Source organism: Microchirus variegatus, assembly GCF_963457635.1.
Source record: "Microchirus variegatus genome assembly, chromosome: 13".
NCBI classification, from domain to species: Eukaryota; Metazoa; Chordata; class Actinopteri; order Pleuronectiformes; family Soleidae; genus Microchirus; species Microchirus variegatus.
This window is the reverse complement of record NC_139814.1, coordinates 4410590-4668242: the sequence shown is the minus strand read 5'-3', so window position 1 is coordinate 4668242 and position 257653 is coordinate 4410590. Positions and strand designations below refer to the sequence as shown.

Here is a 257653-nt window from a genome sequence, read left to right as displayed (position 1 = left end):
TACAATACAAAGAAATAGAGTGAGGCTATAAGAAAATATAGGTATGGATGGGTATGCTGGCAATCTGTCTATTATGTATATTAATCAAGGCCAATTATGAAATGATTCACGAGGAAAGTATGACTCTGCCCAGCACTTGTGTGTATTGCTTGCAAAAGCATTTATATGAAAACTGAAACTGACTGACTCAGGTCTGGGATAAAGGTCATAGGCCGCAAGGTGAACCTCGAAAAGTGCTTTAGAAAAGGAATCCCGCTCCACAGGCGTGGAACTACATAAGCTTAAGTCCATAAAAAAGAAAGAGTCCTGCTTATCAACCAAGACAAAGTTCAAATTTGCTCAATTTCCAGAAGATTCTTCTAGCGACGTTGTTTTTTACTGAACTAGTCCCTTCATGGCGTAATAAGATCTTGGGCAAAAGTAGTGCCACGGCTCGTCACGTGATCGTTCTACACCAATTGGGTGGCTGCATTTTGTCAACAGAACTGAAACATGGCGGCCACCGTGGCAAATGAATTGTGTGAAACAGTGCTGTTTGTTTGTTTTATGTCATGTTTGTCATAAGTATTTAATACCTCACTACGTCTGATGTATTTGTGTTATATAGGCAGTGTTTGTGAGAGGTTTTACTATCTGTGGCTGGCGTAAAGTCAGTGTTAACAAGCACTATCCCGTTGTCAGTTAGCTGATGCTAGTGCTATTCCACATTTAACTTGAGCGTCTCTCATTATGCCATCGAGATGAATTCATCTTAAACCACCTTCCTGAGGCCTGAGCAGACGTGAGGGACACTGAACGGAGAAGCACCTGAGATGTGAAACATCTGTTGCTGCCCCGTCAGATATCCACCGGGCTGCCGTTAGCTGCCGTTAGCTGCCATGCTAACTCCCTTCACAGAGAGTACAGAGTTGACCATCAACATTGACCAGCAGAGTTTATCAGCGACGACAACATTATGGACTACTATGTTCACATTGCTAGGTTTATTGACTGAGCTTGTGGATTATTCAATTAGACTGAGGTCTTTTTGTCTGTCTATCTGTTGTTGTTATTGTTCATTGGGTTGTACCATGTACACGTTAAATGCACTCTGAAAATAAACATGACTTGATTGCATACGTCGCTGCGTCCAAGAAGATTAATTTATGTAAAGTAATTTAGATCAATAAAAGGCATTCATTTTACATACAATGACCATTGATTCATTTAATATTGATATTTACTCATTCATCCGTCCACAAATGAAACAACAGTGATGAACCATAGAAACGACATTTATTACAAGGATGACAGAAAACTGTACAAAACATGGAATAATCCACGAACTCAGCCAATAAACCTAGCAATGCAAACATAGTGGTCCAGAATGTTGTTGTCACTGATAAACTCTGCTGGTCAATGTTGATGGTCAACTCTGTACTCTCTGTGAAGGGAGTTAGAGGCTTTGGAGCATGATTCACTGCTTAAGACCATTGATGTCTGCTTTAAGGCATTTTTCATCTTCAACATTGAATATCCAAAGCAGTGTAAGCATGTGTGGGAATTCCTACAGAGCGCAGTCTATAAAATGCCAGGAGAGGAGTCCAAACAGGTGAAGTTCCTTCAGACAAGAGTACTTATGCGCAAGTAGAGCTAACTACCTTTTCTAATTTAAAAGCTGTTCTTGAGGCCAACAGGTGTTGATTGTTGACTTATTTTATTGTTTGTGTTCCAGTGACCTGAAAGATGCTGAATTTGATTTTATATTGTTGATAATTTTCAATAATAAATGTTTTCCAAGGTTCCAGTATTGTTCCAGTAAGTGTTTATTGCATAATATATGCTTTGCGTGACCAAACTCTGACCAGCTTAACCAGCTAAAGTGTACTGCAAATGCACTGCAAACCCCAAAACACCAGCAAATAAGAAAACGCCGGCAAGGTTTGCAGGTGTTTTCTTATTTGCAGGTGTTTTCTTATTTGCTGGTGTTTTCTTACTTGTCGGTGTTTTCTTACTTGTCGGTGTTTTCTTACTTGTCGGTGTTTTCTTATTTACTCGTGTTTTGGGGTTTGCAGTGCATTTGCCCCTGTCAGCCACCGTACTAAAGGGTGTTTGTTAGGAAGACCAAATGCCTCTTTACTTTTTCAACAGTCCTTATTTATTGCTACACATCCTCATCCCTTCATTGAGGTATGGGGTGGTTCTGAAATGGAAAAAAATATATAATATAGATAAAACATATGGTGTATACAAGTCTAAAAGGTTGCAAAAATACCAGATGAAATGAACATCATTCAATAGATCTGTATCAATAACCTGTAAAACTATAGGCATATGAGCAAACCAGGCAAACAGTGAAATACTCACAAACTGCCACCTACTGGTAGAGAGAGTAAACATCACTGATCTTCTCTATCCATCCATCATGCCGTGTCTTGAATGTGGGTGATGGGGACCTCTGCTGGTGCTCTTTATTAAGGCAGGGTAAACGTTTTCATGAATATGCATTCACACACTCGGTTAAAAATAATTATAAATCTCATTTTCCCAGACAACCAGCTGTTATAGCTTCACTTAGCAACACATAAATGTTCTCCATACCGGTGTATAAAGACAACGGTATAATATGTATGAAAATAAGTTGGCATGCTTTTATTTTGAAGTTTTTATACGTCACGTCCGTTTCCGGTACGACCGTCGTGATATATACATCCATGAGTGATATTGATAATTTAGAAACAAAAAACGAAAAAAGGAATTTGAAAAAAAAACAAAATCGGACCAGAAACGAGAAAACGGCGAGAAAAACATGGTTTTTCGTTTTTGGTTTTAAACGAAAAAACGAGAAAACCAAATTCAAATAAATGGCCCGATTTTGGTTTTTGCAAATTCCTTTTTTTGTTTTTCGTTTCTTAATTATCAATATCACGGCGGTGATGCCGGAAGCGGAAGTGAGGCGTAAAAACTTCAAAATAAAAGCGCACTAACTTATTTTCATATTTTATTTTTTTTACCGTTGTCGTTATACACCGGTATGTAGTAAGTTTATTTGTGGTAAGTGAAGCTATAACAGCTGGTTGTTTGGAAGAAGGAGAAGTAGACTATAATTATTTTAACTAATGTGAATGTCTTGAAAGGCGCCTTAAATATAATGCATTATTATTATTATTATTATTATTATCTGTTGAAAACGTTTACCCTGCCTTAATAAAGAGCACCAGCAGGGGTCCCCATCACACACAGTCAAGACTGACACGGCTTAAGAGACAGATAGATAGATAGATAGATAGATAGATAGATAGATAGATAGATAGATAGATAGATAGATAGATAGATAGACAGACAGACAGACAGACAGACAGACAGACAGACAGACAGACAGACAGACAGATTTATTAGTGATGTTTACCCTCTCTACCAGTAGGTGGCAGTTTGAGAGTATTTAACTGTGTGCCTGGTTTGCTCATAGTCAGGTTATTGATACAGATTTATTGAATGATGTTCATTTCATCTGGTATTGGATGGTTTATTTGCAATCTTTTATGTCTGTTTACACCATGTGTTTTATCTGTATGTTTTTATCATTTCAGAACCACCAACACCTCCATGAAGGGAAGAGGATGTGTTGATGTGTAGCAATAAAGAGTCATGTGGTGTCTTCTTAACAAACACCTTTCAGTAGCTCTGGCTTCACTTACCACACAGTCACCACCAGTGCTCGTTTTTGAACTTCATCACTGTATCATATCATCATCATCATCATCATCATCGTCGTCATCATCATCATTCAACCTCAGCGCAGACTTAAACCTGCATGTTCTTCTGGTCTAACTCTGCTGTCATCTTCTAAGTGTCTTTGACAGCTCAGATATATGTTTATCTAATGTAACATCAGCTATTTAGTCAAACAATTCACACTGTGCTATAAACTCAACACTGTTTTAGGAGTGAACTGTATGACATTTAGAGAGCACAGCTACTCACAAGATATTTCTCCATCTTCTCCCTTTACACTCCAGTGTATTATAAGACCAAACAAAGCATGATGTGTGCGTGTGTGTGCGTGTGTCTGTTAAAAAGGAATACACCAGCAAATAGCGCTGGAACACTCTGAACAAAATTGTAGTGCGCCTTACTTTATCCTAATATTGTCACAAATTCTACATTTGTAGGCACGGAGGCAAGTTAAACTAAGCATTTATTATCATTAAGACAAAAACAATGTGTTTCGTGAATATTTTAGTGTCGTTATTCAGTGAAAAAAAAAAGACACTAAAAACGACTTACATAGAAGAAAATATTTTCAAGTGGCGCCTTTATTTCATTCTTTACGACCCCGAGTGGTGTGAGACCACCTCTCGCGAGAGTTACAGCATGTGAGATCTTAGGAGCAGAGCAGGCGCCTTGTTATGTCAACAACATACTTGTCACCACACAGGTAACATTACACACTGTTTAACACGTTACTGGTTAATAACGAACACTTCATGTCGTGTTAGAGTCCGTGTGGTGTCGCCTTCAATCGAGGACAACGCGAGGAAACGAGCCGAGAGGCAGCTGAAGGTGTCGCTGTTGACAGTGTTCACTTTAGCTTTGGTCACAGCGCTATCTGCACTTCTTCTACGAAGGCTGTTACTCGGCTAATGTCGTTACTAGGGCTGCAACAACCAATCGATAAAAATCGATTACTAAAAGCGTTGGCAACGAATTTAATTATCGATTCGTTGAGTCGCGCGATTAATACGTCGCTCCTAAGCGCGGAACTGTTTACAGATGCCGACTGTTTCATGCCGGTTGATGCACAGCGAGCCTTGTGTGCGCGTGAATAGTCGAGCGATTAAGCGGTGAGGGAAAGTTTTAGAGTGAGAGACAACTTATATTTTAGACTTGAAACATGGCGGAGGAAATCTTCTAAAATGTGGGAACACTTAACCATTCATGAACCTAAAAAGTGTGTTAGCTGCAATCTTTGCAAATGGTGTGGCACGGGAGAACCACGGTGATTAACAAGCACCTATAATCCAGCTTTACAAACATGAACAGTTTATTAAACTAACCAAAGCTGGTTAAAGTGTGTGTGTGTGTGTGTGTGTGTACACGCGCGCATGTCTTTTTTCTTCCATTTTTAAAGCACTTACAGCTGTAAGTTATTAAAAACGAGTTTACATACTAACTATGATGTAATAATGTAATGAGTAAGTTTCAAGTGTACATTTTCTGTAGTAAGCAGGTGAGATTCAAGTGAGGTAGAACATTATGTCGAAATCAACATATTAAATATACTTAAATTAGTGTAAAAATACATGTGTACTTTAACCTGTGTGAGTATAAATTAATTAATATTATAAAACATGTGTCTCTTCTGTAAATGTATGTATATCATACATTGTATGTTTTTTTGTGTTATTCCAGTAAGTTTTGATTTTTTTTTTATCATATAATATTACTTTTGATAGCTCAGAGACGTTGGAGCAATAACCAGTTGTTTTTACACTTTAGTCTGCACTGTGAATTTGAAATGTTCCGTTTTTGAATAAAGATATGGGAATTACAAATGTTTCTTTTTTTTATCCGATTCTTCGATTAATCGAAAAAATAATCGACCGATTAATCGATTATTAAAATAATCGTTAGTTGCAGCCCTAGTCGTTACAGTGTGGTATTGAGCTAACAAACTTGTGCCAATGGAATGACACGTCATAGTGTTGAATAAACATCGTCAAACAACTTAAAGACAGGCTAAGTTATCAGTTATAACTTATAGTTATAGCAATATCATTAGTGACAGCTGTGCATTTCCTCTGTGTTACATAAAGGTTTTGTAGCTGGTGTTAAGCCAGTATACTATTACAGTTATGTGATTATCATTTTAGTATAAATTGTTTTGAGTAAATATAATAATTATTGTAATAACGATAATACATTGTCAATTGTTCAGATAATTGACTACATTGTTAAGGAAAATGCCAAATATTTCAATATTTATTTCCTCACCAGTCCTGAGAAGATTTAAGCCTCATTTGAAAACATTACTTTTAGCCGCTAGCAAATCAGTTCAGTTACTCTTTTCTGACAATCACACATCAATCAACAAGATCCCAAAGAGAGCACAGAGCGACACCAAGGCTTGTTCTGTCACCGGTGTTTACTCTTAGATCCACTGGATTCAGAAGACTTTCTAGATCTTTATAGAACTTTACCTGCTTATCGCTATTACTATATTACATAAACATGACAAAATACATTTTGTCCATTATAAGAAAGGATTTCTTAAAAATGTGATTTTGTTGTGACATCACCAGTGGGTAGATTCTGATTCTTACCTAACATTTAATGGGAACGTACTTGTTGGTGAACATCTACCCATGATAAAGGATTCAGATGATGAAATGTCAAGAACTGAAGACAGGAAGTTGTTAACAGAAGAACAAACTTACAGATAAATCCATGCTGATGAAAATATGACCTAAGGTAACAATAGGCAGAATAATTGATCATGTATACAAGAGAAAGCACTCAGTCTACTGCACTGTCAGTCTGGGCAGCAACTAATGATGATTTTCATCATCCATTAATCTGTCCATTATTTTCTCTATTAATAATTAAGTTGTCAGAAACTACTGATCGGTGTTTACCAAACCTGGAAATTATACATTTCCAAGATGTCTTGTTTTGTCCACAAATCTAAATTATTCACATTTAAGAAGCTGAAAATTAGAAAGTTGTTTTAATTATTGACAATATATTCAAAATAGTTGACAATTCATTCATGAATCTATTAATAATTGTTTAATGGAATAATCATTGCAGCCCTAGTGTTCTACACTCTGTGATCTTGCAAGATTAACTTCTACTGTCTACACAATCTGGTTCAATGTCTGGACCACTGTCAAAATCTAATAGTTTTTGCCTTGGGACATAAATTTAATCCACAGAAAATGTTGTTTACATCCATGGTTATAGAGTTATGCTGCTCACAGACAGATCAAGGCTGAAAACATACCCACCTGGGTGGAGGTAATAATTGTCAGTTCTAGTGCTGCACTTTTTCTTATTTACTATCAGCTGTCAACTTGTCTTTCTCCTCATCTTATTTTTTAAACTTCATCAAGGTGTATAAGGGTGTACTGGTGTGGAATGGCCTGACGGGGAAACTGCACCTGGACCTTGACCTTCTCGTCCGTCCCAGTCATCCAGTGTCTCTATGACAACCCCACCACTAGTGTCCCCCTTTGGTGGGCAGCCACCACTGCAGCAGCAGCAAGGCCAGGTAGCTCGTGATGTCAACACGGCCTCACTGTGCCGCATCGGCCAGGAGACTGTCCAAGACATTGTCGTCAGGACATTGGAGATCTTCCAACTCCTCAGGAACATGCAGGTCATCCTTGCTATGTCTCTCTACCTGTATCTCCTTTAACTGTGGTTAAATTCTCCTGTCACTTTACAGTTTTCCTCTCCTCCTTTCTCCTTTTATGTATTGTTTTTTAACAAATGTTTTTATTGATGCTTCAAGCTTTACATATCTGAACATATTTACAGATTTTTTTTATTAAAAGCTTTCAAATCTTTTGTTTCATAAGTAAAAATAAAAGACAGATAGCATGAACAGAGAACCCATGAGCAAGGTGAATCCATCTTTGTATGACAATGTCAGAGAGTGCAAATAAATAATTAATTAAATATTAATAAAATTAATAATTATGTCTAAACACGATTGAGTAGAATTACGTCAGTGTTATGAAGTGAAAACAGTAGATAACAAAAACAAAAACACACCCTATACTTTGAAGGGTCCATACAGATGCCTATGAAACTGAGTCACCTAAGAACCCTATATTTTTAATCTGAAGTAATTAATTTCTGGGTTCCATCTCTTCTTGAATAAGAACACGTCAAGGTTTTGCTTTGCCGTTATTTTTTCCATTGTGTAAACCCTGATAAGTTGCTCTTTCCATTGGTTCACTGTCGGGGGCAGTGATTTACACCAGAATAAGGTTATCATCTTTTTTGCCACCATTATAAGGATTTTGAGTAAGTACATTTTTTCTTTACATAAAAAGTCATAGGGAAGCACTTCAAGAACAAAGATCAGCAGATCATTATTTATGTTAACTTGTAAAAGGTTCCGAAGTTCCGCCCAGATCCCCTCCCACTACATCAATTCAGAAATTTGTTTTTGTCTTGTCAAATTTGGAGATAAATGGAGTTTTGAAAAAGCGAAGATTCACTTTCCATATGAATTCTTTCCATGAGGGACGACTGGTCAATTTATGCCCATTTTGTTCCCAGACTTGATCCTCTATCACAACATTCAGAAGAGGTCCCCATTACAGTTGTCTGTAGTCATTTATGTAAAAGTGATATGATTTTTTTATCAACCCCTTTCTTCATGATCTTAATAAAAAAAGTTCAAAATCAGAAGGCTGTAAAGTAAGAGATTGCCATTCTTTGTGTGAAGTCAGATACATTCTCAGCTTCTTGTAACTGAGTAAATTATTTCAGGGTTTGACCATCAAATAAATCCTCAACAAAAACAAGGCCATTATGTCCCCATACCTTGAATCTTGCATCAAAGTGTCTGGGTTTAAAATCCATCAACTGATTTTCATTGCCCTAGATATAGACAGAGTTTAGAACCTTGAGTGTGCATTTCATCCAGACATTTGAAATGTTGTTCTTTGTCCAAAACTCATTTGAGCAGAACGTTAGTGCTTGTGGTGAGACTCCAGGACATGAATTCTCCTCCAAAGATAGTCATGTTGTTTCTTCTGTTTTAATTCCATTCCACTGCCCCATGTAATTGTGCTGCCCAATAATATCATTTCAAATTTGGAACATTTAGACCACCGTGTGCTTTAATGCTGGTCAAGTGTGTCAATTTGATTCTGGGTTTCTTCTCATGCCAGATAAAAGAAGAAATCATTTTTTGTAACTTTTTAAATTTAGTTGCTGCAATCCAAATAGGAAGAGACATAAACATATAACAATCTGGGCAGAATATTTGATCTGACTGTCTCTATCCTACCAAAGAAGTATAATGGCAATATTTTCCATCTTTCCAGGTCCTTGTATACTATTAATTTCCCATAATTCAAATAATACAGTTGGTAAGCATCTGAGGAAATACATATTCCCAAGTATCGAAACCCCTGCGGTGACCAATTAAATTTAACCTGATCAGATAGTTCTGGTGGTCAGCATCTGTTCAACATCATGGCTTCAGATTACGATTCGTTGACTTTATAGCCTGAGGCCCCACCAAAGTCTTTCAAAGGTTTCAGAAGTGCAGGTATGGAAGTGCTGGGATTCTTAATGTACAAAATGATATCATCTGCATATAATGATCATTTGTGCTCTTTTGTCCTGTCTGATATACCACTAATCCATTGGTTACTTATAATTGGTTCAGCTAAGGGTTCTATACTTATAGCAAACAAAATTGGAGACAACCCTGACGTGTTCCTTTAATGAAAAACTGTCCCAGATATCACCGTTAACATGAACTCTGGAGGTGGGTTTTTATATAAGACTTTGAACCACACCATAAATGCTTCATCAAATCCCATTTTATCTAAAACAAGCTCTTCAGGATGAGATGCCAAATTACTTGAGTTTGGACAAATAACTTTTTATATTGTTCGGTTTGCTTGTGCTTTTCTTAATTGGAAAGTGAGTCGTCTGCTTGCTTTATTCACTTGTTCGTAATACTTTTGATTAGTGAATCGTAAGGCCCCCTCTGCTTTGTACGTCAGTAGATCATTTAATTGCTCTCTACAGTTACTTAGCGCTATAAAAATAGTGTTACTATTTGTTATTTTGTGTTCTGCCTCTAATTTCTTCATTTGTTCTTCTAACAATCTTTGTTTTTTTTCACGTTCCTTCGAAAAATGAGTGTAGTCTCTATAGTTTTGTTTTTTTTACACGCCAAATCCGAGCTCATCTATCATATTGCACAATGCTTTCGATTTGGACAATTGGTATTTCTGATCAAATGGGAATTTATTTTTAATTTAAGTATTTGTTCATCACACAATTAAAATAGCCCTAATATTATTAATCCTTTTGAGTTCCCTGCCAAGAGTTGAGCCACCTCCTTAAAGAACCCCGAGTCATCCTCATTGGGTGCATAGATATTCATAATTGTTATTACAACTTCTCCAATAGAGCCCATGACCATGATCCAGCAATGAACACATGAAATGATGTAATAAACAAAAAAGTGTGAAATCACTCAAAATTTGTTCCATATTTTTGATTCCTCAAAGTCGCCACCCTTTTCTTTGATTACTACTTTGCACACTCTTGGCATTCTCTCGATGAGCTACAGTATATGAGATAGTCACCTGAAAGGTTTTCCAACAGTCTTGAAGGAGTTCCCAGAGATGCTGAGCACTTGTTGGCCATTTTGCCTTCACTCTACGGTGTGTCCAAACCTTTGACTGGTCTGGTAGTGTATAGAGAATAATATAAAATAGTGAATACAGTAATTGTCTGGATAGAGATAAGAGCCAAATATAGACATCATTTTTTTGCTTTAATCCCTGTAACGTTAATTTAACCACATCTGTATTTACCACTACAACCCTGTATAAGTGAGTGAAACATTGATGAATGAGTGAAAATTGACTTAATTTTTGTATTGTTTGCTCCAACCTTTTCCAGCCAACCCAATGAAACTGATGTAGTGGAGAAGAAGCGTTACTAAGTTAGTGTACATATTGAGGTATAGCCTAATAAGAATAGGTACAGGTAAGGTAGAAGCCTAATAATACAATGATGTGTGCTGCAGGGTTGCAGTGGATGGACCATCACCAGACATGCTTGACTGGAAGGATCAAGTCAAAAAACTGCTGAGAGTGTCATGCAAGGATAAACATTGTACAATCTGTTCCTAGGTTGATTTCCTGGATCCAAAAAAAATAATATTATAACTTTTTTTTTCTATTTTTGATCCATCTTGGTGTCAAATTTAAAAGATTTTCATTGGTCAAATCATGATTTTTCACTTACATACACACTAAATGTGGGCTCACACACTTTGCACGCTGCCCACGTCACCCAGGTTCTCCAGCCTTTGCCACCTAAGTCTAAAAAAAAAGAAAAGGAAAACCCTGACCAACCAATGAAGATGCTTCATTGTGAGAGTGAGAGTAGTAGTTAACCTTTTTTTGTATGATCACAGACATGCTTAACACATTCATTTTCTTCTTTATGTTCAGCCAATAGCAATAACTTTTTATTATCAGATTGAATTAAAGTATATAGTGTACATTATCTAGATATTGTCTAGTGGATTATTACCAGTTAGGGAACAGACACTCTGTATTGGTTTTGTTAGCGTGGATCGATGATTGTTTCTTTTTATTAGCACTAACAAACTTGTCTTGTACTTTGCTTAACCCAATATTTCCTCTGTTCTGCTTTGCAGCTTCCTAATGGAGTCACTTACCACCCTAATACGCAGCAGGACCGGCTGGGAAAACTCCAGGAGCATCTACGCATGCTCTCTGTGCTTTTCCGCAAGCTTCGCTTAGTCTATGACAAGTGCAAGGAAAACTGTGCTGGACTGGACCCCATACCCCCAGAGGTGAGACAACTCCATTGCAACAGGATTTGTATGCTGTGTCCTTCATCTGAAAATAGGCATTGTCAAGCAATACTATCAGACTGAGGAAGCATTTGTGTATACAACAGCAGAACAGGGGTGGGTGGAGACAAAAACTATTCATCCTGTCTGGGGCTGTAACGATAAATAGATTATGAATTTGCTACTAAATTAATCATCACTACATTTTTGGTTTGATTGTTTTTTGTAATTAAACAAGTTTTCAGATTTTTCCAGTTTCTTAAAAGTGAATATTTTCTGCGTTCTTTGCGCCGTACAACAAAAAAATCCTTAAAATAGAATAGTTTTGGTTCGTGGAAAAACATCATCATTTTGAGGTTTGAAAAACACTGGTCAACATAATCAATGTGGACCATTGATTATCAAATCAATGGTCCACATTGATTTGATAATCATATGTGAATGAGTTCAGCTCTTCTGCGGTTCAATGTACGCAACCGGATGTGCCCGGACTAGTGCCCGGAGCAGGAGGATCTGCTTTACAGCAGAACCGGTGTTTACGTAACCGGACCAGGTTTTTTCAGAGATCTCACTGAGCCTGAGATTATAATAAAACACAGTGTTCTCAGCAGTGGCTGAACTGTTTGTTTAGAACCTTCAGAGCTTCATAAACAAGGTAATGACACAGATACACACTAAACAACAGCGTTAATTGGAACTTCTGGTCTAGGTCTGCTTTAATAAAGAACTGGTTGGATTTTTGGTGATCACTATTAAAGGTCAAGGACACTGTTACCTCACACCATTTTTGTTACTGGGATTTGAACCAGTGATCTTCATGCTGTGAGGCAACAATGCAAACCACTGCCTACCGTGTGGACCCTATTATGTTTTCAATATTATGTTCCTTCATTTTTTTTATAAATATAAAAGGCTCATTCTGGTGTCATGAAAAATAACAATTCATATAATCAGGTGATTGTCCACTTAATTATTAGAATTATTTTCTCTTCAATTTCTGCCAAATGAAAAATGCTGTAAAAGTTCTATTCATCCTAGCTTTTAACAAATTTGACTCCTCACATGCACAAGCACATACATTTACCTTATCTCAGCCACTCCCTGAAGGTTTGTCTTCTCTCTACTTGCAGTAGATTGATCGGCCACCTACAGTAGCTTCAGAAACAATAGCAGCTCAGCTCATCTGTGCTCTGTCCCAGTGTGCCTGCTCAGAAGCCTGACCCTAACCCTAACCCCATGACACTGGAGAACGTATCACAAAGACACTTTCCTCAACACAAACATGCTCTTATGCAGGGAGAAAAATGAACACTCAGTGGCCATAAACTGTTCCATACAGGTCTATAGCTAAGCCACTTTTTGATTGGATTAATGATTATCGCTTACCATTTCTTACCATAGCTCGCAGTTAATCTTTCTCACCAGATTCTAAATGAGCATAAAGGAGGACGTGGGAGGAAACTAGGCTCATATTGGAGCAAATATTTGACGACTGCCATCTTGCACATTTCTGCATTGAATGATGCAATTTTCTGTTCCACCTGTGAATCAAAGTCATGTGTTCACTTTGCCTTTCTCCTTTAATATAGTGTGAAATTGTAAATCATCACTTCATTATGCCATTTAGACATTTTTCAGATGTAAACCAGTGCATGTATGTATCTAGTAATGTTTATTTGTTGATTCAGTTGCAAATCTTCACAGTTTAGTGTTAAGTATTAAAATTATGACAACTTTATTTGTCCCAAAGGGCAATTAAATGACAACAGTACCCCAAACCATACATATAGAGTCAGGTCCATAAATATTGGGACATCGACACAATTCTCTTCTTATTGGCTCTACACACCACTATAATGGATTTGAAATGAAATTAACAAGTGTGTGTGCTTTACATTACATTACTACACATTTTCAGCTTTAAATTGAGGGTATTTAAATCCAAATCAGGTGAATGGTGTAGGAATTACAATACTTTCTACATGTGCCTCCCACTTTTTAGGGGACCAAAAGTAATGGGACAATTGACTGAAAAGCTATTTCATGGACAGGTGTGGCCTATTCCCTCATGATATCATCTTCAATTAAACAGGTAAAAGTTCTGGAGTTGATTCCAGGAGTGACATTTGGCTGCTAATGGAACTGGTTCCCTTGTGTTTATTGATGATGTAACTGCTGACAAAAGCAGCAGGATGAATTCTGTGTTGGAGTGTTTGGAGCAATATTATCTGCTCATATTCAGCCAAATGCTTCAGAACTCATTGGACGGAGCTTCACAGTGCAAATGGACAATGACCCAAAGCAAACTGCAAAAGCAACCAAAGAGTTTTTAAGGCAAATATGGAATGTTATCAGTCAATCACCTGACCTGAATCTGATTGAGCATGCATTTCACTTGTTGAAGACCAAACTGAAGGGAAAATGCCCCAAGAACAAGCAGGAACTGAAGAGCGTGTCAGTAGAGGCCTGACAGTGTCTGAGAGTGTCTGGTGATGTCTATGCCTTCAGACTTCAGGCTGGAATTGACTGCAAAGGATTTGTAACCAAGTATTAAACAATGAAAGTTTGATCTATGATTGTTTAGTTTGTCCCATTACTTTTGGTCCCCTAAAAAGTTGGAGGTGTAGAAAGTGATTCCTACACCGTTCACTTGATTTGGATATAAATACCCTCAAATTAAAGCTGAAAGTGTGCAGTTAAAGCACAAAATATTGTTAGTTTCATTTCAAATCCATTGTAGTGTACACCGTTCTTAACAGGTATAGAGCAGTTAAGCCCCAGTCTAGGGGAACAGGGGCACAACATTAACGAGACAGAGAATGACGTTTTGCAGTATAAAATTATAATATTTATTGTTCACAGTGCCGAGTGCAATGTATCAGATAGGCACAGGCACAGTCACAACCAAATAAAACAGAAAAATAAGTGAAGCATCTCTTCGGGGTGAACCAAGGCCAAAATAATAAACAAAAGAAACTACCTTCTCAAACAAAACTAACTTGCCCTGGGGGAGAAAATAATGAAGAAAAACAATTACAGAAACTAAACCTAACTTCCTGAACTAACAGAAACAGGAGAAAAAAAGGGGAATCAAAACAAATGGCAGTTACACCCTTACTGCTTCCTAACAAAAATAAATATCACAAAACAACAGTGTTATCCCAATTAATTATTTCTAGTGAATAGTACTAAGCAGGCTAATAGAGACAGTACGATTTCTAAGTTGGTTAAGACAGAGTTCACTCAATACACAGATCAAACATTTCGACCGAGCGAGGAGGAACATCACACTGCACAGTGACAGCCCTCACACTGTTGTCTGAAGAGTACAACTTTTAAAAACTGGAGCTCCTTGACAGCTCATCAGGCTCATCAGCTGCAGCTGCAGAGGACCAATGGCAGGCGGCGGGAGGCGGGTATCTGTGAAATACGCAAAGATGGTGCAGTGGCAAACAGGAGCACTCACTCGGGTCTAAAACTCAAAAACGAACGGCTGGTGGCCGTAACAAGAGCCAATAAGAAGAGAATTGTGTTGATGTCTATTTATGGACCTGACTGTACATGTTGCAAATAAATAGACAAACAGACAGGACAGTGCAGGAGTTATCCATTAATGTGTTTCCATCATGGTTGGTACAGTACAGTATGGTTTGGAATGATAAAGCCCTGGGTCAGGCTTGAGTCCATCACAGGGCCACATAGAGACAAACATCCATTCACTCTCACTCTCACACCTATGGTCAATTTAGAGTGTGAGTAGAAAACACCCACACAAACATGCAAACTCAATGCAGATATACAATATTTTAATACAAACAACAAACTATAAAACGATTACAAGACGTGTGGAGGGGGTTGTAATGGAGCTTCAGTGGGATGGTGTCTGTAAATCATGCTTCAAAATTCTTGCACTCTGGGCAGCAGCAGAAAGTGTGTGTGTGTGTGTGTGTGTGTGTGTGTGTGTGTGTGTGTGTGTGTGTGTGTGTGTGTGTGTGTGTGTGTGTGTGTGTGTGTGTGAAGCCTACTCTGGTCGCAGAAAGAACATGATGCATTTTTTCCCCTTCATTCTCATAATTTAAAATGAAAAAAGAGTTGAATATACAGTGTCTGAATATACAAATCTAGATGTATGAATCTAAATATAGTGACAAAATCACTGTTGAATCACTGAAATTTTATTTTCAGAACAAAAGCCCCCGTTTGGTATTAATTGATTTGTTTCGATTATTTTGTTTTTGTAATGGCTTGAGTCCGTTATTGCAATTGAAATACAAGTTACGATTTATTGCACAGCCTGAGTTGGGGCTTTTTATTTTGGTACTATTTTTTTTTTTATCATTTTATTTTATTTTGAATGAAAAAAGATCTTATTTCAAGGAGAAATAAGATGGTCAAACACCAGCTACTGCATTCAAAGTTTCCATTGGCTATTTTAGCCTTCAGATGTCATCACTAGACCAATAACAATAACAAGAATCAATTAAACAATTTATTGTCTCTTATCACTCTCTCATCACTATAGACCACTGCTCCTCACTCTCCCTCACTCAGCTCTCAACCACTTCTAGGCATTTTTCTAAATCGGCCGAGTTAGCGTCAGGAGAGGGGGTTCAGTTACACTTTAATGATGTTTTCAGTTATGCCGAGCACTTTTAAATCTTAATTCATTCTCCTTTGCGGCTCAGATTCAGCACATTGTTGACCAGTCAGTTGCTCTGCTCTTCATGAGGCTGAGGGTTGTTGTTTCTGGCCAAGTGCTCATGCCATTTATCATTCCATAGAATTCAGGTGGCACGCCTGACAGCCGCCCACTATTGGCTGCCTGAAACAGGAAGTGGAATCAATGACTTGGGCAGCATGACCTCATCACCAACCTAATTAGCAACAGAGCCATGAAATGAACAGCTGGAGCAAATCATCTGTATAACTGCAGCTTTTTCCTCTCTTTGTCTTCATTTTATTTTCTTCCCATCTCCCTTATTTCCCCAAATCTATTTCCCTCTTTGTAGCTTTATAACAGCTCTCTGTTACTTTTCTAGTCACTCTGTTTTCACACTTCATTTCCTCCTCCCTTGTCCTGCCATTTCATTTTGCCCTCTCTTTACATGATCACTCCACTATTTTCTTATTATTTTGTCATCTTTTCAATTTTTTTCTACCTCTTTTTTTCTTCCGTGTCAGTGAGGAAAGCTGGATATCTTCATTTAGCCCATTCTTCTCTGTAGGTTGAGAAACCACATCCATCTTTCTATGGAAGAGGCAGGTGTTATGAGGGTCTGTCTCATGCTGCATGGCCACATGTGCACTCTCCATATATCTGTCCCATCCTTCTCAGCTATCCACAAGTTGCCAATACCAGCCCACATAACATAATTATTGATTATTATTATTTTTTTAACTGTCCTCGTCTCCTATTAAGTTAAGTTAAGTTAAATTATCTGTAGCCAGAGACAAGCTCATAGTTGGTCTGATATAACATGCTGCCCATGTTCTTGCCTTCTTTGCTTCCTCCAAAATCAGAGTTTACACTTTGGCATGGAAACTGAAAGCAGCACTGAGAGTTTTCCAGATTTTTTTTCTTCCATTTTTTTCCCCTTTTGTTTGTTTCTTTATTTGTTTTGTTTCCCAACCTTGGATTGTGTATATTTTTGCTCCCCCACCCACTTGTATCCTACGATGCAGTCATTGCTTCCAGATGAAACAGTTCTCCTGAATCACCATCTCATGCCCACAGGGCGTATTTTCCCATTGTTTGGCAGTTTTTGTTTTTTGGCTTCTGTTTGAGTCTCCTGCTGTGTTTTTGCGATGTTGTCAGATATGATATTTTGTTTTGAAAAGGAAACTTGGAGATGGTTGTTTTTTCTCGCAGAAACTTGCTTTCATTATAACAAACTGTGTCCTCGCTGCTTAAAAGATTTTGAGTTTGAAACGCCCCAAAAATACTTATTGTCAACCTGATATTCTATATTTTTGGGAAAATCTGCAGAGACATTTGGCTACATTTGAGACTCTGTGTGCCCTAAAGTTTAGTGTTTTAACAAAATCCAAGTCAGTGTTGTTAGACTATGCCGGTTATAAAGAATAACACCAATCACTTTTTCTGTCCTTTATGCCCTGACGTTGCAACTGCAGTAACAGTGTGTTCTCTAAGGAGGACAGATGTCACTTGATATGTGGTTGCACCAAGTCTCTCCTCCTCTATGTGGTGACCTACAGGGGGCGGTGTGTTGCAGAACAGTAAGCGGAGGACCTGTCAGTTCTCAGGCATGCAGCCTCACCTGAAAGCTCATGCACATCAACTGTAGTGTCAAGCAGACCAGGTCAAGCACACAGCGTTTAAAAATGAATTAATCTCACACTTGCTTGCTCTCTGTCTCTCTCTTCATGTCCTGTGTCTCCCAGCATTGAAGAGAGAGACGAGTGAAAGAGTGAGTCTGTGTTGGAGAGCTTTACACAGGAGATCTGCAGTGCAGCTCAGTTCCCTTAGGTCAGGATTGCCAATTTGCACACTATTCTGACCTATAACTGTACCCAGCAGACGTAACGGTCTCCCACTGACAAATGTGAATATGCAACACTGTGCTTTCAGTGTCTTCAGACCATGCAATGAATAAAAGGAGAAAAGCTTTTGTCATTTCATCCTAGAATGAGACCTTTTTAAAAATAGCTCAAGTGTAATAACAATAATAAATATTTGACGAAACACGGTTAATTACGCTAGAAATCCACAACTGTGGAGTAGCAGCTATTACTGTTGACTTACAACAAAAAGCCCATGATAAGGTACTGTATCTATAATGGCTTCCTGGTTGTGAGGCTGTTTCATTCATAATCCCAAATATGTGACGTAAATTTAGCATAGAATTTTTTAACTGATCACAAATAAACAAAATTTGTCGATTAACATAAAAAACGATTTATGTGTCAGTCCACTAGATGGTGCCAAGTGCTCACTTGTGTGTGTGTGTGTTGTGTGAGTATGTCACAATAATATATATATACAAATACTACAAGTAATATTGCAATATTGTGACAACATCATGAGTCAAGTTCAGAGAAATAACCTGTGTGCAGCTTTATATATATAGTAATATAAAAATATATTCAGAGATTATTTTTAAGTCGTAGTGTGGAGTTTGCCTGTTCTCCACATGTGTACGTGTGTTTTCTCCCACAGCCCAAAAGCATGGAGAGGTTAAATAGACATTGTGAATGGACTGTAGAGTGAATGAATGGTCTGTATGTCCCTGTGATGGAATGGTGACCTGTCCATTCACACTGTGTCCACTGTGATTGGTGGCCCCCCCCACAACCCTCACTTATAAGATAAAGCGTTGGACAATGAAAGAATGAAGGAATTATTCCACAGCTGCATTTTTTGTCTCCTGTCCTTTGCAGCAACTTATACCCTTCTTGAAGGATGAGAGCTCCAAACACAAGGACTGCACAGCCGGCCAGAGCCGCTCCACCACCGAGGAGAGAAGAGAAATCATTGAGGTCAACAAGGTATTGTGTCCTCTTTATCTCTACAACACTGGACTAGTTACACTCTTGATTCCCAGACAGCTTTAATGAAATGACAAAGGTGAGACTGTTATTTTGAAGTATTTATCGTAGAGCAGGACACACACGGTAGTTGTCTGAGATGATGACGTGACGCTAGGACCGCGCTATATTGTTATGGGCGAGTTTTCATATACGTATATGTCCTGAGGGCTGTCGTCTCCTCCTTCGGCCATGATTCCAGCTTCGATAAAGCTTGAACATCAGGTTGTAGGCTACAGAGTGCGCCTGCGCGGCAACTTCAGCAGACGGAGACGCTGGAAAGGCTCACGGTGCCTACACCACGGGCGCGGTTATTCACCGAGGTAATATTTTTTTTTGAAATGAAGACGGTAATTATTTTCGTCAAAATTTTTATCGCAGTTTACCGTTACACCGTTAACCGTGACATCCCTATACACCTGCGTAAAGTGCTCTACATCGGTTACGGATAGCCTGTTGGAGAGCCCCTCCGTCGTCTCCGGCTGCATGGAATATTATGTTATTAATTTTATATTATAATATTATATTATTATTAACACTTGAAATAAATACGTGTATGTCACTCCATCCAGGGACAACGGAGAAGGCAAGGGCTGTGATTGATCAGCCTCAGTCTCTGGGCGGCATCAATGGGCAGGTGGTGGGTGCCCTGATGATTAATATGAGGTAGCACACGGCATAGAAGTTCATAAAATTTGCCAACTGACATTGGGAAGTACCTAAAGTGGGTTTCTTCATGTAACTCATCGGTCCAATAAGACTGCTAATGGAGAACTATGAGGGCTCGAGGGATCTCCGTGGTTATGCAGTTGGATAACGCATTACGCAGTCGAAGAAGTATAATGTGGGCTTTACTTTAAAACACTTGAGGAGAAATTGCATTAAACACAAAAACCAAACCAATAAACAAACACAAAACCCCTCACAGTTAAGAAACACTGGTACGCCACTTTTGCCTTTTTTTATTTAATTTTTTATTTTTGAATTACTCAAGTTATTTGAGGAATTGTTTCAGTTCATTGTTGCTACACTATTTGTTTGAACAATATACTATGTAGAGGTTGTTATCGACTGGTGTTGCTAACAATGGTTAGCCCGGGATACGTTTGCGTACATGTTATTATTTCCGACCTCTCTCTGGAACGCGGTAAACTCAGAGTTCCAAATGTGATTTTGTCATACGCACTGATGCGTGCTCGCACGATATGTAACATACATGTGGACAATGCTATGCAAACAAGAGTGATAGAGAAGCTTGCACAAGGAGAGATGGGCAAAATTCAAATTCCTGAAAAGTATTTTTGTTGTCGTTGTGTATTATTTTCATTCAAGTGAATATTTTAAAGAGGATTCACTTGAAACCCACCAACGGAGGAGTCTGGTGTATTTAGCGACAGCAAGCTGAATCACAACCCGTTCAGCCATATTTCAGTTCAGTGACTGTGTCAGATGGAATCTGTACTCCAGTCATACAGGAACACATCTTTTTAATCGACTGATTCTAATGATTCAGTTACACCCTAAACAACTGCTTTGCAAGTCACTAGTTTGTGTGTTTGTGTGGCATAGAAAACCACTGAAAAAATGGAAAACAACGTGACTGATATCAAACCGAGTAGAGTTGAGTTGGGCTTTGAGCTGAGTTGAGCTTGAACTGTATAATGGAAAAGTGCCATAAGATGCAAGGTAAGGCACGGTTGGGATGGATTGGTCACATGCAGAGGAGGTACAGTGATGAAACTGGACAAAGGATGATGAAGATGGAGCTGCCAGATGAAAAGAGGAAGACCGCAAAGAAGGTTCATCGATATTGTGATGGTGGACATGAAAACAGTTGGTGTAACAGAAGAGGACACAAGGGAGAAGATGGAGGCAGATGATGGGCTGATGCAGATGGAGAAACGCAAGCCTGAACCAGGGCTTTACTATTCCTTACCATACTAGACAAACCAAACTGAAACATAGCATATGTATAAGTGCTGTCTGTACATACTCTTCCTGTTTTTTTTTCATCTATGTTTAGTGCTGGGCCGGTACAGGTTGTTTATGCCAGGCCATTTCAGTGTGCTATAATGTTAATGGTCCAAAGTCAGGAGTGTCAGTGGCAAAGATGATGATTGTGTCAGGATTAACTTAGGAGATGGACCCGGAAGCAGACGGAGACAGTAAGTATATTTCAAAACAAAAGTAATATTTATTTACAAAAAGGAATAACACAAAGCGACTTCCAAAACTAGTGGAAGTGAGTGAGTTAGCGATAGACAGACAGAAGTGAGAGTGCAGCTGCTACGGGATCGGCTCGGCAGAATGGCAGCGTTCCAGCACGGAACAAACTCACTGGCTTGGAGTTAACTGAGGAGATTCCCAGGAGGGCAGGGAAACAGGAAACGACCTGTGGCTTCACGGAGGTGCAGGAGACGTGGCGACCTGGAGCGAGGAGAGTGAGTATCCACAGCAGGTAAGTTTAAGCGAAAGAAGAACAGCATATCTTTACCAACTGAGGTTGAAAAACGATCTGACGCCAGTGAAGAGGAACAGCTCCGCTTATAAGTCCTCCTGATTGCTGATCAGGAGCAGGTGAGGCGGAGCCGCGCAGGTGTAGACAATCACCGGCATCTGAGGGAATGTAGGTCAGCCACGCCCCCTGCTGAGTGAGAAGGAAGGAAGGAGCAGCAGCAGCAGTACACAAACACAAATAATAATAAAATATGAGGAAGGTGCAGGTGGGATCGTGACAGATTGGTTATTTTTAAAAGGAACCCTGGCTATGAAGACTTGTAGTTCTTAAAAGATAAATGTTAGTATCATTTAAAGGTACAATATGTAGTATTTATGGGTTTATATAACCCAAAATCCACTTTTTTATACATATTATGTGCTCCTGCATTGTCTAGTCGCTGTATAATAGTTTTTGTTTCATTTTCGTAGTGTTTCAAAAAGTCATGTTAAATAACATGGTCGCGGGCCGTGGTTGCATAGTCACTGTTAGCAGAGAGACGCCATGTTTCTACAGGAGCCTGTAAGGACAAACGCGAGAGAACAAAACAATCTTCTCTTTACTTGTAGCTGAAGTCCCGCCTCCTCTCTCTCCGCTTCGTCTGCTACGGCCGTGGTAGCTCGCCCTCTCCCTCACCTCATGAATCTCATCTGCTGACACGGAGAAACACGACAAGGACGACATTTGACCTGCTGAGGATACCGTAGCACTCAGGGAAGGGAGGGGATGAGCAGAGGAGCAGTTCTTTGTTGTAAATTTCAGCCTCTCCTCTAGATGGCACTATAAACTACTTACTTCCCCTTTAAATAAAGTGATATAAAAAACCTTCTTGATGTCTTCGTTTCTTATAAAATTTGTAAAAAAAAGTTATGTCGCCATTGTTGGAAATGCATGACTTTTGGAAGTTATGATGCACAGGATAGGATTTTTGTACCTGTAACAACGATTTGTGAACCCGTAGCCCCTATTTTGTGTTAGCAAGTGATAAAAAAAATATTAACAACTTCAAATTTACGGTTACACATTTGTGACTTTAGTGTGCGCATGCAAAATCTGCAGTTAAATGTGCTTGTGACTTTTGCACCAAATATACCTTCATACCGAGAAAACACATGGCTACTTAACCTCTTCTTCACGGCTGCTCCCCGGTACGTCTCACACAGTGACAAAACCATCATAAAACCATATCTAACTTTAACAAACACAGACATGCTGCATACCCACAGAAAGGTCAGAAACTCAGCTAAAAGCTCATATAAACCTTTCTTATGTTCACGAAACACAGTTAAAACACCGATGGATCAAACAGCAGGAGCGAAAAAAACGTTACAGCGAACACATTGAAAAGCGGCACCGGTGCGTCAGCGTGATTATGTAAACAAAAAAAAGACATGTCGGCTGGACAACGGAGAATCTACAGATTCCAACGGTACCATTTTTATCGATCAAGATTCATGGATCCAGCCCCAAAATAAGAGCAAAACAACAACTGACTTTCAAGAAATACAAGCAGAAATGTTGTCTTACCTTTGCTGTTTATCAAAACAAGTTATTTCCACTGGAACAAAACTGCTTCTAATGAAGAACTACACTTTCCAGCATGATTGATATATGATTGAGGTCTGCTTGATCATTACAGAGCGACATTAGATCGTTCTGATTAGAGAAGGGCGAATTTGCATTTATGTCCTTTTGACTCGCTAATGAAGTGATTCACACGCATTTGGAGACCGGGGTCTGATTCTACCGGTTCAGCGAGCTGTCAATCACCTACATTGACCAAGGTCGGCCAGAGCTATGGCGCTGAGTAACTGAAGACGCTGCAGAGTCACAGACTTGTTAGAACGCACCGCACAGGGGGCATCGATTTACAGCGAGTTTTCTTACTTTTTAGATGAATTGTGACATGTAAATAAAATGAAATGGGTTTTAATAATTTGGCACCTAAGAAATCTCAAATGGCACAGATGGTGCCAAACTGTGCCAAACGAGAGAACGCCAAGACATCTCTCTACTAAAACGTCTGTCATTTTACTTCGCTTCACTTCAGCAGCATCAGACTTGTCCACATGTTGTTACATGATCTCCATTAAAATGCAATATTTTTTAGGCAAGAGAAGAAAAAAAATCCTTAATTTATGCTGTGTTTCATGTGCATTTACTCTGACACACTGGCATCTACAGTGAACCTTACACCTCTAGTGGAATCTCACAAATGTTATCTTTATTTTCATACCAATTAGGGCTGTCAAAATTAACGCGTTAATGCAGGATGATTAATTTGTGGAATTAACGCGTTTATGAACAGGCAAGACAGGCAACTGCTTGGGGCCACGAGCTGATGGGGGGGCTCCCGACACTCAGAGCCTAAATGCATCAGTGAGCAGCCGCATCCCCCGTCCCCCCTAAACAACAATGACATCTCAGTAGGAAACCTCCCTAAAGGGCCCCACTTCACCCCATGTTCAGTTTTATACACATCAGTTAGAGTTAAAAAATAAAACAACAAAAAAAATGTTAGGTTACTCACATAACTCTGGTTCTCTGATAACTGAGTGAGGTGTCTCACTATAGGTGTGTCCCATTTGGTCGGCCGTGGCCCAGGAAGGGTGGATTTTTCGACCGGATGTCGTCAAATTGCGTCACAGCGCTGCGCCGTAGGCTGTCCAGAATGAATCCGTCCACCTCGACTGCTCCGTATGCGGCCGAGATATGAGACCGACATTAGCTTGTTTTTGAAGGATAGGTCTGGGGTATCCTTCGCAGCCTGCGCGCCAGCAGCAAAACCTTTCCAATCCAACATGGCGGACGTTTTGCAGCTGGGAGAAGCAAGTTCGTTTTCATACGTAAGTACAAATCAGAATGAAACAAAACAAATTAAACGTTTCTGCTGTTTTAAAGTCATACCGCTATGTATGTAATTAATAAGCACAAGTCACAAGACTGACCACCGCATTTGCTGTCTGCTGTCTGTAATCACCATGAAACGGTAGTTTCAATCATTCAAACTTTTGTTGTAAGTTAAACTTTAATTAACATATATGTGGTGGGTTTGTATAATACTTATTTCACCACGTACACTGATTGTAATTGGTGGCATGAAAGAAACATAAGTTAATCATTTAATCATTGAGAATCCTTTTATAAGAAAATAAAATGATTCTCGATTCTCCTCAGAGATGAGCTCACCTATTCAAAGACATAAATATTGCTTTTGTCATTCCTAAAAGATAAGCGTAAAGTTATTATGCCTATAATGATAATTTTAACTGTAAAAAGGGGCAGCAACATGTCATTTAAACCCCCGTGATAAAACTACATCTCCCCTTGTTGTCTCTTTGAATAGTACTATTTTGCAAAGAATGGACCTGCAGGAAATGTAACTCCCTTGCAGGCCAAAAAAAACAACTTAAAAAGACAACTTAAAAAATAAATATTAAGTAAGGATACGTTATGTAGTATTTATATATTAGTTTGATGTCTGTTCAGTGTTTTACATTATATTTGGTTTATCATGGGCATTAATAATATACTTAAAATGTTATTTCATTGTTGTTTTTGTTGACTTGATGAATCCCCTGTTTCAGGATTGCAAGTGTCAGAATGGGGAAGAACCACTGCTGCAACTTTGCCTGCGATGTCCTCAGGGATGGAGTGCTTCCCTCGGGAGGTGTTCCTGCGAGAGGGAGGTCTGGGTGTCCCTTCTCAGACTGCTGCCCCCGTGACCCGGCCCCGGATAAGCGGTAGAAGATGGATGGATGGATGGAATCATTGGTTGTTTGGATAAGACATTTCATTTAAATAAATCATATAGGAGACAAACACAGTGATATTTGAGAAGTGAAATAAAGTTTATATGCTTTACAGAAAGTCTGCAATATCAGCAGTTTCTGGAGGACAATGTCCAGGAATCAGTGACATAGTTGAAGTTGTGCCGGGGCAAACCATCAAGCCTGACTGAACTGGAGATGTTTTGTGAAGAAGAATGGTCCAAAATACCTTCCTCCAGAATCCAGAATCTAATTGGAAAATATAGGAAGCGTTTAGAGGCTGTTATATATTTATTTTGTGGTGCCTAAACTTATGAACATGCCCACTTGCACACTTTCTGTGTCTATGGTGAAGGTTCTTCATATGTAATATTAATATTATTATAATAATAATAATCTAAAGCTCTAAAGGCTCCGTCCAAACTAAACTCAATTAAAAGGAATACTAAACGTACCTAAAACAGACTAAAAACTATAGTACTACTACAACTAACTTACAACTAAATAAAAATTATTTTGAAATAAGGAGTCTTTCTTTAAGATAGTTAGCAGCAGATTAAGTAGACTATTTACGAACACTATTACTAATAAAGTAGAGCTTCGGGAATTGGGAAGAATTGGTGACAGCTTGCCGGTTAGTGTGCCGTAAAGAAGAAGTAGAAGAAGAAGAGGCTAGACCGTCCCATTTCGCAGCGTTTGACTTCCGGGTCCCCCGGTGGCTGCGGTCCACGTCCGTTGCTGTCCACATTGGCTGCAGCCTTGCTTATGGGACACGCCTTATGGGAATCATGGAAGCTCCAATGACACCACTTCTGTCACATGACAGACCAATCATCTCGAGATGCACGGGCCAGATAGCTCCCCTTCTAAGCGCCCTGTGTGCTGTACCCGCCATTCTCAAGCATATTTTTTCCACCCACCAAAGCAAGAAAGGCAGTGTTGTGAGATACCTCACTCATTTATCAGAGAACCGGGGTTACGTGAGTAACCTAAGGTTCCTCCCTCAGTATGTCACTATGGGAGATGAAACAGTTTTTAAGACAGAGTTTATTTCGAGACCCAAATACACAATATTCTGAGTGGGAGACACTCTTTGCGTGGTTTATACTGAAGCCTAAGCTGTGCAGCCTGACTGTCAGTCTCTGCGTATCTCTCTTCGCACAAAGGAGAAAATCGTCCAGATATGCAAACACTCTGAGGCCCGGCGCTCACATCGGGTTCAGGGCTGCTTCCACACATTTGCTGGAGACTTTCGGGGCTAATGACAGCCCGAAAGGCAGGGTCTGATACTCGTAGGCTGCTCCTTTGAAAGCTATTTCCTGTGTGCTGGATATATGCTTATATGAAAATAAGCGTCCTGCAGATCCACAGAAGTGAACCAGTCACCTGGTTGGATGGATCGGAACAGAACATTGTGTGTGAGCATTTTAAATTTGTATTTTCGGAGGTGTAAATTGAGTAAACGCAGATCTAGGATCGGACGTAAAGAACCTCCTTTCTTTGGGATGAAGTACAATGTGAACCTCCCCTGAACCGGCTTAATAGAGAAGATAATTCGCTCTCTAAAGCCTCCACGGCTTTTCCCGTAGCTTCTATCGTGAGCGCCCCGTTGAAGCGAGGCGGCTTCATTGCAAATTGCAGCCTGTAACCCCTGAAAATGGTTGTAAACACCCAGGGGTTGACTGCGCCTGTGTGCCATACTTCTGCTTTGACAGCGAGAGGACCAGGGTCTGGCCCGTGCATTTCGAGATGATTGGTCTGTCATATGACAGACATGGTGTCATTGGAGCTTCCATGATCGATTTAACAGAGGGAGTTTCCCAGAGGTTTGAAAGGGAGGTTTGAGAGAGAACATTAATTTCGAAGAGAGGTAAATATTAAAGAAATTTGTATCTGTCTTACCTGATTTCATCTGCTGTATCTCAGTGGGACAGCAAATACAGGCCTGTAGTCACATGCATCTTGGCCAATAATCTGCTGTACTCAATCATTTTTATGTATAAAGCTAATTGAGAGGTGTTGAACCCCCCATAACACACCCTTTGGTTCCGGCTCTGTATTTAAAAGTCCACATTTCTTTGACGGGCAAGGTAACTCGATGTGTGGTACTAATAAGTGTGTCAGTAGACCCACTGTGCCAATTCTGTGAAAATGTGTGTGTGTGAGTGAGTGAGTGAGTGAGTGAGTGGGGAAGATGAGGTGTAAAACAGATGGACATCACATTTCTATACTAACGCTGATTTCAAAGGAAAATCTAATCATTCATGAACTATATTCATGTTCTTTTTTGAGTACTCCTATTGATGTGTAACAGATCTCCACTGTGATTATTTAGCTCTTCTGTGGCTATTCCATGAGTAATTTAATTTCATGAAAAAGTATCCATTGCTTTCCCTTATATACAGTCAGGTCCATAAATATTGGGACATCGACACAATTGTCTTCTTTTTAGCTCTGTACACCACTACAAAGTATTTGAGATGTGCTTTAACTGCACACTTTCAGCTTTAATTTGAGGGTATTTACATCCAAATCAGGTGAACGGTGTAGGAATTACAACACTTTGTGCCTCCCACTTTTTAGGGGACCAAAAGTAATGGGACAATTGACTGAAAAGCTATTTCATGGACAGGTGTGGGCTATTCCCTCATTATGTCATCTTCAATTAAGCAGGTAAAACTTCTGGAGTTGATTCCAGGAGTGACATTTGCATTTGGAATCTGCTAACTCTCAATATGACATACAAGACTTCACCAGAGTGAATACAGAGGGTTCACCACAAGATGTAAACCATTGGTGAGACTCAAAAACAGGAAGACAAGATTAGAATTTGCCAAACACCTAAAAAAGCTGTTACAGTTCTGGAAGAACATCCTCTGGACAGATGAGACCAAGATCAACTTGTACCACAGTGATGGGAAGAGAAGAGTGTGGAGAAGGAAAGGAACTGCTCATGATCCACAACATACCACCTCATGCATTGAGCTGAATGAGAAATGTCATCGCTTCTGCAAGATCTGCAGTGTTGATCTCAGAGTTCACTAACTAAAAACGTGATGCTGCTGCCACCTTGTGATATAAATAGACCACGCATTAGGTAGTCATTTGAGTAGAAAGATTTGTTTACATAAATGCTGATCGATAAAACATTTGTTTTCTATCTTTTTCATATTTCGAATAGTGACAGTAAGCCATTGACTTTTTGTAATCAAGCATGTAATCAAATACTCATGCCCACCAATTACAAACATTCTTAAATACTATGATAGCAACCTTCAGAATGTGGATGAAGATTTGAATAGTGCAGTTAAAAAGTCATCATCTGTATTTTACTCCTCTTGTGAGGTTTATCTTTTTTATCATTTTAATGAGTGATAAATGTTCCCCGATGCTGTTTTTGCAGGGAGTATTTTTTTCCCACAATATCAGAATGACGGTGCAGTCAGGACAGTGCTGTAGATTTAGATCTGAATGTTTGAGAACAGAAAGATAGTGACCCTCACAGTAGCTTTCACTTCAGTCCAGCTTCACCACATTCACCATATCTCCAGGCTCATAACCTACATCCTTGTACATGAAGCCTGGAGCCAACCTTCCGAAGCAGGCAATGTTGGAACAGGTAGTAGAGAAAAAGGATCAGAGTTGAGTCGAGTGGTAGTGGAAGGGGATGGCTAGAGGAGAGGCAGATAAATGACTCCTGTATGGTAATGTCTGGCTGCTTTATGGGGCATCCTGGCTGTGAGTGATAGCCCTGCTCTTGTTATCTGTCGATTGGGGTAATTGCTGTTTGTGGGAGTCTGGCTGACGAATGGTGATGCAATCTGCCCATGCATTGGAGGGGTAAGAGTGGGGAGGCATTACTCTCATTTCTCTCCACAAGTGTCATTACTATAGGAAGCATGCTGTGTGTGACAATATATATTTACATTTTAACTGTGTTTGAATGTGCCCATTAGTTACAGTTAGTTACATTTTAAGTTTCCTGGCTGAGAGAAAGCTTTGGTCACCCAGGATTTCATGGTACAAGGCCCCGTCCATCTTTCCCTTGATGTGGTGAAGTTGACCAACCCTCTTAGCAGAGAGACGGCCCCAAAGCTTAATGCTTCCACCTCCATGACAGGGGGGATGGTGTTCCTGGGATCATAGTCTGAATTCCTCTTCCTCCAAACACGGCAAGTTGAATTGATTCCAAAGAGCTCGTTTTTGGTTTCATCTGACCACATCACCTTCTCCCAATCATTAAGGTGTTCAAAGGCAAACTTCAAACGGGCCTGTACATGTGCCTTCTTGAGCAGGGGGACCTTACATGCGCTGTAATCCATTACGGCGTAGTGTTACTGTGCAAACTTCCCTGCTCTGCTGTGTTCGGGACGTCAGTCACGTCACCGAAGAGTAGTCCCGAGTGACGCCAAAACCAGCGAGAGTTACCTGTTGAGTGCGGTGCACGGTTTCTTCAGCTGTGACTGTATAGAACAGAGTCAAATCTGTAGCTTTCCACACCGTCGCATTTTGTTTGTTGTGCGTGAATGCAAAGTAAGTGTTATGATTAGCTCAGGAGGTGGACCCAAAAGCAGACTGAGACGGTAGGTATATGTAAAAACAATTATATTTATTTACAAAAACGAATAAACAAAAAGCGACTTCCAAAAACAAGCGGAAGTGAATGATTGAATGAGAGAAGAGAGAGAAGTGAGAGTGCAGCAGCAAATGGTTGGCTCGGCGATCTGGCAACGTTCCAGCACGGAACAAACTCACTGGGTGAAGAAGTTTCCCAGGAGAATAGGGAAAGCAGACAACGACCAGTAGTTTCGGAGGTGCAGGAGACGTGGCGACCTGGAGCGAGGAGAGACGGGTGAGTATCCAGTTGACGGTAAGTTTAAAGCGACAGAAAAACAGCATGACTTTACCGACTGAACATGAACAACGATCTGACGCCGGTGACGGGGAACGGCTCCGCTTTTAAGTCTTCCTGATTGCTGAACAGAAGCAGGTGAGGCGGAGCCGCGCAGGTGTAGTCAATCACCGGCGTCTTGAGGGAAAGTAGGTCAACCACGCCCCTGCATAGAGAGAAGGAGGAAGAGCACGCAACAGCAACACACACAAATAATAATAATAATAATAATAATAATAAATAATAATGTGAGGGAGGTGCAGGTGAGATCGTGACAGTAAGTGTATACTCACTGATAATTAGTCTGCTATACGTGGCGTGAACCGGGACCGGCCGCCATGTTATGATTATTACTCTCGTGCGCGACATTGTAATGTGAGATATATTAACATAGGCTGGTTAATATGTTCCAATTATGTTATATATGTGTCCTAGACATATAACACTGTTTTGATTGTGTGTTTTATACCGCGGATGGGCTCTAAATCAGACAATATTTATATCTTGCTTGTGATACATTGTCATGATGCGGTCTGAGGCGCCCCCGTGTGGCCAATAGAGAATATTATTTCTATTTATCTTTCTCACTGCATTTCATGTGTAGTACCATTTGTGCGCTTAGTTCACAGTTCACTATTACCTATAATGTACTAATACATTATTGTTCCTTTATTTATATACTTCAGGAAACCACATAACAACACATCCTGTACACTCTTCCTATTTGTGGGCAATAAAGAAGATTAAAAGAAACCTCTGGAGTAGCTGCAGTTTTTCTGACAGAAGACTAAGGTCAGACTGTGTACGCCAGCATCCAAACAATAATAAATGACAGTAACCAATGGTTTTCTTTGTGACTGTAGTCCCAGTTGCCTTGAGATCATCAAGAAGCTCCTCCTGTGTAGTTCTGGGCTGATTCCTCACCTTTTTCATGATCATTGATGACCCACAAGGTGAAATATTGCGTGGAGACCCAGACCGACAGAGATTGACAGTCATTTTATGTTTCTTCCATATACATTAATATAGCAACAACAGTTGTGTCCTTCTCACCCAGCTTCTTGCCAATCACCTTGCAGGTCTGAAATCTTGTCCCTGATGTCCTTAGAAAGTCATTTGGTCTTGCCCATGATGGAGAGATTTGCAAAGAGGAGTGGTCAAAAATTCCTCCTGAGATGTGTGCAAACCTTGTGATGAACTACAAGAAACGTCTGCCAACTTGGCAACAAGAGTTTCTACACCAAGTATTAAGTAATGTTTTGATAGGGGGTCAAATACTTATTCACTCAATGAATTGCAAAATAATTTAAATCTTTTGTTTTATGTGATTTTCTGGATTTTCTTTTTGATATTCTGTCTTTCCCTGTTAAAATAAACCTACCATTAAAATTATAGACCGTTAATTTCTTTGTTAGTGGATGATCTTACAAAATCAGTGAGGGATCAAATACTTATTTCCTCCACTGTACGTTAGGTGTATGTGCTATATTTATTTTATGATATTGTATGTCTCTTTGGTGTAGCATAACATGTCAACGGGTGGTGATGTAAATTGTAAAGAAAGATTTTCAGCCCACCCCTCATCCAAAAAACAAACAAAATCAAGATCCCCACAGATAGAGAGATCGTGTACAGTAGGTGAATCACTGCTATGAAACATGTTCATAGTGAGCAGAAGAAGATGGAGGGATGGGAACACACACAAGCAACAGATTTTGTGATTAACTCTTGGAAAATCCTGACCTCATGTCGTTCACTGGTGTCAGCAGAACTGTAAGAGATTAAAATCAGTTAGTTATGTGCTACATGTAGATTTATGTGCTACATCTCATGGGGGGACATCAGGTAAGTGGTGAGGGATGAGAAATCGAGGACGGGGTAGAGAAAGTGTGGCTCGTGCAAAGTCTGTGTGCTCATTCTAAGTGCATGATGGGAAATTCCCCCAGCAGTCTAAGCCTATGGCAGCATAAGATAGACTATTCTAATCAGGACATACCTGATCTAGCTTCGACTATAGGCTATGTTAAAAAGGTAGGTTTTCAGTCTCACATTAAAGGCAGAGACCGAGTCAGACTGTCTGACTGAAAGTGAGAGTTGGTTCCACAGGAGAGGAGCCTGGTAGATAAATGTTCTACCACTGATTCTACTTCTATTTATTTACACAGGCTCTCATTTTACAGTTTTTACAGGCTTTAGCAAGTGACACCTTAGACCCTCACATCGATTGAGGAAAAACTCCACAAAAAACCTTGTACTGGGGAAAAATAGGAGAAACCACAGGAAGAGCCACAGAAGAGGGATCCCTCGACGGACAGACTGGCAGTAGGTGTCACATGTACAGAAGCAAGTTCAACAGATAACAGACAAAACATGATACTAAAACAGAGGAAAGAGAAGAAAATGAACATTCACAAATCAATAACATTAATCAAAATTATCATCATATCTTCATCACATCCAGAATGTCACTCCTAGTGCACTAACGCCATCTGGGAGTGATTGCAGCTCCTCATGTGACTGCCTGGATGACGGATGGATGAGGACAATCGGAACATTACCAGTAATAAGTAGCTATATGACATATGGTTATAATTGTATCAGGGATACCTTTGAAATAAGAGAACAATGCACATAGCAATGTAATAGAACCATGTAGTGAGTGTGTAAACGGCCTTTCTTCCCGTCATTGACTTTCAAAATAAGAAAGTCAAGCTTGATTTTGATTTATTTATTTTATAAAGCACATCTTAAAATTGATTTAGTTAATTTAAATCTGCGTCACAACCTGTGAATTTGTATACTTTTTTCACCCATTTCACAGCGGGCACAGTTCAAGCATGACTCAGCTCAGCACAGTTCGACTCCACACGGTTTGGTCTCATTACTCCTTATCTCCTCAATGTGAGCGGGGTCGTCATAGCACGTCTGCACAAAACCGCTGTGATGTTCTTTAATATGTGACACACACAAACTAGTGACTTGTAAAGCAGTTGCTTTCGGTGTAACTGAATCATTCGAATCAGTTAATGAAAGATTTGTTCACAGAATCGTTCAGTTCACTTCAGTTCAGTTCACTTCCTGCATAACTGGAGCACAGACTCTGTCTGACAGTCACTGAACAGGTTGTGATTGAGCTCACGATCACTGGCTTTCAGCAGTACTGTCTCTATAATACACCAGACTCCTCTGTTCAATAGTGAGATATTAGGCATTTCCTTGCTAAATGGAGATTAACAAGTTTTCAGGATTTTTAAGTATTTTTGACTGATACAGTTCGGCGTTGTTCGCTTTGTCGGACGTCACGTTCATGACTGTGCCAACGTGATGGTTCATAGAAACCGAGTCACTTGACATCTGGATTTCTTTTAGTTGGTCAGGAGAGTGTGTATTTTGGAGCATGTTTGAAAAAGTCAACAGTGTTTGCATAAATATTTAAGAGAGCAATAGTCATAATTCATTATCACCTAATGGGTTGAAATTGCTCACTCTCCATGTCGCAGACCTCCAGTGCCATGGGAATGTGATTGTGCAAATCAATTCAGTTCCCTCTCATCCACACTGTGTCTGCCTCCACAAAAAGTCACAGTTTTTCACCCAAGTGACCACAAATTACAGCCCGAATTAATTTTCCACATTTTTGGTCACACGCCAATAAATGAAAGGAAACTGAAACGGGTTTAGTATGGATCCAAATGCAGCACAATACAATGCAGGACAGATGGTAACAGTCTTTTAGACTATTATTAGAAGCACAGCAGAGGAAATGGCAAACAGCAGGCAGGTTGAAGAGAGTTGAACCAAACTGGAATCTCACCAGACAGTACAGGGAACAGAGAGACAGAAGGCTGAGGTGACATCCAGGGTTCAAGGAAAGGCATGGTTGACAATCGAAGGTCAACCAGGTGCATTTTGCATAATGGAGGACGGATGATTAGCAGTAACTATTTGACAGATTGTCTTGGCACATCACTCATCATCCTTTGTCCTCATGCTGCACATCCCTGTGCCTGCTCCATCACTCCATCCCTCGAACTGTCTGAAATTCCTGGATATGACCCCCTTCACCCCTAGAGGTGGTTTGTACAGCCAGACCTGTGTGACTTGGCAGACCCTCAGCATTGTCTCTGCTGCACTGTCACCCCCTCCCTACACTCTCCTGCTGCAGCCTGCCAGTCGCTCGCATTTGATTTAATACCAGCCTAAGTGTGAATAAATTCCTGTCACAGTCCATTAAGGAGGCCTTGGAGAGATCTGGCCTGTTATTAATTCTCCACAGCTCCCCTCTCTCGCCTCCTCATACTTACTATCACTCCCTTTCTGCTGCTGTTACTTCTCTCTCCCTTTCACCTGCTCCTCTTTCCACCTCTCGACACGTTGCCTTGGTTTTTTTTATTTTAAATTTTTATATCCAGTTAATTACCACGTCCGTCCTCTTTATTCAAATGAGAAAAGGGAGAAATTAAAAGTAAGATTGGTGTTTGTAATTTCACATAGAAAAGCCATCCACTGTCTGGTGTAGCTCTCCTCTCCAGACCTAAGCGAGCTTGCTGCAGGCTGTGTGTGTATGTGTGTGTATGTAATGAATTCCAGTCGTGGCACTGATAGTTAGTTTTATCTGTAGAGCAGGTGGGAAGTCTGCACAAGCCTGATGATAAACAAAAGCAACCTCCTAACTGTAATAAGACTGGGATAGAGGGATCTCTCTCTCTTTTTCCATTTCTTTGCATGTTTCTTCCCTTCCACTCCCACAGATGTCCGTCGCTGCAGGCTGTGTGTGTATGTGTGCTCTATTCCCTCTCTTAGGCCTGAGAGATGATATTATTAGAATGTCCATCCATCCATCCATCCATCTTCTACCGCTTATCCGGGGCCGGGTCGCGGGGGCAGCAGTTAGAGAAGGGATGCCCAGACCTTCCTCTTGCAGGACACTTCCTCCAGCTCTTCCGGGGGGACCCCAAGGCATTCCCAGGCCAGCCGGGCGACGTAGTCACTCCAGCGTGTCCTGGGTCTTCCTCTGGGTCTCCTCCCGGTGGGACATGCTTGATAGCGAGTAAAAAAAAAAAAAACTGGATCTTGCCCCCAACCAGCCGAGTGGCTGATAAAGTTTGGTCAGTCACTACAGCTGGCTTGGGAGTGTGTATGGAGTGCTGTGAAGCAATTCATGTTTCTTGTGAGGCCTTTTGATTCTGAGGACTCAGGGTCCACTAAGAGACAGTTGAGGCAGCAATCTCCTCACAACAAGACACTTCACCATCACAATGACTCTGAAGCTGATAAATTAAGGTAAAAATCCTGCATAGGTGTTAATTAATTTATACAGTTATTACCTGTCATTTCAGATAATCTGATTTATTTCTTTGGCTTTTTTAATGTTTAATGAAGGATATTTACTATAAATATGGTCAAATGTTGGCTTCTTGTTAAATGTGAGCCAAAATCATCACAATTAAAAAAACAACTTAAACTACTTCAGTATGTGTGTATTGAATGTATATAATACACAAGTTTCACTATTTCAGTTGCATTACTGAAATAAATGAACTTTTCCAGGATATTCAAATTTATTGCGATGCACCTGTGTGTGTATGTATGTATACTATGTATTATTTAATTAATATTTAATAATATGAAATATTAATTTAAAAGTAATAATATTATAATATATATTATAATATTATTAGGAGATAAAGGCGACACTGACCCGTTTTGTAGAGCGAGTCAGTGTTGTCAGTCCAGTCCAGTTTGTCGTTTAGGTGAACACCCAGGTACTTGTATGTCGTCACCCTCTCCATGTCCAGTCCCTGGATGTTCATCGGTGCAGTGTTTGTTGTTATTTTGCTGAAGGTTTCCACCATTTCCCTCGTCTTGCTGGCATTGACAAGAAGGTGATTCTTCTCACACCAGCTGACAAAGTCCATGATAGTACTCCTGTATTCCTGGTTGCCACCTCCTGACACACACCCCACGATGGCAGTGTCATCAGAGAACTTTTGGAGGTGGCAGTCCGATGTGTATAGTGTGAAAAGGAAGGGTGAGAGCACAGTGCTTTGAGGGGCTCCCATATGACAGACCACCATATCAGACACACAGTCCTGCAGCCTCACAAACTGGGGTCTGTCTCATTATGACAGCCGTGTGAACAGGTCTAACTCTAACCGTACCACAATTCAAATCTTAGCTCTAAACTTAACCAGTTCCTCAGAAATTAGGTTCCGCCTTATTGGGACCAGGGTGTGGTGCTACTTTTGGACTACTGGTCCTGACAAGGTCAGTGTTTATGCCAGGAAAGGCCCTAAAGAGATAACAAGTATATGTATGTATACACACACGCGGTACATCTCCATTTGTATCAGTCTCCATTTCCACTCTGAGTCTCAGGTCACTGTACTCTTATTAACTCTCCTCCACAAGTGCTCTGACATCTGCCAGCAGATTTACGATGATAATCAACGTAATTTTGTCCATGTCAATATATCCGATAATTTAAAAAAAATAAATGAAAGTCGTTTTTGCCTCTGTGTGTATGTAGGCAGGCTACCAGTATGTTCATGTCCCTTTAAGACACTTGGCTGTGTACAGTGTGTGTAGTCACGTGACTCCACGCCCTCTGTAACAAGTGAAAGAGACGGTGAGGAAAGACGAAGCGGCTACCGCGGCGGGTGCTGTATCAGTTTTGCTAACTTGCCGACTTTGTCGCTAAATCTGGTGACTTTCCGACTCCTCCTAGCGTCTTTTTTTGTCAAAAGCGACTTGTGACAAATCTCCCGACTATTGGTGTTACTGGAGACTTTTGTGGTGTTTGGAAACTCTCACGTGAAAGCATGTATCCCTCTCAACAAGCAGCAGGTGCTGCCCGAACTCGATTTAAACCTGACAATTTTTTAATACGTGAGCCGTAAATGTACACGTACGTCCACCCACAGCGGGAGCTTGTTGTACCTGCTGCCACAGTCTAATTTACAACAATAACAGAGCCGCTGAGATTCGCACATGTTGCTAATGACGATACGCTTCCTGGTTTTTAAATGATGCGTTCACGGCCGCAGGTTTTTACACCTTCACACAATAGGACGTGCTATAACATACCACACGAACACAAATGCTTGATCAAGGGCTCAGGCAGTGAGTCAGAGTGGTGTCAATGTTTCTTTTACTCAGTCTCACACAAAATAAATCACTGCATTTGATATCAGACATAAAACACATACACATGGTCAATTATGCAAATTAGGCAATTACGTCACATAGCGTCTTCGAACTTATCGTTCATTTATGGTTATCGAGGTGCGCTGCTCAATATATCGTGATATTGATTTGAGGCCATATTGCCCAGCCCTAGTATAGAAACATCTGAATTTACACAAAAGCAACACTGATGAATGATCCTTTCCCTGAAGTCAACCCTTCTCTAAACATCCTATTATTGTGTGAAGGATTACAGTTACACTGCCTATGAGGTAATGAGAGCATTTCTATCCCCTACTAGGTTGCACCATCACTTCTGTAATAAAAGTTCTTATTCATATATCAAAATATGCCAGCAAGCTTTTTGTATTGAACTGTGTAGCTTTGTTCTGCTGAAAAACAGAATTTCATGTTTACCTTTCAAAGCAGGCTTAGATGAGATTATTTTTTAATGGAAGAAGTATGATTCAGAAACAACACATTTTGAGTTTGAAGCCAAATCTCCCCAATTATAATCACAAACCGAGATGAAAAATAAAGACTTCTTTTGTGTAATTGAAAAGAAAAAGGCAGACTTTGGTCTCTTTTTAATGTGTTGTGTGTTGTAGTGTTGAGTGAAATTACAAAGGCTTTAAGTATATCATTAATATGGAGCAAATAATGAGTTATTTCAGGACTTTAATTGCCAGGGTAATGAGGCATATCACATGTAGTGAAAGTCATAAAAGACACTGTAAGAGAATATAGAAAAGAGTGATCGAGCTTCAGAAGCAGTGCAAGTGTGCCACAGAGAGAGAGAGAAAGAAGGAGAGAGTGGAAGGCCAGTGTTCCACTCAGCAATATCTTCAAGGACAATCAGCTAAACATTTGATATTAAGAGAGCTGTGTGAAATCGATTGCTCAAGGTGTTATCTGTGCCGCAAAAATGTCTGGTAATTAGTCATGGCTAAAGGAGTGTTACTGAGACAGTGAGATGGATTTAATCTTAATAGATTTCACTGCACTGCAGATACAGTAGCTCATCTCTCTCTCTCTCGCTCACTCTCTCTCACTTTCAAAGAGAAGCTGTGATGTACTTGTGTTTGCTAAATTTGCCCAAACCTTTAAATAGACCTCCGGATGTTATGGTTGGTGGCGTGGACCCGAAAGCAGACGATGACGACAGGTTATTTCAAACAATAATTTTATTATAATGAGGGGGGTAACACAAAACGACTTCCCAAACGGGGAAGTGATAGTGGATAGTGCGAAGAGTGGAAAAGATTAAAGTCTTTGCAGCGGCTGCGAGGGGAGCTGACTCAGGACGCAGGGAGAGTCCAGCTTGAGGAAGTCTTTAACTCACAACGTGGCTTGGAGATTCCAGGGGAGAAGGAAACCAGAGAAGCCAGGAGAAGACGACCAGCAGGAGACGTGACGACCTGGAGCGGAGACGGAGTGGTGAGTATCTTTTCAAGGTAAGTATAGCGAGCGAGCAATGGCATGACTTTACCCATGAAAGTACGAGAACGATCTGACACCGGTGAGGAGGAATGACTCCGCCTTTAAGCTCCGCTGATTGCTCATCCAGAGCAGGTGAGGCGGAGCCGCGCAGGTGTAGACGATCACCGGTGTCTGGCAGTAATCAGTCACGCCTCCTGCAGAGTCGGAGTGGGAAGGAGAGCAGCAGCCACAACAATACAACAATAATAATAAAATTGAGAGGAAGGTGCAGGTGAGATCGTGACAGTACCTCCCCCTCAAAGAGCGCCTCCGGGCGCTAAACCAGGCTTGTCCGGATGGGCCCGGTGGAAGTCCCTCAACAGGTCCTTGTCGAGGATGAAGTGGCGTGGAACCCAAGACCTCTCTTCCGGACCGTACCCCTCCCAGTCGACGAGGTACTGGTGGCCACGACCCCTGCGTCGGCTGTCCAGGATGCGCCTGGCGTTGTAGGCCTCTCCTCCGTCGATGAACCTGGGTGGAGGAGGAGGGTTGGAGGGCGGGACCAGGTTCGATTCCTCCACCGGTTTCAGGAGGGAGACGTGGAAGGTCGGGTGGATCTTTAAGGACCTGGGGAGTCTCAGGCGGGCGGCGGAGGCGTTGACCATCCTCTCCACGACAAATGGACCAATGAACCGGGGCGCCAACTTCCGGGACTCGACCTGTAAGGGGAGGTCTTTTGATGAAAGCCATACCTTCTGGCCGGGTCTGTAGTCGGGAGCCGGGGCGCGGTGGCGATTGTCTCTGGCTTCGGTTGGAAGATCGTTGGAGAGAAGACCGGACCTGTCTCCAAACAGCGTGGCACCGTGGGAGGTTAGTCTGGACGGACGGGACGGCCACCTCTTCTTCCTGGAAGTCGAAGAGCGGCGGTTGATAGCCCAGAGCAGCCATGAAGGGGGAGACGCCCGTGGAAGCAGAGACCAGGGAGTTATGGGCGTATTCCACCCACGGCAGCATGGAGCTCCAGGAGGCGGGGTGACGGGCAGCGACACAGCGAAGGGCACTTTCCGTGCTTTGGTTAGCACGTTCAGTTTGGCCGTTGGACTGTGGATGGTACCCTGAAGTGAGGCTGGAGGATGCTCCGATCGCCGAGCAGAATGCCTTCCAGACCTGGGAGGTGAATTGGGGACCCCTGTCGGAAACGATGTCCAGTGGGAACCCGTGGAGCCGGAAGACGTGTTCGACCAAGAGTTCCCCCGTCTCGATGGCCGTAGGAAGCTTGGGAAGTGGCACATAGTGTACAGACTTCGAAAACCGGTCCACCACCGTCAGGACCGTGGTGTTGAGGCGAGACGGCGGTAGACCGGTCACGAAGTCCACTGCTATGTGGGACCAGGGGCGACGAGGAATGGAGAGTGGCTGGAGAAGACCTGCAGGAGGATGGTTTGAGGTCTTACCCCGGGCGCAGACGGGACAGGCACGGATGAACTCGGTCGTGTCCTGGATCATGGAGGGCCACCAAAACCGCTGACGGAGGAATTGGAGGGTGCGGTTGTTGCCGGGGTGACAGGTGAGCTTGGAGTTGTGTGCCCACTGTAGGACCTCCGAGCGAGCCGCACCAGGCACGAAGAGTCGATTGGCCGGACCGTTCCCGGTTCCTCCCGTTGGGCCCGCCGAACCCTCTCCTCCACTGGCCAGGAAGCAGCCCCCACGATACAGGAAGGAGACATAATGGGCTCAGGGGATAGAGAAGGTGGATCAGGTGAGAATATTCTAGACAGTGCATCAGGTTTAACGTTCCGGGACCCAGGTCGAAAAGTAAGGGTAAACGAGAATCGCCCCAGAAACAGGGCCCAACGTGCCTGCCTAGAATTTAGGCGTTTAGCGTCTCTTAGGTAGGCTAAATTCTTATGATCGGTCCAGATTATGAAAGGAAGGGACGCACCTTCGAGCCAGTGTCTCCACTCTTGTAGGGCCAGAATGACCGCCAATAGCTCCCTGTTGCCCACGTCATAGTTGGCTTCAGCAGGGGATAGGCGACGACTGAAGAAGGCGCATGGGTGAAGCTTCTGGTCGGTAGTGGAGCGTTGTGAGAGGACAGCTCCAACTCCAGTGTCGGAGGCGTCGACCTCGACGACGCACTGTAGAGAGGGGTTAGGGTGTGAAAGGATAGGTGCGGAAGTAAATCGTACCTCGAGTTCTTGGAAAGCTGCGTCAGCTTGGCAGGACCAGAGGAAGGGTTGCCGGGGGGAGGTGAGTTGGGTGAGAGGGTTAGCCACCTTGCTATAGTCTCTCACGAAACGACGGTAGAAGTTGGCGAACCCCAGGAATCGTTGTAACTGTTTGCGGTTGGAAGGTGTGGGCCAGTCCCTCACCGCGCTGATCTTGGCTGGGTCCGGTGATAATTTTCCTCGGTCGACTATGAACCCCAGGAAGGGCACAGAGGAAGCGTGGAAGGTGCATTTTTCCGCTTTGGCATAGAGTTTGTTCTCCAGCAGTCTTTGCAGCACCATGCGGACATGCTGGACGTGTTCCTCCTCGGATTCGGAAAATATGAGAATATCGTCCAAATACACGAAGAGGAATTTGTCCAGCATGTCACGCAGAACGTCATTAACTAGGTGCTGAAAGACTGCTGGAGCATTAGTTAGACCAAAGGGCATGACCATATACTCAAAATGTCCGACAGGGGTGTTGAAGGCCGTCTTCCATTCGTCCCCCTCCTTTATACGAACCAAGTGATATGCGTTGCGTAGGTCGAGTTTGGTGAAGATTCTAGCCTTACAAAGCGGGCTGAATGCGGCGTCCATGAGTGGTAGGGCAAACTTGTTATGTACGGTGATCTCGTTGAGACCCCGGTAGTCAATGCAAGGCCGCAGGGAGCCGTCCTTCTTCTCAACGAAGAAAAACCCTGCGCCGACAGGGGATGAAGAGGGGCGGATGAGACCAGCGGCCAGAGACTGGTTAATGTACTCCTCCATGCAGGTACGTTCGGTCTGGGAAAGATTGTAGAGGCGTCGAGATGGTAGTGTAGCCCCCGGAAGGAGGTCGATGCCACAATCATAGGGACGAAGAGGAGGAAGGGAGAGAGCCAAGTCTTTAGAGAAGACCTCTCCGAGGTCGTGGTAGGTGGCAGGAACTGAGGAGAGATCCGGCGGCTGGGGACTCGGGACAGGAACCATCGACGGAGCCGGCAGGGCGGAACGGAGACAGCGAGAATGGCAAGGGACGCTCCAACTGGATAGCTGCCCAGACGACCAGTCGAACCGCGGGTTGTGGAGCGACAACCAAGGCAGGCCCAGCACGACCGGAGACGATGAAGACGGGATCAGGAAGAGTTGGATCAGTTCGTGGTGATTCCCAGATAACACCAAGGCGATGGGTTGGGTTCGGTGGGTAACTGTGGCCAGGATTCTGCCGTCGAGGTCGTGGACCTCCTTGGGTGTCTCGAGTGGTGTCGTCGGTATCCCGGCCTGTAGTGCAGTCTCTTGGTCGATGAAGGAGTCGTCGGCGCCGGAGTCCACCAGGCAGGAAAGTGGAAGGGACTGCTGGTATCACCGGAGTTGCCCAGGGAGGATCACACGCTTCTGTGAGGCACAGGAAACGGCACCGCCCGCCAACACTCCGGCGTGCGTTGGCGGGCTTAGTCTTTTGGGCGAACTGGGCAGGTGGCACGGAGGTGGCCCAGTTCGCCGCAGTAGAGACAGGCTCCGCTCCGAACTCTCACCGTCCGTTCTGCGGAGGTGAGTCGAGTGCGCCCCAGCTGCATAGGTTCAGGTGAACCAGGAGAAGTAGGAAGAGAAGGGTGAAGAGAAGGAACCGGATTAGCGGGGCGTGAGTGGTTAGTGGGGCGACGGACATGAGCTGCTCTTTCGCGGTCTCGTTCCTGAATGCGGTTATCCAAGAGAATAAAAAGCTCAATCAGGGAATCGAGATCGTAGGCGTTATTTCGTGTCGCTAACTCATCCCGTATCTCCCTCCTTAGATTGCGTGTGAACATCGCACGTAACGACGAATCATTCCAGGTACTTTGTGCCGCGTGAATACGAAATTGAATGGAGAAGTCAGCCACCGATGAACGGCCCTGTTCGGTGTTAATTAGTTTAGTGGAGATATCTGATTCTTGGGGCGAATGGTCGAAGACCTTACATAAATCATTGTTGAAGGATGAGTAGCTAACGGAGCCGGGTGCCGCATTGGCGAGAGACGCTGTGGCCCACAGAGCGGCTCGTCCAGACAACAGATTCACTACGAAGGCGATTTTAGCGTGATCATCCGGGTACGTGCGTGGTTGTAAGTTGAATACTAGAGAGCATTGGAAAAGGAAGCTCGAACACCGCCCTATTTCACCCGAGAAACGCTTGGGAATCGGGACGAACGGCTCCCGTGTCATGCTAGGGGGGAGCTAACTGGCTACGGTTAGCAGTAGTAGCCTGTTCGGGAATAGCGGAAGCGGAAGCAGAAGCGGAAGCGGAAGCAGCTACCGGGGAATTAGCCGACCTAGCGGCGTTAGCAGTTAGCTCTCGGAGGGATTGAGTGATCTCCGAGAGGACCTGACTATGGCGCCCGATTAAAGCGCCTTGAGCGGAAATGGCCTGTTTTAAGGTGTCAAAGTCCGCCGGGTCCATTTTGGTCAGATCGTTATGTTAGGGTTGGTGGCGTGGACCCGAAAGCAGACGATGACGACAGGTTATTTCAAACAATAATTTTATTATAATAAGGGGGGTAACACAAAACGACTTCCCAAACGGGGAAGTGATAGTGGATAGTGCAAAGAGTGGAAAAGATTAAAGTATTTGCAGCGGCTGCGAGGGGAGCTGACTCAGGACGCAGGGAGAGTCCAGCTTGAGGAAGTCTTTAACTCACAACGTGGCTTCGAGATTCCAGGGGAGAAGGAAACCAGAGAAGCCAGGAGAAGACGACCGGCAGGAGACGTGACGACCTGGAGCGGAGACGGAGTGGTGAGTATCTTTTCAAGGTAAGTATAGCGAGCGAGCAATGGCATGACTTTACCCATGAAAGTACAAGAACGATCTGACACCGGTGAGGAGGAATGACTCCGCCTTTAAGCTCCGCTGATTGCTCATCCGGAGCAGGTGAGGCGGAGCCGCGCAGGTGTAGACGATCACCGGTGTCTGGCAGTAATCAGTCACGCCTCCTGCAGAGTCAGAGTGGGAAGGAGAGCAGCAGCCACAACAATACAACAATAATAATAAAATTGAGAGGAAGGTGCAGGTGAGCTCGTGACACCGGACGTCTCATGACGCAGTACCTCACAGTGCCATGTTGGCTGACAGCTACTGAAAAATTAAAAATGTACCAGTGCCATTATCAAGCTTTAAAGGTGAAGTAAGTAGTTTATAGTGCCATCTAGAGGAGAGGCTGAAACTTACAACAAAGAACTGCTCCTCTGCTCACCCCCTCCCTTCCCTGAGCGCTACGGTATCCTCAGAGGGTCAAATGTCGTCCTCGTCGTCTTTCTCCGTGTTAGCAGATGAGGTTCGTGAGGTGAGGGAGAGGGCGAGCTACCACGGCCTTAGCAGACGAAGCGGAGAGAGAGGAGGCGGGACTTCAGCTACAAGTAAAGAGACGCTTGATTTGTTCTCTCACGTTTGTCCTTACAGGCTCCGGTAGAAACATGGCGTCGTTGCAATGCAGTAGCGGCCCGCGACCATGTTATTTTACATGACTTTTTGAAACACGACGAAACTTAAACAAAAACTATTATACAGCGACTATAATGCAGGAGCACATAATATGTATAAAAAAGTGGATTTTGGGTTATATAAACCCATAAATACTACACAGTGTCCCTTTAAAAGTTCACTATGCACTTTAAAACTGCATAGATATAGCCACAATATAATGCAAAACCTGACATAATAAACAAGATATTTAAAGAGATATTTCACCGTTGAGAAGATGGATATCTATTAAAACTAGGTCATCTATGTTGTAGAAATGTGAAATAATATTTGAAGCAAGTGCCTTCTTGGCTGAGAAAGGCAGAAAAATGTGTTTATCATTCATGTACACGAATGACAACAACTCCCAGAATGCACAGCGCTCGCTTCCTGCGAGAGTTCACACTCCGCCATTGTCGCTCTGAGAGAAACAGACGCGTCCATGAGCAGACAGCGTGAGTTGTCTGAGGACACAAATCCCCGAGGGGGAAAAGCCTTAGTTGGCGGATACATAACGGACCTGTAAGTTACACAGGGTTGTTTTCTATGGTGCTATTTCTATGGTTCTATTATTTATATAGGTGTCTTGAACAAACATGAATAACAATAAAACATTTGAATAACACTGACATTATTCTCCAGCGAAAGCAAGGTGGCTTTACTTTGCTAACAGTTTACGTGTATATAACGTGTGTGTAATTGTCTATCAAACGTTACTTATAAACGTAAGTTGTCGATTCACTGCCGACAACTATATCACATCGATTATGAGCAGAAATACAGTGGAGTATTATCGTCAGTCTTACCTCTCAGTTACGTCTTCCTGCTGGAAATGGAGATCGTAAATCCTCTGAGTTCACAGGTTTGCCTTCGGTGAAGAAGCTTAGCATAGCTTAGCATAGCCGACTTGAAGCTTTCACCACTCTGAATCTCTGACCGGAAAATAATGGGAACTTACTGCCTGTCCTTTTGTTGTTTTTACTGCACGTCCCGGTACAATTTAGCACAATAGAGCAAACAAAACTGTAATTTGCAGATCCGTAATGTATTCGCCAACTAATTCATCAAGGCGTGAACTGTATAAACTTTACACAACTCACTCGCCGCGTCACTGTGGTAAAGGAAGAGAGTCAGCGCTGCTGCGAGAGTTGGAGCCAGAAGTGAGCGGAGCATTCTGGGAGTTGTTGTCGTTTGTGTACATGAGCGATGAATACATTTTTCTGAATTTCACTTTCTTCAAATATTATTTCACATTTCTACTCCATAGATGACCCTTTTTTAATAGACATTCAACTTCCCAGCGGTGAAATATCTCTTTAAAGTCAAGACATTGCAATTATAGTATATTATCTTATAGAGTGTGCCCCTCATCTGCTGCACACGGCCCCTGCGCTGTTTGTGAATTTGGACAGTTTCTAAGAGGAAATAGACAGGCATGTGCTACCTACAATTTTTGCATGCATCATCACAACATCGTTTTGGTGGTTTTGTTTTGGTGATAAAATCTTTTGGCCGCTGAATTTTCGGCGCATTCCTAAATATAACATGTTTATTGGCAAGATCAATATCACTGTAATAATGACGTATTTGATAGTGCAACTTGGCATTCAATCAGCACCTGGCTCGCAGGGCATCCCTGCTGGCTAAAAGTCTGTTCTGTACAGAGCTGGCACAGAGAGACGGAAACATGAGCTGTCTGTCAGTATTGAATAGCCTACTCTGATTGACCCTGTTTGAAGATCAATTTAATTCTAAGGGTTTATGTACCATCAGTTAAGTTGCATCCATCCTTATCAAGGGGTGGGGGGGTGGGGTCCTTGTCCCCACCGGACATAAAATTCATTTAGCAGGAATAGGAAAACCAGAGGGGGGGAAATCCCAGTAGAACGTTGATTGTTCGTGCACATTGAAGCATAGGGAGAGGAGAAGAGCAATCTGACTCATGAAATGAAGATGGTGTTGAAACCAAATTGTCGCAGGAAAAATAAACGATAAGCCCACTCCACCCTGTCGAATGCATTCTTAGAATTGAGAGACATTGTGACCTCTGGGACATCAGAGTGGGATGGAGAGAGGATGACATTGAGAAGCCTTCTTTTGTTGTTATATGAGTGTCTTCCTCTTACAAATCCTTACTGGTCACCTGAGATGATCAGGGACATGACAGTTTCCAATTGTTGGGCTAAGATTTTTGTATAAAAGTATTTTAACATCAACTGGGAGGAGTGGTATTTGATGGTAAGGTGCGCAATTCAGTGGGTCTTTACCTTTTTACCTTGCATAAGTGTGGGTGGCATGTGTTACACTAGCCATGGTCCAGCATTCAGCAGTAAGATTGTCAGGTCAGTCTCAAGGAGCAAGCAGTGACCACAACCTTCTGTCCCATTCATCAAAACTAAACCCAACTGTTCACACTTCCCTTTTTTGCTTCATCTTTCCTCTTCTTCTCTACTTGTCCCAGCTTTGCAACTAATATAAATAATATATATTGATAATATAATAACATATATATATATATATATATATATATAGGTATGAAAGTGGTTTTGGATATCAAAGGTGATTCAAGAGCAACAAAGAAGTGGAAAATAAAGTGGAAATAGAAATGAAATACAGGGATCTAGGCACTTAAACATTAAGTGAATCATAGAAATATAGAAATAGTCACTACTTCACTAGATACTTGGCAACTACACAGCACCAGTTTCTGAACTTGTATGAGCTTGTCCACTGCTTCAAGCTGCACAGAACAACACTTAAAGAGTTCTACAGTGTCCAACAAGTCCCTTTAAATGAACAGCGAAGCAAAAGATATTGTCCTTGTAAGAATGACAGGTGGTGGCTTCCTCGGGGGGTGAAAATCCCTGATCTGGTAGCGATGGAGGTGGAATATTACCACCTAGTTGCCTGGTTGTGGTTTAGTTGTGAGCGTCCTATGGGTCCAACTCAGGGGGAGACTGGAGAATCTGGTCTCAGAATACCTCGGCCAGGAGTTTGGTGAAGAAACTTGTGGGTCTGGATGCCTTGATTGATTCAGGGAGACCGATTATCCTGATGTTTAGCTTGGTTTAGCAAGCTTAGCTTGGTGTTGCTAGCCGCTAGTACTACACACCTCTCCTCCAGGGTCTGAATTTGTTGGTCTTGCAGCTCGACATGGGATTCCAAAGAGTCCATCTTTGACCATGTTCTGTTATCGTTGACTGCATTTTTGCGAGTCTCAATTCCACAGCAGTGAATGATGTTTTAAAGTCGGCCGCAATAATAGCTTGTGACACTAGCTATGCTAGTTAGCGCTGTGCTGCTATCTGTCACGGAGGCTATCGGTCACGCAGTCTTTTTTGACACTTTTGTCGCCTTTGACATTTTACCAAGGTTGCCAAGGTTCTAAAAGTAGTTATTCCACTCTCAATCAATTGGGGTTTTGAGGAAAAAGTAAGAGTTGCGGGATACTGAGACAGCGCTGTTATCACATGCTCACCCAAACTGAAAGTCCTCCTCATCTATACTTTAAAAAGAAGAGTAAATATCTATGCCACAAATCTTTTTGTTTGGCAAAAACACTCCACAGTTGATAAAACAAGGTAACAACAGGAGATTGTTAAAGTATATTTTAAAATGATTTGTAGTGAGTGATACAGTAGGTATGTATTATGTGTAGTTATTATACTAGCATGACATAATAGTTATACCAATTGCAAAAACATTAATTGCAGCAGTTTGTAATTTGTATTTTCCTCTGTAAATGTAATTGATTGGCTTATATATTTGATTTTGTGCATTTGCGCATGTTATGTTGCAGAAGCTGAAGCAGAAGAATCAGCAGTTGAAGCAGATCATGGACCAACTCCGGAACCTCATTTGGGAGATCAACTCCATGCTGGCTGTCAGAAGCTGAGCACACGCACACCCACGCGTGCGCACACACACACAAACATACACACACATGCATACACACACACACACACACACACACACACACAATTAATGGACAGAAAGACACTGTTGTTAACTGGATGTGTAACAGGGTAGAACAGACTGGCTGAGGCTGCACTTTACAGAAGAAATCAGTCTGTTTTCTGAAGTAAAAACATATAAAACTATAAAACCATTCTTGACAAAGAGAAGATAAGTTAATAGAGAAGGACACTGAACATTTGACAGTGTCAGTGTGGGCAAAGGCAGAAAATCTGTCCTTGAAATCCTTGAAACATTACATCAGCATTAAAACTCTGAATTAATCCTGTTTTCTATAAAAACAGCTTGTAGGTACTATCTCACGTATTGATATCTTATTTAATCCGTGTTTTCTGTACATGTGTAACATTTCATAGTATTAGAAATATCTAAAATTCTACTTTTAAAAAGTTTTCCTCAAAGTGGCAAAAATCATGAGTTGTATTCTTGCTATATTGATCAATGTTTTTATTGATGATTAATGTAGCTCACATTTTGGTTTGGACGTGTCATTATAAAGCCTTTTTGAGGAATCTGTTGAACTATAAAGTATGCTGTGATGGTCTTTTTCAAATTCAAACATTGTTTGGTGCTTTCTTTTTCATCTAGTGTTGCATCTCTCGAGTGTCTGGATTGTTGTGTTCTTCACTTTCAGGAATGTGAAGGATAAGTGTGTGAGATTTAGTGGAATCTACGAGTGTTGAGCTCCTTTGTTTTTTGTAACTCACCTTGTATGAAGGCTCTTTTCTTCAGATTTAGATGATGTTTGAGTTCCTTACTGACCCACAGTTTATTATTTGGATATATTTTAATTTCTTTATTTCCAATTACTGAATCCACTGAAGCGCACTGAAAAGGAGACAGACCAGAAGCAGAGGTTGGCAAGGAATTGTGTGCATACTCCACCCAGATCAAGTGCTTGCTCCAGGTCCTAGGGTTCTGTGACACCAGGCACCCTAGTGTGGTCTCAAAGTCCTGATTCATCCTCTATGTCTGCCTGTTGGACTGGGGATGGTAGCCTGACTGTGGCCCCCAGCAGGTCGCAGAACTCCCTCCAGAACTTGGAAGTAAATTGAGGCACCCGATCAGAAACCACATCCCGTGGAATCCCATGCAGCCGGACAACGTGCTCCAGCACCAGCCTAGCTGTCTCCTTGGCAGACGGCAGACCCACCAAGGGAACGAAGTGGACCATCTTCGAGAATCAATCAAGCATGAGAACCTAGGTGTTGCCACTGGAGGAAGGCAGACCGGTGACGAAGTCCAGCGATATGTCACTTCACTCCTTCACCGTCAGCAACGCTTTGTCTCCCACATCATAGTTGCGATCAGCCGGGGTTAGCTTTCTGGACATGAAAGCACATGGATAAAGTCTGTTGTCTTGGGCTGAGCGCTGTGAGAGAATACCCCCATTGGAGGCATCCACCTCCACCACAAACTGTTTCTGCGGGTCAGGAATGGTGAGGATGGGAGCAGAGGAAAAGGCGCTCTTCAGACGGTGAAATGCCACCTCCGCCTGTGGAGACCAGCTGAATAAGGAGGAGGACAAGTCGTGGAGAGGAGCTGCGACGGTGCTAAAGTTTCGGATAAACTTCCTGTTAAAGTTTGCGAAACCGAGGAACTGTTGCACCCGTTTTCGGGTTGTGGGAGTAGGCCAGGCTCTTAACACTTGAACCATAGCCGGATCTATCTCAATTTTTCCCGGCAAAACCATGAAGCCCAGGAAGGTTACAGAGGGTGAGTGGAATTCGCGCTTCTCTGCCTTGACGTACAGCTGATGACTTAGGAGGCGGCGAAGAACTAAACATACTTGTGTATGTGTTTGAAGCGAGAATTGACGTCAGACGAAAAAATCAGGATATCGTCCAAATCGACAAAAACAAATATGTTCAGGAACTCACGTAATACGTCATTCACCATGTGTTAGAAAATGGCGGGGCTGAAAAGGCTCGACCGAATGGCATTACGAGGTACTCGTAATGGCCGGTGGGGGTGTTGAAGCCTGTTTTCCATTTGTCTCCTTCCCCTATTCTCACCAGATGGTAAGCATTCCTTAGATCTAACTTGGTGAAAATTCTCGCCTCTTGTAACTGTTCGAAAGTATCTTAGACACTTTAACACAGCAAATATGTTACTATAAGTCTGTGGGTTCACATACTGTGTGACTGAGGTTTACAATGCCCTACAATTAAGTTTTACGACAGATGTCTGTAGATTTTGTCTGAGCAGGCACGGCTCAGATGGATCATCGGTTGACCATAAAGTGGAGGTGTAGGTTAGGCATTGGTCCTGGCATTTGTCCTTTGATGTGCTCCCTAGAGGAGACTGGAGGTCAAATGGCTAACCAAGGGCATAGGAAGATGTAGGAGGAGCAGGTAACCTTTATTAAGTGTGGTTTTGCTCAGGGGAAGTTAGAGCTTTTTAGGAACCTGGCCGATCCTCTCCCAGGTGATCTGCAGAGCCTGGAATTGACACTTGACTAGTTCCAGAATAAAGATCTTTTTGTTTGGTAAAAAGTCTTGTGTCACGGAGTCTCATTCTACATCATCATCTCATCACCTTGTGTTCTGATCAAGAAGGAAGCCTGACTAAACGACAACTGTGATTGCGTTAAGCGAAGACCTAAAACAACAGTGTGAGATGGTGAGTGATGAACATGAAATATTATGAGTTTGTGGTGCCCCTCTATATCCATGGCTATTGGCTCTGTCCTGTGAGTGATCTGGAACAACTCGCTTCCGTCTAGCGCCTTCACAGTTACAGGGGAAGGTAGGGGGAAAGTATGAATGTTCATGGCCTGGGTGAGTGCTGAGTCAGATTTTCATCGACACCAGAGTCGATAAGAGCTCCTAAACTATGGAATTTATTTTTTCTTGACAGACTTATCTGTGTGAGTGTGTGTGGGGAAGTGTTTGACAGTTAATGGCAGCTTAACAGAAAGTCTGGAGTGTGTGTGAGTCGAGGTGTGTGTACCGGACATGAAGCTGTTTGCAATTTTGAGGTCATTAAGTGACAGTTCTTCTGTCATTCTCCTCGCTTTGAGAGGAGTGGTGCCCCGTTTGACCTTTTAAAGAAAATTAATAACATAATTAATTAATAACATTAATTAATCATTTATATCTACATTTTCTCACCAATTAATACATTAAATCACAACATTACCCTTCAGCAACCACGCGTAGATGTCCAGTACAAATACACAGTAGGTTAAAGTGCATGTTGGATGCACAAATACAGAGCCATCGACTCTGTAACAGTATTTGACAAAGAACGTATGTGGTATCTTAACCTTTAGTACCAAAATGAGTACTGGCTCTGATCGGTATCATCATGTTTACGTACTGTAGGTTGTAGCTTGTAACCATGCACCAAAATACAAGCTGTAAGCAGACAACAAAAGCTGCAGGCTAACCTGTTTCATGGTTTCATACCCAAAGTCAAGTGAAAGTAATTGTTATTAAAAAAAAAAAATAACTTTGTACAAATGCTGATAAATATTTATTTAGAAAGAATGTGTTTTTAAAATCTTTGTGACTTGTGACTGAATTCATTTGTGACTGAATATTTGTTTGATTGTTTATTGTTTTGTAATATTTTATATGACTACTGTACATGGCTGATCTGTTGAGGTGGTGTTTGAGTTCATGAAGGAACCATACGCTTTTGCTGAAGAGTTACAGAACAGATCCATCCCAGAGAGTCATCAGAGGAAGAAGTGGTCGCCTGCCGTGTCCTGCTTCAGGATCAGGAAACTCATGGCGTATCTGGAAAACTAGGGATGGGAATTTCATGAAATTTTGAGAGTCGACTCTCGAGGTCCACGTGTCAATTTTTGTCTATTTTTTTTTTTTTTTATAGCAGCAGCAACAGCAGCAGCAATATGGGGGTGGAAAATATTCTACAGTGTGCTACTTCGTTTTAGGCTCAAAAACATGGCTGAAATATCCAATGTTGTCCATCAAAGCAGCGATAATAAAAATGAGTGGCAAAAAAAGAAAAACTTTTTTTATCGAGGTGCGCACGTGACGATTGTCGTTCGTTTTGACGACAAAAATCCCCATCCCTGCGGAAAACAACATAGGACATGATGGTGACTTGTACACTTCTAACCAAATACTCCCAGCAGCAGCAGACAAAGCTGTGATAACACCTGAGAAGAGAATCAGACAATAACAGTTAAATGTTGTCTTTTTTGTAAATATTTTGTGGAAAAATTTGTTTTTGTCTTTCATTCATTCTTTGGTCCATATGGTATGATTTTAATAGCCCCTAATTTTTACATTATACTGTTCTTCATTAGATCGCATTACAAATTTACTTGATGGGAAAATCATTTCTGGTTGAGGAGGCTGTTGTTGCACTGGAACTGGCGGGAAAGGGCATCCGGTTTGACGTTCTTAGAACCTGGGGGGCTGCCTTAACTTTAGCTGGATCCATACTAATACTGTTCACAGATATAATGTAGCCTAGGAAAGCGACCTCTGTGGACTGGAACTCTGATTTCTCTGCCTTAACAAACAATTGATTCTACAGCAGCCGCTGGAGGACGCTGCAGGCACAAGCTTGGTAAATATGGAAGCCCCTTGTAATAAGTCGAAAGCCGAGGAAATTAGTGGGAGGGGGTACCTGTTTTTAACGGTGACGTCATTCAGTCCGCAGTAGTCGACACATGGCCGGAGGATTTCATCCTTTTTATCCACTAGGAAAAACCCCTGCTCCAGCAGGAGACGAGGATGGGTGTATGATACCAGCTGCCAGGGAATTGTTGACGTACTCGTCCATGACCTTCGTTTCTGGTGCTGATAATGAGAACAGTCTTCCCCTAGGTGGTGTTGTGCCAGGAAGAAGATCAATAGCACAGTGGTACGGACGATGTGGGGGAAGAAAGGTGGCTGGGAACTGATCAGTTCGCTCCATTGCAGAATAGAGCCAGTTATCCAGTCTATGTGTGGGTTGTGTCTCTTTAACCATGGGAATCCTAGTACGATCGGCTGTTGCGGAGCATCTATCAGGTGGAAAGTTATGAGTTCAGTGTGGTTACCTGCTATGCCCAGATGAAGAGGAGCAGTGGGGTGATTAACCATGCAGAGGAGTCGTCCGTCCAGAGCAGTAGCCTTGATGGGGTCAACCAAAGGTTCCCGGTGAACCCCAAGGAACACTCTATGGGAGCTTTAAAAATCATCTGCTGGTGCAGTTTTGGCCCACAGGGCAGCAGTTGCTGACCAGTGTGTTATGGATGCTTTGCACCTGTCGTTTAAACATGTTGCAGACCAGTTCAGTATGATTTTCAGAGTAAAGAGTGAATAGACAGATAGAGAAAAAAAGAGTACACAAAGAGATGCATGTATCATCAAACATGAGTTTATTTTTTTATAAATCATTCTTACAAAAATTGGCATTTATCTATTTCATTTGGGCCCTCTATAAAATTACAAGGTAGCAGAAGGCATCAGGACAGTCCGGACAGATCGACTCATATCACTGACGATTGGGTAACATGATACAGCCGATCACTGATATCTGAGATTATTCCCAGATGGGGAGTGGTCATGCATGGTTTCGCAAATGTGTCCGAACACAGGGGTGAAAACTGGACATTTGTGTGTGTGTTTATGACAAAAAGAAAAGGGAAGTTGTGTTTCATCCAGTGTTTGAAGGCAGGACATGGTTACAAGAAAGAGTCTGCAACTGACCATAAACTCAAAAAGCACAAATCAAGAACAGACTAGGTAGATTCCAGAGTCGTCACAATGAACACTTACTGTGTGCAACATTTTTGGGGGTAAACCTTCCATCAGTGTTGAAACACAAAATGGTGACTTTTGCATAATTTTCCTCCTGATCCAGTGTAAAGCTGTGTTTCCACCATGTGGAACGGTTCGGTTTGGTACAGTATTTTTTTTTGCATTTCCATTAGAAATAGTACCAAAAAAAAGCCTGACGTCGACCTTCTTTAGCGCCCTTCGATTGGGGGACCAGAGTAAAATGGTACAGTACGTCAGGGTGGAGCTTGACCAGCTCTAATGTATAAGTACAACATCACACTACGAGGTCAAACCAAACCCAGAAGGGCTTTACCATTCCAAACCACTGGACCACTGTACCAAACCGAACCATTCCATGATGGAAACACAGGTCTAAACTCTATTGACTCAATGATAAACTGAATGGCACAGCAGAGGAAAGAAGCTGTGAAAGAGGGCATTTAAATACAACTGAGCACTAAAGCCATTATAACTAGAATGCATTTCCAGGGGAACTGCAGAGTGTGCTTGCTCAGGTGCATTTCACTAATGTCAGCAGCTTGTAACAGCTGTTTCTCGATTTATAGACACATAGAACACATGTGTATACCATAATATCTACAGTAATTGTAATGATTTAACCGTATTTAGATTTGAAATGTAACACAAGAGTGCCACCTAGTGTATAAATGCATTAACATTAAAAGTGTGAGATGAACCTCTTTTTTCGCTACTGACAGGTTCAACATGTAATCTCAAATATTGGCCAACAGGAAAGGATGTCTACGGATATATAAATATGCCTGTTTTACCCAGTGGATGCAAAGCAACTTGTTTTGTACGGGTAATAGTAAGGTACAGCTTTGGTGAAATGGCCACTGCCTACCCAGAATGCATTGCTATTCTTTAAACACTGCAAAGCAACACAATAATACATAATCTTCTGTAAATGTATAAATTTGTATGCTTTTATGGATGTAAACAATAGAATATTACTCTCCTATCAACTTTTGTACTATCATCACAATGAAACAAGTTCGATTTGAACACCATGACTGTGAAATGTATTGAATTTGCTGGGTATATAAAACACATGCTTCACTGTTATCTTTAAGCCCATACAACCCCATGGCATGTGCCCAATGATGCGTGGTAAGGCAGAGCTGCACTTGTGTCAGTAAACAGTTAGATAGTGTAGGTGCAGTGACGAAGGTGTACAGTTACCTTGATGTGGTCATTTAAATAAGTCTGTGAAATATCCCAAAAATGTTAATGTTTTTTTTTTCAGATCTTGTGCTTCCTCATATTGGAGTCCCGAGTTCATGTAAGAAGTTTGGTTTCGATGCGTGAAAATCAAAAATCCTTCTGGTAACTTTTGTGAGGCTTGGTCTATCATGTGCGTCACGTTTCGTGAAGATCGGACAAAATGTGTGACCTGTGAAAGTTTAGTTTAGCTTTTTATTCAATCCAATTTGGTGGAAGAAGGACAAGGCTCAGTAACACTATCTTCAATTTCCACACTACACCGGTTCCGGCCGGACATTCCAGAGTTGGACCGGTGGAGATATCTCAAAATGTCTAGGAGCAGGAGCTGACCAAAAATATGGCTGACAGGAATAAGAAAACCTAAGAAGGACAATAGTGTGCTGCCTTTCAGCAAGCACACTAATTATGTGGGGGAGGAGATGTTAGAGCACACATGTAATAATACTTCCATCTTGTAACTGGGCTCAGCTGCTTATTAATTCCCATGTTTCAGTTGGCGTAGTCTTTATTGGGACGTTGCCGTTCGACTCCCTCAGGGAGCCGAGATGATGCAGCCTAATCCAATTAAGTAAGACAACTCTGGAAATGTTTGCAAAAGCCAGCGTGATAGATGCTGGACATAGTGATTCAGATTCAAACAATATGGTTGTCTGAAGGTGAAATGGGGACCAGATGCAGAGAAGTGAGGGCTATGTTTGCATTTCCCAGAATCACATATTATAGATTATTAAATACTTTTTTTGTTGTGACTTCACATGAAACAGATGATAAGTCTCTCCTGGCAAAGTAAAGTCAAATTCCACAGAGTAAATTAAAAACATTTGTTAAAAAAACAAACAAAAAAAAACTGTAGTGAAGGAAAACATCCTGTTGAATATCCTGTTGGATCTGACATGGTATTGTGAAAATTTGCTGAGGCTGCATTTTATCATTTGCTGTTGCCTTTCTTAACACTGTCAAGGCGTTATTATACATTTACTCTTTGTAAAACAATAGGACAAACAAATGAAAAATTCTGAAAGTGAAGCAGCTGTTGAATCAAGTGACTGATATAGATGTCGATGACTGCTCCACACACTGAACAGTTTTGGCTGAGATGTCTCACTGAATATACACATTGCTTTTATTTAAGTCTGCAAACCCACTGTGTATGTGTGTGTGTGTGTGAGAGAGAGAGAGAGAGAGAGAGAGAGAGAGAGAGAGAGAGAGAGAGAGAGAGAGAGAGAGAGAGAGAGAGAGAGAGAGAACTGTGCTCCCTCTCAGTCTGTACAGATGTAATGCCACTTTCTCAAAGCCTCAGAAATGTTGTTGTGAAGGTTTTTATTTTAGGTTGTTTGTTTTGGGTGTCTGATACCTGTGAGGCCATTTAAGTTGAAACATTTTAGTCAGTGATGCAACTTTAAGGCTGGTGCCACACTGGATGTGTAAGAAGAGCATGCTCTTATCGGCACCATATCGGTATTGGCTGATATTGGCTTTAAAATGTATTATAGGATGTTGGCAAACAAGCAAGATCCCCCCATTATGACAAATGACTATAGCAGCTGAATAGGCTGCTATCTGCTTCTGCCCTCACCAACTATTCGTTTATTTATTTTTTTAATCTTCAATGAGAAGATGCAAGGTGCAAAATATTATGTTAATTTCACTAGGAAAGCGACTAAATGACCTCTGCAGTTGGGCACCTATATCTGTACAGTGGTATGCAAACGTTTGGGCACCCCTGTACAGTTTCATGATTTTCCTTTATAAATCATTGGTTGTTTGGATAAGAAAGTTCAGTTAAATATATCATATAGGAGACAAATACGGCAATATTTGCAAAGTGAAATAAAGTTTATATGATTTACAGAAAGTGTGCAAGAATTATTTAAACAAAATTAGGCATGTGCATAAGTTTAGGCACCACAAAAGTAACATTTTGTGCATCCTCCTTTTGCAGAAATAACAACAAGGTATTTTGGACCATTCTTCTTTACAAAACATCTCTAGTTCAGTCAGGTTTGATGGTTTCCGAGCATGGACAGTCTGCTTTAAATCTCAACTCAATGTTCAATAATATTCAGGTGTGGGGACTGAGATGGTCATTCCAGAATGTTGTATTTGTTCTTCTGCATGAATGACTTAGTAGATTTTGAGCAGTGTTTAGGGTCGTTGTCTTGTTGAAAGATTCAGCCCTGACACAACTTCAACTTTGTCACTGATTCCTGGACATTGTTCTCCAGAATCTGCTGATATTGAGTGGAATCCATGTGACCTTCAACTTTAACAAGATTCCCAGTCCCTGCACTGACCTCACAGCCCCACAGCATGATGGAACCACCACCAAATTTTACTGTAGGTAGCAAGTGTTTTTCTTGGAATGCTGTGTTCTTTTTCTATCATGCACAACGCCCCTTGTTTTGCCCAAATAACTCTATTTTAGCTTCATCAGTCCACAGCACCTTATTTCAAAATGAAGCTGGCTTGTCCAACTGTGCTTTAGCATACCTCAACTGACTGTGTTTGTGCACATAAAAGGCTTTTTCTGCATTACTCTTCCATACAGCATCTCCTTGTGTAAAGTGCCCTGAATAGTTGAACGATGCACAGTGACACCATCTTCAGTAAGATGATGTTGTAGGTCTTTGGAGTTGGTCTGTGGGTTGACTGTGACTGTTCTCACCATCCTTCACCTCTGCTTATCTGAGATTTTTCTTGGTCTGCCACTTCAGGCCTTAACTAGAACTGTGCCTGTGGTCTTCACATTCCTCACAATGTTCCTCACAGTTGAAACTAAGAGCTTAAATCTCTGAGAAAGTTTTCTGTATCCTTCCCCTAAACCATGATGTTGAACAATCATTGTTTTCAGGTCATTTGAGAGTTGTTTTGAGGCTCCCATGTTGACACTCTTCAGAGAAGATGCAAAGAGGAGAAACACTTACAATTGGCCTCCTTAAATACTCTTTCTCATGATTGGATTCACCTGTGTATGGAGGTCAAGGGTCACTGAGGTTACCAAACCAATTTTGAGTTCCAGTAATTAGTGCTAAAGGTATTGAAATCAATAAAAATATAAGGGTGCCTAAATTTATGCACATGCCTAATTTTGTTTAAATAATTATTGCACACTTTCTGTAAATCATATACACTTTATTTCACTTCTCAAATATAACTGTTTGTCTTCTATATGATATATTTAACTTAAATTTCTCTTTCAAACAATTATTTATAAAGGAAAATCATGAGAATTTACAGAGGTGCACTGTTTCTGTAGTGGTTATCAGCATAAGCAACCTTTATGTATTGATATATTGGAAATCAACAAAAAGTCAATCACACGCATCACCACTTTTCGTTTATGCACAAATGTGATTAGAGCAGCCACACTGTCAGCACGAGTCGGTGGGTTGCTCTTTTCGGTTATAGACTCAATTAAGTCAAAATGTCTGTATCTGTCACATTTTTAGTCACAAATGAAGGACACAAGCTAATTAACCTCTGAGCAGACAATCACAACACCAAAGCATCTGAAAAGTGATGTGTGGAAGTATTACAGGTTATACGTAGTCGTTGGGAAAGTGATGTACAAATTAATGTGCGAACCCAGCTGTTATTACAGCTCATGTGATTAATAGTAAGAATAATAATGAATAATGTCACTGTTGTACACATAGTAGTGTTTACATTTAGACTAATTGTAGTTGCTACACTGTTTCTGATACCATTATGGTGATGACAGGAGAAGCCACATCAGACTAATGACTACAATATTTCAACGTGATATGCAATAAACAATTTTAAAGGCAGACCCTGATGTCAGAACACTCAACGTTAAAAATCTCTCTCTCTCTCTCTCTACACGCACAATCCTGTGAAATGATGGCTCGTCACCAAAGAGCTGCTGAGGTCAGAAATGTTTTCCCTGTGATGATGGAGACAGGAAAAAAATAATTTGTGTTCAAATGTGCTCACTCTGCTCCATTTCATCCAGAAATGTTCATTTCTCGCATTCCATCTAAAATGAAAATTTACTCTGCTTCAGCTTATGGTTGGATGAGCCAACTTTTTAAGGCTCTGTACACACGCACACACACACACACACAGTAAATGAGAGAGTTTGTAGGGGAAATAAAAAGATTGTTAATGGAGAAAAAAAATCTGAAAAGTAAAACAGACATGGGTATAAGAGAAAAATGGGACATGACACAATGTTTTTTTCAGACTTATTTTAACGATAGCAGAGAAGCCGATAGACCGTTATAAACACTGTGTATCACTACATCAAGGAATGAGCCAACGATGAGGCTGACCACGTTTTTAGAATCCAGGATGTGTGAGTGTGTGTATGAAATTTCTGAACCTTTGAGGACCTTGTAATGACTGGACACTGGATGTAAATGTTTGAAAACATATTCAAAAGTGAAAACTCATCTGGGAGTTGATTTGTACGATAGAATTAAATCAGAAGAACAGTGTTTCCCACACTGAAAAGCAGGGGTTTGGAAGTGAGTCCATGCTTATGTCCCAATGCAAACTTTGGTGCGACCAGTAGGATTAGTGGTGTGCGGGGTGGGGATTGTGGTCATGAACACCTTCCCTCTTCTACCATCCTGTACATGTGCCGAAAGAGCAGGAAAGTCAATTTTGCCCTTGTTCGTGTTGTAGAAAAAATATTCTATTCAAGAGTTTTCATCGCCGTCAGTAGTGCGCACTGTGTGTTTGTGAAACACACAGAACTGTTAGGCTTGTCTTTGTGTTCTCTATCTGTCAGTGTTTTTTTTGTCAGAGGGTTTCAAATCCAAACACCATCTGCGTTTGTCCTCATTCGTCCCTTTCCATGGCCAGTCCAGGCAGCACCAGGACTCCTGCTTTCCACTGAGTCAGTCTTTCTTGGCTCCCCCTGCATGGGGTATCCACCCTGAATGGGGTCTCCGCCCCCCAGGGGGTGCCGGTCCTGTTAGAGCCTCTCAATGTCCCTGTATTTCTTGCGAAGGATGGAGACCTGGTCCTTGAACAGGACGGGGTCCAGCCTCATCTGGGAGTGGACCAGAGGCATGGCGCCAAACCAGCTGGCGAACTTGTTCATGCAAGTCTGTCTCTGGGCGAAGTGGTCAGGATCGGCCCAGCGTGTGGCCCTTGAAGACTGAGGCAGGACAGACACCAGAGACACAGTCATTACAATAGAATAGAATAGAATATGTATATAGTCAGTTGAGTAAAGCTTTTTTCTCATCAATGCAATCATTCAAAAAAAATTACAAATAAAAGTGTATATGTCTGTAGATCATATATGTAAAACTGAAATGACAAAAATCTTTAGGAAAAAAACATGTTTTCCATTTAATAGACCCCCTCAAATTTTGCTTTTGAAGCTTTCAGGGGGGTCAATCCCCTGTTTTTCACACATCCCCCCCCTGCAGGCTAAGTGTTGCTTGTTTTTTATTATTGCGATTCTAAAAATATGTGTCCAGCCATGGCAAAACTGGTCACAAGTCTACCGAGGGACACTTTAAAATATTTACAGATTCTGAAAGTGTGATTTCTAAGCTTTCCAACAATTTCCAACACATGCAAATCTGATCATTTTTGAAGAAGATGTGGCCATTTGAATGTAGTCACTCCTCAAACTGCTTTAGGGAGAATTTTAGCCTCAAAGATTTACACCTTCTGAGAGCAAAGAGACAGAATCATCACATTTACATAGAACAACCCCCCTAATTTTGAAAAAAACAAAAACTTTTTCCTGTTTTGTCTCGTTTTGCACTCGGCCAACTTGTTCCCGCTTGGTCCGTGGCAGGTCACATATGATATATTTAACTGAAATGTCTTGACAACCAATGATTTATAAAGGAAAATCATGAAAATTTACAGGGGTGCCCAAACTTACATTGGTCACAAACTTACTTACACTGTATGAGTACACGAGTGTAAGGACAAGAAATGATAACAGAATAAACCAACCCCCACCCCCTATTTTTTTAAGTTATTTCATTTCAAATCTTAAGAGGATATTATGTCCAGTTTTTTCATGTATTGTATATATATTGTTCTGTGTAGCAGTGTAGCTCACAACAATAGTATCTGTGCTCATACAGAGCAGGGTGTGGTTTCACTGACAGCTTAGACCAGGAGGGGGTTGTGCTATGTAAATGTGATGATTCTGTCTCTTTGCTCTCAGAAGGTGTAAATCTTTGAGGCTAAAATTCTCCCTAAAGCAGTTTGAGGAGTGCCTACATTCAAATGGATATATCTTCTTAAAAATATATCAGATGTACATGTGTTGGAAATTGTTGGAAAGCTTAGAAATCACACTTTCTGAATCTGTAAATAACTCCAAATGTCCCAAAGTGGACTTGTGAACGCTTTTGCCATGGCTGGACACATATAGGAGACAAACAGGAATATTTGAGAAATTAAATAAAGTTTATATGATTTACAAAAAGTGTGCAAGAATTATTTAAAGCTCACATAGAGTGGTCCTGGTGCTGGCGTCACGTCATCATCTCAGACAACTACTGTGTCTGTCCTGCTCTCTTTCAGCCGCTGAATAATCATCTGTTTGTTGTTTTTGTGACGATGAAGTCTGCTAACACGTTAGCATGAAGATTGCTAGCTTAAAATGCTAACAAGTCCACTCACCGAGCAGAAGTGAGATGTGTGTCTGTCTCTGTCTTTGTTAAGAAGTACAGCCTAAGTTTAGTTATTGTCCTGTTCTCCTTGCCTTCCTTTAGTAAAGAAAGCTTTGATGACGACTGCTTTGATGACAATCACGCTTTAATTTCGCACTGAATTACAGCGCTGACGCGTCTTTACACAAAGATTGAGACCACGTAGTGATAACAATGAAAAGTGCGTCTTAAGTCTTAAGAGTCTGTCACCACATTTTACTAAGATCTACTCAGATCCCCTGCAATTCATCACGACTGTACTCAATCTTCGTCATAAAGATCATTATTTTGATGTGGGGATAAAACATAGAGAGCATAGAGAAATTATCCAGTCTGCTTTGGATACTAAGAGCCCGCTTGGAGATGGAGAAGCGTGCGGTGCAGGAGCAGGAGAACAGTGCAGGGGCGGTGCGCAGAAAAAAGGGGCCCTCTTTCTGCACCAGATGAGGCAGATGAGGGGGCACTACTTTTATATTTATGTTGATTTATTTTACTTTTAAATGTGACCAGCATTGCATGGCTTGTTTTAAGATTCACTGGCCAATAACTTAGGATTTAACTTAAGTGTTACAAACAATTGATATTATTCATTTTAATTTCAAGAGTGTGTCTTTTTGTAAGACTCTATAGTTGGTGTTTAAGTATTGTTAATAAATGTCTTACAACAACACATGATGGTGATAATTTAACATTTTCTGTCAACTTTTAACATTTTTTACAAAAACACAGTGGGCCGCTGGTGGGCTGCCCTAGAGGCCCTAGCATCGTGCTTAGCAGGTTTTCTGGGGGAAACCTTACCAGTCAGTAATACATTCATATCAAGAGACTTGTTTCCCTCACCTGTCCCATCATTGTCTCCTTGTACTGTTTCTTCTGTGTGACCTTGATGGGCGGCAGCTTAGTGACAGCAGAGACCAGGAAGTTCATCAGAATGTCCTCACAGTTGGCCAGCTGGTCCACCATGTTCTTCAGACTGCTGGGCAGGTAGCTGGTGTAGAGATAATGGTAATACCTGCAGGATGACATGCACGCACACACACACACACACACACACACACACACACACACACACACACACACACACACACACACACACACACACACACACACACACACACACACACACACACACAGCAAAGAGTCAGAGGAGTAAGAGGAAACACAGCAGCATGTGACTGTGAGACCTGTCATTGTATTATTTTATCCATCTTCCACTGCTTTATCCTCTGCATGAGGGTTACGGGGGTACTGGTGCCAATCCCAGCTGACATGGGGCATGAGGCAAGGTAGACCCTGGACAGATCGCCAGTCCATCACAGGGACACAAAGAGACAAACAACCTTCCACTCTCCACTTGTGGACTGTGGGAGGAAAGCAGAGAACCTGGAGAAAACCCATCACACATGGGGAGGACATGCAAACTCCATACATGAAGGCCCTTGTTTCGGCCGGTACTCGAACCCGGGTCTTCTTGCTGCAAAGGAGTGCTAACCACTAAGGATCATGAAACAATGTTTTTGTCACTGCTACGTCGCTGTTATTGTTTGTTTCATTGCTGTTTTATATTACAGTTATTGCAGCCATTATTGGATTATATTTTTTAATAATGTTCTTTGTCTTACATATTTAATGATATGTAATTAATTATCATAATTATCTGCATTGTTCATTTATTTACTGTATTATTTCATCTTCTGAGTCTGTTGCTTGAGTGGACTTTCATATATAATTCCATATTTACTTGTTATACTTACAGTATGATGATATAATGATATATTCACACATTTTACTGTGTTACTTTTGATACTTGTGTAGTTACTTGTGTATGTTACTTTTATTCAACTTGTGAGTGGCCATATAATGGATGAAACAATTAACTAATTAATAAATAAATAAAAACAATCAATGAGATAATAGTAAACATATACACAATAAAAAAGGAATAATCTTCCATTTCAGGGATATTTAAATGACTATTTAATTAAAGCAATGTGTTTTTAATGCATCACAAATATTTGACACTATCACATTTAGAGTTGAAACCACTGTGTTAAACACAATTCAGCAATTGACTAGTTCCTCAAGTCGCTGATGGATTGAGCGCTGGACTAATTTGAAGCAATTAAGCGCCGGGCCGCTGTGATTGGCTGACAGCAGATTAATGGACACTGCATGAAAAGTGGGATTTGCGGCAGTTATCGTCCCTGAGAATTGCTGGTGTTTCAGTCAGTGATTGACTCAGCCAATAACTGCCAGGAATTTCTGTAAACTTGCAGTCTAAGGTGAGAAAGTCACCCCCCAGATCCTAGGAGTGGGTGAGGTTTTGACATGTAAATGACCATGTTGTGATCTGTTCAAATGCAAATCAGGAGTGTGTCTCCATGGAAAAGGTAGACAAGTCTCAGGAGACATTGAGTTTTGCTCAATAGATGTAAGTTTTGTTCTTAGTTTGTTTCCCTGTAGAAGGAATTTCAGTTTACATTTTTACCAATGAGTGAGGGATTTGCTGTCCAATCACAGGGGATTTTACTTTTGAACTGTCTGTGGTTTCATCCAATGGTTTGTTTGTGTCAGTCAGCGCAGGTCAGACAATCGCGACATTGAAATGCTAATTAGAGCCAATCGCACCTAGCGGGGTTCGCGAGTTGGCGGCCCCCACCCGTGCGCCTGACCCCGCCCTCTCCCCCCCCCCCTTTCGTTTTCGACAATTATCGGGCCCCGGCAGACTTCGGGGTGAGCGGCTGATAATTGCCGAGAATGGACATTCGCGGCAATTATCAGGCGTTCACGGCGCGGATAATCTGAGTTTTTCATGCAGTGGGAGCACCGGCATCACCGCTGAGTGAAGCTACATTAAAGCTGACAGGGCCTTAGTTTAAATAAATGCAGGAACGAGGCTGAGCAGACAAACTGACATTTTGGATAAAAAAGTACCCGGCTGTTTCCTGAGGCTGTGCTACAACCAACACCACACGCACTGTCATGACCTACACATCATCAAAGTGTGCTATGAAATGAAAGACGAGAGAACAGTGTTGAGGAAAGCTGTGATCTCTCTGCACAAAAAGACAATTAGAGGTGTTCATAGTTTCATACTTGTGGTAGATAGCAGCTCCAGTCAGCACCATTGAATAGTCGTTGGTCCATTTGGACGTGTAGCCCCATCGCTCCTTGTTGCTGTCCCAGAAGTGACTGCGGGCCGGATAACCAACGAGACGCTCGGGAAAACTCTGCCACACAGTGAAGGCGAAGTCCACCTGAGCAGAGGAAGATAACAAACACAATATTTAGAATATTTATAAAATGCATTTTACAACTATTTGTAGAATAAGTTGATTCATTGTTTATTTATGCCTAATAACACCTTAATTCTTGCTTTAAATATTAGTTACAGGACACTGATTATAAAAGGTGTGTCTCATGTTTCCCAATCTTTCTAACCACTACACCAACCGTGTGGCCCTTACACATAAATCATAATCTTAAAATACACTAGCTTATCTAAGTATTGAACTGCAACTTTTAATCTCCACTGTGTATTAATTAGTGACATATAATGGTGAGACTGCAGAATTCAACAAACAAAGGACATTTCTCATTAGTGTAGTAATTCAGGCTGCTGTTAAATGTAGCAATGCAAGATGGAGACCTCCTCAAAGCACTTGCCCTATAAGTCCATATAAATTCAAAAGTTTTACTTTTCTTGCAAAAATACACCAATACAACCTCACTGTATATTCATTTCACAATTTCTGCCAATAAACCCACTTATATTACACACTGGACCTTAAATCATAGTATCTTAACATACATTATGTTTTAAATGTGTCACCAACAACTCGAGTGAAAACCAGCTTTCATTAAAGTAAATCATATAAATAAACTGTCCATAAATGCCATATTAGACACTTGCTCTTCATAATAAAAGAACACTGTTTGTATAAGGAAGTAAACAAGCTGTAACTGGCCGTAAACTGTGTTTTTAAATGGTATATATTATGTATAAAGAAATGGAGTGATTACAGAGAGAAGCAACAAAGGAACTGCACACTGCAAAAACCTCATCAAACACAAAGCAGTCATTCCTCAGCAGCAGCAACAGCTGTAGCTGTACTCCTGTGTCTGGGATCAAAGTGTTCAGTCAAAAGGATGAAAACATGTAAAGGCCTCAGTGTGTCTGCATTACACCACATTACAAAACTGCACTACACTGAGAGGCTTTTTATGCCAATGACTTAACTCTAAATCCACCATTAAACACAACAAACATCCATTTTATTTGTACAGAATTACATGTGCAGACAAATGCAAACAGGAAGAGAAGGAAAGATCTGACTGAGATCTGAGTGAAAGTGATCATAATTAAAGTCAAAGTCGAAGTCAGCTTTATTGTCAATTCTTCACATGTACCAGACATACAAGGAATCGAGAAGACGTTTCTCATTCGCCTGCGGTGAAACAGTTAAAGTGCACAGGCACACAGATGGACAGACATTCCTAATACTGAACTAAAAAACCTAAATTTAACATATGAAATATAAAATATACAACAAATAAGAATAGAAATAAAAAATAAAAGTAAAAATACAAAAGTGCAAAAAAAGAAAAAGCCGATGTAATGGTAGTGGCAGTTCGAAAGATTTTTGAGGTATGTTATGTGCTGTAGATGTAAAATTGTAACTAGCAGTCAGAAGAAAAATATAACAGTATAAACAGTGTGATATACAGTATGTAAATAAATAAGAATAACAGCCAGAAAAGTATAAACATTATAAACAGTGTGGTAAAAAAGAAAAATAACAACCAGTATAAACAGTGTAACAGTAAAGTGTGTGTGTGTGTGTGTGTGTTTGTGTGTGTGTGTGTGTGTGTGTGTGTGTGTGTGTGTGTGTGTGTGTGTGTGTGTGTGTGTGTGTGTGTCTCTGTGTGTCTGTGTGTGTGTGTGTCTCTGTGTGTCTGTGTGTGTGTGTGCGCGGGGGGTGTTCAGCTTCCTGACAGCCTGAGGGATGTGGCTGGGGGGAGGAAGGGGAGAGAATTTAGCTTGCTGACAGCTTGGTGGATGAAGGTTTTTGTGAGTCTGGTGGAGCGAGCACGGAGGCTCCTGTACCTTCTTCCAGACGGCAGGAGGTTGAACAGACTGTGAGCAGGGTAACCGGCATCGCTCACAATCGAGATGGCCTTACGGGTGAAGCGGGTGGAGTATATGTCTTGTAGGGAGGGGAGTAGGGCACCAATGATTTTTCCAGCTGTATTCACTATGCGTTGTAGTGATCTCCTACTGTACTCAGTACAGCTCCCGCCCCACACAGTGATGCAGCTGGACAGGATGCTTTCGGTGGTGCCCCAGTAGAATGAGCACATGATGGTAGGGGGAGCTTTCGCTCGCTTGAGTTTGCGCAGGAAGTAGAGGCGCCTCTGGGCTTTCTTCGCCAGTGATGCAGTGTTGGTGGTCCTGGAGAGGTCCTCGCTGATGTACACCCCCAGGAATTTGGTGCTTGTCACTCTCTCCACATGAGTGCCATAGATGGACAGTGGTGGGTGCACAGTGTGGCCTCTCCGGAAGACAACAACAATCTCCTTAGTTTTACTGACATTCAGCAGGAGGTTGTTGTCTCTGCACCACGTGGTCAGATGGTCGACCTCCTTCCTGTACTGGGTCTCGTCGTTCCTGGTGATGAGACCCACCAGAGTGGTGTCGTCAGCAAACTTCACCATGTGGTTTGAGCTGTGGGTTGGTGTGCAGTCGTGAGTCAGCAGGGTGAAGAGCAGGGGACTGAGCACACAGCCTTGGGGGGGGGGGCCTGTGCTGAGTGTGATGCTGTTCGAGGTGTTGTTGCCTACACGTACTGCTTGTGGCCTCTGACTGAGGAAGTCCAGCAGCCAGTTGCAGAGGGAGGTGTTGAGTCTCAGCTGGTCCAGTTTACAGATGAGCTGTTGTGGGATTATGGTATTGAATGCTGAACTGGTCTATAAACAGCATTGACTCAGAGAAGTGTTAAAGATCTCTGTGAAGACTTCCTTAAGCTCCTCTCTGCAGTCCTTCAGCACACGTCCTGGGATGTTGTCTGGGCCTGTTGCTTTGCGGGGGTTGATGTTGGAGAGTGACCTCTTCACACTGGCAGCAGACAGGCACAGAGCCCGGTCGTGGGGGTAAGGGTGATGTTTTCTGTGGGCTTGTATTGTTTGTAGCTTCAAACCGTGCGAAGTAGCTGTTGAGATTGTTGAGCAGAGAGATGTAGTCGCAGACTTGTAGTCCGTGATGGTCTGAATGCCCTGCCACAGGCTCCGTGTGTCCCTGCTGTCTTTGAAGTGACAGGTTATCTTTTTTGTATAATCCTGTTCCGCTTTCCTGATGCCACGGGACAGGTTGGCTCTCGCTATTCTTAGGCCATTTTCATCCTTTCAGGCTTTGTCTCTGGCCCTGAGCAGCTGGTGGACTGCTCCTGTCTGCCATGGCTTCTAGTTAGCCCGAGTGATGATTTTTGTGTGGGTCACATCATCAATGTACTTCTGGATGTAGGAAGTAACAGTGTCTGCGTACTCAATGTCTGTGTTGTTGTTGTATGTGGCTGCTTGCTTGAACATATCCCAGTCTGTTGTTGGGAAGCAGTCCTGAAGAGCAGACATGGCGTCCTCTGGCCACACTCGTACCTCCTTGCGAACCGGTTTCGCAACTTTCACTCTGGGCCTGTATGCTGGCATTAGCATGACAGTGATGTGATCAGAGAGTCCGATGTGGGGGAGGGGGAGGCCTTGTATGCTCCTTTGTGGGAAGTGTAAAACAAATCCAATGTGTTTTCCCCTCTTGTTGGGAAGTTGACATGTTGGTAGAGTTTTGGGAGGACAGTCTTAAGGTCAGCATGATTAAAATCTCCAGCGAGGATAAATGCATCTGGGTGTGCTGTCTGTTGTTCACTGATGGCCTGGTACAGTTCACAAAGTGACGCATTTCTGTCACTGATGTTGGAGGTTGGAGGGATGTTTACTGCGACTAGCAAAACCGCAGTGAACTCCCTCGGCAGGTAGAAAGGACGGCACTTTATAATCATAAACTCCGCCTGTGGTGAACAGTGTTTACAAACTACGTCAGCGTCCCGGCACCACGCATTCCGGATGTAAACACACACTCCGCCGCCACGTTGTTTACCTCCGTTAACGAGGACTCTGTCTGCTCGGTAGCATGTTAGCTGTTCCAGTTGTACAGCAGAGTCGGGGATGTTGTCGTTTAACCATGTCTCGGTGAAAACAAGCACACAGCAGTTACTCACTGTTCGATTCGCTGACCTCAGCAGTCGTAATTGATCCATTTTGTTGTCCAAGGATCGTACATTCGCCGGGATGATAGATGGTATGGATGGGCGAGATGGGCTAGCCGCTAGCCGAGCCCGGATACCTCCGCGTTTGCCCCTCTTCTGCTTCCTTGCACACTGCTTCCGACGTTTCCGTTCCAGGGGAGGAGTGGCAGTCGAGTCCGGTGTTGTCGCAGGCCGGCAAAGTAATCCGAGCTTCAATAGTGTGTCTATGTCAATGTCCAAAGCTTTGTGAGTATTACTATTGCAGATGTCTAGCAGAGCCTGTCGACTGTACTGATATTCCGGGATATACAGACTAGACGAACACGACAAACTTTCTGACAAACACATACTTAAAAACAAACATCTGCATAAGGAGGTACCTCTGTGGTGGACAACACCGTGTCTTCATCCAGGCTGAGGACAGCGTCGGTCACTATGGTCTCATAGGGCAGGAAGCGGCTGCTCATCACCTACAGGGGGAGACACAGAGCACAGCAGTGGTTATGACGATGAAAATAATGTTTTGCTTTTGTTTTACAGATATTCTATCTTTAATCCTTGATTTTTTGGGGGGAAAAAGGTCTGAGAATTCTGATTTTCTTTCTCTCAGAATTCTGACTTCAATTCCAGAATTCTAAGGGAAGGAAAAAAAGTGAATTTTGACTTTAGCCTAGGAAATCTGACCTTAATAAACAATACCTAAACAAATATTATAAAACTATCACATTTTAGACACATTTCACCAGATTCCTTCCCCATTAAAGCGACACACAAGCCACTCATATTGAAATTGAACCCCTCCAACAAAGCATTAAAGTTGGATTAATTAAAAAACCTCCGAAACAGCACCTGTTTCAGTAATGAGATTAATGACTTAATTATATAATAATAATTAAGAAGTAGTGATTCATTCATGGTTATTTGTTTGGATGAATCACGTTAAAAATTATGGAGAAAGTAAATTAATTTGTCATCTCTTTTTTCACAAACAAAGGCATTTAATCACAAAGATTGCAGCTTCCATTGTAGCTGATTTACTGAAGAGGACAAAACGGGTCGCGGACCGGTAACAATCCGTGGGTCGTTTGGTACCGGGCTGGACAGAAAGAATACATAACTTACATTATTTCCGTTTTATTTATTATCGGGGTCTGAACAATGTTTTATTTTGAAAAATGACCAGATTCCCTCTGTTACATCTGTCCATGACTCACTCTTGACGCATCCTGAGGGAGATCGCTGGTCAGAGTGTTTGAATTACGAGAGCCGCTGCAGTGATTACTCACAGAAAATAAGTCATCGCTGGCAGAACATTTTGGTGACAAGGAGTGAGTCGCAAAACTCGCTTACTTGTGCAACGTATTCAGCCTACACACCTACACAAAAATAAGTAAATGAACTAATGGCCAAAACCAGAACGGACAAATGCTGAGTGCTGATCAATAGTTTTGTGCAAGCAATGTAAGATCCCGACTCTTGTTCCAAATATGACAGGCTTCACTCAGCGATTGAAACAAATATATCAACATTAATGAAACATTTACAGCTGTTTTGTGTATCTTATTTTGAAGGAAAGTTTAAGCGTTACCATAGCAACCAGAGCGCGTTAGAGGCCGGTCCGTGAAAATATTGCCTGACATTAAACCGGTCTGTGGAGCAAAAAAGGTCGGGGACCGCTGAGATAGAGTATGCCTAAGCAAGGCATAGGGTAAACCATGCTTTCATTGAACCATTGTAATCTTTGTAACTACCTTTAATGTAATAAACCTAAGGAATGTATCAATCCGAGAGACGAAGAAGACCTTCGCGTGTTTTTTTCTTACACTGGCGAGCTAACCAACGTGTGAATTTCTGACAAAAAGAAGAGGGGATATGGTCAAGTATGCTAACCAATATTTTTGTTTCAGAATTGTCACACGCTAAAACAACCTATAGGGGAAGGAATTGCCAATTGTTAGCCTTGCTCAAGTCTGACAATTTTGTTTGAAGATTCTAGAAGTTATTGAATCACTAACCCAAAGTAATGTGGTGGCAAAGTTGTGTCCAAAAGGTGTGTTCCTAAAGGAATTGGAACTAGAAGAGCAGTGTTATTGAAGTCTATTTAAGGTAACAGCTGGTCCTGCTGGATCTCAGTGCAGCATTTGATACTATAGATCATGAGATCCTGCTACATAGACTAGAACAAGATGTTGGGATTAAAGGATCGGCACTTGTCTGGTTCAAGTCCTATTTATCGGACAGATTTCAGTTTGTTAGTGTAAACGAGGAATCCTCCCATCAATTAAACTCCAGGATTGTCTCATAGACATACAGACGTGGATGACTCAGAACTTTCTGATGCTTAACACAGAAAAAACTGAGGTCATGGTCCTCGGGCCAAAAGATATAAGAGCAGCACTTTTAAGTGGAGCTCAAAACCTAGGCAGTAACACTTCAGTCCCTTGCACTACAGTAAGGAACCTAGGAGTCCTGTTTGACCAGGATTTATCACTGGATGAACACATTAAGCAAATGTGTAGAACAGCCTTCTACCACCTTCGCAACATCAAGACAATTAGAAATATTATATTGCGACAAGACTCTGAGAAACTAATCCACGCCTTTATAACATCTAGGCTGGATTACTGTAACTCCTTACTGTCTGGATGTCCTAGTAAGTCCCTGAGAAGCCTTCAACTTGTCATCCCAGAAGAAAGAGGCTTGTGATTGGCCAGTACTATTCAGCACATCCGCTCTCAGAAGCGCAGCTCCCCCCTCTGGAACGGTGGATGCACTGCTCCTCATTATCAAAACATTGTTTTAACAGTGTTTAAAAATAGCTTCGTCACGACTCCCCGCCTCAGTCCCTTTGACGACCTTTGACCCAGAGTCAGACCCAGAGTCAGAAGACACTGTCGCTCGTGAAACACCTCCACAACGGACGTTATTCTTCTTCTGCGGTTCAATGTACGCAACCGGATGTGCCCGGACTAGTGCCCGGAGCAGGAGGATCTGCTGTTCAGGAGAACCGCTGTTTATGTAACTATTATGGGATTTTCAGAGATCTCGTTGAGCCCCGAGATTACAATAAACACAGCGTTCTCAGCAGTGACTGAATTGTTTGTTTAGAACCTTCAGGGCTTCATAAACAAGGTAATGACGCAGATACACACCAAAAAAACAGTGTTAATAGGAACTTCCGGTCGAGTTCCGCTTAAATCACTTTATATCAACCGAATAGACCGATGCGCTCCCTGAACTCGGGTCTATTGAACTATTTGGCTGAAAACATAAGGTCTAGTAAGATGGAAGACATAATTGTCAAATACATTGTGAAACATGGTTACATTGGACTGTTTGATGGAATAGAGAATGTTAAGGATAATCCATTTGAATGGGCACAAACACAGTTTTTGAAGTCTGAATATAATACTTGGGTACAAGAAAGGAATGTTTGCCAATGCTATGCAAGGACTTTTAGCTGCAAACAAAGTGACAAAGAAGCAGTTAGATGATCTAAAAACACAGACAAAGAAGCAGTTAGATGAACTGCAAACACAGAGAGAGATGATCAGTCGATCAACTGCAAACACAGGTTGATACATTTAATGAATTGAAAACACAAAGAGAGGAGATGTTGGTGGAGAGGTGTTCATTGTAAAATCTTTATCACTACAGTTGCAGGAAGCAAGAATATGTCTTGAGAAAAAGATGCTGATTCTGGATGTGTTAGTGATGGAGGCAGTAGGCCTATGTGTTTACATCATGAGCAGAGCTCACAAGCTACAGCTAAATTTCCCATGGCACCGATTCATTCGACTACAGTACATACGACAGAACAGAGCATCTCAATTCGAAGTTTTACCAATCTGAATGCCATAGTGGCTAAGGTTGGTGAATTTCTACCAAATAAGCATGATCCTTTAGAGTTTCTCTATGAGATGGAAATTTGGGTAAGCAATCTCAGACTGACTGATTTTGAAGCCTGTCTTCTACTTAAAGAACGTCTACCAGAACCTGGCAAGGGCATTTTCTTCCAAAGTAAGGGACAGAATTGCAAATGTTCAGGAACGTAAAATGGAATTGTTAGATGTTTTGGGAGTACCTCCTTTCAACTTCGACAGACTTGTGGAGGTGAAAATGAAGGAAGAAGAACATCCTGTTTCCTATGGGTTTCTGAAGATGTTAACTACAAATCCATGTTGATCAATAAATGTGATCCCCAGATGCACACAGCCATAAACATGCATGTAACACACCTCTCAGACTATGATGAAATTATTGATAAATTACCAGATTTTACAATAATTGTGCCCAAGATAAGAATTCTTACTCAGTGGCATCTATTGGAAAACCTTGCAGAGGAGAACGGGAGAGGGCATTTTCTGCTATGGGTCTGGCAAAGTTGGCCACTTAGCTAGAGATTGCCAAGACTAAAGACCCAAATTACAGGATTTTGCCTGCTATAAGTGTGGCATAGTTGGCCACCTGGCGAGAAATTGCCAACACAAGAGACTAAACCGACAAGACTTTCTGCTTTGCATGTCATTAACCAGGACACTTGGTGAGAAATTGTAAGAACACAATGAACAGACGACATATTGTTTGTTTTTCATGTGGAGGAAGGGGGCACAAAACCAAATGGTGCTTCTCATCACAAACAAGAAGAAAAATGTATTTAGCACAGGTTCAAGACGGAAGGCCTGAAAATGAATTCATTCACACCGGACCAGATGGGACGGCAATTCAAGAAAACTTTCAGATACATCCAAATTCCAATGTTCTTGATAGATGCACAAAGTGACAGAGGACATATGTGCACTATCAAAAACAGGGGAAGGAGGACATTTGGATAAAATGTTTTAATGTGAATTGGTCACTCTAAATGAGTCGGTGTGAGAGTGTGAGTGAATTTGTTTTTTTTATCCCTATGTGTAGCAGGCAGAGGCTCACGTAGGGATCCCAGCCAGGGGCCCCCAAGAAACAGGACAGGAGGATCCCGGATCTGCCCCGGGCAAGCGCCCCCGCACAAGCATGGGTCAGAGGCCGAAAGATCCGTCGGGGCGGACATGCACATGTGGGTGGGCATACTCATTGACTGTTTGTATACAAGTATGTAAGGCTATGTTGAGGGAGAAGAATTTCACTGTGAGGAAGTAGTGCACTCAGACAAGACTGAAGAGACAACACCAGATAGAGTATGCCTAAGCAAGGCATAGGGTGAACCATGCTTTCATTGAACCGTTGTAACCGTGGTAACTACCTTTATTGTAATAAACCTAAGGAATGTATCAATCCGAGAGACGAAGAAGACCATCCCGTGTTTTTTTTCTTACAACAGGCATCAAATCCCACCTTCTGTGTTGATACAACTAACTTATTAACGCGTGTTAACATCAATATTCATTTGCAGTCGTACTTTTTGTCCAATATTCACTCTCCATTAAACACTGTTTTCCCCCGTCTCCATTTACAAGCTTTTAATTGCCTTTTTCCAATGAGCTTTTTAGCTGTTAAATGTTCCGCTATATTCACATGCTAGTTACAGAGTTCTACCGTGGACTGGTGTTCCGCTGACTGCGATTTCCTGAAAACAGCTGCCTAATCTGTCTAAAAATTATGCTGTGAGAGCGAGAGTAAAACTGAGTCCAGAAAACAAAGACAGAGCAGCAGCAAACGATTCTTTTATGAACGATATCCAAACATCTGTGCGATTCAAAGAGTCACAACACCTGGTCCTCGTAAATGTTCTAGTAATAATATTAACATATTAGATACAAGCTACAGGCTTTGTGTGAGACTTGTGGGGCTACACTTCTGAAACTGACATTAACTGCAACACAAACAATTAACAATCTTGCACCATGAGCATGAGCATGAATTCACTGAAAATATATGGAGAAAACTTAAATGACACAAAAACATGTCATATTCATAAGATTAGGTTGAACTGGACTGTCCACAATGTGGACAAATAAAAACAACATTAATGACAAATACAAATAACAATTTAACACAAGACACTGACAACAGAGTTCAAGTTACAGGCAAATTCAGTTTAAACTTCTCATACGTTTACTATTCAATTTATTAGCACTTGGTATAAAGGATTATTTGCAGATATGTTTGTGTGAGTGGTGGAGTCTAAAAACACCTTCCTGAAAGAAACTATTAAAACTGCATATGCAGTCCTGCTGAGAAAAATACAGTATGCTTCAAATGTCTAAAATACACTGAAATGACTTAACCTTAACTTTTACCATATAAGACTTCCTGCATCACAGATAATATACATATTTATTTATTTTATATTTTATATATATATATATATATATATATATATATAATTTTTTATATATATATATGTATTTTTTTTTTCTGGTGAATATTTTCAGTTGAAAAATAAAAATAAAATGTGATAAATCGAGAACGCTGGAAAGTAGAGATTGACCAATTGTATTTGTTGAAAGTCGGATATAATAAAGAAATTTAGCGGTATTTAAAAGCATTGGCCGATGCGATAGCTCCATACATACATCTATAACCTCCCAAATATTAGGCCACAGACAACATTATTAAATAAATAAAAGATTAAAGGCTGTAATAAGAATGTTAGTCTGTATAAAGGGTTGATTAATTAAGTAAATGTTTATATTACAAATACCAGTTCTCTAAAGATGGGATGTCCTAGTGGTTTAAGAAACCATATTTTTTTAATTTGATATGTTAAAAATTCATGTCAAATTAAAGATAGCGTTTCTCCCAAATCTAGAAACTAGTTTACAGAGTGCATTTCAATGGTATGTTGCATATACTATGTGGAGAAGCCACAACATCAACAAAACAGCTGAACACAGAGAAGGAGAGACAAGTCTCTCCTGTGTGCAGCTCCCTATTGTTTCCTACTAATGCAACATACACACCAAGAAAAAAGACATTCAATAATACACGGCTTCACTGTGTTAACTATTACAGCATTTATGTGAAAGGCAATTAAGTATATTTTATCGAACCATATGTGATCGTATCTTGTTTTCATATCGTAACGTATCATATCGCATGCTATCGTTTTGCAATGTATAGTAATGTAGTCATACCGATCATATCTTATCGTATTGTATCGTATCATATCATATGTTGTTGAATCGAATCATATGTTATCTTATGTCATGCTATCATATGTTTTTTCAGCCAATCAGCTGCTCCAGAACACATGGCTGTGTGTATGTGATTGTGTGTGTGTTCACCGTTGAATGAAGATGGACAAGGAAAAACCACAGAAGATCTAAACTGTGGGTGTACTTCTTAACAAAGACAGAGACAGACACAGATCTCACTTCTGCTATGTGAGTGAACTCATTAGCATTTTAAGCTAGCGATATTTATGCTAACACGTCTGTGACACCGCGGCTATTGCGCATCCTCAAGTGTCTGTATAATGGCTGTACCAAAGATGCCGTATTATAAAAACAATGGATTTGCGTTCACAATGTTAACATTTGTGTCCAGCCATGGCAAAAGTGTTCACAAGTCTACTTTGGGACATTTGGAGTTATTTACAGATTCCGAAAGTGTGATTTCTAAGCTTTCCAACAATGTTCAACACATGTAAATCTAATATTTTTTGAAGAAGATATGGCAATTTGAATGTAGGCACTCCTCAAACTGCTACATTTACATAGAACAACCCCCTCCTGGGCTAAGCTGTCAGTGAAACCACACCCTGCTCTGTATGAGCACAGATACTATTGTTGTGAGCTACACTGCTACACAGAACAATATATATAAAATATAATAAAAACTGGACATCATATCCTCTTAAGATTTGAAATGAAATAACAAAAAAAATATGGGGGGGGGGGGGGGGGGGTGGCTTATTCTGTTATCATTTGTGTAGTGTTCATGATTTTCCTTTATAAATCATTGGTTGTTTGAAAAAGACATTTCAGTAAAATATATCATATAGGAGACAAACACAGTGATAATTGAGATGTGAAATAAAGTTTATATGATTTACAGAAAGTGTGTAAGAATTATTTAAACAAAATGTATGATTTATAAATGAAAATCATGAACATTTACAGGTGTGACACTACCATACCACACATACAACTGTATTTCCATCATCTGTTTTTGTTGTTACATGAAAACAAAATATACTATATATACTTAAGAGAGAAGGATCAAAGACAGACACATATTTCTAATATCAAATCAGACACTAATGAAATACATTGAAGTGTCTCTGTGGTGTAGTGTGGTCTGTTACTGAATGAGCTGATAATGTCCTAACTCACAACTCAAATCATTAGCATCACAGTCAATACTTCACACACAAAGCTGTGTCATTCACACATGATTCAAGCACTTCAGCACATGTTTGTGCTGGAGCAAGTGAAACAATAACAAGAAAAACGTCTCTGTATGTGACTGAACACTAACGTTACGTAGATGAAAACTCACCCATAAGAATATAGAGCGGTGCTGGCGTCATGTCATCATCTCAGACAACTACTGTGTGTGTCCTGCTCTCTTTCAGCCGCTGAATAATCATCTGTTTGTTGTTTTTGTGACGATGAAGTCTGCTAACACATTAGCATAAAGATCGCTAGCTTAAAATGCTAACAGTCCACACACCAGCAGTCTCTGTGCTTTCTCTGTCCTTGTGAAGACGTTCAGCCACAGTTCAGATATTGTCCTGTTCTCCTTGCCTTCCTGTGTTCAACAAAGCTTTGATGATGACTGCTTTGATGATAATCACGCTTTAATTTCGCACTGCACACACACACACACACACACCCCCACACACACACTCACACACTCACACACACACTGCACACATACGTGCAGCCCAGGCACTATCTCTCCCCTCCCCCCTCTCTCTCTGAGTGAGAGCTGCATATTAATTATCCATGTGTATTCTCCGTGATCATCAGCTGATTGGCTGAAAATGCAACTAAAGCTCTGGAATGTGAGATCACCACACCCAAACTAGGAGTAACACAGCGATAAAACAACCGTAATTCAAACTCAAAGTTTATGGTTTTAAGACCCACAATACTGTGATTTGAAGCATGTAGTGGCTTCTTCAAAACTTCAACTTGTGTAATTTTGAAAAAAACGGCAATCCCTAATTTTGAAAAAAAAACAAACTTGTTCCCGCTTGGTCCGTGGCGGGTCACATTTATTGTTATTGACTGTGTTAGGCATTAGGTTTAGTTTGGGCATGGTTAACCGATTGTTGCAAACTACTTCTTAACAGTAACATTACCAGACTTCATCGTCACAAAAACAACAAACAGATGGATTGTTCAGCGGCCGAAAGAGAGCAGGACGTACACAGTAGTTGTCTGAGATTATGATGTGACGCCAGTACCCCTCTATCTTCTTATGGGGTGAGTTTTCATTAACATCGTTAATCTACATAATGTTAGTGTTCAGTCACATACAGGGTTTAAAACATATTTGTTTTCTAATAATCCACTGTGCGTGTCAGAACGTTATGTGGCTGCGTTGTTATTCACTAGCTTCAGGGCCGGCACAAACGTGCTGATGTGCTTGAATCATGTGTGAATGACACATTGTGTCATGGTTCCTTAGTCTTCATAACATTTTTTACACATTATTTATTTTCACTAACTCTGCTGTCATTTCAGACCCTGTCACTCACTCCTGCCACTCCCAGTCACCTGACCTGCCCCACCCCTGTCACATGCCTGTTCCTCATCTGCTAATCACTCTGCTCCCATATATACCGGCCACTTCCCCTGGCTCTCTGCCAGATTGTCTAGCGTCAAACCTAGTTATCCAACGTTTTCTCTTTGATCCTTACTTTGCCTGAACCTGTTTCTGACCTGTGGACCTTCCCGTTTTGCCTGCCCCTTATTGGATTTGTTTGCCTCGTGGACTGATCTCCTGGTTTTTTGATCCCTGCCTGTCTTCTCCTCGTCGGATTTGTTTGCCACACGGACTGACTTCCTGGTACTGAACTCTGCCTTTGAATAAACCACTGCCTGTTACACCTCAGCTACTCTGTCTCGTGTGTCGTGCTTTTGGGTCCTTGCCTGCCATTTTGTGTGTGCCTGACAGAACAATCTGGGCACCAATGGACCCAGCCGACACAGAGAAGTTGCAGAGGGAGGTTGCAGCGCAGGCGGCCGCCATTCAACACCAGGAGCGGCAACTCGTCGCCGTGGCTGCATCGCTCCAGCACTCTTCAGATCGCCAGAACCAGCAGCTGGAGATTATGAGCGGTCAGCTTCAGCAGCTCGTCCAGACTCAGCCGACACCAGTGGTTTCCCAAAACCCCGAACCGCCTGTTTCCCCCGGTGTGGGTTTCGAACCACTGTTGAGCGCTCCGGAACGATTCTCCGGAACTCCAGGTACCTGCCGCTCGTTTTTTGACATTACGCTCACTGACTTTTGAATTTCAACCTCGCACGTATCCCACTGAGAGGTCCAGAGTGGCGTTCATGATTATTCAGCTCACGGGTCGAGCTCGCAATTGGGGCACAGCTGAGCGGGAGAAGCAGTCGGCGCTATGTGTTTCTGTGGCTGCTTTCTTCACGGGGCTGAGGAAGGTGTTCGACCACACTACTCCAGGTCGAGAGGCTGCTCACAGACTGTTCAGTCTGGACCAGGGGAAGTGGAGCGTCATGGACTCGAAAATCGAGTTTCAGAAATTAGGGGCAGAGCGATTGGAACGAATCCTCTCTGACCGACGCCTTTTACCATGGACTCTCTGACAAAATTAAAGACGAGTTGGCACCTCGGGATCCTCCGGCAGGGTAAGACGCTCTCATTGCCACTGCTATTCGCATTGACAGGCGTCTACAGGAGAGGAGACGGGAGAGAGCGACGTCGGGTACTCCTCAGGGGTTTTCAGGTCCTCCTCGGGGGTTTCCAGGTCCTCCGGCGTCCCCACCACGTCTCACGGTTCCGGCGACGCGGCAGAACCCATGCAGCTGGGGAGAACCAGGCTGTCGGTGGCAGAACGACAGAGGCGCATTCGCGAAAACTGTACTGCAGAGAAGGGGGTCATTACCTTTCGGCCTGTCCGTTAAAAAGACAGGGCTCACCAGGGATCCAGAGGGCGCTGGTGAGCTGCTCGTCCACTCGTTCAGGCTGAGCTCACTTGTAACGGCCAATTTCATACAGTGGCTGTTCTCATTGACTCTGGCGCTGACTCCAATCTCCTGGATCGAGGCCTCGCCAGGCAGCTGAGAGTTCATCAGGAGCCATTGGTCGACCCCATCAAGGCTACTGCTCTGGACGGACATCTTCTCTGCATGGTTACACATCGCACGGCTCCTCTTCATCTGAGCATATCAGGTAACCACACCAAACTCGTTACATTTCACCTGATAGACACACCACAACAGCCGATCGTTTTAGGCTTCCCATGGTTACAGAGACACAACCCACAAATAGACTGGATGACTGGTTCAATTCTCCAATGGAGCGAACATTGTCACGCCGTGTGTCCGAAATCTGCCTTGCTACCAACCTGTAACATTTCTGACTCTGATCAGTCCCCAGACTTGTCCAGCGTTCCACCGGATTCCATAGCTCACCGGCCGTATGACTGTGCTATTGACCTGTTTCCTGGTTCATCACCGCCTAGAGGGAGACTTTTCTCACAATGCACCTGAAACTAAAGTCATGGACGAGTATATCAGCAATTCCCTGGCAGCTGGTATCATCCGCCCATCCTCGTCTCCTGCTGGGGCTGGTTTTTTCTTTGTGGACAAGAGAAATAAAACCCTACGGCCATGCATTGACTACCGCGGATTAAACGACGTCACCATTAAAAACAGGTACCCCCTCCCATCATTTCCGCTGCTTTTGAACTGTTACAAGGTGCTTCTATATTTACTAAGCTTGACCTGAGAAAAGCCTGTCACCTTGTTAGCATCCGGGAGGGGGATGAATGGAAGACGGTGTTTAACACTCCTAGGGGCCATGATGAGTATTTGGTCATGCCGTTTGGCCTTACCAATGCCCCCGCTGAAATCGGGAGAAATCACTGGCTGGAGGGAGTGAAACAGTCGTTCATAGTTTGGACGGACCACAAGAACCTGGAGTACATCAAAACCGCAAAACGACTAAACTCCAGACAAGCCAGGTGGGCTTTATTTTTTAGTCGTTTTGAATTCACCCTGTCTTAAGGAGTTCGTCGCTGCCTGCCCTGTCTGCTCTCAACACAAAACTTCTCATCACACCCTGTCTGGTCTTCTGCAACCTTTACCTATCCCTCATCGCCCATGGTCTCATTTCTCTCTGGACTTCGTCACCGGGTTACCCCCTCTGAAGGTAACACGACCATCCTCACTATTGTGGACAGATTCTCAAAAACCGCCCACTTCGTTCCTCTACCCAAATAGTTGGTTCATGTTGTTCGTCTGCAGGGCCTCCCCTGTTACATCGTCTCAGACAGGGGGCCCCAATTCACCTCTCTTTTCTGGACAGAGTTTTGTCAGCTGTTGGGGGCCACCGTCAGTTTATCTTCGGGCTATCATCCACAATCTAATGGACAGACAGGGAGAATGAACCAGGAGATGGAGACCACGCTACGCTGTATCGCATCCCAGAATCCATCTACCTGGTCCAAACAACTTATATGGGTGGAATACGCCCACAACACCCTCCTAAGCTCCGCTACGGGACTCTCACCTTTTCAATGCTTTCGAGGGTTACAACCTCCTCTGTTTCCTGAGCAAGAGAAGGAAGCTAGTGTTCCCTCTGTCCAGGCGTTTATCGGTCGTCGCACCTGGCTACGGGCTCGTTCTGCTCTCCTGCGTTCATCCAACCGCTACCAAAAAAGTGCAAACCAACACCGGATTCCCGCACCCAACTACATGCCTGGACAGAAGGTTTGGCTCTCCACCCGTGACCTTCCTCTCCAGGTGGAATCCAGAAAGATGTTGGAAATATGACTACACAAGTGTAAGGACAAGAAATGATAACAGAATAAGCCACCCCCCCCCCCCCCCCTCCTATATATTTTTTTAAGTTATTTCATTTCAAATCTTAAGAGATTATCATATCCAGTTTTTTTATCTATTGCTCTGTGTAGCAGTGTAGCTACAGTAGTATCTGTGCTCATACAGAGTGATGTGCTTTCATTGACATCTTAGACCAGGAGGGGGTTGTTCTACACTACACACACTTTCAGAATCTGTCAATAACTCAAAATGTCCCTCGCAGAGTTGTTTCCCGTTTTGCCATGGCTGGCCAAATATTGTATCATATATGTATCATATTGTAATTGTATGGCATCATATGTTACCATATTCTATTGTATGGTAATCTATTGTATTATGTTATTCTATGGTATGTTGTATGTTATTGCATCGCATCATATGCTATATCGTATCATATCCTAAATGATGGTATTGAATTTGTAAGGTATCAATTGTTATTGTATAGTATAATTTCATATCGGATGTTATCACATGTTATTGTATCATATCGAATTGTATCATGTTATCATCGTGTTGTTGCATCATGTTATCGTATTTAATCAAATGTCATCCTATTGTATCACGTTATCATATTGTATCATATGTTATTGTATAACATCATGTTATCGCATTGTATCATATGTATTGTATGCAATTGTATTGTAATTATTGGAATGTTTTCATACTGTATAATAGTATTTTCAAACTTTTTTAAACTTCCTTATTTGAAGTATTATAGCATTAAGTATTATATTACTATATTATATTATTACCCTTCCATGTAATAAATGAGCATCAGATGATAAAGTAATGACCTGTAGATGAGAATAAAGAAAGGAAATCAAAGCCTCTATGTTGAAGTCATGGCAAGCTAGGCTGTCAAGGCTGGAATCTTTAAAGATATTTTCATATTGTGGTAGATGAGTCCGAGGCTCAAGGTGGTAGAAGAAGAAAAGTCAGGCTGCTCACTCTCTTTAAATTAGAGGCTGTCATGATTCATTGTGAATATATTCACATATGTATCAGTGTTGAGCTGTTTGACTGGATAAAAGCTCATTATAGTCGAAATAAACTTTACACCTGATGCTGGTTGAAAATCTTCAATCAGGACTGAACATACGATTATCATGGATTAATCTGTTTATTGAAAGGTAATCAGATTAATACATTTTTGCATTTCCAAAATAAAATTGAACTTAATCAGGTATGTTAAATTTTTTCAGAAACTTGATCAACTCTGCACTAACCTGCACTGAAACATTTTTATTCAAAAGTTTATTTGACAAAAACATAAGATTTGTTGTTTTAGCAATGCTATAACGACAATAGATGATACTAATGTATATGTCCCTTTACTGGAAGACATCCAGAACATATGTATGCTGTTTTTTGTTGTTTAAAAAAAAAAAATAAATATATATATATATATATATATTTACCCTTACACTTACAATAACACAGCTCTGTTAATACTGGAGTGGAATCTTAATTAATGTTTCTGGTAAATCCTGGTGTTTGTCCTACGATTTAATTTAATGAAATACCTGCTATAAAACAACGTCTATTACGCTAGGTTTATTCAAGACATGCTTGAGCATTACATTCACATGTTGCATGAGTTAAACTCATTGACAGCTTGCTAATATAAGCCCAGCTTTATGTCCCATCACTTCATTTAAAATTCCAATGATCACAGAATTTGACAGACAGAAAAAACAACAAAGCTGGTGGTGCCGGAAACTTTTGCACAGTACTTATATATATATATATATAAGTACTGTGCAAAAGCCGGAAACTTTTGCACTAGTAATTTGTGGAATTAACGCGTTCATTTTTTTTAACGCATTAAAGCACTTTCTCACTTTCATCGCGCTACGGGTAGACGTGCAGTTTATGAACAGGCAAGACAGCGGGCAACTGCTTGGGGCCCCGAGCCGATAGGGGGGCCCCCGACACTCGGAGCCTGAATGCATCAGTGAGCAGCTGCATCCCCGTCCCCCTTAAACAACAATGGTAGATTTGCAATGACATCTCACGTTAACCTGTGTGAAGTTATCGTTCTGCAAGTTGTAAATGAAGCTGAAGGAAAAAGAGTTATCAATCAGGAAGTTAGAAGAGGAAGAAAAAAGAAAGAAAGACACACAGTTGTAAGTGGAGCTACTGGCGCAGATAATGATATAATCTTAACATTAACAGTTATTGTCTAACTAACGGGGACACAGACAGCAGCTAAAGTTAGCGTCAGAATGCTAGCTGAGGCTAACGCTAACTAGTAGAAGCAGTGCTTCAAAGGTTCTGATGAGGAATTTATATATATTATGATATAATTTTGTTTATAATGTGAGTTATTTACAGTGAGATGTATAATTTTTTTACATTTTTTTTTTAAATAGTTATTTACAGTATTTAACTTTTCTATTTATTTATATTGTCTTATAATGTGGGTTCTTTACAATGTAATGTTTATTTTTTACTAAGTTTGTATAGGTTTTTTTTAAAGTTATTTACAGTATTGTATTGTTCTTTACATTTATATTTTCACATACTTTATTTATCTCTCCGTTCCTACAACAATATAAAGAGAAAATTAGAATTTTTTTGGCATATTTACGAATAGTAATTAATCGTGATTAATCCACAGCTACCCTGTGATTAATCTGATTAAAATGTTTAATCTTTTGACAGCCCTTATATAATAATAATAATAATAATGAATTATATTTAAGGCGCCTTTCAAGACACTCAAGGTCACCGTACAATAACAAAGTAAAAAAAATAAAAATAACAAAAGGTAAGAGCAACGGGTAGAGAGTTAGAGAGTTAGAGAGAGTAGACCTGTTTAAAAAGGTGGGTTTTCAGATGGGATTTGAAGATGGGGAATGAAACAATGTTCCTGATGCCGGGGGGGAGGGAGTTCCAGGGGCGGGGGGCAGATTGGCTCAAGGCTCTGGCCCCCATGGTGGTCAGACGGGCAGGAGGCGCAATGAGGCTGATAGATGAGCCAGATCAGTTTGACAGACAGGATCTTCCAGGTCCTCCTCTTCCGGTGAGACGGGGCTGACTGGAGTAAACAAACCCAGGTGGTGTAGCTTCATTGAGCTGAGAGAAATCATTAAGTTGTTGCCACGTCTCAGTTAGATATAAAAAGTCATACTTGCGGTCGAGGAGCAGGTCATGGAGCAGACGTCCTTTGCTTGTGAGAGAACAGATGTTAATTAAACCTACTTTAATGTTGCAACGGTCGTTGGATAAGCTAACGTTAGCCGCCGCTCTGGGAATGCGGGCTAACACACTGTGGTCCACTTTGCGGGCAGAGATTCACGGTCGACGGCGGTTCGTGGACCAAATGGAGTTTATGGCAGTGGAGTCATCAATGTGGAAGCTTCGTCGGGAACCACGGTGAATGTATTTCCAAATATGGCAGGCGAGCGATGTCCGGATAGAAGCGCAGCATCGGCAGTTGGATGAAACCGAAGCTGGAGGAGCTCAGCAACTGTGTACTGGAGTAGAGCTGATGATGGATTTAATAAGATAGACATAATAGTCCAGAGGAGAACAAGCCTCACAGGCAGGTAAATCCGCATGATGAGCGAGTGAGAGGCACCAGGAGATAACGGTCGGGAGGAGTAAGAGCGCCACCAACAGGTAAAAGACGTCCATAATGATAAACACACACGGTGCTAACAGCCAGATCGTTTGCAGAGTCAGGACGAAAAAAGTCTGAAAAACAGTCCAGACGCATGTGAGTGATATTTGTGTTTATAGGAGAGAGAAAAAAGGAGAATAAAATGTCCTGCGGGTATAAATAGAGAAAACAGTCCCGTCTCTGCTTTTCCACAAGTTTACAACCACAACATGTAAGAGAGGGAAGAAGAGGAGAGTAGAGGAGAGTAGAGGAGAGCAGAGGAGAGTAGAGGAGAGTAGAGGAGAGTAGAGGAGAGTAGAGGAGAGTAGAGGAGAGGCAGGTGGGGTGAAAGTGACAGCAGGACAAACCACGGAAAAATGGGGAACAGAGACAGAGACACTGGTGTTTTAAACCCCCAGATGGTTTGTAATGTTATGAGTGTGACATATTAGCCTGAGGCTTTCTGGCTGCTGCTCTCCAGGAATCTGAGCTGCAGGAATCTGCCTCCAGCACTTCACTTCTCTTCTGAAGGATGTCAGCAGAGGTGACATGAGGAGGAAAGGACAGGATGGAGACCACCATATTTAAGCAGTTTAAAAAGAACTAAATCATTTATTCACTCAGCCTTGCTCTGTATTTTCTGGTAAAGTGGATATAAATTACAGTTAATAGTGTATTTTTTGTTGTATGTTAATGCATATTTAGAGGCAGAACCACGTGTGTTTTTAATTGTGTTATAGGGTTAATTGTTACCTCAGTGTTCCCATGTTCATTGTAACAATGTGACCCAGTGTAAGTTTTTTTTACATTTTACATTGACCTGGGTAGAACAACAATAAACCTATCCTAAGGTTTTTTTTATTTCAACATTAAGATGATTGGATTAAATTAGTGAAGGTTTTTTAAGGTCATTTAAAAAATATATATTTTTTCTTTTAAATATTTTTTGTTGTTGGCAAAACAGTTAACCTTAATATAGAATTGAGAGAGGAAGAGAGTCTTTGTTTCCGGACACCTTTGTAGAAGGTATATCTTTATCTACCACAGAGACGCTCTGATTAATTGACTGTTTACCTGGCAGCAGCGGTCACGACGTAATGTTGATGTGAAGTTGTGACAGGTGATATTACCTGCGTATTGTGTTTTATTTTGAAAGGGGTGCGGAAATGTTTTACTTTGATTCTGTGTCGCTTTTCCTGTCTGGTGCGATCTGCTTCGTTGAAATTTACGAGGTTCAGCAGCGGCAACGAAAAAAATAGAACTGATTCCTATCGATAGCGCTGCGGCGCGGCGAGCCGCTTCTGAGACGCTCCGCAGTGCGGCCGGTGGGAATGCTCTCATTGATTAGAATGGAAGCGATTTGCAACGGCGACCGCGCCGCGGCCGTTCCGCGTCCAGTGGAAATCCAGGGTAAGGGTGCAACAATTATTCAATTATTAATCGATTACTAAACTAATCCTCAACTATTTTGATAATGGTGGGTGGTCTGATGGCGTCGTAGGGTGTATTATATTGTAAAAGTAGTCTGTTAGTCGGGTTTATGTTTATGTTGTTTATGTTTTTGTTAACACGATTATGTTTGTATCTTGCAACCATAGAGGAGGATGCACTTGAGGTGTACAACACCCTCAACATTGAAACAGACGGTGATGATGAACCCACGCTTGACGAGATTATGGATGCATTCAGGTCGTACTTCACACCTAAGAAATATATTGTCTAACTGTGAGTTTGGTGTGGGTGAAAAATATATGATAAGAGACAAACTTGTGTTTACTGTGCCAGATGCTCGCATGAAAGAGAGACTATTAAGAGAAACAGGTTTGACTCTAGATACAGCTGTTGATATTTGGAGAGCTGCAGAAGCTGCTATGTCTCAAATGTGTGTCATGGGAACAACGCAAACAGAAGCATTAGTGCAGGCACTAAGCAAGGTGGCAGCTGGCTCAGAGAAATATAAATAAGCAAAAAGAAAGAACAATACCACCAGATAGAGCACAAACATTTAATGCAAATGCAGGTAGAAAATCTGGTGGGACACACAAATCACAACAGTGTCCATATGCCTCAAATGCAGCAAGCGAAATCACTTTGCCAAAGTGTGCACTTCATCACAAGACCGGCTTGAATCTGTGAAAAGTGTCAATCAAATGGAAAAAGAAGTCGAGTCTCTTTTCATAGGCACATAGATATTGCTTTTAGGTTTAAACTGGACACTGGTGTGGATGCAAATGTACTGCCTATGAACATTTCCCAAAAGATCCCAGGCTGATCCCCCAATCGGCTGAAGCCCACCTGAGTAGTTCTCGTTATATATGGAGGAGCACGCCAGGCTCAGTGAGTTTTACATGTGAAACCACCAAGACAAAGCCAGGTCTGCAGTTCTTAGTTACAGCACTCCTCCACTCCAAGAGAAGTGTGTGAGAAACTACAGCTGGTAAAAAGAATGGACATGCTCAGAGTGAAGGCACCAGCCACGAAAGACGAGATGGTGGAAGCCTATCCATTGTCTTCAGTGGCCTGGGACAGTTTCCAGGGATACATCACATTCACATTGACCTTAATGTGACCCCGGTGGTACACGGCTGCTGGAAAATTCCCATCGCTGTCATAGACAGATTGAAAACTACACTGCATGAGCTTGTTGACAAAGAAGTCATAGAACCTGTGACTGACGATGGAGTGGGTTAATAGCCTTGTCAACACAGAAAAAAGAACGAGTCTGTGAGTGTTTGTTTGGACCCTCGTGATCTAAACAAAGCAATTAAGAGGCAGCACTACTCCATACCCACCCCAGAAGAGGTCCTGTGCAGGTTGTCCAGAAAGTCCATCTTCACAATTTTAGATGAGAAGGACGGCTACTGGCAAGTAAGGCTTGACAAATCCTCATCTATGTTGTGCACATTTAGCAAACCCTGGGGCAGGTTTCACTTTAAGAGGCTTCCTTTTGGTGTGAAATCTGCCAGTGAAGTTTTTCAGTAAAAGAATTGTGAGTCTTTGAAAACAGTGATGGCGTGCACATAGTTGCAGACAATATGATCATCGTTTTATAAGGAGAAGATTCAATACAAAGTGGACACAGTCAGGTACATGGGGAATGTTGTCACGTCCAAATGAGTGAAGCCTGATGAATCCAGTGTGCTGGCCATCAAGAACATGCCAGAGCCTGAGGACAGGAAAGGGCTGCAAAGGCTGCTGGGAATGACAACATTCCCAGTACATTCCAAATGAAGCCACAATAACTGCTCCACTCCGACAGTTGCTGACAAAGGAAGCTGCTTAGCACTGGAGTCATGAACACAGTGCTGCACTGAACAAGCTAAAATCCACCCTGACACAAGTCACTGTGCTCAAGTTTTATGATCAAGTCCAATCTTCTCACCATACAATGTGATGTATCAAAAGATGGACTGGGTGCTTGTCTTCTTCAAGAGGGTAGTCCACTTTTATGCTTCACGTGCACTTACCGAATCTGAAAAAAATATGCTCAGATTGAGAAGGAGCTGTTTGCAATAGCTTTTGCAACAAAACTCTTTCAACAATATGTTTACGGCAACACAGTGACAGTCCAATCAGATCACAAACCTCTAGAAATCATTTTCAGGAAACATCTGTGCAAAGCACCAGCACGCCTACAGCCCATGTTATTGCAGCTCCAACACTGATCTGAATATAGTATACACCACTGGCAAGGACATGCATGTCGCAGATACCCTGTCTCATGCGTTTCTTGAGGGCTACAGTGATGAGATAATGGAGGATCTGTTTGAAGAGAGAGTAGTTCACTCAATGGAGGCCACAGCTGCAATGTATGCTGACACTCTCAAGACACTGGAGCATGCCACAGCCATGGATAACGTGTTGCAGCAGGTAGTGGCCATGCACCACATTCGATGGCCCAATAGGTGAAGCATCATCACCACTAACCTCTACAATAGAGGTATAACAAGTATAACAGAGGATGAACGCACAGGCCAGGAAGGTGATGTACTGGCCAGGAATGACAAATGACATTGGGCACATGGTGGAAAGCTGCGCTCCATGTCAACAGCTTCAGCCACAAAATGAAAAAGAGCCTCTTATCCCACATGAGGTCCCTGAGCTGTTGTGGCTGAAGATTGGGGCAGACATTTTCGAGCTCCATGGACAGTCATACCTTATAACAAACAGGTACAGATCCACACTTAGCTCTCCTGTCACTCAGAAACACACCAGTGACTGGTACAGAGTTCTCCCCAGCATAAGTACTGATGGGAAGAGTGTTGCGAAGTATCTTAGCAATCGCAACGGTGGTGCTACAACCCTCCATTCCAGAAGGATTTCATTCAAAGCTTAAACATTTGCAAGCCAGACAGGAACACTATAATAACTCCAAATCGAAACCTCTGCCTGAGTTCACTCCTGGTACCACAGTTCATATGACAACACAACGTGGATGGGAACCAGCAACAGTCTTAAGCAAAAGAGGGGAGCCGTGGACATATGATGTGCAAATCCCCAGTGGTGTCACTTTCAGGAGTAACGGGCGGAAAATCCACACAAGTCTTCAGAGAGATGGTTAGTCTGTGCTATTTGAACAGCCAGAAGACTTACCAACGGAGGACTCAGCCCACAGCAAGGCAAGAGTACACCTGCCTGTGAAGACAGCACAGGTTCTCCATCTACTCCTATCCGAAGCACCAGAAATGGGAGACAGATCAAACCTCCTTCAAAGTACAATGACTTTGAGATGAGCTAATGCTGAGGATTGTACCCTACTGATGGGTTAATTTTAAGTTAATGTTAGTTGACCAAATAATATTAGTTAAAACAGATATGAGTTTTATGCAAAACAGTTTGTGTTTAACAGGTCATATTGTATGCATAAAAGTGTGGTTGTGACCAATGTTTTTGCTGTGTTTGCTGAAATTGTTTTGAGGTCCAGTTTTTTTCAGTCAAAGGGGACTATCATACTTGGAAAGGGGGGATGTAGTATATTGTAGAAGTAGTCTATTCGTCAGGGATTTTGTTTGTACCTGGCAACCATATGAGTGATGTGTGATCGCAAGATCTGTGTCTGTGTGGCACGGTCATTAAACCTTACATGCAAGGTGTTCAACACAATCAGCCTACGAGTACTTTTATTTCTGAACAAAAAAGTACAACATAGGGCAGGGGTCGGCAACCTTTACCACTCAAATAGCCATTTGGACCCGTTTCACACAGTAAAGAAAACACTGGGAGCCACAAAACCCTTTAGAAATTTAAAATGAAATAACACTGCATATAATGTTTTTTTTTTTGCCTTTGTGCGATGTATAAACAAACTATAATGTGTTACATTTATGAAATCAATGACCGACTGTAGAGAAAATGAAATAACATTTCTGCATGCAACAAAACATTTTTAACTCCGAAAAAAGACGTTGCGTTGAAGAACCATGTCCAGAACCAGAGCCAGAGTGGGAGGAGGTGCTTCTTTCAAAATGAGATTAGGAAGAATGTTACATCATTTTTTCTTCGAGATGATGTTAGTCACATGACGACTGGCCGCAAACGAACAGTCACACGGCTGAAGAAAAAATGCAAAAGAGGTTGCTTACTGATACAATGAAGAACTTGCATAGGAGGTTTCTCTCTGAGCACATTGGCCACATGTCATACACCTCCTTTTGCCATCTCAGACCCTTTTGGGTGGTAACCCCCTCTTCCTCTGACCGTGACACATGTCTCTGCAAAAAACATGAGAACTGAGGCAATTCATTGCCAAAGCCTTGCAGAGCTAAGGGTTACTGTCCTCAAGAAACATTGAGGAAATGTCTGAAGCAACCATGTGTGACCCGAAAGCCAAGGTCTGTGCTTATGGTGAGTGCAATGAATGCCTCCTAACTTGTCACCCGATGCTGAAAACCCCTGGGGAGGAGAACATTTGTCTATCTCAGTGGATGACAGAGAAGATCAAGAAGGATGAGAAGGTGTCAACAATAACAGTGAAAAGAGAGATAACAACAACAGAGCATGACCTTAACACAGATTTCCAAGAGAGGCTTCTCCATTTTAGGAGCCATGTCTTCAACATTAAATGGCAGTTTGATGCCTACAGGGAGCTGAGGAGGAGTCTGATTCACAATGAGTCCCTCATTTATATAGATTTTAGTGAAAATTACTCATGCAAGTACAGCAAAGAAATACAATCTGTGCATTTTGGAGGTTCACACAAGCAGCCCAGTCTGCACACTGGAGTGCTCTACACCACTGGTGAACAAGCGCCACACACCTTCTGCTCCATATCACCCTCCAGAAGACATGACCCACGGCCATCTGAACCCACCTTGATCCAGTTCTAAAGGTAGTGAGACAACGACACCCTCAAGTCAGCACACTTCATTTTTTCAGCGATGGGCCTGCAACGCAGTATCGACAAAAGGGAAATTTCTTCTGCCTCTCAACAGAACCCTACAAGTATGGCTTCAAAGAAATAACGTGGAATTTCTTTGAGGCTAATCATGGGAAGGGGGCACCAGACGGTGTGGGTGGGGCCCTCAAGAGGTCAGCAGACCGGATTGTAGCCCATGGAGGAGACATTCCTGATGCCCAGAGCTTGTATAACAAGCTGAAAAGCCTGGGCACATCTGTCGAGCTGTTCTTCATCCCAGAGAGGGTTATTGAATCAAAGCCTGAGGTACCTGCAATAGCTGCCACAAAAGGCACGATGAGAATCCACCAAACTATCAGTCTGACACCCGGCCAAATCAAATACAGAGACATTTCATGTCTGTGTGAAAGAAAGGAAGGTGTTTTGGACTGCCCCTGCTTTAACCTTCAAGAGGTCACGCTAGCTAATGTTCCTGTAAAGTCCCCAGCATGTGGAAAGACACCAGATAATCCTAGAAGACCAGAAATGATTGAGGTAAAGCACATTGGAGAGTGGTGCGTCATTAATTATGACAATGAAGCATACCCAGGTGTCATCATGGATGCAGAAGGGAACAGTGTGAAAGTCAAGTGTATGCAACGCAATGGCATAAACAAATTTCGTTGGCCAAGTCTTCGGGACGACATCTGTTGGTACCATGACTAGCAGGTACTTTGCCTAACCTGCATCGCTGTCAGCTTACTCCCCAGCAGAGCAGGCCGGATGGTATTGAACGCACTGGAGAAATCCATGAACATGATTCTCACAGTGCTTCCCGGTCTGTCCAGGTGGGCGCAGGCACGGTGGAGCAGGAAGAGGATGGCGTCCTCCACACCCAGTCTCGGCTGGTAGGCAAACTGTAGAGGGTCCAGTGATGAGCTGACCAGGGGCCAAAGAAGTGACAGGACCAGGCTCTCCAGGGACTTCATCAAGTGTGACGTCAGCGCCACCGGTCTGTAGTCTTTGGAGCTGCTGGGACGCACCTTCTTTGGTACTGGTACCACCACAGCACAGGGACCCTCTCCAGACTCATGCTGAGGTTGAAGATGTACTGCAGGACTCCGCTCAGCTGGGTCGCACGTGTTTTGAGGACCCTCGGGCTGACACCGTCGGGACCAGCTGCCTTGCCTGGGCGGAGTCTGCACAGCTCCTTCCTCACCTGCTCTGCAGTGAAGGTCTGTCTGCTGTGTGTGTTGATGGGGGTGGGGAGAGGTGATGGTGGGGGGGGGGGGATAGGACAGGTAGGGTAAAGTCAGGAAGGAGTTTAGGGGGAGGGGTGTCAGCAGGGCTGGAGGTTTGGAGGTGAATGGTTGTAGAGGAGCTGGGGGGAGGGGTAGTCCAGAGCCCTTTCATCAAATCTGTTGAAGAACAGATTCAGCTCGTTGGCTCGTTCAGTACCACCTCCTATTGTCTGGCTACCAGATGGTTTGTAGCCAGTGATGCTCCTCATACCACTCCACACGTCCTTCACATTGTTCTGCTGGAGTTTGTGCTCCAGCTTCCTCCTGTAGCTGTCTTTGCCCTGTTGAATCCTCTCCTTAAGCTCCCTCTGAACCTGCCTCATCTGCTCTCTGTCCCCATCTCTGAAGGCCCTCTTCTCATTCAGCAGGACCTTGATGTCTCTGGTGACCCACGGCTTGTTGTTGGGGAAACAGTGTACAGTCACTTTAGGAACAATGCTGTCCACACAGAAATTGATGTACTCCGTTATGCAGTCCGTGAGATCATCAAGGTCTCTCTCCATGTGAATCACAGAGCAACTCCCAGTCTGTTAGTTCGAAGCAGCCCTGTAAAGCTTCATCAGTCTCCTGTGACAATCTCCTCACAGTCCTGGTGGTCACAGGAAGCCGCTGGACTTGGGGCTTATACAGGGGCTGCAGGTGGATGAGGTTGTGGTCCGATCTTCCAAGAGGAGGAAGGGCAGTGGAGCTGTAAGCCTCCTTAGCATTGGCATACAGCAGGTCCAGTGTCTTGTTTTCCCTGGTGGGACAGTCCACAAACTGCTTGAAAGTGGGCAGTGTGGCAGCCAGAGTGATGTGGTTGAAGTCCCCAGATATTGCAATAAATGCATCTGGGTGCCGTGTCTGAAGATCTGCGACGACGGTGTGTATGACATCACTCGCGCGCGCCGCGTTTGCGGTCAGAGGAATGTAAACAACGAGGACGATAACGTGTCAGAACTCCCTCGGCAGATAGTATGGCCGCAGACTCACGGCAACCAGTTCAATGTCCGGGCTGCACACACGCTCCTTCACAGTAACGTGACCAGGATGACACCACTTGTTGTTAATAAGAATAGCAAGTCCCCCATCTTTCCTCTTGCCACTCTCCCGGTGACTCCTGTCCGCCCGAACAGTCTGAAAGCCGTCCACAGTTGCATTCGAGTCCGGGATGTCCTCGTGGAGCCACGTCTCCGTGAAACACAGCACACTGCTCTCACGATACACCCGCTGAGTCCTCATCAGGCCCGCCAGCTCGTCCATCTTATTAGCCAGCGACCTCACGTTCCCCATGGCGATGGAAGGGAGAGATGGTTTGTATCTCCTCTTCTTTTCATGGTGTTTACATCCAGCCTTACATCCCCTGTACTTTCTCCTCAGTTCTTTGGGGATTTCAGGCCTCTCCCGCATTAGCGCCGATGGTGTTAGCCACAACAGCTGGTCTCGGGTGTAAACAATAGACCCACCGCATTGTTGTGTCAAGACGGAGATGCGGTCGGGAAAAATTATCCCAAGAATGAGACACACGGACAAAAAACATTGAAAAAAGTTCGCAAACATGGTTGGCTAAGGTTAGCACAACAACTTACTGGGAAAAACACCAATAAAAAGACAATAAAATAAGAAAAAAATAGCTAAAAGTGCGGAAAAAAGAGAGAGCAACTGTTGCTGGCTGCCGCTCGACACATCGCCGGAAGAAGAACGTGCAGGTGTTGTCATTAGATGTGGTTGGAATCTGAGTGGGGGAACGAGTTATTGTCTGACCAACCCCCAGCAGTGAGCCAGTAAGGACCCCGATGCCCGGGACACCCAGCGGCCGTGCAGGGCAGGAGGAGCCCGTGGCCACCGTCCCCAAGGATAGCCGCGCATCCACCCCGCAGGAGACCAGCCAGAGGGGTGTGGGGCGGAAGCCCCCCCACGCAGGGTCAGCCCACAAGGGCAGACGGCGGCAAAGCTACGGGCAGAGGCCCAGCCACCCCACACCCAGGTAGATCGAAGAGGTCCAGGAACTGCCATGCCCGACCCCCGCGGCGCCCCAGCCAGCCCCCACCGGGTAAGCAGTCAGCCGCCCACCACCGCACCCTCCGGGAGGTGCGCCATGATGGACAGCAGCAATGCCCCCCAGTCCCCCCCCCAGCTGAGCATAGGCGACCCGGTCCCATCCATCACCCACCAGTTACAAAAGTTATTTCTTCTATGTCGCTATTTTCAACTCACAGACCAAACAATCGATAAATTTAAAAACTAATCAGTAAATAATGGAGATGAGTTTCGGTTGCAGCATTAGAACACGCACATTTAAAAATAGATTTGGCAGTTATGAGTTTCTGAAATGGCGGCGAGGATCACAAGTTATTAAAATCTCAAATTAATAAAGTCATAAGTCATCTGCTGGGTTTATTTGTTGTGCATATTATTACATTCTATCACGGCTCAAGTGTTACTTATTCCTCCAGAGATTCTTCAACTTTATCATGTTAATTTGAAATTCAACATAAAAAAGGAAAACAAAGATATAAATAAATGTGCATTTACGCTCTCCCACTTATTGCCACCCTTATCTTTCCTAACAATACACATTAGCCTGTCACACTTTTTTTCACAGTGTATATTATTCCCATTACTGAGCTTTAATTAAAACCACACAAACTGTCCTTTTAATGGAATCACTGCAGCACAAATCGAATCTCATTAAGCCTTAGAAACTCTCAGACTGGAGAAAATGGGCCGAGATACAGTAGCTGTACAGTTTGTGACTGTGCATTAGATGAACTGTAGAATAAGACAAGAGAGTGTTTGCACCTTTGAGGTAAATAAAAGGATAGAAAGAGCGGGTGCAAGTTTTTGTGGCTCACCTTATTTTCCCCCTCGATGACGATGACAGGCACTGAGGTTACAGGCCAACGCTGCTTTGCAGGGAGAGGCTTGTCACAGTTCCACAGGACAATGATCTGCAAGAAAGAAGAAACAGGGTTAGAAGTCAAAGGCTGTGTATTAGACACAGCGACCGGTGTGAAGGGAAACAATGTGGACATTCTTGAAACTGTATTATCTTGAATGGCCACCAGGGGGAAAATGAATGGTCTCAATTGCAATAGTGTCTAATCTTCAATACAGCATAATGTCAATTCTGTAAATGATGGTCCGATTTACAGTAAAATACATAATAAAACAATATATTCTCATTAGCCATTCTATTAGGTACACGGTTAGAAATAAAAGTGCTAAGTAGAAACATATAAGGTTCTTTGGCTTGTTCTCATAGGAGAACCCTTTTTGGCTCCAGGTAGAACCATTTTTTATAAAGGTTCCACCAAGAACCCTTTTAAAATCCTTTATTCAGGAAAGGGGTTTTAAAGGGTTCTCTGGATCAAAATGGTTCTTACTGGAACCATTAGTGTTACCAAGAACCTTTGAAAAACCCTTTCTTCGGGAAAGGGTTTTTCAGAAGCAAATGCTTCCAGCTAGAACCTCAGCCCTTGTAGAAGAACCCTTTTGGAACCCTTATTTCTAAGAGTGTACACCTGATCAACTACTTGTTAAGATAAGATAAGATATCCCTTTATTAGTCCCGCAATGGGAACATTTACATTGTTACAGCAGCAAACATGCATTACCAAAATGCAAAGATCTAATCAGATCAAATCTCAATATTTAACCCAGAAGTCTGGTCCACGATGGTCCTCCACTCGTTTGTGTGGGTGTGTGTAGCAGAGCCAGAAGAAGGGGCGTGGCCAGTGACGTCACTATCCTGCACCGCTCCGTATTGTGAACTCATTTGAATTATGAAACACTTTTTGCGGCGAACATGAAAAAGAAAAAGCATTTCTCTGTTTGCTTAGTCTTTTAATTAAGTCACAGAATAAACAGTCTAGAAGTTGAAAGTTAAAATGCAGTTTGGAATATTGATTATTCATTTTATTTATGAGTCAAAAATGCAGCTACATTTTGAAGATTAAAAAGCATTTCTGTTAATGCATTTTCATTTTCAAATTGAATTTTGTTACCTTTTTGTTGGAGGATGTTTTGAAAATTAAATCTTAAATGTTATTTTCTTTATCATTTTAATTAAGTCACAGAATGAGCAGTCTTGAATTTGAAAATGAAAATGCATTTTGAAATATTGATTTTTTATTTTATTTATGAGTCACAAAATGCAGCTCCATTTTGAAAATGAAAAAGATTTTCTGTTAATGCATTTTCATTTGGATAATGGCACAAATTTGCTTCCATACATCCATAGGTGTATGCTTGGTGCATGTTATTTTGCATAACGTGTTGTAGTGCTTCCGGTTCAGGGTCACTGTTGAATATGGGAATGTTTTCGGTCAAGGAGCTACTGAAGATGACGGTATTCAGTTCAAGGTTTAATGATATATAAAGTAAACTGTATGGGTCTTGGTTTGGCAGCTGAACAGCGCATGAGTGGACTCTCCCGTCTCGTCCAGAAAATATTTCCTGAACTCGTCCTATTTTCCAGCATTGCCGAGGTAGTAGATGATCATAAATGAATATCACGTCATCGATCTTCAAAGGGTTGGTTGAAGTCAAGGTGGTTGAATTTGAAGAAAAAGCAGATCTTAAAGACAATACTCATCTCTCCAACTCTCAACACTGCCACCGTTTTTTTCAGGACAGTGTACACGTACAATAATCATTTGAATAAAATGAAAAGTTGGTACATTGAGACGAGTGTGTGCACAGATGTCCACTGCGTTCGCAAGTGGCATGACACTTGTCACCCTTCATTATTTGGTGTATCCTCAATATACGTGTATCAGTCTTTATGCAGGCATAGGTGACGCGGTTAAGGCATTTTAATATAGTGTGCTGGCATAAATGATATCACCCACGCATACACACACACCTTCCATCAGACAAACACAAAACAGCCATCGGGGAGGAAATTCCATTTCATTTCCCACACTGGTGAGGAACAAGTAGGGCAATCAACAACACATGCCATCTCCCATTGTCCTGAGGGGAATTTTGCTGCCATGAAGACATGAAGACATTTAGTTATCACTGCAACAACATTTTAAACAGTTACAGTTAACACACACACGGAGGATGGAGAATGAGCTCTGTTGTAGCCATATCATCCAAGTGGTGCAATTTTGGGAGTATTTTACTATCCCTGTGCGGGGACAATCATTGATGTAACGCATGCCCTTGTGCGATGCTCTAAACCAGGGGTCACCAACGTGGTTCCCACGAGCACCTGGTAGCCTGCAGGCAGCCAATACGGTGCCCCATATGATCACTCAGTAAAATATAATTGATATTGTTTATAAAAACTGATAATCGTTAGGAGTAAGCACTGGAATTAATGTGTATGCAATTGAATGCATCATATTAATAATTTAAGTTGTAAAGAAAAAAAAGGTGCATAAAATGTTGATGAGAAGCAGTTTTGTTCCGGTGGAAATAACTTGTTTTGATAAACAGCAAAGGTAAGACAACATTTCCGCTTGTATTTCTTGAAAGTCAGTTGTTGTTTTGCTCTTATTTTGGGGCTGGATCCATGAATCTTGTTCGTAGGGTGATAAAAATGGTTCCGTTAGAATCTGTGAATTCTCCACTGTTTACATAATCACGCTGACAGTGCGATATGATTGCGCTGTAACAGGTTTTTTCCGCTCCTGCTGGTTTGATCCATCTGTGTTTTAACTGTGTTTCATGAACATAAGAATAGTTTATATGAGCTTTTAGCTGAGTTTCTGACCTTTCTGTGGGTATGCAGCATGTCTGTGTTTGTTAAAATTAGACATGGTTTTATGACGATTTTGTCGCTGCGTCTGACGCTGGCCCCGATACAGTAAAGAAGAGATTAACGCAATATAAAAACATAACGCGTTAATGATGACTGTAATTAATTAATCACAATTAACGCGATAATTTGACACCCCTAATAAAAATAAGTTTGGTAGCACTAAAAGCTCATATCATGTTGCTGACTGGAAAAATAACAGGGAGTTAGAAAGGGCGTGTCGCGATTCTGTTTTCTCACGCCACCAGACACGTTCGTGGCTCTGAGTATCGCGATTTCGATTTCAATACGCATATCGTTACAGCCCTGAAAGACACTGATTTTGTCATGGACTTTGGTGCGAGAGAGTGAGAACATTACACATTTCAGTTTCCCTTCAGACTGGCAAACATTAAGATCACATGAAAAATACACAGTTAAAGATATCATAGACTTGTTTGTTGACTGTGTCAGTGACGCAAAATAATCTCTCTCTCTCTCTCTCTCTCTCTCTCTCTCTCTCTCTCTCTCTCTCTCTCTCTCTCTCTCTCTCACACACACACACTATCAGGGGCATTTTATGCCAGCACACGTATATACGGGTACACCAAATAATGAAGGGTGACGGGTGATAAGTGTCATGGCCACATGCAAACACAGCAGACGTCTCAATGTACTGACACCCAATTTTTTATTTTATTTAAATGATTATTGTATGTGTACACTGTCCTGAAAAAAACAAACAAAAAAACGGTGGCAGTGTTGAGAGTTGGAGAGATGAGTATTGTCTTTAAGATCTGCTTATTCTTCAAATTCAACCACCTTGACTTCAACCAACCCTTTGAAGATGGATGACGTGATATTCATTTATGATCATCTACTACCTCGGCAATGCTGGAAAATAGGACGAGTTCAGGAAATATTTTCTGGACGAGATGGGAGAGTCCACTCATGCGCTGTTCAGCTGCCAAACCAAGACCCATACAGTTTACTTTATATATCATTACAATCATATAACCTTGAACTGAATTCAATTATTCTGCTGAAGAACATTTCCATGTTCATGGTGGTGCTGATCCAGCCACGGACAGCACGACGTCGACCTGCACCACACCCGGTTCCGCCCCGTCTGCAGTGGTAGGAAGCGTCTGTGGTAGTAGCTGCGCTCGTACCTCCATGCGCTCTTAAAGTGTGTTTTTTCTCTCTCCTCTTTTTTCATATCTAACGTGATTCTCATGAAATTGTGGTTTCAAAAATGAAACGGGACGAACAGTGGAATCCCGAGTGACGTCATGTGCTCCCAGGAAATCCCTCGGCCCGGCTCACATACCTTTTTTAATGTACTAGTTTTGAGTTATACTATAGGCGTGCACGCACTATAGACGTTATAGGTGTGCCACTATTGTACTGAAGCCAACGCTTCAGACGCCTTAACGTGTGCATGTGTGACTGAAACAGTCTAAACTGTCACATCCTCTCTCTTGGTAAAACTTGCAGCTGTTAAACTTAAGACGAGTGCACTGCGTGCGCAAGTGGCACTTCATGAATGACCCCTCGCTGTTTGATTTCCACAAACACTACACAGTGTGTGTCTGTACGCTCATGTACTGAACAGTCACATGTGGACTTCATGTCACGTATTTGAGGTGTAGTTCACCCGTCACACACCCGTCACGTAGGTGTATGTAGCATCTGTGTGACACATACGTGACACCTGTCTGTCCATTGAAAGTGAATGGAATTTACATGCGCACGTTAGAGATTTGATGTCATCCCATAGGCGCTGTACATGCGTTTTTAGTATAGTGTGCTGACATAAAATGCCCCTGATACACACACATGCACACACACACACACACACACTCAGTTTGCTTTACCTGTGCACAGTACTGGGACTTGGCCACAGCTGCCAGGAGCTTGAGTATGGGCTGCGACTGGGACACCAGAGGCGAGACGGCGTGGATGACTGCTGTGAACTTGGGGTACGGTTTAATTCCTGAAACACAGACAGACAACAGTCAATGAAAACAATGTTGTAAAGGGAGCCGACTGTCAGCTGTCTATTTAAAAGTCAGGCTCTTTGGGCAGAATAAAGCCTGATGAGAAATTAAGGCACTTTACATCTATTTTCAGTGAAAGGCATAACTCCCTTTGAGCCTGTCGTCCGTTAGGTAGATGATTCAAATGTCAGGAATGTGAGTTTTCCAGGAAGTCTTGAAATATACAACATGTTTTTGAAAACGGCAAATCTCTTCATCACTGGATAGTCCATTTTGTAAACTCTTCGGCTTTATTTCCAAACCAATGAGTAGACGACTAGTAATTGAGACTTAAAATTAAAGCAGGAAATATTGAAGCGAGACAGATCATAGGGTTAAACTTTTTTGCTAAATTAAATCTAATCAAACCCAAACCAACAAAGCATAGCATCGAGGAGATAGCATTAGAGCAGTCTCCTTTATGCTGAGCTACCTTGAGGAGGGATACACACCATTTTCAAAAATTGGTGAGCTGTCATGAAAAAGTATAAAACTTTCAAAACACTTGGGATGCTATATAAACAGAAACTGTGATGTAACAATGAAGAATGTAGAAGATTTACTGTGTTGCTAAATGTTGGCTTTGTATGCTTTGACTTGAAAAATATGCTCTCCTTGTTTCCCTACATCTGCCAAGATCTTTATTCCATTTTTAAGTTCTAGAAGAATTCATACTTTTTTTCTTGAGAGTATTCTGTGCAAAATATTGTAATATGAGACACTTGGATGATCCTGTAAGTACCATTTTGTTATTATTTCTTCTTTAATTGTAATTCAGTTAACGGAAAAGAAAAGTGTGGCTTTCCACGAAGGACCTTCCCCTCGAGGTGGAGTTGAAGAAGCTGGCTCCCAGGTTCATCGGCCCCTTCCCAGTCGACAGAGTGATCAACCCCTCATCTGTTCGACTGAAACTTCCACACTCCCTCAACATCCATCCAACTTTTCACGTTTCTCTGCTCAAACCCGTGGTGGAGTCCGACCTGGTCCCTCCCGCCGAACCGCCTCCTCCACCTAGGGTCATTGATGGCGGCACGGCCTATACAGTTAATCGAATCCTTCACATCCGTCGACGTGGTCGGGGATACCAGTACCTGGTGGACTGGGAGGGCTACGGACCGGAGGAGAGATCCTGGATCCCCCGCCGGTTCATCCTGGACCAGTCCCTTGTCCGGGATTTCCACCACGACCACCCACGAAGCTCCTGTCTTGGCCCGTTGAGGGGGAGGTACTGACACAATCCACACACGCACTCACATCCATTTACATTCTGCAAGTTCCTGTGTTTTCCCTGCTGCTCTGTGTTTTTGCTCTCTCTCTGCAGGAGGCGTGGTTGACCCACTTTCTGGATGACGCTGGTGATCACGGCACCTGTGTGATTCCACCCAGCTGCTCCTGATCACCAATCAGGAGCGCTCATAAGCAAGGACCAATCGTGACAGCAGCGTCAAGATAGTAGTTTCGCTACAGCCGGTAATGTTCGCTCCACTTACCAGTAGAAACTTTGTCTCCTCCACGATACTCACCTCATCTCCTCTCCAGGTCACCACGTCTCCTGCGGGAAGCAAAGACACGGAAGCTCTGCCGATCACTACTCTCCTGGGATCACTTCCGCCTTCCGTCTGCTTCACTCACGTCTCCTCCTCACCACGCAGCAGCCGCTGTTCGCCACGGACTTCCCCGTCTTCCGTGACTTTCCTTCACCCGTCTTCTCTTCTGCCGAAGTGCTGCTGACGCTTCGTCTCCTCCTGAAGATTTGTCATTCTCCAACTCACCCTCGTCACCTGAGCAACTACTCGAGTGAGTCCGTTCCTGGTTGGAACACCTACGAACTTTAAAACTGCCACATAGGAACGGCTGTTCCTTCGCCTGCCAGTTTCAGACTGATTCACACACACAGATACATACTTACCTGATGTTGTCGTATTACTTACCTTCCTTATAATAAATACTTTAAATCTTCCTTGTTGTCCCATCCGAGTCCTCCATATTTAGTCTCATCGATTATCCCGTAAGGGGTAATCGTAACACCAACCCGCTTATGGCTACGCCCAACCATGGAGCCACTCAACACTGCTCAGCATGCCAGGCAAAGCACTCCTCCACTCTTTTCGACACACTATGGGCAACAGACTGCTCCAGTTCTCTCAGCTCCCTACCCTGGTTACATACCACAACCCGGAGCCAAGTTACTCCTTGCATCGGCCCTTGGGATCCCTCGACCTTCCCTGCCAGCGTTCGAGAGTGGTCGGGAAAGTGACTGCTCTGCTCAAGCTTGCACTTGACAATGTACTTGGAGGCAACCTTCACTTCAAGTGTTGATCGGTCACATCAAGCTCCCACAGCATACATGCATGACCCGGCACCAAATGCAAGTGTACTGCAGGCTCTATAAGTAGCTGGTCCAAAGTGAGCTTGGTGCCATACTCAACGCACCTGCTCTCAAGATGGGTGACCACCACGACTCATTCGCCTTGTCTGTCCAGTCCTTGGTAGGAATGTTAAATGTAGCCGAGGATGTAACCACGGAAGAAAGGTTCCGGTCAGAGCTTACACAGGCAAAGGTCAAAGCCAAGCCCAAACCTTACTGTCCACATTGTGACAGTCACGACCACTACCTCAATTCCTGTGAGGAATTCAAGAAGTTAAACACCGACCAGTCTTAAAGTGGCGCAATCACACCGAGGACCGATGTAAGGAAATGCACCTCACTGTCTGCACGAGTCAGTCTAGGAAGCCAAATGGAAAGTGCACATGGTCAGTCTACTCGCCACAAAGGTGTATCTGGACCGGCCTAACAGATCTCAAAGAGTAATGCTGAAGGTAGTCAAGATCCTCCTCCATAACGGTGACCGGAGGATAGAGACTTATGCAGTACTTGATGACGGGTCGGAGCGGAGCATCGTCCTTCCATAGAGGGATTGGCTCTCACTGAACACACTTATCCAGTTGCTGTGCTGCAACAGAAATATAAACACCTCAGAGAGCTTCCCTTACCCCCAGTGAACCGTGCCCAACCTCGATTTTCTCCATGGACTTTGGTGTGGGAGAGTGAGCACATTACAAACTTCCCACTGGAAAACACTGAAATAACATGGCAAACATAGTCACGGAGGAGGTATTAATTCATTTATTATATTGATTTATGTTTAAAACTGAAGTCATGATTTAGCAGTTAATAAAGTTTTTGGTTTTGCTTTTACATTAACACACATAATTTTTGCATTTGTGCTATTCCCTGCTATCTATGCGAGTAAGAATGTGTGTGTGCACGGTATGTGTGTGATGGCCTGGAAGAGGTCGATGATGATGGAGTGAAGTATAGAGAGGAGCCCGGGTCACAATATGTGGCAGGGGAGAACCAAGGCAGCTGAACCATAGGTGGAATTGAGGAAATACCGTTGCTGCTGTAGCAGTAGCAGCAGCAGCAGCACTGCAGACTGAAAGACCAATGATGGACGTGCTGGTGTGCCAGCAGGACTAATTCAAACATCCATCAAAAGCCCATTCCTCCACTGCACTTGCTGCTGGATATAGCTACTGGAGGAGGTGATAGATCAGGGGTGAAGGACATACATCTGCTGCTCAGAAAAGGTCCAAACCAAGTCACAGCTGGATGCAGATCTACAGGAGTAACAGTAATTCTGACAATACATTTTTGCTGTGATGTGATGGATAGTGAGAAAAAAACCTCCAAAGAAAACTTTTCAGCCTAAATGAGTGGACTAGTTCATATGAAGCATGATAGCGGTTATGTAACAGCACTTTGTTCAGTCTGTGATGTGTTACTGACCCAGTGTTGCATAGTAGAAAGGGAAGTCTCCGAGGTATCCAGAGTACTGCGGCAGGGCAAAGAGTCCCCCAGGGTGACTGTTCCACATCAGGCTGCTCCTGGAGCCGTGCTCCAGCACTCTGTCCTGGATGATCTGCACACACAGCACACAAGAATGAACACAGATTAGACAACAAATGACATCATCACAGTTTCAAGGACATGATGTCACATTAAAGCCTCCATGTTTTAGCTTCTGCTGTTCACATGTGAATGTTAAATGAAATTTCCCCATTGAGGTACTAAAATGGATTATCTTATTTTATGAATGCATGCAAAGGAGAAATATGATGCACATTCCTGCCAATAATCAAATATCACTCAACTATAATAGACATAACAATTATAATTTATTAACAATTTAGTAAAGGGTATGTTTACATTTTTGAAGGAGGAGGAGTTATTCACCCTTTGAAGCTTTTCAAGAGGAATTTAAAACCCATAAATACAGTTATTGTTTGATAGAATCAAACCGGTGTGCTTTATTGACAGCACAGTCTCCATAAAAGTTCACAACATAATTTTCAGTCACAGATGAGATGTATACAAATTCCTACCATAATTGTCATATAGTCCAATATACAACAACGTGTTTGAACAACAACAAAAATTGAAACATTTAATAGTCAAACTGTGGATATTAAAAACAAAGCCTTATTTTGCTGCATCGTTCTTCGTGTCACTCATGTCATTATTTTTGTGACCACTAGGGCTGGGCGATTTATCGATTCTGCGTTATATATTGATTTTTTATTTCCCCAGAAAGTATTGATTTTTCAGCCGTGAGTATCGATACATTAAGTCCCATTCAAATCCCCGCCTGGCACGTCCTTGCAGGAAGAGCGATTTGGTCAGCCAGCCGCTAGTGTCGCTGTAGAGCATTTATAGCAAGTGACCCGTCTTCACACGCCGACGTTTCCCTCTTCCCGTTTACTCAGTGAGAGCGAGGAGATTCAATAAAATAGCGGCAAACATAAGTCCAACACTTCTTGCTTAAAAACAGATGTGTGGAAGCACTTTGGGTTTAAAAGAAGAAAGTAACAGTTTTTCATGCCGTGTCACCAGAGTCCAGCCACCGTTTAGCAGTTAGCTCCGTTAGCCGTTAGCCTACAGTCGAACTGGAGCGGTCTGTTTATCAAACGAAAAGAGCAGCGCTACAAATAACCAGCGTACCTGTGTACTGCGTATGTGTGCCTCTGTTTTTAAAGTTTAGCGTTACATTAGAGACTCATTTTAACGACCGGGAATGTCACCTTGCTGGGGGGGAAAGAGCCTGAGCTTGTGCGGGAGGTGGAGCGGTACCAACTAGAAATAGTCGGGCTCACCTCCACGCACAGTCTGGGCTCTGGAACCCAACTCCTTGAGCGAGGCTGGACTCTCTATTACTCTAAAGTTGCCCAAGGTGAGAGGCGGCGAGCTGGTGTGGGCTTGCTCATAGCTCCCCAGCTCAGCTGCCATGTGTTGGAGTTCTCTCCGCAGAACGAAAGGGTCGCGTCCCTCCGCCTTCGGGTGGGGGGTAGGTATCTCACTGTTGTTTCGGCTTACGGGCCAAACACGGTGCAGAGTACCCGGCCTTTTTGGAGTCTCTGGAAGGAGTACTGGAAAGTGCTCCAACCGGGGACTCCATAGTTCTGTTGGGAGACTTCAACGCCCACGTGGGCAATGACAGTGTGACCTGGAGAGGCGTGATTAGGAGGTATGGCCTCCCCAATCTGAACCCGAGTGGTGTTTTGTTACTGGACTTCTGTGCTAGTCACAGTTTGTCCATAACAAACATCATGTTCAGGCATAAGGGTGTCCATCAGTGCACGTGGCACCAGGACGCCCTAGGCCGGAGGTCAATGATCGACTTTGTGGTCGTGTCATCTGGCCTCCGACCGTATGTCTTGGACACTCGGGTGAAGAGAGGGGCTGAGCTGTCAACTGATCACCACCTGGTGGTGAGTTGGATCCGCTGGCAGGGGAGGAAGCTGGACAGACTTGGTAGACCCAAGCGCGTTGTGAGGGTCTGCTGGGAACGCCTGGCGGAATCACCTGTCAGGGAGGTCTTCAACTCCCACCTCCGGGAGAGCTTTGACCAGATCCCGAGGGAAGCTGAAGATATTGAGTCAGACTGGACCATGTTCTCCACTTCCATTGTGGACGCGGCTGTTCGAAGTTGCGGCCGCAAGGTCTCCGGTGCCTGTTGCGGCGGCAATCCCCGAACCCGGTGGTGGATGCCGGACGTCAAGCTGAAGAAGGAGTCCTATCGAGCCTGGCTGGTTCGAGGGACTCCTGAGGCAGACAGGCCAAGCGGACGGCGGCTCGAGCAGTCGCAGAAGCAAAAACTCGGGTCTGGGAAAAGTTCGGGGAGGCGATGGAGGAGGACTACCGGTCAGCCTCGAAGAAATCCTGGCAAACCATCCGGCGCCCCAGGAGGGGAAAGCAGCACTCCGCCAACACTGTTTACAGTGGAGGCTGGGAGCTGTTGACCTCGACTAGGGACATTGTCGGGCGGTGGAAGGAATACTTCGAGGATCTCCTCAATCCCACTGACACGTCTTTCCTAGAGGAAGCAGAGGCTGGGGACTCAGAGGTCGACTCATTCATTACCCAAGCCGAAGTCACTGAGGTAGTTAGGAAGCTACCCAGTGGCAAGGCACCGGGAGTGGATGAGATCCGACCTGAGTACCTAAAGTCTCTGGATGCTGTAGGGCTGTCTTGGTTGACACGTCTCTGCAGCATTGCGTGGCAGTTGGGGACAGTGCCTCTGGACTGGCAGACCGGGGTGGTGGTCCCTCTTTTTAAAAAGGGGGACCTGAGGGTGTGTTCCTACTATCGGGGGATCACATTCCTCAGCCTCATGGGTAAAGTCTATTCCAGGGTACTGGAGAGGAGAGTTCGGCCGATAGTCGAACCTCGGATTCAAGAGGAACAATGCGGTTTTCGTCCTGGCCGTGGAACACTGGACCAGCTCTATACTCTTCGCAGCGTGCTCGAGGGTTCATGGGAGTTTGCTCAACCAGTCCACATGTGTTTTGTGGACCTGGAGAAGGCTTTCGACCGTGTCCCTCGTGGTATTCGGTGGGGGGTGCTCCGGGAGTATGGGGTCGGGGGCCCTTTGTTAAGGGCTGTGCGGTCCCTGTACGACCGGAGCAGGAGCTTGGTTCGCATTGCCGGCAGTAAGTCAGTAAGGCAGGGCTGCCCTTTGTCACCGGTTCTGTTCATTATTTTTATGGACAGAATTTCCAGGCGCAGCCAGGGGCCGGAGGGGGTCCGGTTCGGGAGCAACTGGATTTCATCTCTGCTCTTTGCAGATGATGTGGTCTTGATGGCTCCTTCGAACCAGGAACTCCAGGGTGCGCTGGGGCGGTTTGCAGCCGAGTGCGAAGCAGCTGGGATGAGAATCAGCACCTCTAAGTCCAAGGCCATGGTTCTCGACCGGAAAAAGGTGGCTTGTCCCCTCCGTGTCGGTGGAGAGATCCTGCCTCATGTGGAGGAGTTTAAGTATCTTGGGGTCTTGTTCACGAGTAAGGGAAGGATGGAGCGTGAGATTGACAGGCGGATCGGTGCAGCAGCCACAGTAATGCGGTCGTTGTATCGGTCAGTTGTGGTGAAGAAGGAGCTGAGCCGAAAGGCAAAGCTCTCGATTTACCGGTCAATCTACGTTCCTACCCTCACCTATGGTCATGAACTTTGGGTTATGACCGCAAGAACAAGATCCCGGATAAAAGCGGCTGAAATTAGTTTTCTCCGCAGGGTGGAGGAGCACTCCCTTAGAGATAGGGTGAGGAGCTCTGTCACCCGGGAGGAGCTCGGAGTAGAGCAGCTGCTCCTCCACATTGAAAGGAGCCAGCTGAGGTGGCTCAGGCATCTGTATCGGATGCCCCCTGGACGCCTCCTTCGGGAGGTGTTCCGGGCATGTCCCACCGGGAGGAGACCCAGAGGAAGACCCAGGACACGCTGGAGTGACTATGTCACTCGGCTGGCCTGGGAACGCCTTGGGGTCCCCCCGGAGGAGCTGGAGGAGGTGTCCTGCGAGAGGGATGTCTGGGCGTCCCTTCTCAGACTGCTGCCCCCGCGACCCGGCCCCGGATAAGCGGAAGAAGATGGATGGATGGATGGGTTTAAAAGTTGTTCTGTTGACTGTTTGGGGAAAGCCATGGTACTATGTTTACTTACCTGGTAGCTAGACTGGCTGCTTCATGTATTCAGTGTCGAGCTAAAAAAGCAACTGTTCAGAACAGGCCACTTGATGCACTGTTTAACTCTCCATTGTTAATTGCAATACTGAACTAACCCTAACCCTAACCCTAACCCCACTGAACCCTACTTTTCCAGCTTGTAAGCTACAGTTTGCACTGTTTCAATAAAGGGAACTCATTTTCTCATCACATTAATCACATCTTTAATTCATTCTGTCCAGCAGTTGCAAGCTGTAGACTCTGTCCAGTCAGAGACATATATTATGTAATTGATGTTTTTAGTTTTCAGTTCAATTAATTTAATCCAAGTAAATGGAACACTCGCAAGATGTCACCAAAATCACTTTGTCCCCTTTAAACCTTTAAGAAAATGATGTAAGAGTATCGAATCGTATCGAATTGTATCGTTGGCTGAATATCGTGATATATATCGTATCGTAAGCTGAATAACGTGTATTGTATCGTGAGATTAGTGTGTCGCTACAGCCCTGGTGACCACATTTGATTTGATTTGATTCCAACAGTTGAGGCTCCTCCTGGTGAAAGAATATGAAGTGCATTAATGTGTGACTACAGAGACCTGCTAGGGTCAGGTGTTGAAAAAATAAAAACTGTTTGTTAACTCTTGCCTCAGTTTAGTAATTTGTTCCTAACAACTTTTCCGACAAGTCCACCTATTTAACCATTGAACTACCCCTGTTATTAAATTTTCCCAAGTGTCAAAGGAGTGGCATACAAAACTGAGGGCACAGATTTCCAAAACCGAGGGCACGGTTTACTAAACTAAACAGTTTACAAACAATTTTTATTTTTCCCACACCTGACCCTAGCAGGGCCATATGAAACACACAGTGATCCTACATCTCTGAAAGTTCTGTAGTGTGAACTTGCCTGCCTTTGGACCCAGTGATGGAATTTTTGTGTGGACAGGACCGTGATTGGTGTGGCACCCATCTTTGATGATCCAACCCTCTTCACTAACTTCAACTAAAATATAACATTTTCACAGTCCGTTTTATTGTGATCACTAACTCTCATATCATTACAAACTCTGCCACTCCCTCCACCTGCTGCTCCCAGTCACCTGACCAGCCCCATCCCTCTCACTCACCTGCTCCTCATCAGCTATTACTCTGCACTCATATATACTGGCCCATTTCCCCCTGCACTCTGCCAGATTGTCTAGTATTCTCCCTTGTCATCCAGCGTTGTATTCTGTCTTTTCGGATTAAATATTAATGATTTGATCAAAGGGCTTGGTAATCATACCCATGGTACACTTCACCCTGCAAAATGGGTTTTTACCACAAAAACATCACAACTGTTCCAACTTCCCATGTGCCCATTTCAGTGGGTGAAAAGCATAAAAGCATGCCTGCGGGTGTCAAATGAATTCCAAATATTTGCTCTGTTATCACCTCTATAACAACTATTGATTGTGTCAGGAGTGAGAAAAGTGGAGCTGAAAGAATTACGTTATTGTGCCTTCAAAAAAAAAAAAAATAATAATCACAGCCAAACAGCTAAAGATCCTTTCTTTGCTCAAATACAGAAGTCACTTGAACAGTCAGTCACAACATGAGAATGGGAACTATTTTCTCTTTAGAGGCTGATCACCATCGGCTTAAGCCAATGCCCTTAAGCCATGCTAATTGACTTTACTCCTGTTGACTCCGGAGGTGACAGAAGCTGGCATGGTAACAAAGGATATGTTATGATGTAATATTCAGGCTTTTGAGAATAAAGTGGTAATAATAGGGATAAGAGTTGTCCAATTATGAGAAAAAAGTTGTAATATTTCCAAAATAAAGATGTAACATTACAAGAAAATAGCAGATTGTAATATTACAAGATTAGAATCCAATGTCCGTCTTAAAAATCTATTAACATTACTTTTATTTAAAACATACATTAACTTCAGTCTAGCTTTGAAATTTTTCAATTTTTGAGGATGCGATAACATAACTACAACACGGAACTCCCTGTGCTCCCTGGTGAGAATTTATCAAGCAACACCAGCTAGTGTGCTGTGCGCGCATAGTGGTGTGTTACCGCTTAGCATAGCAGTGGAGAAAGCCCACAGCTAAGCCAAATTGCTTGCATAAGATGGGTATTTTTTTTTCATTGAAAAGCGGCACCGGAGCGTCAGTGTGATTATATATAAATACCATTTCTCATGATTGGATTCATCTGTGTATGGAGGTCAAGGGTCACTGAGGTTATCAAACCAATTTTGAATTCCAATAATTAGCGCTAAAGGTATTGAAATCAATAAAATGACAAGGATGCCTAAATTTATGCACATGCCTAATTTTGTTTAAATAATTCTTCCACACTTTTCTGTAAATCATATAAACTTTATTTCACTTCTCAAATATCACCGTATCTCTCCTATATGATACATTTAACTGACATTTATTATCCAAACAACCAATGATTTATAAAGGAAAATCATGAAAATTTAAAGGGGTGCCCAAAGTTTGCATACCACTGTATGTATGTTGCATTGCTGTGGCCCCCAAGATAAAGAGCAACATGGTTTATTCATCGTGTCAAGCCTGTTCCCCTTCCCACATACCCTCCCTCACTCTCTTTACACATCTGTAACCATACACACACTGATATCTTGACAGATTGGATCTCATTCCACCACATTCACAAACACCTTAGCGCTAAACGACTTTCAACATCCATTCTGAACTGTGCATGTGTGCGTGCACACGTTGATGGCAAGCTAAATTAAGACACACAATCTGTCATACCGTGTTTCCTGTCAGAAATTGGACTAATTTCAACCAATCACAAGGTCAACATTTCCGGCACTGGTATGCCTATTAAACCCACCTATTAAAGCTGGCTCACAGTGTGCTCACATGGAAGCAGGATTTATCTATCGTGCTCTAATTGGTTGATTGTAGCTGCTCTGAGGTGAGATTGAGTCATCCATCATGTCCCGACTGAGAGCTGCCGACGGGGGAGGAGCTGCAGCCAAGCGAGCAAAATTGCCCCTCATAAAACGTAAAAAGGTCTCTGGGTTTTTAAGGTGGCAGCCAGTGTTTTTATAGACAAGCCAAGGCTTTTCAAGTTAATCTTTTCGACTGAGGCAAATGGCTATCAACTTCCCTCAGGGACAAAGCTTGTGAAAGTAAAAACAAAATCACACTGGGCTGTTATTTTTTTCCCCTCCCGTTCCTCAAAATCTATGTCTCTTTATGATGAATTTGTAGTACCTGCCTTTATCAGTGTTATTACATTACGCCCTCTCTGCCTGTATTATTATTATGTATATATATATATTTATTTATACAGTGGTATGCAAAAGTTTGCGCACCCCTGTACATTCATGATTTTCCTTTATAAATCATTGGTTGTTTGGATAAGAAATTTCAGTTAAATAAATCATATAGGAGACAAACATAGTGATATTTGAGAAATGAAATAACTAGGGCTGTCAAAAGATAAACATTTTTAATCAGATTATTGACAGGGTTGCTGTGGATTAATCACGATTTTTACCATTGGTAAATATGCCAGAAAAACTAAAATTTTCTGTTTATATTGTAAAAATATACAAACTTAGTAAAAAAAAAAACATTACATTGTAAACATTATAAGACAATATAAATATATAGAAAACATAACATACTGTAAATAACTTAAAAATAAAACTTCCAAAATTATACATTGCACTGTCAATAACTCACATTATAAACAAAATAGAAGTTAAATAGTTTTCTTACTAAACCCACAGCAGGAGATTCCTCATCATAACCTTTGAAGCACTGCTTCTACTAGTTAGCGTTAGCTTCAGATAGCATTCTGACGCTAATGTTAGCTGCTGTTCAAGTCTGTGTCCACGTTAGTAAGACAAAGTAACTGTTCAGTAACAGCAGTCATTTACTCTTAATGTTATGATTATATCATTATCTGCGCCAGTAGCGCCACTTACAACTGTCTTTCTTTCATTCTTTCTTTTTTCTTCCTCTTCTAACTTCCTGATTGATAACTCCTCTTCATTTTCCTTCAGCTTCATTTACAACTTGCAGAACTATAACTTCACACAGGTTAAACGTGAGGAGACGTGGGGCCCCTTTAGGGAGGTTTCCTACTGAGATGTCATTGCAAATCAACCATTGTTGTTTAAGGGAGACGGGGATGCAGCTGCTCACTGATGCATTTAGGCAACAGCACCTCAGGCTCCGAGTGTCGGGGGCCCCCTATCGGCTCTGGGCACCAAGCAGTTGCCTGCCTTGCCTGTTCATAAACTGCAAGTCTAGCCGTAGCGCAATGAAAGTGAGAAAGTGCGTTAAAAAAAATTAACGCGTTAATTAATCATCTTGCATTGACACGTTCAGTTTGACACCCCCAGAAATAACATTTATATGATTTACAGAAAGTGTGGAAGAATTATTTAAACAAAATTAAAAATGAATAAAATTTAATTTTATTGATTTCAATACCTTTAACACTCATTTTTGGAACTCAAAATTGGTTTGGTAACCTCAGTGACCCTTGACCTCCATACACAGGTGAATCCAATCATGAGAAAGGGTATTTAAGGAGGTCAATTGTAAATGTTTCTCCTCTTTGCATCTTCTCTGAAGAGTGTCAACATGGGAGCCTCAAAACAACTCTCAAATGACCTGAAAACTATGATTGTTCAACATCATGGTTTAGGGGAAGGATACAGAAAGATATCTCAGAGATTTAAGCTCTCAGTTTCAACTGTGAGGAACATTGTGAGGAATGTGAAGATCACAGGCACAGTTCTAGTTAAGGCCCAAAGTGGTAGAACAAGAAAAATCTCAGATAAGCAGAGGTGAAGGATGGTGAGAACAGTCACAGTCAACCCACAGACCAACTCCAAAGACCTACAACATCATCTTGCTGCAGATGGTGTCACTGTGCATCGTTCAACTATTCAGGGCACTTTACACAAGGAGATGCTGTATGGAAGAGTAATGCAGAAAAAGGCTTTTCTCTGCACCTGCCACAAACAGTCGCTTGATTTTGGAATAAGGTGCTGTGGACTGATGAAACTAAAATAGAGTTATTTGGGCAAAACAAGGGGCGTAAAAAGAACACAGCATTCCAAGAAAAACACTTGCTACCTACAGTAAAATTTGGTGGTGGTTCCATGATGCTGTGGGGCTGTGTGGCCAGTGCAGGGACTGGGAATTTTGTTAAAGTTGAGGGTCACATGGATTCCACTCAATATCAGCATATTCTGGAGAACAATGTCCAGGAATCAGTGACAAAGTGGCAACAGTATCTCAGCTCGAGCGGCAAACAGTGCGAGAGCAGCAGGCTGCAACAACAGAAACGCAAGCGTGCCAGCCATTTACATTTGACCTTTTTTTAAGTATTTTCCACCGACCGCAAACCAGTTCTGGTTCACAGAAATTGTTGAAAACTTAAACAGAAAAATTTAGCCAGTCAAAATTGTCTTTTGTCCCGAGGTTGACCCAAGAGAGAATATTGGTCCTCCCGATGACATATATTACGTCCCCGGGCCGACAGGACACTGTTAATTGTAATCCCTGCTGATTTTTTAGTGTTACTATAGGATAAAGAGTTCACAGTTTAACCATGTTTATTTGACCTGTTCATGAGAAACATCACTCGCCTGTGGCTATGGTGAAGGTTCTTCATATGTAATATTATATTAATTATAAAAAAGATGATAAAATCTAAAGGCTCCATCCAAAGTTTTAGGTTAATGTAATGTGCCTAATGTGTGAAATATCAACAATAGCAAAACCAACAAAGAAGTCTGGTTAAACATCTTTAAAAGATTTATTTAACTGCAACACACATAGTCAATTGCAGTACATTAACTATTTTAACATTGTAACAACAACACTGTTAATTACCATATGTTAAAGGCTGTAAACATTTTTGATTCAGTGCATGAGTTTTAATCTGACAGGAAGGGGCGCGGATCATAAGCTCGCGTTGAACCTTGTTTGTACTCGTGCGTGTGATGTGCGCACACACGGAGGCGTTTTATACTCAGCATGTTGTTCGTTGCAGTATTCGCCGCAACGGCAGGGGGCGTACAAGCAAAATGTTCAACTTGTGCTGCCGGATAAACGTCCGCTGCTTAGCAACAGTAGTAAACAACAACTTTCCGCATATCACTCACATTGGTCTCAAAATGACTGTCTGTCTCTCAGTGTTTGACATATTAGGACAAACATCCCATAATCCACCAGAATCTTTTCTTTTTTTTCATGTCCTATGGTAAAAATCATCATCTTTCTGTAACGTGGTTACAATCTCTTTCCGCAAATAGTGCATACTAAAAGTAAAAAGTATGCACTATTTATTCTACTTAAGTAAAGTACAGATACGTGAAAAATGTACTGTACAGTACAGTAACGAAGTATTTGTACTTCGTTACATTCCACCACTGGATATAACCCTAAAAGTAACCAAGTTACCAGTCTATCACAGGATCATACAGAACACGCAAAGCCAGACATATTCATATTCAAACCCACAGTCAGTTTAGAAACTCCCATTAATCCAACTCCAATCTGTTTGTCTTTGTAGTGTGGGAGACATTTGTACATGTGGAAAATCCACTTAGAGAACAGTCAAACCACACAGGAAGCTCATGATGAACTAGTATCTGAACCTTCTTGCTGTAAGGCACAACTGATTTTATCACTTTTATTTGTACAAAAAACACATATTGTGAGAAACTTGGGTCCCCGGGACAAACACCCAATGACCTCCCATGAATACTGTGATAGTTTTTTTGCTTGTTTTTCCACATGTTTACAGTTATTTTGTTACTCTCTTGGGCTGTTTTACATCACTTTGAGGTCACAGCACATTTCCTCGGAATAACTTTGTATGTTTTAGTCGTTTTGTGACAATTATCCCAGTTGAACAACTTTAAAACAAGCATTATTTAATATAATATAACACTACTAATGTAGTTTTTGACTGTGTGGCACCTTGACCCCCTTACTTCTCTTAACAATACAGAGAATGTGACAATACATAGTAAAATGAAGAGATTCCAGAGTCATAATAAGAGATGTATACCCTTTGAATAAAACAAAAGAAAGGAGCTCATGAGAACCCTCTGTAAAAGACACTTCCCATCCTTTTATTTAGCTTCTGGCCTTGAATGACAGAGACTGAAGTGATTTCTGAGATAAAAGACTGCAGAGTCTGCTGTGACACTGCAGCTCTCTGAGAGAAAGATTGATGATGGTGGTGTTGGAGGAGGAGACAGAGAGATGGAGAGAGGCCAAGAAGGCAGGTGGTTTAATGTATGTGCACATGTGTGTGTTAAGTCCTCACCTCCAGTGTGGTCAGCACTATCTTTTCCACAGAAGAGAAGTAGGCCTCCCACAGGAACTGTGTCTGTTGTCTGAGGGACAGGATCTTATCCTGGTGGATGGAGCGCACTGTGGTTGGAATCTGTGAAATGACATACAGCTGTCAGTCAGCAGGAAACACTGAAGCCAGCCGTTAATGATTGAAATGGTACCTTAAATGTGGTGATGGGAAGATTAAAATTGGTCCCATTGATAAACTCAGGAAACTCTATTAAGTGATGGGAACTGTAAGCTGCAGTGGATACTGCAGTCTGGTCCAAGTTTATAAAGACTCCATAGAACTCCCACTATTTCATAAGTCCTTGAAGGAAAGTCTAACTTTTTGGTTTGAGGTTTGAACTGAAAATATCACCACTAACAAATCTGCAGAAATCATGTGATCATAGGCTGTATATAAAAATGGACTTTGAGGATCCTGAGAGTGAAGTTTAAAGCACTCATAGAGTGGTCCTATTGCACATATGTGACCCGCCAGGGACAAAGGGGGCGCAAGTCGGCCCAGCGCAAAACGAGTGAAACATGAAAAAAGTTATTTTTTTTCAAAATGTTTGAAGTTTTGAAGAAGCCACTACATGCTTCAAATCACAGTATTGTGGGTCTTAAAACCATAAACTTTGTGTTTGAATTAAGGTTGTTTTATCACTGTGAATCACTCCTAGTTTGGGTGTGGTGATCTTTCATTCCAGAGCTTTTGTTGTTTTTTCAGCCAATCAGCTGATGATCACGGAGAATACACATGGCTAATTAATATGCACGTACAGAGAGAGAGAGAGGGAGGGGGAGAGAGAGAGAGAGGGGGAGAGAGAGAGTGTCTGGAACAGCAGTTATGTGTGTGTGTGTGTGTGTGTGTGTGCAGTGCGAAATTAAAGCGTGATTATCATCAAAGCTTTGTTTGACAAAGGAAGACAAAGAGAACAGGACAATAAGTCTGTGGCTGAGCAGCTTCTTCACGGACATGGACAGCGAAAGCACAGAGACTGCTGGTGTGTGGACTGTTAGCATTTTAAGCTAGCAATCTTTATGCTAACATGTTAGCAGACTTCATCGTCACAAAAACAACAAACATATGATTATTCAGCGGCTGAAAGAGAGCAGGACACACACGGTAGTTGTCTGAGATGATGACATGACGCCAGCACCGCTCTATCTCCTATCGAATTGGACTTTTGGAGGCGAACAGACGTAAAACTGCGACGAAAAGGAAGCACGCCCGGACCTCTTATCTGATCGGAGGCACTGAAGTCTGCAGGAATACCTTTCAGTTTCTTATGGGGTGAGTTTTCATTAACGTTGTTAATCTATGTTATGTTAGTGTTCATTCAAAGTCACATACAGACGCACATAGAAACGCTGTCTTTTAATAATCCACTGTGTGTTTCATAACGCCGTTTGGCTACATTGTTATTAGCTATGCTTGCTAGCTTGCTTAGCTCGCTAGCTCGTAGCACTGTATTATTACAATGAGAATGATGCGCACATCGAAACTTGTGTTCGGTCAGATGATCGTATTATAAACTATGATCATCTGATCGATATGTACGGGAGCATATGACATGTGGATAACACACTTCTGGTGTGTTTCAGAACGTTATGTTGCCATAACGGTTATTAGCTATACTAGCGATTGGCTAGCTCACTATTGGCGTGTTAAAAATAATACACACTCCGAAACTTGTGTTCGGTCAGATGAGCGTATTATAAGTCGTAAGAGGAGCATGTCACGGCCCTCTTTGAGATTTTGTACACCCGCAGGTTCAGTTTGATAATTCAAATGCTTTGAGACGAAACTCCCGTGTTCGAAACCTAACATTGCATTGAATGATGTGTGAATGCCACACCTTTGCATGCATGAATCACACATGATTAACACAATGTGTGATGAACGTGTTAATTACACTTGTGATTCATGCACATAAAAGTGTGGCATTCACACATAGTTCAAGCAATACTACTGATCAATCTATACTGATTCAGTGATAAAGTGCCTGTTAACATGAACCATGATCTGAGTTTTTTTTTTTTTTTCAGAATCCTGGGCATAAGGATTGGCATGTGAAGTTGCTGCCAACCCATGTGTCCAAGGCCTCAGTGTGGTGTCTATACATGAGGTCAGCTAAGGCTCTTGGTATGTGAATAAATTGATTTCTATTCAATAGCCAAAAGCTTATATTGACCAGTAACACGATGAGCCATTAGAATGAACATAAACATAATATTTGTCTTTTCAGGTGAACGTGTAGTTTGTAAATCAAGCTTCAAAGCACTGTCGTCAAGTAAAGGGAACAATGAAGTCATCAGCTACATGCATCATTTATTCAGCAACTTTGGAGTTGGAGAAACAGATGTGGATCTTCATTGTGACAACTGCAGTGGACAAAACAAAAACAACTCCATGCTCTGGTACGGTGCCTGGCGGGTTGGACACAAGCTTCACTCCATGCTCAGCATCCACTTCCTGATTGTTGCCCACACCAAATTTTCCCCTGACTGTGGCTTTGGACTAATCAAGCAAGCATTCATGAGGACCAGAGTCAATACTTTGGCAGACATCACTCAGGTTAGTTCATTTTATTAGACTGCAATATGTAATGTGTAAAATGTGATTTTTTTTGGAAAAGTAAAATAATTACTTTCATTGTGGTTCTTGCTGTCAACAGGTAGTGGAACACAGCTCTGCTGAAAGTCGCCTCAATATTCCGCAGCTTGTTGGAACGGCAGATGGCAGAGTGATAGTAAAGACCATCGACTGGCAGACACATCTGAGTCCCTACTTTCGAAAGCTCCCACAGATCAAGAGTTATCAGCACTTTAGGTATTTATATTCAAACTTCTGCAATTTATGAATAAAAAAATCACAAATGGACATGATAGTGTTCCATGTGAACAGTGAGCCATGTTTTAAATATCCTGTTGTGTGCTTCTATTCTGTCACAGCTTTGATGCCAACAGACCAGGGGCCTCATGTACGAAGGTTGCGTACACACAAAAACGTGGCGTACGTCCTTTTCCACGCTCACGTTCAGATGTATGAAACGTGCAATGACCGTGGAAATATGCGGTGCCCACGCCAACTTCATGGCTGGCGTACGCCCGTTTCTCCAGCTATTGTTCCTTTGGCGACACTTACTGGTGATGCTGGGAAACTGTTAATAATGTGAAAACATGTAGTCATCAGAGTGATGTGCACATCAGAGACACACTTATGAACAATCTGACGTGAGCGAGTATTTAGGGAACGCGAGGATTTACTTGCAAACAATGATAATTGGCTCATAAGCCGATGCGGTCAGAAGTGTGCCAGTCAACCCTGAGCCGAGCCATGTCAGCTGTGTGGGATGGAATCATCCAAATGTCATCCAGGTACATCACACTCCCATACAATGCTGTTGAACAGGCCAACATTAAAGCGCAATTTTCAGCGAGAGCCGGTTTCCCTCATGTAATCGGAGCTATTGACTGCACACACATCGCTATAAAAGCGCCGTCACAGAATGTGTTTACGTTAATAGGAAACATTTTCAATCCATCAATGTTCAAATCATATGTGATGCGCAAATTGAACAGGCTGGAGGCTGGAACAGTGCGCGATGGGTGGCTTCTGGGTGAGTAAATAGTTTATTATTTTAATTGTCCCGTATGATGAAAACCAGCGCCATGCACATTTGGGCATGTGCGCATTCACATATCATGTTTTTAGTTCACTTTGCTTTTTTGTGCTGGTGAAATTAGAGCTACAGCTAACAAGCCCCTGATTGTCTCTCTGTGTTCAGTATTCATGTCAGTAAAAGCGGGCTTAAGTTGGAAACGTCAGCCGCGGTGCACTTCTGCATTCTTTAATTGTGAGAAATTAAAAAAAAAAAAATTAAACATGAGTCTAAGGGCCTGATTTACTAAGATTCCAAATAGAGAGCGCTAAATTGCTTGCGCGAGCAGAAAGACTGCGCCCGCTACTGGATTACGTTTTGCGGGTGAACTACTAAGATTGCGGCCACAATTGACTACAGGCGCAGAAGTGGTTAAGACCACCCTATTTAAATGAGAATTTTGCGCGAGTCAAGAGTTGTCCACATGGAGAAAGAGCAGACTCAACGGAAGCGCTGAATTAAATTTGAAGCCACTGAACAGAAAGTGACGTTCTGCGATGAGCAGATAACTGGGATCGAGGCATATATGACATATTGTTCCCCGGGTCCATAGGACCTTTTTATATTATTATTATTATTATTATAATAATCCTGCGTCGGTATTTTGGACAGCTCCATCATTACCTGACGTATCAAACAAAGAAAACTATGGACTATGGATGTTGCCGTAAAAAAAAAAAAAGAAGGTGCTGCGCTCTCCTCCTGACTCACCTGCAGCTCACTGACAGCTGCCAGGGAGCGAGTTCTGCTGTTTCTATGGATCTAATCGATGAGTGACTTTCTTATCAATAAGTAAATAAATAAATAAAGCGGATCATCACAACGGCTTTTTAGTCCCAGTCCGTCCCTGGTTTCATCTGTGTTCATTCAGTCGGGCTGAGTTTCCATTACGCGTGCCAACAGCCTTTGATCTGACGTCAGAGGCGATGGGACAATCGATATAGATGATATATCTATAGCTGATTCAGATAGTTACATTAAATAGTGATTGTTGTGATTATTTATTGCATTTAAATGTGTCTGGAACTGGAAGAGTTAGGGTTAGGGTAACCTGCCTGTGAGGTTTTGGTGACGTGTGCACACTGTGCCACCTGCGCTTCGCCGTGCACTGAGAGTAGACCAGGTTAGTTCCTCCGGTCTTAACCGGGGAACATAGACTCCTCCTTGAACCACAAACTGCAGACCAAGGTAAGCCCATACCAGTACAAACACGCATTTCTCCTCTGGATATCTATGTTTAATTTATTCAGATATACCAAATAAGAAATGAATGTGCGTCATCTGTGAACGCGTAGTTGAACATGCTCTGGAAAAGAGTAATTTCCTGATTTACAAATATATATAACTATAAATAACCGCAGCCATGTGCGCGCACCGCTGTGCCAGTTAAGACCTGCCTTTCAAACGTGCTAAATATAGACGCAAAAATAAACACCGCAATCAGTTTCAGGTTTGATACATCACTTTGCGCGTGCTAAAATAACATATTTACATTTTCTCCTCCCATCACACGCAAAATAGCGTGTAAACGCCCAATATTGCATATGCATTAAGGCAAGAACGCTAAATGGGTTGCGAGTGCTATTTTGCCCGTCTGAGGGATGCGCTCCTCGTTGCGCCCTGTTAGTAGATCAGCATCAACGCAAATGTGCTTGTGCAATCCAGTTTGCACACGTTTTTGCACGCTCAAAGCTTTAGTAAATCAGGCCCAAAGTGTTTAATGTCCTGCCATCTTTACGCATGAGCGATGTGTATTGTGAGTGTATTGTGTGTATGTGTGTGTGTGTGTGTGTGTGTGTGTGTGTGTGTGTGTGTGTGTGCCTGCGTGTGTGTGTGTGTGTGTGTGTGTGCGCTGCTCTGATCCCACAGACTCACACACAGGCTCCCACTTACGTCTTTTTTGTCATATTTATACCTGTTGACAGGGTGTTAAACAAAATCTTCCTACGCGTTTTCATTCACTTTTTTCATTCACTCTTGAATCTCTTGCTCAGACTGTGTGAAATTCCTTTACTTTTCTCTGTTCAGTGCGTTATTTGATCAAAGAGGTGAACTGCAGGGCCTATTTAAATTGATTTGCATATGTAAATGGGGCGTGGACAGGGAGGAGTTTGGCACCTCTGCATGTGCGCTCAATTCCACGTTGATTTGGGATGTACAAAGGAAACGTGCTTGGATCCATGCGTACGCACACTTTGATACATCTGAATTTATTTGAGCGTACGACAGTTTCTGGGTTTTGGCGTATGCCAAGATTTAGTAGGAAATCCACGCAAGTCTTTGTACATGAGGCCCCAGGTGTGGTGCTTGCTCAAACTCACAGTGATGCAGAGCCTATCGAGTTTCAGCTACTGCGCAACCCAGGAGTTCTGCCCCCTGTTGACAGTCTCCCGTCCCGTACATTTAGCCGCATATCAACTGTGATGGACAGAGTGGGTACAGCCACATTGTGGGGGAGGAACTGGTATTGAAGATGATAATATAGTCCATGGTCTGGAAAATATTGAACTCTCCTTCACACACTTAGATATATTTTATTTGATATTTGAAGTATGTATCTATCTTTCACCTTTCTTGTTTCTCATTTTTATTCAAGTGCTTTTTGTAACAGAAGAATTTCCCTCTGGGGATCAATAAAGTAAATTCTGATTCTTATCAGTCCACTGAAGTACTTACAGCAAATAACACTACATTGACATGAACTACATTCATTCATTTGTTTTCAAACTGCTACACTGTTTCTGTCCTGTGGGCTAACAGACATCAGATGTCACTGACAGCTAGACTGGGTGGGGGTTTGTGACCATGTTAATGTGATGCAAATGAGCAGCTATTGGCCTGGCTCCTCAAGAAGGTTGAAATCTTTCAGGCTGAATTTCTCCCTAAAGCAGTTTGAGGAGTGTCTACATTCAAATGGCCACATCTTCTTCAAAAATCAGATTGACATGTGTTTGACATTGTTGGAAAGCTTAGAAATCACACTTTCGGAATCTGTAAATAACTCCAAATGTCCCAAAGTAGACTTGTGACCGCTTTTGCCATGGCTGGACACATATCTCTCTGACAGCTGAGGTGAACTTTCTCTCCATGAACATGCCTGTTCATTTTAGGATCCAGTTCAAGGTTTTATTAATTGTTTTTAAGGGTTTAAATGGTCTGGCACCATCTTACTTATCAGAACTTGTACACCCTCACATTACCTCCAGAGCACTTAGGTCAACAAACTAGCTGCTTCTGGCAGTACCTCGGTCCAGACTCTCTACTTTAAAACTTTAAAACACTACTAAAAACCTATCTTTTTTCCGTGGCGTTCAGTCCCAGCTAGGTGAGAATCCTTGGCTTTCCTACTTTATTTATTTTATTTTTTTACTCTTATTTGTTTTTAATTCTAATTTTAGTTTTTGTTTTAAACTGAGCTCTCACTATTCCTTTATTGTTTTTATTTATTATTATATTGTGTGTGATTATATTGTATTTTTGTATATAATTGTATAACTGTGCAGCTTTGGTTCAACTGAGGTTGTTTTTAAATGTGCTTTATAAATAAATTTGACTTGACCTAAGATCAAGGGACCATTTGCTATTGTTTTACCACATTTGGTGACACATTAGTTGAGTCGTAAAAAACACCTCATCTCCCCCTCTCCCTGTGGGGGGGGTTCCTACTTTGTCTGTTTAATGACTTATGTTTTTCTGACGGAAGTTTTTCTGACTCAACTTTTTCTGACACGTTTTTCTGAATCCACTTTTTATGACTCAAGTTTTTATGACTCAACTTTTTCCGCCCCAAGTTTTTCTGACTCCACTTTTTCTGATTCAACTTTTTCTGACTCATGGTTTTCTGACACAAGTTTTTCTGACTCAAGTTTTTCCCACGCTGAGGCAGTTTTGTCTGAAGATGACAGAGGTTTTTCCGAGTATGACGATGTCCTAAAATGAACACCGTACCAGGGAGGAAACGCTGTGTTTAATTTTGGTTTGGAGAGATCGGTGTCAGTAATAGACCATAGTGCATAGCCACGCTATTTACCTAAAGCAATTAGAAGTCCTGTGCCTCTCTGGGTTCAGTATGGTGTTCATCGTAAGCCAAAAACTCCTGAGGTGTCACGATCCCACCTAAATGAGGTTTGCCACAGACTTGTCTGTGTGTTCATTTTATTAACATTAGGAGAAAAGGTTTTATTTCAGCTGGAGGATTTGCTGCTGTTTCTTCCATCTGGTATAGTTTCAGGTGAGACATGGAGCACATGCTTCTGTGTGAGCGTGTCTTAAGGACGTTACCTGCAACAGGAGCCTTTCATCGCCGATGACTGCAGCTGTGTTCCAGTCAATGATTTCAGAGAAAGGCAGCTCCCAGCCATTACTCAGCATCACTGGCACACATGCAGCCTAAAACATACACAGAGAGAAAGAGAGAGGGAAACTTAAATACGATTCACAAACACCTTTGTTGTCACAAGTAACAAGATCATCTGTTTTTTTTTATTTGTTTTTTTTTAATTGTACACATATCATTTTATTTTTGTGAGCCATACAAGGCTGCTTTAATGAAAAGAATATTGAGATGCCTGCAATCCAACATTTTAGTTGTTTTTTTAATAGATGATAAAAGGAAAGATATGGAGGGTTTTCCCCTGGAAAACCTGCTAAGCCCAGTGGTAAGGCCTCTTGGGCAGCCCACCGGCGGCCCACGGTGTTTTTGTAAAATAAAATGTTTAGTGTAAAAACCCCATTTTTGAGGCTTGAACTTACAACGCAGATGTGATTGTGGTTACATTACATTTAAGGCTGGAGTTAGGATTAACTGGTTAAGGTTTAGGTTTGTGATAAAGCTTAGTTTAATCTGTCCAAATGAATTGAAGTCACTGCAGCAGAGACTGAGGGTCACTTCTGGTTTAGCTGACAGCTTTATGACCTGGACGGCAGGGCTGTCATGACATCAAACCCACACACACACACACACACACACACACACACACACACACACACACACACACACACACACACACACACACACACACACACACACACACACACACACACACACCATATCGGCACACTTCATTCTTTTCTATGACTCACCACATCCATCAGCTTGCACCACAGAGGAAGATGAAGGGAGAGTATTTAAAACCTGGTTCTAATGAGGCACGAGTTAGGTTTAGGACTAAGATTTTAATTGTGGTTAGGTCAGGGCATGACCTGATTTTGGTTAAAGTTAGGGATAACACTTTATAAAGGCACCAAGTCCTGTGTCCATCTCCATTTTGTGGCGACCAAAATCTGTTTACACACTCACATTATGAGGAATTGTCTTACTTATGGGGGCAACAAGTGTGTGTGTGTGTGTGTGTGTGTGTGTGTGTGTGTGTGTGTGTGTGTGTGTGTGTGTGTGTGTGTGTGGCAGGACAATGCAGTTGATGCAGAAGAGTGCAATGCAGATGTGGGAATGGATGAAAGTGAGAGTTAAAGCTGCATTTTGTTTTTGTTGTTGTGGTTGTTGATGTTGTTGTACCTCTGTTTGATTTAGATGAACAGAAACAATGTAAAATGACTTGTTTTTTGTGTCCTTCATCTGAAAACGTAGTCTTTTAACCCGACTGAGGGAGCATTTGTGTGTATACAGCAGCAGTAGGGACAGGCAGGGACAAGAAGTGTTCATCCTGTCAGAAAGTTAAAAGCTTGGAAACTTTTAATGGGCACTTGTTTATAATTTCAGTCATACTTCTACCTGTGCAGCCATCTAACTTTACTCATGCTATGTTGCTGTTTGAATATACAAGAATAACTACCTCTGGGTTCCCACACCTTGGCTGACATCAATTTCAAAATGTTTTCTTTGTCATTTTCTTTGGTGAGACAGAGATCTTGGAATTTTCATTTCCCAGGAATCACGTCATCTGCTCTCCCTTGGTTTAACATTACTCACTCATTGTACTGCATGGAATCTCACGTTGGACAGACAATGGACACAACACCGCTAGTGATTATGACTCCACATTTGTGTAGGCCTAGTCTACTTACATCAAGCAAACTCATGGGCATTTAAAAAACAATTTCAAATTCACAAACTTTCAAGGATTTCAAGGACCTGTGGGAACCCTGCTACCTCTGTTAACACCACTATTTTGAGAGGCTTAATCAGTATTGTGTGAAGTCATTTGATGATGATTTTAAAGGTAAAATAAATTTAGGCAATACAATTGTAAGTAGCGGTAAAACGTGTATTGTATAAAAAAGAAAAATGAGTGGGAATAACCTCAGGGATAATAATTGAGTATTCTAGCTCTGTTCAAGTGATACTTCAGGTAGATATGTAGTTTTTGACAAAGAACCCCAACGAGTCAAAGCAGATGGATGCCATCCATCCATATTCTACCGCTTATCCAAGGTCGGGAAAGACTTCTCTTTCCCTGGCCACTTCGTCCAACTCCTCTGGGGGAATCCCGAGACATATGAAATACGTCTTTTGGTTATAAAGTGCTTGGACACACCATCAATTAGCAGCTGTATGTACATAGAACTGTGGTTCTGAGTGTTTTCTTTTTTTAATAATCAATTTTTTGATAGTCAGATTTTTCAGCTTCTTAAATGTTTTGTTTTTTTACCAAACAACTGATCAATGATGAAAATACTTTTGTTGTAATAAGTTTGTTGACAAAAATCCTTCAAAAATATCATGCATCTCTAATTTGAAGAGGGTCTTGTGAAATCTCAACTCTCCCAGTGAGCGAGAACGTAATTCTAAACACTTTCCTGGCTCAACTAGGCCATAACAATCCCTCATTTTATAACAATCTCTTCGTGTACAATAACGACAAATACATTTAATTATATTGGACTAAACTGTGACAAATTGAGTATTGTCTTTCTCTTCCAAATAATGTTTGCATGCAATAATGCCGCATGTGCAAGTCCAGTCTGATACATTAGTAATCAGACTATGATTCGCATTATTTTGGGTTAGGGTTAGTTTTATTTCAAACATTCTATCCACACAGATATGTACATCGATAGTCTGCCGTTACAATCGATTTGCCTCAGGTGCACTGTGGAGTCAGTATGAGTGTTTTTAATGCCATGCTAACTTGTACCATTGACTTGCGCTAGCCATAGCATCAGCGAACTCGGCAACTAGAAGAATTGAATGAAATTTCTTGAAAACGTCTCCAGACGTCTCCATCACACTGGCTGAGTTGGATGAGTCCATCTGACACAGTTACTGAACTGATGAACAGGTTGTGATTTGGTCCACAGGCTTTCAGCAGTGCTATCGCTAAATACACCAGATTCCTCTGTTAAATATGAAGAATTTAGACATTTCCTTGCTAAATGTTGGAGATTATCTTATGTTTACAGGAGAAGTCTTTTTAACTGATCTACAGTTTGGCAGTCTGTTGACGTCACATTTAGTATTGACTCAGCTTGCTTGGAACCTCCCAAAGCAGGTACCAAAAATATCACTAATGGAAAAGCAAAAAAATCCCAGTAGAGTGGAGTCAAGTTGAGCCGAGTCGTGCTTCAACTGTATTATGAAAAAGTGGCATAATAGGCTCAAAGGTTACAAATGTTTTCTTGTATAGGGTTGGCTTAACATACTCATTGGCAAATTCAGGTAGCCAAAGATCAACACCAAGTCTAACTGTATTTTCAATTTGTTGCAATAATGTTTAACATTTAATCTTTTTCTCATGTCAGTGTGTTTTTGTATTGTTGTTTATTTGTTTACCTGCAGCGCCTCAAGGAAGCGAAAGGAACCCAGTCGTCTGCCACGAGGCACCAAACAGAAGGTGGAGTTGTGGAGCATCTCTTTATAGTCATACCTACAGAGACACAAAGGACACACATGATGAGTTCAGGGTCATAAACAAGAGCTACATGTTCAGACATGTTAAATAAGCTGGAGCGGTGTTTTACATGTGTCACTGCTGCCTGCTGTGATGAGCCATAACACTAACATTGATGGTGATGAATTATTATCTTGTCACAATATGGGTACAAATTTCCAAAAAAATAGGCATTTCAACAAGTGACATGAAAATATTTGTTATTCTTGTCTGAGACACACACATTAACACAGCAAATATGTTTACGATGTACTATAAGTTTGTGTCCACATGTATTGTAACTAGGTACAAAATACCCAGTAATTATGTTTACGGAAGCTGCAGGCTTTACCTGAAGCATTGTCCTCTGCATCTTCAGTTGACCATAGTCTATGCATAGGATAAGCATTTGTTCTTATGATGTGCCCCCTAAGTGAGACTGAAGGTCAAATGGATAAACAAGGGCATAAGTTGATGTATAGGAGGAGGAGCAGGAAGCCTAAAAAAGTGGCATCTTGCTCAGGGAGAGTTAGAGCTTTTTGGGAATTTGGCTGAAGCTCTTGTTACAGAATAAATATCTCTTTGTTTGGTGAAAAGTCTTGTGTCATGGAGTCTCATCCTGTATCACCATCTCATCACCTGACGTTCTGAAGAAGGAAGCCTGACTAAATGACATTTTACTCCGTGAGTGAGCAATCACGGCAAAAAAAATTAAGGAATTTTGCATTTACTCTTCGTTTCTGAAGAAGGAATTATTACACATGCATGTACGCTATCAGGGGCATGTTATGGCAGCACACAATACTAAAGCATCATAACTGTGTCACCTACGCCTGCATAAAGACTGGAAAATATGCGTATTGCAAGTACACCACATTTATGATGGGTGACGGGTGATAAGTGTCACATGGGAACACAGCGGACACCTGTGCACACGCACATGCTTCCCCTTTCTTTACACACACACACACACTGGTGTTTATGTTGTATATAGCTTGTGTGATTTTAGCTTTAGCAAGTAGGATTTATTGATTCAATTTACGAACTTATCATTATGCTTAAATGTTCATTGACTTAGATGATCGAATTAGCCTTGGATATTTAATGTTGGTGTATCAAATTGTTTAGTTGATTCTTGTTATTTGGTTTAATAAATTGTTACTTTTTTCACTTAACCCTCAGATGCACCTATATAAAAGTTATGTTATTACACCTAGCACACCAAATGGTGCGCATGAAAGTACACAGCAATAAAAATAGTATACATCTGTATTTTTCACCTAATATCATAACGACTAAATAACCAGCCCTACACTCTACTACATGTGCGTGTAGTCGCGTGCACGTGTGTTGCTGATGCTGCGCGATGCGGGTGCATTTGATCGGCTTATTAAAATCGGAATATTCTGACTGATCGGTCGGTCACCGATTGCGGCCGATCACGTGAAAATCGGCCGGTTCCGATCACTGGCCGACTAATTGGTGCATCCCTAATAAAAATAGTATCTGTATTTTAATTTTTTTTTTTTTTTTTTAGGTTTTAGACCAACATTTCTTCTTTCCATCCATATCAAATATTAATATATATTTTTTTTTTTTTAACCCTTAAATTGCCAGGTTTAGTCATGATGCACCTCATTTTATGATCTAAAAAACACAAAAAAATTATTATTTTCAATAAAATTAATGCAAACTGGATTTTTTTTCTTTTGGATTATTGCAGCCTAGTATATGTGAAAGATTAGCAGAAAAAAATTGCATTATTATTATTTTATAATGTAAGATTTCATAAAATATTCAGTTAACACACCTATAGCACCAACGTGTGCTCATACAAATACAAGCTATACAGATTGTGTACATATTTTTTTTTTATTTTCTTATTTCTTAGCCCAACATCAGACCTCATTATAGATACCAAATAAAAATAGTAATATTTTTTGCTGTAATAAAGAACCTCCATCCTTGGTATCCTCTCCTTTGCAGAGGTTATAATCAGAATGATTCTGGGCCTCTTTTTTTCTCCTTGCTGATCTCCAGCTCCCGGTGTTTGTTGCTGAGCAGGAGGACATTTTTGTCCTGCTTCGGAGTGTAGGACAGCAGGGTGTGAGTAAATGGAGAGATGGAGGAGCCTCGGGAGCTGAGGGGGAAGCTCTGGACAGTTCTTACACATTGTGCCAAAGATGGTGATCTTTCGTCACAGCAGCTCCTCTGCCAGCCCAATTTAGGAAAATAAATGATCAATTGTCACAGTCACCCTCCCAGCCCCTCCGTCATGTCCAACATGAACCTCTCTGTCCTTGGTTTCGTTTCTGCAGTTATCGAGGTCCTTCCACTCGGGCACTGTCCTTCTCCCATGCAGTTTGGTTCATTCCTTGATAAGTTTTGTGATCTCCAAGATGAAAAATAAATAAAAAGTGTCAATCAGCTCACTAACAATGGCCACGGCATAGCAGGGAGGTTCTGGAGTTAGTCCTGAGTCTGGAGGCTTGAACTGGAGCATCAGGGTGTTTGTGGGTGCCCAGATCTCTGCGTTTTTGGATTTCCATAAAAGGTCCACTAGTGTCACATCTACCCCAAAGTCAGAAGAGTCAGTGGAGTTGGTGGGACACAGGAAAGCCCCGGGAAGTACTCTTCATCGGCTGTGTCGGTGTCTAAAGCTGATGGAACGCATTGCGCTCCGTGCGCTCGTCTTCAATGACCATGTTTAGCGCCTCCGCGGTGCCGCTGTGGTGCTTCATTGTGTGTGGTTTGACATGCAAAGTCCAGCTATGCTCCTTAGCTCTGCACAGACACCTCATCACCTGTATACCTGTGATCATTGCAGCGCGGTGCACAGGTGCACAGGTCGGGGTTTGTTTTGGCTCTAATTTTTGCTGTACATTTCATGTGCTGGGAAATCACCTGCGTTATGGATATTTCAAAGCTGTGGGGACCCCACAATTTAGATGTCAGGGTGCTTTGGAGACTGTACTTTCAACTATTGGTGCTTTGAAAGTTTGAAACATTTACATGAAAGGAGGGCATGGAAAAGGTGCCACTTGAAAGCCACCTGCGCTTTTACGCATTGTGTCACACTTTAAATGCACTGTGCATGTTAAAGACACGTGCACGCGCGCACACATGCCCACACACATGTACTCACACACCCACGCACAATTTCTGCCTCAGACCTTATGTTGAGAGAGGGGGGGCAGGGTTTAGTGGGAGTGCCCTTGAGCAGAAAAAGCAATTTTTTTCTCCATGTGCCAAAAAAAGAAAAATGACGTAATCTTGATGGAAATGTGTCAGAGCACACATTTAAAGCCTTTTGCTTAAAATTATGTGAAAAAATTTGATGATTCATGTTTTTTACTTTACATTTGAGCAGGATCAAAAATAGTGATTTGAATGGGTTTCAATTAGCTCACTTTGGTGCAAAGGTGTGTTAACGTGAGTATTTGTGTCACAGTTGTTTAGAATGGACTAAAAAAAAAACACATGGAAATTTTTTAAAGCAACCAAAAATACACAACCTGGCAAATTTTGAACAATATGCATGAAAAAATGAAAAATGCTAAAAAGAAAAAGTCAAAAACACAAAAAGGTGTCTAGATGTGTTAAAGGAATGGTCTTTGTCTTTTGCACATGAATATTGTGACAAATGGGGGTTGAGAGAGTCAGTGCTCTGATTCATATCTTCATTTCTGTTCGATATCTTTGATATATATAGTCAATTACAGTGATTATTTAGACTGATATTGAAAGGCATATATTGATTGTCTTTTCCCTGATTTCAGGGTGGTGCCCCGATCCAAAGTTTATTAATTAAATGTTAATTAATGAATATTTATCACTTTTATCAATCAAATTATTGCCACTATTGTTGATCCCCAACGTAATTGGTGCCACCAAAGATTTTAGAATCCTCAGGAAATGTAGTCGCTGCCGTGCCTTGTTCACAGCAGCTGTGGTGTCGTCTTTCCACGTCAAGTGACAGCTGCACACCCTCACATGTTCCATCACCTGTCGATGGAGATGAAGAAGCCATCTTAGCCCATATTTCCACACCAGCTGTCTGTCTGGACAGTTTCTGTTTGTGTGTGTATGTGCGCGAGAGAGAGAATGCAAAACACACCAGCATGTGATGGCACTGAATATCAATGTGTGGATTTAACGTACAGAAGCACTGTCACAAGTTTATCTAACAACCGGGGGCATCAAGTGCTGAACGTCTGGGTTTTTTTGAGCAGTAGAAATACCCTCTTTCTTTGTGTTTTGAGTCATACTCCAACCCATTTGCTGTTGTCTTGCTTTACTAGCACAGTGTTGCAATTGCATTTGTCTGTCTTGGCATAAAACAATAAACTTCCGGTGTGCATAAATGGAATGTTGCCGGGCTAAACAAGAAACGCATTTCGCGCTTTTACACTGCCAAGCACTAGCACGGTTCTAGTTCAGACTCTGTTCAGAAGTTTTGGTTATTTCCAGCCCACATTCGCCCTATAGAAGCAGAACCATAGTTCCATTACAGCATTGATGGATCCCACCCATCTAGGAGGGAACATTCACCAGTAATCAATGTACTGGTGAATTTTCCTTCTGTTTATTATCCAGGAAAACAGTCCACATTTGTTTCCCTTCACTTCCTTGTTGTCCATCCTCCTTCCTCTCATCTCCTCTCAACGCCCATGGTTCATAATCAATCAAGTTTCTAAGTGCCACGCTACACAGTGTTAATGTATATAACAATACGCAAGTTTGAGAAAATGATGATGTCATAGTCACACCTCTCTCGATCTGTCTTCTTGTGTTGTAGTCAAATAAAGCTTTATTTAAAAAGAAAATAATTTGTACATATTGTGCAAGCTTTATGTGTACACTACGTCTTGTTGTTCTTTTCTTGCAGCCCAAGGAGAGAGGACATCTTTATGAATATGTGTCCAGCCATGGCAAAACTGGGAACAACTCTGCCAAGGGATATTTTGAGTTATTTACAGATTTCTAATGTCTAACACATGTAATATGGATAATATTTGGAGAAGATGAGTGATCATATGAATGTAGGAACTCCTCAAACTGCTTTAGGGAGAATTTTACCCTCAATGATTTACACCTTCTGAGAGCAAAGAGACAGAATCATCACATTTACATAGAACAACCCCCTCCTGGTCTAAGCTGTCAGTGAAACCACACCCTGCTCTGTATGAGCACAGATACAATTGTTGTGTACGTTGGCCCTCAGTTGCAAAACACAAATCACAAAATGTGATTGTGGTTGGTGTGTGTTTTCTGTCCTGCGTGTGTTTTGGGGTTTATGTGTGTTAGGTGCATCAGTCTTCTCAATTTCAAATTATACGTATGAAACATGTTTGATATGTACAACTGACCAGCAATTGGGGCGTGAGCAGAACCTCACAATAACCAATGAGAGTGAGTCGACCAGTTCCGTCTTCTCAGCCATGACTTTATCCACAGTTATTAACTGATGATGCCAACAGTCCCGTTAAATAATGCAATTCTGTGAACCTGAATATCCAGTGACAGTCATTAAAAAAAAGAACACACACACATCAAATAATAATAATGATGTTGATGATGAAAGAAAAAATAGTTGACCTATAATTATGGATGTCATGCCACAGAGGACAGATGTGCAGGCTGAGTGGGCTTATGGGTAAAAACATGATGATCTTTGTCAGTGTGTGACTGGAATCTAAGTGCATTTATAGCCTTTTGTGCCCACTTTATTTACACTCTCTCTTCTTGTTTCCCCATGGCTGAGTGGAAAAGAGTGTGTCAGCATCTGTATGTATGTGTGTGTGAGTGTGTTACTCCTCCTCTACATAACATCTGCTGTACACTATTAGATTGGCCTAATTAGCACTCTTTAGCGAGCTTATGCTAGTCCCAATTAACATTGAATGACCCAGAGGTTCAGGCTCTCTGTGGTCAAACCTGTGATGAGCCTGTGGTCAGTCCACAGCTTGATCACACCCACTTAAAGGACTATTCTCTGCACAAAGACAGTCATAGTCTGGTATAGGTCAGTGTGGTGTATGACATATATTACTGAACAGCTTTGAAAGATGATGTCATGCAGTCAGCATGCATGTAAAAATGTATGTACTCAACAAGTCTGGAAAGTGAAGCCAATGTAAGTAAATGTCTGTTATACATTTAAAACAATTGTTTCACGTTCTGAGGCAAAATGTAAATGTATAGTGCAGAAACTACATTCTATGCAGGGAGAGTTCATAAACATGTTTTGCTCATTTCGAGATAAAATTAGTCAATCACGTATTAACATGTATTATCTCGCGACATTTTGTAATCATTCATGTCCATGGACACAGGCAGCATGACATCATCGTCTTAATCAGCTCAGCTCATTAAGTGTGGATGGTGGGAATACATTTTAATATTAGCGAATGCATGACAATAGTTTAATGTGATGAGAGTCGAAAACATAAGTTAATGTACTTAGTTTAATTGTTCTCGCGCTGCTACAATTCATCTGTGAACATTTCCAAGCTGACGCCATTAACGTTACTGTTAATGTTACTAATTAAATGTGGTGCTGTTCATTTGTGCACATTTCTGTGCAAATGCCTTAATAATGACAGAATGAGTTAGTGATGAATGATGCGTTTACAGTACAAATATGTAGTTTCAATGGCATCAGTTAACTTAATAGGGTTGAGGCCGCAGTCAACATGTTTTAGTTTATATACAGTGTTGCTAACTTGACGACTTCTCGCTAAATCTAGGGCTTTTCAAATAGTTTTATCAAACACATCTCTACTTTTTTAAATTATGGATTAATTCACAGTCGATTAAAAGATAAAATACAGGGACATGGACACTGTGAGATTAACAGCCAATCTATCAACCATCCAATGAGTGGACAGTTGCAGTCAGGTCCACCCCCTGCTTTTTCAAATATGGTAACTTCCTTAGATTTTATAGTATATTTGATTAATCAAATTCAAGGCAGTGAAATTACAGTTCACAATAATATTGGGAACTTTGTAACATCAGTGAGTTGTCACTTGGTTAAAGTATCACAGTCAATGTCCTATTTAGGAATGCAACTAACTTATTAATTATTTTCATAATCGATTAATTTTCAGCCCTAGTCTCATGTTTCAAAGGCCCTAATTTACAATGTTACAACATAATTTTGATTAACATCTGCATTGGTTCTGAGAATTACCGATGTAAGATATTATTGACTTATCGCTATTGAGGAATTAAATTTGTGTCAATATTTCGATAAAGGAAAATCATTATAAAGGAAAATCATGAACATTTACAGTGGTGTCCGGAAATAACAGTGTATATCGACTCATATCCGTAATTTCTCCTGCTGATTTTGTGTTTTAAACATATGACCCGTATCTATATTGACTGATCAGTTCAGTCTGTGTGTCACCTGCTGCCTCACTCACTGCGCAAAGAACAAAAGTATTTTCAAACAATAAAATAATATATTTTTGAATGCTTGAATCAATATTTTTTTTGCTTCTGAAAAAGTGTTGCTTGCTGTGTGAAAGTGTGAAAATATTGACACATCTAATTCCAACATTAGGTTTAAAATGTATTATAACATATTGTCAAACATGATGAGAACACGGAGATGATGCTCCAACACACAGTGGAGTTTTTTGGCTTCATCTGCATCATAAGATGAAGAGCGGGTGTTTGCACCACTTCTATCAAAGAACACAGTGAATCAAACACTTTAAGGGTAACCCAGTCAAAAGGACATAATTGATTCCTATGCCTGATTGACAGGTGAAAGTCTGCTATGTTTGGACTATAGAGACTGCATTGGTGCATGCAGCTATTTCTATAATGACTTGAGACGCATTAATCGACCAATGTGTCCATTAATGTGTTCATCAGAGGTGCAAGAAACTGCAGGGATTTTATCTTGGATACCTGGGTGTGAGATCTTACGTGAGACTTAATATGACAGGTCTTTCTGCGCCGTCAAGTCCAATTTCTTGAGGGGACTTGCTGATTGATGGATTCATGGTAATCCCTCGCTTTTACTTTTTTTCCCTCTCTGACACTCCATCACTATCAGTTAGAGGGAATTCAGAACTACAGTCAAATCACAACATTTTAGACACATTCAATTCAAAACGACCTAGACTTGTATTTCTCTGCTGACCAACAGTTTCAGTCTACAAACTTTTTCTCAGACCCTCACAATATGCACATGTCTAAGAACAGAATGTCCAAGAGACCAAATTGGCCACCCAAATCTAATCAAGTTAAAGCTCACATAGAGTGGTCCTGTTGCACATATATGTTAGTTATGGAGGTCTACTTACATACATTAACTTGTTTTTATGGTCAAAAACCTTCTAGTTGCTGTAAACGAGCCGAAATCCTCTTTTCTGATGCTGTTTCCCAGCCACGATGTTTCAGAGTGAACTCTCACCCCCAGAAGACAGAGTCTTGTGATTGGCCAGTACTATTCAGCACACCAGATCTCAGAAGCACAGCTCCCCCCTCTGGAACGGTGGATGCACTCATCCTAATGCTACTCATTATCAAAACATTGTTTTAACAGTGTTTAAAAATAGCTTCTTCACGACTCCCCGCCGCAGTCCCTTTGACGACCTTTGACCCAGAGTCAGACCCAGAGTCAGAAGACACTGTTGCTCGTGAAACACCTCCACAACGGACGTTATTCTTCTTCTGCGGTTCAATGTACGCAACCGGATGTGCCCGGACTAGTGCCCGGAGCAGGAGGATCTGCTGTTCAGGAGAACCGCTGTTTACGTAACTATTACGGGATTTTCAGAGATCTCGTTGAGCCCCGAGATTACAATAAACACAGCGTTCTCAGCAGTGGCTGAACTGTTTGTTTAGAACCTTCAGGGCTTCATAAACAAGGTAATGACGCAGATACACACCAAAAAAACAGCGTTAATAGGAAATTCCGGTCAAGTTCCGCTTTAACATCTGCACCACTTGACCACCAAAATCTACCAATTTCAGGCTTTTATTTAATTCATATACATAAATAACCAGTTTACTGTTAAGTCTAAGTGAATGATTGTCCTGAAGCATATTTAAGATAATGATTTGTCAGGTTACAGTGACCTTGACTTTTGACGGCCAAAATCTAATCACTTCACTCTGAAGATAACACATTAACATGAGTTAAAATGGTTTTGTAAGGTCAAAGTGAGCTTGACCTTTGACCACAGAATCTTTTTTTTTTCTAATGGCATTCTCATTGCATGACAAATCATCTGAATTCAGAGGTCACAGTGACATTCAACATTGACCACCAAACTCTTTCCAGTTAACCCCTGAGTCAAAGTGAACAAGTGAAAATGAATGCCACATGTCAAAGGATTCTTTCAAGGCATTCTTAAGATGTGACATTCAAAAATCAAAAAAGGTATGTAAGGTCAGAGCAACCTTGACCTTTGACCATTATGGTGCATTATTAATAAAGCTAAAGCAACTGGCCGTAAACTCTTAATTAACCACAGAGACTCAGGAATAATGTACATATAACAAACTGAACTCACCAACAACAGTACAGACAAAATATTTGCATTAAAAAAAATATTTTGCGGACAGCAAATAACGTTTATGTTTTGAAGTCATGTTTTGGCATGTGGCGCCACCTACTGCCGTTGACACATAATTGCAGTCAGTAGAGTCTCAGCTGCCGAGTAACCAAGGGTTGCCAGTTACGTCTGAGCTACAATGGAAACGAAACGAAACCTAAAAGACCTCGGTATAAATGTCAAAAACACAGCAGTTTGCAGCAAAGCAAGGGTCCGTATCGGACATGCTTTTGAACAGTGGAGAGAGTTGAAAGCTGAGAGGAATTTCAAAACGGATGCAGAATGTGTTACTCTTCTCCTTGACAGGGAAGTTAAGCTTGGCAAACTAAGTTAGCATCATAGCTCGACGGGGATGGACATTTCTTATATTTTGAACTGTCGAGTTAATTTTTGAACTGTTCCCTCGGTTTTGGAGGCCTGTGCACTCGGATTTGTGGACTGTTCGGCTGGCACAGATAGCCCCATAGCAGATACCGCAGCCACCACCCGACCCCCGCCTTGGGGCCCCACAGCGGGGAGAGCCACCACCACTTAACAGGAATTTGTATTATTTTGCACTGGATAGGTAGATAATTGATTATTTCACTGCCCCCCTCAATGACCATGTACACAAACTCTGGATCACTCTGTGAAACACTGTCCTCATCTGTTTCAGTCACTACATGGAATTTGCTTTCCTTCTCCCTTGAAAGACACATTCTAGCATAGTGATTTTGTCCATGACACCTGGAACAGGTTTTTCCTAATGCTGGGCACTGCCTGGCCTTGTGCTGGCCTTTACCTGCAAATGCCCACAGCATTTGCAGGTAAATTCCTTGTCTCTGAATTCTTTGTCACTGCTCCTCTCTCTTTGCTCGTAGTGTCTCCATATCGGTCCTTCCTGTGCCACTTTCCTTTGAAAGAAATGGCATCTACGTCTCCATGCACTTGATCGGTCTGCTGAGCTAGTCCTTTGTCAGCAATAGCAAACGTTTCGGCATGCCGCCTAACTAACTCCCTCACGAATCAATGAGTCCAATGCATTGAAATTACAGGTGCTAGCTTTTAGCTTGAGATACGTGAGAAAGTTGTCAACCGACTCTCCTTCATGTTGCATTCGTGATCGAAAAACGTACCTCTCATAGGTCTCATTCTTTTTAGCAACACAATGTTCATCAAACTTCTTGAGTACAGCATCTAGCTTGTTCTTGTTGTCTTATGTGTCAAAAATGAACGTGTTATATACCTCGATTGCTTCTGTCCCTGCAACAGTGCTACTTGCTAGCCGTCTCGGACACACCGATCGCTGCAAGGTATAACTCAAACGTCCTCCAGTTGGCATCGAGGTTCACGACTTTAAAACAACTTTAGCGCTTTCTCAGTCGGGGACTTTATTTACATTCTGTATGGTTCGCTGGTTACACTTGTTCTGTTGTACTGTTGAGCCTAGCGCCATCTCATCTAGTGACCAAACACTGCCATCTTGAAAATTAACTTCAGGGGAAGAAGAAAAAATGTTGCTGAATTGCTGAAAAGATTGAGGATCGATCTGTCAATCTTTTACTGTATAACTATTATTAACTTTCTTTTTGTTATGTGTTCATTGTTTCTCATGTGATGTTTTTATATTACCTGAAATGCTTTCTCAGGGAGACGAGTGACCACTTTGTGGAAGCTAAAGGGGATCCTGATAAAGAATAAAGAAACATCTGTGACTGTGTTCTTGGGGTATTAGTGAAGGGCCAATTATCAGTAGCGGAGCTAGACTTTTATCTTTGGGGTGGTTATGGGGTGGATAAGGCTATATCCTCTAACAATCGATTGCAATCAGATATCAGATATTAAGCATGTACAAAATGTAAAAAACAACTTGGCATTTTTCAACAATGACACTATTTTTACATTAATTAAAATACAAACAAACTCAAAAAATACATTCTAAATAATAATTAAAAAAAATCAACAAACAATTTGACACCATGTTGACATAAAGAACATAGAGCAGGTTTAAACTATGACCAGAGGTTCTGTCCGACTGCTGAGTGAAATTGATGCTTGTTGATGCTCCCTGTGCGCTCTGGTGTAATGATGTGTATGATGCCAAAACACCATGCATTATTTTTTGTAGCTTTCAGTCGGAATCTTTCATGAGAATAGGCTGCATTAGTTGACATGCTGGTCCTTGCAGTCTTAATAGATCCATCCCTAACTTCTTCCTCTTTCCCCCCACCCCCCGAGTTCATCACGTTACAGTATCTCTAATATCAGGCTAGCAATTGTTCACAATATCAGTTGATAACAACACTAAACATGATCTTTTGTGCACAAAAACAAGTCTATGGATAAAAATCAAACAGATAGAAGTGCTATAAACGGTAAAACAAGCAGTGTTTGTATGGTGGCAGCCATCTTGGAATCCCAACTCAAGGTATGTGAGGTTGCTACGAGTTGGAAGCAAAAGGATGTGTGTGTGTGTACTTGAGTGAGTATATAGTATTCACCGCCTTTGCACGTTCATTAAAGAACAATCCCTCTTCTTTTTTTCCCCTCTCAAACAGGCTGACAAGCACATACACAATCACACCAGAGTGAGTTTGACATCAGCATCAAACACAGATTGCGTCAGCATCACATGTCACTGGAGAGCACACTCACAGTGTGTGTGTGTGTGTGAGACAGAGAGGGAGAGAGAGGGGTGGGTGGAGGTACAGTTGTCAATCACTTGCAGAGAAGCAAGCAAAGTGATATGCTACCTAGTGGGTTCATCAGTGCCAGGTGTCAGTCAAGCCCCTGAGATCACATTGATTGTCTGCAGGCAGCCATCTGTGTGTGTGTGTGTGCACGTGTGTGAGTGTGAGAAAATGATAGTGAGAGGCCACATTCAGTCCTGGGAGACAGTTCATGTGGAGAGAGACACAGATGACAAAAAAATAATGGGAGAAAAAAAAAGGACAAAAACGCAATTATGATTCAATTTGGATTCCTGCATCAATTATGCAAACATATTCAAGAGACATGTCAAATATTGATAGGCAACTTCTCAAACTGTATTAATTAAGGAGCCAAACTTCACCCGGACTCTCATTAATCATGGATAGATGTCAGCTGGAGGTCTAAATTCAGATTCAGTCACCATTCCCCCAACCAGCTAAGGCTATGCCCTGTATCTGTATATCTGTGTGTGTGTCCATATTTGTCTGCATCTTTATACATGTTTCCATGTATCTGTCATGTCTGTGTGACTGCAGCCTCAGCTGCTGATGCTCTGCTGAGCTGCAGCCTTATTGGCAAAACATAAATGCAATATGGTGAGTAAGGCTGGGTATTGATAAAAGATTTTTATTAAATCCCTTGGCAACATTTTAAATTTTACAGGATTACAATCTGGTAATAGTATGGTTATAACATAAAATTAGGGAGGGTATATTGTGGTAATATCATATCATAGTCTTGTAATTGTGTGGTAATAAGGCTAAACTACTATGTGAATGCCAAAGTTATATCCAGATAATAGCATGGTGATGAGAATTTCTGTAGGCTATCTATAGGCAGAAAATGTTTGGGAATCAGAATTAGTACAATATAATGTAAATGTAAATGTTAATAATATACTGTATAATATAACACAATAATGTTGTCAAATAGGATTTTCTATTTCAAATGTTGATCCAATTCATATGAAAGTATTGAACTTCAATAGCCAAGTGGGGGAAAAATGAATGGATGCCATTACTGGCAACCAAATCTGTACTTATCAGAGTGAGTATTGTTACTTTCTCCAAGGAGGTTATGGTGTAATTGGCTTGGGTTTATCTGTAGTCACAAGCAACAAGACGTCTCCTGTTCATTCACTGTCCGCAATACTCGTTATTATCAGCGCTGTCCAAGTGCATGTTGGGCTGTGGAGGCAGAGTAATGTTTTGCTTCCTGTTTAGTGCGTTCCACTTCTTGTTGGGAGTTCACATTTTGCAGACAAGTTCAGGGCGGGTCTGTGGTTTCACATATCACATTTTAGGTGGATACACCAATCTCTGTTAGAGCAACATGGAAAAGTGTGAAATATACTGTTATCTCCAGGAACCAGGGGGCGCTGTTTTTGAAATGGAAAATTTTCATATAGATGTCGTCAATCATCAATCCATGGAGGTTTGGTTCAGATCACAACAGGAATTGCAGAGTTATGATCGTAATTAATTGTTTTTGTATTTTTCGTATTTTATCTCACTAGCAGGAGGAGCTGTTTTTGAAAATGACCCTTTTTCATAGGCATCTTTAGCAACTACCCATCATCAACCATAGCAAGTTTGGGTTGGATCGGACCTTCCATCGCAAAGTAATAAGAGTTTATTTCAAAATCAGAATGTTCGTCAACTTTGTCGCCCCCTATCTCGTACACCATGCAACATTTAAAAAAAAACCTTCAGGTCAGGGGTCTCAAACTGGCGGCCCAGGGGCCACATGCGGTCCCCACTTAATATCATGTTATAATAACTACGACCTCACCGTCTTTTAAACACAATGTGGAGCTGAGGCACAGGTGCCAGCGAGGTTTTTATAACAATAATAATAAGACATTTGGTAATAATTATCCCATTATTAAATGTATCATATACAACATTCAATTACATATATAAATATGTTTGTTAGGGCCAGAGCCACGACTGGAAGTTGCTGAAACAGCTCTTGGTTTTTATTTTAATTACAGTTGTCCACACTATTATTTATGTTATTTAAATAAATGTCTATTTTTGATATTAATACATTAATTTTGCATCATAAATGCAATATTGTGAACAGATTTTTTCCCCACTTTTTGTTCTCTAGGCCGACCCCCTCTTGACCACAATAGATGCGCATTGGCCCCCAGGTCATTTGACTTTGAGAGCCCTGCTTTAGATCCTGAACTGATCCACAGTGAACTCACCAAGTTAGAAGGTGATTGTACAAACGGTCTATGACAAGTTCGTTCAAATACCAAATGTAATTCTGTCTGCTGTCACCAGGGGGCCTTGTTTCCGCAAAGTTATAAGAGTTTCGTTGAAAATCAGAATGTTTGCCAACTTTTGCGCCCCCTATCTCGTACAGCATGGGACATTAAAAAAAAAAAAAACTTCGATAACTTTCGATCCTCAACTGGTCCACATTGACCTCACCAAGTTTGAAGGTGATTGTACAAACTGTCAGACATCAATCCCTGTTAGAGCAGCATTAAAAAATGTAAATGTAATTCTGTATGCTGTCAACAGCGGGCGCTGTTTTCAAAATTGAATATTTTCGTATAGACCTCTTCAGGGCTGGCCTGTCATCAATCTGAGCAAGTTCCGTTCAGATCGGACCAGGATTCGCAAAGTTGCTTTTTTGACGCAAAAATCCCACTTTGCATGGTTGCCATGGCAACATTGTCAAAGCAGACCTAGACCGGAAGTTCCTATTAACGCTGTTTTTTTGGTGTGTATCTGCGTCATTACCTTGTTTAAGAAGCCCTGAAAGTTCTAAACAAACAGTTCAGCCACTGCTGAGAACGTTGTGTTTTTTTGCAATCTCGGGGCTCAACGAGATCTCTGAAAATCCCGTAATAGTTACGTAAACAACGGTTCTCCTGAACAGCAGATTTTCCTGCTCCGGGCACTAGTCCGGGCACATCCGGTTGCGTACATTGAACCGCAGAAGAAGAATAAAGTCCGTTGTGGAGGTGTTTCACGAGCGACAGTGTCTTCTGACTCTGGGTCTGACTCTGGGTCAAAGGTCGTCAAAGGGACTGTGGCGGGGAGTCGTGAAGAAGCTATTTTTAAACACTGTTAAATGTTAAAACAATGTTTTGATAATGAGGAGCAGTGCATCCACCGTTCCAGAGGGGGGCGCTGTGCTTCTGAGAACGGATGTGCTGAATAGTACTGGCCAATCACAAGACTCTGTCTTCTGGGGGTGAAAGTTCACTCTGAACTATCGCGGCTCAGCACAGCGTCAGAAAAGAGGATTTCTATCGGCTCGTTTACAGCAACTAGGAGGTTTTTGAGCATAAAAACAAGTTAATGTATGTAAGTAGACCTCCATAACTAACATATATGTGCAACAGGACCACTCTATGTGAGCTTTAAACGATTCGGCATGATATTGTACACGCATCATCTTCCATGTGTTTAGCGTGCTGTCATTAATGTTGAGTGTGATTGGATGATCTTTGTAATAGTTAGTCCAAAATTTTTTAAAGAAACGTTGTTCTCTGTCACCACCAGGAGGTGCTGTTTTTTCCGAAATGTACCTTTTTTTCAAAGTAGCCTTCAGCAACTGACAAGAGGGTGATGAAAGTGTGAACCAGTGAAACAAGAGTGGACTAAGAAACCAATGACAACATTTGAATGAAGTAGCTGGTGTTTAACCAGAGAGTTGCTGATTTTTATCACCACCTGTATAATTTCAATACTTTACACTAAACAGTGACGATTTCTACTTGCTAGATACCCATTGGTGGTTTAGTTATACATTAAGGAAGACATAAGTGTAAAGAGCACTCAAATGTTGATTTTGTCATGGCGACATGGCGAAAATGAATTAAAGCTCATTATGAACTTGACTTTCCTTGTTGAGAAGCAGCCTGCTGACAAAAGAAGGAGAAATAAATCTGAATCAGCACAATACATAATGTGATAAGTCTGAGAAATCTCTTTCATAGGTTCGCACAGACCATCAAGGGCTGCGGTTGAGACCAGAGGTCACGCTCCAATGGACAGAAACCAGCAGTAGAGAAGATGGTGCTGACAGTGAAAACTAATAAGCTGTGTGCACCGGCAGTAAAATGGACTCCTCTCTCTGACGCACTAGAAAAACGACTGGTGGTGTTGTACACCTTTTCCAAGAATGTCTGACATTTGGCAAAAGAATTATATCTGCAGCAAGAGTAATGCAGCTTACATAACTAGACCAATGGCCAATTTATGGCCTGTGTAGGAAACCTTTAATATAAGAGATAAACTTGTTGAAGGTTCTACTACTTAAACAGGTAAAAAAAAAAACTCTCTCATCCAATCACTTATAGCCATAGTTAGACACAGACAATTGCCATTGGCGATAACTGGATCACAACAGTACATGGCAAGACTGAAAACAGGCGAAACAAGAGGAAACAGGAAGATTTATTAGAGAAGAGCTTTGATTGGCGAGGTAAAACTGTATATGTGATGGATAACAGTGATTCTATTTCATCCTTACTGACCGTCAGAGGCGGTGTTTACCACTGAATATCTCCTTCTCACACATGCGCAGGTGTTAATACAACAAAGTCACCCTTGAGTGCTGATGATACCGGCGAGTCTATATCTTCCAGTGACATCAGAGGATCTGTTTCCTTTTCATCTTCTCACTTTGCAGGTAGACGCACGTCAGCGAATTCTAGCTGAATTTAAAGCGTTCACTGCCGCTTCGTCACGGGTAGACTTATGATAATCTGTAGGAGCTGCGAGCTGCTGCATTTGTACTTAATTACAGGCGCTAGCGGTTAGAATTGCTTGCTTGACCAAGCATCTGTGTAATCGGTACACCGCCGGTTGTACTCGCCAACAGTTGTGTACTGCCTTTATCTGTGAGTAACTGGACGGCGTGTACCACTTTTCGCTTTGTTTTTTCCTGTGTTGGTGAAGGCAGTGAGCACTCCGACACCGGTGTTGTTACTACTCAGCGTTAGCGGTTAGCCTTGACTGCCCGACCTACTGCGAATCGGTACACCGCTAGCTGTACTCGTTTTTCATTAATAGTGTGCTGTAGTTAGCAGACGTGTTCCACTAAGTCTAACTGTATTACCTTGAGTAACAGCCACATTTTCAGCTGTGTTGCTCAGTGGTGACAGTCTGTATTTCGGCGCAGCAAGCTGACCTTTGCCAGTGAAGGCAGTGCTCTCGCTCCCGCTCCCAGCATAGGCGGATGCTGTTGCCCTCATAGTTAGCAGAAGTGTGAAGAGCCCACTAAGGCTAAATGTATTCGTCTGTGCGACACCTGTTGGGAAGTTCCAATGAACTCTGTTTTTTTGGTGTGTATCTGTGCCATTACCTCGTTTATGAAGCCCTAAAGTTTTGAAACAAACAGTTCAGCCTCTGCTGAGAACACTGGGTTTATTGTATTCTCGGGCTCTGCAAGCGGTCTGAAAAAGCCTGGAATCATCACATAAGGATCACTTCTCCTGAACAGCATATCCTCCTCCAGTCGCGTACATTGAACCGCAGAAGAAGAAGAACATCCGTTGTGGAGGCATTTCACTTGCAACAGTGTCTTCTGATTTTGGTCCGACTCTGTGTTAAAAGACGTCAAAGTGAGTAGCAGTGCAACCACTGTTCCAGAGGGGGAGCTGCGCTTCTGAGAGCTGACGTGCTAATTCTGTCACTTCCAGGTACTTTGCCAATCACAAGACAGTTGAGAATAACTCCGACACAAGGATAAAGCCGAACACTGCCAAACTGTAAATTAGTTAAAAAGACTTAACAATCCTAAAAACATGGGTTAATCTCCTACAATTACCAGGGAAATGTCCAATATCTTATTATTTAACAGAGGAGTCTGGTCCCCGACCGGCATCACACTGCCGCTGTATTTCAGTCCAGAGTCTGTGCTCCGGTCATGGAGAATGTACTGAACACATATTTTAGACACTTAAAGTTTAGACACTTTACAAGTCACACCCATGTGTGCGTATGTGTGTGTGTGTGTATGTGAAACATCTTTTGTTGGCACATAGCACCCCATATGAGTAATTATTTTGTATTTAGTAGTTTAAAAAAATTATTATTAAAATACAAAATCGGATCTGTTTGGGGATTTTATTTTTAGGCTTTATCGCTCAGCCCTAAAACAATGTCCCTCAGAGTGAAACCAGATCGCTGGCAGATTTAGCCAAGTTCTCCCAGGTTAGGCCCACTTTATATTACACTTTTTGCGACTGCGGCAAAATTTCCCACATTCCACAAGAAGCTCCTTCTAACTTTGCATGTTCGACTGAGTAGAAATCTAGCTAAAATGTTATATACCCTGTAAAAACATTCAGTAAATTGTACTGCACATGTATTTTGTATTTCTGTGGAGTATGTCCTTTTTATTTGAAATTACATTCCATTCCTTATTTTTGCACCACGTGGAGTATGTTCCCCTGAAGTGCTTTTTTAAATTTAATTCTATTCTCACTTAGATCTGCTGTGATCAGTATCATATATACATATCCTGTTACTGTTTTTTCTTTTGTGCATTTGGTTTATTTTTCAATGGGAAATGAAGTTGTACACTCTTCATAATAGATCTTTTTGCTTGCAAAATAAAAGTACACAATCAATCAATTCGAAACCCAAGAACATCCTTGAGGTGATTCATTCTCCCGCTGTCGCGAGCCCGACGCGTTCTCTTTTTACGCACTTTGAAGTTGTCGGGGACTCCCGCTGAGTTGTCGAGTGACCACTTAGTAGTTGTCGGGAGAAAATTTGAAGACAGCAGGACTTCTCTGCTGTCGCGAAAAGCGGAATGTAAAGTGGGCCTTAAACGACATGCGTATCTGGAGCACAATTTGTGTTTTTAAATGAAAACTGAGGTATCCCTTCTCCTAAAATAATCGGCGGCATTAACCATCCGCAACAAATGGCCCACCATCTGACAAACAATCACGCGCACACATGCACACAAACACAGACAGGAAATGGTTTGATACACGTTAAAATCACTCAGCTCAGACAGCAGTTTGTTCATGTGCACTCACACATATAGGCTGTAGAGGATTGTGTTGTATTAGTTCAGGACATTCAGCCCACAATCACTCTGTAATGGATTTACCACCGACTGATTGTCCAATTGCAAGAGCTACAAAATGCTAATGTTATTGCTTTTCATATCTGTAGCATTACTGTTGAGTACAGCTATAGCTAGGACACAGTACTTGGTTTATCCCAACAGCAGCAACACACAACTACAACTAGAGACAACCAGGCAACTCTCTGTGATTTAATCTAATATCACAACTCCCACCGCCCTCTTTATTATTTGTGACCCGCCACGCAAAAGAGTAAAACATGAAAAAAGTGAAAGAGTGATTTTCATTTCTTTTTCAAAATTGTTCAACTTGAAGTTTGTAAGAAGCCACTACATGCTTCACAGTATTGTGGGTCTTAAAACCATACACTTGTGTTAGAATTAAGGTTGTTTTATTGCTGTGAATCACTCCTAGTTTGGGTGTGGTGATCTCACATTCCAGAGCTTTTGTTGTTTTTTCAGCCAATCAGCTGACGATCACAGAGAATACACATGGCTAATTAATATGCACAGATCGATGCTGGCTCTCTCTCTCTCTCTGTGTGTGTGTGTGTGTGTGTGTGTGTGAGTGTGTGAGAGAGAGAGAGAGAGAGTGTGTGGAACTTTCCAGAAATTATTGAGTGTGTGCAGTGCGAAATCAATGTGTGATTGTCATCAAAGCAGTCGTCATCAAAGCTTTGTTTACCAAAGGAAGACAAGGTAAACCGGACAATAACTAAACTGTGGCTGAACTTCTTAACAAAGACAGAGACAGACAGAGATCTAACTTCTGCTCGGTGAGTGGACTCGTTAGCATTTCAAGATAGCGATCTTTATGTTAATGTGTTAGCAGACTTCATCATCACAACAGATGATTATTCAGCGGCCGAAAGAGAGCAGGAAAGACACAGTAGTTGTCTGAGATGATGACGCGACGTCAGCACCGCTCTATATTCTTATGGGTGAGTTTTCATCAACGTGGTTTGTGTAAGAAGTATTGACTGTGATGCTGATGATTTAGCAACGAGCTAAGAGTTATTAGCACATCATCAGCTCATTCAGTAACAGACTGATCCATCCACCCAACACCACAGAGACTAACAGCAATGGGGACTTGACTGTAGAGAAAGCAAAGCGACATTTCAGACAAATGCAGGACTAACTAGAAAAGCACTCGGAGAGCACAGACCTCCGCCAAGGCAGTTCAGTGCCTACAAAATACACCCTGCCGGCGTGCCTGGGTCAGACAGTGAGTGTTGTAACCAGTGATAACATTATGGTTAGACAGCGAGTGTTGTAACCATAGCGTACGGATCATGCCACACCAAAATGTAATCAATTGTTCCTGGTCCTACTGCGGACATTTCCTGAAAATTTCATCCAAATCTGTCTGTGACTTTTCAAATTATGTTGCTAACAGACAGACAAACAGACAGATAAACATACAAACTCCGGCAAAAACATAACCTCCTATGCGGAGGTAACTAAAAAAGCACTCAGAGAGCGCAGACCTCCGCCAAGGCAGCTCTAACCCCCAACCTGCTCTATGGATCACGGGTACGACTCACTGCAGTGTTTTGATTTTGAGTGGAGTAACCTTTTTGGCCACATTGTTACAGATGGCGCCTTTAATCATTCAAAAATACGGTATTTTTTTGTTTGAAAATACACTTATTCTTTGCGCTCCCTCACTTGTTCTTTGCACTACCTGATTGTTATTTGTGCCATGTTTTTTTTTGTTTTGTAAATACCTAACATTTATCAGATTATAAACATTAGATACTTATTTTTTGTCAGGTTACAATTTTGTGAGATAACAATTATTTTGTTGGCTGTCAACGAGGAAAACTTGGGTTGAGACTGAGTTCCAGACGGATGGCGACTCCAAGCCTGTGACGACTTCAGGTCCATTGAGCGCTCCAGAATTCAGTAGCCAATCAGCAGGCAGCTTCCTAAGGCTCGTCCGTGAACAAAAAACCATGGCACAAGAACAAGTGTATTTTAAAACAATAAAATACAATGTCTTTGAATGATTAAATCAATATTTTATTTGCTTCTTAAAAAGTGTTGTTTGAAAATATTGACACAAATCTAATTCCATATTGCCCTGCTATGGACGTGTGAAGGACAAAGTGGTAGAACTGAGTGCATCTTAGGCTAAATACTGCTTACACATAATGATAACGCACTGAAAACAGTCTGTGATTTGAGGTGTTAAAACTAGCTGTAAGACTGTAAGTAGCATATTAGGAACCCTCTAAAGGTTAAGCAGGAGCCTCAGAAGTGAATTGTACTGGTCATTATATTTTCAAACACACAGCATAAAATATGACCATGGAGCTCATTCATCACTGAGCCACTTCATGTCAAAGTATAGGGCTTACTAATTCATCAATGATTACCTTTTTTTTATACAATGAGCTCATTTGTTATCATTACATGACTAACCTCCGTCTGAAACTATCAAATAAAAAAAGGTCCCAGTTTGTGTCTACACCGCTTCCACGTGTGTTCCTGATCAGCTTTTCCAGACACGGTTTCAGTATGACTCAGTGGGTGCTGTCCTGATGATTCACCCTGTTATGACAACACCACCAACGTTTGGGGATGAACAATGACTTTCTGTAGACTTAGCAGATATCTGTAAATGCCCAGGTTCTCCTGCGACAGTGCTCATCAATGAAGGAGGGCTTTAAAAGGAGTATTGCCAGCCTCAGCTGACACTCACCTGCTGCACATTAAAATAGAACCAAAGGATCTGTCATTTCTTAAACACACAACAAAAAACTAAATTAAAAGAAATGTGGTTTCCGAGAGACATATTTTCACACGATGGAGAATCTGGGTCACAGAACAAACCAGACCAGTCATCAAGAACATTGTTATTGTTATATTCCCCATGTTTAACACTTGAATGTTCACATAACCTTCAACTGCATGTATGGAATTCTGAGTAGCATCGCAAACCACAATTCGTTAGAAAATAATAAAATAAATTAAAACATACTTTGAAGTTTCACCCTCTCATCTCTAACCCAACCTTGTAGATCTACAATAAGCCTTAGCAGCACCTTCAAAATCACAAATCTGTGTTTAATTTTGGCACAACCGCCTGCATATTAAAGTAGATACGGAAGCTAATTTGGCAGCAGTGACACACCAGGAAAAGAAAAACAGGAAACAGATGAGTGAAGGAGATGGAATCAGGCAGACTGTGAGCAGAAATGAATGAGTGGGAGAATGTGATAGAGGCCAGCAGCTGTTGCTTGCCTGGGCCTCCTTTGCCAGCCTCTCTCTCTGAGAAGCTCATATATCCATCAGGTCTGACTCTCTCTGTGCTCGACAGCAGGTCTACAGAGGGTCCTTTTTAATCAGGCCTCTCCTACTGCTGGCACAGCTACAGATAAAGGCCCAATCTGAAGGGGATTCCTCAGCCCACAGACCTTCACTGGGATACGGCTGAGATGAACGAATGAGTGCTTTTGTGGTGGGGAAGAGCAGGGCACAGCGGTCAAAGAGACAGACAGACAGACAGACAGAGAGGAAATAAATGACAAAGCGGGAGGCAGACATATTGACACTCATACGATCCCAAGGAACAACACACAACCTCGTTAGGGTAACATGAATCCCGTTTCTTTCGAGGGCCAATGGGACTCTCGCTCGGAGCTGACGTGTAATTAACGTCTTCTTCACGGTTGCCCCTGGTAACGGGGGCGGCAACAAAATCGTCATAAAGCCATACGTGTCAGATTATGTAAACAAAAAAACACGTGCTGGCTGGACAGCAGGGAATCCACAGATTCCAGCAGTAACATGTTTATCACTCTATGATCAAGATTCACGGATCCAGCCCCAAAATAAGAGAAAAACAACAACTGACTTTCAAGAAATACAAGCAGAAATGTTGTCTTACCTTTGCTGTTTATCAAAACAAGTTATTTCCACTGGAACAAAACCACTTCTAATGAAGAACCAGCATGCTTTTGAGACAAATCCCAGTCTGATTGATCATTACAGAGCGACATTAGATCGTTCTGATTAGAGAAGGGCGAATGTCCGCACAAATGCGTCATATGCATTTATGTCCTTTTGACTCGCTAATGAAGTGCACATGCATTTGGAGACCGGAGCCCGATTCTATGAGTTTAGAGGTTTAAAACGAGCTCACAATCACCCACATTGACCAAGGAAATCCAGAGCTATGGCTGCGTAAAGGCCACATTATGACCAAAGCCATCAAATCTGACATCCTTGCGTACCTTGATGACATGTTCTCAGATACCCCCACTGTAGAGCTTTTGGACACAGCCAGTTTTGTTGACCCCAGATTCAAAGCAGCATACATTTCTGCAGACCGTGTCACCGCCATTCAGGAGAAAGTGAAAACAGAGATGAAGTCAGCAGCTGCAGCACTCCACACAGGAAGTACCACAGAGAACACCGAGCCTCAGCCTTCTACATCATGAGAAGCAAAGAGGCCAAAGAGATCACTGGGAAGCTTTTTCAAAGGAAGTGAGGCTACTCCTTCAACTGCACCCACTGTATCACATGAGCAAGCAGTAGAATCAGAGCTGAGCAGCTACTCAGTGTCTCCTCTGCAGGACAGTGAGGTAAATCCACTAGATTGGTGGAGCGAGCATCAGGTACACTTTCCTACTCCAAGTGAAGTGGCCAAAAAGTACCTTTGCATAACAGCCACTAGCTCCCCATCCTAGCGGGTTTTCAGTTCTGGAGGAAACACTTTTACATGCCTCAGATCCTCCCTGAAACCTGAAATGGTAAAAATGCTTGTGTTTCTGAGCAAGAACCTGGAGTGATCACATGCAACAGCAGCCGTGAGTCAGATTCACATCTACAACACTAGTAAACAGGTCAGGATATCTACCACTAACTACCAAGTCTGCTGCTCATTTTTGTTTAAAGAGTTTAAAGTTGTCACCTGTCACATGTGTTATTTTTTTCAAATTCAGTGTTCTATAATTGACATTTTTGCACATGGCACTATTTAATTTGAAAGAGTTTAAAGTTGTCACATGCCAGTGTTATTTGCAGTAGTTTTTTCATTGCTCTATTGATATTTTTGTTCTTGATATTTATCGTTTACAAGTGAGACTACCTCCAAGGCCTTTACAGAGAGACAGGCCTTTGCACATGAGGGCATTACCTTATTACTAGCTAAATGTATTTTGTTTACAAGGGATGTAACTTGTTTCTCCCGTTATAGAGAACCACATAATAACTCCAATGTGACCATGTTCAAGTGATGCAAGGTCTTTGTAATATCTGTATTTAGAATTTGTTTCTAAGATACTGTGTTTTTAGTACTTTGTGTTTAAAGGAAATGTAAGTTATTTTGTAATGTGTGCTGTTAACTGTTAAATAAATAATATAAATCTTAAATACAGTGTAGTCTTACAGTACTTCTGTAAATACAGCAGTTTTTTAATTTTTTTTCAAGTGCGCAGGGGGGCTTACTTATCGTTCATTTATCGTTATCGTGGTGAGCTGCTCAATAAATTGTGATATTGATTTGAGGCCATATTACCCAGCCCTCTGTCAGTTCGTTCGCGAATCATGAGTGAGTTAGTGACTGGCAGCACGAACGAATCACAGCAACACGACAGACACAGTTCTTCTTACTAGTCACTCCCTCCCCGCTCGGCGCACGTTGGCTGATGTTGTTTGCCGAAGATTCACGAGTGAGTGACGGCGTCGGTGAACGACTTCACGAGTGATTCACAGAACGCAGCAGTTCCACCCCCGGCCACCACGATCACTGCTGAGCTCAACTGAACTAAGAAAGGAACAAATCAGTTCATGAAGTGATCCCAGTCAGTTTGTTCACTCAAATGATTCGTTCGAAAGAACTCATGACCGACACAACACTAAACCATGGTTTACCAAATTATAATCATGTTATGATTTGCCCACGGGTTATTATTAGAGCTGCACCGAAAATTCTTGTCCGAAAATTCCCAAAAAAGCCGAAAGACTTTAATCACCAACACAATGTCTGTCTGCACCAGATGAGGAGTATGCTCTATAATTTAATATACTATAATTGCAATGCCTTGACTTTCGTGAGGTAAGTACACACAGTCCCAGCCATAACAACAAAATTAGATTTAAATACAGAACTGGCATCATAATTTATTTTGGTTTTTCAGTTTCGGTTTTCGACCAACAATTTTCAATTCGGTGCATCCCTAATTACTGTTGCAACTGCACCACAATTTGATGGAATCAAACCAAAGTGCACCTTTGCAGGTATAATTATTTGCTGTAATGTAGATTCTATGCCAATCCAACCATCAGTCTACCAATTTATCCTCCACATGAGAGCATGCCAGTCCATCGCAACATAGTGATGAACGAACAAACATGCTCAAAGACGGAGAAGCCAGGGAAAACCCATGCACATGGTGAACATGCTAACTCATGGAGAACATGCCAACTCCACACACAAAGCAACAGTGCCAGCCATGTGTACAACTGTGTGGATTCATGCTAATCTAAAGTCACCAAACAAGCATGTTGTTCAACATGTTGAAAGTTAATCAAAATGGATATCAACACTTCAATATGACAAAATCCTGTCTTATTGTGAGGAGATATTGGAGAAATTTCTACTGAAATTGAGGTTAAGGCACCTGATCAGTTGTCTTTCAACTAAGGCAAGACTAGATTATAGTGTGACACTGATTTGGAGAGTCATACAGAGAGAAATCCTGCCTTTGATTGATTAAATGACACCTGTATCACTGCTGTTACTAGCCAATGTATCCCACTGCTACACTTATCAAGCTGTTAAAGCAGCAATGGGAAGCCAATCTGGCATCGCTTACCACCCTTCACTACCAATCTTCTCCTATCTCACTCGGTGAGACTTGAGTCAGGAACTTGTGATGCTCAGATGAGACCTCCTAAGGGATGACAAACAGCTCTTGTGTCAACTGAAGTAAAACAAGCCTTCAGCTGTTCTGCACTTCCTACACAGGACAACCTAATATGCACTAAACACATCAACAGACAGTGTGGTTCTGGAACTGGTTGGGTTATCTGTCGACCACCTGACAGCTAGTTGTTGGTTTTTTGTTTGCCCCAGAGTGTTACTTATCAGTGGGCACACATCCTTATCGACAGATTAACACAAATGCACTGCACACTGAGGAGTGGCAGAGGAAGAGAAAGAGGCAGGAAAAGGAGGCTTTGATATGTACTCAAGAACATGGTCTAATGCTGCACTACTTGAACACATCTGTGTGTAAGGCAGGAAGAGGGCTGGTTTTTGGGTGCAGGGGAGTAAATCCCTCACTCTCTCCCATCCCTTGAGAGCCATTCTGCTGCGTGTAGATAAGTGTGGAATTCGGGCTTGATGGCAGACGTGCCAAAGTGTAACGGATGCTGTGGTTTCAGCACATACTTCCTCTCAGTGATAACTGACCACCGGCCTAGACTGAGGCCTGCCAGAGTAGGGGCCCAAGCAAAGACGCTTTATAAAACATTTTTAACATTATTATAACAGGACAGGCAGAAAACCAGACACCTATTGTGAACTACGTGGGCCAAAAAAGAAAAAGAAATATGGGCTCTAACAATGTCAGCATGATTCAGTGAGCCATGTGGACGTCATTACTTGTGTTGGCCGAGCCAGCACTCATGAGATATCCTCCAGCTACTGCACATAGTGCAACGAGCACTGCTGACTGTCTCTTCTCTATATTTCTCAAACCACACTCATTTCTAATTAAATTTATAGGAACTGGACAGGTTGTTTGACAGCACATTGTAAGTGTGTGTGTGTGTGTGTCGAGTGGCGGGAAGGAAGTGAGATTCACACACAACTGAAAGGCTCTGACAGTGAGGAAGCAGAGACACACTGGGGGCTAACGCCTTCCTTCCCATACAATAACAAGCTAAAAACTTTTATAAACCCTGCTCGGAGGAAGTGACAGTGACGGTTTAATAGATCACTTTTAGGTTGACTTAAAAATGTCTAGTGCAATGCATAGCAACATGTCTACAGATAGAAATTAAACAGCACTATCTAACTAACAGACTGATTTACTGTGAAACAAATATGACATAAGTGTTATTAACAATAAAAGAAGCATCTTGGAATCCTAACTTGGGGTGCAAGAGGTAGCTCCATGTATCTAAGTTTGCAATCCAATCCAGGGGCCCTTTCTGTATAAGGACGCCCCATGATCTCTGAAACGCACCATTGGTCAACTGTGCCAAGAGATGGTCAATTACTGCAAACAGCGATATCTTCAGATTGTTGTATCAAACATCTTTTGTTATTAATTGATCAAAAAGTGCAGTGTTTTGTTCTGTATCACCAATAACGTTGGCAGTATAGTACTGAAACTAATGATGGAATGCAAATGCAATGCTGTGACACTGCTGCCACAGTTTGTGGGTTGAGTGCGTGCATCAATCAGTCAGCATCGGCTGACAGTTGTAGTAACCTAGGAAAAGTAGACCGTCACCTACTTTTCTCTTTGACTGTGCTCCCTCCCTCTAAGCCTTGGGTCAGGTGTGTGTTTTTTTCTTAACCAGTGATCAGCTACACCTGCAGGCTGTTCCTGAGGCCTGAGAGGCTCCTTTTGTTCTCCATTTGTTTTTTTTTGACTAGGAAGAGCTCAAGCACTCACAGGGCACACTTCACCCACTGCAACACTCACCTCACTACTGACCACTGATTGATTCCATGACGACTTCACACTGGCAACCATTTTTTTGAATTTGCAATAACACAAACATTTTTGACCACATTCTGCTTGCCTCTCCTCCAGTTTATTTTTTTTGGCTACCCTCAACAGTAACACAAGCTTTTTCTCTTGGAAACATGGGCATCAGCTATGCCGGGGACATGACTATATGTGGCCAGCCATGGCAAAACCGGCAACAAGTAGGCAGAGCTTTCCAACAATGTCTAAAACATGTAAATCAGATCACATTTGAAGAAGATACAGTCATTTGAATGGAGGCACTCCGCTTTAGGGAGAATGTTAGGCTCAAATATTTACACCTTCTGGGAGCCAAGAGACAGAATCATCACATTTACATAGAACAACCCCCTCCTGTTCAAGCTGTCAGTAATAGCACACTACTCTGTGTGAGCGATATCTCATCACACACCCAGATACTATTGTTGTGAGCTACACTGCTACACACAACAATACATATACAATACATTAAAAACTGGACACAATAACCTCTTAACATTTGACATGAAATAACTTCATAACTAACTAGCTTATTCTGATATAATTTCTTGTCCTTACACTAATGTAGTCATATTTCCATCAACTGTTTTTGTTGAAAAACAAAATATACTAAACTAGAAGGATCAAAGATAGATACATATTGCTAATATCAAATCGAATGAAATACATTTAAGTTGCTCTGTGGTGAAGTGTGGATGGATCAGTCTGTTACTGAATGAGCTGATGATTTGCTAACTCTCAGCTAGTTGCTAAGTCGTGAGCATCACAATCAATATTTCATACACAAAGCTGTGTCATTCACACATGATTCAAGCACATCAGCACATAATTGTGCCGGCCCTGAAGCTAGTGAATAACAATGCAGCCACAAAACGTTCTGAAACGCACAGTGGATTATTAAAAGACAAAACGTGTTTTAATCTCTGTATGTGACTTCAAATGAACATTAACGTTACATAGATTGACAACGTTAATGAAAACTCACCCAAGAAGATTATTAGTTTTATTATTGTTATTATTTCTATCATTATCATTATCAAGGTTTATTTAGCTCGGGACAGATACAAAAACATAGACAAACTTGAACAGTCATCTGATGCATGCATCATAGTGTTTTTAGCTGAAGCTAATTCACAACATTTGTTCCTTGTGGGGCTACTCCTGTAGGGAGTAAAAAATAAAAATACAGATCAACATTATTAAAGATACTAAGAGAAAACACAGTGTAGGAACTGAACATGAGCCCAGTATTGTTCCTGAAATAGCCACATTTTGGTGTTTCTTTTGAAGGTGGCTAATGTTGGAATTGATTCCATGTGATCTGGAAGAGAATTCCATAATTTTGCCCCTTTCACTGAAAAGGGAGCTTGGGCAAATTATGTTCTACGGAGAGGGATGCTACACTTGCCTTTTGATGCTGCTCGGGTAATCGATCTGTCACTTTGCTGTCTTGTCATTATTTTGCAAAGAGGTGGAGGAGCTGTGTTGTTTAGGCATTTGAAGACCAATTTAACAAAGTGCAGGGATATGAAATAATCTTATGTTTGGTTAGAATTTGACAGTGCTGGTATCTTATTCTTTTCTTGTCCAGGACTTTTAATGTTCGGTTATATAGACACACAGCCTTAAGTGATGACTGGTGAGCTGGGACCATGTGGTTAAGTCATATGATATATGTGAAAGAATCATTGAGTTCATAAAAATAAAAGTCACAGTCACACAGTAAGTAAGGCAGTTTCTTATTGGCCTTACTGGTCTATTATTATTTCCAGATACTTCACGTCAGGTACTTGTTCAATAGGTTCACCATTAATTTGTATATTCAAGAGTTGTGTTAAAGGTATTATTTTTAATAGAAAAGCAGACAGAGTTTGTTGTTTAGTATTTAAAGTTTAACAAGATAATGCCAACCAAGATGATATTTTGTCAAAGTTGGCATTTAGTTTGTCAGCCACACAAGTCCAGTTACTACCAGATGCATACACCTCTGTGTCATCTGCATACATCTGTAGACCTATGTCTGGACTTACATCTGGCAAATCATTAATACAGAGACTGAAGATAGAGGGTTAATAAGAGGTTTGGGGTCCTGTCGTCACATCATCATCGCAGGCGTAACTGTATGTTGTTTTAGCGACGATGAAGTCTGCTAACGTTGGCATGAAGATTGCTAGCTATAAAATGCTAACGAGTCCACTTACATTGCAGTAGTGATCTCTGTGTCTGTCTCTGCCTTTGTTAAAAAGTACAGCCACAGTTTTGTTCTTCTGCGGTTTTTCCTCGTCCATCTATATTCACGGTGAACACATACACACACACACATACACACTCACTGCAGCTGCGTCGGCTACGTAGCCATGTGTTTTCTCCGTGTGGAGCAGCTGATTGGCCAAAAATACAACAAAAGATCTGGAATGTGAGATCACCACACCCTAACTAGGAATCGATTCACAGCGATCAAACAACCCTAATTCAAATACAACGTTTATGGTTTTAAGAACCACAATACTGTGATTTGAAGCATGTAGCATGAAACTTCAACTTGCACCCCCCCAGCGACACTGCAGTGGGGGTGGGGTGGGGGGAATCAGAGTGTGTACGCAACACTTCTATTTTGGATGTTGCTGCAGAGCCACATACATTCAGCGGAATTCAGCATGAGCGGGAGGGGAAGTATAAAAATAATCGTATTGCACTTTACTACATCACAGAAAGAGTCCTCGTAAGCTCAGCGTGCTCCTGTTTATTCGGTCTGCAGAAAACTGCTCCGCAGCGGTGTAGATGTGGACCCCTTACCGCTCCTTCCCCACCCCACTCACTGATAACTCCCTGCCCACTTTTTGAGATTTTCAAAATCACGCATTGGGCACAGTCACCTTCAAACCCAGGTGGAGTTCCGCTTTAGGAACGAAATACAAAGAAAAAAAGGCACACTGAGTACCCCCCCCCCCGGCCCTGGGAAGCGGCGAGATCCGGGTGGGGGGTTGCTGTAGAGCAGATGGCCGGAGCAGCCTGCCACCTTCACATCACCGGTGGAGGAAATGTGCCTAGGGCGGGGGAGATGTGCCACGAGGGGATCCTTGTTTGTTACGATGGACACTTGGATTGTGCTCTGATTGGTTGAGTAAACATTGGATTCTCTGCAGACAGTGCCTCACCAACCCCCCACCCTAACCCCCCCTCAGCTGATGCTGATAAAAAATCAAGGCGGTGTGGGAGACCCAGCAGCCACTGAAGCGAGGTTAACATCGGCAAACGACAGGAGAGGTGCACAGGAGGGAGTGTGCCTTGGTAAAGGCCCGCTCATGCCACCGCCACTACCACTTTCGAACACTTTGTCTGACTGATGAGTTCCAACAGGACATGGTAATACCCTGTCTCCAACATTCCCCTCACCATAAATCTCTCTGCAAGAAAAATGGGGAAGCAATCAGATGGGAAGAAGGTTTTCTGTGCACGAGCATGTGTGTGAGCACAGCAGAACCTAGTCTTAAATTGGAGAAGCTTGTGTAAAAGTGAACCTGAAGAATGATCTGAGGCAGTGGTCAGTGGAAGAGACGATATAGGTTGTTGTTGTGACAGAGAGATACGCATTCAGCTCCTATGCCACACTACACAAACACTGTAAAAATGATTTATTAACAGAAAATACATTTTGTTATTTGAATCCAGATGTGAAAGAAAGGCATAATTTGGCTTAGATTTGTTTATGTTGCCATTTAAAAATGATAATCGTGACAATGAAAATAAATATTTTTTGCTCTTCTGTTAGGGATGTCGTCACCGGATGACTTATTAGTGTGATGTCTGACACAATAATCAAACCCGTATTTTTTTTTAAACCAGCAAGCGTGTTAGAGCGAGCATAAATGGCTGCTGTCCACAAAAATACACCGTGGTCCATCCAGGTCGAGTACAGTCGAACTTGAGTAATGCTAGAACAGTATAATGGAAAAGTGCCATATGATACAAACTGATGAGTGGGCACTTGAGATACAAAGCTTGTTTTAGTGCACATCAAAAAGTGAAGCTGTCTTTCCTGCCCAGCACTTAACATGATTAAAGAGTGAGAGACATTAGGAAGTCCTGGCCTTTTCTTTAAAGTAGTTACACCATTAAATAGGGCAAGAGGAGGAGTTATGTTGAGACTTGGCAGACAGAGCTCATGGAGTGGCCAAGTCTTTACAGTGAGAGGGAACCATGCATTTTAACGGTGTATTTCAGCACGAAGTCTGCAAATTGGTCAGACCGTGACCATTGTTTTTAATTTATCATGTCATTACGATTAATGAACATCTTGACACCCCCCCACCCCCAATATGGTGTGTTTGAATCTGTGTGCTCTTGAGTGAGTAAGATGTAGAGCCTCATAAGAAGCACAATACAGGCAGTGTGCATTCGCTGCAGTGCATTCAACCATCAATGCTGTTGGTCAGGGCCATCAGGTCTGCCAAACAGACTGCTGCAACACTAAAGCAAATGAAGTTTGGAGTTTATTGAATGGGGAAGAAGTGACTGATGGAGAGAGGGGGGAAGAAGGGGGAGAGAGAGAGTGTGCGGGTGAGATAGAGAATAGGGGAAAAGTTCATTATTCACTGCAAGGGACAGAAAGGAAAGAAGTTGGGGAGCAGTCGAAAAAAGTATTTGATAAAATGGTATGATCCACAACAGTCTTTTGTCCAATGGAGGTAGCTGCACTAGTGTTTGTGTAAGTCATCAATGTTGGATAGTATTATAGAGTTGTCAGTTATACACATTCTATTGTGAAACAAATATGACAGAAGTGCTATTAATAGTGTTTGTAGTAGCAGTGTATGTATGGTGACACCCAATCTTGGAATCCTAACTTGGGGTACATGAGGTTGCTCCAAGATTCCGAGTTGGAAATCCGAGTTCAGGGGGCGTTCCTATGTAAAGAACATCCAATGACCTCAGTTCTGACTGCAAAGGCAACGCAAAAGGCACACGATGCCTGGCTTTTTTCAGGTAACCACGGTGGGGCACACAGCGAAAAGTTGCCAGTTAGGTGCCAACAAGCGAGCAGTACAAGTTGAGTCTCAGCTCCTGAAAAAGGAAAAATATATCGTGGTGTGGCAGGAGAAGCAGACACACAAAGTTAGCTCGCACCCGGAGAGAAGTGTGGCGTGACATGCTCATCAGCCAATAAGAACTGGCATAATGAGATAGAGCTTAGGAGGTTTCAGCATGGTAAGCCTCCCGTAATGAGATACTGAGTGTAATATTATAAAAAATAACTGAAATGAATAATTCTTAAGTTTTAAATCTGTTTAAATGAATCTATATTCATAATGGATTTTACATAATGTAAAAGTGCAGCACATTCATTATTTCTGTTCTTTTAACCTACAATAAAATTAACAATGCGAGCAAGACTGCAGACATTCAGCCGGTCATGTGACTGCTGCCCTAGAGGTCGTCTACAGTCTCCTGTGGAGCTTTATTTGTGGAGGACAGTGGATGTGAAACAAAATCGCAGTGACTTTGAAAAGTGACCTGTACTAAGAGCTCAACATAACATGAAAATACACACACACACATTCCTTCTCCTCAGTGGGGTCAGGGTGACCCACTCTAGTCAAAACAGTGGACTCAATGACCGCATCGTTTCCAGCGACCAGTTTATGAGAATGAGACGTCTTTCTGTGTTTTCTTTGCAAACAGAGAGGAGACCATACAACCACCGGCAGAACTGACCCCACAAGAAAGTTGATGGAGTGAGTATTTTTGATTTTAAAAACTTACAGCCACCTCTATTAAATACAGGCAATGGAAGAGTTTCTGTTTACGTAAATTCATGTCTGAGATCACGGGCCAAAACAAGTGGGAGTAACCCTGCATGAGAATAATATGCAGTACTTCTGTACATGTTTTTGACATCAGAAGGTTTTCATTTTCGAGCCATATACCACACTTGCATGTAAATACACACAGTACTTCCTTACTGCTATCTACAACAAATATAAACAAACATTCTTTCCTAGTGAGTCTCAGGAGCATTGCTGTAGTCTCACATACTTCCAGAAGCAATCAAGGTGTCAGTTCATAACAAAGACTGCTTCAAAAAAACTCAAAGCTTGAATATTTTTTAGAATTGTTAATTCTCCACAGCAAAATGACCCAGTGAACTGGGAGCTGGCTCCTGCTGCCACCTGTCAACCGTCAGAGAATGACGAATAACTCACAGGAGAGAAAGGTGTGAAGGATTATATGAGGAGGCAGGGATGACAAGTTGGTCAGTATGTTGCACTGAAGATCCAACAAAATATGAATATCTTTCACGTTTATTTAAATAACCTGCATGTTGTTGGAAAGCTTTTTGCTATAGGCCAATTCATCCCTACAAATAGTTGCTATATATGCGGCCTTGATGAGAAACACTTTAAAATATATAAGTTGTAAGATGTGCATTAGAGTATAGCTGCATGTTAAACTCGGCAGCAACGTCTTCAATGCTTTGCTAAGTTTAGGGATGCAACGGTACAGTTTCACCACGGTTCGGTATGCATCACGTTTTTTTTGGGCCACGGTAACGGTACGGTTTCGATATCTTAATATAAAGCTACTCAGACTAGCAAAGGCAATATTGCATTGTAAACATAATTAAAAGCACAGATATAATCACACCACAAACTTCATTTAAACAACAGTGCACTATCAGACCAAATTTAACAGCAAAAATACAACCACACAAATTTAGTGCCAATACAAATAAACAACATTTTAACCCACTCACAGGAACTCATTTACATTTTCTCGTTCACTCGCCATTGTTTCTGCACTGTTGCTCAGCATTTGCATGTGGAACGCTGATTGGCTGATAGTGACGTTCTGTGATTGTGCAAGTTCACACTTTTCATGTACTAGTTCAAAATTCAGTTCACACACGTTGAAAGTGAACTGTTCATGTTCATAGTAGGGATGGGGCTGATCCGATACAGTATCAGTATCTGCTTCTGATACAGATACTGATCCAACTGTAGAGATGTCCAGTCCCATACGTCTGTGCTTTAATGCTGAAATGTCTCCACAAGTGAGGGAGACGTGTCTCAATGAGACGGTGAGTAATGATACACACCTCAGTTCAGGAAATCCATTCCACATTTTATGCCAGCTAGCAGATGAGCATTATTGACCAGGAGTTAACCAGGAAAATCTGCTCCGCTGTAGCCGACATAATCCCAGCCGTCACCGTTAAAACATCTGCTTACTGAGGAGAACAGTACTGACAGCCGCATAAACGAGCCATGGTTTACGTTAGCCGGTATATGCCGGCTTTTTGCCATTGTTACGTGACTTTGGCAGGCAAACAAATGTCACCGGACAAAATGTCCAGTCGAAAAAATGCCAAATACATCAATGATAAACGGGCCGTCACACGGAGAGATGGTGTTTTTGGACCCGAAACCTTGCTTTGTGTTGTGTAGATTGAACATCAACAGCTCGTCTGTGACTCCGTGTATGTGTGTGTGTCTGTGACTGTGTGAGTGAATCTCTGTCCACTGTAAATAAAGTTAGATGGATCGTGCGGCAGAATTCTGCATTCTTATAGGTTTATGACAGAAAGTTGCTCGATCTGTCACTGTTTTTAAAAATTAAGAAAAATCGTCAGGGGTAAAGTCTTACATATCATACTTTAGTTTATCAAAGCCTTATATAAAATCAATAATAATGTAAATAATTATATTAAAGCAAACAGAGCATCCATATCGGAATAGTAACGGTATTGTGCGTACAAAAGGCTTTTATTTTGTAGTGTCCATAGCCTCACCCTGCTGCAGCAGTAAGTGAGGACAGCAGAGCTCCAAAGTAAAAAAACAGCAGCAGCAGCAGCAGCAGCAGCAGCAGCAGCAGCAGCAGCAGCAGCAGCAGCAGCAGCAGCAGCAGCAGCAGCAGCAGTCATTAACAAACTCTCTTTTTTTAGTTTTACCTGAGAGATCAGAGATCTGGGATTTATTTACCTGTGTTTTGACTTGTGATCTTGAGGTGTGCTTTGTTTCACACTCCAGGTATAATAACTGAAAAACATGAGTGTCGTTCCTATTATAGCATTTAATTGCCTTGTTAACTTGTTTATGACGTCGGCTGCCGTGTCTCACCTTGTTTAATGTGTACATTGTGCAACTTTAAAGCTGTTTATGTGTAGCTGTGCGTTGTTTATGAAGGTTAGTAGTTTTCTGGTACTTAATTGCTCGTTGAGAGCCGACATGTGCGCTGTCTGTGGTGAGCACTCGTTTTAGATGCCCACTTAGTCACTGGAGGGCGGTGTTAAAGTATTATTAATTATTATTATTATTATTATTATTATCATAAATAATTATATTCAGATATTAAAATAATTACGTTTCTAAAGCAATTTACAAATTACCCATTGTGTACAAATTGTGTGCTCAATGTTTATATTGATATAAATGGTCCTGTGAATTTTGGTAGTTTTGGGGATAAATGTGGATGAACACACAGGAGATAATTGTGTATGAACGTAAGTTTACGGTTCATGTAAATACCAAGAAATTCTTAAGGCAGAAATAATATTGTTTATTATTGTTTATTACTTCAGAACTGTGTGTGTACACATGAGTGTCAAAATAAAGTCCCTGTAGTCCCTAACTCCCTTACAATGGGAGTCCGTCATAAAATAATACTAATAATAATAATAATAATACTGCTATTCTAGCAATACAAAGCCACATGCAAATCAGTGAAGTATTCCTTTCAGCGCACTGAAAATTTAAGAAATGCTCAGAAATAAAACGCCACAAATACCCAGCCTCTCATCCTGAGTCCTCAGGATGATCAACCACTCAGGACACATGACCTTTACACAGAGCCGGACAGTAACAGAGTACATTTACTTGAGTACAGTACTTAAGTACAATTTTGAGGGATCTGTACTTTACTCAAGTATCATTTTTGGGGAGTACTCATGACTTTACTCAAGTACATTTGAGAGGCAAATATTGTACTCTTTACTCCAATACATTTATATCCATAACCATGAGTACCCGTTACTACTTCTTCTAAAAAAAACAACACCTCCATGGTCAGATTTAGCTGAGAGCTAAACCAAACCATGGACCAAACAGTGGATGAAGACGCAGGAATGTACCAACACGTGTCCCCACTTTGTCAGACTATTTACATTTTCTGAACAAGTTAATGATAGTGTTCGCTTCAAGTGTTTGCTGTGTTTATCAAAACAAAACTTCATCACCGCCAGTGATATTACACATGTATGTAAGCTGAACGTTTGTTTTGATGTTCTTCAGTATATGTTGTGTGTTTAACACAGTCAGGTTCAAATGTGGATGCAAAAAATCCATTCAAAGTCACAGATGTGTGTCAGTTGCTATTGTGCTATTGCCTTGTTGGCAAGATTCAGTTCACTCAAATGAACTGCTGTTCCCATCACTAATAATTGGTTGAACACATTTTCTGGAAAAACAAAACAGTTTTAAATAACATATGAAAAATACACAATAACAATAATAGACTAATAAAAAATTCTACTCATCCACTAAAAAGACATACATACAACATACATTTGATTTGCCTTTCTTTTGCCCCAAAAAGCCCTTTTGTCTGCAGATAATCTCTCCTTTTGGCAACAACGGAGGACAAAAGTGTCTTTTTCTTCAGTCAGTTGAGAAAGAAAAGGTTCGATGAGAAGCACAACGGTGTCGCTTTGAAAAGAGTCCTGACTCTTATTTCAACATGTGTGCTACATGCTTTGAGAGCTGTGTGTGTGTATGTGTGTGTGTGTGTGTGTGTGTGTGTGTGTGTGTGTGTGTGCGTGGATATCATTGATACACTGGGCACGTTCCCACTGCCACCCTGCCAGTTCTCACGCCCCACACAACCTCACACACAGTCCCACAATCACAGTCACACACTTGCAGGACGATAAGGGAAAAAAGGTTTTCTTACCTATAGATGGTGTTGATCAGATAACAGGTCGAGCAAGGAGTCAAACCATGGGAGAAAACACAAGAGGAAAGCTTGATTAGTGAGTGAGTTGATCTCTTGTAACCTCTCCTACAGTGTGTTAAGCCACTCTTTCTTGTTCGGCTCAAACAGGTTGATGTTGGCGTACGCCGTAACGAATCCAGCACACATTCCTCAGTGTAGAAATACCCTTTTCTATGGTTCCTTGTACAAAAGATCATCAGTCCGTGCCTGTTTCATTATTGATTATTGCCACACATGAAAGTTCCCACCCTGCTGAGGTCCTTGAATGCACCATAGAGCAAGCATCGGCTGTGCGATCTGTGTGTCCATGGAACTGTAAGTTACAATGTTTTGCTTGTGTATTGCACTCTGTTAGTGTTTATGTTTGCTATATTATTATAATTATTATATATTTGCTGCTCCCTTACCACTTGTACCAAGCAGACAGAAACTTTGGGAAACTAGCAAGTGGTGACAAGTCCAATTAGAAAAAGCAGCGGGTGAATGTTCCTACAACTGCTCCACATGTTAGATGTGACCCTTCAACAGACCTGGCATCATTTTATTTCCTCTCCATACTGTCTGCAGCCTTTCCAAAAGTGCATTTACTACTCTGCTCACTAGTCTTCAGGGGAAACATGCAGCAAAAACCAAGAGGCACAGGTCAAATGTGAGGGTAGACCTGGAATAATAAGTCAAATACAAAGTTTATAGTTTTAAGACCCGCAATACTGTGATTTGAAGCATGTAGAGGCTTTTTCAAAACTTCAACTTGCACAATTTTGAACAAAAAAAAACGAAACTCGTTTTGCGCTGGGCCGACTTGTGCACCCTTTAGCCGTGGCGGGCCACACATGTTCTTTTAGTTATATAAGAAGAAAACTATCGTTCAGAATTGTTAAACCTCCAGGGTCCAACTTCTGTCACTGACAGACAATGAGTACTGAGAGGAAAATGTTCATGGGTTAGGGTTAGGGTTGCATTTTCAGTCTAGGAGGCGAGCAGTGACATGAGATGTCCCCTCAATCATCAGATAAGCCTGCATTGGTTTCTGAACGAACGACACTGGGCATGTATTCCAACCATGCTTCTGCCTTCCTTATATCAGTCATTAAAAAAAACACAAGTCGATGGGTGACATGAACAAACAAAAAAAATAAATAATGTGAACTGTGATCAGAAACACGTGTGGGGTTAATAGGCTAAGTTACAAGCGTGTTAAGTACTTTAACAGTGATTTAAATGCAAAAGATCAGTATAGCTTTAATTTGTCTAAGGAAGTGTTTTTTTAAAATCACCTCATGTTCAAAATGTGTCATGTCATAAACAATTAAATTTAAATGACATTTAAAGGCACAAACTAAAATAAACCAACACATATATTGTAATAAACTCAACAGCTGGATTCAGTTTCCTGTATTTTTATTATTATTGTTATTATTAGGGTTTGAGCACGACTGTGCAAGAACCCTATTGTAACTGAAAGAGTTATTATTATTATTATAATTATTATTTTTCCCACGAAGAATGTGCTTTTTTGAAGGCCTGAACGTATCTCAAACCTCACAAATTTTTGGAACAACATCAGACCTGGCTTAAATCGCCGAACGAGAGTGGTTCGGGGAATGTGCGTCAAAAAATGGGGTGGGCAGGGCTAAAGACTGACGGAAAAAAGTGCTTCTAGTTATTATTATTATTGTTATTATTATTATTATCATGTATTATTATTATTATTATTATTATTATTAATAATAATAATAATAATAATAATGAATACATTTGATGTGCTTGTGAAGTCAGTACTTGCCCAGACAAAACATTTTTTCTCCATCCTGCAGGGTTGAGAATCAATCAAAAATAAAAGTAATAAAAGGCTTGAAAATAAATGCATGGAAAAAAAAAGGTATAGGGAAATTTCCTGTGGTTAAGACGTGAAGCAAGAAAGAGTGAGGCTTATAAAGAAATACCCATCAGACAGAACGCTGCTGGTTTCTGCTGTATGATGTTGGCATTTGTATTTAACATGTTAGCATGTTGATGTTTTGTGGAGGTGTTTACATTATGCAACAGCTGTGGATGATGAAGTCAGCAGAGAAAAATGGATTGTCAAATGCATGCAGTGTTTTTTCACCTTCAGGAAGAACATACACGTATATGCCACAAAGTGTCTATAAATATCAAAAAGTGCAAAAAGAAAAGAATATTAATAAAATGTTTTGTACGTTTAAGTAGAAAATAAAGTTCCCCAAAAGAATCCAGTGTAGTCTAAAACTAAATATACTCAACAAAAATATAAACACACAAACTTGAAATGGTGAACAAGAATAGAATGTCATGACATTTGCTCACATTCTTGATGCATTTGTTTATGGAATGATTGGATTTGCTCAAACCCAGTAGTCCAGTGTCACTTGGCCACTCCTGTTGACTACAATCTCAGATTGAGTATTTCAACTCACCAGAGTCATGGAGCATGACAGAGTGGTGATCAATATGTGTGACCAGTACACAGACAGTTCTTACAGATGTCACAAATCATAAGGTAGTGTGCCATTGGCTCATGCTGAGTGCTGGGTTGAGCATTACAGCTGTGGCAACACCTGAATGACACTGTATTCACCAGAAATGTCACCTATCCAACACCTTTGGGATGTTCTGGATAGGCGTGTCCACCAGCAGGTTCCAGTTCCAGTTTCCCAGAACGGCCGCCAACTTCAAGTGGCTCTGCAGAGAAATAGGACAACATCCCCCAGACCACGATCGACGACCTGGTGATGTCCATGAGCCGCCGGTCATTACACCAGGACTTTTGTTTTGAAATGGATCCTAATGCTCACAAATTAAAGCCTCTTCAAGTTGTACTGATATTTTTGGATAGTTACTAGTGTTTTGTCACATAATAACTACAAGATTTTATTCATGTGTTTATATTTTTGTTGAGTGTATAATGAGACCACTGATAGAAAAATGGTACAACGCCAGCAGACTCTGGGATCAGACCTCCTTATAAATCTGTGTGTTGGGAACAGCTGCTCCTAACACTGAACAACACAACAGCGGTGCCTTCTTCTCCTTTAAGGCTTTGTTAAATGTCACGCCGTCAAGCGCATGGCAAACAAACTATCAAGCTATTGTTAATTAATATGCAAGGAATATATTAGATGGAACAAAGCTTTAATGCGGCCATTATTATGTGAAATTGATTTAGTGGCAAGAACAACAGTGGATTCAGGAAAAGCTCAATGGCAAACCACATACTATGTGCGTGGGGGGGGGGATATGCACCATTTGTTCATTTGTGCCTACAGAAAAGAATATGATTAGAAATCAAACCAAAGGGCAAATGAAATAATGAAAAGGTTACACAGTTATCACTAAGGTTTCCAACCAGTTTTTGTCAGAGTGCATGAGGCAGAGGGAGGTTGATAGTTGTCAGGTCCAGGGAACAGCTGTCACCTCCCTCAGGTGTTTTGACATTTTAAGTGAATTTTAAGCGCACCAGGCTCCTGCCACAACCCTGCACCACAGCAGAAGAAGCAGGCCTGACATGTTGTCTTCTTCTGTGTGTGTGTGTGTGTGTGTGTGTGTGTGTGTGTGTGTGTGTGTGTGTGTGTGTGTGTGTGTGTGTGTGTGTGTGTGTGTGTGTGTGTGTGTGTGTGTGTGTGTGTGTGTGTGTGTGTGAGTGTGTGTATCTTCATGTGCTTGTTGAAATCTAAAGAAAGGTGGGTGGAAGGAAAAGCAGTGCAGCAGCACAGCTTTTCCTTCCACCCACCACTTTCTTTAGATAATGCAATACACGAAACCTGCACACACTCAGGTGTCAAAGCTCAGAGGAAAGTCTACGTGGGCTACAGAGTGAGACAGCGGTAGAGTGTGTGTGTGTGTGTGTGTGTGTGTGTGTGTGTGTGTGTGTGTGTGTGTGTGTGTGTGTGTGTGTGTGTGTGTGTGTGTGTGTGTGTGTGTTTGTGGGGAGGCATAGCAGGTGTTTTCCAGTGAAGCTCAGACCACAGTGATGCTCTAACAACCAGCAGGAACACAGAGGCTGAAGCAAATATCAAGAAATGCTATGAGAAAACAATTCATGTTCAGTTGATTGCTACACATGCATCATCAGATAAGACTAATATTTCACTTTCACTGGGAGAATATGTGAGGAGATTCAAATTCATTGGATTACTTTCGCTGTAGCCGCTGAAGAATTTCAATACGCTGAAACAGGAAAGTCATGTTTGTTTTCTGAAAGACAGTGTGTCTCCATTTTGTGTCCTCTCACCCGCCAGGTTACGATATATCTGCTGCAAATGTCACTATGATTAAAGGCAACACTGACGAATATCCAAGTGTTCCTGTTGACAAATGCTTCAAATCCTGTCAATGACGGAAAACCCTGCCTACATCACCGTCAATCTGTCAAACCCTTACAGTACAACTGAGTTTGACATTTTCAACTTTTGAAATATTGTCCACATCTTGAATTTCAAAATCATTGCACTAAGTATTTTTCATTGATAAACAATTTACCTTGGCTTCCCTGGTGAGGTTAAAGCGCTGGGGTACCCCTGAGCAAGGTACCCCTGAGCAAGGTACCCAACCCCCATCCCCGGGATTTTGATGATACGCTGATAGCAGCGTATCATCAAAATCATTGATGATACTATGTAACAACACAAGAACATGAGTAATAAAGAATAATTAATAGTTTTTTACCCCGAATTGCAATTTGAAATAAAGTTTTTTTTTTTATTAAAGGCTATGGTTTACACTTAAATGTAGGTGTTTCAGTCAAATATATGACTGTTTCAGTCATATCTTTATTATTCATTATATTATTCAAAACAAGTTGTAGTTTTATTTCACTCTTGCCTTGTGGAATTTGAGCGAAAATCTATCACAGTGTAAAAATTCACTAAGACATTATTATGAATCAGATTGTAATATTGACACACAGTGGCATATGGAAGCAAATGTGTCCCATTATCCAAATAAAAATGCATTAACAGAAATGCTTTTTCATTATTAAAATGTAGCTGAATTTTTGACGTATAAATATAGAATATTTATGGGTGAAAGAGTCAGAGTCCGTGCTGCTGCTGCTGATGCTTCAGATTTCCTGCTCAAAGCAAATCAAAGAAATGTCAACTCATGAACGTCCATTATTACTCCCATTGCATTCTGGCCTTGAGGCTCCTGCAAACCAATGAAGCACCAGAGTGTGTTCCTGACAGCCAACGATAATAGTGTGCTGTAGGGTACACATTTATTTAATGTCAGTGAATGAGGTTCCTCTCTAAGGCTTTTGCTCCAAAACTATGAAGTTATCTCTTCTAAACTTCAGTGGCTTGGTAATGAAACACAACGTTGTGTTTTGTAGCTTGTGTTGTTGGCCCATACAAAGGCTTTTATCAACTTCAGAGTTCTTCTCCAGCACAGACAAAATGGCTGCTAATGAACTAGTCTTCTACTTCACTCTCACCATTAACAGTAAAAGATACTCGTGTAAATGGTTAAATTGGGTAGAAATGACCTGCTGCTGTCTTCGTGTACACACTGATCTTTTAAAGCAAAGCGAAATACAAAAGAACAAGTCATTGGTTCCAGATATGTCGTATAGCATAACATGCATGTAAAAACCATGGCCACTTCCACTGTGAGAAAGTCTAACACTTGTGGGGAAGTCACACCAGTCCACAGGACTGCTCATTCCTGTTCTTGAGGTTTAAAGGTGCATTATGTAATAAATCATAAAATCCTCCTAATATGTCACAGAGACTCAGGAATAATGTTCATATTAAAAACTGAACTCACCTACCGTCGTCTACCAATCATTGCAGTCAGTAGAGTCTCAGCTGCCGAGCAACCACGGGTTGCCAGTTACGTCAGAAAATAACCTAAAAGACCTCAGTATTTGAATTAGAATGTAGTAACTGTTTTGCATTGCTCTACGTTGCAGAGCTTCAATTGTCCTTGTTTTCTTTTGTTTGATTGATTTTTGCTTGTGGGGTAAGAAAGCAATTGGAAATTGTGGTGTTTGAATCTGTCTTTGTCTGATATCCATTATCACAATGAAAAAAAAAGTTTCCTGAACCCTTTTAGCTTCCAGGCAGAATATTTTATGAATTTCAGAAATACTACACTTGATGGAGTCAACCAGAAAAATGGCCTAGACCACTTTCCTGTTACTTTTAAAATGGCTTGAGAGCAACTTTGAAGAACTGTTAATCATCATCATCATCATCATCATCATCATGCATACATTTAATTATGATGCACGTTTGTTTGCTAATCCAGTAGAAATGATAATGGAGAGATGTATGGTGCAGCATAGTTTTCCAACACCAAGTGACTTTCTCTTCACTGCTGCCAAAGCTGAGCAGCAGCTCATCAATCTTTATAAATCATTCAGTTCTCCTGCTTTACCCTCCACACATAAACACGACAGTGACAAAGAATAAACGCAAAACACACACACACACACACACACACACACACACACACACACACACACACACACACACACACACACACACACACACACACACACACACATATATGAACAGGGAAAAACTGAGTCTTGATGTTTACCAGAGATTGTTGTTCACGTATGAATCATGTGATGCAGGAGATTAGAGATTACCTGCATCACAACAGCCGGAATTATTCAGGAAGGAATGTTCAGAAAGACATCTGCAAACTTCCTGTGAATTTTCTGAAGAAAACTCATTTCTGATCTAGCAGGAAGAATGTTTGGAGTGACATCACCACACAGAGCCCCGTCACACAATTTCAGAAAAAAAGGCACATTTCTCTCTGCAAACACCTTCATATTCAAACTGCTTAAAATATTATATTTTAACAGATTAATTCATTCAAAAAAAATAAAATAAAAAGGTGTGTGGGCTGCTGCCTACTTGTGGGCATCAGGGTATTGCAGGTGGGCCTCAAACGGCAATAAAAATGCTCATTAACTGGTGGAAAACTATATCTAAAGTATAATTTTTTTTTATATTGTATACAAATTTATTTGCAAAGAAAACAAATTTAAATTTGGCAAATGCTCATCTATACAATATATAATCTGACCTATATAATATGACTCTTATCGGTAAATATAGATAAATGAGTGTGTGTGCATAATGCTCGCACAAAACTGCATTGATACATTCTTGGCACTTTGACATGTTTTCTGCTTTAAGGTTAGTAAATTGCTCGTGTTGTGAGTAATAACTTTAGTCTGACAACATTTGCAATACAACGTTGTTTGGTCCACATCATCTTTTTTAACCCAAAACACTTCTGAACAACAGACACCTCAGACAGACAGACAGGCTCCTCTCTTTTTTTCCTACAAATTCACCTGTGTCGTCCTTTTCCACCATATCAGTTTCAGAACCTTCAGGGTCCAACCTGTCATTTTTTCAACTTGACACCTGCTATTATTACCACAATTACTTATTCAGCTGAGTCTTTAGCATGTGTTTTTGTGCTGCAGTAGTAAAAAAGGATTCCCTCCTTGAACAGTGTGTTGCTGTGCCACATGTATCAGTGTTGTGGTACATGAACATGTGTATCATAACAAATGAGGCCACAGAAATGACATGAACCTTCTCAGAGGAAATGTTGTGCAACATAACTCCACTCCAACCACAAAAAGTGGGATTTGCAAATGATCACTATTTAGCAACTGCTAACTTGAAAGCATGTGACACAAGCAGATCATATCACTTTCAGTGTGAATTACAGGCTTATGAGCATCAATCAAATCCTGTTTTCTACTGTCCAGACATGCTTTGTATAACTCCAGGGCTAACTCTGAAAAACACTTCACAGCACATGCTTTCTTTAACTCTTGGAGGTGTCATGATACCTGTGGAAAATATTTTTTCAAGTACCAAAACTGTGAATCTGAGGTCACCAAGAAGGCAACAAGAAGTGACAAAAGATACAGGAGTACGAATTTAGCAGTCATTTCAGTTGAGTGTATCTGGAGAATCACAGTGAATAATTCAATGACTCCTTTTGATCTCACCCAGGAAGAGTCGGAGGTTAAATCTCAGCATTTTGTGAGGATGTAAATTAAATTGAATAACTGGTCAAGTCGGACTCATGAGCTCAAAGATTTGATGGTAATGAATATCATCTGGGGCGAGATTAAAAAGAGGTGATGTCTCCTGTCAGAAGTGTCCCCCATGGTCATGTTGTATTGAAGTAACATTGTGGTCCATTGATTTCCAGAGGAGGCCATGTGAGTTCAGATTTAGCAGAGGAATGCTAGAATGTCTCTGGCTCCAGGCCAGAAAGCCTTTTCCTGGGAGGGGGCGACACGGTTGAATGAGGTTAAAGAAGACCACCTGCTTCATCTGATCTCATGACCTCGTCTTCAAAGCACAGCGACAGTCGCACACATGGACGCACACCTAAACACACAACATTGGCTCCACTGTGTGCCTGTGGTGACCAGCTCTGGCCACAAACACGTGCAAGGCAGCCTATGGTCACGCTCTGTGGTCATGGGTAAACACACACTCACTAAGGACTGACTGCATATGTCAACACACATACTGAACTGCCTGTTCCACTGAGGGTAAAACAGTACTATACGCATGCACGCACACACACACACACACACACACTGGGTGCAGATGTACACCGTCTCACATTAATTTAAGGAAAAACATCATATACATTTATTATACACTCAAATTGACAAACTAAAATTTGATTTGATTAGAACACATTCACAATACATTTGTTTCGATTATGCAATGTTAAAAAGAATTTCAGTTCATGTAGGTAGGTAGTAGGTAGTAGTAGGTACCTTATTCCTCCAAATATAATGCATTATCATTATTATTATTATTATTCATTCCCTTAGAGAAATCCCTCTATCTAGTAGCTCACATACAAATAAACATGTCAAAATAAAGAAGTCATTAACCAAAAACAAAGTGGACAAAATAAAAACATCAACTAAAAGCATTTTTTATGTTGTAGGTTTTTATGTTTTAGTTTTTTCGCTGTTTGCAGATCTGATATTTATGACGAGTCAGACTGATGTGTAAAGTCGTGTTAATGTCTGGACTGTGTGGTGGCCAATCAAAGTGTGATCAATCCTTCCATAGTCAGATTGGGATTCTGTATACCTGAACATCATGGTCACTCTGTACATTCAGGTAGTCAACTGACCTCTTTTTTCTAGGGGCAAATAACAAGGCTGAATCTAAACCTGTCCAACTGAAGTAACCCAATATTTTTACACACCCACCACTGACGTGTAAGTAGGCAAATATTAGAGTGTGTGTGTCTTTAGGTAGCCATGACATCATTTACACGAGAACTCAGAGAGTCCAGACTTCCACCAAGGCTTAAACACTTTGGCACCTGTAGAACTTTACCTGTGTATGACCGGTCTCTCTTGAAAATGAGACCCTATGTCTCAAATTCATCCTGATCTCTTAAGATGTTGCTGAGATATAGACATCTGAACATAAGCTCAATGGGATAGAACAATGTTAAATTTAAATTGACACCCAATCCATAATCTAGACCAAGTCCAGATGAAACAGAGTCTGACGGTAGTGTCTGATCCTCCATACACATACCATTTTTTTCAAAATGATGTTGTTTTCATATTTAGTCTCAAATTCGAGACCCATTGTAAGGTTGGTGAATTCTTACCAACATTGAATGGGAACATTCTTGGGTGATCTCCAACCTAGGGCTGTAATCAACCAAAGAAACTCTTGGTCGACTAAAGCCCTGAAATTTTGACTAAAAATCGACTAATCGGGAGGGGGGGGGGGGTGATTTGCCAGTGCGGCTATTTTAATTTGAAAAGAGCCGCACTCGCAAAGCACCTGTGAGACTGCAGCGCTTAATTTGAAAAGACCCGCAGCCGCGGCTGGAGTTCAACAGAGTCTGACCCAACACATCACCAAGAAATTCAGATTGATTCATCAAATTGTAGATAGGAAGTTGCTAACAGACAAACTTACAAACTAACACTGATGAAAACATAACATGCATCAGTGAAAAAGAAAACAAGGCCAGGAGCAGCAATGTGTACTGAAAGCATTTTTTAAATTAAACGAGTAGAGGTAAAACACTGAGTGATTAATCGGTGTGGAGGGATAAGCAGCGTGACCAGGAGAGTAAATAAACAGGAAAATAAAGTGTGCAGATACACACAGCCAGGGACAAATAAAAGGGAATTTGGAAAAAGAGAAGAGGGAGATGGAGTCCACATGTGTGACAGGAACACACAACTAGAAATAGACGAGTTAACACCCAGCAGTTATTTGCCTCCACAGTTTCAATCTACACAATGATCACTCAGACCAGTACCAAGTGAGTGTAAGTGCACATTTATACCACATTTTAAAGGATTCCCTTGAGTGTTTTTAAGATCATGACTCCAATATATAATAGTTCCATTGAGGGGTTCTTAACCACTTTTCCCTGACCCTCTTTTTGGAGTCCCTGCTCTAAAATGACATGTCCAAACTAAATAGAGTAAATCTCTGCAGTTACAAGCTCTATGTGGATTATCTAGGTATCAAAATAAAGATAACACTTGTAAGATTCCACCAGAGGTGTAAGTTTCACTGTAGATATCACTGTGTCAGAGTAAATGTACATGGAACACAGCATAAATGAAGGATTTTTCTCTCTCGCCTAAAAAAATATTGCATTTTAAAGCAAATATCACCTTTAAAATATGCAGCAGGAGCTTAAAAACACATGGACATGAGCAAGTCTGATGCTGCTGAAATGAAGCAGCAGAGGTAAAGTTACAGAAGTTTTAGTTAAGAGATGTCTAGGCGTTCTCTCGTTTGGCATCTGTGCCATTTTAGATTTCTTAGGTACCAAATTATTGTGTTTGTCTGTGCTGAAAGAAAAAAATCCTTCAGTTATGCTGTGTTCCATGTACATTTACTCTGACACAGTGGCATCTACAGTGAAACTTACACCTCTGTTGGAATCTCACCAGTGTTATCTGTAGTTTGATACCAAGATAATCCACATAGAGCTTGTAACTGCAGAGGTTTACTCTATTTAGTTTGGGCATGTCATTTTCAAACAGGGACTTCGATGAAATTATGGAAAGGTGCTGGTTTGAGGGAGTTAAAGGGTCATTTGAGATGATGACAATACTTTCCTTCCTAGTTCTCACTCCCTACTTCTGGTTTTTCCATCACAGACGTGAAAGACTCATGCTATAACATCATACATGGTAAGTAACGGCAACAGGTGCAGTTACTGTACACATGCACTGTATGTCTGTGTGGAGAGGAGGTGAGAGGCTTTTGAAGTTCTGTCTCAAGAACTGGATTCAGAAAAAAGCATAGGCGTGTGTGAGAACACATGAGTGCACACACAAATCTGAAAATCCAGCTGCAGCATCTTAGCTAGAGCAGGGGATAAACACAGGGTTTTCCCTCATCGCCCCTGGCTCTCATTTCTGTCGATTGAATGGAAACAGGGAGAGGAAGTCTCAAATAGGAGCACAAGAGGCAGAAAATGATAGATCTCTTTGACACTGTATGGTTCTGTCATGAAAACCAGCTGAACCACATAGGGTTAACTGAGAAGGTTCGGTGCACTCAGACATTGAGACGTGGTATTAGCAGCATGTGAGAGGTTTTGTGCAGTTACATCACTGTGAATAAAATAACAGTGCAAACAACAAAACAAAAAAAACGAGAGACAGGCCAGCTGCTTTTCCTTAAAACCTCATTCCCAGTGCAAAAAAAAAAATACAGTTTAATCACAGGTTGAAATGGGTTTTTGACCAGTGGGAATGTGTCTAATCAGAGCTCACCCCAGGGTTAAATGAAAGGTTTTGGCTCCAGGTGGCGTTAGTGGGAACTAAAGATCCATGATTATTTCATCTTTGTCTGCTTTATTTTTGGCAGCAATGTGAAGTCCGGCAGCATTCCTCGCACAATTCGAAGATGCAAATTATTTTTTCCGGGCATTAGCATAACTGTTAGCTGTGAATGTTTTTTAGCAAACCTACACATGTTAAAAAATCTCAGGCATGCTTTTAATTTGAGTCAATAGTAATGAATATATTTCCAATATAACAAATTGGATGTATTACATCCTGGTAAATATAAGACGATTCTCCCTAAACAAGTGGATTTTTCAAAATCCATCTTACAACTACACAAAACTATCAGGAACACATACGTGTTTCATGTGAATCACAGGGTCCACAGATGATTGACAGGCCACTAGAATCACTGACCATCAAGACACATTCACTGACCTCCAAACTTGAATCTTAGTTTAAGATAAATAATAATGTTTTGTCCTGTTTCCTGTCATATTTTGTTCCTGAGATTGTAAATGATCTTGATTCCCAAGATTTCCATGTGATCTTTAAGTAAACATGCACTAGTCTGGAATTGATTTACTGAAGTTTAACCCTCTCTGCTATGCTAGTTATTACCCCAAAATCTGCTTTAGGTGAAGGCTGCTTTTGTTCTGTCTCTTGGTCAGTCCAAACAAAGATCCACCCTGGATGTCACAATGCTCTTCTCACTGTTGTCTTCACTGTGTACCAGCTTCTTCTATTACATTTAGTCAAAACTATCAACTGTCAAGCATGCACAGAACACCTAGGTTAGTTTAACTCCGACTGAATGTGTACACGTAGTAGCAATTTGACTCCCAATTGCATTATCTGGGAGTGTTAGTCCGACTTAAAATTCTACCTAGTACCATTTAAAGGTCACATAGAGTGGTCCTGTTGCACATATATGTTAGTTATGGAGGTCTACTTACATACATTAACTTGTTTTTATGCTCAAAAACCTCCTAGTTGCTGTAAACGAGTCGATAGAAATCCTCTTTTCTGACGCTGTTGCCCAGCCGCGATATATTTCGGACTCAACTCTCACACCCTCAGCGCCCCCCTCTGGAACAGTGGATGCACTGCTCCGCATAAGGGATGGGACTTTTTTGTCGACAAATCGACTGACAATCAACACTGTTGGGTGTGAATACAAGGTTAAAGTCTGTAAGGTCAGAATGAGGCACACAAGTGTAAAAAAAGAGATGTCAAACTGAGTTGAAGTTAATGAAAAATACTGAGAAATTCATACAAACACACAGACAGTTGACTGAGTGTCACTGAGCTGTCAGTGCATTTTTGTCTTTTTTTTATACAGCAGCAACAACAGCAGCAATGCGGGGGTGGAAAATATTCTACACTGTACTACTTCATTTTAGGCTCAAAAACATGGCTGTAATGTCCATCATCGACCATCAAAGAAGCGATAATAAAAATGGGGGGGGGTCAAACTCTCTCCGTGTGTCGCCAGACGGCTCAGGTTTTTGAGCTGTTGTGTCCACCAGAGTGCAGGACCTTGACTAGGTGACATGCTGTCTTCATTTGTGTAGCGCTTGTGTTGTGTTGTGTCCCAACACACCCCCACCCTAAACATAAGTGGAAGCTCGTTCGCACTGCACACACACACACACACACGCTTGGACACGCACAGCCACTGGAGAGAACAGCTGTTGTCACCATGTAGGTTAACGTTACAAGTGACTGACACACACTCATCCTACAAACCAGCCTTTGAGCACCACGGACAGCGGCCGAAGCTCCATAGTTACCTCACCGACCCGCCCTCACCTATTCCATTCACATAAACGGTCCGTGACTCGTCCTCCTCAATGTGCGCATCATTTAAAGAAATGCAAGATAAATCACTCAAACTAAAAAAAACAGAACAAAAAACAAAAAACTTATCTCTCACCCGATCAAAATAATCAATTTGAAACCTGACATTTTCAGCCTCCTTGTGGGAAAGCAGTCACAGATTGAAGCAGTTATTTTTGTTTTCCTCCTGCTAAAAACACCTTCATTGTTTCACCATCATTGTTCACTCACATCTGTGTGAGCTGCTTGTTTTCAGCTGGACAGAGAAGGACACTGACTTTAATTCTTGTGTTATTCCCATGTCACATTAGCTGGACTAATAAGTGATGGCCTGGGTCATTTATCTTACACACTCCTCACATTAACACTACACGGATACACTGAGGAGTGTGTGAACAGCTGAAGTGAGTGAGCTGAGGCATTTCTCCTCAGACATAAGAACCTCCATGGGAAATATGATTCTGCCTTTACACCGTTTGTGGCCTGATGACAAAGAGAGAGAGACACAGAGCACAGAGGGGGGGGGGGGGGGGGGGGGAGGCAAAGTGCAGGATTCATTCGTTCAGAAGTGTGTGGTATCTTTTTCTCTCACAAACACACACATTCTTGTATAGCAGCAGTTCCAAATCTTGTTTTCTTTGAAGCTTTAGAAGCACCAGGTGTACAGTTAGACAGTTTCTCCCCTATAGATCTCCCTGAGTTAACATCATTTGTTTCATCATCTAAACCATCAACATGTCAGTTAGATCCCATCCACAATGAACTGTTTAAAGTTATTTTTCCATTAATTAACAGCTCTATATTAAATCAAATTAATCTATCCATATTAACTGGATATGAGTCCCAAAGTTTTAAAGTATCAGTGATTAAATCCTTGACCAAGATGTTTTGGCTAATTCCACACTGATATCTAATCTTCCCTTTGTTTCTAAAATCTTAGAAAAGTCAGTTGCCAATCAATTATGTGAATATTTGCACATTAATGTCCTGTTTGTAGATGTTCAGTCAGGTTTTAGATTACATCATAGCACAGACGCCTTGTGACCACAGGTACTGCCCTCTGCTGGTTTAAATACTTATCTGATAGATTCCAGTTTGTTCATGTTAATGATAATGACTCATTACAAACAAAGGTTAGCTGTGGAGTTCCACAGGGCTCAGTGCTCAGGCCTATACTCTTTACTTTATATATGCTTCCTTTAAGCTGCTTTTAGCTTCTATGGTCTTCACCTGTGGAACAAACTCCCTGAACACCTGAGGCGTGCACAGACTGTCAGCTTGTTTAAATCAGGGTTAAAACATTATTGTTTACTGCAGCTTTCTAATATTACCAATTTTAACCACTTTAAATGTCCTTTGTAATGATTTTAATAATTTTAAAATAATGATTTTAAATTGCATTATTTTTTTGCGCAATATTAAGTTGTTTAATGTTTTAAATTGTTTTAATTTCATAATTGATTTTTGAATTTATTGTCTTTAAACTGCAAATGATTTTAAATTGCAATTTCTGCTTCATTTTAAGATGTTTTAAATGGTTTTAATTTCTATAATTGATTTTTTAATTGATTGTGTTTTAATTTCAAATGTATTTCGTGCCTGTAAAGCACTATGAATTGCCTTGTGTAAGAATGGTGCTATACAAATAAACTTGCCTTGACTTGCCTTTAGGGAACATTATTAGAAAGCACAACATACACTTTCATTGTTATGCAGACGACACACTGTTTATATTATTTATCATATTTATCAATGAGGCTGGATGAAATAAATCATGTTGTTCAACTCCAGGAATGTCTCAGAGAGATTGAGTCCTGGATGACCTGTAACTTTCTCATTTTAAACTGAGAAAAATGTCCAGGGTGTATCCCACCTATCGCCCTGTGTCAGCTGAGATCAGGGACCCTCCTGTAGTGGATAAAGCGTTCTGCTGCCACCAGTGAACAGGATGGGGCCAGAACTGAAACAAGGCCTTTCCCCAAGTCTCTGACCACAACAGTCTTCAGTACAGACTGTGATAAACCCAGTGATCCAGGTGGATCCTGGCATTTAAAGACTTTTAACTTTTTTGTCATTGTGTATAGTATGTGTTGGGTAACATCTACTGCACGACTGTACGTCCAGGGAGTGGATCCCTCACCTGTGGTTCTCACTAAGGTTTCTTCCTTTTTCTTTTTCCCTGTTATAAGGGTTTTTTCCCTGGTAGATTTTCCTTACCCTTGGTCAAGGGTCTAAGGACAGAGGATGTTACCAACCCTGTGAGACAAACTGTGTTTTGTAAACTGTGGGCTACATAAATAAATTTGATTTGATTTGATTCAATTTAATTTAATTTATTGTAATTTAATATTTGCAAAAAGCTCTCAAAAAGCAGCTAAAATGTCCTCCCAGATACAGGTTTGATTCAATACTCGTCCTCATCCTAACACAGACATGTTCACACACAGCCCACATATAAGTCATTTGGCCTTATGCTGTTCAGGTCGGGGGAGAATAGCAGCAGAGGAGAGTCTCTCTACAGTTTCCTCTGGTTTCTTTTGAACAGACAATTTCTTCTCCTGTGACACACACACACACACACACACACACACACACACACACACACACACACACACACACACACACACACACACACACACACACACACACACACACACACACACACACACACACACACACACACACACACACACACACACACAAAAAGGTTGATGTACAGTTCTTTACACCTGATGCATTTTCTTGATGGAATTCTTATTTTTCAAACTGGTATCTGTTGATGCTTTTACAACAGTGATGGAATTTCACCAAGCAATACTGAGGCTTTTTTGTTTTTCTAGACTGAGGTCAAGTTGACTGTTTAACCACTGAAGTGACTCACAACAGATCAGACAGTGGATCACAAGGTGAAGTGAAACCTGCACTTACATAAAAAGGCAACCCTTCCTCCTGACCTCCAAGAGTTTAAATACCAAAGGTCCGGCTCCACCAAATTAGCCGGATTACAACCACTAACCTCATCACCACACTTTCTCTGCTCTCCAAATACAATACCTGAAAAGACAATAAACTGCACCACCCTGAGCATGAAGTTTAATCATCACCCAAATATGTGAGAATCTGAGCAGCAGGTCCAAACAGTGGACCTGCTGCTCAGATCCTAACCTTCCTAACAAAAGCTGTCATTACCACCTCACCACTATTAACGTTCTCATCCAAATTAGCAAATGGCCCACAGTGGCTCTGTGCTGCAATGTTTGACATCATCTGTTGACTGAAATTATTGTTTGTAAATCAACAAGAATTACAAACAAGAATCTACAACCAAGATTCACATTCTTACAAAACAAGAATGTTATCTACATTACATTACTGTCTTAAATCTGGCAATTTAAGACAGTAATGTGCCTGAAGACAAGAAAGAACAGGCTGAAAACTAACTTAAGGCAAAACTGGCCAAAAATAAGATTGTGGCGCTAATCACAAGCAAGGAGATTCGTTTACATGACAAATGTTTAGTGAAAGCTCCTTTAAGAATGTATGTATCTTAGAATTTCTTATATTTGTACACACACACACACATTTCCACGTTAACGGAATCGGGGACAGAATCGCAGAATTGGCCATTAAAAACGGAATATACCATTAAACGCGGAATAATGCGGAAATCGACATAATGTGACTGAAATGTGTCATTGTGAGGAGAAGGACCATTTGTCTGGGAAATGTTTCCGGGGACCGCTCATTCGTGGGACCACCAGTGCATCTCCTCACACTCACCCGCCCGCCCGCCGCGAAAAAGGTAAGCAACATGTCGAAGCGGCCACCCAAAACACCAACCAAGAGAGCGAAAAAACTACGAAACATGTTTCTTACTCCAAATTACAGAGCCGAACAGTTCCCAAATTACTTCTATGTGTCAGGTGATGTGCTTTTTTGCAACTTCTACCAACATACTGTTGATTGGCGACGTAAAAATACGTGTGATGACCACGTATTGTCCAAAACCCATGTTAAAAAAAAGGAAAAACACTGTGCTGCTGCTAATGCTAGCCAGGCCAACTCGCACTTACAGTCGACCATTGCTACTTCAAACAAATCAGCAGATTCAAGAAGAGCGTTTGTTGAGGATTTTGTAGCAATGTGTGCAGAGGCTGACATCCCATTGGAAAAGTTTGCGAAGATACGTCCGTTTCTGATAAAGCACTGTAAACAGGGAGGGGCGCTACCTGAAAATGTGAGCAGACTTCGTCAAATTCACCTTCCCAGAGTGTTTGAGTGTTTGAACACATCTCTGTGCTGCAGAAGATCCTTGGGAAAAAGTTGGCTGTTGTTGTAGACGAGACCACCGATGCCAGGGATTGTATCGTCTCAAACATCGTCATTGGTAAGTTAATGATAACTTGACAGCTTCTAATATTGTTAAATAGTCTGGTGAAATAATATGATTATTGATGCACCCTTGTGTCAATTTGTTTTTTTGTGTCGTCATAACAGTCTTGCATTTTATTAGTATTAGTATTATTATTAATAGTATTATTATTAATTATATTAATCATAATAATATGTATATTTGATTAAGTTTGATTGATTACGTTTTGGTAAACTTAATTTAAATTAACCTGATATAACATAACATGCGATATGGGGATTAGATGAATTGGTCACTCTAAATTGACCGTAGGTGTGAGAGTGTGAGTGAATGGTTGTTTGTCTCTATATGTGTCCCTGTGATGGACTGGTGAACTGTCCAGGGTGTACCCCGCCTATCGCCCAATGTCAGCTGAGATAGGCACAGCACCCCCCGCGACCCTCTGTTGGAGGATAAAGCAGTAGATAATGGATGGATGGATGGATGTTGTCTTCATGGACAGATGTAACTACTCAACATTTTCCCAAGCCATAATAGCCTCCCTCCACAGCAGCAATCTGGACCTGAATGATATCTGGGCAGTGGTCACAGACGATGCTTCCTACTGTTTGAAAGCATACAAGGAGCTCCTCAGAGGGGTGATGCCTAACAGTGTCCATGTCACCTGACTCTGCCGTATCATCAATCTGGTGGGTGTGACCTGGCAGCATTACAAATACTTCTCAGATGTTGCCTCATGGATGAGATCAGTCTTCTTCAGAAAACCTGCTAGAAAGAGAAGATCGGTGACCTTCCTGATCAACAAGGAGTTTGTACAGAAGGCTCCTTCTGAAGCAGTGTGCACCAGATGGAATAGCTGGTTTGAAGCTATGAATTACCTTGCAGAGCATCTTCACCTGTACAGAGAGTTCCTGTTGGCAGAGGAGTCAACTGCCATGGCAGTCACAAATGTTCTCAGCCTGGTGGAAACAAGAAGGTACTGGCCCTTGCTCTCAAGCTTACCATCATCTCAGAGGCCTCCTCCAAACTGATGACAGCCCTGACCATCCTGGAAGGAACCCACATTCCCACAGCAGTGTCTGCATTCAATATCATGGAGGATCTGGGCTCTTACTTGATGAGTCGCACGGCAAGTACATGTGGTTTTGGCACCAAGACAGATGAATTACTGAGACAAATGGGGGTTCGAGAGAAGAGGGAGGTGCGGGACAATTTCCATGATGCTTTTCCATTTGACCTTCACAAAGTTTTCAAAGCACTGGGACACACATCCAGCCAGCCAGGTCTACAGGCTGGTCAGAGTGTTCGAAAAAGGTAAAAAAAAGGTATTCTAAAAAATGAAACCGGAAAAAACGGAATTTGGAAAAAAATTAAACGGATTCCATAGGGCCCTATGCAACTACTATAGGACTGTGTCGGCGATAACATTTAAGGGTCAACGCGTCATGTTATTGTTCATCACACATCGGCCGCTTCACGCTTATCTGCAACTGCAGTGCAAACAAACACACACTTGCGCTATCCAGAACTTGCTACATGAAGTGCTGGGGGCAGTATTGCTTGCTGTTTACATCCCGCAAGGACGCAGAGAAGAAGAATGCACAAATCATGTGCGAAAAGTCTCGAAAACTCCATCAAAAAAAAAAAACCAGCAAAACATGTTAAATGCAATCTCTGTGAAGCGCAATTCTCATTCCATGGTAGCACTACGGTGATGCACAAACACCCCGGGCAGCTGTATCATCACATACCGCAGAGAAATGAGTTCACAAAAAATTTTCAAATCACATGCTCATTTATTAACCCATTAAGGCCTGAAACGCCTGGAAAAAATGCCTGTCAAACCTATGGCTGATTTCAGAAAGGCCTCTAAAACCTAAGGTTCAATGTCTACTAAATGACTGACTTCTGGGACTTACGGGACTTACGGTTATGGCACCCAAGTAGAAGGATGTTTTCCTAGCTCTGCTGTTACTTTAAAAAATAACTTCTAAAACTCCTGCTCACACAACAATGATAAAGAAGAGGGAAAAACACAGCAAGGTATGGCTAACCCGAATAAAACACAAAAGGGGAAGAACGAGCCACAATCCAAACAGACAAAGCTATTCGACTATAATCTCAGAGGCAATGAAGCCCCGAAAGCTAACAGCATGACTACACTAGACGCTAACATAGAGCCAGTAGATGGAGTGCCTGTTGTTAGCAAAAATGACGGGTCTGTGGGAGATAAAGTTGACCAAGTGTTGGCCATGTTGGACTCCGTAAAAGACGAGATTGCTACAATGAGAACAGATTTCACCACGAAGCTTGACGGTAGCTGTTAACATCAAGCATAACGGTAGCTGTGCGAGACCTGAAGAAGGACATGGGCGAATAAAATGAACACGTTTCACAGGCGGAAATATCGTATATCTGGCACCGAGGATGAGGTATTTGGTCTGCAGTCCAAAGTGTGCATTTTGCAAAAGGTAAACAAGGATATGGAGACCAAACTTTTGGACCTGGAGACCAGGGGTCTCATTTATAAAACTGTGCGTAGGACCGACGTCAAAATTGGCGTACGCACGAAGCACAGAAAGTGCTTACGCACAAAAATATCCTGATTTATAAAACAGTGCGCACGCACGTCCTACGCCGATTTCCCTTTATAAATCACAATCCACTCTAAATGTGGCGCACCTGTTTGCGGGTCATACCACGCCCATATTTGCCGATAAATATTCAGAGAAAGGTCAAATAACGTAATTTCACGAAGTGGAAGTACTTGTTGGGGAGGTGGAGAAGAGGAAGTCTTTATTGTTTGGTGTTCTAGAGTGGCAGCATGTGGCGGATAATGTCAATGCTGTTTCATCAGAAGGTCGGAGTGTGGCCGAGGTGAAAAAAAAGTGATCAGACATTAAAGTAGACGCAAAAAAGCGCCTGGAGTCACAGGCAGAGCGTCTGTGCCACGGGCGAGGAACAGGCCAACCGGAGCTCACCCCGCTGGATGAAAAACTGGTGGGGATCATCGGGGAATCCCTCCTGAGTGGAGAGGTGACGGAGGTTTGGGGGGACACCCATGCAGGTGTCGCGCCAATGTAGGTATCCCCGACAGAAAGTGTTGCCGCGGAGGCGGAGAAACAGTGGTGCGCTTGCTTTCACCCAAGTAAATTAAAACAATTGCATAATTTAATGATGTATTTTATGTATACTTCACATACTACTCTATAACGTCTGGCAAAGATATGGGGGAAACACATTATTTCAGACTGTTTAGCATAATTTGTATCCCCCCATATTTACGGCTAGAATAGAAGAAAGCTGTTCATAATACCAGAGGTTATAGACTAGTATGTGAAGTATACATAAAATAAATCATTAAACAATGCAATTTTTAGTTTTAATTTACTTGGGTGAAAGCAAGCGCACCACTGTTTCTCCGCCTCCGCCTCCGTGGCGGGGGTAAACACTTTCTGTCGGGGATACCTATATTGGCACAACACCTGTCGCCAGAAACCCGAGTGTCGGGACTGGTACGGCGTGGTTTCTGCGGGTGCTCCTCTCTAAGGATGAGCCCAATGCCGCACACAGATCCAAGAGGAAGCTCGTGGGAGTCGGAAACGGCTCATCAGCCACTCATCACTGTTGGCCAGTGGATCTCGTCTCGGAAGTTCTGCTCCCTCCGTATCCTTCCGTTTGCCACATCCTCTAACAGTGCCAAAGCATTGTGCGCCATGACGCATTGTGAGTACCTGCCTTTATATACCCATCGATTAGGTATCTGCTACACGTGTGAGAATTACCGATATCAGTGAATACATAATTTGCCCTACTGTTGTCTTACTATTGTCCTAAATCATGTTTCCCGTGTGCACTCCAGGGAGTAAGTTTGTTTGTTCGTTGTAGAAATGTAATAGTTTTTATCCATTTCTTGCAAATAAACTGTTCATATATGAGAGGTAATATAACTTATAATTTATTTTACACGATCAGTTTCACACATTTCTCCCGTTTCTTTCTTCTGCCATCAGTGGCGCAGTTTCTCCTTACCCCAGGTATGTGCGTACGCATGGGTCAGAGTTGGCGTGGAGGACCGCATATTTTCCCGTCAAGTTCTCTTTTTATAAATCCCACGGTTTGCGTAGAGAGTGGCGTACGCCTTCTTTTGTGCTTACGCAACGTTTATAAATGAGGCCCCAGGTCACGTCTGAACAACTTCAGGCTTGTGAATATGTCAGAAGGAGCTGAGGGAGCAGATGTATGCGTGTTCTTGGAACACTGGATACCAGAGGTGTTGGGAGGGGATGAGACACCAATGGCGCCATTCGTATTGGAAAGAGCGCATAGGGTCGGACCGAAGAGAGACATTGCATCGTGCCCAAGAGCACTGATGATGCGCTTTCTCAATTACAAAGACAATCAGACTAAGCTTCTGGTGACTTATAGGGGTAAGACACATGTATTCAAAACACCTGCAGAAGCAAATGTGTTCCTTAAGAACATCAAAGAAGGCTCAACAGCGTCTATGACACATGCTCTGTTCTCTTTCGCCATTTCTCCCTCCTCAGTCTCTGGTCTTCTTCTCATGATCTGTACTGATTGCTCATCCAAAAAGAGCAGTGCCGCCGCCTACATGGAGGTCAATTTTGTCACTACACTTAGGGCCTGATTTACTAAGATCCCAAATAGAGAGCGCTAAATTGCATGCAGAAGCCTAAAGACTGTGCCTGCTGCTGATTTGCGTTTTGACCTACTTAGATTTCTGCCGAAATTGACTACAGGCGCAGAAGTGGTTTAGCTCGCCATATTTAAATGAGGATTTTGCGCTAGTCAAGGGTTGTCAACATGGAGAAAGCGCAGACTCAACGGAAGCGCAAAATAAAATTTGAAGCCACTGAACAGAAAGTACAGCTGACGTTCTGCGACGAGCAGATAACTGAGATCGAGGGATATGACATCTTTGAAGGGGCCGTACCTATGTTCCCCGCGTCCATAGGACATCCTGCGTGGGTGTGACGGACAGCTTCATCATTACCTGAAATCAAACAAAGAAAACTATGGAATATGGATGTTTCCGTAAAAAAAAAAAAAAAAAAAAGGACTCACATCGCTCTGCTTTTTCTCTCAAGATTGCACATAGGTCTATAAATACTAATAGATGTAATAAAATAAATCTAATAATAATAAATAAATAAAGCGGAACATGACAATGGCAGCTGTGGCTGCTCGGTCAATATATATATAAATCATTGTGCTGATTCAGAAAGTTAGTGATTGTTGTGATTATTTATTGCATTTAAATGTGCCTGGAACTGTGGAAACCTGCCTGTGAGGTTTTGGTGACGTTTGTGCACCGCTCAGCCAAACTATCACTGCACCGCCTGCACTTCACTGTGCACTGAGACTAGACCAGGTTGGAGCTGGACTCGTTAAGGAAAAACGTTTTTTTTCTTTTTTTTAAAAGGAACACAGGTGCAAACCCTCCTTGAACCACACACTGCAGACTATCAACTATCACACATTTCTCCTCTGGATATCTTTATTTAATTTATTCAGATATACCAAATAAAAAATTGATGTGTGTCATCTTTGAATGCGTAGTTGAACATGCTCTGGATAAACGTAATTTCCTGATTTACAAAAAGTATTTTTCTTTATGGATTTCTCAGAGGATTATGCTTCAGTGGAAACCGCAGCCAGAGTGTCTCGCCCCCCCCACCGGCGGAAAACGCAATTGACGTCTATAGGCGTCAATGGCAGCGAAAGAGTTAATTGCCCTGAAACTATGCTTATAATACTTTGCTCCTCTCAGTGTCAAGCAGTCCTACTAATGAGAATATTACACTGTTGACAAGGGATGGGCAAAGGTATTGGATTTTTTGCATATTATAAAACAATGACCAATTACTGTGACTATTCATAATATTTCAAAGAGATACAAAAGAAATATTTCTCAAAGATTGCCTTTATGTAAATGAATCTTTCTTGTCCATGATGAGATTTTACAAGACTTCTTGAATGCATCTTGAAGCAGTTCAACATTCTGCAAATCCAGCAGAGGAAGAGTTAATGATAATTCCAGGTCATACTTCCCCTGTTCGCAGAGTGCCAATTAGCATTTCTGCATTTTTTCATACATCATAGTGGTTCTGTTCATACTTAAACAAGGGCCCACGACATCCATGCATGCATACTCAATTTCATATCCAATTCCAGTAGCAGCAATTTCTCAACAGGATATAACCCTCATTTGTATGTGCTTGTGTTCTTGTACATGTGTGAGTACCACTGGACCTCCTCGAAAAAACCTCAAGCAAGTTTCCATGGTTACCATCTTACTGCAGCAGAAACATGAAGCAGGGAAAAGTGTGAGTGACCAGGATATTGCCTAAAACCTGGGTAATAACTGGGGCAAGGAACAGGGCGTTAAAGAGGCCCAGGCCCAGGGGGCGTGCTTTTACCATTTTTCTCCTGTTACCCTCTTCCACTCAGTCAACAAAAACAAAACCATTTTCAATGCAAGTGAAAGAAACAGCGGATACTCAACATTTGATTATCCCCAGAGATCCATTTTCCTGTGTCTATGCTCGCTCACTGCCAAGATACCTATTCTGCTCAAGCCCTCCTCCAGCGCCATCTGCCTTCGTTGCCTCTTCCTTGTACCTCCTCTTCACTGCCAGAGTCCTTAATGAGGCTCCGTGGGAATGCTCTCTGGCTCCCTCCCTCAAGATAGACCTGTTCACTGTCTGTTGTTTCTGAGGAGTTGCTGGAACTGATTATGTGCTGCTTGTACCATCGTCAACCACACGCACACAGCTTTATGTGTTCATGTTTTCTTCGATTTTATATTCACATCCACACGCACTTAAACTGGGATGAATATATGAAGCCAAACCCTCATTTGGCACATGCTCACACACATATTTAAGTAAAGGTTACAAGGATGAACAAATACATGTGGGATCATCCATCACTGGCTAAAAATCCCTTGTTGTTTCTCCCGTGATTTAATGTGTGTGAAACACAGTCGACCTGGGAAACAAAATGCCCAGAAAACCTGAACAGTTAGTGTTCAAATCAAAGTCACATTTTACTGAGTCATGAAGACAGATTAATATCAATCTTTGTGACAGATACTACAATTTGATAGGGATGGACGATTATGGCAAAAATAATCATCTCAATTATTTTTGATTGATATTGAAATCACAATTAATAAACACGATTATTCATCAATTTCAAAACTTGAGTATTTATTGAACCACCAAAACTCAACTTTAAATACAACTTAAAAGAACAGCCAGAAATACATTAGTAGCAAGTAAAAAATAAAATAATGATAGCAATAAAAACAATAAATAAAAATAAATAACCAATCTACTTGCACTGCTGCACAACTTGCAAAAAAAGACAAAATAACAGGCAAAATCAAAACAAAATACTCTTCTTTTTCAAAAAAACTAGGGATGCACCGACTTCCGATTTTTCAAGAAGTTTGACCTGCTGATACTGATTTTAGCCGATTCCGATTTCAATTTTTTAAACCACTTTACAGCATACAGAAATATATATATTTTTGCATATTTTCTTTATTAGAACATTTTAACATATAAATACAATCAGTTCACATCCAATATCCAACTAAAAATACAAAACCAAATCCCTACCTGTATGTGTAGTTTATTTAAGTTTAAACATATTTCACAACATATTACTACACACAAATAAGTAAATTAACTAATGACCAAGAGCTCAGACCTCTCTCTCTCTCGCTCTCTCTCTCTCTCTGTGTCTCTCTCTCTCTCTCTGTGTGTGTGCGTGTCTCTCTCTCTCTCGCTCTCTCTCTCTCTCACGCCCCGTGCCTCTCTCTCTCTCTGCTCACACAGGTTTAAATGACAAACAAACAAATGCTGATCAAAAGTTTTGTGCAAGTGATTTAAGATCCTGACTCTTGTCCCAAATATGACAGGCTTCATTCAGTGATTGAAACAAATATATAAACATGAATGAAACGTTTACATGCAGAGCGCTCACTCGCTGATTGGGGGGTAAGGAATTTGAAAGAAAAAGGCACAGTGTGAGACACCGTCTCATCTACTTCTCGACAAATAGTACCAACAGCAAGGTATTTCTGCTGGCGGGTGACAGAGGAATGTGTCAGGGATCATCTGAAAGCACAAGAATGTGACTTTTCAGGGCTGAGCTCTGAGTTATAATCCCTAACTGAAGAGAAAGTCAGTTTTTTGGCACAGTGACTGATGCTGGATGTGCTCAAGCTGGGTAGTTACTGAACTAACTTCATGGATGTCAACTGCTGTTAAATACAACAACCAACTAACCAAACAACTAGGCATGACATTATATGACAACCTTAAAGAAGCTACAAATGTATTGGATTAATTTATAAATAAAAACATTTATAAAAATTAACAATTTTCTGGTTCATGTTGGATTAGTTCCTCAAACTACCGGGCAACCTCAAGTCTCTGGGGAGACTGGGTGGCACTAACTGTTTGAAACTCAAGTTGCATATCTTGCACTTAGTCCCATTGTAATAATCCATGTTGGGAAATTTGTCGTCTTCATATCTATAATTTCCTAGAACTGGATGCAATGGGCAGCCACTGAGCAACACCCAGGAGGACAATGGGAGTTGGGTTCCTTGCTCAGGGACACAACAGCCCTTGACCTGCCAGGATTCAAACCATCCCATGACAAACCAAATGACCTTCCACTTGGCCGTATTGCAATTACAGCTCGGAAACATCACCCCTTTCAGCCATTACACCATCTAAAACATGGCTGACTGATTGTCATGTTAATGCTACATAGAACCTCAGCGACTGCTGCACTTTGTTTTTGATGAAAAAAAACCTTCTACTTCATACTTAATATATGGCAGACAATTGTGATGCCTTAACTCTTTAATGCCACGGTATACCTTGAAACTGGTTATCAGCCAACCCAGACTATGTCCATAATTCTATCTTCATTCGTTCACTGTCCCGGACATAGAACTTTTGGCTGTGGGAATGCGCCCGTACTACCTCCCCAGGGAATATACCTCTGTGATTATTGTAGCTGTTTACATCTCTCCCTCAGCTGATGCAGTGGCAGCAGTAGACAGTGTCCACTCTACTGTGTCCAGATTACAGACACAGCATCCCACTGCATTCATAACAATTACCTGGGATTTTAACCACACCAACCTGGACTCTGTTTTACCAACCTTCCACCAATATGTTGACTGCCCCACCAGAGACAATAAAACAATAGTATGTTTGATCACAACCTGGTCCAGCTGACTCCCAGGTATGTTCCTGTAGTGAAGAGGCTTCCTGTTGCCACCCGCTCAGTGAGAAGGAGTACACAGGAGGCTGACATGGCTCTGCAGGACTGCTTTGAGTCTACAGATTGGGATGCGCTCTGCATGCCAATGGGGAGGACATCAACTCCATGACCAATCAGAATCGTCAGATTCAAGTCATGTTTGATGGTTCCGCCTCTTCTGGGGCGATTTGACTGACGTGGAGAATCGCCAGAAAATTCTCCCATTGACTCTCATGTTAAAATTTTTTTTCAAAAAACATACCCTCCAATGCATTTTTAATGAGGATTTATGTGCATGCACTAACGTGCTTACGTCATATGTAAATTGAGCAAAGAGAGGAGCATGGTTTATACATGAGGCCCCAGGAGATTCAGACAACTCCGCTGTCACAAGGACAGATTCAGGAAGTCGTCCCTACCATCAGCCATCAGGATTTAACTCATCCCTGTAAAAACTGAATCTGCTCCATTGCACAACAGCACAATATCTCTTCATGAGATTAATATTAGTATATTCGTCAGACTACATTAGTCTCTCCCTTATGTGATTGCACCTGATCCTATGGGTCATTCATTCTTTCACCTTTTGCACTTTTCTTTACATACTGTTTACACTTATTTATGTTGAATTCTTTTTGTGTATTGTATTTTGCTGCTACAACAATTTTCCCTCGGGGATGAATAAAGTACAAGTATTTTATTTCTAAACAATCAGGGCAAAGTCCACCCCTCAGTGTCCCCCTCCCACATGACACAGAGGTACAGTCACTGTTCTTTACAGGTCAGGTCTTCACCTCTGTGTTGGGAGTTTGCCAACTATTAATTGAAAGATTTTTCTGTAAGTTTGCAAATCAGGTGTCTGATTCCATGCAACAAAAAGTTCTCACATTTAGTTTTCAAGTGTATTCAGAGTAGAATAAGTAGAATAGCTTTAGTATAGTAGGTGTGTGAATGATCAATAATCATTATTATTGGCAGTAACAGAGGGCCCCAAAATCACATTTTTGCTTAGGGCCCCATGGAGGCTTGGGCCGGCCCTGTTAAATGAGGTCTGGACCACACTGTGTAGAACAGCTGTTTTCCTGTGCTATGTTGCGGTTTTAAACAAACATTGTCGCACACGCTTACATATAATACATATTTATGCACACCCACACACACACACACACACAGCTTGTCTGTTTCTGTTTTGGTCAGCAGCAGACCGAGCCTCTGAGGTCTGGTTGGGATCAGTAACACACATGCTCTCTGTTTATGGTGAGCTCACAGGCCTCCTGTGGTTGGCCTCTCTACTTCCCAGCATATTTTACACTCTTTTTCCAGTGAGAGTGAGAAAACAAATTGAATTATTGTGTTAGACTGGCTAAAACTGGACTTTAAAAATATATTTTAACATGTTAGTCTGACTGAAATTGGAGTGAATCAAATTTTCTCATAGTCAGACCAGCATATCGAGATAATGCATTGGGAGTAGAATGACTTATAATATATCATTATAGATGCTTAGCCTCTTCCAGAAAGTCAGAAAAAAAACATGGTCACAGTAGATTAGGGAACAGATATTCACCATTAACTAGGTGCTTACTAAGATATATAAGTAGCATACTAGCCCTTTATTAATAATCATGAAGCACGTATTAACACCTTATTCTACATAACCTTATTCTACCTCTATTAAGAGGTAAGACAACTTCAAAAAGATGTATCCATGATTCTAACCATGTGATAAACATTTGTATGTCAATAAAAAAGTTGTACACAAAATTCTGCTGTCATACATGAGTCTGAGAAATTATTTGGGTTAGGATTGTTTTCATGCTAGTATGATATAATAAAAGCTGTGAGTGCAAAGTCTTGTGAATACAACTCTAATTTCTACGACTACGAAGTCTTCACTGTGAACACGGATTCAAGTTTTTGGGTACGTGCAGAAAAGTGTTGAAATGACATCACATAGGTCACAGGGGAAAGTAATCGCACCCCAAATTGCTTCAAAGGCACATGCGCCAAAGTCAAAGATGGCTGACAGCAGTGCGCCCACGGGACACTCAAGGGAAGTCAATAACACATCCAATATTTATTTATTTTATGAAATTGTACTGTTTAAACACGCCGGTGATGCTCAGTTAGTGCTTGCATTACTAGCATCAGAAGTTGGTTTAAGTGCTCGTTAATTAGCACTGAACTGCAAAATATGAAAAAAAAACTAAGCAAAAACATTATCACGTGTATATTTGTGTAGTCTTATCTGTCATAAACAAGAGATTACGCGTTACGGGGGCGTGTTTGTGTCTCGGTGCTGCAGAGACAAGCACTGGGTCATTTATTTAACCAGCACTATTACTCTGAAGCGGTTTAATTAAGGTAAACAATGAACCATAAGGAAAATATCCAGCATAGTAAATGTTTAGCAATACTAGTCCATAGCAACCTCTACAGCGTAGCAACATGTCCTTGGATAATAATTAAACAGTACTAATGTGTGTGTAACTGTATCCAAACTGGCCTAGGTTCTCTGCACATGCTCAGTTCCCACCCTCAGGCTTTGACCCAGAAATGGGAAACGGAAAAAGAGGAGACTGAATTTAAGCTCTGTCAGTTGAAAGCATTAAATATTTTGAAGTCAATCAACAGCAGAAAGACCCAGAATGGTCCTAAACATGGCATCTGCTAGCCACCAGCTATTATAGTGGAGGCGGACACACCCCAGTATCCTGGGACAAGGACAGTAGTCCAGTCGCATGGAAACTTAGCTCTGAATGAAAACATCCTGACTTCATAACAGTCCTTGAGCTGCCCCTCAATGTACTTCAAAAATATCACTTAATTCCCTCCAAGCTTTGACTCATCAATTATTCTCCAATATTGATCCTCTGTATGTTTGTTTGTACTGCACGTGCAGAGATAATGAAGTTTTCATGCCAAGTTCCATTTACATTTGAACCTCTGAATTCACTACAATCCACATAGAAATCGGAAAAAACAAGGATTTTTTATTTTATTTTTAGCAATACCAGTCAATAACAACCTCTACATGGTATTTGGCGAACACAAACTGCATAGCAACATGTCAATGGATAAAAATTAAACAGTACTTTGTGTATGATTGATTAACTCTGAAACAAATTAGATGGAACGGAAAAAAGTAGCAGTGTTTTTATGAGGCAGCCATCTTGGAACCCTAACTTGGGGTATGCGAGGTCACTCTGAGTTGGAAATCCGAGTTCAGGAGGTATACCCATTGAAGGAATGCCCAGTGATCTCGGAAATTCTGAGATCCAACTACAAATGGCACTCTGCATAATTCAGTCTTGTCTCATTTGCCTAAACTTGCTGTCTCCCTGTTAATCTCTTCTTTCTATAATCACCCCTTCTCTGTCTGTCTGCCCCCAACTCTGTCTGCCGAGTCTCATTTGCCATTCTATTGTTGGAGACCAGCGAGTTTACGGAGGAGTTGGTTGGCCCCGAAACATAAGCAGCAGTCGACGTGTTTGCAGCAGAGTGTGACGGATACAATAAGGCCCTGGAGTGGAAGCACCCATGTGCTAAATTACTGCCACAAGTGTTCTTCTGTCAGGCTGCAGCAGGACCATCAGAGCCATTCAGCTATCTCAATCCCTCACGCACTTTCCTTTTCCGTTACTTAATTGCACCCTGACTTGTGTACCCAACAAGTCAAAGGTACGGTTAAAGGTGGGATGAGGCAGAATACATGAGTGGAAGAGTTCCATCAGTGCAGGGACAATTTTTTGGTGCTTCCTCAGACTGGTTTCCACTCAATGGCAGTTAATGAGTCAAGAAGTTTAAATCAAAAATCTTAGAATTTGATAATGTTCTGTTATGTTAGGATTTTAACCCCCTACAGTTTGCCTACCAGGAACATATAGAGTGGAAGACGTGGTTATGCTGTTGTTAGCTGGGGGAGCAGCATCACAGAGAAAAACTGTTGACACCAAGACAAATTGGTGAAAAAGGCCAGTTCTGTGCTAGGCAGGGGGCTGGCCACTCTCAGGGATGTGGTGGAGCAGCAGGACACACATCCCCAACACGTGTTGCAATTAACAGTGCATTTTTTTTATTTTTATATATTTGGTTTCCACTCGTTTAAAATCCAGCCTTAGGGAGCCACAAGCCAGTGTCTTTTTGAGCCGGTCCAAAGCCCGGATAAATGCAGAGGGTTGCGTCAGGACGGGCATCCAGCGTAAAACTTGTGCCAAAACCAAATATGCAAATCGAACCTACGACTTTCATACCAGTCTGTCGAGGCCCGGGTTAACAAAGACAGACATTGGTACCGATTACCTACAGGCTAACAGTGGAAATTGGACTAGTGTGGGTCAAAGTTGAAGGGGGAGAGGAGGAAGGCATGTTCAAAAGCAGAGAGAGAAGAAGAAAGGCAAAAAGTCTGGAACTGAGAGTAGGGACTTTGAATATTGGGACGATGACGGGAAGAGCTAGAGAGTTGGTTGACATGATGCAGAGAAGGAAGGTGGATATACTGTATTTCCAGGAGACCAGGTGGAAAGGTAGCAAGGCGAGAAGCTTAGGTGCAGGTTTTAAGTTGTATTACTATGGTATTGATAAGAAGATAAATGGAGTAAACCTAAAGGAGGAATGTCCTCGGGTGAAAAGAGTGTCGGATAGACATGAGTCTGAAGCTACAAATTGAAGGTGTGATGCTAAATGTTGTTAGTGGCTATAGCCCACAGGTGGGATGTGAGTTAGAGGAGAAGGAAACATGCTAAAGTGAGGTAGATGAAGTGATGCAGAATATCCACAGAGATGAGAGAGTGGTAATTGGTGCAGACTTCAATGGTGCAGGAAAAATAGGTGATGAAGAAGTGATGAAGAAGTGATGGGCAGGTTTGGTATCCAGGACAGGAACACAAAAAAGGATGGAAATGGCTGTAGTGAATACTTTCTACCGGAAGAGGTAGGAGCGTAGGATAACTTTTAGAAGAAAAAAAAGGGTCATATGTTCCCCGTGTCCAGCTCCAACCTGGTCTAGTCTCAGTGCACAGTGAAGTGCAGGCGGCACAGTGATAGTTTGGCTGAGCGGTGCAGAGATAGTTTGGCTGAGCGGTGCACAAACGTCACCAAAACCTCACAGGCAGGTTTCCACAGTTCCAGGCACATTAAATGCAATAAATAATCACAACAATCACTATTTAATGTAACTATCTGAATCAGCACATAGATTTATATCTATATTGACTGTCCCGTCGTATCTGATGTCAGATCAAAGGTTGTTGGCATGCGCATGGAAACTCAGCCTGACTGAATGAACACAGATGTTGTTGATATTTATTATTATTAGATTTATTATATTAAATGTATTATTATTTATAGACCTATGTGTAATCTTGAGAGAAACAGCAGAACTCGCTCCCTGGCAGCTCTCAGTGAGTCAGGAGGAGAGTGCGGCACCTTTTTTTTGTTTTTTACAGAAACATCCATATTCCATAGTTTTCTTTGTTTGATTTCAGGTAATGATGGAGCTGTCAGTCACACCAACACAGGATGTCCTATGGACCCGGGGAACATAGGTACGGCCCCTTCAAAGATGTCATATCCCTCGATCTCAGTTATCTGGTCATCGCAGAACGTCAGCTTAAAATGTCATTTTGGCTCCCGTTGAGTCTGCGCTTTCTCCATGTTGACAACCCTTGACTAGTGCAAAATCCTCATTTAAATAGGGCGGGCTAAACCACTTCTGCGCCTGTAGTCAATTGCGGCGGCAATCTAAGTAAGTCACCTGCAAAACGCACACCAGCAGCAGGTGCAACCTTGAGGCTTCCGCAGGCAATTTAGCGCTCTCTATTTGGGATCTTAGTAAATCAGGCCCTTCGTGTCAACAGTACAGAGCAGTGGAGAGTGTGGAAAAGAGGTGTAGAAACGTGTTCAAGCTGGTTGGAACGGGTGGAGAAAAGTGTCAGGGGCAATGTGGGATAAAAGAGTATCAGCCAGAATTCTGCTTCTCACCTTCAAGACCATCCATAACCTCTCTGACCTCCTTCACATCAACACCCCTTCCCGGACACTAAGATCTGGCTCATCCATCAGCCTCATTGTGCCTCCTGCCCGTCTGCCACCATGGGGCCCAGAGCCTTCAGCCGCTCTGCCCCCGCCTCTGGAACTCCCTCCCCCCCGGCATCAGGAACATTGTCTCATTCGCCATCTTCAAATCCCATCTGAAAACCCACCTTTTTAAACAGGCCTACTCCCTCTAACTCTCTACCCGTTGCTCTTACCTTTTGTTATTTGTTTTAGAGGCGATATGTCCTCAAACCAATATCAAGATATATTGAGCAGCTCACCTCGATAACGATAAATTAAGTTTGAAGTCGCTAAATGACATCATCACCAAATTTGCATAATTTACCATTTGCCTGATATAAGCATGTGCGCCACGACACACAGATATCAGTACTGATACTAAGGATGGGAATTTCACACATTTTTAGAGTCGATTGTCGATGTCCACGTGTCGAATTTTTTGGCAACTTTTTTTTTTTTTTTTTTACAGCAGCAGCAACAGCAGTAATGCGGGGGTGTACATTATTCTACACTGTACTACTTCATTTTAGGCTCAAAAACATGGCTGTAATGTCCATTATTGACCATCAGAACAGTGATATTAAAAATGAGCGGCAAAAAAAAGGAAAAAAAGCGACTCTCCGCTGGAACGCGGCTCAGGTTTTTGAACCTGCTCTCGTTAGGTGTCCAGAGTGAAGTACGGTGATCCTGACTGGGTGAGATGCCGTCTTCATTTAGCGCTTGTGTTATGTCCCACACCCCCGTCCTAAACTTAAGCGCAACCTTGTTCGCACTGCACACACACACACACACACACACACAAGCTTGGACGCACACAGCCACTCGAGAGAACGAGCCGGTGACGCACACGATCATGTGAGAGCTCAGAGAGTCTGGACAACAGGATCACCTTTTCGTGCACAGCTTCTTTAACCTCTGTGGTTGTGAAATTTACGTGTTTGTGACACTTCGACTTTTTTTACTTTTAATTTTTTTGTCGAGGTGCACACGTGTCGTTTGTGATCCATTTGTCGACAAAAAAGTCCCATCCCTAACTGATACATATCTGCTATGTATCTGCTATGTATCAAATGCGGTGATTTATTTTTGTGTGAGTGAAGAAACATTTACATTTAGAGTGCACTCTGTAAGCCAGAGGGTCTCCTCCCAGCTCTGACTGTAGGGACTCACTGCCTGTGAGTGCTTTGGGAGGGGGCAGGGATCCCGGCAATTAGGGCTGAGTGATAAGGCCTAAAAATAAAATCCCTGATTTAATTTAAAAAATGTGTTGTTTTTTTTCTACTAAAGACAAAATAATTATTCATATGATGTACTATGTTTAAATGCATAACGTTTTAAGCGCAAAAGGTGCAGCGTTGTAAGAGGAAAAATAATCAATGTTTTTATTTTTAAAATCATCCGTAAAAAAAAACTCGAATTAATCAATAAATTTGATATATCGCCCAGGCCAACCGGCAATAGATAGTGGATTTGTCACTAGTCACTTTTGACAAAAAAAGTGGAGTCACGTGACTACACACGCTGTACACAGCCGAGCGTCTTAACCTCTTCTTCATGGTTGCCCCCAGGATCGGGGGCATTGTCAGACGCAGCGACAAAAGCGTCATAAAACCATATCTAACTTTAACAAACACAGACATGCTGCATACCCACAGAAAGGTCAGAAACTCAATTAAAAACTCATATAAACCATTCTTATGTCCACCAAACACAGTTAAAACACACATGGATCAAAAGCAGGAGCGGAAAAAAAACGTCACAGCGCACACATTGAAAAACGGCACCGGAGTGTCAACGTGATTATGTAAACAAAAAAACATGTATCAGCTGGACAGCGGAGAATCTACAGATTCCAGCGGTACCATTTTTATCACTCTACAACCAAGATTCACGGATCCAGCCCCAAAATAAGAGCAAAACAACAACTGACTTTCAAGAAATACAAGCAGAAATGTCTTACCTTTGCTGTTTATCAAAACAAGTTATTTCCACTGGAACAAAACTGCTTCGAATGAAGAACTACACTTTCCAGCATGATTGATATATGATTGAGGTCTGATTGATCATTACAGAGCGACATTAGATCGTTCTGATTAGAGAAGGGCGAATGTCTGCCTAAATGCGTCATATGCATTTATATGCTTTTGACTCGCTAATGAAGTGATTCACACACATTTGGAGACCTGCATCTGATTCTACTGGTTTAGAGGTTTAAAACGAGCTGTCAATCACCCTAATTGACTAAGGTAAGCCAGAGCTATGGCTGAAGACGCTACAGAGCCACAGAGTTGTTATTACGCACCGCACAGGAAGCATCGATTTAGAGTTCTTTTTAGACCTGTAGTGACATATAAATGAAATTAAATGGGTTTTTAATAATGTGTGACCTGCCACGGACCAAGCGGGAACAAGTCGGCAAAGCGCAAAACGAGAAAAAACACAAGTTGAAGTTTTGAAGAAGCCACTACATGCTTCAAATCACAGTATTGTGGGTCTTAAAACCATAAACTTTGTGTTTGAATTAAGGTTGTTTTATCACTGTGAATCACTCCTTGTTTGGGTGTGGTGATCTTTCATTCCTGGGCCTCGAAAACCTTTTGTTGTCTTTTCAGCCAATCAGCTGACGATCACGGAGAATACACATGGCTAATTAATATGCACGTACCAGAGAGAGCGAGGGAGGGGGAGAGAGATAGTGCCTGGGCTGCGCTAATGTGTGCAGTGTGTGTGTGTGTGTGCGTGCAGTGTGAAATTAAAGCCCAGAGTAGTGATAGAACTGTAAAATGGAAAAGTGCTAGATACACGTGTCTATCAAATAATAAAACCAACTTACTTAAGTGCTTTAGCCATACATAATGCAATCACATTAGAAATGCACACAGCTATAGCCAACAGGCATGAAATATGCACAACTATAAACGCCATGCAGTTTTCTTGAGTGCACCTTGAGTTATAGCAACATGAGAACTGATAAAACTGAACAAACAAAAAAGAAATGAGCGATGTGCCCTGATTTGAAGTGATTATTGTTATTATATCGTTTTAAAACATCTGAAACAACAATACAACTGAACAAAATAGATGAAATAAAGAAAGTAATACACTTACATTTCTTATGCTCTCTATAAAGATGAATGATTATGTATTATTAACTTGTTTTATAAATCTTACTGTTGCTTTTGTATTTCTTAAAACTGGATGTGAGGTGAACTTGAGTGCTTTGAAAGGCGCCAAAAATGCAATGTACTATTACAGCAACAACAGATGTAACATATCTAGGGCTGTCAAAATTAACACATTTTTTTCAACACATTAACGCACTTTCTCACTTTCATTGCGCTACGGGTAGACGTGCAGTTTATGAACAGCCAAGGCAGGCAACTGCTTGGTGCCCAGAGCCGATAGGGGGCCCCCGACACTCGGAGCCTGAGGGTTGTTGCCTAAATGCATCAGTGAGCAGCTGCATCACCGTTCCCCCTTAAACAACAATAGTTGATTTGCAATGACATCTCAGTAGGAAACCTCCCTAAAGGGGCCCCACGTCACCTCACCATAACCTGTGTGAAGCTGAAGGAAAATGAAGAGGAGTTATCAATCAGGAAGTTAGAAGAGGAAGAAAAACAAGAGGATGAAGAAAAAAGAAAGAAAGACACAGTTGTAAGTGGCGCTGCTGGCGCAGATTTGTTCTTTACATTTATATTTTCACATACTTTATTTATCTCTTCGTTCCTACAACAATATAAAGAGAACATTTTTAAGACAAGAATCAAGAAAAGATTAAGACCACGGAGTGAAAACGATGAAAAGTGCGCTCTGCTCTTCAGAGTCTGTCACCATGTTTCACTCAGATCACCTGCACTTCATCGTGACTGTACTCCATCCTCGTCATAAAGATCATTATTTTTATGTGGGGATAAAACACGTAGAGAAATGATCCAGTCTGCTTTGGATCAAATCAAAATCAAATGAGCGCTTGGACACGCAGGAGCGACGAACGGCGCAGGAGAGGGAGAAGAGAACAGAGCAGGGGCGGTGCGCAGAAATAAAAGGGCTGTCTGCACCAGATGAGCCAGATGAGGGGGCACTACCACTTTTATATTTATGTTGCTTTATCTTACTTTTAAATGAGTAGCAAAGTATTAAAGTAAAAAATTGTTGCATCGAGATGCATCGATAATCGGTTTAGAATCGAATCGTTGACCTCTGAATCGTAATCGAATCGAATCGTGAGGTGCCAAATGATTCCCACCCCTAGCGAGCAGGCGTTTTAAAACGGTGACGGCTGGGATTATGTCGGCTGCAGTGGAGCTGATTTTCTTCACTCCTGGTCAATAATGCTCACCAGCTAGCAGAGCAGTCAGGGAATCACTTGTGGAGACATTTCAGCAGACAACATTAAAGCACAGACTTATCGGATCTGCGATCTCTACAGTTGGATCGGAAATTTCCGATCCATCGGAACACGATACTGATACTGGATCGGATCGGCCCCATCCCTATTAAATAGCTTCCTCATGCAGGGAAAGTTGGCACGTTCCATTTAAACCTTCTGCTTGCACTTCTTGCCCATCTACCTTCAGACAATCAGTGTTTTGGGAATTAACTGCTTAGGCAAAGAAGAAGCAGATGCTTAGAAAACAAAGTGCTGTTGTGTTCTGTGTTCCATGTTAGGAAATACATTTTTCTCTGTATATCAGGGTTTTATGTTCACCGGTTTTCCACACTTTGGCTCTTCATTTGCCATAGGACATCCCAGTCCTTAAGTAAAACCATTACTTAAGGACTGGGATGTCCTATGGCTCAGTGATAGTGGTACACATGAAAAGAAGAATGTGTGCTTTCAGACCGACCAGTGGAAAATGCAGCCATATTTTAAACAGAACCTCTGTGGAAATGACTCAAACAGCTAGAAATGTTGTTACTTCTAAAATGTTTCCATCCATGATGTAATGAAATCGCACAGTCACTCTTTCATGGCGAAAGGCCACAGCGGGAAATTTAATAAGGGCAAATGTTTATGACACTTTTCAAATGAATAAACAATTGTGGATTGGGACATTCTGGCTAAGTGAGTGTGGGACAGAACGATTGATAACCACATTGGATAGAGGAAGACAAAACTGAGAAGGGGGACTCCCAAAAACAAGTATGCACACCTTTTACTTCTGCTCTGCGAGGCCCTGTTCAGCTCATGAATACCACACTACGCAACAGCACAGCCAAAGTGGCAGGAAAACTGGGAAAAACAGTGACGGGCCAAATCATTTCCTTCCTTTCTCTGGTCAATCATACACCCACACTGCTATAATGAGACTCTCCTTATTGAGGCCAGATGTCTTCTGCCCTTGCAACCACTCTCCCCCACTACCTACTCCTTCGGTTTTGGATAAGCTTCTGATCTGTGAATGGTCATGGAATCTGCTGGAGCTGTGTGAGCAGCACCCATTGTTGTCTGCCACTGCTCAAGCTTCAAAACCAAAAGGAAAGAGAGGCCAGAGAGTAGGATAATCACGGCTGATGGAGAAGGGTGAAAAATGAGAGAGTAAAGCCCAATTTATACTCCTGCGTAAAGTGCTCTGCGTAGCTACGCAGAGTCCTCTGCGTCGACGCAGAACCTGTCGAAGAGCCTCTGCGTCGTCTCCGGGTGCACGGAATATTTTTTAAGTGTCCGTCACTCCGTCAAGGGACTACGGAGACGGCAAGAGCTGCGATTGGTCCTCAGGACAGGCCGAGCTAAGCTGCTCTGTGCCGGCTCTCAGTGCGCTCCGGGTGTCCTGACAGAGGCGGAGCTGATCCCCGCCGATAACGCCGCTGCCGAACTATAAATACGTCATATCTTAACACACACAGCACATGTTTAGACTCTAAATGGCCAATTTCTCGCCTCAAATTATCTTAAAACTGCGTTCCGTCACACAGAAAAGTGAGAAACGGCCACTGTTTCAACAACAACAGTCTTTTTCTCTCTTTCTTTCTCGGACGCCATTGCTCACTGTAGCCAGAAGCACAACAACCTTGCGCAGCGACCCCTACTGATCGGGCGGGAAATTGCAACGAGTGTCCGTCACCACGACGCAGAAGTATAAATGCTCGAGGCGTCTCCGTGGTGACGCAGACGGATAACGCATACGCAGTCGGAGAAGTATAATGTGGCCTTAAAGAAGTGGACCATGAGGGGAGGGTGCAATGTCAGCAAGGCAAACGTGTTCTCTCTCGAAAGAGCGTAAACTTAAGCACATTAGGACCCCTTTGGAGTGCCTGGGGGCAGCCCTAAAGCCCAAATTATACTCCTGCGTAAAGTGCTCTGCGTAGGTCACGCAGAGCCCTCTGCATCGACGCAGAGCTTGTCAGATAGCCTCTGCGTTGTCTCCGACTGCACAAAATATTTTTTAAGTGTCCGTCACTCCATCAAGGGACAACGGAGACGACAAGAGTTGCGATTGGTCCTCAGGACAGGCCGAGCTAAGCTGCTCTGTGCCGGCTCACAGTGCGCAACAAGTGTCCACAGAGGCGGAGCTGATCACCGCCGACAACATCGCTGCCAAACTATAAATAAGTCATATCTTAACACACACAGCACATGTTTAGACTCTAAATGGCCAATTTCTCGCCTCAAATTATCTTAAAACTGCGTTCCATGACACAGAAAAGTGAGAAATGGCCACTTCCACAATCTTTCTCTCTTGGACGCCATTGCTCACTGTAGCCAAAAGCCCAACAACCCTGCGCAGCGACCCCTACTGATTGTGCGGGAAATTGCAGTGCGTATCCGTCACCACGACGCAAAAGTATGAAGGCTCGAGTGGTCTCCATGGTGACGCAGTCGGATAACGCATTACGCAGTCGGAGAAGTATAATGTGGCCTTAACTTTTATACTCCAAGACTGGAAGTCAAACTGAGCCATAATGAGTGATGAACCAGACGTGCAAAAGAGCCATTCCATCAGCCTTCCAGGCAGCCAGATCTGCTCCAACAAAACCCTCTTTCTCTCCACAAAGCCATGGCCCCTTAAACACTCAGCCATGAACACATTCTTCAGTGACATAACGATTTTTTAAGCTATTGCCCTCTTCAGCTCCACCACAAACTACTCCACTCCTCCTTTACTCAGATTTCCTCCTGTTGCCAATTACTATTTGAATATGAATACCAGCGGAGGGAAAGGGTGTTTGTTTTTGCTCTTGTGCTGTCGGGAAGTGAAGGAGGGAGGTCAACGTGCAAACTGACATCAAAGATCTGCTGCCACATTAATGTGCTGTAGGTAGGTGTTTGCTGAACAACCTCTCTGGGCCATAAAAGCTGTCATTCTCTCTCCTCATCTCCCTTCTTTCATGCTACAACACCCCATGGGAGTCACAGCGATCAAATTACTGCTGCAAATGCCTGCAGACTACTTTCTGATCAATTTGTGTTGTGCTTTTTGATTATGAAAATATTTGTACTATACTTGCAGTGTAGATGCAATACAGTGATATTAATGTTGCTGTTGTGGCCGATACCAATATTTACAGATATCGATATATGTAAAAAATAAATAAATAAATAAATTCTGAGATGATAATAATAAAAATTATTTATTTTACCCTTGTCCTGTCCAGCAGGGAGGCAATGAGCATGGGCATCTGTAGGCCTTTTTGTGTCAGACAGATTTTTCTGTCAGACAGATATACATATATATATATACATGTATATATATAAATATATATATATATATTAGGGCTGAACGATATATCGCATTTGCGATAATATCGCGATAGGATCAAGTGCAATTTTCTAACCGCAAAGGCTGGGATTATACGCTGTTCACGTGACATGCGCGTGTAAAACATGTGATATAAATATAATGAACGAGATCGTCTAACCACAGACGCTGCACTCTGGTCACATGCAGGCTCCCTGCGCGCTCACATGCGCGCGTTGCGGAGGACGAGTCACGGCCCGTTTTTGTGAATGGAATAGGTGAGGGCGGGTCGGTAAGGTGACTATGGAGCTTCGGCCGCTGCCCGAACAGCTTTTCAGTGACTGTGCGTGTCCAAGCGTGTGTGTGTGTGTGCGTGTGTAGTGCGAACGAGCTTGCGCTAATGTTAAGAACGGGGTTGGACACAACAATAAGCAGTCTACACGATTGAAGACGGCATCTCACCCAGTCAAGATCCTGCACTCTGGTGCACAACAAGCGCAGGTTCAAAAACCTGAGTCGTCTGGAGACACACCTGTGAGACACACCTGTGAGACACACCTGTGCCAGTGGAGAGTTTCTCTCTGCTCCGCTTTTTTTTTTGACCCTCATTTTTATTATCGCTGTTTTGATGTTCAATAATGGACCGTTTTGAGCCTAAAACGACGTAGTACACTGCAGAATAGTTAGTTTCCACCCCGCATTGCTGCGGTTGCTGCTGCTGTTAAAAAAAAAAAAAAAAAAAATGTCTGAAATTCCCAACCCTAGTTACGCCATATGAACGCACTTCAAAACGGGTTGTGTATATTTTATTTATTTATTATTATTAGTATTATTATATTTAATGACCGTCTAGCACAGGGGTGTCAAACTCAAATACAGAGTGGGCCAAAATTTAAAACTGAACAAAGCCGCGGGCCAAGGTTGAACAAATTAACCTTTTAATAGGGACCCAAACAAGTTTTGCATTGCATATTGAACAAGCAAGGCTTATATACTTTATAGTGACATGCAAAATCGAGTTTCAAATAATAATAATAATAATTAAAAAATATCAATGGCATATCAAATAAAATTTTAATAACAATTGAATGCACCCCTTAATACAAGATAAGCGGTAGATAATGGATGGATAAAAATTGAATGTCTCTTTTTTATTTGCAGCCTTCTGAGGTAAATATCAAAATAAACTTTTTCCACAGGCTAATAAAATAAATAAAATAACAATAATGAATGAATCAAACATTCAAGCCTTGAAGTAGCAAGAGAAAGTGCATGAATAAAACGTTAATTATTGCTCAGTTTGCTACACTGATTTGCTTTAACACTGAATATGGAACAAGCAACGCTTATATAACTTAATAGTGCAAAATCAACTTTCAAAAAACAAACGAAAAAACATCAATGGCATATTAAATAAAATTTAAATAAAAAATTGAATACCGGCGGGCCAGCTCTAATGTTAATTTGATATTGCCTCAAGGGCCAAATAAAATTACAAGGCGGGCCAAATTTGGCCCGCGGGCCAGAGTTTGACACCCATGGTCTAGCAGTTCACATATGTAAAAAAACTGAGTGTGGTAAAGCCACATATTTTTATAAATATGTGTGCATATATATATATATGTATATATGTATATGTATATGTATATGTATATGTATATATATACATATATATATATGTATATATATATATATACATATATATATATATGCAATCTGCACTTTGTGTGACTTGTGACTGACTTTCATTTTAACACCAGGGTTCCTTCTCAGCACTTTATGTTCAGATGTTTGTAAGTTCCAAATATGCTATTGTGATTGAAGTAGTTAAATTAAAACCATCTATTCATGCATCACCTCATGTCATCATAACAGAGGTCTGTCTTCCAGGAAAGAACAGTTTATTTTTAATGTAATATAGTATTGGCCATACTTATGATGTATTGCTTGTCTTTGTTTAATAATACAGAAGATTAAGACCTTTAAAAAATAATCGCATCGCAATCGCAATATTGGCACGAAAAATCGCAATTAGATTATTTTCCATAATCGTTCAGCCCTAATATATATACATGTGTATATATAATGCAGTAATGCAATATTTGGAAAAAGTACTGTTGTACTCTATTGTTACTCAAGTACTTTTAAAAACAAGTACTGCAGTACGTTTACTTAAGTAGACATCTGATTGTAGTACTTTTACTTGTACTGTAGTACTGTTGTAAAATGTAGCAAGGGGTATCTGTACTTACTCAAGTAATGAAGCTGTGTAGTCTGTCCACCTCTGCATGGGCCATATCTATGCACTACAGTGTTTAGACTCCTTTGGGGGGGGGGGGGGGGGGGGTATGTGTATGATGGCATGTCTATGGTGTTTATGGAGAACCTTTTTGATCTGTTTCTTTGTGGGTAAGGCCTAATTCACTTAGGTGAATGAGCAGCTTTTAATGGAAGAAATGATTCCAGGGGCTGGCCTGCTGGTGCTCTAATTCGCTCATTGATTTTCATTATGGGGGGAACTCTCCCACCCGATAAGCCTCTCTCCATCAGCCAGCAGCTGTATCAGGCACCCTCTGCACCAGAGGACTTCACAACGGCATATTTGTAGAAATAATATCATATAAGCTGACAATTCATGTACGTTATCTGTCCATGGAGCTCTAGATGTCATGTGACTCAGCTTGGTAACACTGTCACGGTGGCAAAAAGCTTCTGTAAAAATGTCACCAATGCTAGTTTCAAGTCATGAGAGTTCACTACGCATTTTAAATCCACATCAAGCAACATTTCAGAGAACCCGTCAGACTAAATATGTCTGACCCTTACTGAACACATTTGCAGCATAATGAAAGGATATACAAGGTAAATAAATAATAATAAATAAATAAGATACTTAAGTAAGAAACCTTAAATATCTTTATCACCAAAGCCTAAAACTCACGTGCAAACACTCACATAAAGCCAAGCTGGCTTTTGACATGTAACAGGGGAAAATCAGAGTGAATGTGAAAGGTTTTATGTAGTTACGAGCTTTAATCTCGTGCACACGTAGACCAAAATATCAGAGTCATAATTAAGCACCACTGCATTCAAACTAATTAAGCTCATCAGTATTAACATTCTCCAATATGAGCTTGGTACTTTATCTAAGAGTGAGCGGGCAATAATGATATAATAATGATTTAGTAATGCGACTACAGATAAATAAACAATGGAAACATGGGGAGTGTGACTCCCTTCTCCACTCCTTCTACATAGAGAGGTAACAACACGGCTGTGTTTGCTCTGCACTCCACATCCACTATCAGGACAACATTCTGGTGAATGTTGCTATACCCACTCATTATGCATGTTTATGCTGAGATAAGGTCAAGATGAAGTGCTGCTGGTTTTCTTCACTTAGCCCTGCTCAGTTGCTGGCTGTTATTTTGTAGAGTTAAGTCAAGAAAATGTCAACTACAGAAAAAAACAAATTGAAAAAGGAGAGCTAAGTCATGTAAGGGAAAGGAGAAAATGGGGATGAAAAGTCTGCTTGGCTTCCCTCATGTTCTCTCTCACATGCTCTCACTTTTGACAGGATTTTCTCAAGTGGGAAAATTTGTACTGATGATACAGTTGTGAAAATGGAAATGCTGCTGCAGCGCACACTTGATGTAACCGTCATCGACTCCTAATGGGAAAAAATGTCACTACACCTGAAATATTCTGAACCCTCCATTTCTTTCATCCCAAATCGCGCAGCAACATGCACAACATGCATTCATCACTCATTCTCACACCCACTTGCTCTTCTTCTCTTCTCCACACATACACTTTACTAGGTCGACGCTCAAACTCACACACTCATATTCTGTTCCTCCTCCTGACTTTCTTGTTCTATAAACCGTTTACTCTGTTAATCTTCACTCCCCTACCTTTCTCTTTTCCAATTCCAGGTCTTGCAGGGGGACCTTAAGCAGCAGATGCCAGTGAAGTAGCTCAAGTACAAAGTCAATATGAGACAACAAAGCTGGTAAACTATTAAATGACGTAATGAGGACGCTGCAGTTAGCCAAAGAAACCAGTTAAAGGTGAAGTAAGTAGTTTATAGTGCCATCTAGAGGAGAGGCTGAAATTTACAACAAAGAACTGCTCCTCTGCTCACCCCCTCCCTTCCCTGAGTGCTACGGTATCCTCAGCTGGTCAAATGTCGTCTTTCTCCGTGTCAGCAGATGAGGTTCGTGAGGTGAGGGAGAGGGCGGAGCTACCACGGCTGTAGCAGACGAAGCGGAGAGAGAGGAGGCGGGACTTCAGCTACAAGTAAAGAGACGCTTGATTTGTTCTCTCGCGTTTGTCCTTACAGGCTCCTGTAGAAACATGGCGTCTCTCTGCTAACAGTGGCTATGCAACCACGGCCCGTGACCATGTTATTTTAAATGACTTTTTGAAACACTATGAAAATGAAACAAAAACTATTATACAGCGACTAGACAATGCAGGAGCACATAATATGTATAAAAAAGTGGATTTTGGGTTATATAAACCCATAAATACTACATAGTGTCCCTTTAAAAGAAAAGAACAAATAGAAGGGACATTTTCAGATGGACCTTAATGGAACATTCGACACTAATAATTATGTACTTTAACTTGAGATATGACTTTATATAATTTAATACACACATGCAAATGGAGCACTTGAGTGATACCATATGAAGTCAGTGCATCATTGTGCTGTACAAACAGGGAGCATCAGATTCAATGATGAACTCTCTTTGAGGACGAAACCTGAAATGACTCATCACTGAAAGCAGCAATCCATAAAAGTGACTTCCCATTTCGATTTCCCCTTATCAGACTTTAACTCTGGAAAACATTTTCCGAATGTTGCTATTCATGTGTCAGCAGGAGACTGTCATGGTCACTGCATATACAATAGCAGGAGGATGTACAGAAAATACAGGTTAATGGTGGGTCTTGGCTTGAATGCAGGAGAAACTTTTCCACTCAATCGCTGTGATTTTTTACGAGCCTTTCTCAGATATTATCTGGAAACTTGACATGGGAGCTGGCAGGAGAAGTTAAGGAAAATATAGGGAATTACTTTTGTGGACATTTGCCTTTTTATAAAGAATCACTCCAGACAGAAACATTTTTGCTGGCTTACACATATGAAGTCATGATGCCAATGTGTTTTACAAAGAAAGTATAAGGAACAGAATCTCTTTCTAAGAAAACCTGAAGAGATTTGCTGAAAGGGGAAGTGACAGGGATGATGACTGATTACCCATAACTGACATGACTGTAGGAGAAGCACAGATCTTTTCATATTTCTTGTTATTGGTGTTGCAGTCTAGGGAGTTTAATCGCCACAAGGCACAGCATTAAAGTAAAATCCCAAAAATAATGTGAACATTTCAAGTTGGCCAGCTTATAATAGCCGTTCACTGCCTTCTGCCAGGATCATTGTCTGTAGCTTTGAAAACCGTGTGGATAAAATAGCAGTGAATGGGGCCTTTCATCCACACTTGGCCATAGAAGTGGACCAGAGTGACTCCAATTGAAAGTTATAGTAGCTAAGAAAATCAATTGAATAAATGTGTAAAGCTTGTGTGTATGTTTGCATGTGTGGAATCAGTTCACAAGGCCATATACTGCCCTCCTTTGCTGCATTCCTCTGGAAGCTACCAGGGTCAGAGGTCAAGAGGCAAAGATTAGCCGGGATGCAGTACCGGCTGCCACAGCAGTGTAAGTGTGAGTGTGTGTCATTAGGTAGATTTACATATTGATTACAAACAACAAGTACAGCCTGTGTTCCACTGCCTCCCTTTGCTCACTCAGGGCTGCAAAATTCATTATAAATTGTTAAAACTGCAATATCCAATAGTGCAACATCCACATCAAAAGACACAGCGATTATTTGATAAAGGGGCAAATGGCATTTGTGATAAAGCAGCATTATAAGTCTTCTGCATCGCTGCAGGAATTTAACAGCCAAGAAATCATGCTCTTCAGATGAGAACATTGATTTTGTTTGTTGATTTTTTTTCAAAAAAATCGTCAAAATAAGAGTTAACGTGAAAAAACGAGTCTTACCAATTGTACCAAACACACCACAATCATAATACCAATACCAAAGTATGCACTATTCAAAGAGCATCCATGTACATACAGTATAACGTGCCATCACACAGCTGCTTTAACACGTGTGTGCATTCCTGAGTTACCAGCACATGAATGCACCTCAGGCACAGCCTTTCCACCTTCAACCTCTGGAAATGGAGCACTGCCACTGAAATGCTGGCTATACTGAGATCCATTAACATGAATAAGCCACGTCAGGGTTTTTGTGAAGCACGGGCGAGCATCCAGAGGGTTTTTTAAATTAGATTAAAATGAAAACCCATCAGTTTGATTAAATCTAACCAGGCTGTTAAATAATAATAGGAATGATTTCAAACTATTGTAGAGCTGCAACTAACGATTATTTTTGTAATCGATTATTTTCTCGATTAATCGATGAATCCGTTGGGCCATAAAATGTCATAAAATGTTACAAAATGTTGATCAGTGTTCGTCAAACCTGGAAATGATGATGTTCTTGAATGTCTTGTTTTGTTCACAAACCTAAATGATTCAGTTTTAATGATTTCTTTGTTATGTGGAGCAAAGAAACTAAGAAAATATTCACATTTAAGAAGCTAAAACAATCAGAAATCTTGTTTTAATCATGAAAGAAGCTTCAAACGGATTATCGATTATCAAAATAGTTGCCGATTAATAATCGATTCATCGATTAATCGTTTCAGCTCTAAACTATTGGTTGACATAACAAGTTATAATCTGCTAAATCAACTCTAGATCTGAAGAAACAATCAAATCTGGGGCCATACAGTGTTTTCATTTGACAACTGATTTTTCACAATCTGTGTCCAGACCAGGGGTCTTGTGTATAAAAGAGTGTGCAGCTTTCATACTGAAAGATGGCGTACTCACAAAATTTGAATGGTACGTACGCAAAGAAATTCTCAGATTCATAAAACTGTGCGTCGAGTCTCCAGGTGACACCGACACCTATGCATCAAGTGAGACATAGGTAGAGAATGAGAATGTGTGCTATAGGGAGGGAGAGAGTGTGTGTGTGTGTGTGTGTGTGTGTGTGTGTGTGTGTGTGTGTGTGTGTGTGTGTGTGTGTGTGTGTGTGTGTGTGTGTGTGTGTGGCGGGGGGGTTAACAAACTGACAGACAAGTGCATGCTTGTAAAGATTTGTTAGCGGTCTCTTTTTTGGAATTACCGTTTGGCTGTTGAAGTTTTTTGAGTTCATGTCAAGTTCAAGTTCAAGTTGCATGCTTCCCCAGCCCAACACGTGTGCTTGAAAAGTCTTTGCACTCTCCATCTTCCTGATGGAAGTGGAAATACGTGCAGGTTAACTTTCCATACATTGCTCAACTGTCCTTTCCATTAACCTTGCCATGCAGTACACACAGAGGTACAGGTACACCCACCGGGAACAATGACGACATGTCCTGTGATCACATGTGTTTATCCAGGCTTTGTGGGATCCACCGGTTGATAAATGCAGCTAAAACCCTGTCACTCACAGACCAGTGAACCTGACAGCAGAGTTCACCACGTCATCCAGCTATGTAAACATCAGACAACACCACCTGCTATATTAAGACATGCCACAAATATTGAAGAGCAGCCCGATCCTAAAAAAAGGGGGGGGGGGGTCATGAATTACCACCTAGACAAAAGCGAGACTGCCAAAGTTAGTGCCCCCACCCCCCACACACACACACTGGTTGATGTAAACGCCGGGTTGAGTGACACTGACAACAGACTTTCACTTAATTTGCACAACAATCACATGGGTGCAAATCAAACATGTCCATACATATCCTAGAGAAAGGGCTGCTCTCATGACGTGGAGCTGGAAGGTGGTAGAGGGAGGTTGAATTCCTTCTTTGGAAAGGAGGGACAGCGAAGGGGGGTGGGGGGTGTCAAGGGAACTAATAGACTGTCTGGAGATCTTTTATTTGTAATGCCCAAGAGGGAGAAAGGAGTTTGAGCGCATGGTAAAAAGCAATCATGAATTGGCACAATGTAGGATTTGGTTAACTGTGACCTGGAGGTTGGTTGAATTAGGGATGCACCGATCCACCTTTTTTCACTTCCGATCCGATACCTGACTTTAGATAGCTGCCGATACTCCGATACTATTCCGATATGGATGCTCTGTTTGCTTTAATTTTATTATCATCATTGTTATTACCATTTTGATTATTGGGCTTTAATAAACTCCTTTATACAGGCAAGTACGATATTAACGACTTTTACAACGTTTACAGCGACTTTACAGACCCCTGGCGACACACACACACACACACACACACACAGCGAGCGCAGAGCAGCGCACGCACAAACGGAGTCACAGTCGAGCTGTGAATTTTCAATATCCAAACAACGCGGTGCCGACGTTTTTTTTTTTCTTGTCTACGTGTTAGTAATTGATTTCACCCGAAATTTTCGCCGGCGATATTTTTTTTCCGCCCACCAAATTCACGTGACAACAGCCAAAAACCGACATATATACCGGCTAACGTGAACCCTGGCTTGGAGGAGTGTGATTTTCATTGTTTTTATGCCGCTGTCAGAACTGTTCTCCTCAGCGAGCAGGCGTTTGAAACGGTGACCGCTGGGATTATGTCGGCTGCAGGTTGCTGAGCTGAACTTCCTGGTTCAATCGTGCTAGCTGGCTGTAAACTGTGGAATGGATTTCCTGAACGGAGTCGTGCATCATTACTCCGCGTCTCATCGAGACACGCCTCGGTTCAGGAAACCCATTCCACAGTTTACAGCCAGCTAACAGAGAAGTCAGGGAATCACTTGTGGAGACATTTCAGCAGACACAGAGACGGATCGTAAATTTCCGATACAACTACAGAGATTTCCGATCCGTAAATTACATCTGTATGTAATTTACAATTACATCTGAACCCGATACTGGATCGGATCGGCCCCATCCCTAGGTTGAATCAGTAAAAACCCACGAGTCATTCATTGTTGATCAGTTATAGAGTGGTATGCAAAAGTTTGTAAATTTATGATTTTTTGTTTAAATAATTATTTCTGTAAATCATATAAACTTTTTCTGTCTCCTATATGATATATTTAACTGACACTTCTTATCCAAACAACCAATGAATTATAAAGGAAAATCATGAAAATTTACATTACATTTAAAAGAAAAATATACAATATATACATAAGAGAGAAGGATCAACGATAGACACATATTTCTAATATCAAATCAAACACTAATTAAATACTTTGAAGTGTCTCTGTGGTGTCGTGTGGATGGATCAGTCTGTTCCTGAATGAGCTGATGATGTGCTAACATTGTTATAACAGTGTCTGATCCATTTGCTCAGCTGTTTGCATTTTATGTGTGTTGCTGCAAGCATATTTCATTAAAGGTTTAAAGAACCATCATCTTAATTATCTTCATTTTTAGTGAGCATATACCTTAAACACTTCAACCTGAAAGCTAATGATTGTTATATAAGAGCAGCTGCATGCAGGTGCAATAAACTGTATGTTATACTTTCAATTTACACATGATCCGATTAGTCGAATAATAAAAAAAAAATAGTCTGTGATTAGTCGACTATCAAAAGAATCGTTAGAGGCAGCCCTAATAAACAAACCCTGAAGATTCATAAAAACACAGTCTCTGATTTGTGAAACCTGTATTCTATTTGTGAAAATGCATACAGACTACATTGTACCAGGTTCTGATCCAAAGCTACTGTACCTAGACTTTTGAAATCTGGACAATATTAATCTAAATCTTTGTAATCTAATTTCACTCTGCTTCATTTCAGTAGCATCAGACTTTGCACAGCTCATGTCCACATGTTGTTACATGACCTCCATGTGTTTTTAAGCTCCTACTGCATATTTTAAAGGTGATATTTGCTTTTAAATGCAATATTTTTTAGGCGAGAGAGAAAAATCCTTCAGTTATGCTGTGTTCCATGTGCATTTACTCTGACACAGTGGCATCTACAGTGAAACTTACATCTCTGGTGGAATCTCACGTGTTATCTGCATTTTGATACCAAGATAATCCACATAGAGCTTGTAACTGCAGAGATTTACTCTATTTTAGTTTGGGCATGTCATTTTAGAGCAGGGACTCCAAAAAGAGGGTCAGGGAAGAAGAGGTTAACTAACATATTTTAAATGTTTTCACATCAATAAATGTCACAAAAAACAGACAATCGGTGTAAAAACAGTTAATTTCCCCTTAGCTTTCCTCTAAAGTGCCGCATGTGTCATTCACACATGATTCAAGCACATCGGCACATGTTTGTGCCAGCCCTGCAGCTAGTGCATAATAATGCAGCCATATAACGTTCTAAAACACACAGTGGATTATTAAAAGAAGAAACGTCCCTGTATGTTACTGAACACTAATGTTAGATTAACGACGTTAATGAAAACTCACCCATAAGGAGATGAGGTGCTGACGTCATATCATCATCTCAGACAACTACTGTGTCTGTCCTGCTGTCTTTCGGTCGCTGAATAATCCATCTGTTGTTTTGTGATGATGAAGTCTGCTATCGTTTATGCTACAAGTTAGCATAAAGATCACTAGCTTAAAATGCCTACGAGTCCACTCCCATAGCAGAAGTGATATCTGTCTCTGTCTTTGTTAAGAAGTACAGCCACAGTTTATTTATTCTCCGGTTTTCCTTGTCTTATCTTATTCCTTATCTTCATTCAACAGTGAACACACACACACTCTCACTCACACAGTAGCTGGAAACAGACCGACGGAAATCTCTCCTTACTGAAGCTCTCATCAGCTGCGGTGTTTCAGACTGATATCTCACCTCCAGAAGACAGACTGCACTGAAAAAAGTGTAACATGCAGTTGTTCATTCAAACTAATGACTGCAATTTAAAATAGGATAAAATTATTGATTTGATTGTAAATCTCATTCTTTTTGCAATTAGAGACATTAAGTTTGATTTATACAAGTCCAAAGGACCAAAACAAAGTTTTTGATTTCTCTCGATTTTTTTTTTGGTTCATGACCTGCAGGTAATATTTTTAGTTTGAGTCAAATTAATTGCGCATTCTCAGCAATGGCTGAACTGTTTGTTTAGAACCTTCAGGGCTTCTTAAACAAGGTAATGACACAGATACACAAAAAAAACCAGTGTTAATTGGAACTTCCGGTCTAGTTCCGCTTTAAAACAGCTGTTAGAATGGTTTGATGGTCAAAAGTACAAATGTAATATATATGAAGACAATCAAGGCACTATAGCCTGAGCCAAAAACCCAGTTCATCGACAACAGTGTAGGAATATGGATATTAAATACCACTTTGGTAGATGGAGACAAGATCAGCCTCAAGTACTGTCCAACAAATGATATGGTTGCAGATATACTAACCAAGTCTGCTACAACACTGCAGCTGACGAGGTTTGAAATGTTTTTGTTTGGCACATGAAAGGTCATTAACCTGCAGCTGTACAGAATAAAACCAGTGTGTGCTGTGATGGCAGTTGTTCACAGAGAGAACGAAGCGAGCAAAGCAGTGTGATATGTTAAGCTGTGGAAGAAACAACATACTGCCCAATAATTTTGATATTCCATTTCATCAGAGTGGTATCTTATCTATTAAAACAAGCTCTCTGAGTTCTTAAATTTAAATATTTCTGGTTTCTTTGCTCTGTAAAAAAAAAGAGGTAGAAAGGAGGTAGAGTAGAGTAAAAATCAGTTTGTGATCATTGAATCTCCCAGTCATTCATTGTTAATAAGTTATAGCTCCTGATCAATGTGTTTGATCTTTGTAAGCCTAGATTAGAATTACAAGTGTAAACACATGGCTGACGGTGTCCCATATAGATGCCTCCAGCTATATAGACGAAGCAAACTAATGCTGTGTTTTATAAAATATATATATATTTATTTCAAATTCAATAAAAGTTATTACTAGAATCAGGAGCAACTGAACCCCAGTAGGTTTCTTGAAGACTTCTAATCCTAGAGCCTTGAACTGAGGAAAAGTCTTGGAACTGCTTCTAGAAATCCTAGAAATCCAACTGCTATTGATCCAGTGGTTTTAAGAGAACTAGAACATGATGGATGAGAATCTAATGGGACAACTTTCTAATAAGAACGTGAAATATAAAACACACACTGCGACACATATGCTCTTCTAGTGTGATGTGGATGACAGGTGTTTTTATGCAGGAGTTAATGTACGTCAAAGTATAAACATCACTAAAAAACGTAACTTTCATTTGAAAAACATCAACCCACTCAGTGATGAAGCGAACTTACTTGTCATATTCAGCGTTGTCCTTGTCACAGCGCACGTCCTTGTGCTTCTGCCAGTCTTTGCCGTGTTTGCAGGTGGTGAGAAGAACCACATCCTCCGCGTTATGGACGTGATATAAGGCATTCCTGGTGTCAGAGCCAATACCGGTCAGGTAACGTTTCCCCTTGAACACCAGCATGTACTTCCTGAAAGGCGGGATGGAGTTGTACTTGAGGAACCCTCTCTCTCCGCCGGTGCGCAGGTGATCCTTGGAGAAGAGGGGGATGGAGACGTCGAATCTGGGCCTGAAGTTTTCGGTGCTGATGCTGGCTTTGGCCAACATGGCCTGACCGATGTCGAAGCCCAAGTCTTCCGTGTAGTCCGGCCACGTCCCCGAGTACAGGTTAAATATAAGGTGGTTCCTGCCGTCTCTCCACAGAGGCAGGTTCTGGACCTTAGTCTTTAGGTTGTGGACGTATTGCGGGGACAGCTGGTCCCGGTCCAGGGTGTCCAGACTCAGCACGAACAGACACGCTTGTCCGGGGTCTGAGGTGTAAAACCTGGACGCCTCAATAGTGGATAAAATATTCTGATAACTGTCGGATATCTTCTCCCCTTTCAGCTGCGGGTAAACATAAACTTTGAATCCGTTCTTTTGACACCGAGAGAAATCAAAGCATGAATCCATGCAACAGTGTTTTCCTTTGTAAACACTCGTGTGTCCGTCTCTCTTCTGCGCGGGTGATATGTGCAGGTTATACTCCTCTGTGTCCGTGTGATCCCAGGGCAGGAACGGGTTTAAAGGGTCAGAGAAGTGAGGCCACGGCTGCTCGGCCCGGTATCCATTTCGGCTGCGGTCGTGCCGGCTTCTGCTCGCCGCTGGAAGTTGAACACCTACGAGGTAGAAGAGCAGCAGGAGACACGCACCGGCGGAGAGCAGCATCAGGTAGCGTTTTTTGGCCTGCATGTGTCCTGTGAACAGGGGCGAGTTGTTTACGGAGAAGAAATGTGGAAAAGTGGCCCGAAGTGAGGCTCTCACCAACCCCGGCTACACCGCTCCATCCTCCGGCTGCCTCCTCCAAGGATCCCCGAACCCCCTTCTGCGTATGCGGTTCCCAAATGCAGAAATTGATCCAGTGCATGTGGGCGATTTTAGTGTTGACCGGATCTCTCTCTTCTTTAGAGTTTCACCATTTCAACACACACACAGGCTCCAGTGCTGCTCCTGACACCACGAGAACACACACACACACACACACACACACACACACACACACACACACACACACACACACACACACACACACACACACACACACACACACACACTCTCTCTCTTCACCCTGCGCTTCTTCTCGTCGTCATTCAGATTGGCTGTGTAAAGGATATTCACATGGAAAACGACAGCGGCGTGGGAACTCTCTCCTCCCGGGGTAAGCAGCGGCTGGGTCCCCGAGGCTCTCCCAGACGCAAAGATACCCCGGTTCTGGATGTTAAACTCGGCCACACACTGGCCGGGGGAGTAGGGTAAGGAGCCGCCGCGCTCGTCCTCTATCCCCCTGTTCTAAGGCTCCATGGTCCCGAGCGAAGAGATGCAGAAAGCGGGGACGTCGCGCCGTTGCGCAGGCGGAGAAGAAGCAGCTCAGCGGCGCAAGAGTAACCTGACGAATCCCTGCATTTTTCCTCCTATCCCCGCATTCCCTCGCTGATATCAAATAAAAGCCTCATCGGTTGGAAGCTGATCCACAGCAGCGGCAGCAGGAGGCGAAGTTACACGCAGACACGCGTGGAAACAACACACAGGACAGAGCAAAATAGCACAGAGGTGGAAAAAAATTCAAAAAGACGCGATTCCTTGATCCTTGTGTCCAATTACTGAGTGCTCAGTTGTTCCGATTGTTGGTTGGTAACATTCCAATCCCGACACGACGGCAGCTGACGTAACGTCCCATCCATGCGCAACAGCGCCGCTGATTGGTCCGTGTGTGCATCCGGAAGAGGCAGGACTTAAGGGGAAGCACCCATTCATAACCAGGCTTCAGCATGTGCACATTTACCAATGATAGATGGATATGGAAGCAAATTTGTGCCATTATCCAAATGAAAATGCACACAACACAAATGCTTTTTCATTTTCAAAATGGAGCTGCATTTTGTGACTCATAAATAAAATTAATAATCAATATTTCAAAATGCCAGTGACGTCACTATCCTGCACCGCTCCGTATTGTGAACTCATTTGAATTATGAAACACTTTTTGCGGCGAACATGAAAAGGAAAAAGCATTTCTCTGTTTGCTTTGTCTTTTAATTAAGTCACAGAATAAACAGTCTAGAAGTTGAAAATGAAAATGCAGTTTGGAATATTGATTATTCATTTTATTTATGAGTCAAAAAATGCAGGTACATTTAGAAAATGAAAAAGCATTTCTGTTAATGCATTTTCATTTTCAAATTTGATATTTCAAATTGGATTTTGTTACCTTTTTGCTGGAGGATGTTTTGAAAATGAAATCTTAAATGTCATTTTCTTTATCATTTTAATTAAGTCACAGAATGAGCAGTCTTGAATTTGAAAATGAAAATGAATTTTGAAATATTGATTATTCATTTTATTTATGAGTCACAAAATGCAGCTCCATTTTGAAAATGAAAAAGCATTTCTGTTAATGCATTTTAATTTGGATAATGGCACAAATTTGCTTACATAGATAGATAGATAGATAGATAGATAGATAGATAGATAGATAGATAGATAGATAGATAGATAGATAGATAGATAGATAGATAGATTTCTTTTGAAAAACAGACCACAAAGACATTCAGTGTTATACTACTTTATTTATATTCAATATGTAAAATAAACCTTGCATATTTTTCCTTTAATGTGTCAAAACACTTATTACACCCTCAGCATCTGGGCATATTAACCATTTCTTTGTTAATGTAGAACAGGAACTAGCACAGTAGCATGATATATGAATACATTTAATGAGAGTAGGTTATAAGTCGTCCTCAGGCTGAAGTTTTCCACTAACAAACCAAAGTGACACGACCGAGGAGACACACTTGACAGGGGAATTAATATCAGAGGAGTGTTTCTCACTGAGTGTCACCATGCCTCATAAACCCACATAATCCTCCCCACTGCCATTTGGTTGGCACAACACTCGTGCTGGGTGAAGAGGCCATACTCATTTTTTATCGGCCAATTTGCTGAGGACTAATTAGCAGGGCTGACTGGGAGACTGGCCAGGATCCTGAGTTTGGCCAGCGCTCTTCATCAGAATATGCTGGTGATGAAACAGCCTCAGTGCTGTTCCAGAGGGCTGCACTTGTCCTCCTGGTTGTCCTGCGTAACCCAGTGTGAAGTCGTCAGTATGGGAAAGTTGTGTATAGCCTGAGTAACTCCTAAGTTATCTGTCGACGTGCTACCATAACAGGTTCTTGTAGCCTCAAGTGGAGTTTATTCTCCCATTGATCTGGATGATGAATGCAGAGCAAACCTGTCAATAAATGTGCTTGTTTTAATTTCTATGGCATCTAATGACTTATGCTTAAGACAGCTGCTCTTCGGTGGCCGCCATGTTAAGCTTGCCTGTAGCGTGCCGGGGTTTGTGATTGGTTCCCTTTTTTAGGCCAAAATGACATCCTTGCAAAATGTGTCTGCAGAGTGAAAAATCAAATCGCTCAACTTCCTAAAATGGGAAATAGGATAATTTCTGCATAGACTTCAAACTGTTCTTTTTGCAACCAGTGGAGTCAACCCTTATGCACTCTTCAATATATTCTTATATCCTGTTTGGCTTCAGGAAGAACCTGGAAGACTTCATGCAGTCTGTGGTCTTGGTGGAACAAGATCTAAACATGGAGTCGTCCGAAGCTGAAAGATTTAATCATCTTTGTGTGAACTCATTTGATTAGAGTTTCACAGACATGTAAATGTAGCTTTTAAACATAAACAACTGTTTAAGTTTAAAAGCTATGCACTACAGTTTGCATCCACACATCTATATAACGATAACAAAACTGGCAAAAATACCACAACTGCCTCTTTGTTGAGAACCTTGCTTTTGTTTATGCCTCAGGTGCTTTCCTCTTAATTGCCTGCAACGCCAAAGGAAACAATGTCTGGCTTCAAACTGACACTTGAAACTTGAGTCTGTGTTAATCAGAGTCAAATCTGAATTGGCTTGTTCTCCAGAAAACGCTTGTCTTTTTGATTGTATTGCCTCTTGTGCACACCATTAAACATTACTCTTAATTGAAGGCAAGGAAAGACACAGTAGCTTGAGCAGTGGGTGTTAACTGATGTGTCATCAAATGCACCATATACCCTGAGTTTATTCTGTTTCAGAATATTCTGTAGCTGTGTGGTCCCTTCATGGCACTGCTGAGGACTGGGAGTCATTCCAGCAAGCTTCACCTTACTCCACTACTTCATCCTTTACTTGTGTAGACTAATATTTCCACCCCAGAAAAATTCCCCTCTTTAATCAAGCTTTGGTCTTTGTCTCTCCTTGACAGGACCGAAGCAGAGCAACAGCTCTGAGATTATGAGATATGAGATGAGCAAACCTGCCCAGCTGTGAAACCTTGAAAGCTGGACTAAGCAAGATTGTAGAGTAATACACCCCTTTGTTTTGTGCTTAACTGAAATAGTGTGTGTGTGTGTGTGTGTGTCTGTGTGTCTGTGTGTCTGTGTGTGTGTGTCGCACTGCTGTAGTGTAGATTCTCTGGTTTTGAACAAATTACATTACGCTGTCAGCATATAGGAGAAGGAAATTTCTCTTCTGGTGGAGAAAGAAAATTACAGGAAGTGAGAAGTTTAACATTGCCAGGAAAAACTTACGTAACCTCACAAGTGTTGGATCCTTACTTTCCTTTGATTAAAGAGGAAATATTATGCACAATCAACTTTTTAATCATTCAAATCCTTATATTTGGGACTCTGAAGGCCCTATCAGTCGGCAACGTGTGGAAAAAGATGACTCACTCACAGTGATGGGAATAACGGCGCTATAAATACTAACACCGTTACTTTTTTCAGTAATGAGTAATCTAATTGATTACTCTTCTTATTATTATAACGCTGTTACTGTTACCAGTGTTGGGGAGTAACGAAATTACATGTAACGACGTTATGTAATTTAATTACAAAAGTCAGACTCAGCAGCGATAATGTCAGCAGCGCACAAGATGTTCCTGGGCTGGAAATACAAAAAACACTTCATACAGACAGAGCAGAACCTGGTCCAGACCAGTTTAATCATAACATCGGCTATAAAAGCGCAGCTGTTTCACTATTTAACTCATTTACAGCTGGCGTCACCAAAGTCCAGTGGAGCTGGATCAGAGCATTTGTACAGAGGGAGAGATCGCGCTGATCTGCTGCTGTTTACTTTCTCTGTGAGCGTCTTCGCCTACAGATGTTCAGCTGCTCAGCGTCAGGAGGTCATTTATTAGGCTATAGCCTATTTACCTTTATATACAGACAAAAAGGTCTTTTACAGGGACAACATGAGATTTGCTTGTACCGTAACCCATTTTAATACGCACACCCAGCCTCGCTTTCAATAAAACACACACTGGCATTTTATAATTGTGATCAGTGAAATATATGAAAACAATATAAAATACAGTTTAAAAAAACAGTTGTTGTTGCTCTAAAGGTTCATATTTAAAAGCAGCTCAATGTAGATCTGTCAGAAATTAAAATCAGCCTCTTGTCATATTTGCAGCAACACTGTTGCTTCAGGCTTTTTTGTATCGCTCATACTCTCTCCATTAAAACAACCTGCTCCTCCTGAAATCAGCCCATTGTCGCTCCATTTAGTGAGGAAGTGAGTCTCCTTCACAGTACAGACCTACTTTAGTGAGGAAGTGAGTCTCCTTCACAGTACAGGCCTAATGTCAGACTCATAACATATGGTTAAAAAAAGAGTCTTTTATCATGTTGTTTTGATATAGTCTTAAGTACTGCTGATAGGTTTATCACACTATAGGTCTTAAAATGTGAAAATGGTTAACAGTTGAGAGATTTCATTCAAAATTAAGAAAAGTAATCAAAATGTAATCAAATGTAATTAGTTACATTACTTTGAGAAAGTGATTGAAATAGTTACACTACTATTACATTTTCAACAGGGTAACTAACCAACTACATTTCCAAAGTAATCTTCCCAACACTGACTGTTACTGTGATGACGATTGGCTGGGGTTGAGTAATATTGGTTAGCCAATCAGAGGTGAAGTTGGGCGGGTGTTTAGTCTGCTTACTCACACTGTGTGCAGCAAAGGTGTGCAGTAGAAACAGTAATGGCGAGCCCTGCAGCTTATATAAAGATGCAGCTAATCTATAGATTTCTACAGGCTAACGGCTTCCACGGGGCTCATTAGCAGGAAGCACAAGGGCGAGACAGACAGGTGGAAGAGATAATGCACCGAAGAAGACGCTAGTGTGAAGAGCAACTTTTGCTCAAGTCTGCCAGTGGATCCTGACAACATGGGGCAGTGTGAAAAAATCCACAATCACCAACGGGTTTGGAAAGTCTGGACTGCTGCGTGATGAAGAGAACGACACACAAACAAATTATTAGTGAGAGCGACAACGAAAGAGAAACTGTGTCTGACAAAGTCATTCTGAGGCTGAAGAAGATCACTTCAGTGGTTTAAGTGTGCAGGAGGAAGATGAAGATAGATGAAGATTCGAGGAAGAAAGTACTTAAATTACGTAAAAAAATACCTACAGTATGTCGACTATTTTTTCTTTCTAATTTACACCAAAGAGTAAATGTATGTATAATTTATTTTTGGTACATTGCTTAACAAGCATAGTTTAATTTTGCTTAGTTGTGGCCTGTTGAAGTTCAATAAATGAGCTCAAAAGTTCCAAAACATATATTGTGTTATTTTTATCAATCTACTTTATAAGTATAGTAATTATAATTTCTACAATAATCCATCACATTTTATTGGATGCTAGTCTCACTTTCCCACGGCAACGTTAACATAGTTTACATTTGTGCACTGTGCATTTCTGCTTGTATTGTATTGAGTGTCCATTTAATTATAGTATTCAGATTTATCATAAATATTTAAACACACACAAGTTCTGTCAAAGACGGATGGAGATGGGCTCCAAATTATTTGACACCAGGGGTCGCGTTAACCCAATATTTTCCGTCATTGACCATTTTTTTTAAACAGCGACGGAAAAATCTGAGGCCCGTCCGTCATTTTGACAGATTGCAATTCACACCCCTGACCAGTGGGTGTCAGAAGTTTCTTTAAAAAGCGATTAAAGTCCATGCGGACCAGGAAGAAGGTGTGAGACTTTGTGCGTTTAGGCCACAGGTGAACTGTTCATATTTCACTATTCATTGTTCATATGTAGCTATTTATTATCAGTGTCCGGTAAAAATAACTTATGACTGTCAGTCAAAATGACAGACAACGGAAAACTCTAGATCAACCTCTGTTTGACACATATGAGTATTTAAAAATTACTTGAAAGTAACGCAATAGTTACTTTCTAAAGTAACTAGTTACTTTTAGAATTTGTAATTCAGTAACTACTTTAGTTACTTTCTGGGAGATGTAACTAGTAACTTTTTTTTAGAATAACTTGGCCAACACTGCTCATTCATGTATTTGTGATCCTCCTCAGTCTAAGTACAGGAGATAAAACACGAGATGTTGACTCATTGTGATGTCACAATGTGCTTAATTCCTGTAATTGTTGTCTTGTGGAGGTCCGCTTTGTCCATAAAACATGCAAGAGTGCTGACGAGGGGAACAGTATCCGAAAACCAGAAGTCTATTCTTGGCTCCACAGTGCAGCACAGAGTCCTACACAAACTTCCAGCCTCAGAGGATTTATCTGCCCAGTGGATACATGTTATATATGATGACAATGTGCCTGCTAGAGCCTGGAAATGATCACTTTTCCAAATGCTAACTGCTGTTTTTTTTAAGGTACCTAAAGAGATTCTACTAAACAGAGAGCTCTGAACAGGGCTGTTTTGACAGGGTGATTGAACTGCTGTGGTTCTTCGTCCTTATGGTATTTTGATCAAAGCATGTCACAGACATGTTCATTAGGACACCAGGGAACTTGGCTAACTTGGAGAAACAGGGTATAATATGACTCCTTTAAAAAACAAACAAAAAATGACTTACTCAATGGCTGTGATGGAAACCATCTGCATGCTGATGCCATGCTACATATCTCTTTGATAACAATGTGGCAATATCTCCTTTTGTCAATGGGTTAAATAAGACTTAAAATGAATGAACAACACATTGAATGTTTTGTTAAATTTGTTTCGTTCCATTTATATTGGAACTCAGACGTTGGAACTGGGAGTGAACCCCCAGGTTATACACTCTTAGAAATAAAAGTGCTAAGTAGAACCATATGAGGTTCTTCGGCTTGTCCTCATAGGAGAACCCTTTTTGGTTCCTGGTAGAATCTTTTTATAAAGGTAAACCCTTTTGGAGGGTTCCACCAAGAACCTGTTTAAAACCCTTAATTCAGGAAAGGGGTTTTAAAGGGTTCTCTGGATCAAAATGGTTCTTATTGGAACCATTAGTGTTACCAAGAAGCCTTGCAAAAACCTTTCTTGGGGAAAGGGTTTTTCAGAAGCAAATGGTTCCAGGTAGAACCTCAGCCCTTATTTCTAAAAGTGTACTATTAGTAATACCCTTAGTAATACTATGACCTCTTATTACCTGCATAATTTCAATGCAGTGTTACAACCGGATTCAAGGTCTTGTACTTAAGTGCACAAGACTTGAAGCAGGTTTCAAAAAGTTTATTTGCCTCAATAGCAATTCAAAAATGGCGACCATAAAGTCCAAACAAAAACTCAGGGAGGGAGCGAACAGGTTCAAAAAACTCTCTTCAAATAAAACAACAGACTTGCTGCAAAAAAACAGAAAACAAATCTACAGTCTTGCTGCGAGAATCCAAAAAACGATGAGACGAGATACCAGCGAGTGAAGACAGAGACAGTGAACACAGGCAGTGGAAGCTCATCACCAAAATAAAACAGAAAGTGAAATAACAAAAACAGTGGACTCGCTGCTGTATAATGCCAAATTAAAGTGAAAAATACGGTATAAGTTTGGCTATTCCTTGAAGCAGTATATTTGCTATAATTGCTATACACCTTTTATCTTAGTCAAATATTATCAGTATCAATAATTATCATTATTATTAATAATGTTTTTTTTTTTTTACAAATGTTGCCCATGAAACACCAGCTATTTTCCTTTTTGGCTCACGCGCTTCTGAAGTTGAATAACCTTGCTCTACATTGTGTATATGTGGTATACATAAAAAGTGTAGCAATATGGTTCATATTAAAATTAAACAATACTATCAACCACTACCACTGTTTTAATGTGACATTTCAGGGGGCGTTCCTCATGTAAAGAACATGGCCTTTTTTTTACAAATGGACATGACATGTCTTCCTGCTCAAACATTTGAATTTGAAATAAACCTTTACTAGTGAATATTTTCTAATATTCTTCTCCAGTGTTACACAGTATGTTCTTCAAAAAAAAGCAATTATATACAGTATATATGTTCGCTTTTTATTACTGATAGAGCTAAGGCATATAGTAGGTCCCATCAAGACCCTAAATCACACAAAGATAGAACTTATCGTCATTGTGTTTAACCATTCGTGATTGGTTCCCTTATTTTGGAGATGATGTAGTTAGCCAACACAGTGTCTGCAGTGCAAAATCTAATTTCTGACAGACTCCTGGGTTAACCCAGGCTATAGAGGAACACAAATTTTCGTCTGAAATCATTAATTCTGTAGATTTTCCTGCCATTTCCCTAGTATGATCGCTGGTTAATGTCCATGTGAGAATACAGCAGAAGAAAGTCCAGATAATTCATAAATAAATAAATAGTTAAATGTTCCCTCTATGCTCAAACCTGGCACCACCACCCCCACCTGCATGCTGGAGATTATCCTACCCTTTCAACACGCCTTACCCACACATTCTCCCACTGCCTTTATCAAATGTGAACAGCAAAATACATGTCAGGACCAATTCTCCGTACATGATCCAGAGTTCATGGCTGAACCAGCGAAATATTGTCAGGTATTTGTTATTTGGAAAATCTGATGCTTTGCACTGTGGCTTGAATATACTGACGATACACAAGAGTCACACCCAGGCAACCCATGGCCAAGTGAAACAAGAACCTTGTAACCAGAGGATTTCCAATTTGTATCTGGAGGTCAGAGCAAGGAACCCAGATCTCCATTGCTCCCCAATGATTGGGTTAATCACTCTAAACTGACCCAAGCCAAAGTCAAGGCCACATCTCCTAGTGTCGGTACCAAGCCTGGAAAAATATGAGGGTTGCAATAAAATTGTATGATTATTACTATTATTATTATTATGACAATTATTAATAATAATAATTGTCATAATAATAATAATAATATTATTATTAATAATAATAATAATAATAATAATAACAACAATAATAATCATAATAATAACAGAACAGAGGGAGAAGCCAAATAGAAAAAATGCAAGAGGCACTCCCCACATTGATATTAATAAAAACTAATTATCATTTAATACAAAATTCCTAATTCTTTTCACTTGTTTTTGCTCATTTGTTTGTTGGCTTTTGTTTGTGAGTCTTCAAGAAGTTCAAGCATATTCCTTTTCTTTCATTTATGTCCTGTTTGTTTTGTTTTGGGTTTTTTTCTTTCACAGATTTAGTAATTCATGGATACCAGGCAATGTATATTTCTGTAAAGCAATTATGCCATTAGGGCATATTCACTTTGTATGAATGAGTGAATGTAAATCTGAGCTAAATCTATTGACCTGGACCCTCCAGTTGCATATATATTAAATAACAAGATCATAACCTGTATCAGATGCTGCAGTGATTTTAATAGCTATATGTCCTGACTGCTGATCAATTTAAGACCTGGATTACCTGTGTACTCTTTGTGACTCTCCTGGCACAGATATTCCCCTCGGTGATGGCCAGCATCCATGATAAAGACTTACAAATCCAGGTCACAGTAAACAAATACCCATGGCTGGAGGGTTATCTGTGGGTAGAGTTTTCAAGCAAGATGAAGACAAAACAGTCTTTGAGAGTCTTCGAGCTGCTGCTGATCAGTTGCTGATAAAACTCCCATTCTGGATGATGTAACGACCTGAGCTCCTGCAATGACAAAGAGTGTGTGTGTGTGTGTGTGTGTGCGGTGTGTGTGTGTGTGTGTACGCCCACGTATTACTAATGTTGTGGGTATGTAAAACTGTTTACACAGTCACATTATGGGGATTTGTGGGGACAAAAGGCAAGTCCCCATAATGTAAGGTTTAAACAGGTTTTTTCACCACTGGGAATGTGTTTAAGCATTCACCCCAGTTCAAATTATTCTAAAATTCATGATAGTTTCATCAGTTTTGACTCCTGTTAGCATTATTTGATGTTCAATTCTTCTTTGTCTGCTCCATTATTGGCAGTGATGCGTCATTTTCGGTGCTACACTGCAACACACATTTATCTTCTGCTTAGCCTAGACCAGATGGCTGTAGCTAACGAAGTTGGAACAGCGCTCAGTGTTTTATTTTTTTCTGAGTGTCATGTAAACTTGTTAGTCCACAAAAATGTGTATTATTCTTTTTATTTCTTTATTCTTTTTTAAAACATTAACATGCTCCAGAATGCTGGACAAAACAGCAACAACTGCCACTCAACCTAAGGCAAATCTTTAATTCCATATAGTTGTATCTTCTCAAAGCTGACAACAGCAACCAAGACAGTGACAAAACGAGTCAGAAGTTTCAAGAAAAAGAGCAATACGACTGATGTAGCTGTGGCAAGTGAGTGGGAGTCATGTGGACTTTAACTTTCTGTTCTCCTACTGCCAGCTTCATGGATTGCTTCAGGCTACTGACTGCTAAATGATGTAGCCTTGGCTATCTTTTCAAAGTGCTGCTCACTCTGCGTGTGGGATGTTTAGTGATCTCCCCATTCTTTATTTATTTAAAATGACCTTTTGACTCTCGAGCTGAGATTGCTTTGGGCAAATTGAGGCAGGTTTAAATGTTTGGGGTGTGGGAGGGAGGCCATCATGTGTTGCCAGGGCCCTGAGCGAAGTGCACTGAAACTCCACAATTTTAACCCTGGAACTCTTCTGGGAAGCGGCAGCTGGCAGGAAGTGTCAAATGAAGCGTTTCAGGTTTGATGTGGTGATAGGTTTCTGTCCTCATTAAAAAAGAAATCCCTGCCACTTCTTCCTCATTTGTATTCCACAGCGATTCACTCAAGGTGGAATTTGATTTCGGATTTTTGGATGGTATAAGGCTATTGAAGCCAAGAAAAGGAAGAACAAGGCATCTTTTGTTTTGTATTACGCAATAGAAAGAGAAACTTAAAATATAAAAGTCTGGCTTGGCTGCACAAAGTGAAAGTATTCCTGCTTCTGAAAGTGTCTAAACTAGGGAGGCACCGATACAAGTATCTGCCCTGCAGGACTGTGTGCTTAGCCTTTACACTAGGAACATAGACAAAATGGAGGAGCACTGTGAAATTTTTTTAAATATCACAATTTTATGAACACTCAAACAACATACACAGTAACACACATGCACTCAATACACAATATATATGAACATATAATATATATATAATACAGTGCCATCATAAGCCCTATACTGCTACCACTAGCTGTTGCCATATCCTCTGGTTCGACACTAATTGTCCCATATTCTGTATTTTCTCTCACATTTCTATCACCAATTTCCTCTCCCTCCTTGGGTACACATTGAAAATATGACTTCATTTTCTTAATTTTTCACCAGACACAATGTCAGTCAACTTTCGCCCAAGGCTTGAGTATCTAATGATAACAAATAGCTTCGTCAGTGAGTCCAGCCTGTGTGGCTGACATCATCGCGTCCACTTTGAATGGATTTATTTTAGGTGCAAAAGAAAGGGTTGAAATTATGGATTCACCGAAATAAAAATTGTTGGCCGAAATCGAAAAAATCAGAAACACAAGGCCGAAAACTGAAACCAAAATACCGAAATAAATTATTATGCCAATACTGTACCATTGTTTTTTTTCTTTTTAAATTAAATTGAATTGAATTGAATTGAATTGAATTGAATTGAATTGAATTGAATTCAAATTTTGTTGTTATGGCTGGGACTGTATGTACTTACCTCACTACAGTCAAGGCATTGCAATTATAGTATATTATATTATAGAGTGTGCCCCTCATTTGGTGCAGACAGACCACCCCTGCGCCGTTCACCACTCCTGCGCTGTGCGCTTCTCCATCTCCAAGCGGGCTCTCCATATCCAAAGCAGACTGGATAATTTCTCTATGAGCAGCTTAATTCCCACATCCAAATAATGATCTTTATGACAAGAATCGAGTACAATCGCAATGACGTGCAGGGGATCCAAGTAGATCTTAGTAAAACGTGTTGACAGACTCTTATGAGCGCACATTGATTTCACTATAAAAGACGCTTTAATGCTGCAATTAAGGGAACAACAGATGCATCAGAAGAGCTGATCTCTTTAGTTAACTGCTCAAAGGAAACAAGAAGAGAGAGACAGTTACCTAGTGTGAAGTGAATGTACACTATATAAAAGTGCTCAGAAGAACCACAAGGTTCTTCGGCTTGTCATCATAGCAGGAGCCTTTTTGGCTTCAGGTAGAACCTTTTTATAAAGGTTCCCCCTGGAACCCTTTTGGAGGGTTCCACCAAGAACCCTTTTAAAACCCTTTATTCAGGAAAGGGGTTTTAAAGAGTTCTCTGGATCAAAATGGTTATTACTGGGACCATTAGTGTTACCAAGAACCATTGAAAAACCCTTTCTTCGGGAAAAGGGTTTTTCAGAAGCAAATGGTTCCATGGAGAACCTCAGCCCTTCTAGAAGAACCCTTTTGGAACCCATATTTCTAAGAGTGTATAGGCTATCTTCTAAGATGATTAATATGGATGTCAATACCTGGAAATAAAAGGTGAAATACTTTTACTTAGTCAAGCCAAAATGTTAAGTGAACAGTAAAAATAAAATAATTGTTCTCACTCTTCCAGTTCTTTTGGAGGGGTCTGTAAATGGTTAATCAGCAGTAATAGTATCTAATGTGTGCTGTAATGGTATTATTGAAGTACTCAGTATTCAGTATTGGCAAATACTCACATTTAACTAATCGCACTCTGTGAGAAAAAAGTGGTATCAGTGCATCCCTAGTCTAAACCTAATCTTGTGAAAACATCTTGTTCTTAACCACATTTGTGGCTGGATGTGCCAATCACTAAAAAAATTGGCCCCACTTCAGGGAGCTGAAACATAATGAGTGTCAGTATCATTAAATCTACCTCACATGTATTAAATGATGATCGTTCACTGGGGCTCTTGCTGATATCATTGCTTCAGAAAGTGCTGATGCTGCCATGGGACCTGCTGGCTACAGTACGATAGGATTTTGCATCCATTCAGAGACTCTTTCATTCCCTCAGGGACTATACTGCACAGTAATCTACCTAATTTACAATTACCCATGCATGCCACTCATAAAGTGATAAATGGGCTGATGTAATTCCTCCCATAGAACTGGTGAGGTTGGAAAACAGACCGTACAGTATATTCATTCTGTTTTTTGTTTTGTTTTTTTTTTTAGCTTCAACCATTTGTCTTCATCATACAGCATGTCATGTATAAAATATAACCTGCCCTGAGTTAAGAAGGACATCATGCACACATAGGTGTAGACACATTTGCAAATACAGCATGTGCTGCACATACACTGTACATCTCGGACATGCATACTGGATGAACTTTCTCTGTCTGTGAGGATATGCAGAGTTAAAGCCTGGCTGTGCAGGGTGAATGTTAATGTTTCACCTGCCAAAGATCAGAGCAATGTCTGCTCTCCTCGGCCCTTTGAACTCCTACTCAGACTTCACTGTACCAACCTCTGTCCTCACCTCATCTGTGCTGTTGGCTGATGTGGGGACTTGCGAGGAATTGTTGGCAAAAAACCTGGGGTTAAGTTTTAGTGCCAGTGACTTGAGCTGTTGAGACATGAGACATGTTGAGACATGAAAATGTCCGGGAAATCGGGTCTGGACATGTTCCAGAGATTGTGGTTCATATAAAGAGACAGGACATTGTCTGGGGCAAACATGTTCACAACAGCAGGAGGATGTCTGCAACATCCACGGCGTGGGCATGCAAGAGGCAGAACATGCAATATAGCTTTGCAATGAATTCTTCAGAGCTGAGGCTAAATCATTCTACTATTTTCTTATTTGAAAATGGCATTACTAGATGAGAAATAGTCATATAAAGTAATTTGCCTGAAACATTTATTCCATTTCCTTTCTTTATGTTAGTACTTCTCTGTACTTGCTGGCTTAAGACATGTTTTCATCATCCCCATCATCAACGGATTACAGTAACGATATTACTTTTTTGGAGTAAAGCAACGCATTACACTAAAAATATCAGTAACTAAACTACTTTATTTGACTATAGTAACGCACTTTTCTGCGTTACCCATGCCATGTTTTTCTGTGTGTAAAGTTCTGATCCGTTTAAGTGATGTGTGCATGCGTGTTGCTTGTGTGTGTGCTTGCCTGGGCACTGTTGTCATGGAGATCGATTTGAGTGAAGTAGCTGCTGGTGCGAAGGAGGGAAATGGAGATGAATATGGAGACGTTGGACAACAGGCTTTTCGCCAGCAGGGGATCCGGGCGTCCTGGGGACCTGTACTGAAAATAATAAGAAATTAGACGCCCTACTTTTAAGCAGGACGTCCTAAAGACGCCCTATTTTTTCCTCCTGTTTCCCGCGGTAACCACCAAAACGATGTTGTGATGATGCATGCAAAAACTGCGGCCAGCATGCGCCTGTTATACCCGCTTAGAGTCTGTCCAAGATCAGTTTGAATACAACACAACAGACAACAACGGAGCAGCTCATTTGATGTGATTGATAAGAACTAATCAGAAAGTGAATGCAGGTAAATATACCCCCATTTCCACCTGTTCAGACAAAAATGCAGCCTCAAGGTTTGTAGTTAACAATCAAGCCAGCAGTGTTGTGGATGTCGCCTCACTCATTCATCGAGATATTTGAAATGTGAGCTGGCAGATTTTTGGTGCAACTTTTGTGTATATCTGCATTCTCATGTAGATTTCAATGCAAGTTGGAAAGCAGCTTTAGGTTCTCGATCGGCTCTCAAAGTCTGTATTTTCAGCAGAAACAAGGAAGTAGGGACTTCTTATTTGGCATTTACTAGGCAGCAGGCAGGACAACAGCTTTCGAAGACCACATGACTGCTCAAAAAATAGATATAGGATTGTGCATTCAGGGGTTGCTCTAACAGTTGCTGTAAGCAAAAGACTTGAATGGAAACGGAATGTTCCATTGGCTGAAAACGAAATAGGAATGTGGACTGTGTAACTGTGCAAACTTTTGCCTCCTCCGAGGACCAAGGAAATGTGCATCCATATGTCTGTTTGTTTTACTTTGTTGAAAATAAACCTACAGAAGACCTGGAACCTGAGGGGGGGGGGGGGGGGCGATTTACATTCTGTTTTTGTTTTTTTTGATGATGAACGCAAATCAATCTGTAATCCTCATCCTCCATCTTCCTCTGTGCATGTGACCACTGTATCTGATTCCTCAAGCTCCTCCATTTTTCTCTCTTTACTTTCCACATGTCATTGGCCCCAAATTTAAATTCTAGTCAAATGAATCTACCTCTTACACTTTTTAAACACTCTCTTTTGCTCTTTTTCAAATTCCCACTTTCTCTCTGACTTTAATTGCCCATTTTGTCATCTCCAGAATTAATGAAATCTTTATTCAAACAAAGATTTGCAAAGAATTGGAATAGACAGAAAATTAAACAGTATATTTTAATTTCTGCAAACAACAAATGTTGATTATTCCAAATCTGCATAGCAAAATCATCACTCCTTATAAACAGAGAACAAATCACAGAAATCAACTGTTAAAAGATGCACAGGAGAAAAAAAAAATCTCACTCTGTTATAAGTAGAATTTGCCGTCCAAAGCCTTTGATAGTGACCCTGTGAGGGAAACATCGCAGCTCAAAGTGTTTTTTCTATCCCTGTTTCTCACAGCAGTCATGCAGGGAACGACAGATGCGGGTGATGAAAACGACGCAGGGAAAAAGGTTAGAATGACATACAAGGACATGTAATGACTGCTGCCTTGACTTGACAGTGCAGGGTTAATTATGAATGGCCTCCTCTGTTGGCAAGGGCTTAACACCAAGTCGCACATATGACTGAGGCCCGCCTGCATTCTGGCTATGTGAATTAGGCCCTCTTATGTTTTATTACTGGTGGAGGGTTGTGGAGGGTTGGTGGGGTTTCACTTAGGAATTGAAATGAGCTTTCTGACATTATTAGTTAACAACAGTTTCAGATGATGTTTTATGGTTGACCCATTTTACTCAAGAGCTGTTAGTGAAACACACCCTTTGAGGACCACAAAAAAACAATGTAATGACTCCACCAACTAGACTGAACAGTAGCACCATATCTGCCAACGCTGAGCTCGGGCTGAGCTCCCGCTAAGCAGTATATCAGCCAACCGCTCATTGTTCCTTAATTCACTTGCTAGAAAAAAACTAGGTCTGCTCCCATCCAGGTAGTCCGTTTGCCTGACTCTGCGAACTAAAACTTCAGCTCTCTGTTTAAGAATTGCATTTAACTCCGTTAAAAATTAAATAATTCTTTCTCCTTTTCTGGATCGAAATGTCTCTGTTGTTCTACCAGTAAATATTGGCTAGCCTCTAACTCAGACACTTTTTTCAGCTGGGTCTCATTAGTGCCTGAGGAAAATGCTATTGAATTATTTCTAATAAAACCTTCAAGGGCATCCCATAAGTTATATCATTAACAGAAGTTTCATTAATATCTATGAACTCTTTAATATTTTCTTTGAATTGATCACAGAATTGTTGATTAGATAGCAAACTCAAATTGAACCTCCATCTAGATGCCTTAGGACTGCTAGGGAAAGACAGTTTACCAAAAATTGCATGATGGTCAGAGATTGACATGTGGATAATTTCAGTTTTCTGGACTAAATAATTTATATTTGCAGACACCAAAATAATATCAATTCTAGAATACATTTTGTGCCTTGTTGAGAAAATGTTTTAATTGTTTTAGGGTTCCTAATTCTCCAAATGTCAACCAATGCATTGCTTGATGCCATATTTTATAATGCTAAAGTTGCTTGAGTGATGGTGGTATTATCAGATCGATCTAACACTGGGTCAAGCACTGTATTCATATCACCCCCAACATCGACACGCTCGTCTTGAGCTCGTCATTCTCTGTCTGCGGTATTCGTTATTATCAGCACTGTCCCTAAGCATGTCGGGCTGTGGAGGCAGAGTAATGATTTACTTCCTGTTAGGAGGACACCTTTTGCATACATGTTTGGGGCTGCTCCATGGTCTCACATATCAAATTCTGTGCAAATCGGTCAATGTACGGTAATGTTAGAGGGCACTTCCTGTTGGGTCAATGGCCTGTCCATTAACATGTGGGAAGTTCTTGACTCACGTAAAACCGGTCACAAGTCTACCGAAGGACATTTTGAGTTATTATCAGATTCTGAAAGTGTGATTTCTAAGATTTCCAACAATGTCAAACACTGATAATATTTGAAGAAGATGTTTTGAATGTAGACACTCCTCAAACTGCTTTAGGGAGAATTTTAGCCTCAAACATTTACACATTCTGAGAGCCAAGAGACAGAATCATCACATTTACATAGAACAAACCCCTCCTGGTCTAATCTGTCAGTGAAACCACACCCTGCTCTGTATGAGAACATATACTATTGTTGTGAGCTACACTGCTACACAGAACTATACATATACAATACATCTGCAAGACATTACTTGCACACGGGTAGGGCAGGCCTGGCGGTAGCCGGTGGATACAAGGTCTCGCACAATGCTGCTCACGGCTTTAATTATTTTTGATCCTCCATGAGAGCGTTTTTTGTTACATCCTTATTTAGTAAACTTTTTTGTTAAACTTTATGCTGTCTGTGAGTCGTGCATTTGAGTCCACCAGTCTTGTGTCCAAAGGCATGACAGATATACTGGTATTTTTTAGGTCAATAATGTTTACAGTTTACAGACAACGGTTTAAGAAAGGGAAAATATCCAGTCAGCACTTGAAGTCTGGTCACAACACCTTGACCCTTGAACCAGATCACAGATGCTGCCACTTGGTCATTTTATTAGTCTGTAGCCTAAGTGCACCCAGCTGAGTCTGCCAAAGAGTTGATAACGCTCGGCAAGCATGATGCTCGGCAAGGACGATCTTTTGGCCAAGTACAGTCTCTCCGAAGAAAGGGAACCAATCCTAAATCCCATGGTATGCTAGAGGCTAGAGGCTGGCTGAATCAATGTCTAGCAGCTTTTGTACGTCCAACATGGATGTTATAGCAGTATTTCACATCATGGTGGGACTTACAGGAAAATAAATAGATAATATCAGTGGACTTCATCCTCCAGGGAACACACATGCCATTCAATAGCTGTTGAGTTATTTCAGTCTCCACCATAGTGACGGACTACCCAAGTGACACTGTCAAACTATATAGCACAGACTTGCTGCTTTTTAAGGTTAAACGAGACTAAACACTGACTGGGCAAGTGTCCACATTTTTCCAGTAAGAGGGGGGAAAAGCATTTCTGGAGCAAGCAAATATTTTTGGACTTGGTGAGGCACCAGCTGCAACGTCAACCTGCTGTGTTTCACAGTAAATAAACTAAAAGTAGACCTCTACATATTTGAGCACATCAAGGTTTTGCCACCTAATGGTTAAGCAGGTACAACCTGACCTACATGCAGTAAATAGAGCTGCTCTTTACATGTGCAATTGATCAAAGTGAGTCCTAACAAACTGCTGCTGTCCCAGGTAGTTTGAACAGAAAAGGCATGAGCTGTAATGAAATGCACTGTCGTCATGAGGATTTTTGTGTTTGTGAAGAGTACAAAGGCCTCCTCACACTTCCCTGTGTGTTAAAGCTCAATGGTGACTAAAGAGACATCTCCACAAATAATGCATTATTTTTTACTGCCTGCCCATATGTCTTCATAGAGTGCTACATTCAGCCATGAACTCTGGAGCACGTTCAGAAAAATTGGGTCTGTACATTTTGGCCCTTTCACATATGAAGAATTCAGTGGGAGACTGTCTGGATCAGACTTGTTCAAAAGAGCAGGTGTATAAGGCATCAGGCTTGAGCAGGAGTCAGGACATTCACCCATTTACTCACTGTTTATCCAAAGCTTTCAAGCTCAATTCTCACACTTAGAAGAGACAGGAGAAGTTTCAGTAAAATATCTCTTTTCGGCAGATTAGTGTTGTGTCGGTCAGGAGTGATCCGTTCGAACGTACGAATCATTTGAGTGAACGAACTGACTGGGATCACTTCATGAACTGATTCGTTCCTTTCTTAGTTCAGTTGAGCTCAGCAGTGAGCGTGGTGGCCGGGAGTGGAACTGCCACGTTCTGTGAATCACTCGTGAATCTTCGGCAAACGACACCAGCCAACGTGCGCCGAGCGAGGAGGGAGTGACTCGTAAGAAGAACTGTGTCTGCCGTGCTGCTGTGAATCGTTCACACTGTCAGTTCACTGACTCACTCATGATTCGTGCGTACAAACGAACTTAGACAGAGAGACAGAGAGAGCTGTCACATTCAGCTCGCGCTGTCACTGACTCTTCATGATTCGCAAACATAGAACTGTCACGGATTGAGTCCACGGCCAAACAGTCGCTGCGGCGCGCTGCATTATAGAAGACAATTTAGCGTCCTTTTCTCCAAGCTAACGGCTAATGTTGAGTCAAACTACGCCACTTGAAGACACACACACACACACACACACACACACACACACACACACACACACACACACACACACACACACACACACACACACACACAGCAGAATTGACCTGGCTATGACAAAAGCAATGCAAGCTAAAGCAGGGTATTCATATATAGAAATCTTATTCTAAGGCTATGAGTTTTATTTTGAAAATATATATATCGTTGATATAATATTGTGATATTTAGGATGGCACTTTTTAATAATTTTGCTATGCCAGTAATAACAATGTGTTGTATTTATATATTATACATTTTATCATGCCTGATACCAAACCGAGCAGAGTTGAGTCGAGTAGAGCTGAGTAGTTCTAAAACTGTATAATGGAAAAGCGCCTTTTTAAAATGCCTGATATGCAAGACTGCATTAGCACCAGTGTCACAAGCCATGAGGGGACACTGAAAGTGAATGTGTGAAAAATGAATGCCATATTGAATGCATGAAGGCAATTGTGTGTCAGTATATCATCAAGAGGAATGGCCTGACATGTTGATCTAACCTTGTGCTCCAGCTGTTTTCATAACAAAGGTGATAACACATATTGTGCTACAACATGCACTATCTAATGACACAGTCACTCCTCCTTATTGTCCCGTTATCCTTTCTCTTCTTCTCGTTGGTATACATCCACCAGCAACATGACATTTATATAATGTTTTAACAATATTTCCCTCCCTTGTTGAAAACTAGTTGTTACATTACCCACAATGCACTGGGCTAAATAGAGTAACTGTTGGCTGAGTGTTAAATCCAGAATGACAGTCATCTGTTTGTACTTGTTTTCCCTTCACTGCCCATTTTTTTTCTCGATACACATAATACCTAGCCTGGCTAATGCCAGACTGCATCTCTATGGGTCTGGAAAGTGTATTCACCTCCCATTTCCAAGGACCAATGGACACACCCCTAGTTTGCATCCAAACTAGCAGTCTTAAAGGTCCAATGTGTAAAATCAACTCCCAGATTTAGCAAGCACGTCAGGGAACTTCGATGGCCTTTGCAATATCAGAGAGGTTAACACTCTTTCACTACTCTACTTTCCTGTGTTTTACTCTCTTGGGGTTAACATGAGTCTTCATTTGAGTAGTATGGCTCCACTTCAAAGAAACATGACGAGGACACAAAATGGCAGCCTCCGTAAAGCAAAACCTTTATCTAAAATAAGTATAAAAAGCCTTTTCTACAGCTATGAGAATTAGCTCTAATTTATTAATTTTCTGCCACGTAAATGCGGCACAAACAGTCAGTTTTTCACAATGGTGATATGCGGTTAACACATACCACCACTAGGACACACCAAAACACCATTCTCATGCCTGATACCATCATTTTAAGATTCACTTAAATTAATATTAAAATACAGAACAAAATGTTTTCACTTTTCAGGCATTTATTTTTTGTGTGTGAATTTTGCCCGTCTCTCCTTCAAACATGCAAACTTCTCTTTCACTCTTTTGTTTGCATAGCATTGTCCATATGTGTCCTTGTCTGTTCGTGCTTTTTGGCTCTTTCAGTGAAATGTTTTAAGTCTGTAATACCTGTCTGAATCCAAGCTTGTTCAATATCCGGCATCTGAAAGAGGAGGCAGGGAAAAGAAATGCCACCGATGTTTGATGCTTCCTTTTTCATGATGAAACAGGCAATTAAGCCCTGGTAAAGTTAGCACAACTTACATAGAAGCAAGTGGAGCTGCATAAAGGAAATCAAGGTTCCACCTGACTAGATGCGGTTCCCTCATCTGCTCCCATTAACTTCCCTCAGAGGCTTTTGCATTATGTTGTGGAGATTTGAAAGAAAATGTTAAGTTAAATGAACAAAAAATGTAACACTATCACATCAAATGTTAATCTCTACTTTTCCTCTTTAAACATTTTCAATGCTGAATACTTTTCCTTCATTACAGCAGTAAAATTGCCCTTTCAGCATAGCAAATTGGACCATTCATTTATTTTATTATGTGTGCTACTTATTCCACCATCCACTGACAGAGAAATTCAACAGCTGGTTACAGTCTGCTATGTAAAATGAGGAATACTAGCTGATAAACTTAATGGACAAAATGTATGATAATCATAAAAGAGAAGAGCATGTAGTGTAACTATCATACCAGAGCTCCAACTTCCCCAAGACAAGCTGAACTTTACTTGTACAATGGAAAACATTTTATATTTGTGCCCACACAGAAACTTTCATTTGGTCTCAAGGGGTAACTGTATAACTCTGTATTTTAACTGCACTGATCTAGAGTGGGCCACACAGTTGGTGTAGTGGTTAGCACTCTTGCCTTTGCAGTAAGAAGACCCAGGTTTGAGCTATGGTTGGAACAAGGGCCTTTCTGCATGGAGTTTGCATGTTCTCCCCGTGCGTGTGGGTTTTCTCTGGGTTCTCCGGCTTTCTTCCACAGTCCAATAACATGCAATATGGGAATTAGGTAAATTGGACACTCTAATTTGACCGTGAGAGTAAATGGTTGTATAAAAATGCTGTTTCAATATGAAGCACATTTTATGTCTTGCAGATATTGACTCCAGGGCAGCCCTAATTTTCAGTTCCGACTACACCACCAGCTTGAGGAGGGAGACGTGGAATGTGGGAAGGACGTTTAGGGATCGAGGCAGCTTCAGGCAAACAGAGGTGTGTTTGATGAGCTTAATGATGGGGAAGGGGAAGCGATGTATCGAGGTGCCAGCAAACCTGTTGGCCTGGTTTGTAAGCGGGCGCCAGGATTCTGTGCCTGTTTTTGAGACATTTGAGAAGCTTTTAGAAGTGATGTTCGTACCTGTTGCCAAACTGCCTGGCATCGCTGGAGGCACTGCCACCTCTCTTTCCTGGTAGTCGAATAATGGTGGTTGGTACCCCAGGGAGGCCATAAATGGGGAAACGCCGGGGGTGGCAGAAGTGAGGGAGTTGTGAGCATACTCGATCCAAGGGAGGAAGGAGCTCCAAGCAGACGGATGGCGAGCAGTGACGCAGCGGAGAAGAACCTCCATGGTCTGGTTAGATCTCTCCGTTTGTGGGTGGTACCCGGAGGAGAGACTTGTCGACACCCCCAAGGCTGAGCAGAAGGCCTTCCACACCTGGGATGATAATTGAGGTCCACGATCAGAATCTTGACTCATGGTGGGCCACCAGAACCGCTGCTTGATGAACTTGAGTGTTCAAGTGGCTCCAGGATGACAGGCGAGTTTTGAAGAATGTCCCCACTGCAGGACTTATGAGCGCATGGCTTCGGGGACAAACAACCGGTTAGGAAGACCACCTCCAGGATCGGGGTGTAGTAGCGGATGCAAGTCTACTAGGGGAGTGATTAGTACCACCGAGGCGTGAGAGTGGAACGCGGCGCCTCTCTCGCCGTCTCTCTCTAACTCGACAGTCTAATCGAATGGTTAGCTCAATAAGCGAGCTCGTCCTTAAAGTTGTCATTTAGGTTGTATAAGAATATGGCTCGGAGTGCTGTATCGTTCCATCCGCTCTCGGCTGCGAGAATACGGAGGTCGATGGAGAAGTCAGCGAGTCAGAAAGATTATTCTGTTTGAGATTAAGAGGACGATTGGCGATGTCATTACTCTGAAATGAATGGTGGAAAACTCCGACGTACGTGTTCGGATGTGAATGAGAATGCCAAAATAAGGCTGCTGCCCACTGTGCGGCTCGACCCGAGAGTAGGTCAAAAACAAGCGAGCACTGGAATAGGAAGCCCGAATACTTGTTTAACTCTCCCGAAAAACATTCCGGAGGTGGGACGATTGGCTCACGGGCCGAAAGCACCGACACAGAGGCTGGTGGTGACTGAACAGCGTGAGCAGATGAGGGAGTGGACGAATGTGAACGACGCGAGGAGCTAAGGTTAGCTGCTAGGTCTTTTACTGATGCAGCTACCGCCGTCAAAAGTGACTTGTGTCGGTTGATCATTTGGCCGTGCCCTGTTAATGCCTGTCTGATTAGCTCTCTATCTGCCGGGTCTATTTTGGTCAGTCCGTAATGTGACTGAATAGAATAGAGGACCCGAATGCAGAACAGAAGACGAGAGTATAAGAAAAAAAACAAAACCAATATTTATTAACCTAGGTGTACAATGGCTAACACGAATATGACTGTAAAACGTGCAAGCGAAAACACGGACTGCAGCTGGGCGACGAAGGATCAGCCGCTCATCAGTGGCAAGAGTTTGTACTTTGGTTCCCAAAGGAACGGACTCACTCAGCTTGTTGGAGGCTTTAGGTGGAGACAGCATCTCGGTTGGAGAAGACGAGACGTGTAGATGGTTCACAGGTTCAGGAGACGTAGTTGAAGCACAGGAGAAGACAGCATCTCGGCAGGAGAAGACGAGACGGCTGGGGAAGTGAAGCGGCAGCTCCGCTGGAGAAGAGGAAGACACCAGACGAGAAGGCGGAAGTCATCCCAGGAGATGGTGGAATCCACTGGAGCCCCGTGTCTCTCGAAAGGCAGGAGACGTGGTAACCTGGAGAAGCGCAGGGTAAGTTTCGCCTAGGAGTCAAAGAGTTTCGAGTAGCGAGGTAAGTTTACATTTACATTTACATTTTTAAATAAACATTTTTTTGTATATTTTCCGTCACCACCAGGAGGCGATGGTTTCAAACTTGATTGTTTTTGCATAGGTGTCTTCAGCAACTACCCATCATCAATCATGGCAAGTTTGGTTCCGACTTGACCTTCCATTGCAAGTTTCGTTGTGTGTTGGGAAAATTCTGAATTTTCGCCAAATTTCCCGCCCCCTATCTTGTGCGCCATGCAGTATTTCAAAAAACCTACCAGATTATTCTGTTCCTCAACTGGTCCACAGCGACCTCACCATTTTGAAGGTGATTGCTCCCCCTACATTCAGCATTAATGGAACAGGCTGGAGCCCATACTGGTGAGCCAGAAACTGGGGGCCGCTGGCCTGCAGGCACCACTGTGGATAAAGGGATGGTGTGAGCTCGTTACACACCCCAGCACCCGACCCTAATGATATATGTCGACATATTCCCTATCCTTTTTACACACTGCATCGCTCCCTCACTCCCAACTCTCACCTCTTCTTCACTTTCACTCTCACTCATGCCTCTCCTGCTTTCATGCCTCTTTCCTACACCACCACCTGCCTCCCTCTCTCTCTCTCTCTCTCTCTCTCTCTCTCTCTCTCTCTCTCTCTCTCTCTCGCTCGCTATCTCCTCCCCTTCTGTTTGGGTGAGACAGTCACACTTGCCTTCTAATGAGCTGTTTCTCTGAATGCCACCAGCTCAAGCCAAAATGGCTGACACATTTCACACTGCTGGGCAGTGATCTGTTGGGTGTGTGAGTGACTGACTTGATGACTTCACTGTGGAATCATATACTGTGTAGAAAGTAAAAAATAATAAAAAGACATGATGGGATATGTTGCTTTTGGTAATAAATTGTCTTGTTTTCTTCATCATACAGACCTGGAAATATAGACTGTATATAGAAATGGTCATTGTATTCCAGCAAAACAAACTCCAATTTTGAAAGCTCAAGATTTGCAGTTTGCTCAGCAACTTAAAGGTTTTTGAAACTGGAAATTCACAGATGTCACCTGCAGCCTATTAGACAATACTAGAATCGTCACTCTTATGATGTCCACATTGTGATGTGTTTTGTTTTCTATATTCCTCTAAATAGAAACATGATTTACAACATCAGCTTTAGTCTTTCATCGGTGTTACAGCACTTGTTATAGAAGATCTCATCCTGATTGTCAAAAAAGTCCTCAACAGCAGATATTTCCTTGCATTGCATCGACTGCCTTTTTGTCTCTGGCTCAAAGTGGTGGACACAACACTAATCCTGGGTCAGGAAACATTCAAGAAAACCAGTGCCAAGTTCCTCTTTGACATGACCGGCCTAGTGTGCTTTTGATCAGGGGTCAAATTTACAACAAAGACCTGCTGCTCTGCTCACCCCCTCCCTTCCCTGAGCACTACGGTATCCTCAGCCGGTCAAATGTCGTCCTCGTCGTGTTTCTCCGTGTCAGCAGATGAGGTTCGTGAGGTGAGGGAGAGGGCGAGCTACCACGGCCGTAGCAGACGAAGCAGAGAGAGAGGAGGCGGGACTTCAGCTACAAGTAAAGAGACGCTTGATTTGTTCTCTCGCGTTTGTCCTTACAGGCTCCGGTAGAAACATGGCGTCTCTCTGCTAACAGTGGCTATGCAACCACGGCCCGCGACCATGTTATTTTACATGACTTTTTGAAACACTACGAAAATTACTATTATACAGCGACTAGACAATGCAGGAGCACATAATATGTATAAAAAAGTGGATTTTGGGTTATATAAACCCATAAATACTACACAGTGTACCTTTAAATGTATTATTTTAACGTGGAGCTCTGCCCCATTTTATATCTTGTATCTTTTACATATGTATGCTTATAGTCACGGAACGAGTGTAGTTAATGGGGACGTGTACGCCTGTGTATATCAAGTGTGGTCCGATGTGAGAGACCTCCATAATGAAATTCCCCAACATTCAAAGCACCTTCTCTCTCTGTTGAGCACCTGCAATAGAAAATCTCAGGAGCTGCCACTGGCTGTCCGGATGTGCCCTGCCCCCCCCCCACCCCTGCTGTAAAGGCTATTATGTAATCATAGAAGGCTGAAAATCACAGGTCATGTCTGATTTGATGATACAGTCAGCTTGTAAACCTCAATTATGTGGAAGCTTACTTTTATAATAGAGGGACAATATCTGACAGTACAGTACAGTTTGAGACTGTGGTGGTTTGTGGTGCCATAGATTGAACAGATGTTTCTAATGAAGTTGCCAGTGAGTGTATGGTTATTCTTTTGAATTTCCTCCCCTCAGTCTCAAGACTGCAAGAATCTTTACGCAGAGTCGATGCAGAGGGAGTGTACATGAGACGTCTAAGGCTGCATGTATTGAGGCGATTCTGTTCGTGGACCAAACTCTTTGTGGCATATAGATGGCAACTATAAGCTCATCAGGTCAGTGATATTAGATTAGATTAGATTGACAACTCATCTTTCTATAGATGTTTCATTATTATTCTTTTAAAATTAAAGTTGTGCTTTTTCATGTGCTCACAATTGCCTGACAGGTGGAGATTTGTTGTCCATGGTGGGGTGGATGTATTCAGTCGTTTAGTGGTCTACCTGACCGTGGCTGGCAATAACAGAGCCCATACGGTCTTACAGAGCTTTATCGCTGCTGTTGAGCAGTATGGGCTGCCATCAAGGGTACGGTCTGATAAAGGGGGGGAGAATGCAGATGTCGCAGAATTCATGATCGGCCCCTCATAGCTTAGAGACCAATTCATGCGTCCCGCAAATTGAGACTGTGTCACGCATAATCAATGCTTGCTATGGTCGCTCTATATCCTGGAGCCCCAGGCAGCCAAACCAACATTACTTGACAGTTCAACACGCTACTGTTGCCACACCCACCCCCTCAGTTGAACTGCTGACTCGGTTGTTGTCATGACAGCGCACGCACGTGCATACCAGACACACTGGGAAGGAACTTTTAGATGCGCGCTTTCCAATTCAAAAAAATGGAGAAAGAGACTGAGTCTGAGGCACCGCCACCATCAATTAATAAGAGAAGGTGTGGGTACAAGAAAGACTGGGATAATGAATATTTGTAGCTGAAAGGTGCTGAGGGAGATACCGAGAGGGCTTTTTGTGACTTTTGCAAAACGTCCTTCTCAATCGGACATGGAGGGGAACACGATGTCAAACGACACAGACTCACGGAGACTCACAAGTAACGTGTCCAACAGAAAGAGACATCCAAATCTGTGGATGCTTTCCTCCGACCTAAACACGACTTTCTAGCTGTCAAAGTGACTGCTGCAGAAGTGACGAGTGTGTATCACACTGTCCAACACGCTACAGTTTTGTTTTCCTGCGCCTGCCTTTACTAACATGCAAGTTCACCATCCTTCATCCACCTTCTCGTTCCGTGAACCTCTGGAGTCGCGAGTTAAGACTTTTTTTAACTGTTCCTGTGGTGTTGAGCAACCACAATTCCTGTTAATCCTATAATGTTACATTATAGTTTATTTAAAGTGAATAAATTGTAATGAAAAATAAAATTAAATCGTAAGTGGAAGTGCATCTGTCAATACATTGAATGTTCAAAGTATCAGCAATTAGACGTGTTTAGGGGAATAGGGCATTATTAATATACCATGTAAACTGGTATATGCTAGAAATGGGTAAACCACTATCAGTGAGTCTGTCCGTGAGAAACACACCCCTTGCCCCTTGTTGGCTTATTTGCAGGTGGTCACCCTACATCTTACTTATCAGAGCTCGTACAGCCTCACAGTACCTCCAGAGCACTTAGGTCAACAATCCAGCTGCTTCTGGAAGTACCTCGGTCCAGACTCGCTACTCGTGGGGACAGAGCCTTCTCAGTGGTGGCCCCAAGCTGTGGAACAGCCTACCTTTCCAGGTTAGAGCTGCACAGTCTGTTGAGCACTTTAAAACACTTCTAAATATCTATCTTTTTTCCCTGGCGTTCAGTCCCAGCTAGGCGAGAATCCTTGGCTTTCCTACTTTTTATTTATTTCATTTCTTACTTTTTTATTTGTTTTTATTCTAAATTTAGTTTTTGTTTTAAACTGAGCTCTCACTATTCCTTTATTGTTTTTATTTATTATTATATTGTGTGTGATTATATTGTATTTTAATAACTGTGCAGCTTTGGTTCAACTAAGGTTGTTTTTAAATGTGCTTTATAAATAAACTTGACTTGACTTGATAGTCAGTGCCAACTCCTCCACCTCCATGTTAGGATAATAACAATGTACAGTGGTATGCAGAGGTTTAGGCTCCCCTGTAAATTTTGATGATTTTCCTTTATAAATCATTGGTGTGTTTGGATAAGAAATTGCATTTAAATATATCATATAGGAGACAAACACAGTGATATTTGAGAAGAGAAATAAAGTTTATGATTTACAGAAAGTTTGCAAGAATTATTTAAACAAATTAGGCATGTACATACATTTAGGCACCCTTGTCACTTTATTCATTTCAATAACTTTGGCACTAATTCTTGGAACTCAAAATTGGTTTGGTAACCTCAGTGACCCTTGACCTCCATACACAAGTGAATCCAATCATGAGAAAGAGTATTTAAGGAGGTCAATTGTAAGTGTTTCTCCTCTTTGAATCTTCTCTGAAGAGTGGGTGGATCATTCAACAAGACAACGACCCTAAACACTGCTCAAAATCTACGAAGGCATTCATGCAGAAATGCTGGAATGACCATCTCAGTCCCCAGACCTGAATATTATTGAAAAGTTGTGGTGTGATTAAAGGCGGACTGTCCATGCTCAAAAACCATCAAACCTGACTGAACTAAAGATATTTTGTAAAGAAGAATGGTCCAAAATACCTTCTGCTAGAATCCAGACTCTAATTAGAAGCTATAGGAAGCGTTTAGAGGCTGTTATTTCTGCAAAAGGAGGATGAACAAAATCTTTCTTTTGTGGTGCCTAATTTTAAGGGTTAGAGTTAGGGTAGGGGGACACAAACCACTGGTTCAAAACAAGATAAAAAATCAAACAAGATAAGAGAAGGAGAGAGATATAACATAGGAGGAGAGCAGAGGAGTATGAGAAAAAAAGAAGACGGGGAAACTTTCTCTGTGGCAAAGAGGGGTTTGTTCTTTCTTGCTCTTTCTTCTGACAATAAAACATGAAACATGAAGTTCAACTGCTTGGTGCAGTATCAAGTACTGATTAACACACACACATACACACACACAATGACAAACAGTGATGGCATGTGGCCAAAGCCTCCTATCTCAGTACCAGTGCCCCTCCTGACACTCCAAAAGGCCTCAGCGTGTGACACTGTCTAAGATGTTTAATTCATAGTTGCCTGCTCCAGTTTGACATGAATGTGTGAAGGAAGGAGACAGGGAATGCAGAGTTTCTGCACAACAGCCTGGTTAAAGATGATGCAATGAATATGAAATAAAGAGGAAAAAATGTTGCTCTTTTCCTTTTCTGCAAAGTGTAGGAAATTTTGCATTTTTAATATATTTTACTGTATGTTTACAGTAAGTTATTGTATCATTTTACACTGAACAACAACAAATTCACAACAGTTTGCTGTAACATGTTTGTGAAACATGACATTTTTTTTTTTTTTTAATGAGTTTTTTCCAAAATTGTTCAACTGAAGTTTGTAAGAAGCCACTACATGCTTCAAATCACAGTATTGTGGGTCTTAAAACCATAAACTTTGTATTTGAATTAAAGTTGTTTTATCGCTGTGAATCATTCCTAGTTTGGGTGTGGCGATCCCACATTCCAGAGCTTTTGTTGTTTTTTCAGCCAATCAGCTGACGGTCACGGAGAATACACAGCTGCAGCACCAGGGGCAGACCCCAAGCCGGGAATTCTCTGTGCCCTTGGTAGTTGTAGCCTTGAGGCTTCCTTTAAGAAAAGGGACACGAGTCTGTGGCACTCCATGGTGTTGTCATCGACTTGAGTGTGTCGAGAGGAAAAGACCGCCACATAAGCCCTCCCGTCCACCATTCGGGAGTGGCTGTAGGAACTACAGAATTTTTGTAGTTGTATAGTACACGGGTTCCTCGCCCCTGTCGGAACACCAGGCAGAAACAGTTTACACCTGTTCACATACTGCATTTGGGTAGAAAGCTCCATAGTTTTTAGTGTGGTACATTGGGCTGTGTCTGAACACTCTGCCAGGAGGTCGTGCCCTGCAGTGGCCAAACCCAGAGCTGGAGGCAATGAGGGTCAGGATGCCAGACCTGGCCCCCTAACTGAGATAGGAGATCCAACCTGTCGGGGAGACGCCACGATGAGCCGCAGCAGAGCCTGTGCAGCAGAGGAAAACATGTCATCCCTGGCCAGAAAAGGGGGCCACCAGTAGCAGGCTGTGGCCCTGCTGGAGGACCCTCTGCAGTGTTTGAGGAATCAGCGGCTCTGTGGGAAGGCATAAGAGCCTCTGGGCGATCGTGGGCGAGAGAAGGGCTGGCCTTCTCTGTCAAGGAGAACCAGAGGGGGCAATCGGTCGACTCCTCTGTGGCAAAGAGATCCACCTCTGCCCTGCCGAAAACATCCCAGATATTGAGTACCACCTCTACGTCAGAGTGTGTACAATTATGTCAGAGACGGTTGAGACATTGTCTGACCGTACTAGCACATGCCTCTACTGAAGGAACTGAAGAAAAAGCTGCAGTGCCATGTGCACTGCCCGTAGCTGTGAGGGCTGCATCTGCTGTGACCCGAAGGGATATAATGGAGCCCATGGGCATGCCCTGAGGAAGAAACAATCTCACCCTCTGTGGGGCCAGAGCAGGCCGAGGAGGCAGGAGGCCAAGGAGGCAGCGTTGTGATGCCTTAAGCTTCCATACGCTTGGCATACAAGTGGAAAACTGTTCGGCCACCTCTGAAGGGGGCGTAGTGACAGCAAACCTAAGGGAGCCACAGTGGCAGCAGCCATTAGCTTGCCTAAAAGGCGCATATACTGAGCATATCGCAAGCAGTGGCCCTTCTGAAGAGGAGAAGGAGGCGGCGGATGTCGTCCACACGCCGAGGTGATGGACAGGCCCTCATGGCAATGGCATCCAGAGTCATCCCCCTAGAAAAGTGTACTCTGAGAGGGAACCAGGCAGCTCATTGTGAAAATCACTCTGAGGATCTTCATGCCCCGCGACTGCAGGGGTGAGAGGGCTGCTGCCACACACCTGGTTAACACCAGTGGTGAAGGGAGAGGCCGAACGGGAGCACTCCGGACTGATAATGGCGGCCCTGAGAGCAAGCCGCAGAAATTGCCTGGTGCTATGGGGACGTGAGAGTATGCATCCTTCAGGTCTATTGAGGTAAAACATTGTGAAAAACAGTACGCAGAACCACTGGAGTACTGAGCATGTGGAACTTCATGACCTTCAGGAACCTGTTGAGTCCCCTCAAGTTGAGTGATAGGGCGGAGTCCATCGTCTTTCTTTTCCATGAGAAAGTAAGTCGAGTAGAACCACCCGGTGACAGGGGTTTTTCTGCCGGGTTGCGTATAATGGTCATCTTGACCAAGCTGTAGGTTGGGGGTGTCGGAACTGAAATTTGTAGCCATGGGGTTAAGGTGGAATCACCTAAGGGCCCGTGGTGAAAGCAGCCCAGTAGCTGAGCTGCTGCTGGAAAAAAGAAACCGATAATCAGCCCCGGACTCTCACCTGAGCTAGCCACTGGCGGCGAGTCTGTGGCGCAGTGGGGGAGCTGGGCTGGTTCACGCCTGAAGAGGCACTGGCGGGAGCCGGCTGAGCCTGTGGGGCCATGTGAATGTTGGCACCTATGGAGTTATACCCGCCACTGCTGGCTGAGGAGCGGGAGCTCACCCCAGGTGTGCGAGGCAGCATCTGGGGAACCACATTGGCCCCATAGTTGGTGAACTCGGTGGCTAAAGCCGCCACGGAGAGCACATCTTCCTCCGGTTCGAACGTGGTGGCGGGGAAGCGGGAACACCCGCGTCCACTGCACCGGTCCCAGAACTGGATGGCTATGAAGAGGGTCTTCATCTAGTTAAACTCCTCAGTCAGCTGGTCCACCTTGGAGGCCAGTTTAGACTGCTCGACCCTCTTCCCAGAGGGGGCGCCCGCAGCCTCTGCAGCCCGACGCTTAGATCTGCTGGCTGTGCTGGAGGCAATCGCTGGGCTGGGGTCAGCTGGGGCAGGTGTTCATCCTCATCCAGTCTGGCAACCCGCACTACCTGGGGCATGAAGCTACAGTTCATGCATGGATCCTCCAAAAGCCCCTGCCTCAGTGTTCGAGGCCAAGGCACTGAGGAGACCTATCATGACCATCTTCTGTTTGCAGAGAGGTCAAACAGGTCGAGCAAGAGTGGTCGACCTGTCCACTCTAGTGGACTAGGAAAAATGATAGGTGCTGGGAGAGGAAGCGGGCGCACTGCCTTCACCAACCGGTGTCGCACAAATGAATACAGTTAGCCACAGTGGGACACGTCTGCTAACTACTAGGGCAACAGCACCCACCGATGCTGGGAGCGGGAGTGAGAGCACTGCCTTCCCCGGCAAGGTCAGCTTGCTGTGCCAAAATACAAACTGGCACCACCGAGCAGACGCAGCTCGAGATGTGGCTGTTACTGAAGGTAAGTAAGTATACACCTGTGATGGGGAAGGGAGCGAGCGCACTGCCTTCACCAACAGGTATCTAATGCAGTTAGACTTAGTGGACACGTCTGCTAACTACAGGGGACTAGAATGAAGAGTACAGCCAACGGTGTACCGATTTGGGTAGTAACAAAGCAAGTCTCGAGAGCAGTAGCGCACACTGCCATCATCAACACAGTAAAACCCAAAGCAAAAGCGGTACTCACTGTACAGTTACTCAGCTGTACACAAATGTCGGGAGAGAGAGCGCACACGATGTCTTCACCGACACAGGAGAGTAAAAAAGAGAGACAGTACACATCGTACAGTTACTCATAGATACAGCAGAAGTACGATGTTGGAAGAGGGATCGAGTACACTGGCTTCACAAACATACAACCACAACGAAAGGCGGGCCGGGTACAACCAGCTGTGTACCGATTACACAGACTCTAGTCAAGCCTCTACGGATATAGCAGAAGTACAGATGTCAGGAGAGGGAGCGAGTACGTTGGCTTCACCGACATATGAAACTACAACTGAAGGTGGGTACAAACGGTGGTGTAGTGATTACGCAGACGTTAGGTCAAGCAAGCAATGCTGACCACCAGCGCCCTAACTAAACAACACAAATGTCGGGAGAGAGAGCGCACACGCTGTCTTCACCAACACATGGAAAAAACTAAAGCGAGAAACGGTACTCATTGTACAGTTACTCACAGATAACAGTAGTACAGATGTCAGGAGAGGGAGCGAGTACACTGGCTTCACCAACATATGTATAATGTACAGATTACGCAGACGCTAGGTTAAGCAAGCAGTGCTGACACTAGTGCCTGTAACTAAAAACACAAATGTCGGGAGAGAGAGCGCACATGATGTCTGCACCGACACATGACAGTAAAAAATAGAGGCAGTACACGTTGTACGGTTACTCATAGATACAGCAGAAGAACATTTACTCATGAGAAAAGGACCTGCAGTGTGAGCTCCCTGCAGGTATGCAACCATTCCTGCAGCAGCTGATGCACCTGCTGCTTGTTGAGAGGGATACATGCTTTCACGTGAGACAAACACCACAAAAGTCTCCAGGAACACCAAAAGTAGGGAGATTTGTGGAGGTGGCAACATAAATTACTGTGAAAAACAACAGTGAAAATGTGGCTGATCCACAGAAACAAACCAGATTTTAAGTAGCAAAATAATAAGTGCCTAATAATGTCTGCTCAAATCAATGGGTTTTTTCTTAATGTGTATGTCAGAGACTGTCCCTTACCAAATGAGAACACACCTGAGACATAAGATGTATTGATATTACATAGTTGTAAAGTTGTAACAGTATCAATATTATATTATTATAGGTATCTCACAAAACTTGAAGTTGACTCTAGAAACATTTGGAAAACAAACTCTACTATTAAGAACATTTTGAACATGTCTGTTAAGACATTAACATCAGAATTTTAACTTTTTTTTTGAAAATATGCATCAACAGCAACATTTGGGAAATAACTAGGGATGCACCGATTGCCATTTTTGGGGCTGAATCCGATTCCCGATTGCGATTTCAATTTTTAAACTTTACAGCATAGAGAAAGATATATATTTTTGCATATTTTCTTTAATAGAACATTTTAACATAGAAATACAATCAGTTCACATCCAATATCCAACTAAAAATACAAAAACGAATCACTACCTGTATGTGTAGTTTATTTAAGTTTGAACATATTTCACAACATATTACCTACACACAAATAAGTAAATTAACTAATGACCAAGAGCGCACATCTCTCTCTCTCTCTCGCTCTATCTCTAGCTCTCTCCCACCCCGTGCCAAAAATGCTGAGTGCTGATCAAAAGTTTTGTGCAAGTGATTTAAGATCCTGACTCTTGTCCCAAATATGACAGGCTTCATTCAGTGATTGAAACAAATATATAAACATTAATGAAACATTTACATGCAGAGCGCTCACTCGCTAAGCACACAGCAGCGCCGCGGCTGCACGGATGTAATCAAATACACCGGTATGGCGGTATATTAAAAATTCATCTAATAACAAAAAATAAACGGTATTCGGAGTGAACCGGTATATCGCCCAGTCCTACACTCTACTACGTGTGCTGTAGCCGCGTGCACGTGTGTTGCTGATGCTGCGCGATGTGGGTGCATTTGACCGGCTTATTAAAATCGGAATATTTCTGTCTTACGTGAAAATCGGCCGGTTCCGGTCACTGGCCGATTAATCGGTGCATCCCTAGAAATAACTGTAGGTAGCCTTGTTTACCTTTAAAAAATGTGAGGTAGGCTTCTGGACCTCTAAAAATAGCATTGTGAGGTAGGCTCATTTACCTCATTTCTCGCTGTAAAACAGCAACAAACAAAATAATTAATAAAAAATAACGTCAATGTCACTGTGGAAAAGAACACATGGGGTAAAAAAAAGACTAGAAAGAGCTCACTGACCTATATGAAGTCCCATTCAAAGTCGAGGAGGTTCTTCATCAGTGTGGAGACACAGTGTATTGACTGTCACAGTCTTTTTCTGGACCGTCACGCCAGTCTTCTTTGAGACAACCTTGCCCCGGATTACAGGACTGCCTGCCTGAGTAAATATCTGTGTCAATACTTGTAAGTAACTAATACCATCTTATGTTAAAAAATCCAAAATGAAAGTGCTGTTGTAATGTGTTAAAATAATAATTCATAATTTCATGTAGTTGAAATAATTTTGATAAAAATGTTGAATCAGTAAATTCATGTGTGTGTTAAAACATGGGTTAATTTATTAATATACTTTATGAGTTTGTTTCTATCGGTGCTGTTGTGTTTGGCCCAGAACCAATGTTTATTACCTGTGTGCCGCCACGGCAGACTTCGATGCTGCACTGCGATGCTGGACTGCTAAGCATGACCTCATAAGCACGTCAAGAACCTCTCTTCATAGCGGCTAACGAGGTATTTTTCTTTGTGTTAATGATACATTTGTTTGTTTACACATCGCGACATTGTTTTATTTACTTCATGTATAATCTTCGTTGTGAGCTGATATATTTGTATATTTGTATTTACAGTTCTCACGGCATACTGGAATAATAGCCTAAATGCAAAAGGCATACGGCATGAATGGTGGAGAAGACAAATAAATGCCAGTAAGAACAAAAACTGTGTCTGTGTCGTGGCGAGAGCTACACAAAATATATCTTTAAGTGTGTAGTAATGATGTGTGGTTAACAGGTTTCAAGAATTGCAATTGTCCAAAAATAAAAACCTATAATGATGACAAGGAAATGAATGGAGACTTGCCTCTGAATGAATTCCAGAGTGCAGGCTACATCTTCTTGATACTGAAGGTTAAAGATATAGTATATCGCAAACAGCAGCAAGTCCTGTCAAAAAGGTTGGTGTGATGCCCTCAGATATGACACGGCCCTCAAGGGTGATCATCCAGCGTCCAGTCATGACTCGCCCTGTTCCACCTGAAACTGCAAGTAATAGCAATCAGAATGCATCTCACCTTGCATAATCTGTAACTAAAAAACAGTGGTTGATTTGATTGATAATCTATCAATGAAATGCATACAAGGCAGTATCAGGCGAGGACTTGCAGGTAGAGTGCAGGAAGTCTCAATATCAGCTGGGGTAGCAGACATCTGTAGGGAACAGATAAAGACAAAGTAAATTACTTCAAGACCTTGAGGTAAAAAAAACAGTGCTTCTGGAACCTGCTGTGAATAATTCAAAATTAAAAACACAGGCCAAGAAAGACCATTTAAACTTACATCTGTAAGAAGGACCAGCCCAGATAGCTTCTCTCCAACATGTGCCATAAGCAACTGCACAA

At 41.7% G+C, this 257653-nt stretch overlaps 2 protein-coding genes across 2 annotated transcripts; one reads left to right on the top strand and one right to left on the bottom strand.

The window, feature by feature from the left end:
* The first annotated feature begins 4362 nt into the window (after positions 1-4362).
* On the top strand, positions 4363-49005 carry med30 (mediator complex subunit 30). The gene is made up of 6 exons (XM_083900232.1): positions 4363-4417; positions 6943-6996; positions 7092-7357; positions 11408-11566; positions 18965-19072; positions 48354-49005. Exons 3-6 carry the CDS (start codon positions 7184-7186, stop codon positions 48447-48449), a joined length of 537 nt encoding a protein of 178 aa, XP_083756358.1. The 5' UTR covers positions 4363-4417; positions 6943-6996; positions 7092-7183; the 3' UTR covers positions 48450-49005.
* An 11452-nt stretch (positions 49006-60457) lies between these two features.
* On the bottom strand, positions 60458-220665 carry ext1b (exostosin glycosyltransferase 1b; the record flags this gene model as incomplete). Its single annotated transcript, XM_083900231.1, has 11 exons — positions 60458-60643; positions 63009-63180; positions 65265-65425; positions 69844-69933; positions 96499-96594; positions 101270-101388; positions 105222-105354; positions 116762-116881; positions 124725-124832; positions 128173-128266; positions 219722-220665. The coding sequence occupies 11 exons, from the start codon at positions 220663-220665 to the stop codon at positions 60458-60460; spliced, it is 2223 nt and encodes a 740-aa protein (XP_083756357.1).
* Positions 220666-257653: the final 36988 nt, after the last annotated feature.

Coding starts and splice junctions, on each gene's coding strand:
- med30 (XM_083900232.1), top strand. CDS start 7,184: ATGACAACCCCACCACTAGTGTCCCCCTTTGGTGGGCAGCCACCACTG. Junction 11,567..18,964: donor TGGACCCCATACCCCCAGAG/GTGAGACAACTC, acceptor TGTCCTTTGCAG/CAACTTATACCCTTCTTGAA. Junction 19,073..48,353: donor AAATCATTGAGGTCAACAAG/GTATTGTGTCCT, acceptor GTTATGTTGCAG/AAGCTGAAGCAGAAGAATCA.